General features: G+C 38.3%; 3 protein-coding genes across 17 annotated transcripts; 2 read left to right on the top strand and 1 right to left on the bottom strand.

The window, feature by feature from the left end:
• The first annotated feature begins 22664 nt into the window (after nucleotides 1–22664).
• LOC113603628 (patched domain-containing protein 3) lies at nucleotides 22665–42898 on the top strand. Its single transcript, XM_053199613.1, is given in 3 exon segments — nucleotides 22665–23452; nucleotides 23455–23682; nucleotides 41360–42898. Coding segments are annotated over 3 exon segments (1962 nt in total). The 5' UTR covers nucleotides 22665–22800; the 3' UTR covers nucleotides 42442–42898.
• Nucleotides 42899–72967: 30069 nt separating this feature from the next.
• LOC128311012 (uncharacterized) lies at nucleotides 72968–88431 on the top strand (the record flags this gene model as incomplete). Its single annotated transcript, XM_053199612.1, is given in 7 exon segments — nucleotides 72968–73085; nucleotides 84566–84942; nucleotides 84944–87083; nucleotides 87086–87325; nucleotides 87328–88065; nucleotides 88068–88400; nucleotides 88403–88431. Coding segments are annotated over 7 exon segments (3975 nt in total), but the record flags the coding sequence as incomplete, so codon positions are not given.
• Nucleotides 88432–98269: 9838 nt separating this feature from the next.
• ANKRD26 (ankyrin repeat domain containing 26) lies at nucleotides 98270–209846 on the bottom strand. 15 transcript variants are annotated; one of them, XM_053225437.1, is made up of 35 exons: nucleotides 209435–209845; nucleotides 204452–204566; nucleotides 204117–204290; nucleotides 198753–198859; nucleotides 194749–194819; nucleotides 185494–185530; nucleotides 173886–173958; nucleotides 170956–171016; nucleotides 170645–170847; nucleotides 164144–164270; nucleotides 163771–163832; nucleotides 160083–160173; nucleotides 157901–157999; nucleotides 157242–157270; nucleotides 157076–157148; nucleotides 155182–155439; nucleotides 152186–152259; nucleotides 146602–146762; nucleotides 137213–137383; nucleotides 134982–135015; nucleotides 134271–134406; nucleotides 130871–131084; nucleotides 128879–129062; nucleotides 128528–128662; nucleotides 125843–126799; nucleotides 124165–124317; nucleotides 122483–122553; nucleotides 122058–122151; nucleotides 117905–117957; nucleotides 117462–117555; nucleotides 106597–106887; nucleotides 105853–106070; nucleotides 104399–104627; nucleotides 100343–100388; nucleotides 98270–98910 (listed from the first exon to the last, which is right to left on the bottom strand). In XM_053225437.1, exons 1-35 carry the CDS (start codon nucleotides 209659–209661, stop codon nucleotides 98777–98779), a joined length of 5256 nt encoding a protein of 1751 aa, XP_053081412.1. In that variant the 5' UTR covers nucleotides 209662–209845; the 3' UTR covers nucleotides 98270–98776. The 15 variants fall into 15 exon arrangements, with proteins under 15 accessions (XP_053081412.1, XP_053081398.1, XP_053081399.1 ...); XM_053225423.1 differs by lacking the exon at nucleotides 128528–128662; XM_053225424.1 differs by lacking the exon at nucleotides 128528–128662 and having other exon boundaries at nucleotides 137213–137380.
• Between the last annotated feature and the right edge of the window lie 12345 nt (nucleotides 209847–222191).

Raw genomic sequence — 222191 nt, 5'->3', positions numbered from 1 at the left:
TGTGTAGCTCTGAAAGGAAGAAAGGGTGTCCTCAACTCCTGATTAATTTGGGCATATCCCAATTAGAGGAGCAGGGCATTTTTTGGTCCTTGGATAATCTGTCTTCCATCTAGGCTGTATCCTGGGGAAATGAATTTTTAAACAATTTATCTCTTCTCAGTATCTAAGATAATCACAGGAGACAAGCTAATTTACCCCACCAAAGGAAAAACCAGTTCAGAGGGTTCTTTCAACCATATTCTATAGGGTTTGTTCGTTTGTTTTTTAATAGCAATACACAGACTACACTCCACTTATAAATTTCAAACTACATAGAATTAAAATGTAGAAATTTGCCAATTCTACATTATCCATTCATTCTTCAAGGGCAACTACTATCTGCAGTTTGGGGTGAATCCTGGACATTTTCTATGTATATTACACAGACACACACACACACAGACACGCACACACACACACATAATTACTTCCTTCATTCTATGATGCCATCAAATGTAAAACCCAGGACTAAACTGGAACCATTCCCTGAGGCTACAGTCCTTTCCTACTGACCCTCTGCCCCAAGGGTAGGCACAGGCAATCCTTCAATTCTCTATAGTAAGAGTGATTTTAGGTCCTTTATCTCTGCAGCAAGGGTTTCTCTAGGGTCTTCTATGCTTTTCTCAAGCCCAGCCAGTAGTCTTATGACTGTTGTTCTAAATTCTTGTTCCAATATATTGCTTATATCTGTTTTGAGCAAGTCCCCGGCTGTGATTTCTTCTTGACCTTTCTTTTGGGGAGAATTCAACAAAAACAGGTCAACACCAGTTTCATAGTGAAACTTGCAAAATACAAAGAAAAAGAGAGAATTCTGAGAGCAGCTAGGAGCAAAAGGTCCTTAATCTACAGTAAGACTGAGAGACCCAGGAGGCAACTGTTTACAGAGCACTACCAATGTTCCAAGGGAAACTGGCAGGAATTACATAACAGTCAAGAAATGAAACTAAACTAGATATTGCACATTATTGCTCTGGGATTACACAGCTCAGGTTCATATCCTAGTTTTTCTACTCGTTAATGGTACAACACTAGGCAAATTACCTAAGTGTCTCAATTTCCCATTGGTAAAAGGGGGATAATAACAGTACCTACCTTTAGTGTTATTCACAGGATTATATTAAATACATGTGAAGAGCTTTGAGCTACACTGGGCAAAAGTGCTGAGCATGTATTAAATTTTAGCATCTCTTCCTAAAACCCACAGCTTATACCATAAGGCAGGAATCAGCAAACTTTTTCAGTAAAAGGTTACATAGTAAATATTTTTGGCTCTGGGATCCATATGGTCTCTGTCACAACTACCCAGCTCTGCCATGAGGGAAAGGAGTCATAGGCACTATGCAAATGAATGGGCATGACACGTTCCAATAGAATGTGATCTGTGGACACTGAAATTGAAATTTCATGTAATCTTCACATGTCAGGAAATATTATTTCTAAAAATGTATTTCTCAGCCATTTTTAGGTAAAAAAACATTCTTAGCTCCTAGGCTATACAAAACTAGGTGGTGGGCTGGGTTTGGACTATGGGCTGCAGTTTACTAACATTTTGCTCCCCCCCCCCCCCCGCCCACTACCACAGGATCTCCTTATTGGCTGCTTCACTCACACCTTGACTCTGCCAGGCCAATGACCATGCATATCAAGGCGCCCCTGAATCTTCTCTTTTCATGTCCCCAGTTTCCTGTTTGCCCATTTTTCTTCCATAGGAAAAACGCAAAATTCAGTAATACGCATGGACCCTCTGTCTCAGTCTCCAAGCTCTGAGTTTTGAGCCCTAGCCCCACCATTGCAAATTAGAGGGGCCAGGGAAATAGCCATGTAAGTTGTAGAAGAAACCCTGCCTTCTGTTAGGGAAATATCTACACCTATAGCTATAGTATACCTATATGATAATTATCGCACTATACTTAATTGTTTGAGTCTACCAATTTGTTTTTCTTTTGTGAACGAATATTTGTATTATATTGTTTCCAGTTCCAGGTTTTCATTATTACAAAAAATGCTGCATTTCTCATATAATCCTCAAATTCTGGGAGATGGGAACTTTTCTCTTTTTTTTTTTAACAGATGAAGAATGGAGAGAGGCACAGGGAAATGAAGTAACTTGATAAGCTTATTTATGCAGGTTGGAAGTGGAAAAGGCAGAATTCTAATCCAGAGCCTATATTGTTTACTACCTTCTGTTGTCTTTCTGCCAAAAAAGGGGAAATATATATTAACCTTTATTTAATAGATTAAGTAAGATGTTGGAAGGGTTCTACAGAGAGTGCATACCAGGGGTTTTGGTAATGTTTGTAACATACTATTTCCTCAGCTTAAGTCATGGATTCATAGGTGTTTATTTTTGTGCTTCTTAATTTACATTGGTGTTGCATATGCTTTTTCATATGTATCATCCATTGCACAATGAAAACGATAAAAAAAAATCCTGGTACCAGGGCACTTGGGTGGCTCAGGCAGTTGAGCATCCAACTCTTGATTTTGGCTCAAGTTATGATCCCAGGGTTGTAGGATTAGCCCTGCAGGGAGCTCAACGCTGAGCATTGAGCCTGCTTGGGATTCTTTCTCCTTCTCCCTCTACCTGTTCCTGGCCTGTGTGTGCAAGCAGGCACATGTGTGCTTATTCTCTCTCTAAAAAAAAATAATAATAATAAATAAAATAAAAAATAAAAAATACTGGCACCAGTATAAAGATGTGTGGGTAAAATCTAAAGACAAGTTCTTTAGATTGGTTCAAGGTTTTTAATCTATTCCAACATGGCTGGGGAAAGGAGAGATTGGAATGGTGATTTAGGAACCCATGAAGAGCAAATCTCGTTTGGTCACATAGTGGCCTCCATGAGAATTGTTTATCTGGCACCCTTTCCAAGAACTGCACTTTTCCAAAAATACATGGTTATAGTGAGAGGCACTGTGACCCCAATTTTGAGACATAGTTGGTTGGACCAAGAGTGGTTACTTGAGCCAAGACGTTTCTGTGAACACTCATTTCCTGACCTCAGCCAATTAGCCTGTAAGTAGGCACATGACTCAGGCTAAGCGAATTAGTGTCCTTTCCCAGAATCTTAGAACTGGAATTGGGAATCTACGGAGATTTAAACTTAGACCTGCTAGTAGATTTTTCAAGAAAAATTCATTTGCATTAGAAGAAGGAAGCCAAGGCAGACAGAAAAACAGGTAAACCACGGGAATTTTGATGGCATTCAAGGCTTGGTCCCAGATGTTCCCAAGGCGAAGCTAAACCCCAGACCTTACAAGCTAAGTTGTTTTGTAAGAGTCCACAGTATATATTTAACAAATTCTTTTTTAAGTACTTAAAAAAAAAGTTTCTTTCACTTATACCTAACAAAGACGCAATTCCTTTGTCAATGAATCGACAGTGCTGTAAAAGTTACAAAACAGCAATCAAGGTAATGAGTACTGTTTCTTTGATGGCCACTGAAAATGTAATAGGTTACAGACCCAGGACAAGTATTTCTACTCAACAGTCAAAGGAAAGTACAGTTAGCAAACCAAGAAGTATAATCTATTTAGTTATGACGTAAAAACAAAGGTCAAGTCACCAGAGTTGCAGAACTTCCTTTGCTTAAAAAAAAAAGGAAAAGAAAAGAAAGAAAAAATTGAGAAGGAAAGTAGGAATAATGGATCCCAATTAGTAGGAATAAACCACTTAAACTCTCCTTTGTATAACTTCTCATTTTATGTAAAATAAAAGAGGTAGACCAGATAACTCCATAGCTCTTCACTAGCTCTAAAATCTTTTAGCTCTGTTAAAAACATCAGTGGTAACTGATAAATGTTTAAAAGTCCTGAAAATATTATTTCCATATTGAACATAACTGTCAAAAAATGGAGGTCTTAGCTGACTTAGTTTCAATGGCAAAATCAGACCAAGTGCTTCAAAATATTCTTTACAGGTTAGCTAACAAATTTGTGTTAATGACAAATTGATACTAGCTCTCAGATGTGATTTGTGAAGTATAAGTTGTAGTTTATGCTTTTTAGGTACTAAAAATTCATAGAAATACTGCATAAAGATCCAAGAAAGAAAGCAAAATCAAATCCCTATCATTTCATTTCTGTATGGCTTTTAATTTAAAAGTGCTACACAGCTCAAGATCTAATTCATATTTATTTTCATTTTAAAGTTTGTCTATTTTTCATTTCACACCAGTGGTTCACTTTACCATGAATACTTTCTTCATTAGTACAATATGTGTATATATATAATTAGAATAAAGAGATCACCAAACATTTGACAAGTGTGGAAAATAGTAGTTATGTTTTCCATCTGCTTCACAGGGTATGTCCCAAAGATCCATTGATCTACAGAATAAGGAAAAAACCTACACAAGTACATGACAGAATATAATGTCTAATGAATTAATTTTGGATCATTTGCTTATACAGTTTTGTAACTGTTACCATATGTTTGTTTACAATTACCTGTTTGAAAATCAGCGCTGAATTTTGTCATTCCAGAGCTTCAGTTGGAATATATTTAAAACTGAAATTATTTTAATTTACTTCTGTCAGGTGTATTGTCATTTAATTCTAAATATCTCATTTCTAAGAATTAAGGTAAGAGTCCGAAATCTCTTCTTATAACAGCTTTAGTAGTGTTTCTGCAAAATTTTTTGTTTGTAGGACTTAAGTTCTCTCAAGAGTCAAAACTCAAGAACTTACTAATGACTCAAATTCGGACTACCAACTGCTGAAAGGGAGTGCAGAATGCTCCTACCCTTAGTCTGCAGACCTGAAAAGCACCACAGATTTCCCATGTTCTAGGAGCTGCCAGCATGGCTGCATGTGGGGGACCATCAGTCCTTACTTGTACCCCATCTATTCCCAGTGGATTGGGCTGGGGCCAGACGGTCAGTCAGGACACCACAGGAAAGTTAAGAAACTCTTCTCTAGATGAGTATCCTTTTCAGACTGAACTGGCTCACGAAGTAGAGATCAGTAAAAGGCATAACCAAACAATAGCTTTCTTATATTATAAAATACTGGCATAGTTATATTGTGGTGTACTGGCATTTATGAGTTTGTACCAGGTGCTAGCATATTTTACACCTCCTTAGGAGCAAGGACTATGGTTAGTCCCCACGTAACTTGCCCAAGTTACACACTCTAGATGTCGCCACAGATGGGAGGTTGAACACAGGTGCTGACTTACGGAGCCCATGCCACTAAATGGTGCACGATGCTACCCCCAGGTAAACTGAATGTAAGGTGGATGTATTGTTACAATGACACAAAACATAATTCTGTCTTTTGTCAATAGGTTATTTATCCGGGATTGAAACTTAAGCAGCCTCATTCTTCTTTTAGTCTTACATTACTGCTTACAGACTCTGGTTTATCACAATTAGTATTACATGTGCAAATTCCACATCCGTATATTTTTACATAGGGGTTTGGTGGGGGCACCTGGGTGGCTCAGTTGTGGGAGTGTCTGACTTGTTCAGGTCATGATCTCACAGTTCGTGATTTCAAGCCCGCGTGGGAGTGTGCTGACAGCTCAGAGCCTGGAGCCTGCTTCGGATTCTGTGTCTCCCTTCTCTCTCTTCTGTTTCTCGCCCATTCATGCTGCTCTCTCTCAAAATAAACACCTTTAAAAAAATTAAAATAGGGGTTTAATCACAACGCTTGTCCCAATTTGCAGTACTGCCAAGGATATCAAAGGAATCTTTCTGCTCTGAAACTACTAGTCAAAAAATGGTACCCAGGGAGTCATGAGCTCCTAAACACAGGCAAAACATGAACATATGTTGCCACATGCACGTTTTCCCAACTGTGACGAGGTCACATGGCTTTCATCAGATATTCACATTCCAAACATGATGAACACTGAACTGAAATTCTCTTAAATGTAAAAAACTCGTGACTTCCACATTAACTTTATTACATAGGAAGAAGGTTGTAACCACAAACCCAAGAAACACTTGACCTGCTTTATATAAACTCCCAGGGTAAGTATAAATTGGTATTGCAATTTATTCAAAAGCAAAGTTAGAGAAAAATTGAAAATTTTTGCAGTAAGGTTTACATGAACAACTACGTTAAAATACAACTGTGTTAAAAGAAGCAACGCTTGGGTGCGCTGGGTGGCTCAGTCGGTTAAGCGTCTGACTTCTGCTCAGGTCATGATCTCACAGGTTCATGAGTTTGAGCCCATGTCAGGCTCTACACTGACAGCTCAGGGCCTGGAGCCTGCTTTCTAATCCTCTCTCTCTGCCCAACCCCCTCCCGCTACGTGTGTGTGTGTGAGTGTGTGTGTGTGTGTTGTGTGTGTGTGTGTGTGTGATAGAGGAATTCAGGAAGGATGCACACAAACTGATAACAATAAAACAGAGTGAAAACTGGCAAGTTGAAAAGGGGAATGGTGTAGGGAAAAGAGGAGATTCACTTTTTACTCTTTATAGTTCTAGTGGGGAGGGTATTGATAATGAGGGAGACACATGTGTATAGGGGCAGGAGGCATATGAGAAATTGCTGTGCATTCTGTTTAATTTTTCTGTGGACCCAAAATTACTCTAAAAAATAAATTCTATTCTTTCTTTTTAAGATTTTGTTTTTAAGCAATCTCTATACCCACATTGGGCTCAAACTTACAGCCCTGAGATCAAAAGTCACATGCTCTACCGACTGAGCCAGCCAGATGCCCCTCTACTTTTTTTTTTTTAAATGGCAGATTACCTACAAAAAACAAAAAAACAAAAAAAAACAACCAGCAATCAGCTTAGTAGCAGAGATCTCATCAGCAAAAATAAATGCCAAAAGGTAGTGGGAAAATATCTCTTATGTACCTAAAGAACTCATAACCTAGAATTCTATACATAATAAAGTATCATTCAAGAAAGAAAATTCAACATGTATTCAATTATGAAAAAATAAGAGTTTACTCCTCACTGACATTTGTGAAGAAATGTCACTACTGAAGAATATACATCAGCCATAAAACTGATTCAAAGAAGGAAGGAGGGAAATTCACATTTGAAAAACACAGTTAAACTAAATGAAGTACCGAGTGTGAAAAAAATAACCACAATAATTTCCATGGATGTATTTAGAAAAATCAGAATTAAAATTCTAGATAATAATACGAGGAAAGCTGATGGCAAGGTGTTTCAACTTGAAATAAAAAATTATTTGGGGCAACTGGTTGACTCAGTCTGTTAAGCATCCGACTCTGGGTTTTGGCTGAGGTCATGATCTTGCAATTTGTGAGATCAACCCACATTGGGCTCTGTGTTGACAGAGAGGAGCCTGCTTAGGATTCTCTCTCTCCCTCCCTCTCTGCCCCTCCCTAACTCATGCTCACTCGTGTGCACTCTCTCTCTCCCTCTCTCTCTCTCTCTCTCTCTCTCTCTCTCTCTCAAAATAAATACACTTTAAAAATTATAAATATTTTTGTTGCTTTTGGAAAAGAACAGAATTAATAATTAACCTTAGAACTTGATGGAGAAATGTAAAACTAAGTTACATGTTAAAAATTGAAGAGCACCTTTTAAAGGAAACCATGAGAATTAAGAAAAACAAAAGGAGCAAAGAATAAAAGTAGAAAAAGCAAGTGGGGATAAAAGCCTGGTAAACAGATAACATAAGGGGCACCTGGGTGGCTCAGTCAGTTAAGCCTCCGACTTCGGTTCAGGTCATGATTTCGCGGTTTGTGGGTTGGAGCCCTGCATTGGGCTCTGAGCTGACAGCGCAGAGCCTGGAGCCTGCTTTGGATTCTGTGTCTCCTTCTCTCTCTGCCCCTCCTCCACTTGTGCTCTGTCTCTCTCTATCAAAAATAAATGTATATAAAATTTTTTTTAAAAAACAGATGACATAAAATAGGATAAGTTCTAAGGAAATTAATAAACTTTTGAAAATTTATCTTTAGAACACTATCTATCAAAACCTATAGAGTCATTAATCAAGTACTTAAGTGAAAACTCATAGTTTCAAATGCATTTATTATAAAACAAAAAGCAGTCAACTTAAGAAGTCAGAAAAAGAATTCAAAAAGTTGGAAGAAGGAAATAAAGGCAATGGAAGAATTAAATAAACAATGATCAAAGAATTTTAAAATAGAGTTAAACTGAAAAATCAAAACCTGCTTCTCTTAAAAGAGTGGCAAATAGAAAAAAGCTTCAAAAGCCTTCCTAAGGAAAAAAGAGAGTAGGCACAAATTAATATTAGGAATGGAAAAGGGCCATAAGTACAGATAAAGAACAGATTTTTTTAATTTTAAAAAAACACATGAAAATGTTATGACATTTTAAAAATTAATAATATAAACATATTTTTAGAAAAATTTTCAAGTTGGCTGAAGAAGAAATTTAAAATCTGATTCACCTGATAGTATCAATAAAATTGAACTGGTTGTTAAACATGTCAATCTCTTAAAGGCACTAGGACCCAGATAAGTCACAGGAGAGATTCAGCAATCTTTCATGAAACAGGTTATTTCTGGTTGGTTGTGAAGAGGGAGTAGGAGGACCCTAAGCTTGCCTCCCCCCATTGATACAATTAGACAATACTACAGCAGTGCAACTAACCCAGATAATGACCTGAAGACTGGCAGAAAAACTCCACAACTACAGGTAGAGAAGAGGCCACACTGAAGAAGGTTGGAAGAGTGAAGACATGGTCTAGGAGCAAAACAGACCAAAGCCATCCTTGGTGGAGAGGAAGCTGGTGGTGCAGAGAAGGATGTAAAACAGACTCTCACACTGGGGAGCCAACCGACGAGGAGGACAAATCCCCATAACATTGCCTTTGAAAGAGAGAGGGGCCGAATTTCATGCGTTCTTACAACCAGGAGGGTCTTAAAACCTGGAATTTTAAAAATTAGCAGGCTCCTGGCTTGGGCTCAGGGAGAGACAACACAATAAACAGCCCATGCAGATACAGCATAGAACCAGCAGTTTGAAAAACGTAGGGTGCAGACAGGAGGAAGAGTGATTTGCTCATATCAGAGTGTGGCCCAGAGAGACAAGGATCATGGAAAGACCCCTCCAAGAACAAAGGAGCAGGCAGGTGCCATTTCCCTCCCCTGCCCCAGCATAAACAACGGCCATCTGTGGGCAACAGTGCTATGCATATACTACATAACTTGTCTGCACCAAGCCCCCAGCCCCTCAGTTCTCCAGATCTTCCCTTCCCAGTCATGCAGGGCCCCTCCCCTAGAAGACCAGCCCAAACCCTGTCTACCCCATCTCTGGACCCACAGGTTTTGCAGGGCCTCGGTTCCTGCAGCAGCAGGGGCACGTCTCATTTTGCAAGGAGACAACTGCACACCTTGTTAAAATGCATCCCACTCCTGCTGGGGACCAAATACTGCCCACAATAGGCAAAGACAGACTTTGCAGACAACTGGACTGAAGAAAAAAAGAGGCCAAGACCCAACAGAAGAGCACACAGGCAACACACATAGGAGCATTCCCTGAAGCCCCAGGCCCTAGGGAAGAGGGACACTGCACTGCAGGGCACTTCAGTACCTCTTCTTCATAAGGCTATTATTGTTAAGAGTAAGAGAAGTCGCTGATTTTCCTAACACAGAAGAACAGACACAATGAGGAGAAAAAATGAGAAGGCAAAGAAATATCTCCCAAATGAAAGGACAGAACAAAACCACAGTAAGATATCTAAGCAAACCGGATATAAATAATATGTCTGATAGAGAATTTAATGATTGTAAAGACACTCCTGGACTTGAGAAAAGAGCATAGGACATCAGTAAGACCCCTTAACACAGAGATAAACAGCCAATCAGAAGGCAAGAACACAATAAATGAAAATAAAAATACACTTGGTAGAATAAATAGCAGGGTAGGTGAAGCAGAGGAATTAATTAATGACCTAGAAGGCAGAAGTAATGGAAAGTAATGAGCGAAGGAGAGGAAAGAAAATTATGCAAATTGAGGACAGTCTTAGGGAAGTCAGCGATTCCATTAAGCATAAAAACATTTGCATTATAGTGTTCTCAGAAGAAGAAAAGGGGGCAGAATTTTATTTGAAGAAATAATAGCTGAAAACTTCCCTAATCTGGGTAAGGAAATAGATATCCAGATTCAGAAGGCATAAAGATCCTCCCCACAAATTCAACCCAAGGATGTCCACACCAAGACACATAGTAATTAAAATGTCAACAATCTGGGTCACCTGGGTGGTTCAGTCAGTTAAGCATCTAACTTCAGCTCAGGTCATAATCTCATGGTTTGTGAGTTCAAGCCCCATATTGGGCTCTGTGTTGACAGCTCAGAGCCTGGAGCCTGCTTCAGATTCTGTATCTCCCTCTCTCTGCCCCTCCCCCACCCATGCTCGCTCTCTCTCTCTCTCTCTCTCTCTGTGAAAAATAAGTAAACTTAAAAAAAATTAAACATAAATAATCAGTAAAAAATTTTTAATAAAAAATTCTAAAACAGAATGAAATTTCGCCATATGCAACAATGCGGATACATGGATGAAGCTAGAGTGTATTATGCTAAGCAAATCAAATCAGAGAAAAACAAATATTGTATGATTTCACTCGTATGTGGAAGTTAAGAAACAAAAACGCTGAACATAGGGGAAGGGGGTGGGGAAAGAGGCAAACCATAAGAGACTCTCAACTATAGAGAAAAAATTGAAGGTTGATGGAGGGAGGTGGGTGGCAGATAGGCTAAATGGGTGATGGGTATTAAGGAGGGCACCTGTGATGAATACTGGATATTGTATGTAAGTGATGAATCACTAAATTCTACCCCTGGGAAAAAAAAGAATGGGTTTAAACTTTAGTGACCATCAACTTAATATAGACTGCTATATACAGAAGATGTTATATACAAACCAAGAATCAAAACCCAGTAATAGATTGCAAATAAAGAGAAAGGAATCCAAATATATCACTAAAGAAAGCCAACAAACCATGAAAGAGAGCAAGAGAAGATCAGAGAAAATCTATGGAAACAACCACAAAACACTTAACAAAATGGCAATCAATACATATCTATCAATAATTACTTTGAATGTAAATGGACTAAATGGTCCAATCAAACGACATAGGGTGACAGAGCTCCATCTATACGCTGCCTACAAGAGACTCATTTCAGACCAAAAGGCATCTGCAGATCCAAAGTGAGGGGATGGAGAAACATTTGTCATGCAAACGGAGGTCAAAAGAAAGCTGGAGTAATAACACTTACATCAGACAAAATTGACTTTAAAATAAAAACTGTAACAAGAGACAAAAACACTGTATAATAAAGGGGACAATCCAACAAGAGGATATAACAATTGTAAGTATTTATGCATTCAAATACATACATCAGCTGATAAAAAACATAAAGGAAATAATTGATAGTAATACAGTAATTGTAAGGAACTTTAACACCCCCCACTTATTATTGGATTATTCCGATGGACGGATAATCCAAACAGAAAATCAACAAGGAAACAGTGGCTTTGAATGACACACTGGACCAGATGGATTTAACAGACATATTCAGAACATTCCATCCTAAAACAGCAGAATACACATACTTTTCAAGTGCACACAGAACATTCTCCAGTATAGAACACATATTAGGCCACAAAACAAGCCTCAACAAATTCAAAAATATCAGGCATCTTTTCTGACTACAACGCTGTAAGACTAGAAATCAACCACAAGAAAAAATCCGGAAAGAGCACAAATACATGGAGGTTAAATAACATGCTACTAAATAAGAAATGGGTCTACCAAGAAATCAAAGAAGAAATAAAACATGACATAGAAACAAATGAAAATCAAAATGCAATGGTCCAATATCTTTGGAATACAGCAAAAATGGCTTTAAAAGGGAAGTTTACAGCAATATAGGTCTATATCAAGAAGCAAGAAATATCTCAAATAAACAGCCTAAACTTGCACCTAAAGTGGCTAGAAAAAGAAGAACAAACAAAACCCAAAGCCAGGTAAAGGAAGGGAATAATAAAGATTAGAGCAGAAATAAATATTAAAGTGGTGCCTCGCTGGCTGAGTCAGAAAAGTGTGTGACTCTTGATCTTAGGGTTGTGAGTTCAAGCCCCAAGATGGGTATAGAGATTACTTAAAATATAAAATCTTTTAAAAAAAATTTTAAGAAATAAATGATAAAGAAACTAAAAAAAAAACAGAAGTGATCAATGAAACCAGGAGCTGTTTTTTTTTAAAGATCAACAAAATCGATATACCTCTAGCCAGACTCATAAAAAAAGAATAAAATAAAATTTAAAAAAAGTGAGGACCCAAATAAACAAAATCATTAATGAAAGAGGAGAAATAACAACCAACACCACAGGAATATAAATAATTGTAACAAAATATTATGAAAACCTATATGCCAACAAATTGGACAACCTAGAAGAAATGGATAAATTCCTAGAAACATATAAATTACTAAAACTGAAACAGATAATTTGAACAGACCAATTACCAGCAATGAAACTGAATCAGTAATCAAAAAAAAAAAAAAATCCCCCAAAACAAAAGTCCAGGACCAGACAGCTTCAGAGGCGAATTCTATCAAACATGTAAAGAAGGTCAATACCTATTCTTCTCAAACTATTCCAAAAAATAGAAAAGGAAGGAAAACTTCCAAATTCATTTTGATGAGGCCAGTATCACTCTGATACAAAACAAGATAAAGACACTACAGAAAAAGAGAACTACAGGCCAGTATCTCTCATGAATATGGATGTAAAAACCCTCAACAAAATATTAGCAAACCAAATCCAACAATACATTTAAATAAATCATATACCATGATCAAAGAGATTTTATTCCCAGGATAAAAGGAACAATCAATGTGGTATGTCAGATCAGCAAGAGAAAAGATAAAAACCATATGATCATTTCAATAGATGCAGAAAAACCATTCAAAAAAGTATAGTATCCATTCATGATAAAAATCTTTTGCAAAGCAAGTCTACAGGGAACATACCTTAACATAATAAAGCCCTATCTGAAATCTCCACAGCCAAAATCATACTCAATGGTCAAACACTGAAAGCTTTTCTCCTAAGGTCAGGAACAAGACAAGGAAGTCCACTCTCACTACTTCTATTCAAAATAGTACTGAAGTTCGAGCATAGCAATTAGACAACACAGAGAAATAAAAGGCATCCCAACTGGTAAGGAAGAAGTAAAACTCTCACTATTTATAGATGACATGATAATATATATAGAAAACCCTAAAGACTACACGAAAAAACTTACTAAAACTGATAAATGAATTCAGTAAATTTGCAGGATTCAAAATCAATGTACAGAAATCCATTGCATTCCTATACACTAATAATGGAGTGGGAGAAAGTGAAATTAAGAAACAATCCCAGGGGCGCCTGGGTAGCTCAGTCAGTTGAGCGTCCGACTTCAGCTCAGGTCATGATCTCACAGTCCATGAGTTCGAGCCCCGCATCAGGCTCTGTGCTGACAGCTCAGAGCCTGGAGCCTGCTTCGGACTCTGTGTCTCATTCTCTCTCTGCCCCTAACCCACTCACATCCTGTCTCTGTCTCTCTAAAAAGTAAATAAACATTTAAAAAATTTTTTAAAAAATAAACAATCCCATTTACATTTGTACCAAAAATAATACCTAAGAATAAACCTAACCAAACAGGTGAAAAGCCTGTATTCTGAAAACTATAAAACACCGATGAAAGAAATTCAAGATGACACAAAGAAATGGAAAGACATTCCATGCTTATGTGTTGGAAGAAAAAAATATTGTTAAAATGTCTAAACTACCCGAAGAAATCTACAGATTTAATGCAATCCCTATCAAAATACCAATAGCATTTTTCACAGAACTACATCAAACAATCCTAAAATTTGTAAGGAACCACAAAGACCCCGAATAGTCAAAGCAATCTTGAAAAGAAAAACAAGACTAGAGGTATCACAATTCCAGATTTCCAGTTATATTCCAAAGTGGTAGTAATTAAAAAGTATGGTTCTGTCATATAAAGAGACATGGAGATCAATGGAGTAGAATAGAAAATTCAAAAATAAATCCACAATTATATGGTCAATCAATCTTCGACAAAGGAGGAATGACTAGATAATGGGGAAAAGACAGTATCTTCAATAAATAGTGCTGGGGAAACTGGACACCTACATACAAAAAAATGAAACTGGACTATTTAATACACAAAAATAAACCCAAAATGGATTAAAGATCTAAATGTGATGAAAAAATGCTCAACATCATTCATTATCAGGAAAATACAAACCAAACCCACAATGAGATACTACCTCACACCTGTCAGAATGACTAACATTAACAACTCAGGCAACAACAGAGGCTGGCGAGGATGCAGAGAGAGAGGATTTCTTTTGCACTGCACAGACAAATGCAAACTGGTGCAGCCGCTCTGGAAAACAGTATGGAGGTTCCTCAAAAAATTAAAAATAGAACTACCCTACGACCCAGCAGTTGCACTACTATGTATTTATCCAAGAGATACAGGTATGCTGTTTCAAAGGGGCACATGCACCCCAATGTTTATAGCAGCACTATCGACAATAGCCAAAGTACGGAAAGAGCCCAAAGGTCCATCAACAGATGAGTGGATAAAGAAGATGTGGTATATATATGTACAACGGAGTATTACTCGTCAATCAAAAAGAGTAAAATCTTGCCATTTGCAACAATATGGATGGAACTAGAAGGTATTATGCTAAGTGAAATTAGTCAGCTGGAGAAAGACAAAAATCATATGACTTCACTCATATGAGGACTTTAAGAGACAAAACAGATGAACACAAGGGAAGGGAAGCAAAAGTAATATAAAAACAGGGAGGAGGACAATACAGAAGAGACTCTTAAATATGGAGAACAAATAGAGGGTTACTGGAGGGGTTGTGGGAGGGGGGGATGTGCTAAAAGGGTAAGGGGCATTAAGGAATCTACTCCTGAAATCACTGTTGCACTATATGCTAACTAACTTGGATGTAAATTAAAAAAAAAAAAAAAGCTTTCCAGAATACTTAAAATGCCTCTAATGGTTCTAATAAATTAAACCTAGAAATAAAATTAAATATAAATAAATAAATAAATAAATAAATAAATAAATAAGACCTACCTATGAGACCCAAAATCATAAAAATCCTTGGAAAGATCTGAAAGGCAGTACTTTCTCTGACATTAGCTGTAGCAACATTTTTCTAGGTATGTCTCCTGAGGCAAGGAAACTAAAAGTAAAAATAAACTACTGGGACTACATCAACATAAAAAAGTTTCTGCTCGATGAAGGAAACAATCAACAAAACTAAAAGGCAACCTATGGAATGAGAGAAGATATTTGCAAATGACATATCTGATAAAGGGTTAGTATCCAAAATGTATAAGGAACTGATACAACTCAATACCCCAAAAATGAATAATCCAACTTAAAAATGGACAGAAGACATGAACAGATATTTCTCCAAAGAAGGCATCCAGATGGCCAACAGGCACAGGAAAAGATGCTCAATATCACTCATTATCAGGAAAATGCAAATCAAAACCACAATGAGATATCACCACACACCTGTCAGAATGGCTAAAATCCCAAACACAAGTAACAACAAGTGTTGGTGATGATGTGGAGAAAAAGGAACACTCTTGTATGGCTGGTGAGAATACAAACTGGTGCAGCCACTGTGCAAAACAGTATGGAGGTTCCTCAACAAACTAAAAATAGAACTACCATATGATCCAGTAATTGTACTGCTGGGTATTTACCCCAAAAATATAAAACACTAATTCAAAGGGATGCATGCATCCAAATGTTTATTGTAGCATTATTTACAATAGCCAAACTATGGACGCAGCCCAAGTGTCCATCAATAGATTAATGGATAAAGAAGATGTGGTGTGTGTGTATGAAATATTATTCAGTTATAAAAAAATGAAATCTTGCCATTTGCAATGACATAGATGAAGCTAGAGAGTATAATGCTAAGCAAAATAAGTAAGTCAGAGAAAGATAAATACCATATGATTTAATTCATATGTGGAATTTTAGACACAAAATAAACCAGCAAAGGAAAAAAAGAGAGAGAAATCAAGAAACACACTCTTAACTAGAGAGAACAAACTAATGGTTACTAAAGGGGAGGTGGCTGGATGAGGGATGGCAGGAATGGGTGATGGGAATCAAAGAGTACATTTACCATGATGGGAAAATATAATAAAATAAAGAAAAGGAGAAAAAAGAAAAGATCATTTCTATCTTACATAAACTCTTGCAGAGACGAGAAAAAGAAAGCTACCCTTATAAGGCTGGTATAACATTGTTATCCAGATCAGACAATATAAGAAAATTATAGGCCAATCTCACCTATAAACATGAATGCAACCATGCTATATATAAACTTTAGTTAATTGAATCCACATTATATTCTTTTTTTTTTTTTACAGAGCAACCATTCACTCTCTATTCATTACTGAAAAATCTTTTTACCATGTGGCTTAATTACACTTTACTTAATGCAACTTTAATTAATTATGAGAAACCATTTTACACATATGTGAAATATCTACACAATCCTCATCAACTAGAACACTGGGTGACATCGAAAATTACATGTTAATGTTAAAAAGAAGGTAAAATATTCACAGGAGACAAAGCCATTTTAAGGAAGAGAGTATTTTATATTCCATAATTATTTGCAGCATCCAGGAGAGCGAGGCTTCTTTTTTTCCGTAAGTATGTATGGGCCTCTTCCTTTGCTTGGCAATATTCTCGATATTCTTCCTGAATGAGGTTTACTCTGGCTTCTCGGGCAAGCTGACCTTCTGCCACAGATCTAATTACTTCTTTCACTAACTCACTCTAGCAGGAGAGAATTCAGATGAAAAAGTTCTGTATTTGGTGTATGTATGCTTTACTGCTTCTTATTTCAAGCCTGATTGTATTAGAATGGCAACGTGATGTCTGTGCCGATAGTCTTACTATTATGAATCCACATTATATTCTGACACTTAGGGTTTTAAAGCATTTTTTAGGATTAAAGAATAATAATATTTGCCACATACATAAAGGAAGGAGAGACTCCACATGATCTTCCCAATAGATTAACACACATGATTTGATAAAAAATTTAACTCATTGGGGCACCTGGGTGGCTCAGTCGGTTGAGAGTCCAACTTCAGCTCAGGTCATGATCTCACAGCTCGTGGGTTCGAGCCCCACATTGGGCTCTGTGCTGACAGCTCAGAGCCTGGAGCGTGCTTCGGATTCTGTGTCTCCCTCTCTCTCTGCCCCTAACCCACTCGCATTCTGTCTCTGTCTCTCTCAAAAATAAATAAACATTAAAAAAGTTTTAAAAAAATTTTAACTCATTCATGATAAAAATTTAAAAAACCCACTTGATAGCAAACTCTCCTTACCTTCATAAAGGTATAAAACTAAAACAAACAAATAAAAAATCCCACTCGGGGTGCCTGGATGGCTCAGTCGGTTAAGCGTCTGACTTCAGCTCAGGTCATGATCTCATGGTTCGTGGGTTTAAGCCCCACATAGGGCTCTTTGCTGACAGCTCAGAATCTGGAGCCTGCTTCGGATTCTGTGTCCCCCCCACCCCACCTCTGCTTCTCACCCACTAACGCTTTGTCTCTCTCTCTCTCAAAAGTAAACGTTAAAAAAAATTTTTTTAATCTAACAGAGGAAACTAGAGTAATGTTCCCAGAGGGAGCACAAGCCCAGGAGATAACTGAGTAACTGCAGGTGCTCTTGGAGATATTCCCTTTAAGGACAGGAAAGCTAGTCAAAGTGGTTACAGAAAAACCGAATAGACTTTTAAGTCAAGAACTTGGGCAATTAGAATAGATGCCTTCACGTATTACTAAGTCAGTGTCCAGGTAAAGATTTTTGTATCTTCTGAGCCCTAGGGAACCAAGAGTTTCTAGAGTTAAATCTCAGAAGAGAAGCACAGAAAAAGGAGAAACACTAAAATGAATGAGGGAGGACCAAAGTGATTGACCCTGGTCCCTAAGTCCATGTGGGGTAATAGGAGAGAATGAATTCATCCAATGGAGGTGAAGGTGGACAAGGTTAGATAATTCAATAACTCCTTGACTTCATATTTCTGCCTGTGGGAGCCTTCCCAAAATAAAAATAGAGTCTGTTAGGGAAAAAACCAACATCTGAGCCCTAAATCAAGGGGAAGTAATAAAGAGAGAGAGGTCAGTCCCACCAAACAGGGCTGCTTACAGGTTTTTGAGAAGGAAAGGAATCACTGTGAAGTCAGGATAGGATTTATAAAACTAAGGGAACCTTCCTGAAAAGAGTAGAAGAAATGTAGCCTGGAAGAGTGGGTAGTTTTGCCATGATCTCCACCAGAGAAATCGGTGTGACAGAGGAAAGATTTCCATCCCATTCACGTGAAGTAAGTTCTTAGAGTATAGAAAATCCAAAAGCTGAAAAGGGTTAGTTTTTTGCGAGAAAGAACATGGCAGTAGGATTGGTCCTCACTAGGCCCAAGGGGTAAAGACTTCAGTAGTCTTTACTGAGTAACAGAACTGAAACGGATGTGGGGGCCTCAGGGTAAAGCGTCCCTAGGACGTAGATTCTAAGGCCTACACATATTCTGCTCAAATAGGACTAGACAGAATCCACACTAATCCAGGAGTACATGGTCTACACAGGCAATGGAAGTTCAGCGGTATTGGATATTTTTCAAGGCATTATGGCATGCTAGTTAAAAGTATGGACTTTGAGGCCATTGTGCCTGGGTTCCTATCCCAGCTCTACCTCTTACTACCTGTGTGATTTGGGGCAAGTTACTTAGCTTCTCTGTCACATTTTCCACTTCTCAAAGGGAGAAGATAGTACTTCGCTCGTGGAGTTCTTAGGATTAAATTATTTAATATGTGTGAAATTATTTAAAACACGTTGAAATTCAATAAGGGCTATTATTATTAGAAATATTTTCATCATTGAATGGGACTTAAAAAATGTTTTTAATGTTTACTTATGTTTATTTAATGTTTTTTTTATGTTTATCATGACCTGAGCTGAAGTCAGATGCTTAACCAGCTGAGCCACCCAGGCACCCCACCTGTTAGATTTTTTTTAAGACTCTAGTCACTCTCTCCAGCCAATTAGTTACTAAATTATTTCCCTCCTTTTAAAGTCCTACTCCATAAGCTGTCCAGTCTGGTTGTTGTTGCTGTTTTATCCTTTCCATATGTTGAGCGTGACCTTCAAGATCTCCTTTTTCCTCTTCTGTTTAATGTGTTCTCTCAAATTCCAACACTTCCATTAAGGAAATCTCTATTTTTCTTTTCTCAAGCATTTTCCAACTTGTCTTCTGCTGTTTCCTGAGCCATCTCTTTAGGTATTGCTATACTACAGAAAAGGAGAAATTCACCTTATAATATAAAAAGGAATTTAGGGGCACCTGAATGGCTCAGTCCGGTGAGCATCTAACTCTTGATTTCTGCTCAGGTCATGATCCCAGAGTCGTGGGATTAAGCCCCACATCAGGCTCCACACTGAGCAAAGAGACTGCTTAAGATTCTCTCTCTCTCTCTTCCTCTGCCCCCTCCTCTGCGCTTTCTCTCTAAAATGAAATTAAAATTTTTTTAGAAACTTAATGAAAGCCAATGATAAAGTAACTACTTCAAAGAGTTTTACCATCAGCATTATGAACCCCAAGTCCATAAAAACCTGAGCTCTCTTGCTTCCAAGCCAATCCCAATGTACAAGAACTTATCAACCTTCGGGTGTGCCACAGTTGCTAATGTCCCATTGGACCAAGTAAGTCACATAGCCAAACCCAGAGTCAATGTGGGAGGGAACCATGACAAATCATAGATTCTGGGAGCCATGATTCATTGGAAACCATCAATATAAGAGCCTACCACCCTACCATAATATGTACATGCATCTTAACAATATGTTTCTTCTGCAACACTATATTCATGGTCAGTTCTTCCTACTGCCCTTTCTTCAGTTTCTTTCTTAATTACTCATATTTCAGTTTTAGAGCTTCTTCTCAATGACCAATCAATTTATTAAATCTTTACATTTCGGTTTAGAAAAGGAAAACTGAGTGACTCCATAATGCTCTGTGACAGATTATTATACAAGTTAGGAGAAACAGCTATACTGTGTTAATTTTAACAAGGAAAAAAGGAAATGGGAAAAAGCTTAATATAGGGCAGGGGAAAAGATGCAAAAAGATACCTCATGTCTCAGTGAGAACGCAGGCATCTGAGCAGACCCTATGGGATCTACAGAATACATTTCAGCCATGATGTCTGCCATATTTGAATTAGATAATTTCTAGAGCTATGGAAAGATAAACAGGACCACCTAAGTTATGACTAACATTTGAGTGTCCTCTGAGTACCTCTGAGTAGGCAGGGATGAATGAGACAGAGCTTCTCTGAGGAGCTCATGGTCAAGTGTAGGAAACAGATTATCATATAACTAAAATACACAGTTAAAACAGAAACATCTTATAAATATTAATGGGCAAATTTAAAAAAAAATAAAATAAAATTCCCTTTATTAATATCATACTCAGTTTGGCTAATGTGAGAGAATAGATATTAGAAAAGGAGAAGGGGTGGTGGGGCACCGGGGTGGGGGGCGGGAAGCAAAAGAGAAGGGAGGAGAAGAGAAAAAAAATCAAGCGCAGGGGCTGCTTGAGAAGGACTGGGGAACAGAAGGAAATGGAATCTACATGATGATAGAAGATAAAAGGAATGCTTTGTCTGCTTCATTTTATCTAGACTGAAGGTGGATAAGAAATAGACTAGATAAAATTTTAAGTTCTAAACTATATTCTTGAATTCCCAATACCCATCCCCTCCTCATACAAAAGGCATTTTCTGAAGTGTGGAGAATCCTATCCTGACACAGTAGACACCATTCTCAAATTGAAGGCCAGAGGGTCTTCCTGAATTGAAAGGAAGAGCCTTTAGAGACTTCCTTAATTAGAAGCCATGTCACTTCTAGGCCATGTTACAGCTTCACCTGGAGAAGTGTAGGGTTCTGAAACCAATCTTTCAGAGCCTTTCAGGCTTTTATAACTCAAAAATAGGCGATGAGCTCATTTTGGAAATGCTACATTCCTTTTATGAAATGATACAGAAAAACTGGTGGAAAATAACTAATAGTGGTATTTTTGATTGACATTCTAGACCCGCACAAACATTAGTAATCTAGATAACGAGGTTAATAAAATAATCTGGAATCAATAATCTATAATGAAGAAACTAGATAAAATCAAATCCCAGGGTACATATTTTACTATAGAATTTATTTGCACTTCACAGTGCCTGATTTAGGAGCAATTGTAGAAATTTACTTGTGTTTTGAGACGAAAAACACACATTGATGTTGTGCTAGAGAAATACTTTATAAAGATGGGCAGGAAGAGGCCCTGTGTTTGGATGTGTACATTATAGAGTACTTGTGAACACCTTCACCCTACCATTTCCTCTTAAATGTTTAGAACAGCTGAGCCATTCTCTCCATAATGTAGACATGGTTCAACAAATGGAATTCTCAGATCAGTTCCTCTATCTACAGACTTTAAATGTGATACAGAAGCCACTAGGTTTATAGCACACCAGCGATGAACTCAAGATGTAGCTATAATTAGGACTTGGAAACACAGATGAAAGAGAGAAGGAATCTTCAGTTTCCTTTACCATAACTTTTAAAATAGAAAACGGGTGCCATCTTGTGGTTATTTTAATAAGGTCGCTTAAACAATGACTTTCTGGAGACGCAACTTAACAAAATCTCCTATTTCTTTCTCCTTGAAAATACTGTTAAACATATCTTTCTTAAACTCTTGGACTTGGTACTCTTACAATCTGGAGATTTCATTAAAATGCTAGACCTACCCACATAAAAACACAATCACAATAGTATTAGGTGACTACCAACCATGAAAAACATGGCAAGCAATTTTCATAATTCTTAAGAACCGCTCAAGACCTGCTTCTCGGTTGCGTGCATGTTAAAAGGTAGGTAAAGGTTTTCGTAAAAACGGTGACATGAACACAGGGGTCCCTCCATCCTGGGAACTGTGGGCGTAATAGACCCAAGATAAATACCCACTTTTCAGCCCACTTATTTACTTCTAACTTTTTACAAGAAGAATATATGTTACGTTTGTAGTTAACAAAAAGAATCACTAAACCAGGTGTACGAGGTTCACCTTACCCGAGAACTGTGTTACTGGATGCTCCCCGGAAAGGTAACACCATATATGTGTGTGTGCGTGTGTGTGTGTGTGTGTGTGTGTGTGTGTGTGTGTGTGTGTGTCTTGTAGAAGAGGCACGCATCTTACCGTTAAGTAGCGTTTGTGTACTAACTAACTTCCTGGGAGCATCCGGCACGCCACAGACAAATTTGGGGCTAGTTGGGCTATGAGTCAAAACACGTGCTTCCCAACGAACCTTCGGGATCCGGGCGCTAGCAGCCGGAACTCAAACAGACTTCCGTAGAATTTCTCCAGGAAACCGTCGTGTGGGGCGGAGATGGGCGCTCGGTCCAGTGGCTGCTTTCTAATCTGCTGTCACGTTTGAGACCCTGGCGTTTCCTTCCCGGAAATGAGCCTTAGTCCCTCCGAGGTGGCGCCAGAGGCCCGGCAGGAGGCGGAGGCGGAGGCGCCTGCGCCGGCGGAGCGGGAGCCCGCAGCGGAGGAGCCGGGGCCCAGGTCAGAGGCGAAGCGGCAACCAGAGGCAGGGCTGGGCTCAGAGCCGCTGCCGGCCTCCAAGCACGAGTCAGAGTAGTTCTTCGGTCGAAGACAGGAACCCGAGATGACCTGGGCTTCGGGGCAGTTGCCAGAGCCCTCTGGGGCGCCCCATTCACATCCGGTGTCAGTGAGGGGGGATTCCTTGCTGCCTGCATATCCCTCGGAAAACCGGATGTCCGAGAGACCCCCTTGCCACACCCACTGTCTGGGGGCGCCCCTCTCCTGCGTCTTCCGAAGGCTGGGATGCGAAGTGGGCGCGCACCCCTGGATCTTCCTGCTGGTGCCCATGGTGCTGATGGCTGCTCTGGGCACCGGTTTGATTTACCTGCCCAAGGATGTAGAAGAAAACTTCGAGGAGCTGTACACCCCAATAGGGAGCCCGGCCAAGGCCGAGAGGCGCTTTGTGCAGAAACACTTCACCGCCAACGACTCTTACGGCTTCTCCATCTCCAGGAAGAGCACCGAGGTCAATTTCTCTTTTATTCTAGCGGTCTCCAACACGACCTCCCTGCTAGAACCAGCAATCTTATCAGAAGTTAGTAAAGTGGATGACGTGATCCAGGATCTGTATGCGACGGGGGAAAACGGAACCCAGATCCACTACAATCAGGTGTGTGCCAAGCACCAGGGTCTCTGCGTGCCTTCCAACCCACTCCTGTATGCCTGGCAGATGAACAGGGACCTCGACCTGAGAAATGTCACGTTCCCAATCTACAGCCCACCGGTCAGCCCATCTACCTGGCTGGCACCATTGGAGGAATCTTCTTAGGCGAGAGGATGGGAATGAACCAGTTACTCCTGGAAGCCAAAGCCGTGAGGTTGCTCTACTACCTGAAAACTGAGGATCGAGAGGACATCGAGCGTAGTAAGAAATGGTTGATCCATTTCCTGAACCAATTTAGCAACATTGAAAAGCGTCTGGCCTTGAAGAGGATCCAGGTATCTGGTGGCTGAGTTTTATAGGGAGGGTTTATAGGCTGAGTTTTATAGACCGGGAGAAGGTGGGAGGGGTAAGAACACGTTTTCCAAGTAGTAGCACTCCTGGATTATTTGATGGAGTCCTTGACTTGCAGCTGGGAGTGCTCTACTCTGTTTGGCACTTAATCCAACTTCCTTAATCTCACACACCAAAGGATGCCACACAGCATAAATCCTTAATAATATTCTGGTGGAAAACACAAATCCTACATCCTTAAGGTAGGTCTGCTCAGTGCAGACATTGATCATCAGGTTTTCCAGTCAAATTACTTTAAAATCCTTACTCTCAAAGTCTTTGCTATTTTGGGGAACCCCCTGAAATGTGTTTGGAGTTCATTTGAATAAAAGCAACAAACTTTTAAGAAGTTCCACGGTATTATTGAAAAGAGAATTAGCTCACCATTTACCAAGTAAGTTATATAGCCTAGTGCCAGGCACATGCTAGCTATTCTGTAACTAATAGTTGTGAATAAGCCTGGTCAAAGTGAGACAACTATTGGAAAAATACCAGATCCTTCTGAAATATCGATGAGATTAAAATAGTAAAAGACAACAACCTACTAAAATTTTAGAAAAAGCCACAATTTCTGTAATTATGAATGGTTTCACAATCTTAGGTAGATCTCAGATCTTGTGTATTCAGGAGGTTTAAACCTTGGGTTTCTGAAAGAAACTTTAGAAAGCGTGCCACAGATTTGTGGGAAGAAGCACACCTATGTTAATCTTCTTTATTCTAAAATCACGATTCACATATTTTGATCTTTTACTAAATCTTAACATGTTTCAATCAGTAAGCTATAGTGTTTCAATAGGGTTTGTGCCTCACACAAATACCTTCTAATCATATTATTTGCAATCATATCATGCTACAAGTAAAATGGTTTCATTGTTTCTTAACTCTTTTTAATAGATATTTTTGGGTGGCAAAATACATGTAATTGATATAAAACATGCCATTCTAATCATTTTAAGTGTATATTTCAGTGGCATTAATTACATTCACACTGTTGTGCAACCATCACAACTATCTGGGGTTTTTTTCATTTTTATGTTTTTACATTTATTTATTTTTGATAGAGAGACAGAGTACAAGTGGGGGAGGGGCAGAGAGAGAAGGAGACAGAATTGGAAGCAGGCTCCAGGCTCTGAGCTGTCAGCACAGAGCCCGCCGCGGGGCTCGAACCCACAAACCGGGAAATCATGACCTGAGCCGAAGTCGGACGCTTAATGAGCCACCCAGGCGCCCCACAACTGTCTGTTTCTAAATCTTTCCATCCCCCAAAACAGAAACTGTATAACCCTTAGGCAGTAACTCTCCATGGCCTCCCCCCAGTCCCAGCTAACCTTCATCTACTTTCTATCTCTATGAATTTGCTTATTCTAGAGATTTCATATAAGTGGAATCACACAATATTTGTACTTTTGTGACTGGCTTATTTCACTTGGCATAATGTTTTCAAGGTTCCTCTATATCCTAGCACGTATCAAAACTTCATTCATTTTTATGACTGGTATTTCACCGTATACATACAGCACTGTTTGTTTATACACTTAACTGTTGATGAGCACTTGGATGTTTCCACTTTTTGGCTTTTGTGAATAATGCTGCAACGAACATTGATGTACAAATATTTTCTTGAGCTCCTGTTTTCGATTATTTTCAGTATATACCTGGGAATTGAATTGGTGGGTGGTGTGATAATTCTATGGTCAGTTCTTTTTTTAAAAAAAATTTTTTAACGTTTATTTATTTTTGAGACAGAGAGAGACAGAGCGTGAACAGGGGAGGGGCAGAGAGAGAGGGAGACACAGAATCTGAAACAGGCTCCAGGCTCTGAGCTGTCAGCACAGAGCCCGACGCGGAACTTGAACTCACAGACCGTGAGATCATGACCTGAGCCGAAGTCGGACGCTTAACCGACTGAGCCACCCAGGCGCCCCTATGGTCAGTTCTTTGAAGAACCGCCAAATCCTACCAGCAATGTATAAAGGTTCTAATTTCTCCACATCCTCACCAACACTTGTTTTTTGTTTTATTGATAATAGTCAACTTAATAGTGACAAAGTGTGGTTTGATTTACATTTCCCTAATTACTAATGATCTTAAGTATCTTTTCATGTGTTTATTGGCCATATGTACATCTTTGGAGAAATTTCTGTGCAAGTCCTTTGCCCATTTTTTAATTTGGTTGTCTTTTTGTTTTTGAGTCCTATTGTTGGTGAGTACTTTGTATATTTGGTTTTAAGTTTATTTTTTTTATTTCGAGAGAGAAAAAATATGAATGGGGGAGGGTCAGAAAGAGAGGAGAGAGAGAATCCCAATCAGGCTCCACACTGCTAGCACAGAGCCTGATGTGGGGCGTGAACCCACAAACCATGAGATCATGACCTGAGCTGAAGTCGGATACTCAACTGACTGAACCACCCAGACACCTCAGTATTTTGTATGTTTTAAATATTAAACCTTTATCAGATATATGATTTATAAATATTTTCTCCCACTCTGTGTATTGTCTCTTCACTTTCTTGATAATGTCTTTAACGCACAAGAGTTTTTAATTTTGATGAAATCCACTTTATCTTATTTTTTTCTTTTGCTATATACTTATATGTAAGAATCCATTGACAAGTTCAATCTCATGCACATTTGCCCTGTGTTTCCTTCTAAGAGTTTTATGGTTTTAGCCCTCATATTTAGGTTGTTGATCAATTTTTAGTTCACTTTTGTATATGTAGTGTGAGTAGGGGTTTAACTTCATTCTTGTGCATGGAAATCCATGTGGAAATCCATGTTTCCATGTTGATTGCTGGAAATCCAGTTTTCCAAGTCCCATGTGATGAACAGACTATTCTTTCCCAGTTGATTGGACTTGGCATCCTTGTAAAAAATCAATTGGTTGTAGATGTATGGGTTTATTTCTGGACTCTAAATTATATGCCATGAGCCTACATGTCTGTTGATGTGCCAGTACTACACTGTTTTGATTCCTGTAGCTTTGTTATGAGTTTTGAAATCTGGAAATCCTCCAATTTTTATCGTCTTTCTCATGATTATTTTGGATATCTAGGACTCCTTGCAATTCCATATGAATTTGAGGGTTGACTTTTCCATTTCTGGGGTGGGGGGAAGGTCATTGAAATTTTTATAAAGATTGTGTTGAATCTGTAGGTTGCTTTAAGTGAGATTAACATTTTAACAATACTGTCTTCCTCCCCGTGAACTAAGGTTGTATTTCCATTAATTTAGGTCTTCTTTAGTTTCTTTCACTAAATTTTTGTAGCTTTCTGTCTTTCACCTCCTTGGTTAAATTTCTTTCTAAATATTTTATTCTTTTAGACACTAAATGGAATTGCTTTTTCATTTCATTTTTGGATCGTTCATTGCACGTATATAGAAACACAACTGGTATTTGTGTGTTGATCTTGTACCCTGCACCTTTGCTCAATTTGTTTATTAACTCTATTAGTTTTATTGTGGTTTCTTTGGAATTTTCATATATAGAATCATGTAATCTGTGAAAAGCGATAGTTATACTTCTTCATTTCCATTTTGAATTGCTTTTATTTCCATTTCTTATTTAATTCCTCTGGATAGCACTTCCACTTCAATGTCAAGTGTCATTGGCGAAAGTGGGCATCTTTATCTTGTTCCTGATTTTGAAGGGAAATCTTTCAGTCTTTCACTTTTGATTATATTGTTAGATATTCAGTATAATGGTCCCTATCATTTTGAGGAAGTTCCTTTCTATTCCTTGTTTTTGAGGGGTTTTTTTTCATCATAATTGGGTGTTGGATTTTGTCAAATGCCTTTTTTGCATCTATTGAGATGATCATGTAGATTTTATCCTTTGTTCTATTAGTGTGATATGTTACTTGATGATTTTTCCCATGTTGAACCACTCTTGCATTCCTGGGATAAATCCTAGTTGGTAATGATGTATAATCTTTTTAATGTGCTATTGAATTGGGTTTGCAGAATTTTATTAAGGACATTTGAATCTACATTCATAAGATATTGATCTATGGTTTTATTCTTGTAATCTTTGTCTGGGATTGGTATCAGTGTATGTTGTTCTCATAGAATGAGTTAGGGAGTGTTTCTTCCTTTTCAACTTTTTGGAAGGACTTGAGAAGGATTGGTGTTACTTCTTCTTTACATGTTTAGTAAAATTTACCAGTGAAGCCATCTGGTCTTAGACTTTTCTTTTTGGGTGGTTTTTGATTACTGATTCAGTCTTTTTACTTATTCAATGTCTGTTGAGATTTTCTATTTCATCTTGAGTCAGTTTAGGTCATTTATGTGTTTCTAGAAATTTGTGCATTTCAAACAGTTTGTTGGCATAAGTTGTTTATAGTATTCTTTATTTTTTAATGTTTATTTATTTTTGAGAGAGAGTGCACGAGAGGGAGAGAGGTGGCAGGGGGGTGGGGGCAGAGGATCCAAAGTGGGCTCTGCACTGACAACAGTGAGCCCCATGCGGGGCTCAAAACCATCAACCGTGAGATCATGACCTGAGACGAAGTAGGAGCTCAACCAACTGAGCCACCCAGACAACCCTATAGTGTTCTTTTATAATCCTTTCTATTTCTCTAAGGTTAGTAGTAATGTCTTCAATTTCATATCTGATTTAGTTATTTCTATCTTCTTTTTTCTTTGTCACTCTAAATAAAAGTTTATCAAGTTGTTGATCTTTTTAAATAACCAATTTTTGGCTTTGTTGGTTCCCTCCATTGTTTTTCTAGTCTCAATTGCATATATCTCTATTCTAATATTTTCATTTCCTTCCTTGTTAGCTTTGGTTTTGTTTTGTTTTATTTTGTTTCTATTTCTGCGAGATGTCTAGTACCATAAGGTGATTGAAGACCTTTGTTTTTCTTTTTAATGTAGTATAAATTTACCTATGAGCACTGGTGTTGTTACATCCTGTAAGTTATGTTTTGCTGTGTGTTTATTTTCATTTGTTGCTGAGTATTTTCTAATTTCCCTTGTGATTTATTCTTTGACCCATTGGTTATTTGATAGTGAGTTGCTTAATTTCCATACATTTTGAATTATCCAGTTTTTCCTCTATTATTGATTTGTAGCTTCATTCCGTTGTTGGTTGAAAAGATACATTGGGTAAGTTCAATATTTTTACATTTTCAGACTTGTTTTGTGACCTAACATATGATCTATTCCAGAGAATGTTTCATGTTCACTTGAGAATAATGTATATTCTTCTATCATTGGGTTGAGTGTTGTATATATCTCTGTAAGGTCTAATTTATTTAGTGTTGTCCATTTCTTCTGTTTCCTTATAGATTATTGGCCTAGATGTTTTATACATTATTGAAAGTGGCATATTGAATTCTCCATCTATTTCTGTCTACAAGTCTGTTAATATTTGTTTCATTTTTGGGTCTCTATTGGCAGTGAATATATGTAGATGAATCTTCTTGATGAATTGTTCTTTTTATCAATTTAAAATGCCCTTCTTTGTCTCTTTTAACAGTTTTTAAAATAAAATCTATTTCATCTTATAGAAGTATATTCAATCCTGCCCTCCTTTGGTTATATTTATATGGAATATCTTTCTCCATCCTTTAGCTTTCAATCTATTTATGTCTTTGGGTCTATAATGAGTCTCTTGTAGACAGCATATAGTTGAATCATGTTATTTTATCCATTCTGTCAATTTCTACCCTTTTATTCAAGAGTTTAATCCATTTACATTTAAAATAACTGCTGACAAGGAAGGACTTCTGCTATTTTGCTATTTGTATTCTGTGTATCATACAGTTTTTTCGTCCCTCACTTCATCCATTATGCCTTCTTCTATGTTTAGTTTCTATTTTTCTAATGAGTTGTTTGATTCTCTTCTCATTTCCTTTTGCAATGATTTTGTGAGATTTTCTTTATGGTTACCATGGAGATTCATATAATTCTAAGTTTAAAACAATCTACATTAAACTGATACCAACTTAACTTCAAAAACACACAAATATGCTGCTTCTATACACCTCTGTCCCCCACTCTTTATGTTGTTGTTGTCACAAATTATATCTTTATACACTCTATGCCCGATAACAGATTTATAATTATTTTTATGTTCTAAATTCTGTAGGTAATAAAATGTAGGATTATAAACCAAAAATATAATAATACTTGCTGTTATATTTGACCAAGACCTATGTTTCCTCATATGGCTTAGCATTACTTTTTATTGTTCTTTCTATTCAGCCTGAAGGATTCCTTTTACCATTTCATTTAGGGCAGGTCTAATTAACAAGCCTGCTTAGCTCTTGTTTATCTGGAATGTCTTAATTTCTCCTTCATTTTTGAAGGACAGTTTTGATGAATACAGAATTTTCCATTGATGTTTTTTTTTTTCTTTAAGCACTATAAATATCCCACTGTCTCCTTGCCTCCATGGTTTCTAATGAACAATCAGCTTTTATACTTATTAAGGGTCCCTTATATTTGGTGAGTTGCTCCTCTCTGTGCTTCCAAGACTCTCTTTGCCTTTGGCTTTCAATGATTTGATTATAATGTTCTCAGTCTGGGTCTTTTTGAGTTCATCCTATTTGAACTTCATTAAGCTTCTTGGATTTGTAGCTTCATATCTTCTACCAAATTTGGGAAGTTTTCAGCCATTATTTCTTTAAATATTCTTCCTGCATCCTTTTTTTTTTTTAATTTTTTTTAACGTTTATTTATTTTTGAGACAGAGACAGAGCATGAACGGGGGAGGGTCAGAGAGAGGGAGACACAGAATCCGAAACAGGCTCCAGGCTCTGAGCTGTCAGCACAGAGACCGACGCAGGGCTCGAACTCACGGACCGTGAGATCATGACCTGAGCCGAAATCGGCCGCTCAACCAACTGAGCCACCCAGGCACCCCCTGCTTCTTTTTCTCTCTCTCCTGGAACTCCCATAATATGTATGTTGATCTACTGGCTGGTAGACCCACAGATCTCTGAGGTTCTTCTCACTTTTCTTCATCCTTTTTTCTTTCTGTCTCTTAGACTCCATACATTTCAATTGTCCTATTTTCAGTTCACTGATTCTTCTGCCTATTAGACCTACTGTTGAATGACTCTAGTGTTTTTGGGTTTGTTTTCTGTCATTTCAGTTACTGTAGTTTTCAGTTCCAGAATTTCTGTTTGGTTCCTTTAAAAAATTTCTACCTCTTTATATTATTATTTTGCTCATACATTGTTTTTCTTATTTCCTTGTCAGAGCTCTTCTTTAGCTCTGTAAGCATATTTAGAAAAGTGTTTATAGTCTTTGTCTAGTAAGTCCTAGCTTTGTCTTTCCTCAAGGATGATTTCTGTCTATTTATTTTGTTTCACACATATTTTGAACCACACTCTCCTCTATCTTTATATATCTTGTGATTTGTTGTTGTTGTTGGTGGTGGTGGTGGTGGTTGTGTAGAAAACTGGACATTTGGCTAACTGGAAATCAGATTCCACCTTCCCCAGGGTTTTCTGTTGTTTTCCTATGTGTTTATTTAAGATTAGTGGTCCATTTTCTTTGTGATTTTCCGAAACTATTATTGAAAGACTGTAATTTTTGTTTTTTGTGGTCACTGAAGTTTCTGTACCTTAGCTAGTGTTTTGACATAGATTTCCTTGGATGCCAGGAGCTCTCCCAGTGTTTGCAAAATGGTTCTGTGCCTGGAACCTCCAACACTTACCAAGGCTTACACTGTACCGAGGGATCAGCCCTAGGTGAAAGCTTAGGGTCTTCTTAGGTCTTTTCTGAGCATACATCTTGCCCTGGGTAATTTTCTAAATTCCCCAGTATAACTGAGTACTTTTTAATATCCTAAATTCCCAGAGAAATGCTCCTCATCTTTTTCCATAGGCAGTCTTTTGTATTTTTGAGCTATAATCTTTTGCTCTATGCACATGAGGTTTGTTAATTCAACTTGTGGTGTTTCCCTCTTTCTCAACCTGAGTTTTGAGTTAGACAAAACAGAGGAGTGCCTTGCATCAGTCCTTCAGGTAGCCCCCAAATAGGTTAGAACAGACATATAAAATATTTTAGGAATAACCTCTGCTCTGCTTCCTCCAAAAACAGGGAAATGGCTCCATCATGGTAACATGAGCTGTTACCACTTTAAGATCCCTGCTGTCTTAGGGACAGTTTGGGACTGGGGCCACTTTAACACATCTGCCACATTATGATCACTGCCACTTTAAGACTACTATCACACTGGAGAGGGAGACAGGGCATGTAAAATCACTATAAAACATTCCTACTATTTTGAAGTACTCCCCTGATTTTCTTTCATTTAGCACTTGCTTAGTTGCTGTAAGCTTTTGACTGCTTTCCAGAGTTCACAGAATTCTGAAAATATATGCCCGTTTTTCTATATTTCTTTGTCGGGATGAGACTTGGGAAATTCCTACTCCATGTTTTGCTGACATCCAGCACTAAACTCTTATTTTTTAAAGTTTCTTTTCTCCCCACCCCCCATTAGCAATAGTGTGCAATCAGATGGAATAGTAAAAACAAATAAATAAATTATGGCCAGTTTTGTTTGATTTGGCATATGTTTTTTACTTTACATATTGTACCAATTGTGACTAATTGTTCCATTTGGAAGCAGATATGCTGATAGAATTAAATAAGTCCATATTTCTGTATAAATTTGAACTAGTACTTTTAACTATATAAAAAATTAATCTCTAATTTAATTGACTTGGGTGCCCCCATTGTTCGGATGTGCGGTTTACCTTGTTAAGCACTTAAAAATTGTTATCTAGGCATTAGGGTTAGTTTGGGCTCTTGTAATCAGAAAGCTAAAATATTGAAAATATCAGCAAACACCAGTATTTAGTTTTAGAAGTAACCCCATAGAATATATTAATTGAGTGATTCTCACAGCAGAGTTCCAGAGAGGACTCTACACCTACTTATTCTGAAGCCACCTATTGAATCAAGTCTCTGGGGTTTCAGTCTGAAAATCTGTATTTCAAAAATGTCTTTAGTTGATTCTCCTGTATAGGTGGGTTGGGAGTAAATGATATAATTCAACTCTCTAAATTTTAAGGTAGAGAAAAATAAGGCCCCAATAGGTAGAGGGAGTTAACCATGATGGGTATCTCGTTAGAGTTAATAAACTACCTCACAACTTTGTTATTTTGGAAAGAAAGACCACATTCCCTAGTAAACAAACAAAATCGAAAAACTAGGAAGGAAGGGTGAGAGGGAGGGAGGGAGAAAATAGGGGAGGAAGGATGGGAAGGAAAAAAGACCAAATTCAGGCTTGTTAAAGTCATTAGAGTATAAAAATAATGTTAACCTAGTGTGGAATCTCCAAGGTACCAACAACTGGCTTGACAAAACTTTCCTACTAGGTAGTTGGTTCTGAATATACAAATTTATATCAATTCTTGCTTATCTTTACTAGTAATTATGGACAGTAGTACAGAAAATCTTATACTGAAGGCAATTAGAAAATGATTTTTTTAGTCTTTATTTAATTTGAAAGAGAGAGCATGGTTGAGTGAGCAGAGGAGAGGCAGAGAGAGAGGGAGAGAAGGAATCCCAAGCAGGCTCTTCGCTGTCAGAGCAGAGCCCGACACAGGGCTTGAACTCACAAACCAGGAGATCATGACCCGAGCCGAAACCAAGAGTCGGATGCTTAACTGACTGAGCCAGCCAGACACCGTTAGAAAATGATTTATATTTATTTGTCTTTGAAGACTTTATGTTTATGTAACCAGAATATGAAACACATAGGACTCATGAGGTATAAACATAATGCAACTTTATTTTTGTCTCCCTTTGTTCCCTTTAAGTTTTGTAGGTAAGAGCAAGTTCTTCCTCTGCCCCATGAAAACTCAGACAGGCCATGTGACTTTTGTGGTCATTAGTAGGTAGGACAAAATCCTCCAGTCGGAGTTCAAATGTCCATGTCCACGTCCATGTCCATGTAATAAACAAAATTGGTAACTTGATTTAAAGTTAAGGTGCCCTCCAGCACCCTTTGCTAGAGCATGCTGCATGGGATAGCCCTTAATGGAGAGAAAGGAGCTTACCAGTTTTCTTCTTCTTTTTTTTTTTCTGAATATAATTTATTGTCAAGTTAGCTAACATACAGTATAGTCCTGGCTTCTAGAATAGATTCCCATGATTCATCACTTAACATACAACACCCAGTGCTCATCCCAACAAGTGCCCTCCTCAATGCCCATTACCCATTTTCCCCTCACCTCACCCCCCCTCACTTCACCCCCCAGAGAAATCAAGCCTCAGTTCTCTGTATTTAAGAGTCTCTTATGGTTTGCCTCCCTCTCTGTTTGAAATGATTTTTTACCCTTCCCTTCCCTCATGGACTTCTGTTAAGTTTCTCAGATTCCACATATGAGTGAAAACATATATCTGTCTTTCTCTGACTGACTTATTTCTCTTAGCATAGTACCCTCCAGTTCTATCCACATTGTTGCAAATGGCAAGATTTCATTCTTTCTCATTGCCAAGTAGTATTCCATTGTATATATAAACCACATCTTCTTTTTTAAATGTTTTAAATTTAATTTATTTTTTAAAATTTACATCCAAGTTAGCATATAGAGCAACAATGATTTCAGAAGTAGATTCTTTAATGCCCTTACCCATTTAGCCCATCCCCCCTCCCACAACTCCTCCTACAACAGTAATCCTCTGTTTGTTCTCCATATTTAAGAGTCTCTTATGTTTTGTCCCTCTCCCTGTTTTTGTATTATTTTTGCTTCCCTTCCCTTATGTTCATCTGTTTTGTATCTTAAAGTCCTCATATGAGTGAAGTCACATGATATTTGTCTTTCTCTGACTAATTTTGCTTAGCATAATACCCTCTAGTTCCATCCACGTAGTTGCAAATGGCAATATTTCATTCTTTCTCATTTCCAAGTAGTATTCCATTGTATATATAAACCACATCTTCTTTATCCATTCATCAGTTGATGGACATTTGGGCTCTTTCTGTATTTTGGCTATTGTTGATAGCACTGCTATAAACATTGGGGTTCATGTGCCCCTATGAATCAGCACTCCTGTATCCTTTGGATAAATTCCTATAGTACTACTTCTGGCTCATAGGGTAATTCTGTTTTTAATTTTTTGAGGAACCTCCACATTGTTTTCCAGAGCAGCTGCACCAATTGTGCATTCCCACCCACAGTGCAAGAGGGTTCCCATTTCGCCACATCCTTGCCAACATCTGTTGTTTCCTGAGTTGTTAATTTTAGCCACTCTGGTGTGAGGTGGTATCTCACTGTGGTTTTGACTTGTATTTCCCTGATGATGAGTGACGTTGAGTATCTTTTCATGTGTCTGTTGGCCATCTGGATGCCTTCTTTGGTCTAATCATGTCTTCTGGCTATTTCTTCACTGGATTATTTCAGGTGTTGAGTTTGGTAAGTTCTTTATAGATTTTGGATAATAAGCCTTTATGTTATATGTCATTTGCAAATATCTTCCCCCATTCTGTTGGTTCGCCAGCCCTCTTCTATCCCTTCTCTTCCTGCTTCCCATCTTGCTAAGTTAGTTGGAGCATGTCCAAGGAGAAAAAGAAAAGGAAGAGGGAAATCCTTAAGGCACAGCTGCTGCCACGGTGCTTCAATATGTGCCTTCTCTAGGCTTTAAACTAAAACCAATTCTCTTTTGAGTGTGTTTGTAAATTCCTAGGACATCTCCCACTCCTACCTCTCTGTTAGCACTGAGAATCTCTTATCTCTGGTCTGGGCAACAGCCTCCTAGACAGTCCCTAAGACATTGCCCATGCTGCCCGATTCACTTACACTTACATATGAAGGTTATCCTTGCACATATGCATTTACCTCACACAGAAGCCTTATTTGCACCTATTTTAGGGTTCCGTATTTATTGTCTGATTATGAAGTCATATGAACAAACTTTTTCAAGTATATGCTCTGGCTTGAACCTCATTCTACAGCAAGTAGTGGTATATTGATCTTCTTGACTCCTTCAAAATTGTCTCGCATTTTGGACATGACAACATTTACACCAAATATTAGATCTGTTTCTGAAACAAGCTTGAAAATCTTTCCCTTCTCAAATACACTGTAAACTGTTGTTTACTTATGAGAAACATCATTACCTTTGAAGGAAGATGTGGATATCTTACCAAACATATAGATTGTTGTCTAAGTATAATAAGTTCTAATTTAGCCCTTCCCTGTCAGGTAAATAAAAAATTCAGAAGGTTGGCCATCTTGCTGCCTGCACTGGAGTCATATGGGGAAGGTTTTAGACATAAAGATTCTGCAGCTTCCCTACCAACCTACTGAATCAGGATCTGCATAGCCAGGTTCCAGGAGATCTAAAGTTCTAAGACTTCCCTAGGTCATTCTGATAAACTGCTTAAAGCAAAATCCTTCTCAGGGGTGCCTGGGTGGCTCTGTCAGCTAAGCGTCTTGACTCTAGGCTTCGGCTCAGGTCATGATCTCGTGGTTCATGGGTTTGAGCCCCACCTCAGGTTCTGCACTGACAGTGTGGAGCCTGCTTGCCATTCTCTCTCTCTGTCTCTCTCTGTCAGCCTCTCTCTCTCAAGAGAAATGAACTTAAAAAAAAAATCTTTTGGGGCGCCTGGGTGGCGCAGTCGGTTAGGCATCCGACTTCAGCTCAGGTCACGATCTCGCGGTCCGTGAGTTCGAGCCCCGCGTCAGGCTCTGGGCTGATGGCTCAGAGCCTGGAGCCTGTTTCCGATTCTGTGTCTCCCTCTCTCTCTGCCCCTCCCCGTTCATGCTCTGTCTCTCTCTGTCCCAAAAATAAATAAACGTTAAAAAAAAAATTTTTTTTAATTAAAAAAAAAAATCTTTCTTGGAGACCGGAATATCTGCAAGTGTATTCACCAAACTCCTACAGTGTTCCATCTTCAAATCTTTCCTTCCATTGTGTATTGCACATTAAAGATCATTTAGACAAAGTCAACTCAGCATGTAGTCAAAATAAAGTCACTATAGGCAATAATATACTTCACTCCCTCCCTTACATCTGAAAATTTTATACCAAAAAATCCAGAGACTTGAAAGATGGAATGTCATATGTAACTCATTCATCTTTCTGATTTCAAAATTCATCTTTCTTACTTTCTTATTTCAAACTGCTATAAACCAACATTGTTGTTTTAAGAAAGTATTAATTATAATCAAAATCTATTCTAACAAGGAATTTTACTTTTGCTCTGGAATTTTGCACATGTGGTTGGTTTGGGGCCCTGAGTTTAACTCATAGCACTGGTGTGTTGAAAAAAATAAAACCATGGTGTAGAAATTTTTTGCAGAATAAGAAAGTTTAGCTATTTTACTGTTGTCTGGCCTAAAGGTCATGGTCATGTTGCTGTATTAGAATCAGTGCTTCTGTTTCCATAGTTGGCTCTCCTAGTCTTCAATCCAAACTTAGTTTCTCTCTCCTCCTAAAAATATCTAGAGACAAGTATAAGTCATTGTTTTGAAGCAGTTAACAAAAAAGCAAAATATAAAACCAGAGGTGGTTGTCAATATTTTCAAATGTAATATTGTGGTTATTGGGTAGGTAAAGTGCTGAATCCATACTTTAAAATGCTGCCTATATATTGCCATTTTTGTTGGTCCAGCAAAGAAAAAGGCACAGGCTGTGTTATTAAAAATGGACTAGAGGGGCACCTGGGTGGCTCAGTTGGTTAAGTGTCTGACTTTGGCTCAGGTCATGATCTCATTGTTCATGGGTTCAAGCCCCACATCAGGCTCTGCACTGGTAGTGTGGAGCCTGCTTGGTAATCTCTCTCTCTCTCTGCCTCTCCCCCACTTGTGCTCTCTCTCTCTCAAAAATAAATAAGTAAACTTAACATTTTTTAAACATGTATTTTTGAGAGAGAGAGAGAGAGAGTGAGAGAGTGAACAGGGGAGGGGCAGAGAGAGGGGAGACAACAAATCCAAAGCAGCTCCCAGCTCCAAACCATCAGCACAGAGCTGAACATGGGGCTCAAACCCACAAATCGTGAGATCATGACCTGAGCCAAAGTCAGCTGTTTGACTGAGCCACCCAGGCGCCCCATAAATAAACTTTTTTTAAAAAATGGACTACATTTCTTTTTTTTTTTATTTTTTTTAACGTTTATTTATTTTTGAGACAGAGAGAGACAGAGCATGAATGGGGGAGGGTCAGAGAGAGAGGGAGACACAGAATCTGAAACAGGCTCCAGGCTCTGAGCTGTCAGCACAGAGCCCGACGCGGAGCTTGAACTCACGGACTGCGAGATCATGACCTGAGCTGAAGTCGGCTGCTTAACCGACTGAGCCACCCAGGCGCCCCAAAAATGGACTACATTTCTAATTCTTTTGTAATTAGTAGCAACTTTCCTAGAGCCCGCTTCACCAGTAGACAAGAATCCTGAAAACGTTTTAGGAGAAGACTTTCATACATTTTGTTAATCACAATACATATTGAACTGGTTTTGAAATTCAAGAGCTGTTTAGAATTGCATCTATGGCTACTTGGAGTCAAGGGTGGGTGAAAAGAGCACTGAATATGGATACTTTCTCTGCTAAGCTTGCCCTCCCTTTGCTGTTGTATTCCATTTATACCCTTTGAAGATCAGGGTGTAATTAACCATCTGAAGTATTTGGTATATCTTTATGGCTCTGAACTGGTGGTGAGTGAATTTGTGCTTGCCCAGCCGCAGAAGAATTGCTCAGAAGTTTGGTAAAAGTGCTGATTCACAGCTTTTCTGTTCCCTCTGCCCTTTTTCCCACTTGGTCTGGGACAGTGCCTGGGAATTAAAGGTCTTCAGCAGACAGGTATGGGAATGATTGCTCAAGAGCTTTCTGAACAGATGTCCAAGTCGAGAATGTTATAAACTGATGGAATTTCAGTGTGGAAGCTACCACCACAAATTCCATGATTTCTCCGTCCAAATGTACAGGTGTGACTGTGTACGAAACAAAATGTGGGCTGCAACCTTTGGAGTGATTTCTGCTGCCTTGGCAGTGGTGAGTGGCTTTGGCCTGATGTGTACATTGGGGTGCCATTTGTGATCATAGTTGCAAATTCACCATTTCTTATTCTAGATGAGTAAAACCAAATGTGAAGCTACACATTGTGTATGTGGGGGTATGGTGTAGTTAAGGGAAGGAATTTATGTTAGATTAAGCAAAATAATTATATTCAGGTGGCTCCACAGATCCAAAATGAGGTGACAGGAGAGAAGAAAATCAACTTGAAGTGTGTGTGTTTAGAGGCAGAAAAATCTAGTACCCCAGATGGAAAAACAGAGACAAGAGACATGAACAGGCAGTTCACACATACACACACACACACACACACACACACATACACATCCCAAATCCAAACTATAAATCACTGGAAGTAGAGGGAAAAAATAATTTGACTTCTCAATTAATGAATGGATGCAAATTAAACCAAAAGTGAGATACCTTGTCTTCTTATTAAATTAATAAATATTAGCAAGATTGAAGATATGAGGAAGGTTGTATATAAATGAATACTCATTCTGCTGGGAGAAAATTATAAATTGTTACACACTTTTTTAAATCCAATTTTGCAGCAAACAAAGATTTAAACATCAAACAGCAAATATCTTTGGCTTAACAATTCCATTTTTAGAAATTTGTCTTAACAATTAGACAAGTACTCAAAGAGCAGAACGAGTATGTTCATTTCAGCATTATTTAGAACAGAAAAGTTTTGAAAACCTAATTCAATATCAACATGGGATTGGTCAACTCAAACACAGCATACTAATACTTTTGAATCATATTCAGTCTTCAAAAGGAGGTAGATATGTAATGTTAAATGGAAAATGCTGGCTATGAAACCAGGTGTTTGAAATAGAGAGATAGTTATATGTGCATATTTGTATAGAGCAAATTCTGGATGGATATACATAAAAATGCAGGGTGGAATTACTGTTGTTTACACTTTTTCTCTGCATTTTCTTGTACTTCCAGAATTTATTTGACAATAAGCATGAAAAACAAAGGTGTTTATATTATATTTTATTTTTTTAATTTAAAGAGACACCAGTTATTTATTTTTTGTTAAATATAAATTATTGTCAAATTGGTTTCCATACAACACCCCGTGCTTATTCCAACAGGTGCTCTCCTCAATGCCCATCACCCGCTTTCCCCTCTCCCCACCCCCCCATCAACCTTCAGTTTGTTCTCAGTATTTAAGAGTCTCTTATGGTTTGCCTCCCTCCCTCTCTGTAACTTTTTTCCCCTCCCCCCTCCCCCGTGGTCTTCTGTGAAGTTACTCAGGATCCACATATGAGTGAAAACATATGGTATCTGTCCTTCTCTGCCTGACTTACTTCACTTCGCATAATACCCTCCAGTTCCATCCACGTTGCTGCAAATGGCCAGATTTCATCTGTTCTCATTGCCAAGTAGTATTCCACTGTATATATAGACCACATCTTCTTTATCCATTCTACATTTTAGAAAGTAAGGAACTTGGAAGGAATAGTATTTAGTTTCCATGGGGAGACAGTGGAAAAGCTGTTTGCTGGTTGTCAGCTTATTTAACTCTTCAGGACACACCTACCTAGTACACACCCATGCTTAGCCACTCAGGATTCCCCACAGCCATAATCAACTATAGTTAAAGTGTATATAATTGATTTAATATAAACCAGCACTGAATACTCCGTGTGTACATAGGAGTGTGTGTGTGTGTGTGTGAGATTTAAGCAACTCAAGAAGTGTTCAAGGACAATTTCTGAATAAGTTTTTATAAATCACAAACAAGTTTTTCAATACCTAATACATATCAAGAGTTCATTCTTGGTCCCTAGTACTTCTGATTCTTCCCTTTAGTGCTGCTGAGCCCAAGTGAAATCCTCAAAGCTGGTAAGCCATGGGATGTCAGGATGCAGTTTATGACAGAATGTTTAGATGTGTCAATACAGATTCTTCTATCTTCTTCATCATACCTGTAAAACATCAGAGGCAAAGTTGCAATTTCCAGTACCCTCCCATGTAATCCATGCACAAGATCCCCCCAAATTGAAATTAGATCAGCATTTTATTGCAGTTAATTTCCTTATTTATTTTATTGAGTTTGTATCAATATACATGGAAACAAAGGTATACATGAGTGAAAGTAGTGTCAACTCTAGTAGAAATCTTGAGAGAGGTGAAAACATTGCTGGTTAGATGCTAACTGTACAATAGATAAGTACAGTTTATATTTGAAGCAACAGAATGTTGGCTTCGTGTGTTTGTGCATTCATTAAGATGGTTTATGAGAGAAAATGGTCTTTCAAGTCATCCAGTAGAGTCAAAGATACAATGCTAATCCTGCTTCGACTAACACCTACAATAGGTTTCCTGACTCATCATTACAACACCCTAAATGAAGCGTAGGAGTAGAGTATCCTGTGCTATGTACAAATAATAAGAGTATGAATAAAGCACAGTTATTACAGAGGAAGGGGTGGATTCTGTTGTGCATTCAGAAGCAACCAGAGAAAGTGACAGAGAAAGTAATAGTATCAAAGCACAGATCAGGCAAGATAAATAAGACCGAAGAGATGGAAAAAGAAGATGCTTCGAGTTTATGTATTTAATTTTTCATAGATATTGATATTTTAATATTAATATTAAATATTAAAGTTAATATTTAATATTCTTTGGTTTTTTAACAGGTGTTGGGGTTAATGATATGTTTATAATGATTTCTGCCTGGTAGAAGACCAGCCTCATGGATAATATCAAACAGCGGCTGTCCAGTGTCTATTCCAAAGTGGCAGTGTCCATTACAATCACCACTATCGCCAATGTCCTGGCCTTCTATACAGGGATGATGACCTCTTTCAGGTCCGTACAATACTTTTGCATTTATACCGGAACAACCCTGTTCTTTTGTTATTTTTATAACATCACCTGTTTTGGAGCGTTTATGGCCCTGGATGGTAAAAGAGAAGTAGTCTGTCTACGCTGGTTGAAAAAGCCAGAAACTCCTGACCAAAAGTGTTCCTCATTTAAAAAGTCCTGCTGTGTCCCATGTGATTCTCTCCCAGATGAACAAGAAACTGATGTCCATCCAATGAATTTGTTCTTCAGAGACTATTTTGGCCCTTTTCTCACAAGCACTGAGTCCAAGTTTTTTGTAGTGCTTCTATACATTTTGTACATCATTAGTAGTATACATGGGTGTTTCCAAGTGCAGGAAGCATTAGACCTTCGAAATTTGGCAAGTGACGATTCCTACATCACACCATTTTTTAATGTAGAAGAACATTTTTCAGATTATGGCCCCAGGGTTATGGTTATTGTTACTGAAACTCTTGACTACTGGGATAAAGATGCTAGGCAAAAACTGGGAAAATGTCTGGTAGATTTGGAAAACAGGGACTATGTAGAAAAAAATGTTACAGAGTTTTGGTTACAAGAGTATGTGCAGTATATGGAAAATAGCGGGCAAGATGTAAATGATAAGAATACTTTTATAAACAGTTTGCCCAGTTTTTTAACAAATTTTCCACTTTTTATGTATGATATTAATATTTCATCTTCACATGAAATCATTGCTTCCTGGGGCTTCATTCAGACCATCGGCGTTTCTTCTTCAACCAATAAGAAGATGATGTTATTCCAGTTACAAAGCATAGCCAAAAAGTGTGAAATTCCCCTAATGGTGTACAACCCGGCATTCATATATTTTGATCAGTACACTGCAATATTAGAAAACACTGTTCGAAATGTCATTGTTGCATCCTCAACATGAACATAGGTTCATTGTTTCCTTATTGCTAATTCCTCACCCACTGTATTCCTTGTGGGTAACTTTTGCAATTGCTTCTGTGATTGTGGGAGTAACAGGGTTCATGGCATTCTGGAATGTCAATCTTGATTCCATATCCATGATTAATCTTGTCGTTTGTATAGGGTTTTCTTTCGATTTTTCTGCACACATTTCTTACACATTTGTTTCCAGTTCTAAGCCCTCAGTAAACCAAAAAATAATTGAGGCATTGTATCTGCTAGGCTACCCAGTGTTACAAAGTGCAGTTTCAACGGTAATAGGGGTGTGTGTTTTATCTGCAGCTAAAGCATACATCTTCAGGACATTTTTTAAGATTATGTTTCTTGTTATGGTATCTGGGGCTGCTCATGGCCTAATTTTTATTCCAGTATTCTTAACCTTTTTTTGAAGGTTTGTTTGAATATCCACTAACAAATCAATTCCTCTTGCACAATCCAACTGGTAAAAACACACTATTTGAATAGTCAATAACTAAAACAAGGCATGTTCCTTGTCTGGAAATCCCATTTAAAAATGTACTAAAACTGAGGTTGATGGGGTGGAGGAGGGAGGTGGGTGATGGTATTGAGGAGGCACCTTTGGATAAGCATGGTGTTGTATGGAAACCTATTGACAATAAACTCCATATATTGAAAAAATAAGATAATAATAAAATGTTACTTAAAATATCCTGAGAAAAATTAATTAGTCTTACATTAAAATATCTTTACTACGGGCGCCTGGGTGGCTCATTCGATTAAGCATCCGACTTCGGCTCAGGTCATGATCTCGCAGTCCATGAGTTCGAGCCCCGCGTCGGGCTCTGTGCTGACAGCTCAGGCTTGACTGTTTCAGATTCTGTGTCTCCATGTTCTATGCCCTGCCATGCTCTGCTCAGCTATGTGTGTATCTACTATCATATAAATGGAATATTAATTACATTATAATTACTAATATCATTCATTAATGTAGAAGTGACATACTTATTATTAGTCCTACCAATCAGGGCATATGTATGCCTCTCCATTTTTATTTTTTCTTTTAACGTTTATTTATTGTTGAGAAGAGAGGACAGAGCATGAACGGGGAGGTTCAAAAAAGAGAGGTAGACACAGAATCTGAAACAGGCTCCAAGCTCTGAGCCATGAGCGCAGAGACTGACGCGGGGCTTGAACTTATGAACCACAAGATCATGACCTGAGCTGAAGTCAGACGCTTAACTGACTGAGCCACCCAGGCGCCCCTGTATGCCTTTTCTTAATGGTGTATTTTGACAAACTGAAGTTTTTGAAGTTTTGAAATCAAATTTACCTTTTTTTTTTTTTTTTTTGGCTAGTGTTTTCTGTGTCCTCCCTAAGAAGTCATTGCCTATTCTAAGATCACAAAAAAATCCATCCATGTTTTCTTCTCAAGGCTAACAGTTTAATTTTACATTTGGGTCTATGATCCATAGATCTATATTTGTTGAGAAGTGTGGATAAAAGTTCATTATGTTCCCATAATAATTATCCATCCAGTTGTCCCAGCATCATTAGTAAAAAGACTACATTTTCAGCATAGGATTAATTTGGGACCTCTGTCAAAGAATCAGTTGACAATTTGTGTGTGGCTCTGTTTCTGTGCATTGATCTGTTTGTCTGTTCTAAAGCCAATGCCACAGTGCCTTGATTACTGAAGCTATATATTAACTCTTGAAGTCAGGTTGTATAATTTATCCAGCATTTTTCTTCTTTTCCAAATTGCTTTGGCTATTCTAGGTTCTTCCCATTTAGATACTCATTTTAGAATCACTTGTCAATTTAGCAGAAAGCCTTCTGAGTTCATGATTGGGTTATGGTGAATCTACAGATCAATTTGGGGAAAATAGGTATCTTAGCCATTTGGAGTATTCTAATCTGTGAACATGGTTTATCTCTCCATTTATTTATGTCTTCTTTAATTTCTCTCAGGAATATCTTACAGATTTAGGTAGATTTACTTCCAAATATTTTTATATTTATGGCATTGTAAATAAATTTAAATTCCTTTTCCATTTTGCTTTTACTACTACATAAAAATACAATGGATTTGGTATACCTACCTTATATGTGTAACCTCATTAGGTTCATTTATTAGTTTGTGTGGATCTTTGTAGTTTCTGTAGTAGTTTTTATCCGTGCAATTATGTAAAGGTCACAGAAAGGCCATTTTATTTCTTCCAGTCTTTATCTCTTACTTGGCTTACTGCTTAAAACATCCAGTAAAATGTGGGAAAACATTCTAAAGGCCACATCTCACTGCCTTGTTCCCAACTCTACAGGAAATGTTCAATATTTCATCATTAAATATGATGATTACCTGGAGATATTTCATAGTTATTTCTATCAGTTTGAGGAAGGTCCTTTCTAGTCCTAGTTTGCTGAGATGTTTTACCATGAATGGGTATTGAATTTTGTCAAATAATTTTTGTCCATCTATGAAGATTATCATGTCATTTTTTTATTTTAATCTGTGAAGGTGGCAATTTATGTTGAATGATGTTTTAATATTACATCATTTTGCATTCCTAAGATGACTTACATTTGGTCATGGCATATTATTATTTTCATATGTTGCTGTCTTTGTGTTGTTCATATTTTGTCAATGACATTTGTTCCTATGATCATGAGGGATATCGGTCTACAATTCCCTTTTCTTGTAATGTCTTCCTCAGGTTTTGATATAAGGGTTATGCTGCCTTCAGGAAATGAGCTGGAAAATATTCCTCTTCTATTTTCTGAAATATATGACATATGGTTGATACAATTTCTTACTTAAATGTTTGGTAGAATTCACCAGTGAAATCATCTGGGCACAGAGTTTTCCTAGAAATGTTTCCTATTTAAAATTTACTTTTTTGGGGGTGGCTGGCTGGCTTAGTCAGTTGAGTGTCCAACTTCGGCTCAGGTCATGATCTCTCAGTTCGTGAGCTCGAGCCCTGCATGGGCTTGCTGCTGTCAGCATGGAGTCTCCTTTGGATCTTCTATCCCTGTCTCTCTCTGTCCCTCCCCCACTCCTACTCACTCCCTCTCTCTCAAAAATAAAACATTTTAAAAAGTTAAAAAAAAAAAAAGATTCTTAGTTTAATCATCCAGTCAGCGTCTTTTCTAGGTTTCACAATACCCCATGGAACAGTGCCTCTCAACTTTTTGCCGCCACAGAGCAGGGATTTTCTTTTCACCAGTCTCCAGTAATATTCTTCTCACTTACCTTATGGCCTCTGTGGCAACCTCCTTGAGGGCCACAGGGTTGTTAATAGCAATTCCAAGGCCTTTTGCCTTTCACTAGAAGTCTCCTTAACACGTTCTACCTTATGAGGCGCCTGGGTGGCTCAGTCAGTTAAGTGTCCAACTCTTGATTTCAGCTCAGGTCATGATCTTCTGGTTTGTGGGTTAAAGCCCCACATTGGGCTCTGTGGTGACAGTGCAGAACCTGCTTGGGATTCTCTCTCCCTCCCTCTCTCTCTCTGTCCCTCCCCTGCTCACTTTCTCTCTCAAAACAAATAAACTTAAAAAAAAATTTTTGTAATATTAATGAAAGGTTTTTTTTAAAAAGATGTTCTAGTTTTTCCCTACTTGCTCAGTCCCAAAGTTACCTCTACATTTTTGGGGTTCTGTTATACTAGCAGTACCAATGTCTATACTAGTCCTCTATTATCCCCTAACAAATTACCCCCAAACTTAGTGGCATAAAATATAATCACATTTATTGTCTTTCATATTTTCTGTGGTTAAGGAATTGGGGAATGGCTTTGATTAGATGTACTATGTTGCAGTTCTCATGAGATTTAGTCAGAGGTCATCTGGGGACACGTATATCTGAAGGCTTGACTGGAAATTCAAGGTGGCTAACTCTTGTGGCTGGCAAGTTGGGCTGCCTATTTGGGAGAGGCCTCAGTTCCTCTACATGTGGGCCTCATCACAGGGCTGCTTGTGATGTAGCAGCTGGCTTCTCCCAGAACAAGTGATCCAATTATCCTAGCCTAGAATGTCACACAAGAGCACCTCTAATGCACCCTACTGGTCATAACAACTAATTCTAACTCAATGTGCAAGGAGACTAAAGAGTATGAATATCAGGAGGTGATGATACTTGAGAGCCATCATCGATTCTGGCTACTATTTACTATTTGTTGATTTTTACCATAGCTATGGGTCATATTTTACTTCTTTGCATGCCTAGTAATTTTTTATTGGATGCCGGACCTTGGGAGAGTATATTTGTTGAGTACTAGGTTTTTTGGCTTCCTTTAAATAGTACTGGACTTTGATCTGACAGGAAGTAATTTATATACCAGGTTGATCCTTTCAAGACTTGTTTTTAAGCCTTGTTATGGCAAGTCTAGAGTAGTCTTTAGTCTAGGGATAATTTTGCCATAGTATTAGGCAAAACTCTCTGGAATTCCTACTGAAAGCCCCAAGGGGTCAATGGGGACTCTGCAGTCTGGCTGGTGAAAACTTAAACATCCCCCAGCTCTGAATGAGCTCTGGCAACTTTTTGGCATATATTTCTCTAATTCTGTTTTGCTCATGGAGTTTTATCCCATGCATGTGTGATTAAGTATTTAATAAAGGACTCCAGACAGGCTTTGCCTGACTGCATGGAAGTTCCTCCTCCGAATCTATGACTGAGTATTTAAAGACAAACTGAAGGGAGCCCTGTGCACATTTCTGAAGCACTTTATTTCCATAGTTTCCTCCTCTCTGGCACTCAGCTTCACATCTTCCGGCCACCTCATTAATTCGGCTTGGTCTCCTCAGCTTAGAGAAAATGCTGTGCTTTTCCCAGTTTCTCCTTCCTGAGCTGCAGTCTGGGAAATGTCCCCAAGAAGAAGGTCAGAATGGTTCTATGGTTCACCTCATAGTTCTTTTTTTCCAGAGATCACAGTTCTCCACTATTTGTTGTCCAGTTTCTGAAAATAGTGGCTCAACACATTTTGTCCCATCCTTTAGAATAAGAAGACCATCTTTCTCTCAATTATCTCATTGGAGCTGGAAATAGAAGCCTCCTATTCTTTTTCCTATTTATGTCATTCATTTTGCTATCTAAGTTTCCAGTTTGGGCTCACTCTAGTTCGTCTCCTTGAAGTAAGCTTTGAGGTAATTTGGGACTTCAGCATATCTGGGAAATCCCTTTTCTCTCTCTTCATAAATTAATAGCAATGTAATATTTAAAAAAAGATCTTATAATCCCCTTGATTGGCTCTTACACCTTCTAAAATAATAACAGAAAGACTCTGCTTTAACAATAGGTTTCCAAGGAAATTGCAAGAGAGACTGATGTATATACTATGCCAATTGCCTGGCAAGTTCAGAAAAGTTCTTCCATACAACATTTTTGTCTTCAAATTTCAAAGAATAAGTTACCACTGTAAATAATATCCTTTTATGCTGCAAATCTGCAAAATAGTATGACTCTCACCCTCTATTCTTGCCTCCCCCACCCTACTTTTTCCTTTTCTTTTTGGAGAAAGATCTTGGGGGTGATATAGGTATAACTTTGTTAGTTAGTGTTCGTCAAAGTTCATGGTCATACCGTCTAAAGTTAAAGAATTTGTCCACCATATAAAAAACTACAGGGGCACTTGACTGGCACTTTACTTTACCATGCTTGGTAAAGCATATGATTAGTTGATTCAGATTGTGAGTTCAAGTCCCACATTGGGTGCAGAGGTTACTTAAAAATTAAAAAAAAAAATAGGGGCGCCTGAGTGGCTCAGTTGGTTGAGCGTTCGACTTTAGCTTAGGTCATGATTTCACAATTCATGGGTTTGAGCCCCTCATTGAGCTCTGTGCTGACAGTTCAGAGCCTGGAGCCTGCTTCAGATTCTGTGTATCTCTCTCTCTTTGTTCCTCTGCCACTCATGCTGTCTCTCTCTCTCTCTCTCTCTCTCTCTCAAAAGCACATAAACATTTAAAAAATTAAAAAAAAATTTTTAAGTATCAGCTGAGAGTATCTAAAAAGAGAGAGAATAAATCACAACACAACTATACTTACAATGAAGAACATATAAGCATTTATAATTATTTTGATTTGATATTCAATTCATAACTGATATCTGTTATTGTTTTATATATGTGTGTGTGTGTGTGTATATATATATATATATATATATATATATATATATATATACATACATACTTTGAAAATACCATGCAATAAAAGACTTATTATCTGATGCTGTGCAGAGCTGATATTCCTGGCAATTGTAGGTTTAAAATGATTTTACTGTTTTTCTAATATCAATAGAGAATCTCAGCATTCTTTTCCTCTTTTGCATAAATAATTGAAAAGAATATATGATGTTCTATGAAAATAAAAAGGCTTTAAGAATTCTAAAGTTCAAGATTTTCTCGAGGGCATCTGACCTGAATCACACACTGGAATTACTGTAGGTCTCATCATCTTCACACTTCCTGGATGATGCCTTGAGACACAATCCTTCGGCCCAGAATTTCTTCAAGAGGCAGGGCACGGATTGGCAAAAGGAGTCAGAATCCAGGAAGAGCCATTAATACCACATTTCTTGTTAGCCATTTTGGTCCTGATAGGAAGAACAGTCTCACAGATCACCTTACGAAAAGAGGGAGGGTAGAAAAGAGGTAGATGTTAACACTTCTTTCTTTTTGACAACAGTAATAATAAGCCTCCATTCTGGTGTTAAAAGTGTGCCATCAGTTCTCTCACTTCACAAGTACTTTTTGAGCATTTGCATTGTGGCACACACTCCTCTGGGCACAGACTGTAAAGCAAGGTACGAAATAAACAGAAGTCGCTAGCCCCATGGAATTTACATACTAGTGGCTGAGGAAGAAAACATACAAGACAGTAAGTTAGGAGGTGATCATCATCATGGAGAAACCTCACAGCAATTACCATGAAGTCCAGCAAAATAATGTGATACCTTATCACTAGATAAGAATTTGTATGTACTTGCACCCACAAGTTAGTGTCCATGCATGTATACACATGTGTTGGTGGGCGGGGCAGGAAATTGCCACAGTGGTACATAACCAAACTAGGCTGATTCTTATAAGTGTATTAACATACATTAACCTGGAAAGTAAATTTAGGTAAAGGAAGTGCAGTACTCCTACATAGTATCAATCATGATTATTGTTTTATTCCTTTTTCTAAGATGGCTTGGGATCAGCGTCAACTTTCTGGATATCAACAAGGAAATTGATTTTGAATTATAAAGTATGTACTTTATTTTAGCAGAATTTATTAGATTTAAAGAGTTCACTCTAAGGTTTTTAGTAAGTAGAAAAACAATCAAATAGAACTGACATTCCAGGGGGACTCCATAATAAAAAGCCCACACCTCATTATCTTGCCATAACAAAATTCTTCACTCACTGGACACTCCAGCCAAGCCCTCAAGATCTTCAACACACTCTGGTATGTAGAATACTCTTGTAAATGCAGGAATTGTTACATTTGTTTTATGGACGACTACCTTTTTGAAAGTAGAAGAGAAAAGGGAATTCCATAATGTGACACAACAAAATCCAACCAAAGGTACATTTTTCTCAAGTCCAGTGCAATATCTGTCCCCTAAACTTTTGTGGCAAATCAGCATGTCAGACACAACAAAGCATGTGGAGGTAGACTGACTTCAGAGATATACAAAATCCAGTATCTAGCAAGACAGAAATATAGCGAAAAAGCACTGAAGTATGCTTTCAGGCAAAATAGGAGATTATGTTTTGTACAGACATGTCAAATCTCCAGGGCCTTTCTTAAGGGATTCAGAATGGTACGATTTTTTTTCATCCTCTGTTCTAATGTTGGTCCAACAAAATAAAACACACACTTAAAATTTCAGGTCGGCGGAGCCCATATGACGGTCAGTTCATTCAAATAATAACTGTCATTAAGAAAATGATGAGGAAAATCATTAAGGTCATGATGTTAAAAGATCTTGAAAAAAATTAATAAAATGAAATAAATAAGTTTTTTCTTCCTCCAAAATAAAAACTATATTCCAGGTGTTAAACTGCTATGGAAATCATAAAAGAAATGTTAATAGGAAAAACACACAACTCATCAATAAAAACCTAAAGCCAACAAAATCTTGAGCCAAGAATCAATTGCAAGCCATGATAGAGCTATTGAGGTTTTTTTTAGGTCATTTATTGAAGAAACAGATATTTGGCATAGAGCTGGTCGAGCCTAAAACACCCTTAGTAGGTATGCGTAGTTTTTGAATAGATGTTACCAAGAGAGGTAGCAGCCATTACTTTCTCTCTCTCTCTCTGTCTTTCAGTCACACACACACACACACACACACACACACACACACACACAGATTGCAAGCCAGATTCCCAAATATATTAATCCTTTAAGGTTTTACTTTGCATTTTTCTCTTTGTATTGAGCTATTTTCCCCACGATTATTTTCTCAATAGGTAATCTCTGAGCTAGACAACTAATGAAATCATACAAATATACACCTACATAGACAAACACAGACTTTTTTCTCAGTTTTTGTCTTCTGCACATACTGCTTATATCTCTAAAGCAGTCTTTTACAATGTTATTTATATAACAGGCCACCAGTTATCGTTCCCTCTAAAAGCGCACCTGTATCTTTCATCAACTCTAATGGAAATTCTGTGAGCACACTACTGCTTCTGGGTTCAAGAGTCAAAGAGGGGACAAGGTTTTATGAATTTTTCAGACTGCTGACCAAGAAATATAGTTCATTTCCTCCGTTATCAATACTATTTCAAATGAAGGTCATAATATTTCTGGAACGGAAATTTGGTACCTTTAAAAATAAACAACAACTTCCTTTTATTTCAATACTCTCTCTGGTGCTTAAAAGGAAATACATTATTGATGCCTTTTGCCAACAATTTGTTAGTAATAAAATGAATAAAAAGCTGGTGCGTCACCCAATTCCTTCACCAGTAATGAATAAATCTAATGTATAATTTCAATACCCTTTGTAATAACATTTACAGATTTTCCACACAACTGATGGCTTCTCTCATCCTCACACAGACAAATATGTGCAAGACAGGCCACTGTCCCCACAGCTCTTTCTTATTTTCTTGCTGAAACGTGGTGAAATGCAGACAGTTTCAGGTGACTTCAGGAATGTTGAGAAATACTTTGTCCGTTCCCTGAGAAAATTCTCATACGAATTCTGCTTCCAGTTGATTCACTTCTGTAATAGCGTTTTGAGACCAAAAACTTTTCAGCAGATTGTTTTTCTGGGGTAAATCTCTCCTTATCACATGCTGTGTTTTCCTCACTTTGTCCTCATTGCCATTCATTAGAAGGAATAGGTGATTTTGAAAGTCTCTAATCAACAATGGCTACTTGCCTCAGTTTGGGCAAGCCATCCTCATCTGACCAAAGGAAGAATCTTCAAATCACTGATGGTTGGCAGCATAAAAGCATGCGTATGTAAGGTCCAAGCTCAACTTAGGATATGTTGTACTGTATATTACTTTACATTCATTCTGGGATCTGTTGTGCTGGGAAAGCAGTTGCCTTTCTACTCTTACAAATGAAGTTTAGAGATCCTAGATTTGCATGTACCTGTTCAGAAATGCAAAGATGATAGCCCTGTCTGTGCCTTTTGAAAAGAGCAGAGGTAGTCATCCTACATAAGGGTGATCGTAAGGGCTTTCCTCCCTTTATCACCCCCTCTCCTGGCCATTTGCAGCCATGGATCTCAACAGACCAATGCCACTGTAGACAGAGACAGTGCCCATCACTAAGAGAAGAAATTGTTTTATCTACTGTGACACCTCGTTTTATTTCCTAAAGATCACAGACCAGCTCTGCTTTGGGCCTGACTCTGCAACAAATCCCCAAAGCAAAATGGCAAAACCCAAAGTGTAGGATCATGCTATGTCTATTCACAATTATAAGACACAGATCTTGACATACTTGTGTCAAGGTACGAGTCTCCCCAAGTCAGGGTTATTTATTTCAACCTATAGATGTGACATCTTGTGGTTTTTTAAATGCCAATGGACATAGCCTTTTAAATACAAATTATTATACTGAAAGTAATATCGTGAAGAAGTGAGGAATCACGTGAATAACAAAGTTTCTAAGGCAGGAGCCTGACCTCTAAGGTACAATTTGAGCCTAATTTAGACTTAGAAACCCACAGACCTGAGTTTGAGAAACACTGCATTTAAAATGCAAAGTTGTCCTTTAGATGACCATTTAGCACAAAGTTGGTCATGAAGACAAAAGAAAATGCTGGCACTGAAATTGGAGAGGGCAGTGGAGTAGAGGGTTGTGTCTGGTCTTTCTTTTCTCCTCTCCTCTGCTCCTCCCCCACCCCTGTCCTGCTGCTGGCTCCAAGAAGGGGCAAAATCACATTGTCAGCTTTCCCTTGGATCTCATTGGTGGGGTGTTTGTATCCCCCCAATGCAGATACTCTTCCAGCTGGCTTCTTTTAAAATCCCTTTTGTGGTTCACTCCACACAAACTCCTACTGAGGTCCCCTGCCCTCCAGGGAGGGACCTGTCTAGCACACTTAAGCATAGCTCCTCTGTTCAATAGCCACTGATCCATGAAATCGCATATCCTTCCTTCCCAAATGGTATGTTTTTCTGCTGCCCTTCCTCTTTACCGTTTTAACAGATAACTCCTGGCAAAGTCCTGCCTTTAGAATTCTTTTTTCTTCTGCTATAGAAATTCTTAAGACAAAAGTCATGCGCTGGTCTCTCCACCAAGAGAAGAAGAGGCCGCTCACATACTCATATACACTCATATGTAGGTATTCCCAAGGCATGTCAAAGAAGACTTGAGAAATCTTTATGCTCTTTAGACTGTTGGAAATGACAGTCACTGAACTTTGTGGATGCAGTAAAGATTCAATCACCTACTGTTCTCAGCTGAAATTCTGTGAGAACAGGAAAAGCCCCACTCCTATTTTGTTTTACGTGTCTGTAAGTGATTATTAAACAAAAACAAGACCTGGATTCTCCATGCATAAAGCATTCACTGATATAGAGGAAAAACCATTGGACAAGCAAGAAAATCACAACTCACATACTGTCTCCATTTCTTTCCAGCTGTGCACCTGGATAAAGGAGCTTTACCTCGGTACACTTCCAGTTACTTTGCTATAAAATGAAAACCATACATACACATACACCTAGAATATCTGGAACAGAACATCCAGACTTTTTAGAACAATTCCTCCCTTATCATTAAATCCAGTGCTAAGAATTATAACATTTTCTGAGAAAGTAATCACTAAATGATCACCTCCTTAAATGCAGGGACCCTGTCTCATTTACATTTCTATAACAAGTGCTCAAATGTTAATCAAATGGATATATTTTTGAATAAACTCAAAATGGAAGAAATCTTTAAGATGGCAAGGATGTGAGTGACACCCAAATAGGTCTATGTCCTAATCCCCAGAACTTGCCCATATGTTTGTTATGTTATGTACAAAAAGGGAATTAAGGTGGCAGATGGAATTAAGATTGCTAATCAGATGACCTTAAAATGGGGACAGTAACCTGGATTATCCAAGTGGGCCCAATGTAACTTCCAAGTTCTCTTTTTTTCCTTCATTTTTTTTCTAAAGTTTGTTTCTTTATTTTGAGAGAGAGGGAGGGAGAGAGTGCACACACAACTAGCAAGCATGCTGTGGGGGAGGGGGTTAGGGGAAGGGAGGGACAGAGAGAGAGGCAGAGAGAGAATTCCAAGCAAGCTCTGCACTGCCAGCGCAGAGCCCAATGTGGGTCTCGACCCCTCAAACCGTGAGATCCTGACCTGAGCCACAATCAAGAGTCAGATGCTTAACCAAATGAACCACCTCCCCACCAATGTCATCTCCAAGTTCTTAAAAGTGGAGAGACCATGACAGGCTGGGACATGTTTCAGCATTTGGCATTCCACAATTTTTCTTTCATCTGTAAGTGAAATTGATGAAAATGGTTGATTTTCACTTTTATTCCTGAAGCCCGGCACTATTAGATTCTGTTCCATGATGGGGACAGTTTTTACATATATGCACGCAGCAGTAGAAGGAAACTGAAGCGCAAGCTGCTTTACCAAGTTCTTGGCTTCACATATACAAACATGTGATCGTATGTGTGTGTGTGTCCAGCAAAATGTGTGTCTACCCAGTCAACCTGTGAGGAGGACTAGCCTGTGGCCCCGTGTTTCTATCTTTCCTGTCTGCCATACTTGACATGCCTCTTGTCCACAGACTAGTTCTCATGTCACAAGCTGGCTGCAGCCTTCTCAGGAACACATTCAGACACAACTGCATTGAGAAGGAAAGCGACTGCTTATCCGTGTGCCTCTTGTAACGAGTGAAGAGCCTTTTCCCCAAGAACCGAAGACTTCTCACATCTCACTGGGCACAAATGCAGTGGCATGCCCACATCCGATTCAATAACTGACCAGCAAAATTGGATCGCAACAACTGGCTTAGATCAATTAGAATTTATTCCCCGGGACGTGGATAGCATGATCTTTCTCAAGTCACATGAGTTAGGACCACACACTGCAATGCAAGGGCTCTACATCAAGAGAAAAGGTAGGAATGGCTTTTAGGTAGGCAAACAAGATTCTTTTTTTCTGGTAACACTCCTTGAAACTTCATCATGCTTCCCAATGTGTAGGGAAGAAAACCAACTGCTCGTATCCATAGCCGATCTTAGATCATGTTAACTATCCCATAATGGTAGCCCATCCCAGGAATAGTGTGAGACTTCATCTGAAAGTGTCTAAATTAACTTATTCCATTTAGTCTGTTTTTTTCTTTGGCTATACAGGAAAGAAAGTGGAAGCAACAATCGATACTTGAGAAATTGGGCTATTATATCCACGAACTCCTCTAAAAGAACATTCACAGTAGCCAGCCACACTCCCTTTCGTGTTTGCCCATCAAAATTTCTGCTGGTCACTTCATAATGACACTCAAGACAGCCCAAACTGAACAATAATGACACGCAGCTTTCTTTTAGATAGAAAAAATATGTTGTAAAGTAATATAAGCCATCTTTCATCTAATAAATACTGAGCTCCTTTTATATTCTCTTGTTTGGGACTACAGTAATAATAATTGGCAAAAAACAGACCTAAAGCACGACCTCGTGGAGCTGGAGTCCAGTAGGGAAGACAGGCATTACTGGCTAACAACAGTAATAAAAACAAACATCAAATTGTCAGTGATAAAGACCAAGAAAGAGAGATGCAGTGAGGTCCAGGAAGGCAGACTCAAGGAGGTGAAGCTTAAGCCTGTACTGTGGGTAGAGAGAAGCCACCTTGGTAAGCAGTGTTGGGGTAGAAGAGTGACCCAGAAAGAAGGAACAGCATGTGAGAAGGCTCTGTGGCAAGAGAGACACTGGCTAGAGAGGTTGTGCAGGGGAATTTCTGAAATGTCTTATCTAAGGAGTGGTATTGGATTTATATTTGAAAGGGTTATTCTGCCAGGGTGAAGGTCAGATGGCATGCAAGAAGGCCACTTTTAAGGCCAAGGTAATACACCACATAAAAAAAATGGTACTCCCTCAGATTAGGGTAGAAACTGACAGAAGAATTCAAAAGATTTTCAGGAGGTAAAAATTTCAGAATTCAGTGATACCTAGGATGAGAGATAAGCTAGCACGTTCAATGATCGGTGGTACCAGTCAGTGAAAAGGGAACGTACAAATAGGACTTGGGGCAGTCAGGGGGAACATCCAAAATACATAAAGATCTCATATAACTCAATAATAAAACAAAACAAGAAATAGTCTGATTTTAAAATTAACAGAGGCACTGAATAGACATTTTTCCAAAGAAGACATACAGATGACCAACAGGTACATGAAAAGAAGTTCAACACCACTTATCACTAGGGAAATGCAAGTTAAAGCCACAGTGAGAAACCTATCATCTCACATCTGTTAGAATGGCTATGAACAAGAAGACGAGAGACAACAAATGTTAGGGAGGATGTGGAGAAAAGGGAACCCCTGGGTACTGTTGGTGGGAATGTACATTGGTGCAGTTGCTGTGGAAAACAGTATGCACTTGTCATTCCGCATTAAAATAAAATTGAAAATTAAAAATAGAACTACCATATGACCCAGTAATTCCACTTCTGGGTATTTATCTGAAGAAAACAAGAACAGTAATTTGAAAAGATAGATGCACCCCCTTATTTATTGAAGCATTATTTATAATAGCTGAGATATGCAAACAACCTAAGTATCCATTAATGGATGAGTGGATGAAGAAAATGTGGTGTAAGTATAAAATGGAAAATTATTCAGCCGTAAAAAGGAACAAACCTTTCCCTCTGCCATGACGGATGAGACTTGAGGGCACTATGCTAAGTGAAATAAGTCAGAGAAAGACAAATACTGCATGATCTCACTTATATGTGAAATCTAAAAACTGGTGACTTCAGCGACAAGTGTTGAGAATACTTCTATTGAGGCAGAGGCTAAATGGGAATGGATTGGGCAGTACGTGGAAGGTGATAAAATGGATGCTGTGACTTCAAATCATCTCTGAAGGAGTTTGAGTGTGGAGGAGAGAGATACAGAAGGATAGCTGGAACGGTGTATGAGAACCAAATATAGTTATTTTAATGAGGGAGTCTTTAACATATTTAAAATGCTACCAGGAGGATTCCGTGAGTAGAGACTGAAGTTACCAGATAGAGAAGGAGTTATTAATACCATAAAGAACTGGAGAAAAGAACAGGAAGATGGAATCCAAAATACGAGTGGAGGGATTGGCCACTGACAAGAGAGAGATCGAAGCTTGGAATGGTAAAAGGAGAGGCTGGTGCACTGGGAGGAACAGAGCGTGAGGAACCTGTCAAAGCCATTGAGGTTCAAAGTGCTGGAAAGTGATGACCCATGTGATCTGGAATAATGGGCGGTTGTGGTCAGAGGGTAAAATGCTGTCACTTCTGACTCTGGAGGTGAGGTTAATGGAATACGCTCTATCTCATTTCCTTAAGACCCATAAGGGGATTTACAGGCTAAAAAATTATGTTTAAAAGCCAGGCTTCTTCTGCTTTTTGGTTCATAACCACTCAATCAGAACCTTTTTTTCCACTGTTTTGCTGTCAAAGTAAATGTTAAATATTCTGAGGATGCTGTCCAAAATAGCGTAGAAAATGTCAGTGTGAGACTTGCAATAAACCAGATTCGATTCTCTCAGAACTAAAGCGATCTAGTTTTCATAGTAGGTGGAAAAATGTATTATTAGTCTGTTTCCAAGATTTCCACAAGAAAAGCACAGTCACTATGTTAATATAGTGGGTTGAGCTTTTACAAAATAGACTTGGAAAGCCTAAAATATATGAGTATATAATTAATCTTTGTATTATGCTGTTGAGCTCTACAGAAGCTTCCAACACCTGGCACCAGGAATCTTTTCCCCAGAAGAACTCTCCTCTTCACGTATTCATTTCCAGATTTGGTGAGAGCCATCCTCCCAGGCACTCACTACAGAACACTCATTATACTTTGTGAGATGGAACTTAATGAAAGTCAACACTAGTAGCTATATCTCTAGAGCTTTTGTTATCAGCATAATCATGTGACCACACGTCAGTCCAAGGCAGCATCCCCAGGCCCCACTTTGAGCACAAAGATTTTAGACTGAAGATTTCTGTTGAATGCCTCCATTCCAGGCTTCCTAAGAAAGTACCATATACAGTGGGTCAAAGGAAATCCAGTCACATTTGGTGACTGGGTGGAAGAGGTACGGAGGGAGAGACAGAGAAAGGGAGAAGGAGAGGGAGAGCTATCGATTTTAGGTTAGGAGGCTCTGAGTCCACAAATTTTTCTGAATTCAACGTGCCCACCATTAGGCTCACCCATAGAGGTAAACGGCTAAAAGGAACAAGAAATCCTGGAGAGTAACAACAGGTCACATATGTAATTCTCTCCATGAGACTTTCCTCCTAAGATGAAGATCTCCAGACTTAGATCTAGTCCTCAACCATAATTACAAGCTGTGCATTTTCACTGCATTTAGTAATGTAGTTCCTACTGCATTGGGAACATTGGCCTGAGGCCATGCTGTAGTCTTGATACTTTCCTAGGAAGATCTAGTGGACACAGGTTACATTTAAAATCTGCCCATAAATCTTTTCTTTTGGTAATTGCACCTTATATGGTCCATATAATTCTTACGCAGCTGCCAGTCAAGTGGGCACATAACCCAGATCAATCAATGAGGGTCCTTTATAGGAATACCAGGAGAGAGACTAATGGCTTCTGGTTTGAGGGCTGTGTATATCATGAAAATCTAGTGCTGCTGGGGCAAGCTTTCCTGGAACATGGACAGATGTGGAGGAGGATGAGGACAATACAAAGAAAAACAGAGCCAACAGTGGAGCATCTATATGTAACTGAAGTCATTCAAGTCCTGAACTTTTAAGTTTCATGAGTTGATAAAATTCCCTTTTGCTTAAGATAGTTTGCACTGGGCTTCTATTACTTACAACCAAAAGGGATCAGACTGACGAAGAGGAGGAAAACTCGTGGTAAAGGGAGGGAGAGGAGAGGAAGTTCCCAGAACTAGAGCTAGACAACAACTTTACAACAGCATTTAGAACGGGAAGATAGCTGGTTCCCCACTGGGATCCCTTCCTTTGTCTTCCGTAGGCCCAGGATGGTATGCTAACCCAGAATATGTTAACAGAGTCAGGTGGGAGCTGAGATCTCTTCCTTCTCCTTCCTCAAACACCTTCAGTATGCCTCTCACTTACAAATAGCATTGCTAGGAGAGCTTAACTCTAAGCACAGCTGACATTCTTACCCTCCTTCTCATCCTGCCTGTATTCTCAGCCAACTCGTACCCTTGGGTCAGACAGGGAACTCCTGGCCAAGATCACTTTATATCTGACTTCTCCTCACATAACCCAAATTAGGTTACTCAATGCCCGTTCACTTGCAAAATGCCCAGAGACACTCCTTTCCCTCCCACTGCAATTCCAACCATGTATATTCCACCCCTGTAACCAAAGAGGCTTCCATACACCATCGTAGCATTTGCCTTGACAGCATTTGTGAATTCTCATTATGCACACACTTAAGTGGCTCACAGCATTTGTATACTAAGGAAAATATAATTTAAAAATGACATGGCCCTTGTATATATTTGGGCAACATTATCTCCTCTGTAAACCTTTTGAGTAAATTATAGACCATATCTGATATTATTTATTATACTCAATTAGATACGTTTGGACACTTTCTCATTAATCTAACCTTACTTAAATAGAACCAATCACACTTCGCTCCCTCTCCTCTCTTTACCAGGACTGGACCATTAAATACCCACAATTGACAGTAATCGCACGTAATCACATTTCACCTATGCAGCCCTTTCTCTTTCTCTGGCACAAGCTATTAGTTCATCCTCTGATCCAGAAAAAAAGGAAAACTCAGAGAACACATACTGTTCTGCCCCAAATTATTTTGAGAGTGTAGTAAATAGCTAATATTGTCCCCAACTACCTCTAAAGAATGAACAAAATAACTGAGAAGGTTTAACATGGCCCAGATAAGGAAATACAATTTGACAAGCACCAAAACAATACTTCAGTAGTGACTTTTACATATGGGCTACAGTATTGGCCTTAACCACCACATGCTGTAATATTTGAAGATCTATAATTAGGCAGCAAGATTAGGGATTCTTTGTCAGAAGAGGCAGATGTTTCCAAGCTCTGAAAAGCACAAACTGCTGGTCCCATCTCCCTTAAGTTTTAAATCTTTATTATTCCTTCATTCATTTTACCGACATATATTGAGACCTAACATCAGTCCCAGAGATGGATAAAACACATTCCACATGATAAGTTCACAACATAATAAGTCATACAGGCATGCACAGAAGTATTTAATATTATTGGTCATTTTTTGAATTAAAGCATTAAAAGTCCAGGAGGTAATATCTAGCACTTAAATTATACCAAACACAGAATGGTATTCTGGAAAGGTGAGGGTTTTTTTGGCAGGAAGTAAGCAAGTTTGGGGACACACAGGTATGCAGAAGTCTGATACCTCCACAAAATATATTCAGAAGCATGTAGATCTCCTCTGCACCCAGTGCTGCTTTTCCTTAGGCTCAGGGCCGTGCAAGACTGTTCGAGAGTAAGATCCTGTCACCGCACCCATTCTCGTAACAGCCCCCTATTTCAGTCTGGAGATTACTCCTCCCTCAATCTAGTCCACGTACTCTGGGTGGGTTCTACCACTGCTCCGCTGGTGGACCATATGTCTCAGATCCACATTCCCCTACCCATGGAGCTTGGTTCTTGGGTGGGCATATGTGTGATTCCCAGATCTCTCAGTAAAGGGTCTTGTGTTCCCGCTAGGCTTAAATCTTGAACTCATCTGAGTCTAGAACTGATGTAGTCATTTTGCCACGAAGAGGGAGACTCTAAGTCCCAGTGGCCATGACGGGGAAGCTTGCATATAAAGCCAGCCCAGTGCAAGGCAGAGAAGAGGCATGGAGGGGCTGGATGTCAAGCCCTAATGATATTGAGCCCAGAATCCAACTGTCCTGGAAGTCAGGTTATCGGTGGACTTTTCAGTTGAATGAGAAAATTTCATTTCTGCTTTATGTCCTTTGGAACAGTTCTAACACTTGTAAACTAATGTGGAAAACAATTATAACAGACCTGCTTTGTCAATGCCTTCTCACCATTTTCTGGGCCTTATCCAAAGTCGCCAGGGGTTAGAGTCTAACAAGGATGTCACAACTTCAAGTTGCTTTAAAAGCAACATCATAGAAAATGTGATTGTGGAATGTTTAGCCAAAATCTATTTTGTAGGCATTTTGAGAAATCCCAATTTTATTTATTGGGTTATCTACAAAAGCTAGCAGGAAGCAATTAGATACAATGTACTTTGATTATTGGTCTTGGCCATCCAAACTCTTAAATGCATTAGAATTATGGTAACAAAGACAAGACATATAGCCAGATCCTGAAGCATGTAAATAGATTTCTAGTATTTATTGCTTTTTGGTAGCTGGTTTGTAGTCATAGATACGAGTTTGTTTGAGAAAATGCTAATAAAATTGCCAATATGAGGCTTTAAGTTTGAAACTTACTCTGTAATTTAACATTTGTGAACAAAATTACTGCAGTGTTCCACTTTATTCATTAGTCACCCCCTCCACATTGAAGCTTTGTTGCAAGCAATGAAAATTACAAATCTTATTCTACCTACAAATTCTTATTTAATGCAGGAACTCTAAGTCTTACAATCTATGAGCCCATATTTGAGGGAAAGTTATAACCAAACATCACCCAACAGCTTGTAATCTTAGAAAAAAATGTAAAAAATGAAAAACAGCAGTGTCAAACTTTAAAAAATGGGAAAATGGTGCCATCTTGTGGTTATAAAAGAGTAAAAATAAAAATTTTATCTTCCTTTTTTCAATATTTTAAACAATCATTGCCAAAATCTGGCCCACCTTAAACAATTTCCCTCAGTGTTCTGAAATACCCGGATAAAGACTCTTTATTCCTCCTTTAGAATATTGTTAATGTGTAGACTTTTCCTTGACAATCAGATTCATTCATTGCTATCTCAGCCAGGAAAATCTAATTTCCTGAAAAAATAGTTCCCATGATTATACTTTGATCTTTGAATCGGAGACAGATCTAAATCCCAAATGCTAAGGTAACGCACTCATAGAAAAAAGCTCTAAAACGTTTTTTAGGCATTAACATGGTAATCAGCAAATGTCTTTGAGAGATGCTTCCAAACACAGAAACAGCATGTGATTTGATTTTTAAGAGTCCATGAAAGTGCAGGTTGACTTCCAGAAAACATAGTGCCGTAAGAAGCGTTAAAATACTTCTTCCCAGAAATATTTGGATTGACCAAAGAAATAAGATGAGCAGGAGCCAAAATACCCCAAATGCCCCACATCTTATATACCAGACTGAAGGAAAATGCCAAGAGCTGACTCATATGCATCCTTACTTTGAATACAAAATGGTGCCAGGAGAAGCAGAAGCAGACCTTCCTCCACATTATAAATGCAATCTGGTACATCCATGGGCACATCAGTCCATGAAGACTAAAGGAGTCTCCTCATAAGTGATAATATTTGGGTGATATGCATTTGTGCTAGCATAAAGGACCTCCTAGTCTAAGTTGATATAGTAATTTAAATAGTTATGCTTAAACTTAATAATATACTTCACTAGGAAAGACATTTGTACTTTATGGGACTAGGAAGTAAATATACAAATCTGCACTACTTGCCTGGTACAATTATTGATGGGAACAGTGAGAATAGAAATAGCAACAGACTCAGAGCACCTGGGTGGTAAGCATCTGGCTCTTGGTGTCAACGCAGGTCAGGATCTCAAGTTTTGTGGGTTGGGTTCAAGTCCTACAGTGGGCTCTGAACTAACAACAGACAGGACAGAGCTTGCTTGGGATTCTCTCTCCCTCTCTGCCCCTCCCCATCTGTTTCTCTCTCTCTCCCTCTCCTTCTCTCTCTCGCTCTCTCAAAAATAAAAAAGTTTACTTACATGTTAGTTCTTAGGCTCACACACATAATTTAGTTGCACTAAATTCTTGGCCTTGAGACCTGGTTGAAAGTCAACTTGTAAAAACAGTAAATAATTATCCCCAGTCCAGGTGCTCTTGTCCTTTTGAATGAATCCCTTGCTTCAGAAGCACTTGTTATTGAGACGCCAATGGCCCACTGTCTGCAGAGACCCTGTAAGGCTATTAAACACCAGTGTCATTCAGAATAAAACTGTAATAATCCAAATTCTAAAGCCAATCTCTGCTAGGTACCAGGACGAACCACTATTAGCTTAAGACCAACATCTGTAACATGGGCTATATAAATAGCCACTTCCCTGTGGTCAAAGTGGCCATAATTACAGTGACTCACCAACATCAAAATCTCACATTGCCCAAGACTTTAAGTGTTTGCCAGGGGTCATGAGAAGTTAGAAGAAAAAAAAAATTATCACAATCACATCGCACACAATAGGCCACTGCAAACTTCTAAAGACATGAATCCTCATGCCTGGCTCTACAAAAGCCAAGCCTGAATATTATTTTCTTCCTGATACACAAACAGAAATGGATTAAATACCTGTAACTTCCTATATAACCCAAAGCCCTCAAACCTTAACTAAATACAAAGCTGTCTATATACAATGATCTCAATGGCTTTAAAAATATGCATCAAAACCCTACACTCCAAAACAGAATATACAAAAATGGTAATAACAACTGTCTTTAAGTGATTGCATGATGAATGATTTTTATTTTCTATTTCTAACCTCCAAAACTTTTCTATAAAAATTATAATTATTTACACAATCAGAAAACTGACTAACTGCCTTTATAAAGTCAAGGGAGAGACAAACTTCCTGCTCTCACCTCCAGAAGCAAAGAGATGGTTATAATTCTGACACGTTCTAGAAAGTGTCTAGAAAATGCAGCCTCCAGATATTGGAATGAGTCTGGATCTCACAGGTGTATCACTGCTAGCCTAGCAGCCTCTATTTGTCCCATAAAATTATGGAGTTTAACATCGAATTCCTGAAATTATAAGCAAAACAAAAATAAAGTGGCCAATTATTTGGTTTTTATCTCCAAGTACCAGATAGGCAGGAAGTTCAGGAAAGCCTTGACTGTCTTCCAGAGAGAGTCTTAAGAGAATAGAGAACACGCCCTGGTTGCACCTTCACTAGCTGAACAAGTCCACAAGGTAGGATTGTGATGATTTTCAACTTAAAACATTAGTGGTACAAGGAGAAGAAATCTGAAGCAGGCATTAAACAACCGCAATGGTAAAGTCTGTAAAGATACATTTTAAAGTTAAAAGAACATATGGCCAAACTAAATCAACTGCTAGTGTGATGAAAAACATGCCTGTGTATGCAAGTACACAGTCCCCATCCCTGGAACCAAAACTTGGCAATGATTCTCAATGTATGGGTTAAAAAAAAAAGTGGGCACCTGGGTGGTTCAGTAGGTTAAGCATCCAACTCTTGGTTTCGACTCAGGTCATGATCTCGATTCCTGATTTCGAACCCCACATTGGGCTCCGCCCCTGATTTTTTTTTTCCTGCTTCTTTCTTACCTCAGATCTCTGCACTTTCTCCATTTACTTCAAAAACTACTTCTCAGGCTCTTTGGCCCTTTTTCAGGCTGGCTGTCAGGACTCTGACAAGAGGGGGGAAAGGCAGGCTAGCTGCAGGGTTCCTAAGCCCTATCAGTGCAGAACCCGATGAGGGGCTTGAACTCACAAAATTCTGAGATCATGACCTGAGCCAAAACCAAGAATCAGATGCTTAATAGACTGAGCCACCCAGGTGCACTTCTGAGTAATTATTTTTGACGTAAGTGGATCAAGCACCCCAATCAAAAAAACAAATTGGAAAAATGGATAAAAGGAAAAAAATAGGATTCAAGTATAATCTGTTTACAAAAGATTCATTTTGGATCTAAGGACATACCTGAGATGAAAATAAAAGGATGGAAAAGGTATTGCCTGCAAATAGTAACCAAAGAGAGATTAAGGGGAGCTATCATAAATCAGTGATTTGAAGAGATATTTGCACATTCACATTCATAGCAATGTTAGTCACTAATAACCCAAAAGTGGAAGCAACCCAACTTCCAATGGATGAATGGAAAGGTAAAAGATGTTATACACCTACAATGCAATATTATTTATCCTTAAAGAGAAAGGAAATGCTGATATATGCTATAACATGGATGAGTCTTAAAAATATTATGCTAAGTGATATAAGCCCATCACAAAAGGACAAATATAGGATTCCAATCGTATAAGTACTTATAAATGTTACCCAGAAATGTCAAATTCATAGGGCTAGAAATGAGAAGGATGCCTACCAGGAGATGGGGGAGGAGGAAAGGAGAAGTTATTATTTGGTGTATATGGAGTTTCAGTCTGAGAAGATGAAAAAGTTCTGGAGATTCACAGTGGGTAGAATGTTTTCCTCACCCTGAAAGGAAACACCCGTTGCCCCCAGCCTCAGGCAACCACCAGTCTACTACTTGGTCTCTCAGTGGAGTTGCCTCTTGTGAATATTTCATATAAATGGAGTCACACAATGTGTGGTCCCTTGGGACTAGCTAGCTTCACGTAATGTTTTCCGGGTTCATCTGTGTTGGTTACAGCTTATATCAGTGCTTCATTTCTTTTTATTGTCAAACAGTACTCCATTGTGGGCTAAGGCCCTTGTTCATTCATCAGTGGATGGACCTTTGGGTTGTGTCCACTATGATTTCAAATATTCACATGGGTGAATGACATTGCCATTCTCATGATTATAACACTGAACATGGCTGTTTTCAGTGACAACAAGATATTTCATGGAACAGTTTGAGAAGCAGTATCTTAGTAGGAGCCAGTATGCCTGGATCTAAATTCCCAATTCTGCTGGTGATGAGCTATATGACCTTGAGCAAACTACCTAAAACTTCCGTGTCTCAGTCTTTGCATCTGTAAAATGAAGGTAATAACAGCACCTACTGGGGCACCTGGGTGGCTCAGTCGGTTCAGCGTCTGGCTCTTGATTTCGGCTCAGGACATGATCTCAGGGTCATGTGATTGAGCCCCACATCAGGCTCTGCGTGGACAGCGAGGAGCCCGCTTGGAATTCTCTCTCTCTCTCTCTCTCTCTCTCGCTCTCTCGCTCTCCCTCTCTCTCTCCCTTCCTGACCTTCCCCACAATCTCTCTCTCTCTCAAAACAAAGAACCTTAAAAAAGTGATCTCCAAATAAATAATAATAGTATCTACCTGGGATGTTGGGAAGATTAAATTAGGAAATAATACATGAACAACTTAGAAGGGTACACGGCACATAGTCAGCTCTAAGTGTCTGCATTTAGCATGATTACTGTTGCTGTATTTTGCGTTCCAATACAACGTGATAGTTTAGGCAGGTGGCATGCCAGTAGAAGTGGTCCCCTATACAAATTATACTGAAGTTATTCTTCACTCCACCGCAAGTGGCAGCAAATGGGGAGCATGAGGCCCAGAATCTCTCCTCAGTACTTCACACAACTTTCGCCAATGCCACTAGCCAACAGTACTTTTTTTCCACTTATAATACTTTTAACTAACTTCCTCTCTATACTACTCAGTGGACAATGCTCACAGACTACAGTACAAACGGCACCTCCTAGATTGAGTAATGAATCCTTTACATGACCATCAGAGGCAAGGGAAAGCCACTGACATGGAAATAATGGAGTCTTGCTAAACCAAAGTTCCTCAATCATTTCATGTCCGTACTGTTTACGTTAGGCTGCTTTAGCAGGTACTCTGATGAAGAGATTAAGGCTTTGTGGTAAAAGCATATCAGAAAAGCTGTCCCCAGAGCTTTGCAGTTGGTAAAGTGCTATAAATCCGTAAATCCCAGTTCTGGCTGCGTAAGGAAGAAAGACAAATTTAGAGTGCCAAACACTAAGATCAAGGTCTAAGGAAGCAACATAGACAGTCAGTTTTGCTATTGGGTGGGCAGGGATCACAGCAGAGAAAATGACTGCAGATTAAGATTCTAAAATTCTCAGGGCAAATTTTAGAAAGGTCCAGCTGTTGATCTGAGAATCCATTGTATCATGGAGAGAAAGGCCAACATGTTTATTAGTCTTTACCTTCTACAGCCTTGTTTTATAAACTGTGGAACTTGATCCATTCAAAGGTTATGTAATCAGGTTAGTGTTTTCCCCCTCTCCTGTAGTCAGTTTTGCTATTGTGGTGGTTGGTTTAGGTTTTATAGTCTGTAGGTTAAACATCACAGTCTAGCTTCCATTAATGTTATACCACATCGTATATAGTTTAGGAAAATTACAATAGTTTACTTCCATTTCTTCTTTCCCAGACAGATCCTTCTTGGGTCGGTGGGATTATAGTTTTCATTAAGTTTACGAAGATTTTGGCCATTTTTTTTTCCTGTCCCTTTCCCCTGCCTCTTTGGGCAATTGTGTATTTCCCCCTTCAAGTTTTCTCCCAGGTTTCCAATAGTAAACTTCAGTCTTTTGTTTTGTGATGTCTAATATGTGTTTATTCCTGTCCATCGTATTGTTCGTGTCTAACATAATTTACATCTCTGTAAGTGCTATTTGGTTTTTAAAACAATAGCTTCTATGCCTCTAGTTATCTTTTCATGCTTTGTTGGGAGATATAGTTAAGTTACTTACAAACAGTTGGATCCTTTAATCTTGCTCTTACGAATTATTGGATGAATCCAGAGTGGTGATCAGCCTAAGGCAAATTATGAGTTTTTCTATCCTAGCTAATGTGAATAGATACTGTCCCTCGTGCTGTGGGAGCACCAGGCAGTGTTTCCTCTACTCTTTTCAGATTTTTTTCCCTTGATGACTTCCTTCCATGTATGCATTGGTTGTTACTCTTCTGAATAGCCAAAGGGGACCCTCTGCAGAGGTCCAGGGTTCTTTCTCTGTTCTGCTTTCTCCTCTCCTGTATGCTGACCTGTCATCTCTATCTGCCTTGAATTCACCAGACTCAGTTTTGTCACCTCGACTCAAGGAGTCTGGTGGAGTCTATCTAAATAATTGATGTCTCCTGTGTCGTAGCCTGAAAACTCTCTCAAGGCAGTGAGCTTGGGCATGTGTAGGCTAATGTGTTTTGTTTTCAGGGATCATTGTCCTTCATTGTCTGAAGTTCTGTGTCTTGAAAATCATGTTAAAATTGTAATTTGTCTGTTTTGTTTTTGCTTGCTTTAGGTAGGAAGATCAATCAGTACTGCAAACTCGTTTGAAAGTTGCTGCTTCAACAGCTGGTATCTGGAAAGTGTAAGCATCCTTCAGTCTAGTTAAAATTACACACAGCAGAACGTTTATTATGCACCCCAAAAGGAGGTTTCCAATGTTGAAGTTACAGCACTTTGAAAAGTCTGGAATAGTCAGCAAAACACTTCTTGGTAGTTGGAAATTTTTCCCATAATCATATTTGTTCAGTCATGTTCTCTTTCTCGTTTTACAAATCTTACAATCACAGATTCGAAGACTGTTAGAGAGATACCACCCTCAACCTGGTTCATTCATGTCACCTAATTCTTTGAACCTAGCTTGCATCTAGATTAAGTAAATAACGTGCCCATGCTTAACCTTAGCATTCTTATCTAACATTGTTTAGCATTTACAGAATAAATGAAGAGTCAACTGGTCAGAGAGCCTGCCTGGGATTCTCTCTCTGCCGCTCTCTCTCCCTCACTCTCCCTTTTCACACACCCTCTCTCTTTCTTTCAAAATAAATAAAGTTCAAAAAAGCCAGAGGCCTCAGATTTTGACTGATGGACTGTATGGAAGGAGAGACCCTTCCCTAAGATGGGTGACAATGAACAAGGATCAAGTGAGGGCAGTGACCAGGCACTTGATTTTCATCTTGCTGAGTGCTTTTGAAACATGCAAATGTTGAAACCAATGCAGATGGATATATAGATCTGGAACTTGATGGTAATTACTGGACTAGAGCTGTAGATTTGTGAGTCAACTGTGGATAGTGGACAGTTGAAACTGTGGACTTGAATGAAATTACCTAGGGAAATATATTAACGGATATAGATACATGTAAATCAAATATTAACAGTAATTGTTTCTCGGTTGCCAGAAGTATTCTATATACCTTTTTCTTTACCTGTCAATTTTATTTATTTATTTATTTATTTATTTATTTATGTGTGTGTGTGTGTGTGTGTGTGTCAAGTGTTCATTTAAATTCTGGTTAACACACAGTGCAATATTGGTTTCAGGAGTAGAATTTAGTGATTCATCAGTTACATACTACACCCAGTGCTCATCACAAGTGCCCTCCTTAATGCCCATCCCTCATTTAGTCCATCCCTTGGTTTGCCTCCCCTAGTTTTAAAAAAATAATCAGCATATCAGGGTGCTTGGGTGGCTCAGTTGGTTAAGCATCTGACTCTTGATTTCGGCTCAGGTCACATTCTCATGGTTTGTGGGATCAAGCCCCATGTTGGAGTTTGTGGTGACAGTATGGAGCCTGCTTGGGATTTCTCTCCCCCTCTCCCTCTGCCCCTCCCCGACTTGTGCGTGCTCTCTCTCAAAATAAATTTTAAAAATAAACAAACATTTAAAAGCGAAATCATAGAGACTTTTTAAAAGAACGGATTTTTATCAAAAATATCCATTGTATATATAAACCACATCTTTACCCATTCATCAGTTGATGGACATTTGGGCTCTTTCCATAATATGGCAATTGTTGATAGTGCTGCTATACATGTTGGGGTACATGTGCCCCTATGAATCAGCACTCCTGTATCCCTTGGATAAATGCCTAGTAGTGCAATTCCTGGGTTGTAGGGTAATTCTGTTTTTAATTTTTTGAGGAACCTCCACACTGTTTTCCAGAGCAGCTGCACCAACCGTGCATTCCCACCGACAGTGCAAGAGAGTTCTCATTTCTGCACATCCTCACCAACATCTGTTGTTTCCTGAGTTGTTAATTTTATCTACTCTGACCGGTGTGAGGTGGTATCTCAATGTGGTTTTGATTTGTATTTCCCTGATGATGAGAGACGTTGAACATCCTTTCATGTGCCTGTTGGCCATCTGGATGTCTTCTTTGGAAAAGTGTCTATTCATGTCTTCTGCCCATTTCCTCCCTGGATTATTTGTTTTTCAGGTGTTCAGTTTGGTAAATTCTTTATAGAGTATGGATACTAATCCTTTATCCTTCCCCGCTACCCACCCCGCCGCCGCCCCCCCTGCTACCCCCCCCGCCCCCCCACACCCTCCCCCCCGCCTCCCCGATACCCCCCCCCCATACCCTTCCCTCGGGGCATGTTTTGGTTGCATGACAAGGAGTTAGAAATGAGCCAGAGACCATTTGCAGGTAAGAAGACTTAGACATTTAGGATTAAAGGAAGAAAGGAGAAACAGAATGTTAAGAAGGTTAGATTTCTCAAAGTATTTTGATATCTTTTGTGATCTGAGGAAGTGGAGATTACTGACCCTACACAGGTTGACATTTTGGGAGAAAATTTCATGATGCTTGATTCGCTCTTGGAGTAACGTGAACAGAAGTTCTCAAACCTGCATATTCTCCCAGTTGGAACCAGCTGTATATCTTAATGTTCACTTCCATCAGAACTTGTATAAGAGAAAGAATGGGAGTCTGGTTAAACAAAAATGACTATGTCCAGGACCTGAAAAGGGTCATTCTGTTTCCTAATAGTGTAGCACTCTAAAACTATAGGAATAGGGGGGGAAGGAAGCCCTATTGTGCCTATTCTGCCCTAATGTCAGAAAACATTAACACTTTGATTTTGTGAAGACTTCAGTGCAGCAAAGAGTTTTGAAGCAATAAAAGAAGTATATATAGGGGATAAAATAAAAGAGAAGAGTTGAGTTTTTGGATGGTTAGTATGGTTGTACTGAGAACCAAGCTAAGAATCACTGTATTTAATATTAATACTCTAAGGCTGAAAATCGAAGTTCTCCTTTTCAAATAGCAATAAAGATATTTTAAAGAATCTTCCCTGTGGTCCTCAGAAAGTAGACATGTGGTAGAAGAAAATCTATCTGTATTAAAACACACCGACATCTAATCTACAAACATAATTCAATATTCTGATTCTCCCTTTGAATCTTTCTGTAAATGTTACCACTTTTTGAGACTATCATAATCTGGAGGAATATTTCTTCTCATGGTGCTTATGGCAATGAATACATTGTAGTTGTCTAAGGGAAAGGACAAGTGGAATAGTATAAGTTTAAAAAGGCCTTCAAATTTTTCTTATTCTTTACTTTTTCCAGAAGATAGGATCGCTTTGGCTTTCCCCCCTTATTTTGCAAATGAAATGACACATAAATTTTGTATGTTTTTTCGTGTATGATTCCCAGCACTTTTTTCTCTGCACTTGAACAAATATGCATTTTGATTTAGGTCAACCATGCATTTAGTGGACAACCTTGTCGTATGAGCTCAACTGTTCTCTGGAAGGTGATGAGTAGATAGGCTGTCGATATAACATGAATAGCTAGGTTACAGATCCAGGTCCTTTCTAGTACCAACTTGTCTCTTGACAGTCACAGCACTGAATATTATCTGCAATTGGACAAAAATGTTTCAACTGATGCATCTGTCCCCTGGAGAACTAATTTACAAAAGCAGCTCCTATATGGATTATTACGTTTGTCCTTATATCTTTGAAGGTACCCTCAAACCTATTCTGTGAATATGATTTCCAACACGGACTCTGTTCTGCCTCCAGAGCATCCAGATGACCTCATTGCCAACTCCTTAACATGTTTTCTCGGGTGGCTACACGGCACCATACCTGTTCTGTGGGCCTGGCAAGTGCACTTAATTGGTTTCAGGTGTCGGCTTGTAGAAAGTCACTGAAAAGCAAAGCCAGTGAGGACCACTTCCCATGGCAATAGAAATGATTAAGTTTGCTGAAGAAGTTAACTTGAAGGTTGGCAACTGCATTTTAGAAAGCTAGCGTCACATAAATGAGGCTAAAAGTAATCTCAGTCAAATTAATCTTTAGCAAGTAGCTACATTTTAAAAGTTTGCTATTAATGTATATTTACCTAATGACACTGTATCTCTATCTCCCTTTGGGTTTCCATTTATACCACTTAATTAATTGGGCAATTATTTTCTAAGCATCTGTTAAGAGAACCAGACATTAGTCAGCAGTTTGAGAAATCTGAAGTTGTCTAAGATGTCATTCTTTAAGCAGATAGTAGCTTTGACAGGGATATGATGGCTTTTTACACACAGCTTTAAGCATTATCATCAGAACCACCACCACTACCATCATCGTTATCTTTATCATAGCTGCTATCATTCATTCATTTGTTTTAGAATTATCTATGGCATACCTAGTATGTGCCACTTTTCACAATGCTAGGGATATAGCAAAGAACAAGATGTACTATATTAATGACACCATGATGTTTCTATTCTGGAGGGCTGAGAAGGATAGACTAAACATTTAAACACATTATATATTCTTAAATAGCTTGATATATTACTATAGATAGATGATTAAATATGACTTGTGATACACCTAAAATGATAGTGCTGTGAGGAAAAAGAAAGGGGAGGGAATGGATAGAAAGGATATGTAATGTTATTTGAGTGAGTGGTCAGGAAGGATCATTTGAGATGAGACCTGAAGGTAGAGACAGAGTGACCTAGGTTAAGTGTGTTGAGGAGGAACATTCCAAGTAGTTCATTTCATGTGAATTTTATTGTCCGTAAGAGTTTTGTTGGAAGAATTGGTTTTAATTCTTACGTTTAAAAATTACATTATTACTCCATTTGTTCAGAGAAAACAAAAAAAGGCTCAGAAAGATGCATCTTTGCAATCTCACAGCTATTCAGTGGTAGAGGTGGATTCAGCCTATTAGTACAATGTATTTTAGGCATTTTTTTTTCCAGAGGAAGGGAAATCATATTTGGCTTGCATAATTAGGTGAAATTCCCAAAAGAAGAGACATTAGAGCTGGATGTTGAATGATGGACAGTGCCTATAAGCGGAGGCATGCGAAAGGGATTGGATGGGAAAGAATCAGGATGGAAGGTGATGTGAAGGTTGAAGCATATGAAGCGTCTGTGCCAAATGGTTATCAGAGCAGTATGGGTTGTGTTCTTTCTCAAAAGGGATCAAGCTGGATGAGGAAACTGGAGCTTGGCAAGAGACAAGTGTTATGCTCAATTTTGATTTGCATTTTGGTTATTTGGATAGTACTAGGACACTAAAGGACTTTGTGTAATAAAGTGACAGAAGTAAAACCATGTTTTATAAATATTGCCTCGGTAAGAGAATCTAAGGTGGATGGAAAGGGGAGAATTATATTAGGAGCTCATTAAGTCTGCAGTTCCTAAACAGACTAGTAGATGCCTTGGGCATTGATGAGTCATCTTAAAGGAGCCACACATTCTTATGTGAATCACTTTATGAACAGAAAAAAATTTTATTTTTACTCAAATGTGTTTTACCATTTTAAAAATGGTATATTTAAAATTTTTTTAATGTTTATTTATTTATACACCCACTTCTTAACAATAAAGTAGGCTTGCAAAAATAAAAAGTTATTAAGAAAATCATAAGGGAGAAAAAATGCATTTACAGTACTAAACTAAAAAAAATCTGTGTATAAGTGGACTTGCACAGTTCAAATATGAATGGAGATTCTAACCAAAATGCCAGAGAGATAGGGGTGTTGGATAACAAGCATTAAGAAGCATAGAAAAGAGGTATAGAGTGAGTCATTAAAAAATAGAGCACCTGGTTGAGTGTCCGACTTTGGTTCAGGTCATAATCTCAGGGTTCATGGATTAGAGCTGACAGTGTGGACCCTGCTTTGGATTCTCTGTTTCTCTCTCTCACCGCCCCTCCCTTGCTCATTCGTTCTCTTTCTCTCTCTCTCTCTCCCCTCAAAAATAAATAAATAAATAAATAAATAAATAAATAATAGAATTGACCTCTGCTGGATTTGGTTCATCAGACTGAAAGACAAAGCAGTTGATCTGAGAAAGGGAAAAACAAGAACAAAATACCTTTCACACACGTTCTCTTCTTACGTTTATTTAGGGTGTAGTTCTTTACATCCAAAGTATTTATGGCAGAATTGGAAGCCAATATCACTATATGAAAATGTGCTCAATGTTTTAATCTGTGAGTCACAGGAACCCATTTATAATTTACTAAATGTTTGCTATCCTATTTATCTTTGTTTAAAGCAGAGCTGCTCTGAAGCTTGTTGAGTGATCTGTGCACAACTAGTGAGCTGGATACCTTTACATTTTGTTTCATTTGTCTTAAAAAAAAAAAAACTTATTGAGTTTTGAGTAAAGAAGTCTTGGTTGGGAAGGAGGAAGGGAAGCTGGGAGATGGCGTAGGAAGAAAGAAATGAGAGACTCAGTGTTTTATAAACTTCATTGCAAAGAAAATCTGGCATTCATTTCAAGCCAGTGTGGTGTTTGCTTTGCTTTGGTGAGTTATGCTCACACATTTCTAGTCAACAGGGTAGAACACACATCATCTGAAAAATGAAAAGCTTTATTCGATGTATTGTGAGAGATGCTCAAGTTTATCCTTCCGCATCCATCTTCCCTCCTTGACAATATAAGGCCTGCTGCCTAGGGAGAGGATGCTATCAACCATTGATATCGAAGCACTCATTTAATTTAGTTACTGCATCCTGTTGACTTTTATGAGTGGTGGGGGAGCCGTTTAAAAAAGACCTGCTGTGTTGACAGATGTGCCCTGCTCTGCAGCATGGGGCATTTTGAATGATTTCCCATCTCTACTCTTTTCCCCCCACTATCCAGTGAGAAAAGTAGTCCACAGTGCTTGGGAAATATTTGTATCTAAATCTTTATTGTAGGTTCCATTGTAGTAAGAAAAAAATGTAAGTGGGTGTGTTTATTTCCATAATTATTTTGTAGAGTATTTTGGCTATTGTCCTAGGGTTTATAGTCGATGCATTTTAATGCCATCTACATTTTGGACAGCAGGCATCAGGCTCTGTTGGTTTAGCTCTTAGAGAAATAAGATTCCCCCCCCCCAAAGATAGCCATTTATAATATATAAATGAGCTACTGAAGAGGAAAAGGATCCTAATAAGCTTTCAAACTGTGATTGTGCCATGCAGTGAATCATTCCTTTATGAATACATTTCTTTTGGAGCATGTATAATTATGAAACTTTTTTAATTTTTTCTATCTCGGTAGGAACTGGGAAGTAACAGCCCTCCACAGAGAAACTGGAAAGGAATTGCTATTGCCATGCTGGTGATTTTAGTTGTATGCTCACTCATCAGTATGTCAGTCATCCTCTTAACCCCAGGTAATCTGTCTTTATTCCTCTCTTATGATGGTATTGTGGATGATAATTTCACATTCAAATGCCTTAAGAGGGTAGCCATATGTGGTATCTTAAGACACGTTAGCACTGGTTGGAATAAAAAAATGCATAACCAGACATTTTGCAAATGGCACAGTAATTTTGTGGCTCAAATATCATGTAAGGTATTTTTGGGAAACTGAAATGTAAAACATACGTTGAGAATGCCAAGGAGATTTTTGGTCTCCATCACTACTTAGAGACTTATGTTTGTCAGTTAATAAATGCGGGGGACATTTAACTTCTATTGTGGGCCGAAGATGAGGGAGTGGAGCCTGGAGGTTCCCATATGTAGGTGATACCTCAATTATAATGATGGTGGTGAGGGAGGACTTGAGAGACAATGAGGGTTTGATGAAAAGAAAATGAGCTAAGCCCCTAAGTGCTTCTTTCTTCTGTTCCTTTCTTTCCTTGTAGTTTTATATTCCCAGTTTCCCCTTGTCTAAAGAACATTGCCAAATTGCCCTTGCAGTGATCTTTAAATTGTGTCCTTTACATTAAAGAGCTTAACACTCATATATAAATTATCAGAAGGCTTAATTCCTCTTTGGGGATTATTTCAGTACCCAGAAGTTTTACTGCTCTTTAGCAGGTGCTGATATTGGAAGACAGAGACAAGCTGCTGACTTCTAAAACTCCCCAAAATGTCTTCCAGGAGCAAATCCATTTGGTATGCTACTACAACCGGCCCGCCTAGCTTCCTCAAAGACCAGACACCCATATATTGCTCCAGATGATAAAAAATAGTCCTTTTCTGGGGGTAGGATTGAACTAGTCCAAAAATCAACTTATAGAATGAAGTTACAGTCTGTTGTTGAATATTATGTATTTACACTTCAGTTCTTGCCCCAGTTGTGTTATTTACAAGCCCTTAAACATATTGGACTTATTTTCTCATGTACAAAATGTGATTAACAGTAACAGCTCTTGGGGCGCTTGGGTGGCTTGTCAGTTAAGCGTCAGACTTTGGCTCAGGTCATGATCTCACAGTTTGTGGGTTCGAGCCCCGCATCGGGCTCTGTGCTGACAGCTCAGAGCCTGGAGCCTGCTTCGGATTCTGTCTCTCTCTGCGCCTGCCCCACTTGCACTTTGTATCTCTCTCTCTCTCAAAACTAAAAACATTAAAAAAAAAAAAAACCCTGATAGATTCCTTTAAAAAGAAAAGAAAAAGATAATTATGCACGTCAATTCTGTATGAATTATTTTTCAGCTATTGTATTTTATTAGAACCTCAAATATCCATGATAAAATATAAGTGCCCACTTTCTTTTCTAAACTACATTGTATAACAATTATTTATATGTCACTGTATGACTTTAAATATTTTGTTATATTTTTTCTTTGAAATATAAATTTTGGAAATATGATAGCCTGGCCTCTAAAAATGGGGGAGAGCAAGGCAGCCTGATCCTTCAGAAGCAAAGTTTCTTTAAAAGAGGGAGTTGCAAAAAAAAAAAGAAAAGGGGCACCTGGGTGGCTCAGTCAGTTAAGCGTCCGACTTCAGCTCAGGTCACGATCTCGCAGTCCGTGAGTTTGAGCCCCGCGTCAGGCTCTGGGCTGATGGCTCAGAGCCTGGAGCCTGCTTCCGATTCTGTGTCTCCTTCTCTCTCTGCCCCTCCCCCATTCATGCTCTGTTTCTCTCTGTCCCAAAAATAAATAAACGTTAAAAAAAAAAAATTTTAAAAGAGGGAGTTGCATTCAACTGCTTATCCAACTGGGGGGAAAAAAGAAGTTCAGCATACATTTGCCCCCTGTGTTTGTAGAAGTGAGTATTTTAATATGCAATTATTTGCCAGGGACTTTATCGTCCAGTTCTTTGTGTTTGAACAGTAACTTAAGATCTCCCATCCTAGAGTTCACTCACTACGTGTAAGAGGAGACTCTGTCAAAACAAATGAACAAAGCAAACAAATAAAAACCTTGACTAAATAGCCTTTTAAACTAAATAATATCCCAATTTATGCCTTTGCTCGTAAAAATCAAAATTTAGTTGGAACAATTTCAGTGCATATTCATTGCTTTGGCCTGTTTTCACCAATATTTCTCTTGTTCTAAGCTTGTTCTGGTAAGTGTAAGTCTAGTTGAATAAACTCTAGAAAAACTGGAATCCTTAAAATGAGACTTGGGAAACATCGTTATTTATACGGAAGACTCTTCCTTAAATCTGTGCATTACAGTTTGCACTTTGCATATGGCATAGATGATCTGTGATCCTAGATTCACAGCTCACCTTGCTTCTGCTGGGACATCATCTGTAATTATGTAACCTTAGGGGAACAAGGCCAGTAAGAATACTTTTTTACATAGGTTATGATTCAACATTTAGGAATTCTAGTTGCTCCAATTACCTTTTCTCTCCCAATCACATTCACTATCTTTATTCTCTGACCTAAAGCCTGGTGTTAAGAACAATTTTAATTTTATTACAATGTAATTCTTGGGGCGCCTGGCTGACTCAGTCAACAGAACGTGTGATTCTTGATCTCGGGATTGTGAGTTCAAGCCCCATGTTGGGCATGGAGCCTGCTGAGAAAAAAAATGAAATTCACGTTTGAAACTATCAATTTTAAAGTGAACAATCCAGGTCACCTGGGTGGCTCAGTTGGTGTCTGACTCTTGGTTTCAGCTCAGGTCATGATCTCACAGTTCTTGGGATCAAGCCCCGCGTTGGGCCCTGCACTGACAGCATGGAGCCTTTCGGGAATCTCTCTCTCTCCTTCTCTCTCTGCCCCATCCCCACTCACTCTTTCTCTCTCAAAATAAACAAACATTAAAAAAAATAATAAAGTGAATGATCCATTTACTGTGAAAGGCATTTAATACATTCACAGTGTGAGCAACCACTGCTTCTATCAAAGTGCAAAGTATTTGTATCAGCCCAAAAGGAAACCTTATGCCTGCTAAACAGTTACTCCCCATTTTCCTCTTCTATCTCCTGGCAGTCACCAATTTGCTCTTGGTCTCTACAGATTTACCTATTGTGAACATTTCATGTAAGTGTGACCAAAAAATAATGTGATGTTTTGACTTAACATAATGTTTTAGAGATTCACCCACATTGTCAGATATTAGTAATTCATTCTTTTTTATGGCTGAATAGTATTTCATTGTACGTGTGAACCACAATTTGTTCATCCATGTGTCCACTGATGGAAATTTGGGTTATTTTCGCCTTTTGGCTACTGGGAATAGTGCAGCCATCAACGCATGTGTACATGTATTTTTTGAGTCCTATTTTTCCATTTTTAGGGGTATATAACTAAGAATAGAATTACAGGATCATATGGTAATTCTCTGTTTAATTATTCGAGGGAGGAACTACCAAACTGGATTTGGATCATGATAATTCTAACTTTATAGAGTGAATCAATAAGTGTTCTCTCCTCTTCTGGAAGAAAGAGAAGAGAAACCCTTTTGGAAGAGTTTGAGAAGCATTGATGTTAATTTTTTAAATGTTTTGTAGAATTCACAAGTGAAGCCATCTGCTCCTGTATATTATTGCGAAGTTTTTCATTGCTGATTCAATTTCTTTACTCGTTTTAAATCCATACAGAGTTTCTATTTCCTTTTGAGTCAGTCTGGTAGTTTGTGTGTTTCTAGTAATGTGCTCATTTTATCAGGTTATCTGTTGGCATACAATCAATTGTTCACTGTATTCTGTCACAGTCCTTTTCATTTTTGTAAAATTGGTAGTAATGCTCCCAGTTTCCTATCTGACATTATTTGCATGTTATTTTTTCTTTGTCATACAAATGTTTGTCAGTTTTGTTCATCTTTTTTTATTTTGCTGGTTCTCTCCATTGTTTCACGTTTTGTTTTTTGTTTTTGTGGGTTTTTTTTTTTTTTTTTTGCCACTTCTTTATGTGTAAAGTTAGGTCACTGATTTAAATTTCTCTTTTAATGGAGATGTTTATAGCTATAAATATCCTTTTGAGAAGTGTTTTCACTGCATCCCATTAAGTATTGGTATATTGCATTCTCATTTTCATTTGTTCCAAAGTATTTCCTAATTTCCCTTGTGATTTCTTCCTTAAATATTTCTTCTCAAGAGTGTGTTAATTTCCTTATATAGGTTATTTTTTCAGTTTTCTTTCTGCTATAGATTTCTAGTTTAATTCTACTGCACTCCGAGAAGACACTTTGAATGATTTCAATACTTTTAAACTTATTGAGACTTGTTTTGTGGTCTAAAATATGGCATATCTTGGAGAGTATTCCATGTACTTGAAAATAATGTATTGAAAGAATGTATGTTTATATATATATATATATATATATGATTTATGTAACACACACATAGATATAAAATATCTCCTAATTAATAGTGTTGTTCAAGTCCTGTATTTTCTTATTAATCTTCAGTCTAAACATTGTATACATTCTTGAAAGTGGGCTATTGAAATCTCTACCTTTGAAGACCTATTTCTTCATTCATTTCTGCTGACATTTGATTCGTATAATTTGCAATTCTGTTATTTGGTTCAGGTATCATAATTCTTGTTATAACTTTTGGGTACAACAGTTTCCAATATATAACGTCTTTATTTGCCTCAACAATTTTTGACTTAGTTTATTTTTTGTGATAATAGCAGGGTCACCTCTGTTCTCTTTCGTTTACTATTTCTATGGAATATCTTTATCCATCCATTCACCCTCAACCTATTTGCGTCTTTGGATCTAAAAGAAGTATAAAAAATTTTTTTTAATTCAATTCTGCTGTTTTCTGCCTTTTGTGTAGAGAATTTAATTCATTTACATTTAAAGCAATTGCAGTAAAGGAATTACATCTCCCATTTTACCATTTATTTTCTCCATGTATTTTATCTTTTGTGTTTCTCAGGTCCTCCAATACTGCCTTCTTTTGTCTTTAATTGATTTTTGTGCTTTACTCTTTTGAATTTTTTTTTTTTTAGATTTCCTAATGGTTACCTTGGGTATTACTATAAATATGTTAAATTTCTAAGAATTATTTTGAATTGATGCCAACTCAACATCAATAGCTTTCATAAACTCTACTTTTATATGGCTTTGCCCTTATATTGGTTTTGTTGCAGATTACATCTTTTATAAATTGTGCACCCTTTAACGTAGAGTTTAGTTATTTCTTCATGCATTTGTCTTTTAAATAATATAAGAAATATAGAGAGACATTCCAAACCAAACATACAATAATTTTGGCTATTATATTTAACTATGTAGTTACCTTTACTAGAGTTATTTTTTAACCTGACTTCAAGTTACTGCTGTCCTTTTTTACTTCATCCTAAAGGAATCCCTTTAACATTTCCTGGAGGCCAAATATACTTGTTATGATCTCTCAGATTTTGTTAATCTTGGGAGATTTTAGTCTCTCTCACAATTTTGAAGGATAGTTTTGTAGGATATAGAATCTTTGGTTGACAGCTTTTTTCTTTCAGCACTTTCATAATGCTGTTTCATTCCTTTCTGGTGACATAGTTTTTGATAGGAAATCTATGGTTAAACCCATTGAAGATCCCCTACATGTAATTTGATTCTCTCTTACTGCTTCCAAGATTGTATATTTGTCCTTAATTTTGGCAATTTGACTAATATGTCTCAGCCTGGATCTCTCTGTGTTTATCCTTTTTGGAGTTTTTTAAACTTCGAGCATATCAATGCATGTATTTTGTCAAGTTTGGCAGATATTTGGCCATTATTTCTTCAAGTATTCTTTCTGTTCTTTTTTCCTCTCCCTTCTGGACTCCCTTTGCTCATAGGTTGACATGCTTAATGGAATTCCACATGTCTCTTAGGTTTTATTTTTATATTTCCTTCTTTGTGTTCCTCAGGCTAGATTATTTCAATGAACCTAAATTCCAGTTCACTGATTCTTTATTTTGTTTCCTCATATCTACTATTTGAACCCTCTAGTAAGTTTAATTTCCATTGTGGTACATTTCAGCTTTAGAATGTCTGTGGGTTAAAAAGTTCTTTCTCTTGGGGCGCCTGGGTGGCTCAGTCAGTTGGGCATCCGACTTTGGCTCAGATCATGATCTCATGGCTTGTGAGTTTGAGCCCCGTGTCGGGCTCTGTGCTGACAGCTCAGAGCCTGGAGCCTGCTTCAGATTCTGTGTCTCCCTCTCTCTCTGCCCTTCCCCAGCTCATGCTCTCTCTCTCAAAAATAAACATTAAAAAAATTTTTTTTAATTTCTTTCTCTTTAATGATATTCATACACACACACACACACACACACACACACACACACATTGTTCTCTTGGTTTCATTTAGCTCTTTGTCCATAGTTTCCTTTAGTTCTGTGAGTATTTTTAAGATAATTGATTTAAAGTCTGTCTAATAAGTAACTTGTCTGTGCTTTTCGGGGGCAGTTTCTGTTAATCTCTTCTGTGAGATGACCATAATATCTTGATTCTTTTCATGATTTAAATTTTGTATCAAAAACTGTTACATTTTGTTTTCAATAATGTGGAGCACTGTTTTTTTAAGTTTATTTATTTTTGAGAGAGAGAGAGAGACAGAGCATGAGTGGGGGAGGGCAAAGAGAGAGGGAGACACAAATCTGAAGCAGGCTCCAGGCTCTGAGCTGTCAGCATAGAGCCCAACATGGGGCTTGACCCACAACCTGTGAGATCAGGACCTGAACTGAAGTCTGAAGGTTAACCAACTCAGCCACCCAGCCACCCCTGGAACACTAGAGATATGATTCTTTCCACTCTTCAGAGTTATATTTTTGTTATGTTCTGTAGCTATTTTTGTGGTTGTTTAATTGACTTTTCTGATGTATTTTGAAAAGTCAGTGTTCTCTATCATACGTGGTCTCTGAGGTTTCTATTCCTTTAGCTTGTGTTCAGCTAGTGTTTTTACAAAGGATTCCTTGAATGCTAGGAGCCAAATACACTCTCCCATTCTTTTCAGATTACTTCTGTAATCTGGGGCAATTATTCAGTACTTATTTATAGCTCTGCATTCGCCTTCATTTCCTATTTGTATTAAGCCTAGAGTTTAGCTGGAGGCAAAAACTTAGGGTCTTCTCAGGTCTTTTTTTGAACATGCATCCTGCTCTGGGCACGCATGTGGTTTTCTGAATTTCCCAGTATATGTAGACACTTCGAATGCCTAATTTCTCAAAGGAAAGCTCTTCCCAGCTTTCCTTCTCAAGACTGAATGCTATATTTTAGGCCTTAACTGTATCTCTTTTCCCAGGCAGCTGGGTTTGTTCATTTGCCTTATAATGTTTTTGAGAATATCCACTGATTTTCTGTGCTGAGTTTTCTGGGTCAGGTAAGAAAAATAAATACCCCAGGTCAGTCAGTCCTTTAGGTAACCCCAGGCAGGTCAGAGCAGACTAAAAGAGTTTTGAGAAGAGATCTACTCGACTTCCTCCAGAAGCCAGAGACCAGGGTCCCATACTCTATATTCAGACTGTTAAAGATCACCACTGAGCCGGGGAGGGGATTGGAGTAATGCCAAATAAAAATGCCACAATATTTTTCTACCGTTTTTAAGTTACCTTTTTCTTGATTCAGTATTTGCTAGATTGTTGTGAACCTTTGACTCTTTTCCCGTGTTCTGACATAGCTTATTCTGACAGTTTTGCTTGTTTTTTTGTTTTGTTTTGTTTTAATGTTTTTGTGAGGAAACAGCCTCTTAGAGCTGCCTACTCCTCCATGTTTGCTGATATCACTTTGATGACAATTCTGCTGGTGCAGTTTTCATGTGCATTGGCCTCTGTCTGATTAACCTGAGTCCCTTAGTATAGTTGAAGCATTCAAGCATAGGGTTTCCATCTTTACCACCTACACAATTCCCTACACTTATTATACCAGGAAATGTTGACCAGTGACAAATTTATCTGGTTATTCCCTCTTGCATTACATATTAGAGAACATAAGAGAAGTATTTTGTGAAAGTTCATGAAGACAAGATACGATAGAGCACAGTCATTAGGTCTAATGATATCACCAAATTAAAAAGAAAATCCACAACAGTAGAGACCTAGAATATTATTTTACTATAAACTTAGCAGTTTGAAATGTAGGTTAAAATAAATTTAATAAAATCCATAATGAAGTATACACAGTAGAGTTTAGTGTAGGACATTCTAACAGATTATTGTGGACCCAAAAAATACTTTTTGGGCTTTTGAATTCTGTCAACATTTACTGGATTAGATAATAAAATTTAATTGTTGAGATTTTTTTCTAAAATGTTGGTTAATTCACTTAAAATGGCAATGATAAAACTATACATGTAAATATACATAACATGTTATAAAAATAGCTATGTTTTTCAGAACAAACCAAAAATACAACAGCATTATTTTATATTTTTTGCAAATTTGTTTAATGCCTGGATGAAAGACATCAGGATTTTCAGATGTGCCCTTTGTTAATTCTTTTGCAGGAGGTTGTTTTGGTTGACATATATGAAGAATCGGGTCGCTCCCGCTGGTCGGCATGAGGCTGTCGTCTTTGGAGGGACGTGGAATCCCCTCAAAGGTCTAAGCTAGCTTTCAGTTTTGCTTCCATGGAGTTGGAAGACTTTCTAGGGGCCCTCTGTTTGTCTGTTTTTGTGTTTCTCTGTTTTGTTCTGTGGACTTACTGGACGGACGTTATGGGACAGACTCAGACTAGTCCTCTAAGTATTATGATTGATCACTTTAAGGATGTGAGGGGAAGAGCTAACAACCTCAGTGTGGAAGTCCGAAAGGGTCGGTGACAGTTTTTTTGTTCTAGCGAGTGGCCAGCTTTCAATGTCGGATGGCCACCAGAGGGGACCTTCGACCTCCCTACCATCCACCGAGTCAGGAGTATCATCTCTCGGCCTAAGACAGGCCATCTTGATCAGCTCCCTTACATTATCACTTGGCAGGACCTTGTAGAAGACCCACCCTCTTGGCTTAAGCCCTTCCTAGCCCCGCTCCCTCCGGAGCCAAAACCCATTCTTGCTTTGCAGGGGACAAAGAAGAAAAGTCTTATCCAGCCTTCAGCACCCCTCTACCCTGTCCTACAGGGGGGTACTGAAGAAGAATTAATTTTTCCTCCCCCATATAACCCCTCTAGGATGCCGGAAGAACACCATCCTCCCCCTCTGGGGGAGGCAGACGCTGTTCTGAGAGCAGCGGGAGGCGGAAACGCTCCAGTGGGAAGCCTGCCCTTTACCAGACAAAGGGCTCAGAGGGAGCAATCCACCTCCACCGCCGACTCCACTCTTCTGCCCCTGTGAGCCACCGGACCCCCAGACGCGGAGGGGAATCAGCCCCATCACTATTGGCCTTTCTCCACTAGTGACCTCTACAATTGGAAAGCTCAGAATCCTAAGTTTTCCGAGAAACTGGCAGGGCTTATTGATTTATTAGACTCTGTTCTTTATACCCATCAGCCCACGTGGGACGATTGCCAGCAGCTTTTGCAGGTCCTGTTCACGACTGAAGAAAGAGAAAGAATCCTCAATGGGGCCCGAAAACTAGTTCCGGGCGCAGACGGGAATCCCACCACCAACCAGGCTCAGATAGATGCCTCCTTCCCCTTAACTCAGCCCCAGTGGGATTTCAACACAGCAGAAGGTAAGGAGAGGCTCCGGGTCTACCACCAGACTCTAATGGGGGGGTCTCCGAATGGCTGCTAGGAAGCCAACCAATTTGGCCAAGGTAGGAAATGTGCAACAGGAAAAAGATGAATCTCCGGCTGCCTTTTTAGAACAGATCATGGAGGCATTCCATACCCAGACCCCCATGGATCCAGAGGCTCCGGAAAGCAAGGCAGCTGCTATCATGGCCTTTGTAAACCAATCGGCCATAGACATTAGGAGAAAATTACAGAAAATAGATAGACTAGGGGAAAAAAGTCTGCAGGACTTACTGGTGGTAGCCGAAAAGGTATATAATAACCGGGAGCCTCCTGAGGACAAGCAGGCTCGCGCCATGGCGGCTGCCAGCAGTAAGCAGACTTGAGACCTGGCCAGAATACTACTAGCTACCACTGCTGACTCCCCCGAGGAACGAGACCGCCGTCTCTGGCAGCTGGCAGACGACGCAAGAAAAGGTAAAAGAACCACCAAGGGGGGGAAGCAGAGGCTGCAGAAGGATCAGTGCGCATACTGCAAGGAGATAGGGCATTGGGCCCGAGATTGTCCAAAAGGGGCCGGCGGGAAGGGAAGCAAGACTGATCGAGTAAAAGTCCTAGAGCTAGATGAACTAAGTGATTAGGGGAGTCGGGGTTCAGACCCTCTCCCCGAACCCAGGGTAACTCTTAAAGTGGAGGGGACCCCTGTTGACTTCCTTGTCGACACCGGAGCACAACATTCGGTCCTCTGCACCCCACAAGGAAAACTAGCCAACAAGAAGTCCTGGGTACAAGGGGCAACTGGTATGAGCCAGTATTCATGGACTACCCGAAGAACAGTAGATTTGGGAACGGGCCGGGTATCCCACTCCTTTATGGTAATACCAGAATGCCCCTACCCGCTGTTAGGACGGGACTTACTGACCAGGATTGGAGCTCAGATAACTTTCAGACAAGGGGGGCCTCAGGTTACCGATGGCAAGGGCCACCCCATCCAGGTACTGACCATGAAACTGGAGGATGAATACCTCCTCCACCAGGAGGCGCTCCCGAGAGAGGATAATATAGACAGATGGCTACAAGAATTCCCCTCGGTTTGGGCAGAGATGGGGGGAATGGGACTAGCCGCTCACAGGACCCCAGTCCTGGTAGAGCTTAAGCCAGGAGAGAGTCCGGTAAGGATCAAACAATACTCCATGTCTCAGGAGGCCCGGAAGGGGATCCAGCCACACATTCGGAGACTACGAAGCCTAGGGGTACTAGTTCCTTGCCAGTCTCCCTGGAACACCCCCCTACTGCCGGTCAAAAAGCCTCACACAAATGACTACCGACCGGTACAAGACCTCCGGGAAGTAAATAAGAGGGTCGCGGACATACACCCAACTGTTCCCAACCCGTATACTCTCTTGAGCTCCTTGGCGCCCTCCAGGGTCTGGTATACTGTACTAGATTTAAAGGATGCCTTCTTCAGTCTGCCGCTGGCACCCCAGAGCCAACCCTTGTTCGCCTTTGAGTGGCATGATCCGGAGGAGGGCTACAGTGGGCAACTCACCTGGACCCGGCTACCTCAGGGATTCAAAAATTCACCCACCATCTTCGACGAGACACTACACGAGGACCTGGGTGAGTACAGAAGGGAGCACCCTGGCCTCACCCTTCTACAGTACGTAGATGACATCCTGATTGCTGCCGACATGGCCAAAGACAGTGAGCGAGGGACCCAGGACCCGCTGGCTACCCTGGGGTCCTTAGGGTACCGGGCATCCGTGAAGAAGGCTCAGATATGCAGGGAGAGGGTAAGTTACCTGGGATATATCCTGGAGGGCGGACAGCGGCGGTTATCAGATGCCAGGAAAGAAACTGTCCTAAAGATCCCTACTCCCACCTCCCGAAGAGAAGTGAGGGAATTCCTAGGATCAGCTGGCTACTGCTGCCTCTGGGTTCCAGGTTTTGCTGAGATTGCCAGGCCCCTATATGAAGCTACCAAAGAGGGGAAAACATTTAAATGGACTGAAAAAGAAGAAATTGCTTTTAATCAGTTAAAAAAGGCCCTCCTAAGTGCCCCAGCCCTGGGCCTACCAGACATTACGAAACCTTTCCACCTCTTTGTAGACGAACATAAGGGAATAGCAAAAGGGCTTCTAACTCAAGCCTTAGGCCCCTGGAACTGCCCAGTGGCTTACCTAAGAAATTAAACCCAGTGGCTGCCAGCTGGCCGCCATGCCTAAGAATTATTGCGGCAACAGCACTCCTAGTCAAGGATGCAGACAAGCTGACCCTAGGACAGGAGATCTGGATCACGACCCCACACGCCATTGAAGGGGTCCTGGAACAGCCTCCTGATAGATGGATGAGCAACACACGTGTGACTCATTACCAGAGCCTCCTACTCAACCCTCCACGAGTGCGGTTCCACCCCAGTGCAGCCTCAATCCTGCAACCCTGCTGCCCGACCCTGACCTAGGTGCTCCACTACATGACTGTGCGGGAATCCTGGAACAAGTACATGGATTCCGGACAGACCTGACCGACCGGCCCCTCCCCGATGCCGAGGCTACTTGGTTCACTGATGGCAGCAGCTTTGTGCAAGACGGACACAGGTATGCGGGTGCAGCGGTGGTCACCGAAACGGACACCGTATGGGCGGAGGCTCGACCCTCCAGAACGTCAGCCCAGCGAGCAGAGTTCATAGCCCTCACCAAGGCGCTGATGCTGGGAGCTGGAAAACGGCTTAACATCTACACAGACAGCCGTTATGCGTTTGCCACAGCTCATATTCATGGGGCAATTTATCAGGAGAGGGGATTCCTGACGGCAGAAAGACGGACTATAAAAAATAAGCAGGAGATACTTAACCTGCTTACGGCCTTATGGCTTCCTGCCAAGCTAGCCATTATCCACTGCCAAGGGCACCAAAAAGCTGATAACCCAGTAGCTAGAGGTAATCGAAAGGCTGACCAGGCAGCCAAGGCAGTCGCCCTTACTCCAGTCCCCACCATGACCATACAACTACCGGACCCGGGAGACCCAGTTTTACCAGACCAGCCCAAATACTCCCAGGAGAAGTTACAGCGGATCAAGAAACTCCGCATGGCCCAGGAGATAAAGGGATGGTGGTATACACCTAACAAGGAGCTCGTGCTGCCAGACCGGCTCGGAGTCTCAATATGCACATGCATCGGTCTACTCACATGGGGGCCCGAAAATTAAAAGACTTAATCCGACATGCCGGAATCAAGATTCACCAACAGGACACCAAAATAGAGCAAGTTGTATCTGCCTGCAAGACCTGCCAACTCACCAACGCGAGAGCCACATCAAATAAAAAAGGAACCAGGCTCAGAGGCACCAGACCGGGAGCCCAATGGGAAGTCGACTTCACTGAAGTCAAACCAGGAAAGTATGGTTATAAATATCTTTTAGTATTTACAGACACCTTCTCTGGCTGGGTGGAGGCATACCCAACCAAGCATGAAACGGCTCAGACGGTGGCTAAGAAGCTACTAGAAGACATCTTACCCAGGTATGGTTTTCCTGCCATGGTAGGATCAGACAATGACCAGCTTTTATCTCGCAGGTAACACAGGCAGTAGCCAAGGCGGTGGGGGCAAACTGCAAATTACATTGTGCTTATAGGCCCCAGAGCTCAGGACAGGTAGAAAGAATGAATAGAACCCTAAAAGAGACCCTTACCAAATTAACCATGGAGACTGGCGGGGACTGGGTGACTCTCCTACCGTACGCCCTTTACCGGGTTAGAAACACTCCTTACACTCTGGGTTTTACTCCCTACGAGATCATGTTTGGCAGGCCACCCCCTGTTATTCCCAGCCTTCGAGCTGAATTTATTGCTGAGTTTAAAGATCAAGAACTTTTTCTTTCCTTGAGAGGGCTCCAGAGGGCGCACGAGGACATTTGGCCACGCCTCCGTGCCATCTACGAGGCTGGCCCAACCCCGACACCTCAGTACAGGCTGGGAGACTGGGTCTACGTCAACAGACACCACCGAGAGACCCTCGAGCCGCGCTGGAAGGGACCCTACATCGTGGTGCTGACAACCCCCACCGCTCTCAAAGTAGACGGCATCGCGACCTGGGTCCATCACACCCACGTTTGGCCAGCGGACCCCTCCTCGATCCGGAAGCACTTCGTCACGCAGTGGGCCATCAGTTGGGACCAACACAACCCGCTCAAGCTCAAGCTACAGCGCATTCGACCCACCTAATATTGGTAACTCTGTTAACTCTGCTTGTCATTGCTCATGCTGCCGGGAGTCCCTACGCCCCCCAAAACATCACCTGGCAGATCATAGACACCAGCTCGGGGACAATACTTAATCAGACCTCCCAGACCCACCCCAGGGACACTTGCTTCCCAGAACTTGCGTAAACCTCCAAACTCTGTTCCCCTTGTCACCATAAATGCAGCCGGTCCCATGATTGGGTGTGTAAGCTACATGACAAGGGGGGAATGAAAGGGCGGGTCTACGCTGGCCAACTCCATCTTGTTCTATGTCCTTCACCTTGACCACACCTCCTCCCCTTGAGCCACCCCCTCCCCCACCTGCCTAACAGAACTCGGACCCTTCCCCAGCCAATCGGCTGAGGCCATAGCTATTACCTCACCAACTGCCCCTAGGCCCCAATAAAACCTTTGTGCTTTGGAAACTCTCTCTCCCTGGTATCTCACCGCTGTGTCGGTGCAGGTAGGGGATTGAGCTCGAGCTAGCTCGAATAAAGGCTCTTTTGCTTTTACATCAGACTCGGCTCCCTGGCGGTATTTGGGGATCACGAATTCTGGGCATAACACAGCCACTTGTGTTTGTGTGTGTGTGTGTGTGTGTGTGTGTGCGTATTTTATACGAAAGGTTCATTTCATTCATTTTGAGGGCAAACATTTCCCAGAGGTATCCTTTGCTCTCTGAAAGTTTGCATTATGTGACTTTGTTTTTGTGAAAAATGTACATTAGTACAGTGTAAAAATGAAACACCCCCCCCCCTTGAATTTCTTTTGGTTAGCAAAAACAGGTAGTGATGTAGGACTTCCATAAAAACAGAAGTGGTATAATGTGATCTCTCAGAAGGCAGGGGATGCTCTTTGCTTTACACCATTTCAGCTTACAGAAGTTTTCATAGGGATGTTCCAACATTCAGACAGTGAATGAAACCTATACTTAAATCTGAAGTCATTTTTGTTATTCATTCCTTCCATTAAATTCAAGTTACATGAAAACAAGAAAGAATAGTTGAGTTTATAGCACAACCAGCTGCTGCCAAGGTGTTTTTCCTGGAGACAACTATCATGTTGATGTACAGTGGAAGTCTTTTTGTTTTTATTGTTTTTATTTATTTGTAGGGAGAGAGTGTGAGAGAGAGCAGGGGAGAGGCAGACACAGAAGGGTAAGAGAGAATCCCAGCAGGCTCTGCACTGTCAGCACAGAGCCCAATGCGGGGCTCCAACCCACAAACCACCAGATCATGACCAGTGTGGAAATCAAGAGTCAGACAAGCGACTGAGTCACCCAAGTACCCCTATTTTTGTTTTGGGTACTCCAGATTTACCACACAGATACTAAAAAGATCTTAAGTATTGATATTGAATGCAGTTATCATTTTTATAACTGTATCAAGGAAATTCTCAAGTGAAACTGATTGTGTTTTTAAATGAGCACATGTATAATAGTGTTGGTTAACAATAAAGTGCTCAGAATTGCACCTTGGTTTTGTACCAAGGGTGAAAATTTCAATCCAGTGTAAAGGGAACACAATGCTGTAGTAGTATCATAAATATAATTTGAGTTTAGGACCCATTTTCACTAGTTGTTGACAAATTATACTCTGCAAACCTGTGATGCAGGTAAAGATAGGAAACCCAAAGGTGCTCCTGGTAATGTAACTGAAACCAACAGCGAGGCTGAGGGAGAAACTGACACGTGCAGGTGGTAACGTAACGGAAACCAACCGCGAGCCTGAGGGAGAAACTGACACGTGCGCGGGGCCATGTAACTGAAACAAACAGCAAGCCGGGGGAGGTACTGAAACACAGCCATAGATGAGCTCAGAGGCTCACAGTAGAACCATAGCACTTTAGGCTTTTTTTTAAAAGAAAAAGACATTATTTCAGAGAGAGAGAGTGTGTGTGTGCATCATTGCATAATTTTCTCAAATGTCAAAAGCCTTTGTGCAAGTGTATTTCTCATATTTAGCTTTTCTCCTCAAATTCAGGAGATGTTAATTTGAAAAAGGTCTCAAAAAGAGATTTGAGAATGATTATTAGCATTTTGAACAATTGACTAAACCTATGAGTAAATCCTAAAGCTCTTGATTTATTTATTCAAGAGATTTAAGGTAGCATTTATTTAATAAGTCTCTCAGAACCCGGAAATACATTATTTGATGAGCACTTAGAGTCTGCTAAAACTAGAGAAAGTTGAATAAAATATCACAAACTAGGGGATCTTAGAGATGCAATCTACTTCATAGGGCACTGTGTGTGTATGTGTGTGTATGTGCATGCCAGTGTGTGTGCATAGTATTTCCAATTAAATTTTATATGAAGAAGTCAAAAATAATGCTAAAGCAGAGCTGTTCTGATGGTAGAGCTCTGACCATGTAACCTCTGTCCTTCCCCTTCCAATCTCTGTCCAGAGAGAGCTTATAGGAGTTTCTAGAATACAACTGACAATGGTGTCATTTGGTCCAACCTTTTCTCTTCACAAAGAAGAAACTGATACCTAAGTAGACTGAGTGCTAGTGCCATCGGCATACATGCTACTCTAAGGGTTAACTACAACTAGATTACAATCTCCTAGCTCTAATGACTGTTCTTACACCTTGCTGCTTACTCTTGAGAAAGAAAATGGGAGAATAGGTCCAAAAGTGTTGGGAACCTTAGAGAAGGTGAATGCATCATAGTAGGCAAACTTTTTGCAATCCATACTTCAGTATTTCATATTTAATATAAAATTCCTAAAAATCCCCTACATGTATGGTAAAAAGGGGCAGAGTGGGGAAGGGGAAGAAGGAGACACATAAATAAATAAGGAATATCTTATTTGTCAGCTTTCCTCTTCATTCTATTCAGTATAGACACGTTGGTAACTTCTCACATAGCATATTTTTAATATGTATTTTTAAAATACTATGGCTTTCTGGGGCACCTAGGTGGCTCAGTCAGTTGAGCCTCTGACTTTGGCTCACGTCATGATCTCGTGGTCTGTGAGGTTGAGTCCCGTGTCGGGCTCTGTGCTGATAGCTCAGAGCCTGGAGCCTGCTTCAGATACTATGTCTCCCTCTCTCTCTACAACCATCTCCCCAACCCCGAAACCCAGCTTGCACTGTGTCTCCCTCTATCAAAAGTGATAAACATTAAAAATAATAATAATAATTAGAATTGGCTTGCCATTATGGAAAGTGTTTTGACTCAGAAGTCCTAGCTCTATAACCAATAGCTATTTGTTCTTGGATAAGCCACTTCTCTTTGGCTCAAAATCTTCCTCTATAAAACAAGTATTTTTCTGCCTTATTTTACAAGGTTGATAAGAGGATTTAATGAGATATTACATCCAAAACATGGCCTCTCAGGCCAGGTGACGCTCATGACTCTGGGAAGGGCAATATGACACCTTCCATGACCTCAGAAAAGGTGCTCCACAGGATTTAAAGCAGGGGTACAGGGGCACCTGCTTCACAGGATTTAAAGCGGGGGTCCAGGGGCCTGGGGGACTCAATCAGTTGGGCTTCCAACTCTTGATCTCAGCTTGGGTCTTGATCTCAGGGTCATGAGTTTGAGCCCCAACTCAAAAAAAAAAAAAAAAGGCAAGGGTACAGATCTTTAAAAAAAAAAAAGGGGGTACAGATCTACTAACAAAGGAGAAAGGGAAGCCCGATCTCTTCCTGCAGCATTATTTGAACATCTCTGACAGCTTAGAATGGTCCCAACTAACATCTTCTGGCAAAAAAAAAGAGAAACAAGATCCTCAGAGGGTAACTCATAATGAAAGTCTAGGCTAAGATATGGGTTCCACATAAGGTTTTTGAGTGTGTAGGAAAGGGGTGTATGATTAAAGCCAGGAGGCCCAGCTGCCAGAACAGGGTGCTGGTGCTTTGGGATAGCTGCTGAGCATATGTGCTGCGTATGCAGTGAACAAAAGAAACTTTGTAACTTTGAAATCTAAGTGTGGATCACCATGAAGACTGAAAACTCTGGATCAGCAAGGGAATCCTGGGAGCAAAGGTCAATCACGACCAGACTGCAGCACCAGTTCCAACAGCAATGCCGCAGCAACAGAATCAAAGGAAACAGTAGAATGATCAGGATGTTCTTTTTTCCCCTCCCTACGACTTGTGAAAGAGGACTGTCTCTTTGGTCTTAGGGTGCTCCTTTGGTTCTTGGAAAATTCAAGGGAGAGAGTACAGGAGATAGCTCTCAAAGGAAAGTACAGGGTTTTCCACACAACTGAACATTTCAAGACCCAAATTACTAGTTAGAAAACACAGAGATGTAACATTATTTGTACCCCATGCATAGGGGTTATACTTGAAACGAAAGGGGTAAGGTTAGGATCCTTAAGGATAAAGGTCTCAAAAGTCCTGAGGTAAAGAATCCTGCACACATTTCTACTTCCAACTAGTCTAGTCCTTTGCTTGATTTCTGGCTAATGTTGTGGACTAACCAACTGCCATTCCAAAACTGCCTAACCAAACTACGAAATCCCATTTGTTACGTACGAAGTTAACAGTTAAATTATTTTAAACCTCAGTTTAGTAATAACTAGCATTTTAATGCAAACACAGATTAAAACCCTTAATATAAGCATATTCATCTGCAGTCCATGCATATACAACTTGAGGAAAGGGATCAATACCTTGCTGAAGAAGAAGCCTGACTACATTTGTTGATTCATAATTTACAGCAAGCATGAGGGCTGTTCTAAAATAACAGAGATAACCTCACTCTTACGAATTTAGAGTTATTTAAACAACTAATTTCGATATACTTTATCAGGTTAATATCTTGCCTGTCTGTTCAGAATCAACCATTTACATGTTCAAGTGTTCATCTTTGTAAATTATCTCCAAGACTAAAATGAAGGGACAAAAGGGAGCTTCTTGTCCCACTTGGGTAATGTATTATAGAGTTGCTAATTTAAAGTCCTTTGATAAACAAGAAACTATGTGGAGGGCACTTATCTGAATAGGTAAAGATTTTAAAAAAGAATTCCCCATGTCTTCCTTAATCTGACACAGTGCACGTCTAAGCCATCTAGAGGTCAAGTAAGTATAAAAACTATCTGCAGGCTTAAAATGATAATATTTTAATGTGAATGCTAATAAAATAGGCATAATTATAGTTAACGATGCTGATAAGCATATGGTAGGCACTAAATTAAATGCTATGTATATAAAATATAATTTACGCACAACCACCCTTGAAGGATGTATTATTATCCTCCTTTTCATATCAGGAAACAGTGATGATACGTAACGCTCCCAAGGTCACAACACCTAGCAAGTAGGAAAGCTATGAATAAACCTAGTCTTGTGTGAATCTAAGGCACGTCTCTTTCTTTTTTGTCACCCACCTGTAACTTTTCCTCATTAAAGGAAAAGTCTATTCAGTTAAAGCTACCTTTCATCTTTCTATGCATACCAATTAAAAGTAAAATAAAAAATATATATACTGGACATGAAAAAGGATAAAAACTGATGAGCCTATAGTACCTGGTAATAGTAATTAATCATTACTTAAAGATCACCTAAGGACATCAGTATTCCTCAAAAAAGAAAAAAAAAGCAATTTAAAGCAAAGTGTCATCCAAAAGACAAAACAACTCCTGTTTTTGTCTAATATGCATCTTAATTTTTTACATTTATTTGCTTTTGAGAGACAGAGTACAAGTTTGTCCTCTATGTCACAGATTCTCTGTTCTGCCTCGTCCATCCTTGCCGCCTCTGCATCCATCCGTGATTGCAGCTCAGTTATAGCACTTTTAATTTCATTCTGGCTTTTACTTCTTTTATCTCTGCAGAAGGGGATTCTAATCTATTTTCGGCTCCAGCTAATATTATTATCGTGATTCCAAATTCTGGTTGAGACATCTTGCTAGTATCTGTGTTGGTTAAATCCCTGGCTGTCGTTTCTTTATGCTCTTTCTTTTGGGGTAAATTCCTGCTGGATTCTGTGGTTCAGGTTGTGCGGATTGTTGTGTTAGTCCTCCGATCAGTTTTCTAGGTGTGCAGGATGGTTTAGTGTTGGTCTGGCTGTATTTCATGGATGCGAGACACACAGAAAACTTCCATGCTGTTCTGCCATCTTGGCCCCTCCCCCCATTCACAAATATTTTAAAAACTTATCTCAGGGTGCTTGGGTAGCTCAGTCGGTTAAGCATCCAACTTAGGCTCAGGTCATGATCTCACAGTGTGTGAATTTGAGCCCGTGGGGCTCGCGTTGGGCTCACCATTGTCAGCGCAGAGCTTGCTTCCGAGCCTGTCTCCCTCTCTCTCTGCCCCTCCTCTGCTGGCTTGCTTGGTCTCTCTCAAAAATAAACACTTAAAAAAATTATCTCAATAGATGTGAAGTAAACATCTATTAACGTTCAATATTCATTCATGACAAAACTTAGAAACTAGTATCATAAGGGAACTTCCTTAATATACTTGTAGCAGAAAGACCCTAAGTGACCCCATAATATCTGCCCTTTAGTGTTGTCACCTTTTCTTTATAATTCTTTTCTCTTAAGATCTGTGACTTGACTCTAGCTATTAGAATATGGACAAAGATAAAGGAATGTTGCAGACATAATTAATTCAGTTACTTCAGAGTCCATCAAAAGGGGGATCATGCTAGGCAAACCTGATCTAATCACATGAACACCCTTCAAGGAGGACTGAGCCTTCTCTGAAGTGACATTCTCCTTGCTGGCCTCCTAAACTAAGCGGCCGTATTGAGGAAGTCTACATGGCCAAGAACAAGGAACAGCCTTGCTCTAGACTGAATATTTGTGTCCCCACTCGCCCAAATTCATGTGTTAAATCTTAATGTTCAACGTGATAGTATTTAGAAGTGGGGGATTTGGGAAGTAATTAAGTCATGAAGGTGGAGCCCTCATGAATGGGATTAGTGCCCTTATAAAGGAGGGCTGTGAGAGCTCCCTTGGCCCTGCGTCAAGCAGGAAGACCAGCGTCCATGAACCAGGAAGCAGGCCGTCGCTGGACACTGAATCTGCCAGTGCCTTCATTTTGGACTTCCCAGCCTCCGGAACTGTGAAAAATAAAGCTTTTTTTCCATAAGCCTATGGTATTTTGTTAGAGCAGCCCAAAAGGACTAAGACAAGCATCTGGGAACCGTGGGCAACCACTAGGACCTAAGCCTCCAACTAGCAAAGAGCTGTGGAAATGAGTCCAGTCATACAGTCACAAGGAAATTCTCTTAAAAACAAACTCAGTGGGCTTGGAAGCAGATTCTTCCCCATCGAAGCACCCAAATGGGGAAGCGCAGTCTAGCGGACACCTTGAGTGCAGCCTTGTGAGAACCTGAGCAAAGGACCCAGCTAAGTCATTGCTCAGCTTCTGACCCATAAAAATGTGAGATAAATGTGTATGGCTTTAAGACACTGTGTTGATGGTGATCTGTTATAAACAGTAAGAACAAACTAAGAGACTAATAAAAGATCTATACTTTTCAAAACCCCACTATCTAGTTATAGAAAAATACTTTTACATGTTGCAATTTCAAGAAGACATAAACACTCATTATCCTCACATTTACTCAACGTCATTCTTGTAGTAGGAAAGAAAAAGAAATTAAAGCTCTAGGAATTGGAAAGAAACGAAAATGCCACTATTTAGATTCTATGTCACTGCATGAACCAAATCCAAAGGAATCTGCAGATAAAATACTCGAGTAATAAACAATATATTGTGGGGAATAAGCTTAGGCAATTAAAATACTAGTTGTTTGGGAAAATCAGTATGAGAAATGTCTTTCCTTACACACTATTGCCAGATTCGATGCAATTCCAATCAGAAACTTGGCTTTGGAGAGCTTGCCAAGTTGATTATAAAAGACCTGTGGAGCTTCCTTCCTTTCTTCTTTCCCATCCCCAACATTTTAGTTCCCAGTCCTAGAAACAGAGGCATGGAGTTGTGGGGGTCCAGAGTGAGGTGCTGGAGCTTAGACAGAATGGGGAAGGCATTACGTGTGGGACAGTCACCCTGCACAGTGTTGGAGCTCAAGTGAGAGCATCCCTGAAAAGTGAATGATATAGAATAATGAAGTAACACAGACTGAACAGGGTGGGGAAGCATCCACACAGGGGAAAAATAGCCCAGTGTGGGTTTTCAGAACCTGCAGGGGGCAAACCGTCTGCAGAAGAGGTGGCCTGGCACAGTGTGTCTGAGAAAGGAGATATGTACGTGTCTCAAAGTACTTCCCCACAAAATACTAAATAATTGGAAAGTGGAAAGTTAACATTCCAGGGGAGAAACCTGGCAGATACTACCTCCGGTGGCCAACATTAACATCACCAGTATTGGGACAAATCCAAATTGTAGGTCATGTGATAGGATGCAATGAAAAGAGTAGACTGTAGTGATACTCTTGCTAAAAATGTATGATCTGAATTTTATCATAAGGAAACCTAAGAAAAATCCACATTGAAAGACATTCCACATTACTGGAATTTACTCGTCAAAAGGTTAAAAATCATGAAAGTCAAGGAAAGACAAAGGAACTGTTCTAGAGTGAAAGAGACTAAGACACACAACTGAATTCAATACATGGCTCTGAACAGGACCTTCCTTGGTATTACGTATACTACAGATAAGTGACCAAACTTAAAAAGAATTACGAGGAATAAATGATAGAATTATACTTAACCCTTGAACAAAAGAGTTTTAATGGGTGCACTGATTACACACATATTTTCTTCAGTAAATATATTTTCTTTTATAATTTTCTTCATATTATTTTTTTCTTTAGCTTACTTTATTGTAACAATATAGTATGATACATATAATATACAAAAGATTATTGGTAGTAGTAGTGGTTAAGTCTTTGGGAGTCAAAAGTTGTTCATGGCTTTTTGACTGATGGGGGCAGGGGTCAGAGCCCTTAACCCCATTATTCAAGCGTTAAGTGTATTAGAGTTAATGTTCTGATTGTGAAGGTTGTATGGTAGTTATGTGGAATGTACTGACTTGTAGGATTTAAATGCTACAGGAATCAGGCATCCCATTAGCAATCTACTTACAAATGGCTCTGGGGCGGGGGGGGGGGGGAGTTCTTTTTTTTTGTTTTTCTATTTTTTCTTTTCTCTAACTTTGTTTCCAAAAAGCAAATCAAAAATAACTAACTAAATAAATAGAAAAGGTGAAAAGCCTTAGGCAAATCTTATTTCTCCATGTGGAAAGAGCTATGAATCAGTGTTTACAATTAAAATTATAAATAGGTTTTATGGCACTATAAAAAATTGTAATAGGTACAAACATTGGCAATAGCCATAGCAGGAATACATCAAACTAACGTCTAAATCTTTAGGTCCACATATAGTGATAAAAATTGGAAAATACAAAAAAGCCATCCATTAACACTACTGAAGTATTAATGGCAACTTGGTTGTTTGGGTGCTGTTCAAACAGCTGGTAGTGGAGCGGTCTGAAGTATGTAAAACCCTCTAGTGCTGGTTTCCACGTACAAAATGTGCTTAAAAGTTAATGAGATGCCAAGAAGCATAGTTTAAAATATTATACAGATTTCATCACACACATATGATACAAAAACATTTTCCTTTAATCAAGATTTTGCCATATAGTGTGTTCAATTGGGAAACAATGAAAATGTTTTGTAAGCATCCAGTAAATTTTTTCTGTTTTTCAAATCATATAATTTTTGTTCAAAATCTGTACATATTCTTGTGACGCTTTCCATACCAGGTCTTGATTTAGAATTGAATCATCAGTAGATACTAAAGGAGTTCTACAGGATCCTGATTCAAATTCAGTAGCAGCTGAAAAGGAAAAGAAAGAATTATATTCCTTATACAAAATACTTTTAACTACAAGTTAGAAAGAAAGGAAAGCAGGGAGGGGAGGGGAAGGGAGGGGAAGGGAGGGGAAGGGAGGGGAAGGGAGGGGAAGGGCAAGGGGAAGGGGAAGGGGAAGGAAAGGAAAGTTGGGGCCTTCATGAATAAGTGTTAAGAAAAATGAAAAATACCTACATACAACTGCAATATGAAACCCAAGATTACTATTAAATATATTTTGCTCAGGGTTGCACACTGAATTAATTGCTATTGTGGATAAATATCAGAGTTTCTGGTTTTTTCATTACAAGGTGAAATTACAAGATGAGGACACAGTCCACCCTGAACAATCATCAACTATAAACTGAAAAATCAAACAGGCATTTCCAAACAGAGCCAAGTATACAGGTATAAGTGACAGGTATAAAACATAGCACTACTGGTATACAGAAGGGATATCCCAGTTTTGTGTCAATATTGTCTGCTCTTTGGTGAAGGTGATATGTAAGCTGATACCTGAAGGACAAGGAAAAAGTATGCTAGGTAGAGGGAAGAAGCACATACAAAGAGCTAGAAGTGAGGAAGAACACTTGTGCAATTACGAGTAGTTTAGTTTGACAAGGTGCTAGAGCAAAGCAGCAGAGTAGGGCAAATAGTGAGAGACAAGGCTGAATAATCTGGCAAGAAGCAAACTGATTTGGGTGTTTTCATTTCATGCTAAGGAACTTGAAGTTTGACTCAAGGGCAAAAGCAATGATGACAAAGTCAATGAGCGAAGATTTAAACCCATTACCTGTCAAGTGAGAGCTATATGACCTATAATTACTTAACCAAGCATTACTAAAACGACTTTGGCTTTTGGGGTCTTCTATTACTAGCAGAAACAACAATTTGATAAAGCACACATTTTCTGAGACTTGTGCAGGTTGACAGTTTCATAGGGATGGCACCAGTGAAGGAAGATTATCGCCAGAAATAATAACAGACATACAGACTTAGGAGATTGAAAAAACTTTAACGTTCATTTATTTTTGAGAGAGAGACAAAACACAAGTGGGCAGGGACACAGAGAGAGGGAGACACAGAATCTGAAGCAGGCTCCAGGCTCCGAGGTTTCAGCACAGAGCCCACTGTGGGGCCTGAACCCACCCGAGCTGAAATCAGTCGGCCAACCAACTGAGCCACCTGGGTGCACTAGACTTTTGGGAGATTTTAAAAGAGCTATGAAACATGATGACTAAATGAGGAAGAAGTATGTTCTTCATTATGCTCATACTTTTACATTTTTTATTAGATATGTACAAAAAAATGTGAATGTAGTATCTACCATCCAAACGATGGAAAGGGATGCCATTTACTATTTAGAGTTTATTTCAGAAATCAATGATATCTAAATTCATCCATATTGGCAACATACCTTCTTCCAGTGCTCTGGTTATACTTTTTTCCAACTCCCACTGCATCTGAAATAAGTCAAATACTATTTAGAATGTGTAAGGTAAACAAAAGACATTGTAGGAATTATATATAGCTTATGACATGTGGTCTTGAAATAATACTTGTAGAGACTAAACCAAAGTTAGGGATTGCTTAAATAGAAGGACAATCACATAAATAAAATAAATTCCTATTTTAGTTTTAGATAATTGAGAACAGATACATACACACACACACACACACACACACGTATATATGTATATATATGTGTATATATAATATGTGTATATTATATATATATATATATGTATATATATGTGTATATATAATATGTGTATATTATATATATATATATGTGTATATATATATATATATATATATATATATATATATAAAATGCTACTTAAGTGAATCTGATAAAAAGCACAATTAACATTGGTCTATTCAATGTGTATCATCTCTGAAAGGTGATGTTTGATCTTACTGGTACAAAAAAGTTTAAACAAGAATCATATTGTATACTGAATTATTACTTGGAAATTATTAGAAAAACTGCCATTTATGAAAGTTTAAGCAGTTTTTTACCTTAATGTATTGTTCCTTAAAATGGGCTTTCCATTTTTTTACTTTTAGAAAAACAAAATTTGAAGGAATGCTTTTTGCTATTAATTTTTCAGGACTGACTCTTAAATACATATAAAATGAAGAAAGTGGGACTGTCATACTGTCATGTGGAAATTCTACTGGCAAAAAATTGAGTTAAAATATTTTGCTATCAGTATTATGACTAAAACATTTATTTCTTTTCATATGCACACAAAGATTTCAGAAAATCTATTTGAAGAAAGGAAAAATATAGGGTTACAACAGTTTTCAAACTTAGCTTCTGATTTATAACTTTCTCAATTAGAAATAAGGAAAACAATATACAATTTTCAATTGTAACTTTAGCACCAAATTTTGAAACACTTGACTTATTAAAGTTATGGTTATCTACTTATCAAATGTGTATGAATATTTCAAACTACAGGTGACCCTTGAATAACACAGGGGTTGGGGCGCAGTCAAAAACCTGCATATAATTTTTCATCCCCCCAAAACTTAATTACTAATAGCCTACTGTTGACCGGAAGCCTTACCGGTAACATAAACAGTCGATTAATACATGTTTTGTACAGTAGAATAAGCCAGGGCAAAAAAATGACATTGAGAAAAACAGAAGGAAGAGGAAATACACTTACAGTACTATACAGTATCCAAAAATAATCCATGTGTAAGTAAAGTAGACCTGCACAGTTTGAAACCATGTTGGTCAAGGGTCAACTGTATATTACAACTGTTCCTATCTAGAATGTTCTTATTTAGATCTTTCTTATAAAAGTAGCCTCTCCCTGAATGCCCCAAACGGGCTCCAAAATAGTGTACTGAACATAATCAACACTGTGGTGATAAGGATTCCAATGTCTTTACAAATTTAGGTGTGAGGACAAATATTTTGGCTGACATGTTTCCCAATATTTTCAGAGACTGTTTTCCCTAATACCTTTTTTTAATTGAAGTATAGCTGACATACAATGTTACACTAGTTTCAATATACAAATTCAGATTGGACAATTGTATACACTATGCTATGCTCACTACCGTACGTGTAGTTACCCTCTGTCACCATACAACATTAATACAATATTATTGATGATATTCCATATGCTGTATTCTTCATTCCTGTGACTTATTTATAACTGAATTTGTACCTCTTACTCCTCTTCACCTATTTTGTCCATACCTCTCTACCCACCTCCCCTCTAGCAACCACCAGTGTGTCCTCTGTATTTATGATTCTGTTTGTTGACTTGTTTTTTTATTCCACATGTAAGTGAAATCAGATGGTATTTATTTGTCTTTCTCCGATTTATTTCACCTAGCATAATACCCTCTAGGTCTATCAATGTTGTCACAAATGGCAAGATCTCATTCTTTTTGATAGCTGAGGTATATTTCATTGTATACATATTACACATCTTCTTTATCCATTCATCAATGGACACTTAGGTTGCTTCCATATTTTGGTTATTGTAAACAATGTTTCAATAAACATAGGGATGCACACAACTGTTCAAATTAGTGTTTTCATTTTCTTTGGGTAAATACGCAGTAGTGGAATTAATGAATATCTATTTTTAAGTTTTTGAGGAACCATAACACTTTTTTGACAATAGCATTATATTCAGGCCTTATAAAATGAATGGGACAACATTACTATACCAGACTTACAAAATTAATAACTCAATACCAGACGATGGGGGAAGGCTTTATTCAAACAATTTTATATCACCATTAATAAATACTATGTAAAATATAAACCACGTTTTTTATATGACATGACTTAAGGAACTACCAAGGTAATGTTGCATCTTTCCCCCAAAAGCTCTTTTCCTAAATACTTACCTCTGTGACCTTTATTTCTAGGTAAAATCTGTGTTTCAATGGTGAAAATAGCTTTGAAGTCCATGAGTAAGAACACATGTGTGATTTTATTTATACCTTTCCACTTATCAAAAAAATAAGAGGGTGAGAAAAGTATACACAGAAAAACTATATATGAGCAAATTTTAATTCAAAGAAAAATTTTGAAGAATTTTTAATTAAAAGGATTTTCTCATTAACTGTTAGTATTCAAAAAAAAAAAATTTAAAAAAAAAAAAAAAGGGGGGCGCCTGGGTGGCTCAGTCGGTTAAGCGTCCGACTTCAGCCAGGTCACGATCTCGCGGTCCGTGAGTTCGAGCCCCGCGTCGGGCTCTGGGCTGATGGCTCAGAGCCTGGAGCCTGTTTCCGATTCTGTGTCTCCCTCTCTCTCTGCCCCTCGCCCGTTCATGCTCTGTCTCTCTCTGTCCCAAAAATAAATAAACGTTGAAAAAAAAAAATTTAACTGTTAGTATTCAAATAATGGCTTGATTCAAATATTTGCTTGATTTAGCTATTTAGAAAATGCTTTATAATTGCTCAGCAAGACATTTTATAAAAATTGAAACAAGGTGCTATAAGTCAAAAAAAAAAAAAAGGAAAAAGAAAAAAGAGTGTCATAAGTAAGAAAGCAATTAAGGATGTATTCTCGTGTAAGAAAATACCAATATTGTAACTTAAAAGAGAAATTAACCTTTTTAGTGTTGCAAGTTGATTTAACTCATAATAAGGACTTATCATGGATTCTTTTTTTTTTTTTTTTTTTTTTTTAAGTAGCCTCCATGCCCAGCGTAGAGCCCAATGCAGGACTTGAACTCATGACCCTGAGATCAAATCCTGAGCCGAGATCAAGAGTTGGACGCTGAACTGACTGGGCCACCCAGGCACCACCATGGATTCTTTTAAATAGTAAACATTCATTATGTCGTTAAGTGTTTGGAGACCGATCATTCACTTATGTACAGGGGTGCAAAAACTGGATTATAGCAAAACTTTCAAATGTTTATGAACCACTGCCAACTGAAAGTAAGTCCAAGCATCTAAGTGTACCTGTGGTTAGCAGGCAATAACATTTACTTTCTAAAATCAAATTTAAATGAAAGCTTTTCAAGAAATTTAAAATGGGTCAGTTTAGTTATATTTATTGAATACAGTTAAGACTAGGTGTCTCTCGTGGCGCACCTGGGTGGCTCAGTTGTTTTAAGTGCCCAAATCTTGATTTTGACTCAGGTCATGATCTCATGGTTTTTGAGACTGAGCCCCACATTGGGCTCTGTGCTGAGCATGAAACCTGCTTGGGATTCTCTTTCTCCCTCTCCTTTTGCCCCTCCCCTGAATGCACTCACTCACTCTCTCAATAAAATAAAATAAAAATAAGTATCCCCTGAAAATGAGAGATCCAGGGACTAAAAAACAAAAAATTATAAAATTTACCTCAGTTCTTTCTTAGCACATATAATTATGATTTTTACTTCGTATGTATTAGTTACTTAAACAACTCAGAATTTCACCAAATTAAAAGCAACAATTATATCAGATATCTGAAACCCAAAGTAAAACAGATAATATAACTAACCTTCCACAAGGAAGTCTCCCTGTAGTCATATGACGGCCGTGGGTTTGAGGTAGGAATCACTAAGTTTCCTCTTGGAGTAAGATTTCTATTAAGCACTAAATTATTTTCAAAATGTCCACAATAAGGTGGTTCCAGGCCTGACCTCAGAGTAAGAGTGCCGAGTAAAGTTTGGTGCTGCTGTCTCTCTACCAGAAGTTTTGTATTGATCTCTGATAGTCTCTCATTAGTCCTGTGAAGATTAGAAAACACAAATACATTTTCTCTTTCCCTAAATCATTCCTAAATGACTTACATCTTTTTAAGTTTCCATAATAGTAAATAGCATTTGCCATTGAACAGTGTTTTAACACTGAACATGTGACAGAGCACACCCACTATCTAAAACTATACTTTTAAAATTGTTCTAAAGAAATACTTATGTTTCCAGGGGGATCCCTAACAATTCAAATGAGGGAAGGGAGAGAAGTGGCTATCAGTGATGTACATGGCTTAACGAATAATACTTGCTGTCTTCTGGAATGGCTGTACTGACAAGATCCTTCAGGATGCCAGTATATATACATACTTATATTTAGTAAACCTGTTTACAGATATAAAAATAAACCATCCCTCAAAGACATTTTCAAGCGTTTGCTTTCACCACTCTTGTACATTTCACTTATTATCTCAAAGAAACTGAGCATTTGACACCGAGGAATCACGAGACCAACAATCTTTAGGGGAGATAGTAGATGGCAGAGGTGTGATCAGAAAGAACTAAAACAGCTACAGAGGGAATTAGCTTATAACAGTTACCAAGGCACTGGAGGCAGAATCTGCTCTTTCTGTCTTCAGTCTTCCACACACCTCCCTCCCACCATGGTGCTCTTTTTAGCCACTTTGGGAATTATACTCCCCTTCAGCCCTGTGTGAGTCTTTCTGTATTTCACCTGTATGCCTTTATGTAAAGTAGAAAAAGCATAAAGGATAGTTTGTCTCAAGGCCCACTCTAGTAATCGTACCAAAGATCACAATCAAGAGAAAAAATGTACCAAGCTGCCAGGATGAGTAGTAGTAGTACTTGACCTTTTAGGTTAAAGATGTAATCTTCCAAAAAGAAACTCATTGACATTTCTATTTAGGGTAATTCTGACAAGCAATTTTATAATAATATGCTTCTAAATGAGAAAGCTTCAAACAATTCACTTAAAGACTAGCAGATCTGATCAATGGAAAACATACGGTGGGGGGGGGGGGGGGAGAGGTCCGGTAAAACCAAAAAAAGAGGAGGGATGCAAACCGTCCTGGACTAACATTTCAAAAGTAAGTTCACTTAGAAACATCATTTTCCAAAATTACACGATCTAGTTGGCTTTCACTTCCTACTCATCTCATGATCTTGGCTCCACAGAAATCATGCTTTAGAGGCAAATTAATAAGCTAAATTTCTTGTCTATGATTCTGTTTTGACTTACCTGTTCAGCTTATTTCTCAAGGACTTTCTAGCTTTTAATTCTTCTAGGTAGAGTTGCCTGTATGTTTCCAACTCAGTTTTAGTAGAATCTTCTTGAGAAGTCTTCATTGTAGAGACCTGAGATTCCAGATCTTTAATTCTAAGTTCCATTTGACTTCTCATTGAAGCATGAGCATTTTCTCTTAACTGGTCTAAGTTTTCTTGAGCTGCTGCTTGTGCCTAAAGCAAATTAACAGGATAGTTTTAAAATAGCTATAATCTGAATAATTATACCTGTTTCCTTTAGTTCTGAGTCAATTATTCAGAGAGCAATTTTAAATGAAAAAAAGCTCGTGTAAAATATTTATCATCAATGTCAACTGAATTAAATTATGATTTATAAAATTAAAGTTCAATCATTCTTGTATTAGTATTCATGCAATCTGATAATTCAAACAGAATCAATGACAAAATTTTAAAAGTCAAAAATAAACTTAAGAATAATCCAAGTACAGTATAATTTTTAAATCATAATTTTTTCTTTCCTCTTAATAGTGAGAATAGTTGTATAAATCATACTTTTTTCTTATCCTCTCAATTTAGTGAGAATAATGATGAAAACTGAAATCTTTAAAGGGAGGAACAAATGCCTCTAGAAATCTACAAATTACCATAAAACAAGTAGAGGAAATCTATGTAACACATCTATCCAAAATGTAATTTGCAGTGCAATGAGTTAAAGCACATTACAGATCAATAAATTAACCTGTAAAAACAGATTGACTTCCTTTAATTTTTCTACTATCTCCAGTCGTGCTCTTTCTTCAATCTCCCGTTTATACTGTTCCACTTGACTGCGTTCTACCATATTCATTTCCATAAAACTTTTCAATTTTACGACTTCTTGTTGTAACTTCTTGCTATTGCTCTCTAGTTTTTCACATTTTTTTCCTAAAGCTTTCATTGACAATAACTCCTGTTGAAGAACTTGATTTTTTGCATCCAGGTATAGACATTTTGAAGATGTAGTTTCCAGTTTTGTTGTAAGGTCATCAGCCTGCATGAATAAAATAATATAGTTTGGAAGTGGAGTGAAATGGGTCTAACTCAAAACTACTATCAAAAATTTTTTTTCAAATTTTAAGTAATCTCTACACCCAGTGTGAGGCTTGAACTCACAACCTCAAGATCAAGAGTAACTGAGCCAGCCAGGCACTCAAATTTTTAAATAAATCCATTTGCAATAAAATGTTCCCTGTCTTAGAATGTGGAACCTTAACAACTCAGAAAATCAAGAGCAAAGTTAAACCATCAGCTGTTACTGAAATAGATCTTTGCTATCATTGTGTTTACTGTACAACATTTGCACTTGATTCTATACTTTTTCTATGATTCTTTCCTATCTTTCATAAAATAACTCCCCTCTTAGTAGAAAGTCTCTTAGCCCTTCCCCCATCTTAACACTCCATAATTTTTAAAGAAGTTTTAGCAATATCATATTGACTTATGTACGCCCGAGTCAAAAAATACCAAGACTCTGAAAATAAGACTCTAATTCATGAATCTATAAGTAATGATTCTAATGCCACAGCCTTTTTCTGAACTGCAAATGCTTTATGCTAATTTGAACTGCATTCCCAGGAGAAATGATTCTCCAGGTTAAGAAATCATATCTCCCAGTATAAAAATTTAATTGGATGATCCACATATTTTTTTGAGGCAAAAAAAAATTTAATTCAATACTGTTATCTTGTAATCTTTTGTTACTTTCTACAAAATAGAGATCATACTAAATAACAACAACAAAACTGGCTGGAGTTTCAGTGATGCTGAGTTGGGAAGGACTTCCTTCCATTATTTATATATGATTGGTAAGACAAAGTGAGTGGATGTAGTGGTTTTATAAATTCGTTGATACTTCTCCTGTGAAAATTCCTCCCCTTAAATATATGCTGGCTTCAGTAACTGGTTTCTAGTGAACAGAATATGCAGAACTGCTGTGATTTTTAAGGCCAGGTTAGAAAATGTGATATAGCTTCCATCTGACTTTCTTTCTCTAGGGAAGCTCACCCTTAGAACCCAGCCACCACGTTGTGAGGAATCCCAGGCTACCTAGTGAGTCTTCATGTAGATAATCCAGCTGAGACTAGCCAACATCCTAGGCAAAGGCCAGCCTCAACAGCCAAACACATGCATGAACAAGCCTTTAGATGATTCTAGTCTCCAGCTTCCAGTTATCCCAGCTGATGCCAAATGAAGAAGAAATGAGTTGTCCTACTCTGCTTTGCCTAAACTAAAGATTAGTGAACAAGATAAATGCTGTTTTGAACTACTAGGCTTTGAGGTGGCTTATTATGCAGCAGTAAATTACTACCACAGATACTGATACTAAAAATGGTGTGCTATTTAAAAAAACCTAAAACTAAACTTCCTTTGAACCAGGAGGTAGGTGGAACCTGAAAAGATGTAGAAAAGCATAAGAATGAGACCCAAAAAGGGCCTCCACGAGACTCTTAGTGGAAACCTGATGGCCTGTGAAGAGGCTGACAGCAAGGGTTTCTAATCAAGTGAAGAAAATGACACTGGAGGAAAGGGAAGTCATGGTACAAAATACCTGAAAATAAAATGGATAGGAAAGAGAAACTAAAGAAAGGCTATGCAATTGAAAGGAACCAGGATGGGGCGCCTGGGTGGTTCAGTCGGTTAAGCGGCCCACTTCGGCTCAGGTCATGATCTCTCGGTCCGTGAGTTCAAGTCCCGCGTCGGGCTCTGTGCTGATGGCACGGAGCCTGGAGCCTGTTTCAGATTCTGTGTCTCCCTCTCTCTGACCCTCCCCCGTTCATGCTCTGTCTCTCTCTGTCTCAAAAATAAATAAATGTTAAAAAAATTTTTTTAAAAAAGAAAGGAACCAGGACTTACTGGGTTCAAGTATCTGTTTCTCATTTATAGCCTCTCTACATGTTGAACTGTCAAATACTGCCAAAATGAAGAAATGGCTTTTGGGTTAAAAGAAAATCCAGGGTGCTACCAGGAAAACAGAAAGATTTAAGGTGTGCCTCAAATTTCTTTAAGGATCTTAAGAGTATAAGATTTTTTTTTTTTAAAGTAGGTTCCACACCCGACATGGGGCTTAAACTCAGGTCCCAGAGATCAAGTGTCACATGCTCTACCAACTGAGCCAGCCAGGAGCCCCAAGAGTAGACGAATTTTAAAGGCATTGTCATATAAGAGCTTCACAGGAAACCTGAAGCGAAAAGCTTATCTCAAAAGGACTTGCGAGGTTGGCTTTGTTAAAACACGGCATGAAATCCAGTAATATTTACAGAAAACCAAAAAAGGTAAGAGAATTACAGTAGCAAACATACTATTTGCTAGCTTGGACTAAAAGACCAAATCGTGCAAAATGAAAAGAGGCCTTTGGGTCTTAGAAGTCCCACAGGGAGGAAGCAGGATGAGAAAACAGCTGCAAATACAGGTCATTCCTTATGAAAAGGAAGGAACCAAGAGCTCAAAGAGTAAAGAAAGGGAAGACACATGGAGAAAGTATTCCGTGGTTAGGACTAAGTCCTAACTTAAGAACTGACAGCATGCATCAGGCTATATTTCAAAACTCTTATAGACTAGGGTGCTTCCCATCTTTTTCTGAACGGGAGAGTCTTCAGCAGTTGACTAGAATGTTGCATTTGTGAGTGGTAAATAACTGCCTCTTTAGTTCTCAAGTCCTCATATTGAGAGCACTTGCACTCAAGGGGCTATACTTTAGATACCATAACCCAGGCACCTTATCCCCACTGCACCTGATTAAGATGGTAACATCTTTTTTTTCTTTTTTTTTTTTTTTATTTTTTTTAACGTTTATTTATTTTTGAGACAGAGAGAGACAGAGTATGAACAGGGGAGGGGCAGAGAGAGAGGGAGACACAGAATCTGAAACGGGCTCCAGGCTCTGAGCTGTCAGCACAGAGCCCGACGCGGGGCTCGAACTCACGGACCGTGAGATCATGACCTGAGCCGAAGTCGGATGCTTAACTGACTGAGCCACCCAGGTGCCCCAATACCTGTGCTTTTCAAATTGTTTCAGAAAAACATAAAAGGAAGGGAAACTTCCAAATTCATTCTATGATGCCAGCATTACCCTGACACCAAAACCAGATAAAGACACCACAAAGAGAATTACAGGCCAGTATGTCTGATGAACATGCAAAAATCTTCAACAAAATAAGCAAACTGAATCCAACAATACATTAAAAAATCATTCACCAGGGGCAGCCGGGTGGCTAGTCAGTTAAGCATCCAACTTCAGCTCAGGTTACGATCTCATGGTTTGTCGGTTCAAGCCCAGTGTCAGGCTCTGTTGACAGCTCGGACCCTAGAACCTATTTCAGATTCTGTGTTTCCCTCTCTTCTGTCCCTCCCCCGCTCGTGCTCTTTCTCAAAAATAAACATTAAAAAAAAATCATTCACTGTAACAAATGGGATTTATCCCTGGTTTGCAGGGGTGGTTCAATATTTGCAAATCAATGAATGTGATACCTCATATTTTTAAAAAAGCATAAAATCATATTGCAATAGATGCAGAAAAACAATTTGACAAACTATAACATCCATTCATGATACAAACCTCAACAAAGTAGGCTTGGAGGAACTATACCTCAACATAATAAAGGCCATATATGAAAAATGAACAGCTAATATCCTAACTGGGGAAAAACTTCTTAGATCTTGCTTCTACTTATCTGCTTCTTCTCATTAGCACTGTTGGTTGTTAATAAATTAATCTTAACATTTATTACATCCTACTTTAATGGAGACCAATTCTCCTATACAAGTTTATGTGTCTTATCTCTTTTTTTTCATCTACTTTTCAATTTATCATTTTTGTTTTTCTTAACAAACTCCCCAAAGTTTAGATTTCTTTTGTTCACAAATCTGTTAGGAAAAGTGTGGCCAGGACAGCTAGTCTCTGCCCTGCTCAGCTTCAGGTGGGGCAACTGAAAGGTTTGGGGCTGGATCCATTTGAAGATTTGTTCACTAACGTCTGGTTGTTGATGCTGGCTGTTGCCTGGGACTTCAGTTCAGGAGGCAGCAGAAACACTTAAACTGACACACCTAGACCCTCTTTGTGGCCTAGACTTCCTCACTAGATGGGGAGCTAGATTCCAAGTAAGCAACCTGAGATACAGAGCAAGGCAGAAGCTGTATCGCCTTTTGTCACCTAGGCTTGGAATACACACAGCATCATATTCACATATTCTGTTCATTAGGAGCAAATCGCTAAGGTTGTTCCATGGTCTTTTTTTTTTTTTTTTTAATGGAATTAATATTTAAAACCTATGGACACATTTAAAAAGCAGTATAATTTACCCACTGGCCACAAATGTTTGTATTCCTCCCACCTGAAAAATACACTCACTACCCCCCACCCCCCAGTACCTCCTGCAAGTCTCAGTTATCATGGCATCAGGTTCAGGGCTTGATTTCAAAATGTTACCATCTTGGGGCGCCTGGGTGGCTCAGTCGGTTAAGCATCCGACTTCGGCTCAGGTCATGATCTCACGGTCCGTGAGTTCGAGCCCCGCGTCGGGCTCTGTGCTGACAGCTCAGAGCCTGGAGCCCGTTTCAGATTCTGTGTCTCCCTCTCTCTCTGCCCCTCCCAGGCCACTCTGTCATTCAAAGCCACTGTTTCTTTGGTGATTTTCTGTTAAGATGTATTTTTTCATGATTTTTTGTTAAGATCTATTGGTGTAAATGGGGTGTTAAAGTACCGTATTACTGTATTATTATCAATTAGTTCCTTTATGTTTGTTATTGTTTTATGTACTTGAGTGCTCTCATGGTGGGTGCATAAATATTTACAATTGTTAGATCTTCCTATTGGATTGTACCCTTTATTATGATATAGTAGCATTCTTTGGCTCTTGCTACAGTCTTTGTTTTTTGTTAAGTTTACTTATTTTGAGCGAGAAAGGGTTGGGGAGGGACATAAAAAGGGGGAGAGAAAATTTCAAGCAGGCTCCTTGCTGTCAGCCTGGAGCCCAACATGGGGCTCAAACCCACCAGCCATAAGACCATGACCTGAGCCAAGACCTAGTCGGTTGCTCAAATGACTGAGGCACCCAGGTGCCCAACAGTCTTTGTTTTAAGGACTCTTCTGACAAAAGTATCGCTTTTTCTTTTAACATGATAAATTTTTCTCCATCCCCTCGCTTTCATTTCTTTTTTTAAATAGAATTTATTGTCAAATTTGCTAACATACAGCGTGTACAGTGTGCTCTTGGTTTTGGGGGTAGATTCCTGTGGTTCATCACTTATAGACAACACCCAGGGCTCATCCCAACAAGTGCCTTCCTCAATGCCCACCACCCACTTTCCCTTCTCACCCACTGCCCCCTCCCCAACAACCCTCTATTTGTTCTCTGCATTCAAGAGTCTCCTATGGTTTGCCCCTCTCCTTCTCTGTAACTATTTTTCCCTTTCCCTTCCCCCATGGTCTTCTGTTAAGTTTCTCAAGTTCCATATATGAGCGAAAACATATGATATCTGTTTTTCTGTGACTTATTTCACGTAGCATAATACCTTCCAGTTCCATCCACATTGCAACAGATAGCATGATTTCACTCTTTCTCCTTGCCAGGTAGTATTCCAGTGTATATATAAATCACATCTCTTTATCCATTCATCAGTTGATGGGCATTAGGCTCTTTCCACAATTTGGCTATTGTTGAAAGCACTGCTATAGACATTGGAGTACATGTGCCCCTATGAATCAGCACTCCTGTATCCTTTGCATAAATTCCCAGTAGTGCTTATTGAGGGGTCATAGGGTAGTTCTATTTTCAATTGTTTTGAGGAACCTACGCACTGTTTTCCAGAGCAGCTGCACCAGTTTGCATTACCACTAGCCCAGAGTTAATCTTTTCCTTCCTAGATGGTGAAAACTATGGATTAGTCCATGCATTATGAGATAATAAAATATAATGAAGTAAATGGTAGACTGAGTCAAGAGATTCTATGACGAAGATTTGATGGAAATGAAAGTGGGTGGCACTGACTGAGAAACTAAAAGTTTGAACAGGAGGGGAACCTGTGTGGCTCAGTCAGTTGAGCCTCAAACTCTCAGGTCATGATCCCAGGGTCATGGGATCAAGACCCCTGTCAGCCTCCACACAAGTGCAAAGCCTGCTAAAAATTCTCTCTCTCCAACCCCCCAGGCCCCCTCTTTCTGCTTGTGCATGCTCTAAAAAAAATTTTAAAAATAAAATATAAATAAATAAATAAATAAATAAATAAGTAAGTAAGTAAGTAAATGTCTGAACAGACTAAAGAAAGAGCATTTTATCTTCTTGAGCCTGACTTCACATCGAGTCATGGGGTCAGCAAGGCATAGGCTGGCGAAAGGGTCCTTCCAGAAGCAAAAATCTCTATAGGAGCAAAGTTAAGTTCTACTACATTGACTTTTTATTATTACATAAGTGACTGGTAATTGTCAAGATAACTAGGAAAGAGTTTTCATAAAATTAGATATGGTACTGGCATAAAGATAGACATATAGATCAATGTATTAACACTGAGAATCTAAAAATAAACTCTCACATTATAGTGAACTGATTTTCAACAAGGGTGTCAGACAATTAAATGGAACAAGAATAGTCTTTGTAACAAATGGTACTGGGACAAATGGATATTCACATGCAAAGTAATAAAATCAGACCTCTACCCCATAGCATATATACAAATTAACTTAAAATCTAAGAGCTAAAATGATAAAACTCTTAGAAAAAAGCATACGTGTATATGTTTGTGACTGGATTTGGCAATGATTTCTTAGACATGACACCAAAAGACAAAAGCAGATTAAGTTTACTTCATCAAAATTAAAAACTTCTATGCTTCAAATATCACCATCAAGAAAGTGAAAAGGCAAGCGACTAAATATGAGAAAATATCTGAAAATCCCATGTCTGCTAAGGGATTTGTATGTGGGATATTTAAATAACTCTTCCAATAATGAAAAGACAATCCAATATAAAAATGGGGAAAAGAATGGATTAGTTGTTTAAAGAAGATATAGAAATGGATAAAAATCACATTAAAAGGGAGATGTTCGGGGTGCCTGGGTGGCTCAGTCAGTTGGGCGTCCGACTTTGGCGCAGGTCACGATCTCATGGTTTGTGGGTTCGAGCCCCACATCGGGCTCTGTGCTGACAGCTGGGAGCCTGGAGCCTGCTTCAGATTCTGTGTCTCCCTCTCTCTCTGCCCCTCCCCTGCTCACACTGTCTCTCTCAAAAATAAAAGAGAGATGTTCAACATCATTAGTTATAAGAAAAATGCAAACCAAAAACCACAAGATGCCATTTCATACCCACTAGAATTGTTATAATAAAAACAACAGATAATGACAAACATTGGCAAGAGTCAGGAAAAATGGGAACTCTCAAAAACTGCTGATGAAAATGTAATGTTGCTGCCACTTTGGAAAACAGTCTGGCAGTTCCTCAAAAGGTTAAACTAGAAAAACATTTTTTCTAAACTTATTTTAGAGAGAGTGCACAAGTGGGGTAGAGGGACAGAAGGAGAGGGAGGGAGAGAATCCCACGCAGGCTCCATGCTCAGAGCAAAGCCCAATGTAGGGCTCGATTCCACAACCCTGAGATCATGACCTGAGCTGAAATCAAGAGCCGGCCACTCAACCAGCTGAGCCATCCAAGTGCCTGCCCCTCCTCAAAAGGTTGAAAAAACAAAAACAAACAAAAAGGTTTAACAGAGTTACCATATGAACCAGCAACTGTATTTATAGGTATATACCCAAGAGAAATGAAAACATGTTCACATAAAAAGTTGTACATTACACAAAAATAACCTCAAAATGGATGAAAGACCTCAATGTGAGACAGGAAGCCATCAAAATCCTTGAGGAGAAAGCAGGCAAAACCCTCTATGATCTTGCCAGCAGCAACTTCTTATTCTAAACGTCTCTGGAGGCAAGGGAAACAAAAGCAAAAATGAACTACTGGGACCTCATCAAAATGAAAAGCTTCTGCACAGTGAAGGAAACAATCAGCAAAACTAAAAGGCAACTGATAGAATGGGAGAAGGTATTTGCAAATGACATATCAGATACAGTGGGAGAGAGCCAAAGCATAAGAGACTCTTATAAACTGAGGGCTGATGGGGGGTGGGAGGGAGAGGAGGGTGGGTGATGGGTATTGAAGGGGGCATCTTTTGGGATGAGCACTGGGTGTTTATGGAAACCAATTTGACAATAAATTTCATATATTTAAAAAAAAAATGGTTAGTATCCAAAATCTACAAAGAACTTACCAAACACAACACCCAAAAAAACAAGTAATCCAGTGAAGTAATGGGCAAAAGACATGAGCAGACACTGCTCCAAAGAAGACATCCACATGGCCAACTGTCACAGGCAAAAATGCTCCACATCACTCATCATCGGGGAAATCAAAACCACACTGAGATACCACCTTACACCTGTCAGAATGGCTAACATTAAGAACTCAGGCAACAACATATGTTGGCGAGGATGCAGAGAAGAGGATCTCTTTTGCTGGTGCAGTCACTCTGGAAAATGGCATGGAGTTTCCTCGAAAAACTAAAAACAGAACTACACTACGACCCAGCAATTGCACTACTAGGCATTTATCCAAGGGATACAGGTGTGCTGTTTCAATGGGACACATGCACCCCCATGTTTATAGCAGCACTATCAACAATAGCCAAAGTATGCAAAGAGTCCAATTGTCCACCGATGGATGAATGGATAAAGAAGATGTGGTATATATATTCAATGGAGTATTACTTGGCAATCAAAAAGAATGAAATCCTGCCATTTGCAACTACGTGGATGGAATTGGAGGGTATTAATGCTAAGTGAGATAAGTAAGTCACAGAAAGACAAATTCATATGATTTCACTCGTATGAAGACTTCAAGAGACAAAACAGATGAACATAAGGGAAGGGAAACAAAAATAATATAAAAACAGGGACGGGACAGAGGAGACTCATAAATATGGAGAACAAACTGAGGGTTGCTGGAGGGGTTGTGGGAGGGGGGATGGTCTTAATGAGTAAGGGGCATTAAGGAATCTACTCCTGAAATCATTGCTTCAGTATATGCTAACTAATTTGGATGTAAATTTTTAAAAATGAAATATAAAGTTAATAAAAAAGAACACCCCCCCCCAAAAAAAAAAACCTTAACCCAGGTAGTCTCTGGCTTGGGGATTCAGGAGATAAGCGCCTTCTAGAGAAGTCAGAGCTATGAGTTGGCTGAAAGCTATCTAAATTTTTGTTTCACAGGGAAGACCTTAAAGTGGCAGCTAATTTCATGCCATAACCCTAATTCCTTTCTATAGGCATCTACAGAAAATCCCTCGTTATTCTTTAATAAAAGCTTAATCAGTTTCGGATATTCTTACAAATTTTAGTTTTTGAGACCTTAAAGATTGCTTTAGGACACAGTAGCAGGACAACGCCTCGCACTCTCATTCATAGAAGACTGATCAACATAGTGTCATGTTACTCGCATGAAAAGTACCCTAAAACAATGTGACTCATTTATAAGAGGTCTAGAAAAGAAAATAATTTTCAGTGTCTCTTCAGCCACAAAAAGGGCCAGTCAACAGAATGTTCTAGTTCCCCTGACGGGTATAGCTGTCTAATGAAACCTGCATGTATATTATATAGCTTTTGTGACTGAAAGAAACTAGTGGGTCAGTGTATCTACCTCATTGCTCCCACTTAGGATGTACAGTGTAAATCCTACAAAGGAGGGTGAGAGTGGGATGACATTAACTGTTCTGCTTGGAAAACAGTTGGGGTTTCACTACATATCAATAAATTAGAATCCTGAATTGCACATTAGTCTTTTCTGAGATTGAACTGTGAAATCTCTGAAAGGCTGATTAACTCAAGTGAATGGAGAAAAATGAGTTTCTGAACTTGCAATGGGTAGGAGCACTATGTTACTAGGTAAGGCCCTGACTGAGCAGCCATTTCTAGTTTTTCACTGGCATTTCTTTTCCTTTGCAAATCCAACAAAGAGAAAAGTCCATTCCTTTGAGAAGGACGTTTGCATAACGACCTGCTAGTCATTCTTGATGAAGACAATAAGTTGCAAATTTGTAATTACAAATTACAACAAATCATCATTAAAATAACCTGTTCTCAAACTCTCACTGAAGGGTTGAGATTACAAGAGAAAGCCAGAACTCAAGATCAAATGATCACTCAAAGTTTGGGGAAGTTTGAAACACACTGAAAAATATTAGCAGGGACTCACACATCTGTATGCCAACGTTCACAGCAGCATCATCCACAATAGCCAAAAGGTGGACTAAACCAAACGCTCACTGTGGTGTATATAAAATGTTGGCTTTTCTTAGACTCTCACAATGTTTTTATTAAAATCTCACTACAAACATCATTACTTTATGAATTCAATCCACTTCATCTATATAGAAGAATTACATCACTAGTAGCAAGTAGGAACAATATGAACCTAATATTTCGATCTGTGAGATTTTTCATATGATCCAAAACATTCTTATGTACTACCACTAGTGAAATAAGGATTCCTTTTCAGTAGGGCAGACATTAAGAGACTGACTTACCAAACTTGTCCTTAACAAGTTGCTCTGAAGATCTTGAATTTGGGCCGCTTGCTGTTTGATGGTTTCTTCTTGCCTGGTATTTTTAACCTCTAGCCTAAAATGCAGATCTCAAGATAATTATTCTCACACATAAATTTAAAAAAAAAACCCGTATAATTTCTGAACAAATGAGGGCATTACGTAAATCCTTAAAATTTTATCAAGAGGAGGATTTGGCAATTGTGCCATTTTTCTCGTTGTGTTTTGTGGGTAAGGTGCAACATTGAGAGATAATATGCCACAATCTGCATTTCAAAATAGCTCAAAGCTGGAATTTGTATCCAGCTTAACAATGATATACTGGCATAACTAATACATTTCTCATACTACACTGCTTATCTGCTTTATAAATAATCAAGCTATTTTCTGTGAGGTTTAAATTATACTTTTGCATATGATCTTACGTCTTCTCAGCATGTCTTACGGCCTCTGCATGTCGATCCTGTGCTTCTTGCAACTAGAATAAAGAAAAAAAATAATTTTAACTACTGGCAATCTAGTAGAACACCAATACCTGTTTCTGTAACTAAATTTTTTTTTTTTACTTGAGAGACAGAGACACAGAGAGAGAGAGAGAGATAGAGACAGCACAGCACGCACAAGTGGGGAAGAGAGGCAGAGGGAGAGACAGAGAAAATCGTAAGCAGGCTGCAAGCTCAGGGAGAAGCCTGATGAGGGGCTCGGTCTCATGACGGGTCTCATGATGTGGGGTTTGGGATCATGACCTGAGTGGAAATTAAGAGTCAGGACGCTCAACCAACTAAGCCGCCCAAGTGCCCCTGTAACTAAAATCTTATTGGACCCAGCCACACTCTCCTCTACATGCTGACTGATGGCTACTTTTAGGTCATAACAGCAGAGCTGAGCTGCTACAACAGAGACTATGGCCTAAAATCCAAAAATGTTTCAATACTCTTACAGAAGAGTTTACCAACCATACTCTACTACAAAAACATAATGTTTTTAATGTTTTTAAATTATACATGATCAGATAAACATACAAATGTATGTACCGGTCAAACAGAGGGAATATAGGAAATTACCTTATGGTAAATATTTCTGTTTTCATACTCCAAGCACCGCATCAACTATGATTTCAAATATTCACATAGGTGAATGGCATTGCCATTCTCATGATTATAACACTGAACATGCTGTTTTCAGTGACAACAAGATATTTCATGGAACAGTTTGAGAAGCAGTATCTTAGTAGGAGCCAGTATGCCTGGATCTAAATTCCCAATTCTGCTGGTGATGAGCTATATGACCTTGAGCAAACTACCTAAAACTTCCGTGTCTCAGTCTTTGCATCTGTAAAATGAAGGTAATAACAGCACCTACTGGGGCACCTGGGTGGCTCAGTCGGTTCAGCGTCTGGCTCTTGATTTCGGCTCAGGACATGATCTCAGGGTCATGTGATTGAGCCCCTCATCAGGCTCTGCGTGGACAGCGAGGAGCCCGCTTGGAATTCTCTCTCTCTCTCTCTCTCTCTCTCGCTCTCTCGCTCTCCCTCTCTCTCTCCCTTCCTGACCTTCCCCACAATCTCTCTCTCTCTCAAAACAAAGAACCTTAAAAAAGTGATCTCCAAATAAATAATAATAGTATCTACCTGGGATGTTGGGAAGATTAAATTAGGAAATAATACATGAACAACTTAGAAGGGTACACGGCACATAGTCAGCTCTAAGTGTCTGCATTTAGCATGATTACTGTTGCTGTATTTTGCGTTCCAATACAACGTGATAGTTTAGGCAGGTGGCATGCCAGTAGAAGTGGTCCCCTATACAAATTATACTGAAGTTATTCTTCACTCCACCGCAAGTGGCAGCAAATGGGGAGCATGAGGCCCAGAATCTCTCCTCAGTACTTCACACAACTTTCGCCAATGCCACTAGCCAACAGTACTTTTTTTCCACTTATAATACTTTTAACTAACTTCCTCTCTATACTACTCAGTGGACAATGCTCACAGACTACAGTACAAACGGCACCTCCTAGATTGAGTAATGAATCCTTTACATGACCATCAGAGGCAAGGGAAAGCCACTGACATGGAAATAATGGAGTCTTGCTAAACCAAAGTTCCTCAATCATTTCATGTCCGTACTGTTTACGTTAGGCTGCTTTAGCAGGTACTCTGATGAAGAGATTAAGGCTTTGTGGTAAAAGCATATCAGAAAAGCTGTCCCCAGAGCTTTGCAGTTGGTAAAGTGCTATAAATCCGTAAATCCCAGTTCTGGCTGCATAAGGAAGAAAGATTTCAATTTCTCCTCTTCTATTAACCATTTGCTTAAGTTTTGAAGCTTTGTCCATCTATCACCCTGCTTCTCCCCTTGCAGTGGACTCGAACATTTTTTAATGTATCGTCTCAGCCACAGATGCAACTTTTCTTCACTTCTTTCCTTCTTTTACACTGAAACCTACCTTTCACTCCTATCATTCCACTAAGAAAGTTTGAGGGTCATCAAGGACCTTTTTTTTTTGTAATTTTTTTAAAGTCTTTATCCTGTTTCACTTCTCAGCAGCAGCTGATAACAATGACCATACTCTCCCTCTGCTCTTCTAACCCCACCTTATTTCTAAAGGACGGCAACCCCTGACATTGAGTCCTTGCCCCTTGCTATCTGTCTTTTCAAACGCTCTTAAGGCTTCAAAACCAGATTCTCTAATTCACATTTTGAGCTTTGACCCCTTTACCTAGGCCATCTGTACTTTGCACTCTTCCGTCTAGGTCCTGATAGACAACGTCCTCAACCACAGACTCAAAAATCATTACTTGACACGGATTACCTTTGTAGACAGCTAATCGCGTACATTTTATTTGGATTCTTTTCCGTGTTACTTTGAGTGTGTTTTTCTTATTGACTCTTAGGGGGCACTCTTACCCTTAGGATGCTGACCAGCATAGTTTGTCTTGCTTTTCTTTTATAACACGACATTTATCACAAGGGCTGGATGATCACTGGTTTGCCTTTGTTTCCTTTCGAGTAATTTCTTAGTCCATAGAGATCTCACCTTATGAAACTCTTCTGAAGTTCCTTTCAGACGCATCCTTGACTATATTGTCAGGAAGGTTAAGTCGGCTAGAGCTTAACCTTCTTCCCAATCCAGATTCTTCACTTCAAATTGTGTGCATCAAATATCTAAACCCAGGTAGCCTCTGATTTGGGGATTCAAGAGAAGCGCCTTCTAGGGAAGTCAGAGCTATGAGTTGGCTGAAAGCTATCTAAATTTTTGTTTCACAGGGAAGACCTTAAAGTGGCAGCTAATTTCATGCCATAACCCTAATTCCTTTCTATAGGCATCTACAGAAAATCCCTCGTTATTCTTTAATAAAAGCTTAATCAGTTTCGGATATTCTTACAAATTTTAGTTTTTGAGACCTTAAAGATTGCTTTAGGACACAGTAGCAGGACAACGCCTCGCACTCTCATTCATAGAAGACTGATCAACATAGTGTCATGTTACTCGCATGAAAAGTACCCTAAAACAATGTGACTCATTTATAAGAGGTCTAGAAAAGAAAATAATTTTCAGTGTCTCTTCAGCCACAAAAAGGGCCAGTCAACAGAATGTTCTAGTTCCCCTGACGGGTATAGCTGTCTAATGAAACCTGCATGTATATTATATAGCTTTTGTGACTGAAAGAAACTAGTGGGTCAGTGTATCTACCTCATTGCTCCCACTTAGGATGTACAGTGTAAATCCTACAAAGGAGGGTGAGAGTGGGATGACATTAACTGTTCTGCTTGGAAAACAGTTGGGGTTTCACTACATATCAATAAATTAGAATCCTGAATTGCACATTAGTCTTTTCTGAGATTGAACTGTGAAATCTCTGAAAGGCTGATTAACTCAAGTGAATGGAGAAAAATGAGTTTCTGAACTTGCAATGGGTAGGAGCACTATGTTACTAGGTAAGGCCCTGACTGAGCAGCCATTTCTAGTTTTTCACTGGCATTTCTTTTCCTTTGCAAATCCAACAAAGAGAAAAGTCCATTCCTTTGAGAAGGACGTTTGCATAACGACCTGCTAGTCATTCTTGATGAAGACAATAAGTTGCAAATTTGTAATTACAAATTACAACAAATCATCATTAAAATAACCTGTTCTCAAACTCTCACTGAAGGGTTGAGATTACAAGAGAAAGCCAGAACTCAAGATCAAATGATCACTCAAAGTTTGGGGAAGTTTGAAACACGCTGAAAAATATTAGCAGGGACTCACACATCTGTATGCCAACGTTCACAGCAGCATCATCCACAATAGCCAAAAGGTGGACTAAACCAAACGCTCACTGTGGTGTATATAAAATGTTGCTTTTCTTAGACTCTCACAATGTTTTTATTAAAATCTCACTACAAACATCATTACTTTATGAATTCAATCCACTTCATCTATATAGAAGAATTACATCACTAGTAGCAAGTAGGAACAATATGAACCTAATATTTCGATCTGTGAGATTTTTCATATGATCCAAAACATTCTTATGTACTACCACTAGTGAAATAAGGATTCCTTTTCAGTAGGGCAGACATTCAGAGACTGACTTACCAAACTTGTCCTTAACAAGTTGCTCTGAAGATCTTGAATTTGGGCCGCTTGCTGTTTGATGGTTTCTTCTTGCCTGGTATTTTTAACCTCTAGCCTAAAATGCAGATCTCAAGATAATTATTCTCACACATAAATTTAAAAAAAAAACCCGTATAATTTCTGAACAAATGAGGGCATTACGTAAATCCTTAAAATTTTATCAAGAGGAGGATTTGGCAATTGTGCCATTTTTCTCGTTGTGTTTTGTGGGTAAGGTGCAACATTGAGAGATAATATGCCACAATCTGCATTTCAAAATAGCTCAAAGCTGGAATTTGTATCCAGCTTAACAATGATATACTGGCATAACTAATACATTTCTCATACTACACTGCTTATCTGCTTTATAAATAATCAAGCTATTTTCTGTGAGGTTTAAATTATACTTTTGCATATGATCTTTCGTCTTCTCAGCATATCTTACAGCCTCTGCATGTCGATCCTGTGCTTCTTGCAACTAGAATAAAGAAAAAGTAATAATTTTAACTACTGGCAATCTAGTAGAACACCATCACCTGTTCTTGTAACTACATTTTTTTTTTACTTGAGAGAGAGAGAGAGAGAGAGAGAGAGAGAGAGACAGACCGCGTGCACAAGTGGGGAAGAGAGGCAGAGGGAGAGACAGAGAAAATCGTAAGCAGGCTGCAAGCTCAGGGAGAAGCCTGATGAGGGGCTCGGTCTCATGACGGGTCTCATGATGTGGGGTTTGGGATCATGACCTGAGTGGAAATTAAGAGTCAGGACGCTCAACCAACTAAGCCGCCCAAGTGCCCCTGTAACTAAAATCTTATTGGACCCAGCCACACTCTCCTCTACATGCTGACTGATGGCTACTTTTAGGTCATAACAGCAGAGCTGAGCTGCTACAACAGACTATGGCCTACGAAGCCGAAAATGTTTAAATACTCTTACAGAATAGCTTACCAACCATACTCTACTACAAAAACATAACATTTTTAATGTTTTTAAATTATATATGATCAGATAAACATACAAATTTATCTACTGGTCAAACGGAGGAAATATAGGGAATTACCTTATGGTAAACATTTCTGTTTTCATACTCCAAGCACCGCATCAACTATGATTTCAAATATTCACATAGGTGAATGACATTGCTCTTCTAGTGATTATATAACTTAACATGTTGTTTTCAATGGCAACAAGATATTTCATGGAATAGTTTGAGAAGCAGTATCTTAGTAGGAGCCAAAATGCCTGGGTCTGAATTCCCAATTCTGCTGGTTATTACCTATATGACCTTGAGCAAATTACTTAAAACTTCTGTGTCTCAGTTTCTGCATCTATAAAATGAAGATAATAGCATCTACTGGGGTGCCTGGGTGGCTCAGTCAGTTCAGCATCTGACTTCGACTCAGGTCATGATCTCGCAGTTTGTGAGTTTGAGCCCCGCATCGGGTTCTGTGCTCACAGCTCAGAGCCTGGATCCTGCTTCAGATTCTGTGTCTCTTCCTCTCTCTGCCTTCCCCATGCCCATGCTGTCTCTGTTTCTCAATAATGAATAAACGTTAAAAATAATAAGAAGAATAATAGCATCTACTGGGGCATGTGGGTGGCTAAGTCAGTTAAGCATCCAATTCTTGCTTCCAGCTTAGGTCATGATCTCATGGTTCATGAAACTGAGCCCTACGTTGGCTCTGCACTGACAGCATGGACCCTGCTTGGGATTCTCTCTCTCCTCTCTCTGTCCCTCCCCTGTTAACATGCATGCACACACTCTCTCTTGCTCTTTCTCTCTCAAAATAAATAAACTTTAAAAAAAATTTTTAAATTAAACAAAGAAAAAAAAGTGTCTCAATTCCTGTGAGGAAGGATACAAAAGCCTCAACTTTCCTAAGAGTAAATATTATAAGAAAAAATATATAACACAAATAGTAGAATAAAAGAGTTTAAGAAATAAATGCATTGTAAAGATACTAAAATCATAATGAATTAATTATAATGAAAATACAAAAGGAAGTGGTCTATGGAAATTAGTATCCTAAAACACTTTATATTATTTAACCAGCTATAAGTTAGCTGTTGACAGATTACATTTAATACATGCCTGACTTCTGACTTGACCTAATTTCTTCTTTAGATCCCGTGTCTCATCTTCTAAACTAAGACGATAACGTGATGTAACCTCCAGGGAAGCCTCTGACATAGACTGTTTCTTCAGAGTATCAGCCAGTTCTTGTTGAAGTTGTCTCATAACTACCTAGTAAGACATTTCTGTTACTGATTTTATAAATCATCTTATTATTAAATTATGTTAATAATATACAACTCTAACATACGTACTTTGAGAAATATCAACACATACATCAATTAACCATCTTTTCCTAACACGTACACATTCCTACTTACTGAATTCAGTTAAAGAACAAAAGGTGTTATATCTCCCTGCCTAGTCAGGATGATGTCACTTAGATAATGAATCCAGCCTATCTGTTCTCCACTGGTGAATCTGCAAAGCTTCATAACCTACAGAAGTCTCAAAAAGAAATGGGGACATAGTGGGCACAGCAGTCGTAAATTCTACATTATGAAAGGTTTTCCCTCTTTTTTTATTACAGGCTTAAGTTACCGTCAGAGTTCTTCACATATCCAATCCTCTGCTCTTATCCTTCTAATAGAGTCCTATCTCAGAACCAAAGTAAAGTCATTCCAATGGCCCCTGCTTCCACCCCCCTCCCTGACCTCAGCTCCTACAGCTCTCTCCCCTACTAACTCCATTTCTGCTAAACAAGAATCCTGCAACCCCGCCTTGGTCTGAAAATGGAGATCCAATGCCAAATTAATAAATCACAGAGAGATACAATTCTCTTTGTACTGGACAAACTTATGCCCACATGACAGTAACTGAACTTCGAAATGAGCAAATTATTTGTAAAAATATTTAAAATAAGTTATAAATGGCAGTGGGAAGATTACTCAAAGATAGCTTTGCTAAAACTCACCACAGTTGTCCCAAATTATGATTTAGTGAAAAGTAGATGCCTTTAAAGAATTAAGAGGTTGTAGGAACACATGATTTGAGACTGAAAATTAAAATTTATGTGAATAAAAATAAAATCATACCAACTTAAAATGTATAAAAAGCTACCAAAGGAAAAGTTCTACCAGATAGAGCACCTACACTTCATTTCATCTGGGAAATCTGAAGTTACTGTCTGGTTAACTCAATTAATTGAATCTCAATTTCAAAATACTCATTTTACATTTGAGCATTTTCATTTACCAGCTCACCACAGTAATAAAATGTGGTGGCAAAGATTAAAACTTTTATGGGAGGGTTTGTCAGTTAAGCGACCAACTCCTGAATTCGGCTCAGGTCATGAATCCCACAGTTCATGAGTTCTAGAACCCTGTGTCGGGCTCCACCCTGGCAGTGCAGAGCCTGCTTGGCATTTTCTCTCTCTCTGCCCCTCCCCAACTCATGTTCTCTCTCTCTCTCAAACTAAACTTAAAAAAATTATTATTGTAGCAGAAGACTATTATCTATTAACAATTTATAATTTAACATCTTAAAGTTTCATAGATGACACCATAACTTTACTCAAATTAAAGCACCTCTCAGGTCTAATTTTTATTTGTTGCATACAAGTTATGCTTTTATGTTGATTTATAGTCTTTTTTTTTTTTTTTAATATTCAACTAGATTCAAAATTCAGCCATAATCAAGTATTACCAGAATTTTCTTTCTGGAAATCTGAAAAATTCTTATCTTTCTGGATACTTACTTCTATTTTTGCTTTCTCATTTTCATAATGATACATTCTTTCTTTTAAATGTTTACATTCATCGATTAACTCTTTATTTCTTTCTCCCAGCATAAGACCTTGTTCTTCACTTTTAGCTTCAAGTTTTTTTATGATATTCTGAAACTGGTCTTGGATATTAATTACTAGCTTTTCTTTACTGTCCGCTTTGTTGTGAGCATCATCTAGTTGCTGTCTAAGCAACATATTTTCACTTTGTAGTTGAGATAACCTTTCCTCTAAGGATTCCTGCTTTGCAATGTATTTATTCACTTTACTTTGTTCGTTCTGATACATGTGTTCAATTTCCGTCTTCTGGCATTGTGTTTGGCTTAGGTCCCTTTGTACACATTCTAAAACTAAAGTCTTTTCTCTGAGAGCATCTTTTGTGTGATGGAGCTCAATTTCCAGGGCATTGAGTTTACTTTCAACTTGAGAAAGTTGCTGAGAAAGAACTTCATTGTTATCTTGTAGATTAGACACATCAAAATTCATTTTGTCCTGTAAATGAAACCATTCATCTCTTGCTCTCTGGAAAGCAAGTTCTAGGTCTCTTCTTGATGTCTGACTCTGATCATGATCGTGTACAGCAGTAGCCAGTCTAGCACGGTATGATTCAACTTCTGCTTCCAGGCTCTCTTTATTTTGTTTTTCATTCTCCAGTTTAGAGTTTAGCATCGTAATCTCAGCAGTCAGAACATTAAGCTGTCCACTATATTGGAATATTGTTTTTGATAATGTTTCCTCATTCTGTTTTATGGTCTTTTGAAGATTGTCATTCTCTTCTTTTACAATTTCAATGTCTTCACAATATTTCGTTTCCTTTCCCTGGTTCTGATTTTTTATGGTGTCTATTTCCAGTCTTAGCATGGCAATTTCATCCTGCAACATGTGGTTTTTATGCAACAGATCTTGTTGTTTCTCATGACTATCAGAAAGCTAAGTAAAACAAAGGAAATTTTCAGATAGCACTCAATAAAATGACATTATATCATGATTTTCTTTCCAATTACAGTATAATCTGTTTATACAATGAAAAGGTTGCAAGGGGTGCAAGGGGTGCCAGGGTGGCTCAGTTGGTTAAGCCTCTGACTCTCGATTTTGGCTCAGGGAATGATCTCAGATTCTGTGGGTTTAAGCCCCGCATCAGGCTCTGTGCTGACAGTACGGAACCTGCTCGGGATTCTCTCTCTCCCTGCCCCTTCCTGGCTTGTGCTCGCTCTCTCAAAAATAAATAAATACACATGGAGGGAGGGAGGGAGGGAGGAAGGAAGATTATAGTAAGTGAATATCCAACTGGAAAAAAATAAAGTTGGCTCCAAATCTCAAATTTTATACAAGCATAAGTTCCCAAAAGTTCAGAACTTTAACTGAAGATAATGAAGGCATGAAAGTAAAAAAGAATTCGTGAGAAAAGTTTTCAGAATGTCAGAATTGGAAAAGCCTTTCTGATTTACAACAAACCAGAAGGCCTGAAATAAAAGATTAATAAATCTGACTACACTTAAAAATTGAGTTTACAGTAGATATCGAACACAGCTACCCCACAGTAAAATCGTTAGCTCTGCATCTACTTGGACAGATTAAATTTCCTAAAATTCTTTTTTCCTGAGAATATTTCATAGATATCTACTTTGCTAATATTTCTATAGTCAGTTATAAGAATATATCTATTGATAACTGACAAATCTAGGCACTGTACTATAATATAAACACTTCTCCATACATCAATGAACTCATTTGGTTATCACAATTCTAGAATGCAGAGATTAAAACTGTGAGTTGCAGGACTCTTCCCCAGGTCTTCTCACTCCACAACTAGTGCTCCTGCACCAACCACTGCTACTTCTCTAGTGTAAATACACAAGTATGAAAGAAGTCTTGGATTTCAAAATACTGATAGGAAATAAGGTGAAATTTATACAGCTCTTAGAAAATCATGAGATTATTTACTGCTGCAATAACTTGTATTTCCTCTTCATGTTGAAAATAGTAATAAATAAAAAATAATAATAATAAAATAGTAATAAATATAAAAGAGGGGAAATACACTCCACTATTTTATTAGAAATAAAATACCTATCAATAAATTATCATTAAGTATATAGCATAGCATACCATTGTTTCAAAAGTTCCTTGTAATGAAATAGGATGCTACTTGAAGCAAAGTGTTACTTTTCTCAAAAGTAGGAGACTTGATACCGAAAATATGATCTGCGAACTGGCTACACTCGTCCTCCTGTCCATTAGCAGAAGTGTTAAACTAACCTATTAATATATCAAGGCAGTCAAGTAACTGTTCAAAACCAAAACACATGTTGCTAGTAGCAACAGTTTTGAGATTAGGGAAAGCTCATTGATTCCTACAGAAAGTAATAAAAGCCTCTATTTGGATGAGGACATTATGAATGTCACTATTTGCTGGAGACAAATGCATTTAATCAAGAATATTATTTTATCGAATGAAGCAAAAATGCCACCGCCCCCCCATACCCCTCCCCAAAAATATATGTGCTTTTAAAATCCTGTATAGTTTCCATGATGTACAGTGTTCGGTTTTTAAAATATATATATATACATACATGGAGAAAAAGTAGTAATAATTAAAAAAATAAAATATATACAAATACATACACACATGTACTTCAAAATAGCTAAAGAAGAAACCTTAGAATTAGTTTTCTTATGAGCCGTTTTTATCTCCTTTTGTTTGCAAAGGTGATTGCTTAGAATTCCATCCTGGAATTCTCTGGCGTTCTGTGGAGAAAGTTGCCACTGAGTGTCACTGCGCTTTTCTACAACATTTCATTATGATTCTGGTCTCATACAGTTAAAAAAAAGGTCAAAAGCTGAAGAGGAGAACTTTAAAAAAATGTTCAAAGGACCATGATCCCATGTTTTAATTTATTTTAAACCTAAATAATATATATTGAATCAAAGGGATACCATAAAATATATGTATAATACACTATATAATATTGATGGAAATACACAATTTTTTATCAAAAAGTAATTTACCTGATTCAAATGATTTTTTGCGGCCTTCAATTCCATGTTTAGTGTTCTAAGAGCGAGTTCAAATTGTTGTTTTGTTTCAACTTCTTTATTATATTGGTCTTCTTTTCTTCTTAACCTCTCCCTAATTTTTTCATATAACATATCAGCATTTCTTCTTTTTTCTTCTTCTTGTTTTAAAGTAAATCTGCAATTAAATATGCTTATTTTAAAATTTGTTTTGTTAGAAATAAAAAGTTCCTCCTATGATCTGGTTCCACATGTTGGCTTACTGTCCAAATGAAATTTCTATGTTCTCAAATTTTTTTCCTTTCTGGAGCTGTTTTTAATTTCTCACTTGAATCTCTTCCAAAAGATATATACAATTGAAAAGAAGCAATGAGAAAGCATTATGCAACTTAGTTTTAGTCAGTAATAACTCTGTTAGATGTTGTAAGAAAGGAAGTGTGAAATTATTCAGAAAAGTTAGAGTTGAAAATTACCCCTTTTCCTACAGGTGTAATTATTCCTCCATAGGACAGATAATTCAGTTACTCATTAAAAAGAGAAGTTACTGTTTATAAACAATTTTATCAATTCACTAGAAATAAATTTCCACTTGACAAAACATTACAGGTACCTCCAAAAATGATGTGCAGTGTAAGAGAGCATCTGCGGATGTTGTTTACACAACATACACGTGCAGATTACTGTCATCCAAGACTAGGCTAGCGAGTCTAATATCTGTTGCCTTATACTTTTTGTTTCTTCTTCCACCACACTTGCAACTTACCTTGTTGATTATCTACTTTATGAATCACTTAAGAATCCCTTCTAGAACAACACAGGATACATATTAAGTAAACAATAAAGAGTAATATGTGATTTCAGCATACACATTTGAATTAATTTTATCTACCTATGACAGAGATGTTAAAAAACTTATCAGTAATCACTTTCCGTATTACTTTTTTTTTTAATGTTCATTTTTGAGAGAGAAAGGGAGAGCACATGCAAACAAAGGAGGGGCAGAGAGAGAGAAGGAGACAGAAAATCTGAAGTGGGTTCTGCACTGACAACAGAGAGCTCGATGTGGGGCTCGAACTCATGAACCCTGAGATCATGACCTGAGCCAAAGTGAGACACCTGACTGACTGAGCCACCCAGGCACCCCCATTTTATTTTGTTTAAATTTTTTATTGAGAGAGACATGACACAAGTGAGCGAGGGCAGAGAGAGAGAAAGAGACAGAATCCCACGAGGGGCAGAGAGAGAGGGAGAGACAGAGAAGAGGGGTTCACCCGAAATGGGGCTCGTGCTCACCCAAAGCAGGACTCGAGCCCACCCAAAGCAGGGCTCGAGCCCACCCAAAGCAGGGCTCAAACTCATGAGATCATCACCTGAGCTGAAGTCAGATGCTTAACCAACTGAGCCACCCAGGCACCCCCACTTTACTTTTTTAACCCTGAATGTTGAGAATAAAACAGAATCAATTTTTGGGAATTTTTCTGTCTTGAGAAAAATGACCATTTTATACTCTGTTGCTGGGTATAGAGATTAATATAAACTTTCCCGAGAACAATTGAACAATGTGGATCAAAGACCTTTTTAAAAATTTTTATACTTTAATCAAATGATATTATATTGAAGAATTTATTCCAAGTAACCAGAAATGTAGAAACAGATTTATATAAAAGACATTCCTTACAGCATTCATTAAAATACAGAAAAATGAAAAACAAGCAAAATTCAATCTGTTAAATAATGACATTTGTATATGGTGGACTTTTAAATGGCCGTTAAACTTATGATTTGGAAAATACATTAAATTATTACAAGTATTCACTGTTAAGAACTTGCTGTATTATTTCCAAGAACCTCACACTTACAACACTAAAGAAGTTTTCTTTCCTGTAAAATCCCACATGGTAAGTTAGCAGTTACAAAACTGTCCCTATACATCTGTAGTATAAAAGTAAACACTTCAAATGTTTCTTTAAAACCAAGATGCTATACCTCAAACTGCAGAATTCATGTTCCCATTCCACTTTTTGATGCTCTAACCGTGATTTCATGTCTTTTGCTTCTCGTAGCTCGTTTTGTAGTGCACTAACTGTTTTTTCCATTTTTTTAATTTTTCCTGTAAGTAGTTTACAGTGACTTTTGTTAAGTTTCATTAATCTTTCATAGGAAAGAACTATATCTTGGATTTTCAAGAAGCCAACAGTATCTACATCAGAGAAGAAACAGAAATAAAATACATGAGTACTTTTTGCATATACAGGACTGTGCATTTTCAATTTACTCATTCACACATTAAATAAATATATACCTTCAATGTAAGATGTTATACTCAGCTCTACAGATACAATAGAGAAGACCCCTGATTCTCAATTAGCTTAAAGTCTAGTGAAGGAGAAAGACAACTCAAATGATAATTCTAAATTCAGATAGTTCCTATTAGAAAACAGAGTTCTGTGATCATAACTTGATCTAGATTGGGCCCAAGGAAAGATAGATTTCCCTGAGGAAGAGATAACTATACTGAGGAATGAAGGATAAGCAGGAGGCAATTAAGCAAATGAGGAAGACAAGCACTCTCGACAGTCAAGAGTATGTGCCGAAGTTCCACTGTAATCTGCTTCTGGCCAAGATGGAGTAACACGTACTGATTGATCTTCCTACCTGAAGCAAGCAAAAACAAAACAGACAAAATACAATTTTAACATGATTTTCAAGACACAGAACTTCAGACAATGAAGGACAATGATCCCTGAAAACAAAACACGTTAGCCTAACACATGCCCAAGCTCACTGCCTTGAGAGAATGTTCAGGCTACGACACAGGAGAAAAGCATTATTTAAATAGCCTCCACCAGACTCCTTGAGTTGAGATGATGAAACTGAGAGTCTGGCAAACTCAAGGCAGATAGAGATGACAGGTCAGCATATAGGAGAGGAGAAAGCAGAACAGAGAAAAAACCCTGGAGATCGGCAAAGGGCCCCCTTTGGGTATTCAGCAGAGTAACAACCAATGCATACATGGAAGGAAGTCATCAAGGGAAAAAAATCTGAAAAGAGTAGAGGAAACACTCCCTGGTGCTCTCACAGAACAAGGGACAGTATCTATTCACATTAGCTAGGATAGAAAAACTCATAATTTGCCTTAGGCTGATCACCATTCTGGATTCATCTAATAATTGGCAAGAGCAAGAGACTAAAGGATAAAACTGTTCGTAAGTAACATAACTATATCTCCAAACAAAGCATGAAAAGATAAGTAGAGGCATAGAAGCTATTGTTTTAAAAACTGAATGGCACTCACAGAGATGTAAACTATGTTAGACATGAAAAATACAATGGATAGGAATAAACACATATTAGACATCACAAGATGTCTAATCACAAGAAAAAATGGCCAAAATCTTTCTAAACTGAATGAAAACTATAATCCCACAGATCCAGGAAGGATCTGTCTGGGAAAGAAGAAATTTAAGTAAACTATTGTAATTTTCTTAAACTATATATGATGTGGTATAACATTAATGGAAGCTAGACTGTGATGTTTAACCCACAGACTATAAAACCTAAACCAACCACTACAATAGCAAAACTACAAAGTTCTAGCTAGTATCCAAAATCTGTAAAAAACTCACCAAACTCCACACCCAAAAAACAAATAATCTGGGGAAGAAATGGGTAGAACACATGAATAGACACTTTTCCAAAGAAGACATCCAGATGGCCAACAGACACATGAAAAGCTGCTCAATGTCACTCCTCATCAGGGAAATACAAATCAAAACCACACTGAGATATCACCTCACACCAGTCAGAGTGGCTAAAATGAACAAATCAGGAGGCTATAGATGCTGGGGAGGATGTGGAGAAACAGGAACCCTCTTGCACTGTTGGTGCGAATGCAAAATGGTGCTGCCACTCTGGAAAACAGTGTGGAGGTTCCTCAAAAAATTAAAAATAGACCTACCCTATGACCCAGCAATAGCACTGCTAGGAATTTACCCAAGGGATATAGGAGTGCTGATGTGTAGGGGCACTTGTACCCCTAAGTTTTTAGCAGCACTTTCAACAATAGCCAAATTATGGAAAGAGCCTAAATGTCCATCAACTGATGAATGGATAAAGAAATTGTGGTTTATATACACAATGGAGTGCTACGTGGCAATGAGAGAGAATGAAATATGGCCTTTTGTGGCAACATGGATGGAACTGGAGAGTGTGATGCTAAGTGAAATAAGTCATACAGAGAAAGACAGATACCATATGTTTTCACACTTCTGTAGATCCTGAGAAACTTAACAGAAGACCATGGGGGAGGGGAAGGAAAAAAAACGTTAGAGAGCCAAACCATAAGAGACTCTTACAAACTGAGAATAAACTGAGGGATGATGGGGAGTTGGGGGTGGTGGTGATGGGCATTGAGGAGGGCACCTGTTGGAATGAGCACTGGGTGTTGTATGGAAACCAATTTGACAATAAATTTCATATTAAAAAAAAACAAGGAAGATATACAGATGTCAAACAAGCACATGAAAATATGCCCAACACCATCAGTTATTAGGGAGATATATATTAAAACCATAATGATATATATACTAAATATACATCCAAATGTCTAGGATTTAAAAAGCTGACAATACTAAGTGTTCATGAATATGTATATAGGAATTGGTGCTCTCACAGACTGCTGGTGGGAATGGCAAACGGTGCAACTCCTTTAGAAAACGATTTGGCAGCTTCATAATAAGGGAATATAGAGGGACAGGAGATTTTTAAGGGTGATGAATATGTTAACTGTCTGGATTATGGTTATCGTTTCATACGTGTAAACATATGTCAAAACTATCAAATGACACACTTCATATATGTGCAGTTTACCTAACTAAAGCTGTTGGAAACAAAAAGCTCTTTCACAGGAAGAAATGTCTAAAACAGTGGATAAGACACAGATGGAAAGAAGGATGTAAAACAATGCAAGATGAAGCCAGAGGACTGTGGCCTTTAACCTAATAGCAATGAGAAGTAATAGCTAAGCTTTAAGCAAGGAGGTAACATGATGAATTACACATTTTTAAAAATACATAATAATTATGGTTGCAGTGCAGACCAAGGTCCTGGGAGGCTGAATGGCAGGGAAAACAGTCCTGAGGTTATTTCAGTAATCTAGGAGAAAAATAATGACCTGACCTGGGTGAAGGCACAGAAGAGAAGCAGAGTTAACAAACATTAGATGTGCCATTCCCACTAAGAAAGGTACAGTAGAAATGATGACTCTTTGGCTGACAGGATACAATAGTTCTCCTTTAATATAAAACATATTTCTGAGATGAGCAGCTCTACACTATAGCAGGTGTGCACACATTACTACAGCAATATACATAAAAAGCCTTCCTACCTTTACAATCCATGCCAAGTTTTTCAATTAGCAACATGAAATTCTTAGAGTAAGGCAACTCACAATCCTCTGAAGCTGTTTCAGATGACTGAATTAAGTCGACAAGGTCATCCATAGACGTAACTTGCTTTTTGACCTATAAATAATTAATATTATTTCAAAATGTCCCCCAAATATTTATAAAATATACTAGGTATAGAGAAGTGATAAATACCCATCTTTTTATAAAAGCAAAAACAGGGGCACCTCGGTGGCTCAGTCGGTTGAGCATCCGACTCCATTTTGGTTCAGGTCATGACCTCAGGGTTCCTGAGTTTGAGTCCCATGTTGACCTCCACAATGACAGCATGGAGCCTGCTTGGGATTCTCTCTCCCCCTCTCCCTCTGCCCCTCCCCTACTTGTACGTGCTCTCTCTCAAAATAAATTTTAAAAATAAGTAAATAAACATTTAAAAGCAAAACCACAGAGACATTTTAAAAGAACGGATTTTTATCAAAAAGACACAGTTATCAATAGCTAGTATTTCTAAATAAATTTTTCATAGAAAATGTCTCTACAGCAAAGGAAGATTTTCTATTTTTTCACTACATCTTTCATAAAGTATTTTTTTAACCACTGAATAATATTTCTAATAAATATTTATCAAAATAATATAATAAAATAAAAATAAAATAAATAACAAATAAAATTATATTGTATATTTTTCTTACCTTGTTCTTTTTCTTAGAAATTTTCTTTGCAGGTCTGAAAAAACCCAACAATTCTTTTCAGGCAAATATTAAATACTTAAAATACAAAGGATATTTAAACCTATTGTTTTGGATATAAAATCTCTGCATTTGAAACTAATTTTCTACAAAGGGGATTAAACAACAGAGTAACATTAAACAACATAGAAAATATACTACTGCTAATATTAACAAAGGATTAGGTGTATCCAGTTGTAGTATATGTGCTGCTGAAGCGAGCACAACAAAGTACTAAATTTAGATAAAAACTAACAAAAGCAAAGGAAAATCCTAATGCTACTTGCATTATTTGATAGGAATGATACCATTGTTTTTGTTGTTGTCATTTTTACTAAAAATAAGCTTTTACTGGCACTAAAACCTACTTGGAAAGTGCAAGTTAAGTCCTTATATGAAAGAACCCCTTTTTAACAATCGTGATATTAACGTGTTGAAGACTCACTATGCAACTACTATCTAGGTATTATTATGAGCACTTTACATGTCTTAAAGGTATTTTAAGCCTCACAACAATCCTATGAAGTAGGTTATTATATTAGTATTTTACACAGGAAGAAAATGAGGCACAGAAAGTCAAAGTGACTTGCCCAAGAAGCCCTAATAGCTGGCCAAGAACAGACCCTGAATTCAAACCCAGGAATGTGCCTTCAAAACATGTGTTTTAGAATATGTGGTTAAAGCAATACTTAAGTGTTTCTAACTAATATAATAGCAAATGAATCTACATTATTATTCTATTTCTAACTATAGCTATACATAACCATTTCTGACTCTTACACATTCTTTTAAGAGACTTTATACCTAGGCAATATTGGAAACCTACTTTCAATAAACTAAAGATTTGCTTCTTCTAGAGAAGTTCATCAACAGGCATTCATTCATTCATTCAACTGTTTATTCCCACGTTCAACACATACTTATTGAACATATAATCTGTGTCAATGACACTGCTGGTACAGGAAGCATGGTTTTTGTAATTTAGAGCTTTCTAGTCCAAAAGGAATAACCTGTTATGGATTACTAGTTTATTTTCCAATTGTAAATAAGCAAAATCTTCCCCTTTCCCCAGAATGTAAATAAATATTAACTTGATATAACCAGATACTTTAAAGTCCCTAACAAAATCATAACTATTTGTGATACTATCAAAGGCACTGAATATCTAAAATCATCCAGGAAGGATTAGTTCTATTCAGAATGGCCTCAGTGTTTGTGTATTTTTTATTATATATATATGTACATAATAAAATATTATATGTATTATTATATATTATATATACATTATAATATTTATTTTATATATATTTACTTACATAATATAAAACATAATATAATAATATATAATATAAATATATATTCTATATTTTATATAAATATATTTTACATATTTATATAAATATAAAATAAATATAATACATATAGTAAATAATATAATACATAGTATAATAAATGTATAATATAATAATATATCATACATTATATATAATTAGTATATATAATATAATATATATATACACTATATAACAATACATAATACATAGAAATAATATATACTGTAATATATATTAAAGTTATATATAACATAATATAATATATATAATTATATATATATAATACATACACATACATATATATTTTTAAATCTGTACATTCAATTATATGAGAATACCCCATCATGGAATCAATTCTGAATAAACCAACTTTTCCACAAAATTACATGAATAGTAGTACTAAGGACAATTACTATAATCTTTAAAAGATAATGTAATATAATCAACAAACTTCCTAATGTTTGGAAACACAAACAATTTTAAATTAACTAACCATGTCTACCTCTGTTGATCATTTCCAACAGAATACATACTCTAAAAGTTCCCATCTTAAAAAGAGAAAGAAAATGCCTTTGCAATTCACATTCTTTTTCAGTTATCATCCATTTCTCTATTACCTTTCCCAATTAAAATGCTCTAAGGAGTTGTTTACACTTACCTTCCATACTTCCATGGTGACTACTGAAACTGCTCCTTGACAAAGTCACTTAACCTCATCATAACTTTTCAAGCAGTGTATTTGATATGTTGAGTATTTCTTGCTTTAGCTTGGACCAACCTACACTACAGCATTTTATTTTCACAAAAGGTAACCACTGCTAAAATTCCTTCACAGGGAAATAAAGAATTGATAGACTTTACCTGCTTTCATGCTGATCCTTTTCACTTAAACTGCTGCCCTCATTCATTTGTAGTAGACCACCAGTTAGGGAATCGGCCTTCTTCAACACTGGTGTGATCACAGATTCTTCTGATGTCCCTTCTTCATCTTCACCTTTCTTTAACTTCTTCATATGTAAACCAGGTTCACTACTTTAAAAAAAATCCATTAAAAAGCCATATAAAAAGCCAACGTTTTCTAATAATTTTACTGATAAAGAATAAAAAGACAATTTTCATAAAGTTCTGAATTTTACCCATCTGACTTAATTTATTAATTCACAAAACAGTGATGAAGTACCAACCATATACAAGGAAATACTCATTTGTTGCTTCAAACACAGATAAATATATAATTATAATACAATGTGATTTGTAAGAATTGACATATGAAAAGCTGTGAGTGAGGACCAGAAAGGTTTTATTGAAGAGGGAAAATAAACAGGAGAGGTCACCAGGAAAAGAAACAGGAAAAAACCATTTTCTTAAGCGATTAGAATGTGAGCACAAAGATTACATAGATTGCATCTAGGTGCCTTGAAAGAAAAGTACAAACTTTTAGGAACTTGAGGAAAAAAAAGCATAAAATACATGGAAGCAAGGAGTAAGAGATAAGTCAGGAAAGAAATTCTGAAGAACCTTGAAGGTTACACTAAAAAGTTAGAGTTCATTGCCTAAAGGCAGTGACTCTTAGACATGGGAGTAATAGATTTGCGCTATATTTTTGGTTTTGCTTTTAAATCTGAAAATGCTTAATTTAAACAAAGTTTTAAAATAGTATGAGGTCCATATAACATGAAAGAAGAAATCAGGGAAATATCTTAGGGGAAAAACTACTTTTAAAATACCCATATGTCAGAGTGATATCAGTATCATAGCTGAATGAGATGTACCTTGTTGCATCTGCCCACCTACAACAAACTGGCATCTATCTACCTACGGACAAAACTGCCTTTGCAGGAGCTGTGGGGACCTAGCACCATATTCCAAGGGACTGAGGAAAAGTCTTGCCTACCTGTGCATCAGGTAACAGGCATACATACTATAGTCTATCTGCGGACCTAGCAATAGCCCATAAACTGCCTCCAGTCCCTCCCTCTCAGCCACATCTGGGAGTCCCTCCCTAGAAAACACTAAGATAATCACCTGCGGATGAGAGAGCCTTTTTGGAAAACGAGGTGTCCTGCAGAGAATTTCCAGCACACCACTGGAGCAAAAAAATCAGGTTTGGACATACTGAAGAGGTAGTCATTAAAGACTGGAGGAGGTGACTGCTACTTCAAATGCAAAGACAGCAATGCAAAATTGCAAAGAATATAAAATATCAAGGAAATATGATACCACCAAAGGATCACAATAATCTTCCAGTAATCAATCTGAAACACATGGAGATCTGTTATTTATTCAAAAGAGAATTCAAAATAGCAATTTTAAGGAAAATGAGTTATAAGAAAACACAAAAAGCCAATTCAGTAAAATCAGAAAAATACTATATGAATAAAATGAGATGTTTAACAAAGAGCAGGAAATAGTAAAAAATAACTAAACAAAAATCCTGGAGCTGAAGAGTATAATGAATGAGATGAAAAAAGCAAGAGTGATAACTGACAGGAAAATGGATCAAGCAAAAAAAAAAAAAAAATCTGTGAATTTAAAGACAGGAACTTTCAAATAATGCAATCAGCAGAGAACAAAGTAAAAGAATGAAAAAGAGAGAGGAAAGACTATCTGATTACAAGTGAACCCTCATAAGGCTATTAGCAATTTCTCAACAGAAACCTTACAGGCCAGGAGAGAGTGGGATTGTATGTTCAAAGTGCTAAGAGAAAAAGACTACCAATCAAGAATACTTTACTCAGCAAAATTATCCTTCAGAAATCAAATAAATATATTTGATATATACCACATTAACAGAATAAAAAAATCATATGATCATCACAATAGGTAAGGGAAAAGCATTTGACAAAATTCAACATCTTTTCATGATAACTCTCAATAAAGTGGGTACTTTCTGAAAAATATAGTAAAAATTACAAGACTTTGATAAAAGAACAGCAGAGACACAAGCAAATGGAAATATACCCCATTGTTTAGGGATTAGAAAAATCAGCATTGTTAAATATCCACATTACCTGAAACCACCTACAGATTCAATGCAATCCTTGTCAAAATTCCAATGACCTTCTTCACAGAAATAAAAACATTCCTCACATTTGTAAGGAACAAAAAAGACCCCAAATAGCCAAAGCAATCCTAAGAAAGAAGAACAAAGCTGGAAGCATCACACTTCCTGGTGTCAAACTATTACAAAGTTATGGTACTAAAAAACCGTATGAACTTGCATAAAAACAAACACAAAGATGAACGAAACAGAATCAAGAACCCAGAAATAAACCCATGCATAAAGTCAACTAAAATTTGTTAAGAGACCCAAGAATACTCAGAAGAGAAAGGATAATCTCTTCAATAAATGATGCTGAGAAAACTATATTAACATCCAAAAGAATAAAACTGTACCGCTACCTTACACCACTCACAAAAATTAATACAAACCCAAATAAAGACTTCTATGTAAAACCTTCAATCATAAAACTCCTAGAAGAAAACAGGATAAAAGCTCCTTGACATTGATCTTACATATGATTTAGGATATGACATCCAAAGTACAAGCAATAAAAGCAAAAACAGTGCAATAAACAATGTTTCTGCACAGCAAAAGAAACAAGCAACATGACGGAAAGGCAACCTATGGAAAGGATGAAAACATTTGCAAACTACAAATATGAAAAACATCAATATCTAAAATGTGTAAGGAATTCATACAATTCAATAGCAAAAAACAAATATAATTAAAAACCGGGCAAGGCACCTTAATAGACGTCTCTCCTCAGAACATATTCAAATGGCCAGCGGTACATAAGAAGGTGCTCGATATCACTATTCACCATGGAAATGCAAATCAAAACTGCAGTATATAGATATCACTTTGACCTATTAAAATGGCTATTGCCAAAAAGACAAGCGATATCACTGGCAATGATGTACGGGAAAGGAATTCCTTGTACTGCTGTAGGACTGTAAATTGGTACAGCCACTATGTAAAACAGTATGGTGGTTCCTCAAAAAACTAAAAATAGAACCTCCATATGATCCAATAATTCCATTTCTGGGTATATATCTTAAAGACATGAAATCATTACCTCGAAGAGATATGTACAGCCCTATGTTTATTGCAGCATTATTTTCAATAGTCAAACAACCTAAGCATCCATCAGTGGATCAATGGATTAAAAAATATGGTATATATTTACAATGGAATATTTTCAGCCACAAACAAGAAGGAAATCCTACCATTTGTGACAACATGAATGAAACTTGAGGGCATTATGCTCAGTGAAAATAAATCAGAAACAGGTAGATAAATACTGTATGATCTGACTTATATGTGGAATCGTAAAAAAAAAAAAATTCACAGAAACAGAACAGACTGGTGGTTGCCAGGGTTAGGAGGCTATGAGAAATGGGTAGATATTGGTCAAAGGGTGCAAACTGCCTGTTACAAGATTAATAAATTCTGGGGATTTAATGTGCAGGATGGTGATTACAGTTAACAATACTGTATTATAGGGGCGCCTGGGTGGTGCAGTCGGTTAAGCGTCCGACTTCAGCCAGGTCACGATCTCGCGGTCCGTGCATTCGAGCCCCGCGTCAGGCTCTGGGCTGATGGCTCAGAGCCTGGAGCCTGTTTCCGATTCTGTGTCTCCCTCTCTCTCTGCCCCTCCCCCGTTCATGCTCTGTCTCTCCTGTCCCAAATAAATAAATAAATAAATAAATAAATAAATAAATAAATGTCGGAAAAAAAAAACAATACTGTATTATATATTTGAAAGTTGCTACAAGAGTAGATCATCACAAACAAGAAATGATAATTATGTGAGGTCATGGAAGTATTAACACTATTGTGGTAATCATTTTACAATATAAAAGTGTATCAAATTAATAGAGGTATACCTTATAGTTACACAGTTGTATGTTAATTATGTCAATAAATCTAGAAAAACTTCAAAAATTCTGAAGTACTCATATGTCATATATATCACTCAAAAATAGCAACAATCTGATTAGCTATGCTTTTGTTTGGGGGAAAAAAAATGGTTTGCGGCGCCTGGATGGCTCAGTCTGTTAAGTGTATGACTTCGGCTCAGTTTGTGATCTAATGGTTTGTGGGTTCCAGTCCCACATCAGGCTCTGTACTGACAGCCCAGAGCCTGGAACCTACTTCCGAATCTTTGTCTCCCTCGCTCTCTGCCCGTCCCCCACTCTCACTTTGTCTCTCCAAAAATGAATAAACGTTAAAAAAAAAAATTAAAAACAAATGATTTGGATACTCTTAGCCTCGTATCTAATCCTGATAGAAAAAACTAGAGGATTCGCCAAAAAGAAAATTATAATTACTTTTTCATGGACTAAATGCATGCAAGAGAATATTATTACCATGCAGCTACATACATTTCCAAAAACAATGAAATTTCCCACAGATTATTTAGGACTTAAACATGAGCCCTTAAGAGCACCAAAAACAAAAACTAGCAATTGTTTTCTCAAAAAACTGTTGTACAGATAACTTTTCTAGTTGAAATAACATCCAAGAAAAGAAGAATCTTTCTGAAAGCAATTATCAAACAATTCCTCTTGACCCAAACTTCAAAAATGAATCTGTAATTATAGAATTTGAAATAGCTTTCATTTTGAACACAGTGAATAGAAGCAGCTTTTAAATAGAAAACATCTGGTGAAAGCCACCTCAAACTTAGAAACACAAAAACAAAAAACAAAAACAAAAACAAAACCCTAACATGTAGCCATGGTAACAGAAGCCACCAGAATCAGTTTTAAATGTGTTAATCAATGCCCACCAGCCTTACTCACCAACCAATCCATTTCAGCCCCTTCCTTCTGAAAGACAGCCAATAAAGGACAAAATCACTCTAACACATATGCCTCAGCATGCCAACCAATCCACAACAGTCTCACCCAAATAACCATGGTACTTCAGATGATGACAAACCATTTAATTCTCTGAAAGTCCCCCAATCCTTAAACTCCACTCTTCCCCAAACCCTGTATAAGAATAGCAGACTGCTCTGTTAGAAAAGACTATACCTAACCAGCATAGCTCGCTCTTATTTGTAAGTGATAAATTCCAACTTCATCTTTTTATTTCAGGTATTGAGGGCTCATAATCCCTTGGCAAGAATTTTTAAAGTCCTATAATAATTTGGCACCATGTTTTAGTTTCCTTAATAAATATAAAGGAAGTTTGCTATTCCTTTGATACATTTTACCATAATTAAAACTAACATAAATATAACTAAAAGAAAAGTAGCAAGTAAACACAATATTGGGCCCCCCAAAATCCAAAAAATGTATATAACTGGCAGGTTTAATTGTCAGAATGAACCCACGCCAAACTTTGTAAAAGTGAGAACTAGTATTATGTTAAACACAATATACACAGGTTAAACTCCGTTCACTCAATAAACATTATTGAATAAGCACTATATACACTAGAACATTTTCTAGGTACTGAGGACATGGCAACGAACAGATAACAATCCTACTCATGAGTGAAGTAAACATACAATAACAATAAACTACATGGGCAAAATATACAGTATTAGAGGAGAAAAACTAAAGCAGAGAAATCAAATTTTGATGTGTTATAGGAAAAAGGTAGTTGAAATACTAGTCAGGATGGCCAAGAAAGGCCTTGCTGAGAAAGTGACATTTAAGCAAAAAACCGAAAGAAAAAACAAACAAAAAGGGAAAAAGCAAGCCATGAGGTATCAGAGGGAAAGCATTCCAGATAGAGTCAACAGCAAGTACAGAAGTATGTCCGAAGTACTTAAAGAGTAGTGAGAAATTCAGTATGGCTGGACAGAATGAAAGGGGTAGAAAATAGTTCAAATCAGACAGAAGGAGACACCTGAGAAGAAAAGATCCTATATAGGACTTGTCGGTATTAGGAAGAGTTTTGGCATGTACTCTGAGTGAAATGGGAGGCAATTAGGTTTTGAGCAGAGGAAGGACACAATCTGACTTACATTTTAATAGATCCAATGTGTTCAGAATTAAAGGAAACAGAGTAAAAACAAAAGAAGAAACAAACAAGAAGACCAATTAGTTACCTATTACACCAATATAAACAACAGATGACAGTCTCTTGGTCATGGAAGATATGTTTGGATTCTGGATATATTTGAAGGAAGACCCGACAAGATTTGCTGACAGATTAGATGTGATGTGTATGAAAAAGAGAAAGAAAAAGACAAAGAGAAAGAAAAAGAAAAAAAAAAAAAGACAGGACTCAAAGATGATACCAAGTTTTCTAGCAGAGCAACTCATGGAACTGTTATTAACTCAATTAGGAAAGACATGAAAGGCAAATATTAAGAAAGAATATCAGTAGTTCAATTTTGGACATGTTAAGTTTGCAATAGCTATCCAGAAAGAGATATCAAGTAGGCAGTTTGATATGTGGGTCTGGAATTATGGAGAGAGATCTGGGCTGAAGATATAAACTTGAGGATCATTAGAATATAAAAGATAGTAAAAGTCAAGAGAAGGAAAATCAAAGGCAAATTCCTGGAAGACATCAATGGGTTAAAAGGTGGAGGACGAGGAGAAACAAGCAAATCAGGCTGAGGTGTACAGACTAGAAAGGCAGCGGGAAAATCAGGTGAGTGAGTGATATCCTAAAAGCAACATGGAGACAGAATTTTGGAGGAGAGAGTTTTCCATTGGGTCAAATATTGCTGAAAGGTTAAATAAAATGAGATGTATGAAATTATGTTCAGACTCATTAAAGTGAAAATCAGTGGTAACCTTGAAAAAACAATTCTGGAGTAGTGAAGATTGGAAAGGGAAAATTGCTACAATGAATTCAAGAGTGGATGGGAGGGAAATCAGGATCAAAGAGTGAAGAAGGCTCTTTAAGGATTTAGAGCTAAGTGGAATGATCATCATTGATCTAATTTTCTATTATTGCTGTAGTTTTCAATTGTTACATAAGGATTATGTAGTATTTTTGTAATATTTTGAAGTCTTAAAAATTGCATATATGTAACACTAGTGTTTTTTTTTTTTAATGCCAGACCAAGGTACTAAATAACTCACGAAATTATACAATGAGAAGACTCCTTAAAATTTTCTAGATATATAATATTATATAAGCTGATTACCATTTTTCTCATGCTTAGAAAGACCACAGAAAACTAAATTTCAAGGGCAGTATTTCATGCTTGATAAAAATTATTGACCTCTAAGGGCACCTGGGTGGCCCAGTCCATGAAGTATCCAACTCTTGATGTCGGCTCAGGTCATGATCTCTAGGGTCATGAGATGGAGCACTGCATCGAGCTCTGCACTGACAGCATGGAGCCTCCTTGGGATTCTCTCTCTCCCTCTCTCTCTGCCCCTCCCCCACTCATGTGAGCATGCTCTCTCTCTCTCTCTCAAAATAAACATTTTTAAAAAGTCACCTAACTCTAGGATATTTTATACTATCCAAAGTAATTAGCATATTAAAATTTTATACACAGAACTAAAAGGGGGTGAGAATGCAGAAAATATTCCTACTTTGTAAACTGAATTGTCATAAATTGCATAACATGAAGGCACTGTTGAAAAATTTGGTGTGGTGTATGTTGAAATATGTTCTCTTTAAAAAGGAAGGATAATGGCATCCAAGCAAGGTACCTTTATAAAAACGATTCATTGCATTATCAGCATTTTTGTTTATAGCACAGGGGTCATCAAATGTTTATGTAGAATATGAGACAAGTTGCCATGTGAAACCTCTTGGCAATATTCAGATTAAGTTGAGGGTCCAACATTTGAGCACTCATGCACTGGGAAACAAAACCAAAAATCTAATAACTAGCAATTTTGCTGGTAATGAAGTAGACTGCCAGTGTAGCAGGGAACTTCCTTTTGCAATTCAGTAGATATTAAAAGTATTCTAACAAAATGTGCATAAGACATGACATCAAACCAAATGCTTTAAATATACTTTGTTAAACCATCAGTACACTGTAAACCAAATTTCATTTTTTAAAATGGTCACATACTCCATTATTTTATAGAAGTGAAAATTTACTTCCTTATTAATGGATATTTAGCCTGTCTCTGGGGCTCCTAGGTGGTTCAGTCCGGTGAGCATCCGACTATTGATATTGACTCAGGTCATGATCTTGTGGTCGTGAGATCGAGCCCTGTGTTGGCCTCTGCACTGTTACCATGGTGTCTGCTTATGATTCTCGCTCTCCCTCTGTCTCTGCCCCTCCCCAATGCATACATTCTCTGTCTCTCTCTCAAAATAAGTAAATAAACATTTAGGCTATCTTCAATTTTTTGATATGGGAATGCTATAATAAATATCCTTAACATATACACGTAACATATTTATGTAAGTAACCTTAAAATATCTATCCTATTTTATATACATAATAAATGTCCTTACAGTGTGTGTTATAGAAGTCTTGTTTTCCTGGAGGATCGAGTCCTGGCAATGAAGCCACTGGAATAACGGGATGACCTATCTGAAAATTTTTTTCATGTTTTATCATTTATTTTTGACAGTGACAGAGACAGAGCACAAGCAGGGGAGTGGCAGAGAGAGAGGGAGAGACACATAATCTGAAGCAAGCTCCAGGCTCTGAGCTGTCAGCACAGAGCTTGACGCAAGGCTCAAACTCATGAAGTGCAAGATCACAACCTGAGCCGAAGTTGGACCCTTAACCAACTAAGCTGCCCAGGTGCAACGACATATCTGAAATTTTGAAACACACTGCTAAATGACCCTTCAGAAAGGATTTACCAACTTCATCTAGCCACAGTGAATAAGAATGTCATTTTCCTCACATTTCCTAACTTTATTTTTTATTTTATTTTTTTTTAAATGTTTTTTATTTATTTTTGAGACAGAGAGAGACAGAGCATGAGCAGGGGAGGGGCAGAGAGAGAGGGAGACACAGAATCCACAGCAGGCTCCAGGCTCTGAGCTGTCAGCACAGAGCCCGACGCAGGGCTCGAACTCACAGACTGTGAGATCATGACCTGAGCTGAAGTTGGACACTTAACCGACTGAGCCACCCAGGCGCCCCACTTTGATTATTTTTTAATAAAATATTTATCACTATGACTGCAAAAAATGGTATCTCATTATTTACATTTTTCTGATTACCACATAGGATGAAATATCTCCACGAAAAATACGAAACTTGTTCATCATGAACATCAGCTCAAACTATAAAAGTTTGTTGCATAGGAAAATAACAATTACCTACTATTTAAACATTGCTATGGCTTACCTATCAGAATCTTTATTTTCTGTAACAGGAAATTGATGGTTATCGGTTTTTCCATTCTTTCTTTGTTGAATTAATCCAGCAGCTGCAACATCATGTATGTTTTCTGATACTTCCATGTCACTACTTCTGTGTTTTTCTTCAACCTTTAATGGAACTTGATACTAAAGGTAATTGTTACTTTAGTCAATAAAAAGAAGTTTTTTCATTAATTTTATCAGTTGACAGTTTGTCATAATTTTAATTGATAAACATTTTGTGTTTAGTTTATCATTACACGTAATTATAATTTTTATAAAGTCGGCTTCATTTCTGTTTGAATAAAAAAAGCAGAATTTTCCAAAATTTCTAAAAGGGCTTTCTTAATTTTGTACTCTTATTCATATCCACACTTTGCTACCGAAAATTCCCCACCGCACCCCCACCCCATCTGACCAAGAAATACAAAGAAATAAAAAGACAAAGACAAAATTTGTCCTTTCCTATCCTTACCACCTGGGTTTTACACAACAGCCAGATTTAAGACATGTGACATTGAGGTGCTCCAGTAACCAAAACAGGAAGCTTTCCTCTTTCTGCACGAAGCTATTCTTTCCCTGACTGCCTTTTATAATTCTTTTTAATTTGGATCCCAAGGTTCTCAAAAAAAGTAACAGTGTTCCCTAAAATTTACAAAGGAAGGTTTGCCACAACACAAAAGGTACAGAGTGAAAAGGATGTTAGGCTGGAATTCTGGGAAATTAGTAATGCTCCCTGAATTTCACATTCAACAACCATAAAATTTTATAGGGAGAGGGTATAAAAGTAATTATCAACTTTAAACCCATTTTCTACTGATAATTCGAGTAAAACTAAAAAAGGTTAAATTTGTCCAAAGTTCCTGAAGTGGCATTACCTAGCATTTTATGGCACCAAAAGAGATGATACAATTCTTTAATGCTGAATCAGATAAATGACCACAAATTCATTAAATTAATAGGATACCTTAAAAGTATGACTTTGGCACAGTAAATTAATACCTTCATAGGGGACGAGGACATTAGCTACTTTTTCTTTTAAAGAAGGATATCTCTAGATTTTGTCTATTTCTAAACTCCACACATCTCAAAACTCAGTTTTCTCCCTTGGAGTTAAATACCGAAGGTTTGCTGAAGGCTTATGCTACCTACATGGTAAAAATCATACATGTCAAAATGTGTCATACTTTATTAAACATAAAGTCAAAGTCTGACTCAACAGAAACATCTGAGAATGATGATTTAAAAAGTGTGAAAAAAAGTGGTGATAATACAAATATTTGTTTATTAAAACTATCTCAAAGTGGTCATGTTGAAATCTAAGTTCCAAGGTTGTGAGTAAAGCAGAGAAGACTGCATGTATTTGTGGGGAGTAAGCTTAGGAATTCCCTGAGCCTGCACTGATGGGTTAACAAGACATAAAGAATTACAAAGCCATAGGATGCTCACACCCAAGTTTGGGTAAACAAGATTAGGCAAATAAGATGAGAGAAGTGGGGCAAAGGGCCCCAGAATAGAGAGGAGGGCAAAGGCCCCCATACAAAGGTGTATGAGGTAAGCAAGATTAGGTATTCAGGGCAAAAATGCCCCCCAATTTAGTATTATAGCAGAAAGCTGCTTTCACAGGAAGGAAGGACCAAATTAGGTAAACAGGTAAATAGGGCTATAGGCTACAGGCTGCAGGGTAAAGATGCCCAGAGGGGAGCTAATTAGCAAAAGAAAGGTGCCTTGTGGATCCTGAAGTAGCATCTGTCTTATCCCCTAGACTAGCTAAGATAAACAGATAAGGTGCTCAGGTGGGCTGTTAACAACCATCTGCCAGGCACCAGGATTTTGTTTTATATTGACCCAAACCCCTAACACCCTATATCTTCAAACCCCCTTTCCCTCATGCCCATGAGTGCATGTTCACAGACTTACTATCTCTTTGTGCACGTCAATCACCATGTTTGGAAGCCTTCTGATCCTAATAACAACAGAGCAAGGACCCTTAATTGGGGCTCTTGTGTTCTCCGGACATTAGCCATCTCTCCCATTTTAATCCTGTATCCCGCTGTCTTGCTAGACAAGAAAGAACCCTAGACCCAGGGTCTACTGACACATACTGAAGCAATTCTGGCTGGGAACATTTGTTTATATTCCTTCTCTTAGTTATTCCTTCCTTCCCCTTTTATTGTTTATGGAAATGCAATTTATATTTAAGCCAATAGATTAAAAAAAAACCTGGAGATTATGTTTTTTAAGCAGTGTCTTTATGATTATTCTGGTTCATGAGGTCACATGGTACTTATACAGCTAATTAGTTTCCCAGTTCATATGCTACTTGGAAGACTGACACAGAAACTTTAAGGAAAACAAATCATAATGTTTTCCTGAACTCCTATTTGTTAGATAGCAGAAATAATCTATTTCCAGACACAATTACTTATTTAGACAATTCCATTTTATACAAACTCCTTTTCTCTTAAGTGGAAAATCAGAATGGATCGACAATTGCTAAAAAGAAAAAACAAGAGTAACAGCAAGGGGGACCTCTATCTCTTTTGGAAGTTGAACTTTCTCTTTTTCCAAAGCCAGGAACTCTACTTGTGACATGCCTATCTCATTCTTAAACCTTTGCATATCTTGATGTAATTCTTCACTTAAATATACTTTAGATGCTGGAAAACTAGATGGTGAAGAAGAACTCACAATTTCTAATTCAGACTTAACACTTTTATAGTTATGAGTACTGTCATTATCTGCATATAATGGCTTCTGGAAAAAGTCTTGTATTGGTTTTGTTTTCTTGTGATTGTGACAGCAGAAATATCATGCCTTTTTGTCTGAATCACATGTTTCATCACATCGGAGCAGGCAAGCCACAAACCAAAAAGGCTCTCTGAATCACTAGACTGAGGTATATGTCCAATGTCTAATTTACAGTCGGTGGTATTTTGGTCCGTATTTTTTGCCATTTGCAAGTCAAACTCCTGGCCTTCTTTCACTTTAAATGTAACTAGTGGGTTCCTTGCTTTTTTATTTTCTATATCATTATAAAAATTCTAATTGTTGTTAAAAAGATGCTCAATGTCTGGTTTGTTCTCATCTTCATAGTCTGATTTACTTTCTTTTTTTTAATATGAAATTTATTGTCAAATTGGTTTTCATACCACGCCCAGTGCTCATCCCAACAGGTGCCCTCCTCAATGCCCATCACCCACCCTCCCCTCCCTCCCACCCCCCATCAACCCTCAGTGTATTCTCAGTTTGTAAGAGTGTCTTATGGTTTGGCTCTCTCCCTAAGATGTTTTTTTTTTCCTTCCCCTCCCCCATGGGTTTCTGTTAAGTTTCTCAGGATCCACAGAAGTGTGAAAACATATGGTATCTGTCTTTCTCTGTATGACTTATTTCACTTAGCATAACACTCTCCAGTTCATCCACGTTGCTACAAAAGGCCATATTTCATTCTTTCTCATTGCCAAGTAGTATTCCATTGTGTATATAAACCACAATTTCTTTATCCATTCGTCAGTTGATGGACATTTAGGCTCTTACCATAATTTGGCGATTGTTGAAAGTGCTGCTATAAACACTGGGGTACACGTGCCCCTACGCATCAGCACTCCTATATCCCTTGGGTAAATTCCTAGCAGTGCTATTGCTGGATCATGGGGTAGATCTATTTTTAATTTTTTGAGGAACCTCCACACTGTTTTCCAGAGTGGCTGCACCAGTTTGCATTCCCAACAGTGCAAGAGGGTTCTTGTTTCTCCACATCCTCCCCAGCATCTATAGTCTCCTGATTTGTTCATTTTAGCCACTCTGACTGGCGTGAGGTGATATCTCAGTGTGGTTTTGATTTGTATTTCCCTGATGATTTACTTTCATTTAAAGAAAGCGTAGAAGATGACTGGCAAGCATATTCTGGGGACCCAGAGTATGAATGAGAGAGAATGACATTTTCAAGACTAGGCTCTTTTTGTTCAGGAAATGCCTGAAATACTATTGACACAGACACTCCAAATGCATCTTCTTCCTCACAATCAAGTAAATTCCTAGCAGTGCTATTGCTGGGTTATAGGGTAGATCTATTTTTATTTTTTTTGAGGAACATTATTTGTCCAATTAGAAGGTATTTCCTTTAAGTTGGCTCCTTCTTTAGAGTGACCATGTGGTGGCTCTTCTTCAAGATAAGTAGGAATTCTGTACTGTTAACAAATTTCACCAAACTTCTGCTTTAACTCACTGGTAATGAGTTTTTAGCTATTTTTCCACTCTAATTTGCCTTGTGTGATCCACATTTCCTCCAAGTTTTGCATAGAAGCACATCCTGAATATACAGATATATCATGCTCTCTATCACATTCCTTATTCATTTCTGGTTCTTGAGTCATTTTTTGCAGATGCAAAAACGGACAGTTAATTTCCTTGTTTTGATTTTCAGATGTCTTTTCTGCCGGGATACATGTTTGTAAAATAACCTTATCCTTAAGTAATCAAGTATGGACAAAGAAAAATTAGAAAATAATCAAAATTTAACTGTTAAATTTTTTAATCTATGTTTAGCTGTTCCCAAATCACTGGATTGTAACTTCCTGTAAGAAGTGAAAAATAACTTGCCTTAGCCTAAGACAGAAGAAAAACATGAACTCATAAACTTAATTTTGTCAGTTTTTTGAACTAAACAATTCATTACATGTTAAATCTACCAAAAAATAAATTAGATGACTTTTAATGTTGCAAACTTTAAAAACATTTTACCTTACCATCCCTTAAATAATGAGCCCTAAAGTGCATTTGAGTATTTTTTTAAAGACTAATAACTAGAGAATAGGCAAACTTAAAATTATTAGCAGCCAAAATCAATTAATATCAATGAGAAAGAAATTTCAAATTGTATACTATAATGGTGGTGTACATCAATACAGATTATCTACTTGTACCCAGCTCTGATATATTGTAATGTCAACTGAGAGTGGATAAGAAAACTGTTAATAATACTTACTGAGCTCCTATGCTGAAATGAAATAACTTAAAAACCTATTGTGTATAACCCATCCTATAGGGTGTGATTCTACAATAGGCAGTTGTGTTCATTGTATGACCCCATTCTCCAAAGTCAACTACAAAGAGACCAAAGTTGGAATATACATCTTTAATCTTGGCATTAGTGACTGGCATTATGAAACTGCACATTTTGAACCACTGAAAATAATTACTCCTTCTACATGAATCTAAGTCAGTGGTCATCATTGTTATATTGCTCATAATTTCAACTGCTTAAACATATGATTCAATATTTGATGTTACGTTCTTTATCATGTAAGGAAGTTACAATAATGGAAGAAGCAAACAAAATTCAGGAATTTTTTTTTGCCTCAATTCCAAGGATAAAGTTTAGCTATAAGTTACTATAAATTCTAACAATATTTTAAGTTTTGTAACTTATAAAATTTTATAAAAACTAAATACTAAGTTATAATCTATCAACTTCAAATGCTCATTCAAAAGATAATTTCACTTGAACTGTATCACATTATCAAAGCAAGGAAAACAATATAAAATCGGAAATTTAACGTTTTACATACCTGTGGGTGGTTATTTTCACTTCCATCAAGCCTTTCTCGCTCTTCCACTGATGTTAATTCTAAGTCTAGGTCTGCTGACAAATACATATATTTAGTTAAAATAGATTACTCAGAATGGTTAGATAAAAGCTATAACCTTCATAAAAATAGAAAATAACATTTTATCAATTGAAAGCTTAAATTAATCTTTACCTGAATATTTACTTCTTTTTTTTTTAATTTTTTTCTAATGCTTATTTATTTTTGAAGGAAAGAGAGACAGAGCATGAGCAGGGGAGGGGCAGAGAAAGAGGGAGACACAGAATCCGAAATGGGCTCCAGGCTCTGAGCTGTCAGCACAGATCCCGACGTGGGGCTTGCACTCACAAACCAAGAGATCATGACCTGAGCTGAAATCGGTCACTTAAGCAACTGAGCCACCCAGGTGGCCCCTGAATATTTACTTCTTTAAGAAATACTTATAATTATCTAAAACTTCAACAAACCATTTGGGAAATACTAGATGTCACCAGCTTAAATGCATACAAACATCTCAAAGATTCATTTACAAATCCATCCACCTAACATCAATGAACAAAACAATCAGAAACAAAACAAAAATTTTAAAAAACAGTAGAAACATATAAAGTCACAACACACTTGTAACAGTACCTCTTTAATAACACACTAAGATTCAACTACAACATTATTCATGGTTTCCAAAATTACTATTACTTTTTATGTTTTTATCAGTGTATACCCTTTCTATAGGTGTATGTTCCTGATAAGTAAACATTCCTGAAACGTTTTCCTCCACTATTTGACAATTTTCTTCCCATCTTTTAGGACTCAGACTGCTTGCTATGTAGAGTCATCCTTGTTAATGGCTATCTTTCCCCAGATAAATAGGTGTCTCTTTCTCTGGGGCTACCTTAGTACTTTATAGATTTTTCTAGTGTATCTTCACCACCTGAACTATAAATTAGTTCTTTACGTATCTTCTACTTTTGCTCCTGGACTATATGGGATAATCTCTTAAATCATCTTTGTGTCAACAGCCTTTATTTATTTTATGCAGTAATTATTTACGGAGTTCCCACTAAGTACTAAGCACCTAGGTTTAGAGAAACATGTAGATAAAAGGTGTCAGGAATGGCTTTTCAAGAGAGAATGACTGAGCTAAGACTCCAACAATGAGGTTAGCAAGATTCAAAGGTGTTAGAAGGCAGAAAAAGGGGAGAGCATGCAAGGCCTTAGCAAGACAGGGAGAGAAGCACATGCCAGGGTAACTATTTGTCCAAAATACAGGGATCAAAGAGGAAGACATCACCAGCAGTTCAGAATGCCAGAGAAAAAAGCAGACAGTAGAAAGGTGTAAAGATGGAGAGTTAGGCAGAAGTCTAGATTATGAGAGCCTTATATATAATTTTAAGATGCCTGGACATAAATATGTTTTCAACAGTAGCTCATGGTCCTCTTTGCATTTGAGACAAATCACTCTAAATACTGTGGGGAAGGATGAATTTGAATGGCATAGTAATAAAAGATGGGAGATGAATTAGAAGGCAGTAATATAAAATAAAGATGATGCACATCCAACTCAACAGAATGGTTCCAGAAATACTCAGGATATAAAATTATTAGGACCCAGCACAGACTAAATCTGTATTAAATGAATAAACACACAATCTTCAGTCCCTGGAGAACTCTGTTCAAAACTTTTAAAAGGCATCAAGTAAGAAATGATCTATATGAACTGGTTTAAGCTGCTTGTATTTATTTTGTAATTTTTCTATTTCATATCCTTCTATGTGTTACAGAAGCCTGTGTAGGTGTTTTGTTTTGAAAGTCCTGCCTCTGGGATCTACCAAACTCATGAAGAAGTAACAACAAACAAGTCACTTGTATATTAAATAACTTTGGATTTATAGCCTATACTCACTACTCTAGGAAAGAGCTCAAAATCTTTTGAGATTACATGTTAATTTTAGAAATCAAGAAAGAAAAGAACATAAAACTACAGAGGTGAAAAAAATATTGTACAATTTATTAGTACAGACCTGATCAAATGACTGAAAAGGGGCACTGGTACATAAAGTAGAACACACATTAAATGTCATTAATCAATAGACTGAGTATCTTAGTAGAATTAAAATTGGTTTTCCAAGGGGAGCCTGGGTGGCTCAGTCGGTTGAGCGTCCGACTTCGGCTCAGGTCATGATCTCAGTCTGTGAGGTCGAGCCCCGCCCGCATCAGGCTCTGTGCTGACAGCTCAGGGCCTGGAACCTGCTTCAGATTCTGTGTCTCCCTCTCTCTCTGCCCCTCCCCTGCTCATGCTCTCTCTCTCTCAAAAATAAATAAAAATATTTAAAAAAAAATTTTAAAGATACTATTTAAAAAAATTGGTTTTCCATATATTATTTTTAAATAATACAGCACTCTTTAAAACCAATATTCCTTGTGAACTATTTATTCATTAAAAATAATAAAACAAGGCGACAGACTATGTGTACATAGCTGAGAAGATGATACTATGTGATAAATTCTCAGTGATTCAATTGAGAAAGCCAACACTAAAATAAAATCATAGAAAATATAGGAAGTATTTTAACATTTTGTTTGGGAAGGTGCTTTTTTTGTTACAGTGATTATAGTATGACCGATACTTGTGAATTTAGAGCTATAAAAATAAAGCTAAGAAACTATGTTTTGAGTAGTCAATCTTTAGATCCGTACCTAGTTTTTCCAACTAGTCTGAAAGTTCTAAATATAATCCTGCTACCCATTCTCCAGTGTACACTAAATGCTAGCCTAAAAGAAATTAATTCCTCCATGTCTCTTTGCTATCTGTATGTTGCTTTAGTCAAAGGAAGAATGCAAATATATTGCTAAAAATACTCTGGTTGTAGGTTACCTAAAAAGAATAAACACAAATTAAATTTTGCCACAAAATTATTTTCGAAAAACCACAACTATGGTGAAGCCACGAAGAGGCTGAATTCTCTATGCTTCATTACCTTCTTTGCTCTCTCTGTTTTCTGGTAACTGTGATTCACTCAGGTCATGGAGTGTACAATTACCTAACAGCAGCACAGTTCCAATATTAATCTTTTCTTTATCTACTAAGGTTATCGGTCCAGAATCTGTGGATGCTGACTGATTTTTGATCATTGGTTGTGATACAAATGGGCATTTATCATCAACCTTCAAATTCTTGGATGTTTGACAAGTCTCATTACCGAAGGTCAAACTAGTAGACTCCCAATCCGAAAAATCTGAAAACAAAGTTTCATTTATTAGAATGCAAATAGTAATACATACTTGACTAATTTGTATCAATTCTTTCCTCAGAGAAGCAGTTCCATATCCTCCTCTCCCTCCAAACACACTACTACTCCTTCAGAGCTTATTGTATTTTACACGTCCTATATTTGACATTCACATAGATAAATTTAACTAGTCTCTCATTTTTTCTTTTTAATTCTCTACCATTATATACTTCGATTCATTCAAGCAACTCTATTACATATTCTGTATCTCATAAAAGCTTTATTTATTAATAATTAAGACTGCTCAAGGTTATGAATATTTTAGTAACAAAATCTATGTCTAACCATTTATTTTATGTTTAAATATGCACTGTGTGTTCTAAAGACATGGGTTTTTAAAAAAACTTTTAATGAATGTACTACTTTAATCACAATGAAATGGTCTTTCCTCAATGTACCAATATCATCAGAATTCAATTTTTAAGCCTTGGCTAAACATAAATTTATATGGAAACAAAAGCCTTGAGTGACATAATTGTTGCCATGTAAAAACAGGATAAGTCTCAGTCTACACTAGATCCAAAAAATAGTGCCATGAGACAGAAAATGAATATGTAACAAAAATATATATTTTTTTAAAAAAAGCAAGATTGTCTGATTTAAACCTCTTAAGACAAGTGAAAGAAAGAAAATGCAGAAGTGGAACTTAAATGTCCATTTCATCACAAAGGCCCCTTTATCATTTCACATCCACGAACCCTGTATATGGTTTAAAACAGTTCTCCAGTGTCATCTGAAAATCCCTGGAGTCCCAGATCCATCCATTCAGGCAGTCCAAGAGGTCAAAACTATTTTCACAATAATACTAAATATTACTTGACATTTTCATTCTCATTTTCATATTAAGTGTACAATGGAGTCTTCTAAAGATATGATATGCAATAGTATCACAACTGTGGGTCATAGGTCTAATGGCTAACAGAATATATGACTGTGTATACCTGTATTTTAAATGTTTCTAATATTGTAAATACCAACATATGCAACCCACTTAAACAGAAGTTCTTTGGAATTCCCAATAATTTTTAAATGATATAAAAGGACTATAAAGCCAAAAAGCTTCAGAATTACTGTTTTAAAAGATTGTATCTACTAAATATAAAAAATAATTACTTCCCCCATTTTTAATAATCAAAGACATCATACATACATACACACATACACAAATACACACAGTCTGCTAAGCAGAACATATTTGGCTTAAACTGTTATTTAGATAACATGAAATCAAGTTAAAACACAATGGACATGTTAACAAGTGAAGCTTTACTCTAGGTAAAGGTCAGAATTCAAATAAGCATTTTGAACACTGGAAAAATCTAAGAGTCTAATAATTAATATTAGGAATATTTAGGATTCCAAAATAAAACAAGAAACATGAACTAAAGCTTATATTTTTTAAATCTCTTTTTCCTATGCTTGTAAATATCTTTTCTTCAAACATGGATACCAACAATGACATCTACCTTATTTATGTCAAATCCTTCAACTAAATGTGCCACCAAAAAAAATGAGGAATAAGAGCATTTCAAATATTTTAGTGTACTTCTTTCCACTGTTAAATTTGTATTGTAAAATTTACCTGATCCGGATGTCTGTATATCCTTCATTCCTACTGTTTTATCAGAAAAAGAATCTTCCACTTCAACGGTAGGCTGAATGGGTATTAAAACAATATGATTAAGACATAATGTACATCTCACACAGTCTGTAGTTAAAAATTCAGGATAAAAATATAGAAGTTTTACCTTCAAGTGAGGATATTTGTCAGGAGGATCTAAAAAGCAAAAGGGACAAATAGTCAATTATATGTAAATATGAAAGCCAACTATACATTCATGCAGTTAGTACTGAGCTGAATCCTCATGCTTTGCTTTGAAAATGATTACATTAGGTTTCGGTGTTTTATTTTTGGGGGGACAGGCAGGTGGGTTAAGACAGTGACAAGACAGAAAAATGAACGCATTATACATACTGAAGAAAAAATAGGAATATAGGCTCCACAGAACATGCAGTTAGGATGTCAAAAGTTAAGATTATGTTTCAAATGACTAACTAAAATAGAAAAGTGCACATGTACCAATGTGAACATGCTGACTGATGTAAAGAAAAGCAATCTTGAATTACAGGAACAATTCATGACCCTGAGAGGATAAATGTGAAAGCCGATGGCAGAATGCAACAGCATACCCTTAATGTGCAGTACAGCAAAATCATTTATACCATTATACTACAAGTATTTACCATGTTCTTCAATTTGTCCTGTAATTTAGTCAGTACACAGTTGTGATGACGGTTCAGTTGAATGCATAATTTCTTTCTCATCAGAGCAAGTGTACTGAATTGATCAGCTTGGATATATACTTGTAGAATAACAGTTAATAAAAGTATTCATTTTTGTTCATACCCATGTGGGTTACTGGTATGCCTACATTTCTTGTATCCTCTAGTTTATCCATCTTAAAGTTTCTTGATCCACTCATGCAAGAAGGTATATAAAACACATCTAAGAAATAATGTATAATAAGCTTTTAATATGGAAATATGATTACCAAAAGGGAAAAATAAAATTAATTGCCACAAAATTTTTAGATACCAAAAATCTTTTCTATTTCAAAATCAGCATCATATTTACGGAAAATAACCATTTTAGCATTTAGGGAATTAACCCTATCATTTCTTTTGTTTCCAAAATTAGTTTGATTTGGTAGATCATGTAAGCCTTTAAAAAAGGCTTTTACAAAATAGCTATCATATCATGGGGTACCTAGGTGACTCAGTCGGTGGAGCATCCAACTTCAACTCAGGTTATGATCTCATAGTTTGTGGGTTCAAGCCCTGCACTGGGCTCTGTGCTGACAGCTCAGAGCCTGGAGCCTGCTTCAGATTCTGTGTCTCCCTCCCTCTCTCTGCCCCTCCCCTGCTTGCCCTCTGTCTCATGCTCAAAAAAACATTAAAAAATTTTTAAAAATAGCTATCATATAATAAATTAGCTGTCTTAAAAAAATAACAGCCAATGCTTCCATATTCAAATTAATCTCATTTGAATAATGAATACCAATGCAACATGTATCTTTGATGTCTAAGAGATCTGAGGAGGATAAATGAGTGGCTAGGTTTTACCCCAATTCTAGCACTCCACTTGCTTTTAGTATTCTTTGGAGTAGCTGTGATCTAATCTTCTGATTTAGTGCACATGTACTCCAGCCATCTAACGTGAATTCTCTCGAGTTTCCTCCTCAACTCCAAAGTTTCCTAGCTAACACACCATGCATTCCTCTCTCTTTGCCTTCACTAGTCCTCCTTCTCAACAGTAATTTCTGGATCTATGGTCTTGAATGTTCCACTTTTATATTCTTGTTATGGATTATCTCTACCACATTTTTCCCCTTTGTTTAGCATGAGTATCTTACATCTATACCCTCCATACCCACTATCAACTCCCCCAAAATGTTTATTCATTTTTAAAAGACAGAGAGAGACAAAGCACAAGCAGGGGTGGGGCGGAGAGAGGGGGTGGGGACACAGAATCCGAAGCAGGCTCCAGGCTCCAAGCTGTCAGCACAGAGCCTGATGCAGGGCCCAAACTCACGAACCGCGAGATCATGACCTGAGCCCACAGGCCAACGCTCAACTGACCAAGCCACTCAGGTGCCTCCAAAAATTTTTGTTTTTAATGTATATCTTTGACACAGATAGAGACAGAGTATGAGCGGGGGAGAGGCAGAGAGAGACAAACACACAGAATCTGAAGCAGGCTTCAGGCTCTGAGCTGTCAGCACAGAGCCTGACATGGGGCTTGAATCCATGAACTGAGATCATGACCTGAGCTGAAGTCGGACACTCAGCCAACTGAGCCACCCAGGCGCCCTAAAAGTCATAAACTTTCTAATGGAACTTTTTATCAGAGCTATAGCTTCCTTGATGTCTCCCTAACTGACCCTCTTTCCAATTCTCTTATTTTGCACTAAATGATAACTCTCTTATGAAGTACCTCCAATTTGATATGGCATTAAAGTATGTACATTTATCGCTGACTATAAATGCGTAAGTTCATCCATGGTAGATAGGACATAACTCTGCATCATCAGCTGTCAGTCCTTAATGTCTTCCCAACAAAGAGGATAACAGTAAGAGTGGGAAAATTTTGGTATGCTACTCTGACAAATTCTAGTACTGGAAGCTCACCTTACAGTATTCCTACATTTCAAATAGCCTGCTATTCCTTTTAAAGAACTAGTGTATTTTACCACCTTCCAGTAGAAACACTATAAACACCTGCTTACTTTCCTTTATTTATTCCCTGTAGTCGCCACTGTTCTCATCATTCCCTCTTTGGCTCTTATTTCCTGAGGTTCCTTAGGTCTTACAGTATCTTGAAAGGGAACTAGTCATTTAGCTCCTTTGGTGGCACTCTCAATTTAATCTGTTGCTGACACCACATAAGATACAACTTATCTCCTTTTCACATCTCTTTCTCTTTACTATGCATTTAATAGGTGATTTTCTTTAGATATTAGAATATATCAGTATTCCTGTTTTAAATCAACATTCTGTCCAATGACCTCTTAGTAAAATACAGTTCTTACCTTCTACTTGTCCATTTAATATACTTTGCCCTTTCTGATCCACAGCTCCAGATAAATGAGGAACATATTTGTTTGGACTCTCAGACATACTCTGTTAAAATTAGCATCAATAATGAGTTGTGTAAAGATTTCCTAATCCTTTTCTAAGAAAATATCTGAATTTCCGATTTTAATAACAATCAGACTTACAAATAAGAAAAACATATTGAAAACCAAAACATTTAAATAGAAAACCTCATATATGCTCTCTTGATTAAGTGTACCTTTTAATCTTCATTTGGCTATTGACTCTGTACACTGAACATGGAAGGCCAGAATACTTTCATAGACAGAAGACTGACTTATATGCACATTTCAAAAAGGAACTAACAAAACACCTTACTTTGCATTTCCGATCAAAATAAAAGGACATTTAAAATAAGTATTTAAATAAATTCTTTGGGGCGCCTGGGTGGCTCAGTCGGTTAAGCGTCTGACTTCAGCTCAGGTCATGATCTCACAATGCGTGGGCTTGAGCCCCACGTCAGGCTCTGTGCTGACAGCTCAGAGCCTGGAGCCTGCTTTGGATTCTGTGTCTCCCTCTCTCTCTGCCCTTCCTCCACTCACGTGCTCTCTCTGTCTTTCAAAAATAAATAAACATTAAAAAAATTTTTTTAAACAAATTCTTTAAAAGTATACTTGCTATAAATTTAAACTGCTTCTAATAGAATGGCAGACATTTGTTTTAGTGTTAATTGATATCTCATATGATAAGAAACTTTGGAGTATATCATGTTGAGTATAAACAAAACAATGTTGTAGCTGCTGCTTCATTTAGGTAAACAAAGGCTTGAAATTTTTATTGATGAAAGAAGGGTTGGATCGAATGGCAAAGTAATAAGCAAAACTTTTCTTCAAATTATGGTTAACTAATAGTAAAAAAATTTTAGATATGGGTATGAAACTCTTCAAAAAGTGTTGTAAGCTTTTAAAAGGGAAGTATAAGAACATTTATTTACTAATCACCTAAAATGTGCCAAGCACTTATCTCAGTATGCACATTTTCTTTTCTACACACAACAATGATTATGATGATGGAGTGGGTCTTCCTACTTCTTGGTCACTCTAAGACATTAGAGTAAAATGATGATCCGTGGTTCTCTCTGTCCAGAATGTCCCTCACCAAGATCTTCACATGACTGGTCCTTCTCATCTTTCACTTGGCAGCTTTTGCCACACTCAGATCTTTTCTGACTACCAAAATTCCTACTCCCACTCTCATCCTCATCCTCATCCTCACTACAAACTCCCCCAATATTCTCTAACCTAACATTCTCCATTTTCTTTCTAGGAAGCATTTATACTGACTTATAACGGATTGCTGTTTACTTACTTTTCTGCTCCGACCACTACAACCTAACCCCTCAACTTGTACACTCAGTATCTAACTGCTCGGTACGCAGTCAGTATATAAGGACAAATTTATTAAGGTCAAAAAATTTGCAATAATCTCATTGAGAAGATCTCAAAAGTACCAAATCACTATACTGTTGACCCTTGAACAAACCAAGGGTTAAGGGCTCTGATGGCCATGCACTCGAAAATCCACAAATATCAAAAACGTAGCTACTAATCTACTGAATTTCCTACTTTAAAAGCAATTAGACGAGGCACCTGGGTGGCTCAGTCGGTTGAGTGTCCAACTTCGGCTCAGATCATGATCTCACGGTTCATGAGTTCAAGCCTCGTGTCGGGCTCTGTGCTGACAGCTCAGAGCCTGGATCCTGCTTCCGATTCTGTGTCTCCCTCTCTCTCTGCCCCTCCCCCACTCACAATGTGTCTCTCTCTGTCACTCAAAAATGAATAAACGTTAAAAACTTTTTAAAAATAAAAGCAAAAGCAATTAGACTTAAAAATCGAAAAGTATATATTAAAAACCAGAATATTAAAGCAGAAGCCCTCTAATCTACCTGTTAGTCCTCATTCGGCCATTAACTCTGTAAATTGAGCATGGAAGGTCAGAGTTACTATAACGAAATGCTGACCTTACCAGTAATATAAACAGTCGATTAACACATGTTTTCAATGTTATATGTATTAAATACTGTATTCTTACACTATAAACTAAAGAAAAGGTTATTAAGAAAATCATAAGGAAGCGGTGCTGGCTGGTGCTGTCGGTTAAGGGTCAGGCTCTTGACTTTGGCTCAGGTCATGATCTTACAGGTCGTGGGTTCAAGCCCAATGTAAGGCTCTGTGCTGGCAGTGTGGAGCCTGCTTAAGATTCTCTATCCCTCTTCCTCTACTCGCATGCTCTGTCCTCTCTCTGTCTCTCAAAATGAATAATAAAAAAAGAAAAAGAAAGTCATAAGGAAGAGAAAATACATTTACAGGATGGTACTGTATTTATAGAAAAAAAATCTGTATGTAAGTGGACTCCCACAGTTCAAGCCCATCTTGTTCAAGGGTCAACTGTATACACATATGATGTCTCTACTAATAGATTACTGAAACTTAATATAGCCCAAATTAGAAAATCAAAAACCCATTCTAACTTTCCCATTCTCTTCTGGACACTACTGCCATTTTATTGGCCTTCAGACATCTTCACATAAAAAAAGTATTCCTGGAGAGCCTGGGTGGCTTTGTCAATTAGGCGCCCAACTTTGGCTCAGGTCATGATCTCACAGTTCATGAGTTCAAGTCTTGCACTGGGCTCCCTGTTCTCAGTGCAGAGCCTGCATCGGATCTTCTTTCCCCTCACCCCCCCCTCAAAAAGAAACAAAGATTCAAAAAAAAAAAAATATCCTCAATATTTAGTAAGTCACTAAATACCACTGTGATCATTTTGTCTTCTATTTCTATAGCCCCCTTTACAGTTTTCAAAGCGTTACCACATCTGTTCATTACACAAAACCAAGAGGCGAGTATTAGTACCATCTTTAGGAACGAGGTCATTGACATTCAAACAAGTTAAACAAGTTTTTCCAAGATCCCACAGCTAGGAAGTGATGGAACCAAGATGACAGCATGTCTTTTGACTTCAAATACAGTGCTTGCAGCATTATGCAGCAGCTGCCTGTGTCTAAGAGATCAGGCCGTTTTTACCTCTATCCTTAGTTATCACCTTAGAATAGGTCATCATTACTTTACTTATATTACTATACGTGTGCCACGATGTTATTTTAACTATCCAAAAAGGGTTTTATTATTAAAGCACCACCAAACCAAACTGTGGTTATCATAATTCCAACGCTCCTTGTAGATCTACTTGGCAATCAAATACAATATTTTCAAGTCCCAGGCATTATCTTTTGAAGGTTCAAGTTGTAAAACACCATAATCCAAACTCTTTCTGGATGTCATTAGGAGTTTGACACATCCATATACACCACAGAATCATACAGTTGGCCATAGGTTGAGTATTTCTTTAGTAATTCTTTAGTTTAGATAACTTCAAAACCCAAACTAATTCCCTCTAAGCCTTAGTTTTCTGTACTAATACTAAGCAACTTTCATTAAGTTTGCAAGAGAACTGTATTATATTGTATTGTCATAATTAACACAATTATTTTATCAATTATAGGTAAAAATATAAGGAAATGGTTTCTATGGGCAAATGCAGAGATGAGAGAATAAAGTCAAAGCATCGCTTTGATGTTTTAACATCACTCAATGCTTATATTTAAAAATAATAAGAAGACAGTACCTCAGGATCAGAAGGTGATTCTACATCTTCCTCTTCTCCTAATCCTAATGCTGACATCATATCTATAAAATACAGACAAATTAATGAAAACGTGTTACTATGAATTTTAAACACATAGTCTATCTCCATTCATGAATATTTCAATAAAATAAAAGCAATAGCAGAAAGCATGTTCAGGGAGTTGAAGATTTTCAGGAAGAAAAAGGTGGTAGTACTTGGCATACTTATAAAGAAAGCAACAGACACATAAAGATAGCAACAGAAAAATATCTTAACGAAAAATGAATAATATATTTGGATCTACATACTTTCAGATTTTTTCATACTAGCATTTAACCATAGAAAAACAACTCACAGAGATTCACTAGCTTACCACTTCTGTAATTTTTATGCACTCCACCAGAAGTCAAACTGTCATTAACTGTTTGCTCTGGTGGCACATTTTCAATAATACCAATACCATCTTCCTTTGCTTCCACTGCTGACTTTGCTGTTCCTTCCTATAAAAACAACACAAAACAAAAACCCAGCTTCAGAAAAACATCACATTAATTCATTTGGTCACGCACTCACCCACTCAGAAAGACAAACACATACTGTATCTGTCAAGTCATAGGCACTATCCGGGGAGGAGCTGGAAATATAAATAAAAGACAGAGTCTGTTCTATAGGCTAGTAGTGGTAGAGATGCATGAAAACAGGTAAGGACAGAAAAATATCCACTAGTTCTACGAGTGAAGTGAATAACGCAAAGTGAATGCACAAAGGAGAAAACACATTTGGGAAGCTCAGCAAACTCTGGGAAGATAAGGCTGTATCTTAAAAGACAGACAAGTGCACAGGGAGGGTGTGAAGGGCATTCTAGAATGAGCAAAAGGATCAAGTATGAAATAATATAGTAAGTGACAACACCTATGGAATATGGCAAAACTGGAACAGAGTTATTGGGAAGGGGATAGATAGATATTACTGGAACATCAGGACGAAACCAAAAAATAAAAAGAGCAAGTGTTATGCTAGAACATGAGTTTCCTCCTACAGGTAATGGGGATCCATTAAATAAGCAGAGGAATTACATCGTCACAAATATATTTTAGAAAAGTCACTCTGACAGCAATGTAGGATGAACATAAAGGAAGCAAAACCAGAAGAGTATTGCAAAATTATAGGTGAGAGAGTGAATTATAGGAATAACATGAAAAATGGTAAGCAGGTACAAAATATCGATGTGGTGAGTGACTGGATGCGGTCGTTTTAGGGAAGTTCGGAGTCCAGGACTTTTCCTGTTTCAGGGCTGCTATTTATTAGGCTAGGGAAAACAAATGACAGAGCAGATTACAAAGAGTCAGGAAAGAGGAAAGGGGAAGGGTCAGAAACAATGTCTTTAAACTAGGACATATTAAATTTGAAGTACCCAGGGGACTTCCGAAGAAAATTTTAGGGCCGCTTGAATGCCTCAGTCAGTTAACACCTGACTCTTGATTTTAGCTCAGGTCATGATCTCGCAGTTCATGGGTTCAAGCCCCCCATCTGGTTCTGCACTGACAGTGCAGGGCCTGCTTGGGATTATCACTCTCTCCCTGTCTCTCTGCTACTCCCCACTTGTGCTCTCTCTCTCTCTCCCCAAATAATAAATGAATAAACTTAAAAAAAAAAAAAAGACAAAATTCAGATCAATAAATTTCGAGGAAGAAAAGCCCATAATAAATATCTATAAAACATATTAAACTGATATAATAATGCAAACCTACACAGAACTCTGAAATTGTGTAAAGGAAAATAAAAGGAGGAGGGAGGAGTTAAGATGGCAGAGGAAGGGGATCAGAATTTCCCTTGTCCCTCAAACACAGCAGTATTGAGGTCAGAGCACTTGGAATACCAGGAATACAGGCTGCACAGTGACAGAAAAATCTCCACAGGTGCAAAGAGACAGCTTGGTGGGACAGAAGTGTGTGTATGCGAATTAGGAGAAATAAAATGGGCAACACAGGCATGGAGTGGGGGAAGCCCTTCGGTGGAAAAACGAACGGAAGAGGAGAGGCTGTGGGAAGTGTGGGATTGTATTTGGATAAGAGAAAACCTCTCCGGACCCCGGACCAAGGAGAGGTCCAGAGAGTCAATTTCTACTTTGCAAAACTGCCTTAGAAGCTAAAAATCAGAATTTTCAAGGTTGCCAGACTTTCTCTAGACCAGAGCTGCCACCTCCCACGCCTGGTGGGGAGGGAGCCACCCCTAGGCTTGGTAGCAATCTCAGGGCTACACTGGTAGAGAACAGTCCCCTCCCTTGAGTACAGTGGAAAGAGGGTATATTGCCCCCCAACCAAGGGAAAAAGACCCTGCAGGCACAAGCCAGAGGCCCTTTGTCCCCTGGACAGACTGGCGTTACCCCAGAACCAGGTCTGGGGGAACAGGGATCCTCTAAGGTTTTGAATCCCAGCGGAGTGCTCAGGAAGCATAGGAGACTGTGGAGCAAGGCAAGCCGGCCCCCCCCAGGCTATTCTGTGAGGACAGCCTAAAGAGTGAGGTTTGAGGCACCTCGTGTGGGGAGGAGAGATTAGAGTGTCGCCATTTTTCTCCCCACCAACATGGTGGGGTTTCAGGGAACGGACACGAGCCCCAATGGAGGCAGACCCATTACACCAAACCCTGCCCCTCTGGGCCTGGTAACTGCTTCTCTAAGGTAGTGAGACTGACACTGACGGAACCAGACAGCCCCTCCTCCAGACCAGCACAGCCTCCAGTCCCGGGCACTAGTAGACAACTGTCCTGTGGTTGTGTATGTTAGTTTGGTTTTTTTTTACTTTAATTACTTTTTTTTCTTTTCTTTCTTTTTATTTAATATTTATTTCCTTATTTTGAGAGGAGAGTGAGTGAACAAGCAGGAGAGGTGCCGAGAAGGGGAGAGAGAGAGAATTCCAAGCAGGATCCATGCTGTCAGTGCAGAGCCTGATGCGAGGCTCGAACCCCCGAACAGTGAGATCATGACCTGAGCCAAAATCAAGAGTCGGACATGTAACCACATGAGCCACCAAACAACCCTCTTTTCTTTCGGTTTCTTTCCTTCTCTTTTCCCTTTTCTTTCTCCTCTACTCTTTCCTCTCCTCCCTTTGGAATCAGCCTCATAGTCTCTGATTTGACTTTACGTCAAATCTTACTATATATATTTTTTCTTTTTTCCTCTGTTTTGGTTATTTGTTTAAAAGCGGGCATTTTACTCTATTCCTTTCACACTTTTTCTGTCCTTCTTTATTTTCTTCTCTCTCTTTCCGGATTAAGCCCTATAGTTTCTTTGATTCTCTGCCTGGTCTTTTTTGCCACCCCTGTCATACCTCTCTTTGTTTGGGATAAGGTTTCTTCAACACCCCCTTCTCCTTTTTTCCAGGGTTACTTCAACAAACAAATCAAAACACACCTGGCGGAAGGTCCAAACCACTACTCCAAGTAGGGAGAAAAGCAGGCAAAGACACAACAAAAGAGTGCACACAACACACTCCAAAAACACTTCTTCAAGTGCCAGGCCCTGGACAGTGCATGACCATTTTTTAATATAGTAGTACTTGCAGGTGCGGGACACATAACAAGTTATTAAAACACATAAAGGACAGGAAACTAGCCAAAATGACAAAACAGAAGAATTCTCCTCAAAAAAAATTCCAGGAAGAAAGGAGAGCCAGAGAATAGCTCAAAAGAAATATAAACAATATATCTGATCAAGTATTTGGAATAACAGCCATAAGACTAATAGCTGGGCTTGAAAAAAAGCACAGAAGACAGCAGAGAATCTACTGCTTCAGAGATCAAGGACCTAAAGAATAGTCACAATGAATTAAGAAAGCTGTAAACAAGGGGCACGTGGGTGGCTCAGCTGGTTGAGCATCCGACTTTGGCTCAGGTCATGATCTCACTGTTGGTGAGTTCAAGCCCCGCATCGGGCTCTGTGCTGACAGCTCAGAGCCTGGAGCCTGCTTCGGATTCTGTGTCTCCCTCTCTCTGCTCCTCCCCTGCTCATGTTCTGTCTCTCTCTCTCCTTCAAAAATAAATAAAAACATTTTAAAAAATTAACAAAATAAAAATTAAAAAAAGAAATGCTATAAACAAGATACAAAATAAACTAGATGCAGTGACAGCAAGGATGGGAGAAGCAGAAGAGAGAATAGGTGAAATAGAAGATACAATTATGGACAAAGATGAAGTAGAGAAGGGAAAGAAAGGAAATTACTAGACCATGAGGCAGGTATTAGAGACCTAAGTGATTCAGTGAGATGAAATAATATCCACATCATAGGAGTCCCAGAAGAAGAAGAGTGAGAGAAAGGGGCAGAAGGTTTATTTGAACAAGTTATAGCTGAGAACTTCCCCCATCTGGGGAAGGAAACAGGCATCCAAGTCCTGGCGGCACAGAGAATTCCCTTCAAAATCAACAAAACTAGGTCAACACCATGACATGTCATAGCGAAACTGGAAAAATGCAAAGATAAAGAGAAAATTCTGAAAGCCGCTAGGGACCAACGAATCTTAATCTACAAGGGAAGACACATAAGGGTAGCAGCAGACCTGTCCAGTGAAACTTGGCAGGGCAGAAGGGAGGGGTAGCAAACAGTCAATATGCTGAATGGGAACATATGCAGCTAAGAATCCTTTCCCCAGCAAGGCTGTCATTTAGAATAGAAAGAGAGAGAAAGGCTTTCCCAGACAGACAAAACCTAATGGGGCTCATGACCACTAAACCAGCCCTGCAGGAGATCCTAAGGGGGACTCTGTGAGTGGAAAGCAGCACAGACTACAAAGGACCAGAGTCCTCACCACAAGCATGAAACCTACAGATAACACAATGACACTAAATCCATATCTTCCATATCTTAAAATAATCACTCTAAATATAAATGGACTAAATGCCCCAATCAAAAGACACAGGGTACCAGAAAGGATAAAAAAACCCCAAGATCCATCTATATACAGTCTACAAGAGACAGATTTTAGACCTGAGGACACCTGCAGATTGAAAGTGAAGCTTTGGGGGGGCAGCTGGGTGGCACAGTTGGTTAAGCGTTTGACTTCGGCCCAGGTCATGATCTCACAGTTCATGAGTTCGAGCCCCGCATCAGGCTCTGTGCTGACAGCTTGGAGCCTGGAGCCTGGAGCCTGCTTTGGATTCTGTGTCTCCCTCTCTCTCTCTCTGTCCCTCCCCAGCTCATGCTTGCACTCTGTCTCTGTCAAAAATAAATAAACTTAAAAAAAAATTTTTTTTTTTTAAAGAAAAGACAGTGAAGCTTTGGAGAACCACCTATCATGCTACTAGAAGTCAAAAGAAAGATGGAGTAGCCATACTTACATCAGACAAACTTGATTTTAAAGCAAAAACTGTATGAACAGATTCAGAAGGGCATTATATCTATTGTTGGAGATATTCGAATAAGTAAAAATCATCTTCTCGAAAGAATTTTGTATACTCTCGTGGCAACCTTTCCTGCCTTATGATTCTATCATGACAAAGAGTTCACATTAGACAAAAATTTATACATTTTGAGTTCATTCATTTGGTATGTGTGTATGTGTCTATTCTATGCAGATACTATTAAAAAAAGAGTGGCACCTGGGTGGCTCAGCTGGTTAAGCGTCCAACTTGATTTTGGCTCAGGTTATTCAAGCTCCGTGTCAGGCTCGACACTGGCAGCACAGAGCCTGCTTAGGATTCTCTGTCTGTCTGTCTCTCTCTCTCTGCCTCTCTCTATCTCTCTCTCTCTCTCTCTCAAATAAACATTTGAAAATTTAAAATTAAAAAAGGTAAATCAGAATGCAGAAAACATGTTTTATATTTTTTCTTTAAGAGTTTGCAGCTTAAGTGGCACCTGGGTAGCTCAGGCAGTTCAGTATCTTGATTTGGGCTCAGGTCGACATCTCGCAGTTTGTGAGTCTGAGTTATGTGTCGAGCTCTGTGCTGACAATGAAGAGCCTGTTTGGGATTCTGTCTCTCCCCTCTCTCCCTGCCCCTACCCTGCTTGCTGTCTCTCTCAAAATAAATAAATAAGCTAAAAAACAAATTCAGTGTTGCAGCTTCAAATTTAGTTTTTCATTTCATGGATAAAGAACCTTATTTACATAACCAGAAATTTTATTTAATGAAAAGAATAAACGTTTACTTCCTCTCTTTCTACTCAAAAAGACCTAAAATATACCAAGATTATAGCACACAGTAAGTTAAGTTAGAAACCCCAAGAAAGACAATAGCCAAAAACTGAAAATTCGCAATAAATCTGGTATGGCCTAAAACAGATTTCACTTTGCATTCCTTAGAAACACAGGTTTTGCTAAACTAAATATAGGATATCACCTTTATTAAACTTAAATGTAAGGGCAAAAATTTCTTCCAGTTCTTCACAAAAATCAGCTACAAGTCATTCAGAAGAGTCTAAGCATTTTTTTTTTATTACCTGGCTTTTTTTTTTTCTTAATTTGCACTTAAAATAATTTCTCCCATGCTTTATAATTTAAAGAGTATCTGCTCCCCCTTAATCCCACCATTGCTGGTGTGTTTTTATAATACTTTCTGTCAACTCTTCATACTTTAAATTCATCTCACCCCTCTGAAATGAATTCTTCCCCTTCATCTCCCTCCTCATCTTCATATGCATCTAGCTGTTCTTTCCAGCTGCCTTCTACTTCTTTGCTTCCATAAAGGCATACCTGAGAATTGTTTACTCCCACCAACCTTTATAAATCTCAATCCTGTACCTTCCTCTCTGTTGTCATTACACTGCTTTCTATTATGATCTTGAGGACTTCCATTTCTTCCTAAGATTCTTTTCATCATTACAAGGAGCAAGAGGATGGTATGGGGTGGCGGGGGGGAGAGGAATAAAACAAAACAACTCACCTTTGGAAGACCAAGGAGAGCTAACGTCTTGAGAGAAGGTTTTAGAAGAGATTTAGCTGATGGAAAAATAGGAAGAGAATCGCCATAATCTCTGGTTGGTGGTTTGGAAAGAGTTTCACCCACATCTTCATTTTCAGAATCAGGATTATTGTCCTCAGATAAGGTTCCACCTTCTGCTTTCACAGAGCCACGTTTTGCTCTCACTTAGTAGAAAACAAAAGAGGACATGAAAATATCTGTAACTTCAAATTAGTGAATAACACAAGAATGGACAAGAATTAGTGAATAATACAAGTCTTCCAATAGCTTACTGTTTTTCATGAATTGCCCAGAAGAATGCAGTAGCTTTGCTACACTTGGTTTCGGGACATTCTAGAAAAGAATTAATAACTTTAAGGATTACAAGAATCCAATTCGATAAAATGGTAATATTCACCATTACCAAATGAGCACCATTACACAAGGAACACAGGCTTTGGAATCATTCAAATGTAGATTCAATCTCAGTTATGCCATTTACTACAACCAGTCGACATTTTCTCATGTGATAAGGATTACGAGACATCTCATAGGTAGTCTCAAAATGTTACTTTCCTTACCTCTAACTGATTATTACACAAATACTTTCAAAGTAACCTAAAACAAAAACTTATCCCTAGGTAATTAAAAGTATATTAAAAAACTAACACTAAGAAATTTAAATGTGTTATATTTTGAAATATTTGCATGATTTATGTTTCCATGAATTATCTCTTATAAAAGAAAATATAAAAAGTTACTTTTTAGTAGTATCTTATGTAGGTAAGTTGGAATTGCAAACAGTTTAAGTTGCTTCTGTTTGTCAAAACCCTAAAGATAAAAATGTTTAAATTTAGCTCCTTCTGGGGCACCTGGGTGGCTCAGTAAGTTAAGTGACCAACTTTTGATTTCAGCTCAGGTCATGATCTCAACAGTTAGTGGGCTTCAAGCCACACGTCAGGCTCTGTGCTGACAGCGCGGAACCTGCTTGGGATTCTCTCCCTCCCTCTCTTTCTGCACCTCCCTACTAGCACGTGCTCATTCTCTCTCTCTCTCTCTTTCCAAAAACAAAAACAATACCCCAAAATTTAGTTCAGCTCCTCCCAATAAAGAGAAAAAAAGAATAATAAACCTTGTGGGGCAATGAGTCATGGATGAAAACCACACACAGACAATAGATGCCATAACCAAATATGTTGACAATGGAGACAGAAAGAGATGTACTAAAAGAACAGACACTAAAGAAATGTTTTCTGCAAAGAAATTTAGGGTAGGGGTAAACCATTAAAAGAAAGCATGGTGGGGGCGGGGGAGACACCTAGGTGGCTCAGTCAGTTAAGCATCCAGCTTCAGCTCAGGTCATGATCTTACGGTTTGTGTGTTTGAGCCCCACAATGAGCTCTGTGTTGACAGCTCCGAGCCTGGAGCCTGCTTTGGATTCTGTGTCTCCCTCTGTCTCTGCCCCTACCCTGCTTGCACTCTGTCTCTCTCTCTCTCTCCAAAATAAATAAACTTTAAAGAAATAAAAAATACATAAAAAAGCATGGGGGAGAAGAGGAAATAAGGAAAAAAAATAAAATATGAGGAATCAATCAAGAATGAGATTAACACAAGGAAAAAAAGGAAAAAAAGGAAAAAAAAAGGTAAGTGGAAAACACATATATTTTTCAACGGGTATATAAATACGATTACGAATATACTATGAACAATAGTCTCTTTTAAACTTTTTAAGTTATATATATATATAATATATATGTAAAACAGAGGCTTTTATTCATAGTATATCCCTAATAATACTGACTTTTATCACTCTACAGTTATCTGGTTATAAATACTGTAATAAAAAATTTAATTTTTCACTATAAAATAAATTGTTCAATTAGTGGTCATCTATCACTTCCTAAAAGCTATAAATTATTACTAGACAAACAAAAAACAGAAAAAGAAAGGTGCCCAACACATCAATGTTCAATATGGAGAAAGAATTGGGAATGAGAATTCTAGGAAGAAATGTATACCTTCAAAGGATGTATCTAATGGGATAAAGATGGGGTTAAAAAAAAAAAAAAAAAGCTGAGGAATTTTTATCTAAAATTCTAAGCTCACAATTGGAAGATACTAAAAAATATACTGTAACCTTCTTTCTTATGTAACTCCTGATTTCCTCAATATAATTCGAGTTTATAAATATTAAACACTAAAATGGAATATAAATTGAAGCCTTATTTATTAAATTCACATTTAATTATTATATATTATGCATATTATGTTACTCTTCAAATTCCATTATACGGAATTCCATTTCCCTGTTCATTTATTCAACATCCAAAAATATTAAATTGCTTCTTCCACGCAAGACTTTATTCTAGGAGCTCCAGGAGATACACAATTATGTTTCCTAACCTCCAGCAGCTTATAATGATTTAGGGGCCTCAAAATGAACATTTAAATAAATATCAAATGTCTGAAACTTTAAATTTTAGAATCTGACACAAGGACTAGGACTAGATATTTTTAAAAGCTGGAATATGAAAGATTTCTGAAATTAGAAATTTTACAACTTGGCTATGAAGAGCCTCTGCTCACAGAGCTACTATTTTAAGCAAAACATGTATTCTTCAGGTAGATGCAGAATTTTAACTTACTCTTCATGGAGTTATTTCAAAAATACAGGGAAACACCTTTGTAAGATAAATGTTGAGAAATAACTTAAACATCTAAATTTCTACATTTTCTAATGTTATTTTAGTCTAAATGTAGAGCAGAAGATAGAGACAAAGGAAAATCCTGTATCTCACCAAGAAAAAAGTGCCCAGAGGGAGGTGTGGGGGGTAGGAAACCCACAATAGATAATTGGATCCAATAAGATTTCATTTAGGCATGAGTATTATCAGTCAGGTTAGTATCACAGTAAGAATCCTTATCCTTAACGAAATGTCATATTTTCTCCATTATGGGAAAGCTTTTCCCAATACAATTTTACGGTCATTATATATTTTCCAGCCCATTCTTTTATCAGCCTCCACCTCTACTATTTACCAAAGTAAAACAAAACAAACAAAAAATTCAATGTGTCATGTATCTGTAAAGTGGTTTGTTCTTGCTAACTTTCCATTACAAACATAAAATGATGACAAAAAGGCTACTGTTAAATTTTAAGAGTAAATAATAGAGAAAACTAAATTCAGAGCAGGGAAGTGAGTTTCACAAGAGAGTACTTTACCTTGGTACCAAAATCTAAGTCTTCGCTATCTGATGTAGGCCATGAATCATCAATACCAGGTTTGTCGGAAAGCCTTTAGAACAAAAATATACAACAAAAACATGTTCATTTATTTTTAAAAACTGAAGTGAAAGGTCAGCTGTTTATTAAACGATGTTTCTTGATATAATTAAAATCTGGTGTGTTTTTTCATTAAGTTTTATTTTAATTCCAGTAATATTACCATTCAGTGTTATATTAGTTTAAGTTGTACAATATAGTGATTCACCAATTCCATACTCACCCCGTGCTCATCATGACAAGGGCACTCCTTCATCCCCATCACCTATTTCACCCCTCTCACCACTCACCTCCTCTCTGGTAACCATCTGTTTGTTCTCTGCAGTTAAGAGCCTGTTTCTTGGTTTGTCTCTCCCTTTTTTTTCTCCCTTTGCTCATTTGTTGTTTTATAAATTCTACATGAGTAAAGTCATATGGTATTTGTCTTTCTCTGATTTTGCTTAGCATACTACTCTCGGGCTCCATCCTGGTCATTGCAAATGGCAAGATTTCATTGTTTTGTGGTTGAGTAATATTCCATTGTGTGTGTGTGTGTGTGTGTATGTATATCTATCTATATATATATACATATCTATATATGTATATATAGATATACATATATATGTATATGTGGTAACATATAGATATATAAGATCTACATATATAGATATAAGGTATAAGATCTATATAAGATCTATATATATAGATATATAAGATCTATAAGATATAGATATATACCTTATATATATATGTAAGGTGTGTATATATATGGTATAATATATATTATATGTATAAGATATATTATATCTCTTATATATATATATACCTTATATATAACCTATATACATATAGGTATACATAGATATATATGTATATATCTATACATAGATACGTATAGATATAGATAGATATACATACACCAACACACATGCACACACACACACACACACACACACAACTTCTTTATTCACTAATCTGTCAATGGACACTTGCGCTGGCTATTGTAAATAATGCTGCAATAAATACAGGGGCACGAATGTCCCACTGAATTCGTGTTTTTGTATTCTTTCGGTTAGTATCCAGTAGTGCAATTACTGGATCATAGGATAGTTCTGTTTTTAATTTTTGGAGGAACCTCCATAGTGTTTTCCACAGGGGCCGCAGCCATTTGCATTTCCACCAACAGTGCAAGAGGTTTCCTTTGTCTCCACATCCTCGCAAACACTTGCTTCTTGTGTTTCGGAGTTTAGCCACTGGGACAGGTGCGAGGTGGTAACTCCTTGTAGTTTTGAGGAGCATCTCTTCATGTGTCTGTTGACCATCTGTGTGTTGTCTTTGGAAAAATGTCTCTTTATGTATTCTGCTCATTTGTAAACTGGGCTTTTTTTGGGGGGAAGAATGTTGACTTGCATGAATTCTTTATACATTTTGATTACTAACCCATTACTGGATAGGTCATGTGCAAATAGGTCATTACTGGATAGGTCACTAATCCATTACTGGATAGGTCCCATTCCATAGGGTACCTTTTAGTTTTGACTGTTTCCTTCACTGTGCAAAAGTTTTTGTCTTTAGATGTAGTCCCCATAGTTTATTGTTACTTTACTTCCCTTGGCTCAGGAGACATAACTAGAAAAATGTTGCTACAGCCAAAGTCAGAGAAATGACAGCCTGTGTTCTCTTCAAGGATTTTTATGGTTTCAGGTCTCATATTAAGTCTTTAATTCGAGTTTATTTTTGTGTATGGTAAAGAAATTGGTCCAGTTTCATTCTTTGGCATGAGGCTTGTCCAGTTCTACCAACACTATTTATTGAAGAGACTGCCTTTTCCCCCACTAGACAGTCTTTCCTGTTTGTTGAAGATTAACTGCCCATACAGTTGTGGATTTATTTCTGGGTTTTTGGTTCTATTCCATTGAGCTATGTGACTATTTTTATGCCAGTACCAACCATACTGTTTTAATTACTACAGCTTTGGAATAAAACTTGAAATCTGAGATTGTGATACCTCCAGTTTTTCTTTTTCAATATTGCTTTGGCCACTCAAGGTGTTTTGTGGTTCTATACAACATTTAGGATTGTTTGTCTACTTCTGTGAAAAATGACAGGGATTGCATTAAATCTTTAGATTGCTTTGGGTAGTGTAGACAGTTTAAAAATATGTATTCTTCCAATCTATGAGCATCAGATGTCTTTCTATTTCTTTCCATCATCTTCAATTTCTTTCATCAGTGTTTTATAGTTTCCAGGTTGTTCAAACAGGTTGTTCAAAATTTGGACCCTGTTTTAAAAAAGCTTTCACTCATCTATTTTGCCTCCACCTCTTCTAACCTGTGCAATATCCAGGAAAGGCCCAGTCTGAGTTTCTATAACCAAGTGTGACAGGGAGGGAATTCTCTGAAATGGTTGAAAATTATATGTATAAAAGTTACCACAGTGACTTATCACCTTACACATGTCAGAATGGGTAAAATTCAAAGTGCAAAAAACAAATGTTGGTAAGGGTGTGGAGAAAAAAGAACCTTTGTGCACTGGTGATGGGATGTATATTGGGACAGCCACTGTGAAAACCAGTACGGAGGTTCCTCAAGATTAAAAATAGAAATACCATATGATCCAGTAATTCCACTACTGGGTATTTATTTACCCAAGGAAAATGAAAATACTTATTTGAAAAGATATATGCACCCCTATCTTTATTGCAGCATTATTTACAATAGACAAGATATGGAAGCAACCCAAGTGTCCACCCATACATGAACAGACCACACACACACACGCACATACACACCCACACACCCACACACACACACACAATGGAATATTACGCAGCTATAAAACAGAATGAGATCTTGCCATCTGCAACATCATGGATATACCTAGACGGAAATCCTATATGATTTCACTTATATGTAGGATCTAAAAAAGGGAACAAGTGAACAGAGAAAAGGCAGAAACAGACTCATAAATACAGAAAATTGACTTGCCAAAGGGAGGGGAGGTTGGGAGATGGACAAAATGGGTGAAGGGGAGAGGGAAGTTCAGGTTTCCAGTTACAGAAAGAATAAATCACAAGCATCAAAGGTACAGCATAGGGAATATAGTCACTGGTATTGTAATAGCATTATACATTAACAGATGGGAGCTACACTTATGGCAAGCATAGTGTAACATACAGAGGTGTTGAATCACATATTACATTGTGTGTCAAGTAGACCTCAGTTTAAGTAAATATACCAAAGTTAAAGAACAAGTTTCTATGTTATTAGTGGAAGTACTAACCAGAGATTAAAAGATTAAAAATTATCAAGTCCAACTTTTTTCCTACACTGGTCTTGCTTTATTTAAGTCCATATAACTAGCAAGACCTTAGAAACCTTCAGGGGTATTCAGATACCCAAGGAGAGAGACTGCTATAAAAATGGTCCTGGTAGTTGTGCCTCTATTTCTCTATACGCTGCCTGAATATTTTCTTCCCTATGAGCTCCCACTCCTACATCACTCTTCAGCACGGTTCAGTGGCATTCTCCAACCTTTAAATCTTTAGCCTGTGAAGGCACAGACTCCTAAAACAAGGATGGGCTCAAATGACCAAGGGTAGGAACCATGTCCTGCTCCTGGAGAACAAGCTAACTGGGAGTCTCAGTCATCCACACAGTCACCTCAACATGGGCATGTTATCACCTATCCAGATGAAGCTCCCTTACTGATTTGACAAGTCAGGCCTACCCCTGCCCAGCCCTACAGGTGCATGGGAAGGGCATCACAGACTTAGGAAAAGAGGCGGAGTGAGGAGACAGCTTGCCTTGGGCCATACATCTCTATAGTTCAGAATCTCCACCCCCCCCTCAATTCCTTGAAAGGATCTAAGCCATCCTCCCTAAGTTGAGGTGGAGGTAGATGATATCATATTTCTATTTGCTGTAAACAGACTCTTCCCAGCAGCTCAAATGATTTTTAATCTCTCAACGGAAAATCTGAAGTATGCTTACACCTTCAATGAAACCAACACACACAAAAGCAGAAACCTGTTCAGGACCCTCTTGAACTCTCTATTTGAATATGCCTTTCTAAACAACTCCCACAATCCTGGGACCTTCATTCCTGTCATCCACCTTTATCTAACTTGGCATAAACCCCAATATTCTGACATCTTATCTAAAACTCTTATTCCTATCCAACTCAGTGTTGTTCTTCTTGAAACCTGGTCTCCTCTGCTAATTCGATTCTTATCCTCCTTCATTGTATTCATTAGGCCCACTCCCCAGCTTTCTGTTATTAAAACATTTGCCTGTAAGATGAAAAAAAGAAAGAAAGAAAGAAAGAAAGAAAGAAACCTGAATTTAAATGTCATTTCTGTCACTTATCATATCCAAATAGGTCACTTCAATCTCTTTTGAGTTTCAAATTCTCCATGTAAAACAAGCATTTGGCAAGGAGGTTAAACATGGGTTGAAATACCAGAGGGTATTTTTATGAATTAATCTCTGAGGTTCCCTAAATCTTGAGATTCTATGTGCTTTTGATTTGGCCTCTGGAAAAATGGAGAGTCCTTAGTTGGCAGAAGTGGAAAAAATAATGGAAAAAAAAGAAATACCAAGAAAAGCAGAGAAGAAAGTAAAAAAGCAAAAACATAGTACAGAAAAGTCATGGGGAAAAGTCTACAAAAAAAGAAAAAGCTCCCTAGAACTAGTCAAGGGTACTAGCCCAAAGGGAAAACCAGACTGGGAAGTTAGGAAACAGAGATCAGATAGAAATATCCCCGATGCAGTGGAAGATGGCGGCGTAGGAGGACGCTGGGCTCACTGCACGTCCTGCTGATCACTTAGATTCCACCTACACCTGCCTAACTAACCCAGAAAACCACCAGAAGACTCGCAGAATGGAATCTCTGGAGCCAAGCACAGATAAGAGGCCCACGGAAGAGGGTAGGAAGGGGAGAGAGGCGGTGCGCGCTGCACGGACTGGCGGGAGGGAGCCGGGGCGGAGGGGCAGCCTGCCGGCCAAGCAGAGCCTCCGAGTCTGGCTTGCAAAAGCGGAGGGGCCCGACGGAGTGTGTTCCCACAGCAAGCGGGACTTAACAACTGGAAGGTTGTAAGTTAACAGCTCTGCTCTGCTCGGAAAGCGGGAAGTCTGGAGGACAAAGGGAGGGAAAGTTGCTGAGCCCCCGGAAGACAGAGCTCAGTTTGTTGGGGAACAAAGGCGCTCACCAGTGCCATCTCCCTCGCCCATCCCCCAGCCAAAATCCCAAAGGGAACCAGTTCCTGCCAGGGAACTTGCTTGATCCGCGCAAACACCCAACGCTGTGCTTCTGCGGAGCCAACCCTCCGGCAGCGGGTCTGACTCCCTCCTGCTGCCACAGGGCCCCTCCTGAAGTGGATCACCTAAGGAGAAGCAAGCTAAGCCTGCCCCTCCTGCCCCCGTGCACCTTGCCTACCCACCCCAGCTAATACACCAGATCCCCAGCACCACAAGCCTGGCAGTGTGCAAGTAGCCCAGACGGGACACGCCACCCCACAGTGAATCCCGCCCCTAGGAGAGGGGAAGAGAAGGCACACACCAGTCTGACTGTGGCCCCAGTGGTGGGCTGGGGGCAGACATCAGGTCTGACCGCGGCCCCACCCACCAACACAAGTTATTCAAACAGCACAGGGGAAGTGCCCCACAGTTCCACACCACTCCAGGGACTATCCAAAATGACCAAATGGAAGAATTCCCCTCAAAAGAATCTCCAGGAAATAACAACAGCCAATGAACTCATCAAAAAGGATTTAAATAATATAACAGAAAGTGAATTTAGAATAATAGTCATAAAATTAATCGCTGGGCTTGAAAACAGTATAGAAGACAGCAGAGAATCTCTTGCTACAGAGATCAATGGACTAAGGAACAGTCACAAGGAGCTGAAAAACGCTTTAAACGAGATGCAAAATAAAATGGAAACGACGACGGCTCGGATTGAAGAGGCAGAGGAGAGAATACATGAACTAGAAGATAAAGTTATGGAAAAAGAGGAAGCTGAGAAAAAGAGAGATAAAAAAATCCAAGAGTATGAGGGGAAAATTAGAGAACTAAGTGATACACTAAAAAGAAATAATATACGCATAATTGGTATCCCAGAGGAGGAAGAGAGAGGGAAAGGTGCTGAAGGGGTACTTGAAGAAATTATAGCTGAGAACTTCCCTGATGGGGAAGGAAAAAGGCATTGAAATCCAAGAGGCACAAAGAACTCCCTTCAGATGTAACTTGAATCGATCTTCTGCACGACATATCATAGTAAAACTGGCAAAATACAAGGATAAAGAGAAAATTCTGAAAGCAGCCAGGGATAAACGTGCCCTCACATATAAAGGGAGACCTATAAGACTCGTGACTGATCTCTCTTTTGAAACTTGGCAGGCCAGAAAGGATTGGCACGAGATCTTCAATGTGCTGAACAGAAAAAATATGCAGCCGAGAATCCTTTATCCAGCAAGTCTGTCATTTAGAATAGAAGGAGAGATAAAGGTCTTCCCAAATAAACAAAAACTGAAGGAATTTGTCACCACTAAACCAGCCCTACAAGAGATCCTAAGGGGGATCCTGTGAGACAAAGTACCAGAGACATCGCTACAAGCATAAAACATACAGACACCACAATGACTCTAAACCCATATCTTTCTATAATAACACTGAATGTAAATGGATTAAATGTGCCAACCAAAAGACATAGGGTATCAGAATGGATAAAAAAACAAGACCCATCTATTTGCTGTCTACAAAAGACTCATTTTAGACCTGAGGACACCTTCAGATTGAGAGTGAGGGGATGGAGAACTATTTATCATGCTACTGGAAGCCAAAAGAAAGCTGGAGTAGCCATACTTATATCAGACAAACTAGACTTTCAATTAAAGGCTGTAAGAAGAGATGAAGAAGGGCATTATATAATAATCACAGGGTCTATCCATCAGGAAGAGCTAACAATTATAAATGTCTATGCGCCGAATACCGGAGCCCCCAAATATATAAAACAATTACTCATAAACATAAGCAACCTTATTGATAAGAATGTGGTAATTGCAGGGGACTTTAACACTCCACTTACAGAAATGGATAGATCATCTAGACACACGGTCAATAAAGAAACAAGGGCCCTGAATGACACATTGGATCAGATGGACTTGACAGATATATTTAGAACTCTGCATCCCAAAGCAACAGAATATACATTCTTCTCGAGTGCACATGGAACATTCTCCAAGATAGATCATATACTGGGTCACAAAACAGCCCTTCATAAGTATACAAGAATGAAATTATACCATGCACACTTTCAGACCACAATGCTATGAAGCTTGAAATTAACCACAGGAAAAAGTCTGGAAAACCTCCAAAAGCATGGAGGTTAAAGAACACCCTACTAAAGAATGAGTGGGCCAACCAGGCAATTAGAGAAGAAATTAAAAAATATATGGAAACAAATGAAAATGAAAATACAACAATCCAAACGCTCTGGGATGCAGCGAAGGCAGTCCTGAGAGGAAAATACATTGCAATCCAGGCCTATCTCAAGAAACAAGAAAAATCCCAAATACAAAATCTAACAGCACACCTAAAGGAAATAGAAGCAGAATAGCAAAGGCAGCCTAAACCCAGCAGAAGAGAAATAATAAAGATCAGAGCAGAAACAAACAATATAGAATCTAAAAAAACTGTAGAGCAGATCAACGAAACCAAGAGTTGGTTTTTTGAAAAAATAAACAAAACTGACAAACCTCTAGCCAGGCTTCTCAAAAAGAAAAGGGAGATGACCCAAATAGACAAAATCATGAATGAAAATGGAATTATTACAACCAATCCCTCAGAGATACAAACAATTATCAGGGAATATTATGAAAAATTATATGCCAACAAATTGGACAACCTGGAAGAAATGGACAAATTCCTAAACACCCACACTCTTCCAAAAATCAGGAGGAAATAGAAAACTTGAACAGACCCATAACCAGTGAAGAAATTGAATCGGTTATCAAAAATCTCCCAACAAATAAGAGTCCAGGACCAGATGGCTTCCCAGGGGAGTTCTACCAGATGTTTAAAGCAGAGATAATACCTATCCTTCTCAAGCTATTCCAAGAAATAGAAAGGGAAGGAAAACTTCCAGACTCATTCTATGAAGCCAGTATTATTTTGATACCTAAACCAGACAGAGACCCAATAAAAAAGAGAACTACAGACCAATATCCCTGATGAATATGGATGCAAAAATTCTCAATAAGATACTAGCAAATCGAATTCAACAGCATATAAAAAGAATTATTCACCATGATCAAGTGGGATTCATTCCTGGGATGCAGGGCTGGTTTAACATTCGCAAATCAATCAACGTGATACATCACATTAACAAAAGAAAAGATAAGAACCATATGATCCTGTCAATCGATGCAGAAAAGGCCTTTGACAAAATCCAGCACCCTTTCTTAATAAAAACCCTTGAGAAAGTCGGGATAGAAGGAACATACTTAAACATCATAAAAGCCATTTATGAAAAGCCCACAGCTAACGTCATCCTCAATGGGGAAAAACTGAGAGCTTTATCCCTGAGATCAGGAACACGACAGGGATGCCCACTCTCACCGCTGTTGTTTAACATAGTGTTGGAAGCTCTAGCATCAGCAATCAGACAACAAAAGGAATCAAAGGCATCAAAATTGGCAAAGATGAAGTCAAGCTTTCACTTTTTGCAGATGACATGATATTATACATGGAAAATCCGATAGACTCCACCAAAAGTCTGCTACAACTGATACATGAATTCAGCAAAGTTGCAGGATACAAAATCAACGTACAGAAATCAGTTGCATTCTTATACACTAACAATGAAGCAACAGAAAGACAAATAAAGAAACTGATCCCATTCACAATTGCACCAAGAAGCATAAAATACCTAGGAATAAATCTAACCAAAGATGTAAAGGATCTGTATGCTGAAAACTATAGAAAGCTTATGAAGGTAATTGAAGAAGATATAAAGAAATGGAAAGACATTCCCTGCTCATGGATTGGAAGAATAAATATTGTCAAAATGTCAATACTACCCAAAGCTATCTACATATTCAATGCAATCCCAATCAAAATTGCACCAGCATTCTTCTCGAAACCAGAACAAGCAATTCTAAAATTCATATGGAACCACAAAAGGCCCTGAATAGCCAAAGTAATTTTGAAGAAAAGACCAAAGCAGGAGGCATCACAATCCCAGACTTTAGCCTCTACTACAAAGCTGTAATCATCAAGACAGCATGGTATTGGCACAAAAACAGACACATAGACCAATGGAATAGAATAGAAACCCCAGAACTAGACCCACAAACGTATGGCCAACTCATCTTTGACAAAGCAGGAAAGAACATCCAATGGAAAAAAGACAGTCTCTTTAACAAATGGTGCTGGGAGAACTGGACAGCAACATGCAGAAGGTTGAAACTAGACCACTTTCTCACACCATTCACAAAAATAAACTCAAAATGGATAAAGGACCTGAATGTGAGACAGGAAACCATCAAAACCCTAGAGGAGAAAGCAGGAAAAGACCTCTCTGACCTCAGCCGTAGCAATCTCTTACTCGACACATCCCTAAAGGCAAGGGAATTAAAAGCAAAAATGAACTCCTGGGACCTTATGAAGATAAAAAGCTTCTGCACAGCAAAGGAAACAACCAACAAAACTAAAAGGCAACCAACGGAATGGGAAAAGATATTTGCAAATGACATATCGGACAAAGGGCTAGTATCCAAAATCTATAAAGAGCTCACCAAACTCCACACCCGAAAAACAAATAACCCAGTGAAGAAATGGGCAGAAAACATGAACAGACACTTCTCTAAAGAAGACATCCGGATGGCCAACAGGCACATGAAAAGATGCTCAACGTCGCTCCTTATCAGGGAAATACAAATCAAAACCACACTCAGATATCACCTCACGCCAGTCAGAGTGGCCAAAATGAACAAATCAGGAGACTATAGATGCTGGAGAGGATGTGGAGAAACGGGAACCCTCTTGCACTGTTGGTGGGAATGCAAACTGGTGCAGCCGCTCTGGAAAGCAGTGTGGAGCTTCCTCAGAAAATTAAAAATAGACCTACCCTATAACCCAGCAATAGCACTGCTAGGAATTTACCCAAGGGATACAGGAGTACTGATGCATAGGGGCACTTGTACCCCAATGTTTATAGCAGCACTCTCAACAATAGCCAAATTATGGAAAGAGCCGAAATGTCCATCAACTGATGAATGGATAAAGAAATTGTGGTTTATATACACAATGGAGTACTACACAGCAATGAGAAAGAACGAAATATGGCCCTTTGTAGCAATGTGGATGGAACTGGAGAGTGTGATGCTAAGTGAAATAAGCCATACAGAGAAAGACAGATACCATATGTTTTCACTCTTATGTGGATCCTGAGAAACTTAACAGAAACCCATGGGGGAGGGGAAGGAAAAAAAAAAAAAAAGAGGCTAGAGTGGGAGAGAGCCAAAGCATAAGAGACTCTTAAAAACTGAGAACAAACTGAGGGTTGATAGGGAGTGGGAGGGAGGGGAGGGTGGGGGATGGGGGTATTGAGGAGGGCACCTTTTGGGATGAGCACTGGGTGTTGTATGGAAACCAATTTGACAGTAAATTTCATATATTGAAAAAAAAAAAGAAATATCCTCTAAATAGATGCTGATTTTAATTAATGTAACATGGTCTACACCTAGATATCCTTCACTTACAGAAAACTAATTCATCTCAAGAAGAGGAGATATCACTACATCTAAGAACCTGCCTGATTAGATCTTCCTTACGGAAAAGCTGTGATACCATGACCATAGCTGAGATCCACCCTAAAATCTCTGATGGTAAAAACAAGAGACTAGTTACCACTGCACTAATTACTTCTAGTTATCACTAGTGGTCAAATATATTAGGGCAAATCCTTGGACTCACCTGGTTTCTTAAGAACACTCTAAATTAGAGTTCATACATCATTAATTTTGACATTCTGAATTGATCTGACTAGGATCTGTATCTTAATCCCAGTGGTGCTGAGGAACCCAAGAATGGATGTGGAAGATACACAGGCTGACAGGCAAACCCCCGGGTCAGCTACTCATTAACAATGGAATCATGGGTCGAGTAATCAACCTCCCTGAACCACAGCTGCCAAAGTAATAAAAAGTAGGCTACAATAACACAGCTACTTTGCAAAACTATACAATGACTATATAATTTAACAGATGTTAAGCATATGATACAGTGTCTAGTCCAGGATAGAACACTCAACAAATGCTTTTTTTCTCTGCATTCCCTTAGGCAACACATAATTTTCATCTCATTTCATTTATATTTTGAGAGAGAATACAGAGAGAGAGAGAGACAGAGAGAGAGAGAATATAACCCAACCAGGCTGTCAGCACAAAACCCGACATGGGGCTTGAACTCACAAACCTGAGCTGAAATCAAGAGTCAGACACTTAACCGACTGAGCCACCCAGGTGCCCCAACAAATGTCATTTTTAAAAATCCATAAAAATCCTACCTGGTTAAAGAGTCTTCCTCAGAATTCTTATCTTCTACTAAAGAAAAAAGTAAAATACATTTTAAATCAACATTAGAAAAAATATAGGAAATTAAAAGTGTACAGCTAATGATTTGTTAAAAAGTATTCCTTTGGGACCACACCTGGAAACCACACTACACTGAATGGTAATTATACGACTGGTAGGCTTAATGCACTAAGAAATCTTACTTTCTCTTCTATACTGACCAAAAGTAAGAACGGTTTTTATCAGAATTTGATACCTACAAGTGAACTGATGTTTACAGTGACCATACCTGACTGACCCTATGACACTGGAGGAAAATGGTATCGTTAGGAGAATGATTATTATAAGCTGACAATGTCAAACTTAAACTAGCATGATTTTTCTGGACTTCCACTACTAGAGGAGTTAAAAGAGAGTATCTTTATTTTGCTGTAACATGGCAGAACTTCCCCAGCTCTTCAGCAGAGACTGTTCAATTTTAGGATGAAACACCCCCTCACAAAGTGTGGTCTATAGCTATTGCACTTTGCAGCATGGCAACACCATAGCAAACAGACTCTCCCTGGCCTTATTTCCAATGGCAAGGTAAGTAAAGACTCGGGATTCCAGTTTTATAAAGTTCTAACCTCTTGAGACTGTCTCCTTCCATTGCTAGAGAGTCTATCTAAACCCACCATATATCACAGAGGAGGACGATCCCAATGTTAGTGCTATATAGTGGTTCATGATGTCATTTTTCTCAACCCTCCCCATTAGGTGACACACATCTAGAGAAATCATGCTTTTTTTCATGTAAGGCATATGTCATCAGATCCTCTACTGATGAGCAACAAAACAAAACATAGGGCAAAGAATATCTTGAATGCCTACATTCAATTACCGGGGAATTTTAATTTTCTAAACATTCAAACATATCCACTGTATGATTCTAACTATATGACACTCTGGAAAGAGCAAGACTATGGAGGTAAGGGTTGGGGTGAATGTAGGGATAAAGGGGCACAGCACAGAGGACTTTTAAGGCAGTGAAACTCTTTCACACGATACCACAAAGGTGGATTCACATCGTTATACGTTTGTTAAAACTCATAGAATGTATAACACCAAGGCTGAACACTAATGCAAATTAGAGACTTTGCCTGAAAATGATGAGTTAGTGTCAATATAAAATGCACCACTGTTGTCAGGGTGCCTGGGTGGCTCAGTTGGTTAAGCGTCCAACTCTTGATCTGAGCTCAGGTTATGATCTCACAGTTCATGGGATCAAGTCCTGCATCAGGCTCTGTGCTGACAGCACAGGATTCTTTCTCCCGTTTCTCTGCCCCTTGGCTGCTCACACACATGCATGCTCTCTCACTCAAAACTAAACAAAGGAACTGAAAAAAAAAATACTACTAAAAATGTACCACTGTCGTGCAAGATGTTGACAACAGGGGAGGCTAGGCGTGTAAGGGAGTGTGGTATGGTATATGGAGACTCTCTGTACTTTCTATTATATTTTGCTGTGAACTTAAAACTGCTGTAAAAAATAAGGCTTACTAAATGTAAAAAAAAAAAAGGTATCCATTGAAGCTACTCTTACCATATATTAAAGCATGATACAGTCACCTTGAAAATTAAGATAGAGATCAAAGTAACACAATATGGGTACTGTCTCCCAAATTGAAGTATATGAAAATACATAAAGCAAAATACAAAAATACAAAAGTTATTTGTATACTTAGGCAAGAAAACAATTGATGAATATGATCAAATATCTTGTAACTATAAACAGGGATTCAGCACTATATGAATCAAACCGGGGTTATCCATATAATTAAGCATTTTATTCTAATTTTAAATCAAAAATCATTATGTTTATCGTATCTAAGATTCACAATGAAAGCTTAATCACATAAAAAAAGATTATAATGACCTAATATTGCCCTAGTAATTTCTGTACAAATACCTACTTCATATGGATGATGAAATTGAAACCAGTACCATGTTATACCATCATATTACTTGCGATTAAAATAAAATTTTAAGACACCACCAAAAATTAAGTTAGGGCTATAATTCCTATGCAGAAAAGATTTCATCCAAGAGGCCAAAGGTTGCTACCCTCAGAACATCCTACTTGAATGACTAGCCCTTGATTGTTACCTGGGATCTTGGATTTAAGGAGGGTTCCCACCATTCCCTAGCAGGTTAAGAGTGGCTCACTGTGCCTAAATGCTGGTACAATCTTAAGGCCGTATACTTGATTTCCTTCTGGAAACCTGGAATTTTGGTACATGCTAAGGAGAAGATGCCTATGTGATTAGCATTTGATGAAAACCTCGGGCACTGAGTATCCATAAGACTCCTACTGGCAGACAACATTTCACTTGTGCTGTCCTAATTTGATGCTGGAGGAATTAAGCACATCCTGCTAACTCCACAGAGAAAGGATTCCTGGAAGCCTGCGCTTGGTCTCCTCTGGACTTCACCCCATGCACCTTTTCTCTGTGCTGATTTGCCTTTCTAGCCTGTCCCCATACCAAACCACAGGCATGGGTACAACTATATGCTGAGTTCTGTGAGTTCTTCTATGAATAATCAAATCTGGGTATCGTTGGGGTGCCTCTAACACAATTGCGTTATACGAAATTTTTATTATTTAGGTTGATGTCTTATACATGGTTACAGTCAGAAGATTATTTCACAGAATACTTTTCCTGGAATCTCTTTTTCTTGGTACTTGCCTTGAAAATTCCTACATTCCTATATATCCATTTGAAGAAAGGTATAAAAGGAATAGATGAAATAATGATGTCAGAAAGTGTGAAACAAGCAACAATCCTATTTTACTCAAGGAAAAAAAAAAAAAGAGAGAATCCTGATGATTGCCACTATGTTCTACCGTATAAAAGTTCCTCTCAAATACGAAAAATCAGTTAATTTTCTCCAACTAACTAGGACTTAGTTCATTTTTCTGGCAGCTAGGAATCAAAGAAGTAACAGGGATTGTTCTAGAAAAAGCATAACTATCAGAGTACGAAAACATACTACTGATTATAGTTTTTTTGTTTCTTTTCCTTGATTTCTTAGAAAATTAAAGATATAGTTCACCTATTAAAGGCAGTTATTGCCAAAATAATCAAAAAGTCAAAATTACTGCATCCAAATTGTCAGATGAATTATCCACTCCACCCTGAAAAGAGGAGATTTGAGAATTAAAGATCAATAGGACCCATTTGGGGGAAGGCAAAGTAAGTTAGCTTATATATAACTGGTTCAAAACTTGGTATTCCACAGGAGTACTGATGCATAGGGGCACTTGTACCCCAATGTTTATAGCAGCACTCTCAACAATAGCCAAATTATGGAAAGAGCCGAAATGTCCATCAACTGATGAATGGATAAAGAAATTGTGGTTTATGTACACAATGGAGTACTACATGGCAATGAGAAAGAATGAAATATGGCCCTTTGTAGCAACACAGATGGAACTGGAGAGTGTGATGCTAAGTGAAATAAGCCATACAGAGAAAGACAGATACCATATGTTTTCACTCTTATGTGGATCCTGAGAAACTTAACAGAAACCCATGGGGGAGAGGAAGGAAAGAAAAAAAAAAAAGGTTAGAGTGGGAGAGAGCCAAAGCATAAGACCCTTAAAAACTGAGAACAAACTGAGGGTTGATGGGGGGTGGGAGGGGGGGGAGGGTAGGTGATGGGTATTGAAGAGAGCATCTTTTGGGATGAGCACTGGGTGTTGTATGGAAACAAATTTGACAATAAATTTCATATATTAAAAAAGCAAAATAAAATAAAATAAAATAAAATAAAATAAATAAAAACTGATAGACTCAAAAAATAAATAAATAAACCAATGGATGCTTTGTTTAAAAAAAAACAAACACTTGGTATTCCAATTGGCCCTATATTCTTGTTAAGTCACAGCTTACCAATTTCTGAAAAATATATTAAAGCAGTTCACATTAAAACTGTACCCAGGGGCGCCTGGGTGGCGCAGTCGGTTAAGCGTCCGACTTCAGCCAGGTCACGATCTCGCGGTCCGGGAGTTCGAGCCCCGCGTCGGGCTCTGGGCTGATGGCTCAGAGCCTGGAGCCTGTTTCCGATTCTGTGTCTCCCTCTCTCTCTGCCCCTCCCCCGTTCATGCTCTGTCTCTCTCTGTCCCAAAAATAATAAATAAACGTTAAAAAAAAAACCAAAAAACTGTACCCAATAAAAATTTCTACCTGACAATCCAGAAAATGCTTTCAATCTTTACAGACCATCATCACTGACACTATCACTATCACTGTGTGTACAGGTAGAAAGTCGTTTCACATAAGAAACTCATGAAATATGACACAAACTTTAGATTAGGTAGCCCATTGCCTTAGAAGGAAATATACATATATGTTAAACATGCATATGGTAGAAATGTATTCTAATAGTAGTAGATTCCAAGACAATTTTCCTTAGAGCTTTCTTTAGGGATGAAATTCAGAAAGGGAGACTAAAAGGAGAGATATCAGAAGAAGGCAAATCAAAAGAAAATAAAGAGAGACAGCACTAACAAAATACAGTCAGGTATTCAAACATAACAAAAAAGACACAAGCAAAAATAATCCCGTATTGACTTTTTTACTGACATCACTAGAATTCCCAAACTAATGAGAACTAGTAGATTCAGCGCATCACCTGACATTTTCTCCTTGTTATGATACTAGTTTTCTGCAATAACATATTGACACGAGGTCAGTTTCTCCAATCTGCTGCTCTGGAAACTATTTCTGATCAAAACTTAAAACTATTAAAAATACAGCTGTAGGGGCGCCTGGGTGGCGCAGTCGGTTAAGCGTCCGACTTCAGCCAGGTCACGATCTCGCGGTCCGGGAGTTCGAGCCCCGCATCAGGCTCTGGGGCTGATGGCTCAGAGCCTGGAGCCTGTTTCCGATTCTGTGTCTCCCTCTCTCTCTGCCCCTCCCCCGTTCATGCTCTGTCTCTCTCTGTCCCAAAAATAAATAAACGTTGAAAAAAAAAAATTAAAAAAAAAAAATACAGCTGTATCATGATTCCATTCCAGAGACAGGGCCTGACAGTAGCTTCCAGCTGTTGCTGCCAGATTTTTGTTTCAGTATTCAGCCAGAAGAGTTCATCAAGGACTTGAGGAAAACCTCAAATACTCTCACAAGAAACAGGTAAGAACGACAACACTTTTCCTCACACTTGACTCCTAGGTTTTGACAATTATGGAAAATTGCTGGGCAAGTATACTCACCAGGCTAGATCATTTTCCCTTGACCCTGCCTGGGTAGGTGTTGCATTTACAAAAAGTTAGATAGGACCTTAGTTGATATGTTATTTTTCCATATTTGGACACAGAAAGTACCAATCACATAAATAAAAGACCTTACAACTCAAAAATTGTTCTTTTGAAAAGACTACCACCAGAGAACTTTTAAAAGTTAAATCCAACTTTCTTTGTAGCAATTTGATAAAAATATTCCTCCTTGAAATTTTTAAAAATTTTTTCAACATCACTTCCTCTAATTCCTCGCCTTTTTCCCTAGCACTCCTCAGTCTTCTTTACCAACTGCCATTCTTCCATCCATCCTCTCTAAATTGGTATTCCCAGGGCTTGTTCACTGGCCTTCTCATTCTACATGTTCTCCATCATGGACAAGCTCAATCTTTATCCAAGCTATGACTGTGCCTAACAATTCTAAGCAGATTATTTCAAATGTGCACCTCCAATCTTGAAGGTCTATCTCCAACTGGAAACTCCTATTATTCAATTATCCAATTACTGAGAATATCCTACATGGATATTCCATCAAATTCAACATATACAGAAAATTACTGGTCTTCCTCATTCCTGCTGCTCTCCTGTGTTCATCTGATCAAGTCCTACTCATTCTTCATGTCCAATTTAAATACTAGCGCACAACCTGGAAACCTCTGAATCTTCTGATAGTTCTCTCTCACCCCCTAACTTTTTATATTCAAGAATCACAAATTCGTATTAACTATACTCTTTCTGTCTCTGCTTTATCTTTCCCCTGCCACTGCCCTAGTCAAACATGAGTTATTAACTGATGATTTTCACAGGGAAAAAAAAAAGCCACCAAATATTACTGTTATTTCTTAAATGAATAAAAAAACTTTTAAGCAAAACAAATAAGACACAAAACCCAGAAAAAAAAATTTTTAATGGAATAAATTGAACCCCCTGACGTTTTCAACATAGACAGCTGAAAGTTTCATAATGGACTAATACCAGGCTAAGAAAACAAGAAAACAAGAGCTTCCTTTGCCTCCCAGTCTCTTTATGTGGTTTCCTATAATCTATCCTCCATATGAGGGTTCAGCAAACTACAGCCACAGGCCAAATCCAACCTGCCATCTGGTTCTGTAAATAATGTTTTATTGGAGCATAATCCCATGTCTTCACTTACATATTGCTATGGCTGCTTTCACACTACAAGGGCAGAGCTGAGAGACCACATCACCTAAAATATTCACTGGCTCTTTAGGAAAAAGGCTTGGTGATCTGTATTTTATGCCATAACCAAACTCAAATCTAATCTTATTAGTCTTCTGCTTCAAATTCTCCAAAACCCCTGCATCAAATACTGCTGGCTCCCTCCCTAAGATCCATTCCATATTCTTCATTCTTGCTAGAGAATCACAACTTTATTTGGATATTTATTGTCTCAATACACAAAGAAGGTGGCCTCACCCTGGCTTCAAAGAGAAAGGATTATTCTAAGCTAATCACAGTACCTGATTTACCAGGGACCAGTTTAGGAATGAGTATGTGATGTAACCTAGTCTTTAAAATGTTAGAGGAAGTCTACTGCAAGCCTCTTCCTAGTTAAAAGAAACACATAAAGAAAAGCAGTCCTTCCCTCCCACTGGATGTTGCCATGTGAGAATATGATACCTGGAGCTGTTGCTAATTAGCCACCCCGGAAAGGAGAAATAAAAATACCACCAACTCCAAAACTGAACAAGAGACGACTGAGATCCTGATGACATCACTGAACCATCAAAACATTTCTGGTTCCTACTGTTTCAGTCACTGTTAGAAGTCACCTATTATTTGCCGCTAAAAGCATTCTACCGAAGAAACTTCCCAAGGCCTATCAGGTAAGATCTACTCCTTTCTATAGCACTGACAAACTTCCATAAGCTTGTCTTACCTAGTTATTCACCTCATTCCCAACCATTCCCATAGCACACTTTTTATACCAGCAACACCCAACTGCTCATAAATCCTGCAAAGTTCACTCGTACACCCTCAGACTTTGCACTGCTGTGTACTCCACCAAACACGTAATCGTGATAGATGCTACTCCTGCGAAACAACGTCATTCTGCCTCTTTACCTGGCAAACTTACTACTCACTCTGCACGCTTACCTTAGATTCTACCCAGTTTTTTAAAACTCTAATCCCTCACCATGAACTTACGGTAACTGGAACAAATGCCAATAAAAAATAACAATGATAATTATAAGCTCTATGAGACTCTGTCACCTAGTAAGCACTAAATAGACTAAATAATGAAATTGACAGTGATAATAACAAACTCCTGGAGTGTAGAGACTGTTTTTTGAGTGTTTGTATTCTACAACAACAGAAAACACTTAGAAGCTAAAAGGCACTTAATAGTTATTTGTTAACTGGACAAATGAAAATGAATAAAAATGTTTTCTTTGAAAACTATTTTTAAAAAAAACCACAGAAATTTTTCTGTTTAAGAAACCACAGGGACAACTCTATTCTATTATGACCACCTTAATGATCAAAACACTGTCTGTTCTATCTTTGCCTTTCCTGTAACTTCCAAAACTAACCTACAGGAATTCTTTGGTAACAGTCTACCAGGTTAAAGCTTTCTTCATACTTTTCAGATTACACAATGCACTAGGTGCCACATCTGGGAGCAACAGTAGTATTTTTGGTATTGTGAAACATTTTTGTGATTTTATTACATTTCTTGAGCCCAAGTTACCCTATTTCAATACTTACTAAGATAATCTTTTGAATAATGGCAACAGACTATCTTATAATAATAAAATGACAGCGTCATGACAATTATCCAACAAACTGACAAAAACATTGTTCTAATGAAGTCAACATATCTCACTCTGGATTTGTTGTTGTTGTTTTTAAATGTTTACTTTGAGAGAGACAGAGCATGCATGTACAGGGGAGGGGCAGAGAGAGAAGGAAAGGGAAAATCCCACGCAGGCTCTGAACTGTCAGCAAAGAGCCCAACAGAGAAGTCGGACACAGGACTCCAACTCACCAACTGTGAGATGATGACCTGAGCTGAAATCAAGAGTTGGACACTTAACCGACACAGCCACCCAAGCGCCCCTCTCATTGTTTTGATTTGCGGAATGAAGTTGATAATGGTGAGACCTTGATGACACAAAATGTGAAATAACCTATGCTTCTCAACAAGGCATTGCTTTTCTTCTGTACTATTGGCAGCTATCTGTAAAAAACAATTTCACTGGCATTGTTGCACACTAGCTAAGTTTTGCAGTTCTTATTATTTGCCATTTGTTTACAGTACCAGAAAAGTACTGTAGAATTCCCAGTTTTAAAGAATGGTTCATTTTTTAAAGAGACAAATCACTAGATAATAATATTTACTAAATATAATCCATTTGTAAACATTATATAAAACATCCATTTTTATAGCAAGTGCCATTTGTTACAATATGTTTATGGAGGAAACATAAAAGATACTAACTTAAAAATCTTTTCTCTTTGGGCACCTGGGTGGCTCAATTCGTTAAGCATCTGACCTTGTCTCAGGTCATGATCTCGCAGCTCATGAGCTCAAGCCCCACATCGGGCTCTCTGCTATCAGTGGTGGAGCCTGCTTTGGATCCTCTGACTACCTCCCTCTGCCTCCCTCCTGCTCACTCTCTTTCTCTCTCAAAATTAAATAAATATTTTTTAAAAATATGTTTTTCTTATTTACACAAAGATATCATATGGTATTTTAGGGGTCATGACTAAAATAATGAATTTCTTTTCAGATAATACAGCCTCATATTTTCAATTACCTATAGTTAACTTCTTAAATAATTCTGAACATTAGACTATAAAGAAAGAAATTAAGAAAGAAAACAATACACATGCAATTTACACATTGGTGTTTTTTTCTTCATTGTTCTTTCATTATCAAAACTTCCTAATTCTGACTTTACCTATGTTAGGACCACCAAGAGCAATTCACTATGTAAAGTCTTACCTGGATTGCTATTTTGCAAAGAATTTTTAAGCATGATTTCTTCTTTATGTCTGCAAATTATTTCGTAATTGCTATGTATAAAAAAGGGTGATAAATAATATTACTATTGTAATACTGATATGAAAAACATTTACCAAATATATCAAATTCTTAGACTATTTCAAATAATATCAGAGCAACTACCAAAACTTGGAATTACCCCATATACTTCAAATTTGTACGTTCTATACACTTTTCATTAAGTATGTACTTAAAGAAGAAAAAACAGTAAGATGAACGAGTCATGAATTCAGGGCATTATAGCTTAGTAAATTAGAATTAGTTTGCCAGGGGCACCTGGGTGGTTAAGCATCCAACTTCAGCTCAGGTCATGATCTCACGGTTTATGGGTTTGAGCCCTGCATCGGGCTCTGTGCTGATAGCTCAGAGTCTGGAGCCTGCTTCGGATTCTTTATCTCCTTCTCTCTCTGCAACCACCCCCAGCTCACATTCTGTCCCTCTCTATCAAAAGTAAATAAACCTTAAAAAAATAATAATAATAATTAGAATTAGCTTGCCATTATGGAAAGTGTTTTGACTCAGAAGTCCTAGCTCTATAACCAATAGCTATTTGTTCTTGGATAAGCCACTTCCCTTTGGCTCAAAATCTTCCTCTATAAAACAAGTATCTTACTGCCTTATTTTACAAGGTTGATAAAAGGATTTAATAAGATATTACACCCAAAACATGGCCTCTCAGGCAAGGTGATTGATGCTCATTACTCTGGGAAGGGCAATATGAGACCTTCCATGACCTCAGAAAAGATGCTCCACAGGATTTAAAGCAGGGGTACAGGGGCACCTGCTTCACAGGATTTAAAGTGGGGGTACAGGGGGTGCAGGGACTCAGTCAGTTGAGCATCCAGCTCTTGATCTCAACTTGGGTCTTGATCTCAGGGTCATGAGTTTGAGCCCCAACTCAAAAAAAAAAAAAAAAGGCAAGGGTACAGATCGTTAAAAAAAAAAAAAGGGGGTACAGATCTACTAACAAAGGAGAAAGGGAAGCCCGATCTCTTCCTGCAGCATTATTTGAACATCTCTGACAGCTTAGAATGGTCCCAACTAACATCTTCTGGCAAAAAAAAAGAGAAACAAGATCCTCAGAGGGTAACTCATAATGAAAGTCTAGGCTAAGATATGGGTTCCACATAAGGTTTTTGAGTGTGTAGGAAAGGGGTGTATGATTAAAGCCAGGAGGCCCAGCTGCCAGAACAGGGTGCTGGTGCTTTGGGATAGCTGCTGAGCATATGTGCTGCGTATGCAGTGAACAAAAGAAACTTTGTAACTTTGAAATCTAAGTGTGGATCACCATGAAGACTGAAAACTCTGGATCAGCAAGGGAATCCTGGGAGCAAAGGTCAATCACGACCAGACTGCAGCACCAGTTCCAACAGCAATGCCGCAGCAACAGAATCAAAGGAAACAGAATGATCAGGATGTTCTTTTTTCCCCTCCCTACGACTTGTGAAAGAGGACTGTCTCTTTGGTCTTAGGGTGCTCCTTTGGTTCTTGGAAAATTCAAGGGAGAGAGTACAGGAGATAGCTCTCAAAGGAAAGTACAGGGTTTTCCACACAACTGAACATTTCAAGACCCAAATTACTAGTTAGAAAACACAGAGATGTAACATTATTTGTACCCCATGCATAGGGGTTATACTTGAAACGAAAGGGGTAAGGTTAGGATCCTTAAGGATAAAGGTCTCAAAAGTCCTGAGGTAAAGAATCCTGCACACATTTCTACTTCCAACTAGTCTAGTCCTTTGCTTGATTTCTGGCTAATGTTGTGGACTAACCAACTGCCATTCCAAAACTGCCTAACCAAACTACGAAATCCCATTTGTTACGTACGAAGTTAACAGTTAAATTATTTTAAACCTCAGTTTAGTAATAACTAGCATTTTAATGCAAACACAGATTAAAACCCTTAATATAAGCATATTCATCTGCAGTCCATGCATATACAACTTGAGGAAAGGGATCAATACCTTGCTGAAGAAGAAGCCTGACTACATTTGTTGATTCATAATTTACAGCAAGCATGAGGGCTGTTCTAAAATAACAGAGATAACCTCACTCTTACGAATTTAGAGTTATTTAAACAACTAATTTCGATATACTTTATCAGGTTAATATCTTGCCTGTCTGTTCAGAATCAACCATTTACATGTTCAAGTGTTCATCTTTGTAAATTATCTCCAAGACTAAAATGAAGGGACAAAAGGGAGCTTCTTGTCCCACTTGGGTAATGTATTATAGAGTTGCTAATTTAAAGTCCTTTGATAAACAAGAAACTATGTGGAGGGCACTTATCTGAATAGGTAAAGATTTTAAAAAAGAATTCCCCATGTCTTCCTTAATCTGACACAGTGCACGTCAAAGCCATCTAGAGGTCAAGTAAGTATAAAAACTATCTGCAGGCTTAAAATGATAATATTTTAATGTGAATGCTAATAAAATAGGCATAATTATAGTTAACGATGCTGATAAGCATATGGTAGGCACTAAATTAAATGCTATGTATATAAAATATAATTTACGCACAACCACCCTTGAAGGATGTATTATTATCCTCCTTTTCATATCAGGAAACATATTTAGTGATGATACGTAACGCTCCCAAGGTCACAACACCTAGCAAGTAGGAAAGCTATGAATAAACCTAGTCTTGTGTGAATCTAAGGCACGTCTCTTTCTTTTTTGTCACCCACCTGTAACTTTTCCTCATTAAAGGAAAAGTCTATTCAGTTAAAGCTACCTTTCATCTTTCTATGCATACCAATTAAAAGTAAAATAAAAAAATACATACTGGACATGAAAAAGGATAAAAACTGATGAGCCTATAGTATCCAGTAATAGTAATTAATCATCACTTAGAGACCATCTAACGACAACAGTATTCCTCAAAAAAAAAAAAAAAAAAAAAGGCAATTTAAAGCAAAGAGTGATCCAAAAGATAAAACAACTCCTATTTATGTTTAACATGCGTCTTTTTTTTTTTTTTTTTAACATTTATTTGCTTTTGAGAGACAGAGCACAAGCAGGGGAGAGGCAGAGAGAGACAGGGATACACAGAATCCGAAGCAGCTCCAGGTTCTGAGCTGTCAGCAGAGCCCGACATGGGGCTCAAACCCATGAACCATGAGATCATGACCTCAGCCAAAGTCACAGACTTCACCAACTGAGCCACCCAGGCACCACAATATACATCTTTGAAGGAAAAATATATATGAAGTAGAAGTTCTTTTTTTTTTTAGTTTATTTATTACTTATTTTGAGAAAGAGAGAGAGTGCACTCGAGAGTGTGGGCGAGGGGCAGAGAGAGAAAGAGAGAGATTGAGAATCCTAAGCAGGCTCTACACTGTCAGCACAGAGCCTGATGTGGGGTTCAAACCCACGAACGTACCATAAGATGATCACCTGAGCCAAAGTCAGATGTATAACCAATTGAGCCACCCAGGCACCTCTATGAAGTAGAAGTTTATAAAATACCATAAAAAGATTAAGAAGTCCAATATTGTGTCATAAAGTAAACTAACAGCTGAGAGTACACCCTTTATAAAATTAATATGAAATCCCTTTAGTTAACACAAAATCATGTGGAAAAAAAAACAAAACATTGCAGGGGCAACTGGGTTAAGCATCAGACTCTTGATCTCAGCTTGGGTCTTAATCTCAGAGTCATGAGTTCAGGCCCAGTGTTGGACTCCATGCCGAGCATGGAACCTATTTAAAAATAAACACTGCAAATGACATTAGTCAACATTATCAAGGAATATGAATTCTGCTATACCCTGTTCTTCATGTTGCCCAGTCAGAATAATTGCTTTCTGCCAAACTGGTGATGTGTTGACATTTTTCACTATATAATTATAAATTAATCTTTTTCTTCTTAAGTTAATCTTCCTGACTTGAATAATTATTACCACTCTAGAACAATACTAAGGTTTAAAAGAAAACTACTGCACCTTTTTAATTTATCAACTGCATGTATATTTGCTGCCTTTTCTATTAAAAATTCCACTATTTGCTGTTTGTTTTCATTTACAGCAACTAGAAGTGGTGTGAAGTTATCCTGTAAAAGAGCAAAAACAATTTATAATTTACAAAATTACATATTTCCATACCGAATTTTAAAACTTACAAAAGATCCTCTAAACTTAAACATATAATACAAAAAGTAAATACAAAATGGCCTCTTCCTTCCCACCCCTGTGCTTTCACCTGCTGCTGCTTCTCTTTAAAATAGCCCTCCTCCACTGGGCACCTGGGTGGCTCAGTTGGTTAAGTGACCAACTGCGGCTCAGGTCATGATCTCATGGTTTGTGAGTTCGATCCCTGCATTGTGCTCTATACTGACAGTGCACAGCCTGGAGCCTGTTGCAGATTCTGTCTCCCTCTCTTTCTCTCTGCTCTCCCTCCCTTGCTCGCACTCTGTCTCTCCCTCTCTCTCAAAAAGAAACAAACATTTAAAAAAATGTTTTTAATAAAATAGCCCTCCTCCACCTTCTTCAACAGATTATATGCAGTCATGCCCCCAAACTCACTTCAAACCCTGACTGGTTCCAAGATTTTTGTTTGTATCACAGTACTTATCATGGCATACTGTAGTTATTGTTCCTATTATTGTGCTGTAGTTATTGTTAGGCAAAATATAAATCAGAAATAAAAATATAATAGCTTATCAATAAAAATTCGAATACTGGTTTTTACAGATCATTTTTAGCATAATGAAAGCTACTACATTATTTGCATTTTTAGGGATCAATGCTGAGGAGAAAGATAATATTGTCTGCAACAGGCATAATCTATTCAACTATTACCATGATTAATCTAATATGCTTTGCAAATATTCCAATAGGAATATGATTATTTACAGTACACATAAGGAAAAAGTGTTTTTTTGAAACCAACTTATGGGGCACCTGGGGGGCTCAGTCAGTTAAGAGTCCAACTTTGGTTCAGGTCATGATCTCATGATTTGTGAGTTCAAGCCCTGCACTGGGCTCTATGCTAACAGCTCAGCCTGGAGGATTCTGTCTGCTGGGATTCTGTCTGCCTTTCTCTCTGCCCCTCCCCCACTCATGCACGCGCTCTCTCTCCTTCATAAATAAATAAATAGAATACAAAAACAACTTCGAAAGTCTAACTTGGAAAATTCAATCCTATTCCTAAAACATTAACATAAAATACAAAATATATATTATAAATTAATATTGATTGTCTTAAAATCCTTGAAATCTTTATCAAAATATACCATAAAAAAGGGGCACCTAGGTAGCTCAGTCAGTTAAGAATCTGACTCTTGATTTTGGCTCAGGTCATGGTCTCACAATTCATGAGTTCAAACCCAGTGCCTCCTAGGGATTCTCTCTCTCTTTCTCTTAATAAATTTCTAAAAAATTACCAAGGTTTCTTTGTGTCCAAAAAGAGATCTGATTAGCACAGTCTTCAAAATACATATATATATATGTATATGTGTGTGTGTGTGTGTGTGTGTGTATATATATATATTTATATCATAAAACAGTAATTGCAAATGCAATGCTTATGGAGGCAAAGTAGGTGACTCGAGTAAGTGAAGAACCTAAGTGGGACAGTAGCAAACTGGAGAGACACACACCTCATATAAAAAGGGCAGTCGCTGCAAAGCATACCAAACAGTAGTATGGGCTCAAAGTACCAGGTATGATCCTATAAGAAAAGTCTGAAATCCAGATTTCTGCACAAGTGTCATAATTTTAAATGTTGATTCAATCTATGGAGGAAACTGAATACATCCAGGGGCCAAATTTCGTCAATAGCCCACTTGTATTTTGGTTGTGCATAAAGCAAATATTTGTACATAAAACTTTCCTAAAGTATCAATATCACATTTTACCAAAAACTTAGGCCCCAACATGTAATAAAAATTGCTATTAAGACTCATAAGAGGGGCACCTGGGTGGCTCAGTCAGTTGAGCATCTGACGCTTGACTTCAGCTCAGGTCATGGTCCCAGGGTTGTGAGACTGAGTCCCACATTGGCTTTGGCACTTAGCGTGGACCCTGCTTAAGATTCTCTCTCTCCCCCTCTGCTCCTCTCCCCCATTCACAGTCTCTCTAAAATAATTACAACAAAAAGGCTCGTAACACCCATCTTAAGAATTTTTCCAATGTTTATTAAAACTGCAATCTATTTGTGTTTAATTCTCCCAGATTGTTAATAAAATAGACGAATTAGTTCACAAGAATGCTGAAACTAAATTATTAAAACAATTCCCAACTGTACTGTCACTAACTACATTTCAATGTTTAAAACTATCATTTTGATTATGCCAGGGCAATATGAATTTAACAGACATCATAAGATAGTCTGTCACATAGCTTCAACGAATAAAGAAGATTCAAGATTTTCTCCTATTGCAATCAGGAAAACTCTGCTTGTAATAACCATTTGGTAACATAATGAATAGGTAACAAAAGATATAAAATCCTTAAAGGGTCAGACTCTACTTATTAAAAGACTACCCATAACACTATGGGTGCCAGTGAATAACTGTTGGTTAGATGAAAAATTATTCCGTAAGTCAACAGCTATAGCCAATTAATATTCACTTTAACTTCTCACAGAGGTAGAGAAAGATGAAAGGCTAATGCTTTTGGAGAGAGTTGAAGGAAGTAGCATGTATCAAACTGCAGGTCTTCCAGAGATTTCTTAGGTTTTGACATCTGTCAATTTATATACTATACTTCTCCATTCAGTAGTTCTTTGGGGTTTTTTTAATTAAATTATTTATTTTGAGGAAGAGAGAGAGCATGAGCAACTGGGGGAGGGGCAGGGAAAGAGAGAATCTCACGCAACTCTGCACCATCAGTGCAGGGCCCAATGCAGGGCTCAAACCCATGAACCATGAGATCACAACCTGAGTGGAAGTCAGACACTTAACCGACTGAACCACCCAGGTACCCCTCCATTCAGTAGTTAGCTTTTTTTTTTCTTTTTTAAATGTCCACTTATTTTTGAGAGAGAAAGAGACAGAGCACGAGCAGGGGAGGGGCAGAAAGAGAGGGAGACACAGAATCTGAAGCAGGCTCCAGGCTCTGTCTAAGCTGTCAGCACAGAGTCCAACACGGGGCTCAAACTTGTGAACCGTGATATGATGACATGAGCCAAGTCAGACGCTTAACCGACTGAGCCACCCACACGCCCCAATAGTTCTTAACCAAGAGTTGTAGCACAATCTCAAAAAAAAAATTTTCTAAATATCCATGTCTATGTATACATGTTACTAGATTTACTCAAAATGTTCAAGAGGAGAGTTTAGCCTTGTAACAAAATTTTTAACTTCCCCAGGGGACTGGGATTCACCACCACAATTCTAGCTGAGAGCTGGTGCAGCAGACAATTACATCAGTCTCATCTACGTGGCCAACTCCCTCTATCATTTGAAGATTTAGCCAAAAGAGTGACTTATCAAAACTGCATTTAATTTCCCTGAGCAGAGGTAGAACAGGGACTAAATGTAAAGTCAAAACACAACTTGATTTCATTACTTATAAACTTCTTACTTCCCATCAAAATATTCTAGATTTCACAGCAGAGTTTAGACTCTTATCTAAGTGGCTGTTTCTGCCAGAATAGGATTATATGACAGTTAATTATTTGTTCTTTCCTCTCCTTGCCCACTTAATCAACCACTGCCAATCTGATTTCCTCTGAGCCCTCCTACACTTGGTCTCTAGGCAGGTTTATAACTCACTCTTATCCTAAGTAACAATTATTACCCCCAAAAATTGAAGACTCCTTGCCTAAACATATAAACTGGAGGAAAAAAAAACAAAAACAATAAAACAAACAGCCTCTTCTTGTTATTTTCTCTCACTTGCCAAATTTCCAAATTGGCCCACATATTTCTGACTGCTCCCTTCTTTTCCCTTTTTCCTCTTAAGCCTTGGCCAATAAAAGATAAATCCCATTTTTATAAGTCACTTTTTTATCAAATAGGAACTTGTCAACAGCAGCAATATTTTTTATTGTAAAATGCATGTTTGAGTTTTAACACAAAGCCTAAGGCAAATTTTGCTTTCCTATGTTATTTTTCAGTAATTAAAAAAAACAAAATTGGATGGGAAAAATATTTGAAAACAAAGTAAGTTTTACCTTAAATACATTTGTTTTCATAAATATTTGCCATAAATACATAAAACAAAGCTGTATTCTCTAATGCTTCTTTAGAAGTATGCTTATTTAAAGTGCAATCTTAGGGTGCCTAGGTGGCTCAGTTGGTAGAGTATCCAACTTCAGCTCAGATCTTGATCTCATGGGTCATGAGTTCGAGCCCTGCATTGGGCTCTGGGCAGACAGCTGGGAGCCTGGAGCCTGCTTCAGATTCTGTGTCTCCCTCTCTCTCTCTCTGCCCCTCCCCCCCTCATGCTCTGTCTCTGTCTCTCTCTTTCTCAAAAATAAATAAAAAATAAGAAGAAGAAAGAAAGAAAGAAAGGAAGAAAGAAAGAAAGAAAGGGAAATCTTAGATAATTAAGTTATTTCCAAATATTTTCATTCAGGGAATACTTGAACTTCCAAATACGTAAAACTGACCCTACCCGTGTCAACCAAGGGTGTTCCTTTAGAGGCTTCAGCAGTGAAAGGCAATGCATGTCGAAGAAAAGGCAGGTGGGCCAGCAAGTGTGGCCATCATCTACTCCCCATGTACAGCTACGACCCTGCTGAGGAGCTACACAAGGTTGAGCAGGAGCTATTCTCTGAAGTGGGAGACCCCAACATGGTACATGGCTGGCAGAGTGGCTACCAACAAAAGTAGATGCCTTTGCTGGATGTCAAGACATGACCTGACCCCAATGCCCTCATCTTCAGAGCACCGGGGCCTGCAGTGCCCAGCACCTACAACCTGCTGCTTTCTCCTCCCGCTTGCACACATCCAAGCTCTCCCTGCTGGGTCTGGGTCTCCATTCCTCCTCCCACCTATCCCCAGCAGCACCCCTTGCCTAAGCCCCTGCATAGCACCCAGCCTCCATCATCACCTCACTCCCCTCTAGACCTTTAGTCCTTTATGGGCTCTGAGACTACCATCCACTTGTAGGCACTAATGGAAAGATTTTCTTTCTGGGGTAGAAGGGTGGCTGGGAGATACAACTTTGACCTTTCTGTGGGCACTACCTTTTTCTTGCCCTCCCTGACTTGGCATTGGAGTTATTTCCATGATGACAGGGCCTGATGTATAGAATTCAGTGTGTGTGTGTGTGTGTGTGTGTATGAAATAAAACATTTTGTGGCTAAAATATTCATGTATATATATAAAATTTCAAATATTGTATAAATTAGATCTTTACCTTATTTATTGCTTCAGTATTCGCATTGTATAGCAGCAGCTTCTCTATTATGGATATATTATCACCAAAGGCAGCATAGTGGAGAGCAGTGTTGCCACTCACATCCCTAATATTTGGATCGGCACCATTTTCCAACAGTATGTTTACACATTTCTCTTCCTGGCACTGTACGGCCTGTCAGTAATATGCCAAGAAACAGAGTGTAAATTCTGGGAATTTAAAGTAAGCATGCCACAGGTTTCACCAATTAGTTTTGTTTCAATGCAATAACTTCACTTTCGTTCTAAGTAATGACATCAAATCCATCTCAGGCAGACATAGCTGCTACTACATACCTTCATGAGAGCTGTCCTGTTTTCATTATCACAGAGGTTAAGATGGCATTTCCTCTCTATTAGGAGGGTCACCACTTCTGGATGGCCATTGGCACAGGCCAAATGGAGAGCAGTCCTAAAAAAGTGAGAGGACTTTTTAGGAAATGATAGTGCACTCTCTCAAAACATGCAATTAATTCAGGAAATTGTAAACATTAAGTAGCATGTTATTCCTATGCCTCCAAAACAAAGATTCAGTTTTCCTCTGGAGAAAGTACAATATTTAGTAGTGATTACTCATTACACTAATAAAAGAGCAGCCTGTTTGAAGAGAGAGCATGACCTCGGGATTCAGCTCCACTTGGGTTTGCATCCTAGTTTAACTCTGTCACGCACTAGTTATTGCTTAGACTTATCCTCAATGTCCTCAACAAAAGGGGATAAAAATTGTAGTTGTCTCAGGTCACCTGGCTAGCTCAGTCTGAAGAGCATGTAACTCTTGATCTCAGGGTCATGAGTTTGAAGCCCCACAGTAGGTGTAGAGATTACTAAAAAAATGATAGTAATAAAATGAAATGAAATAAAATAAATAGTAGTTATCTCACAAGACCTCGTTGTGATGCTTAAATGAGGATCTATGCAAGTATTTAGAACACTTCCTAGTACAAATAACATCTCAATAATTGTTGGATAATATGATTATAATTTTTACTATTACTACTGCTTTACATAGACAATACTTCAATTAGGTACCTTAATACAATTATACCTACTTTGCAGACATGTTTTAAGGATTAGCAAGAATACTGTTTCAATAATTATACGATGCTCATTTTGTCACATTTAGTATCTCTGACATTGGAATGCAATTTATGACTCAAAAGGTCTTACAACTACAACTGAAAAGACTTTAAAAAATTTTTTTATTGGGGGCGCCTGGGTGGCTCAGTCAGTTAAGCATCTGACTTCAGCTCAGGTCATGATCTCGCAGTCCGTGAGTTTGAGCCCCACGTTGGGCTCTGTGCTGACAGTTCAGAGACTGGAGCCTGTTTCAGATTCTATGTCTCCCTCTCTCTCTGACCCTATCCCATTCATGCTCTGTCTCTCTCTGTCTCAAAAATAAATAAACATTAAAACAAATTTTTTTTTATTGGTACATAAAATAGTGGGACATCATAGAATCTTGGTGCCTTCCATTATGTGAAATGATTGTATATACAATAGGTCTATTGCAGTTCTAGTCATATGATTGGCATTTAAATAAATTTTAGTTCTTAAAAGCATTATAGGAAAAGAGGACTAAATTAACAAAAGAAAAACATTTTTAAGTACTTCTTACTTTTCTTCTCAAGAAAGTTTAAGCCAAAGGAAACTCAGGATTCCAATGACCAGGAACAAGGAACAGCTCATTTTATTAAATATTGAGGTCTATAGATTTATGAAAATCAAGTATTTCCAATGATCAATATTAGTATTTAATACTATCATAAATTTCAAAAGGGCAGGTAAAGGTTATCTTTTACAATTTCCTACCTTCAGAAACATTGAAGGGAAGGAGGAAAACTTCAGTTGAGATCCTAATACGTGAATTTAAAATTTCTCATCTTAGGGATGCCTTGCCGGCTCAGTCAGTAGAACATACAACCTTGATCTCAGAGTTGTAAATTTGAGCCCCATGATGGGTATAGAGATTACTTTACTTAAAAATAAAAACTGGTGCAGAGCCTGCTTTAGATGCTCTGTCCCTCCTCTCACCTTCCCCCTCCCCCTGCTCATGCTCTCACCCTCAACAATAAATAACACTTAAAAAATAAAGTAAACAAGATAAAATCTGGGGCACCTGGGTGGCTCAGTCTGTTAAGTGTGCAACTCTTGATTTGGGCTCAAGTCACGATCTCATGTTCACTGGATCAAGCCCCGTGCTGAGACTCTTTGAAAAGTCTATTTGAAAAGTTCCTGCTTTCAGCACGGGGCCTGCTTGGGATTCTCTCTCTGCCCCTCCATCCCCCCACCTCCCACCCCACCCCTCTCAAAAAATAAACTTAAAAAAATAAAATCTTTAGAAAATAAATAAATAAAATGTCTCATCTTGCTCATACTGTGCAAAATGAAGTCTTTGAGAATGAAAGGATCTTGAGAATATGTCTGCTATAGAATATACACGCAGGTTCTAGTTGATAAATAAATGGATGGAAAGTGGATAAATACAGTTGGAGAGTTCAATATTTTTAAAGAAAAGGTATATAAAGTAAAACAATACTTCTGAAACAGCAATAATCATTTATATTTGCTATTTATCTTTTTCATAAGCACAAAACTAACATATTTTGTTTTCATGATTAATATAAATCATTTACCTATTATATGTAATAAAGCTACATATAACAGAAAATATATGTATATGTTTAATGTATGTATAATAAAATCTACAAATGCAAATAAAAATATTCCCTTTATTCTGAAGAGGCCAAAAGTTGTCAGAATATACCAATCCTCAAAAAAATTTTAATTAACTTGGTTTTCTTAATTTACATCCAAAAATATTTTTTAACACAAAGTGAGAAATTATTTTCATGTATATAAGATTCATATTCTTGCTTTTCTCCAGGATTTCTTCAACGATAACAAACCTTTTTTATTGATAATAAACTTTTAATAGGACTTTTATACACCTTTCCCTGTAGAAAGCACAGATTTTCTTTAAAGGAAAAGAAAAATGCATGTAAATTCAAAGGCTCAGAAATAACAAATTTAATCATATTTCGTGCATTTTTGGGCTTAATATAAAACCAAAGTCTGCTTGTGTGTACATATGATCAAACTGATTTTTGTTCTCACTTAATGATCAACTAAAGCACAGCTCTGAATCTCTGTGTATATCTATTACCTATGCCACCTTCAATGATCACATATCCATCTTATGGATATAATGCCATACTTATAAAAGCCATTATGAGTTCTTAATACATTGCTATTTTAAATAGTGCTGAGAAAAGCAAAATGTATGTCATTTATCTCTAGTAATTTCCTAAAGATATTTTAGTAGAAATAAAATTGATGGGTAAAAGGAATACATATTTTTTGTGGTACTTACACCAAATTGTCTATTGGAAAATCGAAAACAACTTAAACTTTAAGCGGCAGTATAAGCACCATCACTCTATTTTCACAAAGGTTGTAGATGAAAACTGTACTTCATTCCCTTTTTAACTTAAATTTCTTTTTTTTTACCAGGGACGCTATATTTTCCTATGACCACTGGTCTCGTGTAGATATGCAAAGAAGTACTTTATGCAATTTCAAATTACAGATTTTTTTTTGTTTTGATTTCAAAGACTTCCCTGTAAAACGAAGATATATTTTTTTGTCTGATACAAATATGTTGTAAATATTTGCAAGTGCATGGTCTTTTATTTTAATAATATTATTTTCTGATAGAGGCTTTTAGTTTTTTATGTTGCTAAATCAACCTCCAGAATTCTTCATTTTTAAAAAAAATTTTTTTTTATATTTATTTATTTTTGGGAGACAGAGAGACAGTGTGCAAGCAAGGGAGGGGCAGAGAGAGAGAGGGAGACACAGAATCTGAGCTGTCAGCACAGAGCCTGAAGCGGGGCTCGAACCCACAAAGCACGGGATCATGACCTGGGCCAAAGTTGGACTGCTTAACCAGCCACCCAGGGGCCCCCAATTTCTTTTTTTCTTTCCTGAGAGAGAGAGAGAGAGAGAGAGAGAGAGAGAGAGAGAGAGAGGAGAGGCGAGACAGAATCCCAAGCATGCTCCACATTGACAGCAGGGAGCCCCTCGCAGGGCTTGAACCCACGAACCCCTGAGATTATGACCTGAGTCGAAATCAAGAGTCATAGGTTTAACTGACTGAGCCACCCAGGCACCCCCAAAAGTCTTGCTTTTCAAGTCATTCTTAGGATGGGTAAATAGGCATTTGTGGGGGCTTTTTCTGTTACTTTTCTTATTTTGCATATTAAAATGTTTTAATTTATATCCCACCTGGAACTTATTTTAGGGAGATAAAATTCTAACACGTTTTCTCCAAATCAGCTGTTTCTCCACTATTTACGAATAATTCACCTTTTCCTACTAATATGAAATGTCACCAGCATCAAATTTTAAAGTCTTACATATATTTGAACGTTTGTCATTTTCTACTCTGGACCACTCCTTTATCTGTCTTTTCAGCTGTTCGTAAACGAATAATTTGTGGAAATTTCAGGTACATTTTGATATCTGGAAGGGCAAATCTACCTCCTATTATAAAAAAATAAGTTCTTATTTTAATTCCAGTTCGTTAACATAAAGTGTTATATCAGTTTCAGATGTACAAGACAGTGAGTCCAAAAATTTCCTTAATGACATCACAAGAAGAGCATGTGTAGCTCAAAATTCTTAAAACCATGATGCTTTCATTTGCTTTACCTAAAACTGACAAATACAGGAAGAGACTTTGAGAAAAAGGAGTCCTATTCAGAGCCATCTTCCACTTCAAAATGTCCTTCCAAGGTCCCTCAGTAAATAGCACACGTACATAAGTGTACACAGACATAAACTGGATACTGGATTTTATCCCAAGAATACTGGATTTTTAGCCCAGAAGTTGATTACAGGAATTATTTCTCCCATTATGCACTTTTCTATAACATTATGGCATGAAAATGAGTCCATTAAAAACAACATGTTGTCAACACTTAATTTCGTGTGTATTACTATTGAAATTTGGGTAAATCACGTCAAACTTGAGAGTAAAGTGCTCTATTCGGGAATTACGACTACGTGCCAAGGCAGCTGAAGATTTGGTTTTTGCCGCTCACACTGTCCGCCTGGGCGCTAGACCACGTTGGGTTCCCACCACCGAGGGGCAGCGGGACCTCAGGAGGGAAGAAAACCCAGCTCCCCCAGGGCTCCGATGCACAGGTAGAGCTAGACCAGGTGTGCGTTTCTCCCAGGTCGTTCCCGCCTCCTCCCTGCCAGCCTCCAAGTCCCTATTACCTGTTCATCTTGTCTCTATCATCCACGCCATTTTTCCCCAAGAACAGAATCTGCTGCACTTTTGCTACGTTGCCCACGCAGGCAGCCTTGTGGATCTTTCCGAGATCTCTGTCTCGGACGTGGTAACCCATCAGGAAGTTGTCAATCCTATTATTCTTCTGCCCAACAGAAGCGGAGCCCAAGGGCGACACGCCCTTCTTACTCCCGAACCCAAATATCCTCTTCATTGCTAAGCCTACGGGCTCCACAGAGACTTCACCTCGCCCTCAGCTTTTCACTACTTCCTGAACCCAACACTAGCGCTACAGACAGGCCAAACACTCCTGGCCACAACACCCCAGCAGTGACGCTCCGCGGCTGTGTAGCTCTCACCTCACGGTAACCTTCAGGAAGCAATGCTGCTTAAAACAAGTGCGCTTGCGCACTTCGGAAATTTGGAATCACTGCGCGTGCGCACAGAGGGCTAGCGGTCAAGGGTACCCAAAGCGCATGTGCGAGGCCCCAACCTCTCAAATCTCAGTGATTGCTTGAGAGCAGGGCTGGGTGCTTTCAGATGGGAGTTAGCTGAGCGTTTCTGGGCATTTGCAAAAGTTAGGATCGCGGTGTGGAAAAGCAGTGTATACGACTGAGGCTAGAGTGACGCTGAACTTCGGGATGCTGACTGAAGACGTCGTCCCCCAGAAAACTTCCCTTCAAAAAGCTCTCTAAATCTCTTTATCCCTCAGTTTATTCTTCTTCCGTATCCCTCTGGGCCCTAGCCGGTCTCCATAGAATTTAGCAGATGCAGCACCAGCAAACGTTTTCTTGGTCAGAGACTCCGGCAGCTAGTGACCTTAAATGCAAGTTGATGAGGCGGGGGGAAACAACGTATTCTCCAGATGAAATGAAACCGCATTTCTGCACGCCTCTGAATCCTCCCCTTGGGCCCAACCTTACGTTTACATTTTCTTTTATTTGTTGGTGTTAGTTCCCAATTAAATCTTTAATGAATCCAAGATTTATTTGGGAGCATGGTGTAACATTTAGGAATTTTTTTTTTTAATGTTTATTTGCTTGTCCTAAATAAGACATCTTTTCTCACCTAGTTTAAAATGCCACTTGATCGTAGATTAAATTTTCAGGTATTGTTTTTTTTTTTTTCCTGTTCCTGGGTTTTACGTTGTGTTCCATTGACTAGTCTGCTTCTTGCATCTTGCATCAGTACACTACTATTTTAACTTCTGACAACAGCTAATACGAAACCAGCTACCCTAAACTCACCAGATTCCTATTACATTTGTTAATGATTTAAAGAATTAACCAAAGTAGGAGCCCCTGGCTGGCTCAGTAGAGCATGCAACTCTTGATCTTGGAGTTGTGAGTCCAAGCCCCACATTGGTCATAGACCTTGCTTAAAAAAAAAAAAAAAAAAAAAAAAAAGTATTAACCAAAATAAAAATTAACAGAAACCACTGTTTTGTTACAGAAACCACTGTGGTTTTGTGCATTTGCACAAAACACATGAGCAAAATTTGAAAATGTGGTGTCCATATTTTATAGCAAGACAAATGCATAGATATTAATTTAGGTACTTCTTCAGAGGACGTTGAATGTCATTTTGTGTTTGTTGGTGGAATGATTTGACAAAAAGTCGGTTGTAATTAGCAACTCAGAAAGCAAGTGTCTGCATCTTCAGCAGAATTTGCCTCTGGAATGGCCTACAGAGTTCTGGAGAGTTCTAGAGTCCCTGCCGAGAAGGTGGATAACAAGAGTGTATCTTCATTGGTGAAAGACCAGTGAAAGAGAAGTCATGAAAGTCTTTTCCTTTTGTGTTTTTTTTTTTAATTTCTGGGTTTTTGTTTTTTTTTTTTAGTTTAGTTTAGTTTTGAGAGAGAGAGAGACGGGGTGTGTGTGTGTGCACGCACACATGTGCGTGTGAGCAGGAGAGGTACAGAGGGAGAGAGAGAATCCCAGGCAGGCTCTCGGCTGTCAATGCAGAACCCAATGCAGGGCCCAGCTCATGAACTGTGAGATCACGACCTGAGCTGAAATCGAAAGTCAGACGCTCAACTAACTGAACCACCCAGGCACCCGTTATCTCCTTTTAAGAGTTAGCAAGAGCAGGGCACCTGGGTGGCTCAGTCGGTTGAGTGTCTGACTTCAGCTCAGGTCACGATCTCATGGTTTGAGAGTTCAAACCCCACGTCGGGCTCTGTGCTGTCAGCTCAGAGCCTGGAGCCTGGTTCGGATTCTGTGTCTCCTTCTCTCTCTGCCCCTCCCCTTCTTGTGCTCTGTCTCTCAAAAATGAATAAATGTAAAAGAAAAAAGAATAAAAAGAATTACCAAGAGCATCTTTTCATGTGTCTGTTGGCCCGGAAGACATCTGGATGTCTTCTTTGGAAAGGTGTCTATTCATGTCTTCTCATTTCTTCACTGGATTATTTGTTTTTCGGGTGTTGAGTTTGGTAAGTTCTTTATACATTCTGGATACTAACCCTTTATCTGATATGTCATTTGAAAATATCTTCTCCCATTATGTTGGTTGCCTTTTAGTTTTGTTGATTGTTTCCTTTGCAGTGCAGAAGTTTTTATCTTGATAATAAGGTCCCAATAGTTCATTTTTGCATTTATTTCCCTCGCCTTCGGAGACCTGTCAAGCAAGAAATTTCTGTGGCTGAAGTCAAAGAAGTTGTTGCCTGTTTTCTCCTCTAGGATTTTCATGGTTTCCTATCTCACATTTAAGTTTCCCCACTGCTATGTCCCACTCTTGTCAGTCTTGAAGATGCACTATGAGGGGCCCCTGGGTGGCTCAGTTGGTTGAGCATCCGACCCTTAATTTCTGATGTTTCATGAGATTGAGCCCCACATCAGGCTTTGTATTGTCAGGGCAGAGCCTCCTTGGGATTCTCTGGGTCTCTCTGCCCCTCCCCCACTCATGCACTCTCTGTGTCTCTCTCAGAATAAATAAATAAACTTTAAACAAAAAGAAAGAAAGAAAGAAAGAAAGAAAGAAAGAAAGAAAGAAAGAAAGAAAGAGTTACCAAGAAATTCATCAAATGCTTTTCCACAGCTGCTTCACTCAATCTTTTGGATGTGTCTTCCCTTGCATTCCACTGTATCTATGGAGGAAAACAAACTATATTGTAATTAAACCATGATTACAATATGAGGGCTTAAGTGTATTGAGGCTGATCTGCCAGTGTCACTGCAGATCCCTGACCAGGGAGAACCACATCAAGGGGGCCATTAAGTTAAAACAGAAACATGTATTGAGAACCTTCTTTATTCTAACATTGTGAGAGAAAATCAATGAAGAAATAACAAACATGGCATTCCTGTGTTCAGGGAGGGAGGTGAGTTATATTTAGTGCCACATTTAGGGTGAGTACAAAGGGCCAACAGAGTTATGTGAAGATGAGGATAGTGAGCCAGGGAATGATGCACAGGAAGAAGTACTATGAAAGTTAAGACTTAGGGGCACCTGGGTGGCTCAGTCGGTTAAGTGTCCAACTTTGGCTCAGGTCATGATCTCATGGTTCTTGACTTCCAGCTCCCCATCAGGCTCTGTGCCATCAGCACAGAGCCTGATTTGGATTCTCTGTCCCCCCCTCTCTTTCTGCCCCTCCCCAACATGTTCTCTCTCTGTCTCTGTCTCTTTCAAAATAAATAAACTTAAAAAAAAAAAAGCTAAAACTTAAAGAATGAATAGGGGTTAGCCAGTAGAGCACATTCTAGAAGGAAGGGATAATGTATCAGTGAGGATCCAATCAGGAGAGAAACTACTTATAGGTAATTTGAACAAACAATTATTAACAATTAATAAACAATTAATTAATATAAACAATTATTAACTATAACAGTAGATTGACTATAAAGGTGAGAGGTGTCTAAATACCCTTGGGTGCAAGATTGCCCAAGAAAGATTACCCAAATGGGTGACCCAAACCCCAAGGTTGGGATTCAAACCTCACTGAAGAAGGTGTGGTTGCAGTTCACTGAGTTGCCTAGGCCAAAGCTGGTCCGTGCTAGTCATCCAGCAAGCAAGAAATGTTCTCCAGGAGTGCAGGGAGCCCAGTCTGACAGATGAATGTATAGAGAGTGTCAGGGCTCAAGAGCCCACCTACCAGCAGAGCAGTGCACGGCCTCCAGTGTATCATATCCATGTCCAGAAGGGTGCAGCAAACACCTTGGGATATAGCAGAGTTCAGGCTGAGGACTGGGTGCACAAAGAGAGTAGGGTATCAAGAGCATTTTCCCAGGGGCATGGTATCCAGGTTAGAAGGATCAGTGGCTGAGGTCGGGACCACATGCTCTGGGAGTGCATAGCAAGGGCAGAGTCCTTCTGATGTTGGTGCAGAAGAACAGCAAGAAGGAAAACGCAGCACACCAGAACATAGGCCAAGTCCACTTCTCAGTCTCCAGGGAAACAGTAACAACCTACTGGGACACAGAGGCGTTGAGGTTAGTAATTGGACGCACAGAGGAAGTCAGACATACAGGACTCAAATTTCTCTGCTATTCACTGTGTTGCAATCATACCTTCTTCAATAAATTTGAACACCCCCCAAGTTAGTCCTTTTGTGGTACTGTCCTTCAGCCCTAGGATACCCTTCAGAACTCTTTCGGTATTTTAATTACTATCCCATCATAGTTTTGTAATTCTTTATATTAAACTCCCACTTTTGTTGTGTGTGTGTGTGTTTTTTTTAATTTTGAGAGAAACAGAGAGTGCATGAGCGGAAGAGGGGCAGAGAGAGGGAGAAAGAGAATCCCAAGCAGGCTCCTCGCTGTGAGTGCAGGACTCCAACTCACAAACCATGAGATCAAGACCTGAGCCGAAGTCAGACACTTAACTGACTAAGCCACCCAGGAGCCCCATTAAACTTCCACTGTTTAAAATACTATGCCATACCTGTCTTCTATTGGACCCAGACTAATATAAAAGCTACAGAGTTGCACTGTTCATGTTTGTCTTCAACAGGCTGTAACGTGGAGAGCACAGTTGAACTATAGTTCAAACTGTAGCCAGCTACTACATTTTCATAACCACCATAATACTCACACCAAGGCCTTGTGTCTGCCAGGCTGTGTCCAGCCAATGCCTGAGCATAGAATGAATGATTAAAACCGAGTCATTTCTGTCTATCGTAGGACTGCTCTACAGGCAGCCTTCTGATGGGAGATTCAACATCAGGACGCCACGGGCCTGCACTGTGATTCTCCTACTGGGGCTTGCCCTAAGATCCAAGGACAACTTTCCCCCACCACTGTTACCACTAATACCATTGTATCTAGTGGATCCTAGGACCAAAGCAGCGGGGCTTCTTAACACACAGCCTGTGTCTACTGCACAACTCATCTGCTCTGGGCCAACTTAAATCTTGCATTCTTCAGTGTCACCAAGGTATATGGACGAAAGGAATACTCAGTGTAAGACAGGGTACTATGGACATATTGGGTTGGATAATTCTTTGTGGTGGGGGTCTCTCTTGTGTATGGTAGGATGGTTAGCAGCATTCCCGAAGGCTGCCAACTAGATGCCAGGAGCATCCTTAGTTGTGACAATCGAAAATGTCTCCAGATGAATCTATTATTAGCATAGTGTCTATAGCTAATGATACTATATTGTATCCTTAAAAATTTGCTTACAGGGTAGATCTTGTGTTAAGTGTTCTTACAAAAAAATAAGTAATAATGAAAGAGGAGGAAACTTTGGGAGGTGATGGGTATGTCTATGGCCTATGGTGATGGTTTCACAGGTATATACTTATCCCCTAACTCATTGAATTCTATATATTACATATGCACAGCTTTTGACATGTCAAAAAAAAATGTCCCCAGACATTGCCAAATATCCCCTGAGGAGAAGAATTCTTTTCCCACCCCACCCCCACCCCACACTCATTGAGAAATCAGTGGTGTAAACTATGCTGCGTCCAGACCGCAAAGAGGCTTACCAGTTTCTGTGTTTTCTTCTTTGTGAAAAGGTATTCAAAATGCAGCAATTTGTCTCTCACTCCTGATCTAGTATCTTCACATGCCCCTGACCACTAGATTCCCCCAAAACGTCACTGAGATGACAATTCGTGTGGTCTTACCAAGGCCTAAAGCGTTTCAGCCACCATCATGTCCAATTAGCATGATGTCATCAATGAGATATTCTGGGTGTGTTCAAGTGGACCAGATCTTTTCAGAATATATGACAGAGAGTGGGAGAATTAATATAATCCTGAGGCGAAACAAAATGAATGCTTTGTCCATATATAAATACAGTACAAACTGTTTCTGATCCACTTTCACAACTGGAGTCGAAAGGAATGCATTTGCCAAGTCAGTGGTGACATACCATGTATCTGAGGTCTTATTAATCTGTTCTGAAAGGAATACGAGGTCCACAATAACAACTGTGGTTGGGGCTACTATATGAGTGAGTTTACAGTAGTCTACATTTTCCATCTACAATGCGTCTACAGATTGGATGGATTCCAACTGTAGATGGATTCCAACTACAATCCATCTAGTTTCTGAAGGGGCCAAGTGAGTGAATCAAACAGAAATATGATAGACTTCACCATCCCTGCATCATTTAGATCCTAAGTGGTAGCACTATCCCTCTGCATCTCTCCTAGGATACAATATTGGTTTTGGTTTACTCTCTTCAATGAGGGATGGGAGACAGTTTTGGAGTTTCTGCTTGGACTTTTATACTACGATAGCTCTTATCCCTTATGCCAAGTATGTAATAAGGGGGTTATTCCTACTGCCATGTTATTAATTCCAATAATGGGGCACCTAGGTGGCTCAGTTGGTGAAGCATCCGACTCTTGATTTCAGCTCAGGTCATGATCTCATGGTTTGTGAGATCTAGCCCCACATCGGGCTCCATGCTGAGTGTGGAGCCTGCTTGGGATTCTCTCTCTCGCCCTCTCTCTGTCCCTCCCTAGTTTGTGCTCTCTCTCTCTCTCAAAATAAATAAATAAACTTTAAAAATGTACTGAAAAGGAAAGTGTAATTCCAATCATACACTCTGAGACTTGGGAAATGACCACTGCTAAGTGTGCACACCTGTGAGCCAGACATTAAACTTATTACCTGGTCCTCTAAACTCTTACTGTAATGCTAGCTATGATGATGTTTTGAGGCTCCAGGTATCAGTGTCAACTCAGGCTCTATGTCTAAAAGTCCTTGAATAATACACAGGAATTCCATTTTCCCCATTCAAGAAATGGCATTAGATCCATTGGAGAAAGATGGGGAAATATTGTAGATATATTTTCCGTGGCATTCCACATCTTTAGTCAGTTGGCTCCAGATCTAGAAATTATCAAGGGATTATGAGTTTTGACTGGGGCAATTGCTCCCATCCCCCAACTCCTTTATTCTTGCCTTTTTCTGGTTGTAGATCTTAAGCAGCACCCTTGTTGTTCACCTGACAAATTTTCTCCAAGGGACACAATGCTCTTTTAACCATCTCTGCTTGTAACCACTTAACCTTGCTATGCTTGTGTTGGTCTTGATGTGTTCTCTCGGCCCTCCCATGAAATGTAGTCTTCTGTTGGGTCTTCTGGCCTGGCATAAAACATCCAGCCCAGCATGCACACTTCCCTTGGTCTCCTTTTTCCTTCATCTGTCACCTGTTAGGGTGTGGTATGAAAAATGTACTTTGTATTTGTGCCCAGTTCCTGGCACAGAACTCCTAAAACCCTTAGAATTTCCTGAGAGATAGGAATGTCTGTTTTCATGAACCCTGTTAATCACAACTGAGTTTATGCTAATGAGGTGACTCATTGCAGGAAGAGGGCCTAGAGAGCTTTAGGAAGGGGATTCATCTCCAGAGGAAACAATCACATGATTAGAAGGTTGGAACTTTCAGCCCTGCCTCCTTTGTCCCCCACAACCTCCAAGGAGGGGAGACTGGAGACTGAATTCAATCACACAGGCAATGATTTAACCAATCATGCTCACATGATGAGACCCCACACAAAAACTCTGAAATGAGGTTCAGGGAGCTTCCTGGTTGGTGAAGATATCAATGTGCTGAGAGGGTGGCATGCCTCAAGAGGGCATGGAAACCTTGTGCTGACCTCCCCAGATCTTGCTGCCCTATGTACCTCTTCATCTGGTTGTTCATGTCTATCGTTTATAATAAACCAGTGATCATACATATAGCACTTTCCTGAAGCGTTCTAGTGAAATATCAAACCTGAAAGAGGATCATGGGAATCCCCAAGTTGTACAGAAGTGTAGGTAGCCTGGGAATTTGGGGGCTGTGGCTGGTATCTGAAGTGGGGGTAGTCATGTGATACTGAGACCCTTAACCTGTGGGGTCTATCTAACTTTGGTAAGTTACTTGCTGTATTAAATTGAATTGTAGGACAGTTGGTGTTACAGTTTTATGTAGCTCAGGCATTTCTGCTTCACTCAGCATTGGCTATTGCTTTCTCCTGAGTTCTGATATACAACCTAACAGCAAATTGCCTCTATCCCCTAAGGCTCTTGCTTGTTAAGTCCTGTTTCCCTCCAAATGCCCCCCACATCAATGAGTTATTGCTTATCTGCTCTTACACAACATCTCACTTGATCAAGCCGCTTAAGATCCAGTCCCAAGGCTACTCACCCTAGCTTGTGCCTGTACACACTACTTCTTACAGCTTGTTTGGTACTTAATCTCTTCTTCCTTTATGAAGTCCAGCACATCCCCCGCCTGGTTATAGTGGGATTTAACCCAAATTATCAGCCTGGCAACTAAGAGAGGATGTGGGTGCAGCTCCTGAGGGGACACCTATTGCCTTGTCTGGGAGAAGCCTCTGCAAAGTCTTCCAGCATGGGGTATGTGGCCTAGAGAGCTCTGGGCTGGGCCTAGAGAGCTACACCCATGAGGACTTAGTGGGGTCTGCAGAATTGACATCCTCACAGGTATACAACCTGATGTCCCTATCTTATCTTAGTGTCTAGATATTCTCAGTGGCCCTGAACTTGGGATAGTATACTTGCCTTGGCTGAGCACTTAAACATCCCTGGCACTCTGCAACTCTATCAGATCTTCGATTTATTCTTTCAGTTTCTGCTCTTCCATTGCAGGTTAGGGCCTCTGTGTGAACTTCCAAAGAGGTCCTGTAGCACTTAACCTTTGCTGCTTGTTAACCTCTGCCACTTTCTCATTATCCCAATCCAGGATAAAGATACAACTTTGCAATACCCAGATAGCTTTTTAAAACAGCTTTATTGAAATATAATTCATATATAATTTGCCTGTTTAAAGTGGACAATTCAATTGTTTAGAAATTCACAGAATTGTGCGACTATCAGCACGATCAATTTTGACATTTTCATTACCCCAGAAAGGAACCCTATACCCACTAGCAGTTACTCTCCATTTCCTTCCAACCCTTTGGCCCTGGGTAACCACTAACCTATTTTTTGTCTTGATAGATTTTCCTCTTTTGGACATTTCATATACATGGAATTAAAGAGGGGCCTGGATTGTTCAGTCAGTGAAGTGTCCAACTTTGGCTTGGGTCACGATCTCATGGTTTGTGAGTTCGAGCCCCTCATCGGGCTCTCTGCTGTCTGCATGGAGCCCGCTTCTGATCCTCTGTCCCCCCACCCCCGCTCTGTCGCTGCCCTGCTTGCTCTCTCTCTTTCTCAAAAAAAAAAAGTCTTAAAAAAGTATAAGAAAATAAAAATTAAAAAATGAATGATATGTTGTCTTTTATGACTGGCTTTTTTCACTTAGCAAAATCTTTTCAGTTATATCCGTTATATTAGTTTCCTAGAGCTGCTGCAACTAATTATCATAAAGAACACAAATGTGGTGGCTTAAAAGAACAGAAATTTATTCTCACAGTTCTAGAAGCCAGTATTCTGAAATCATGGTGTCTGCAAGGCCATACTTTGTCCAAAACATCTAGTATAGAATCCTTCCTTGCCTCTTCCAGTTTCTGATGTGGGGCGTCAGTGTAACCTCTATTTGTCTTCACATGGTTTTCTCCTGTTTTCCCTGTCTTTCTTCTGTGTCTTTTGTAAGGATATGTCACTGAATTTATAGCCAACCAGATAATCCAGGATGATCTATCTCAAAATCCATAAGTACATCTACAAAGACCTTTTTTCCAAAGGTCACATTCACAGCTTCCAGGAGTGAGGACATGGACATATCTTTTGGAGGGACACCTTTCAACCCACTGTATCCATGTTGCAGCATTTATTAGTACTTGGTTCCTTTTATGGCCAGATCACATTCTATTTTATGGATATGCCACATTTTGTTTATCCATTTTTCACTTGAACATTTAAGCTGTTTCCACTTTTTTCGCTATTATGAACAACGTAGCTGTGAACATTTGTATGGATGCATGTTTTCATTTCTCTTGGTATATATATACTTAGAGAAGTGGGTCTACCATTTTATAGATATGTTCCGTCCATATCTTTCAAAGTTCCTGTACCTGGAATTTTTTTCAAGGTCACAACTGCTTTGTGCTAGGGAATACCCATGCCCCATGTGCCACTCACAATGGTGTTGTTTTTGGCTGTAAGGCAGTCTCAAAACCTGTTTCCTCAGACCACTCCCAGCACCACTTGTGTTCGTGGAGTCCTCAAATAAGCAGATGCTTAGGCAGGACTAGATGTGAAAGAGATTTACTAGGGAAATCTCTATGAAGGAAAAAGGGGAGTGTGGTTATAAGTAGAGTAATGGTTGCCAAAGATGTCCACATCCTAATTATTGGAGCCTGTGAATGTTGATACCATGGCAAGCAAGGCTATTAAGGTTGCAGATGGAATTAAGTTTGCTAATAAGTTGCTACAATGATTACGCTGGATTATCCAGGCAGGTCCAATGTAATCACAAGGGTCCTTTAAATGAGGAAGAGGGAGATGGAAGTGTCAGAATGGTGTGAGAAAGACTCGACAGGCCATTACTGGCTCTGAAGATGGAAGGGGGCCATGAGCCTAGGAACCCTCTAGAAGTTGGAAAAGACAAGAACATGGATTCTTCTCTAGAACCTTCAGAAAGGAATGCAGCCTTGCCAACAGCTTGGCTTTAGTGGGATTTTCAGACCTCTGACCTCCAGAACTCAAGTGGGTTCTCCAGTGTGCTTAGGACTGGGGGATTCTTGGGCCACAGGGCTGTCAGTGCTAAGGCCAAGTCTTTGTCCCAGGGTGTACGCAACATACCGCACATCTCTTTAATCCCTTCTAGGAAAATTTCTGCTTACGAAAGCAGTTTATGACTAGAGAATTTTTTCACCATCTTTGTACCCCCTCTAGCCATATTCCCCACCTATCCAGAGCAGACACCATCTGTGACTGAGATTCCTTAGGCAGAAGGGGATATTTGTAACTCTTCTTCTTCTTTTTTTAATTTATTTTTTGAGAGACCATAAGCAGGGGAGGGACAGAGACAAAGGGAGACAGAGGATCCGAAACAGGCTCTGTGCTAACAGCACAGAGCCCAATGTGGGGCTTGAACTCACAAAACACAAGATCATGACCTGAGCTGAAGTCAGATGCTCAACCAACTGAGCCACCCAGGTGCCCCCGTATCTTTTCTTTGTAACTTTCAAAGATTGAAACTCAGATTAGCGGGGGGCACCTGGTTTTCAGTCTGTTAAGTGTCTGACTCTTGATTTCGGTTTAGGTCACGATCTGATAGTTTATGAGTTCAAGTCCCATGCTGGGCTCTGCGCTGACAGCACAGAGACTGCTTGGAATTCCCTCTCCCTCTCTCTCCGCCGCTCCCCTGTGCTTTTTCTCAAAATAAATAAAATAAACTTTAAAAATCTTAAAAAAAAAATCTCAGATTAGGAATACAATTTAAATTTTCAGCTTGGTCTTGTTTTTTTTTCCCCACACTTCTCCCCTATGGAATCTGTATGAATTCTGAAGTCTTTTTCTGCTATAATATAACAGTATGAAACATGATTTTTCATCAAAATTAAGAATTTTAATTTTTTTAATGTTTACCTTTGAGAGAGAAAGAGCAAGAGCACAAGTGGGGGAGGGGCAGAGAGAGACAGGGAGATTTGGGATTTGAAGCAGGCCCCAGGCTCTGAGCTGTCAGCACAGAGCCCGATGTGGGGCTCAAACTCACCACAAGATCATGACCTGAGCTGAAGTCAGACACTTAACCCACTGAGCCACTCAGCCACCCCCAAAATTAAAAATTTTCAAAATTGAACCTTTGTCATAGCAGAGCTAATACTGGCAACTTGCCATTCTACCTGGTGGGTGCTGTGCTCCCCCGATCCGTGAAAATTTTATACCAGGCTTCACCTTGTTTCAATCACAAATTTCTTATCACTGTCATTTCATAGTTTTGACTTACAACCATGACAGCTTCTTGCAGATAACCAAGATTATTTCAAAATAACATAAAAAGACGACTTTTTGTTCTTCCTGAAAAGCCTTTAGCAACCAACTTCTCCAGTTGCCTTTATATTGTCTCATTTTCTTCCATCTTCTTCCAACTCTTTGTCATCACCTAGTTCATAATTTCTAGGAGTTACACAGACATAACTAACATCTCAGGCTTAAGAACAGCTGGTCTTTAACATGCTTTCAGGACTGTGAAGAGTAGCAAAACTTAAGGGGAGGGCCTTAAATCCTTTCTGCGCTGCAGAAAGGTGAATGATAAGCACATTTAAGTGAAATGTATCCACTTAAACATAGTAAGATGGCAGCTACAGAGAGACTAGCACTATACATCTGTTTCCTTCAGAGTCCAGGTGATATATTCTTTCTTTGAATTGTAACCACTGCTATTTAAATCCGGGAC

Source organism: Acinonyx jubatus, chromosome B4 (assembly GCF_027475565.1).
Source record: "Acinonyx jubatus isolate Ajub_Pintada_27869175 chromosome B4, VMU_Ajub_asm_v1.0, whole genome shotgun sequence".
NCBI classification, from domain to species: Eukaryota; Metazoa; Chordata; class Mammalia; order Carnivora; family Felidae; genus Acinonyx; species Acinonyx jubatus.
Note: the sequence above shows the minus strand (reverse complement) of the source record. Positions and strands in the feature narration are given on the sequence as shown.

What these genes read in the sequence shown, in the direction of transcription:
- ANKRD26 (XM_053225437.1), bottom strand. Translation starts at nt 209,661, where the DNA reads ATGAAGAGGATATTTGGGTTCGGGAGTAAGAAGGGCGTGTCGCCCTTG. An exon ending in TATACAGACATCCGGATCAG is followed by an intron (nt 155,440 to 157,075) that starts GTAAATTTTACA and finishes CTTTGTTTTCAG; the next exon opens with ATTTTTCGGATTGGGAGTCT. An exon ending in AAGGATCAGCATGAAAGCAG is followed by an intron (nt 135,016 to 137,212) that starts GTAAAGTCTATC and finishes GGGTTTTTTCAG; the next exon opens with ACCTGCAAAGAAAATTTCTA.